At 48.2% G+C, this 274235-nt stretch overlaps 21 protein-coding genes across 74 annotated transcripts; 14 read left to right on the forward strand and 7 right to left on the reverse strand.

The window, feature by feature from the left end:
• Positions 1-237: 237 nt before the first annotated feature.
• Positions 238-7820, forward strand: Naglu (alpha-N-acetylglucosaminidase (Sanfilippo disease IIIB)). Of its 4 annotated transcripts, NM_013792.2 has the most exons (6): positions 242-649; positions 1228-1375; positions 2044-2190; positions 2365-2450; positions 3995-4251; positions 6389-7820. In NM_013792.2, exons 1-6 carry the CDS (start codon positions 273-275, stop codon positions 7591-7593), a joined length of 2220 nt encoding a protein of 739 aa, NP_038820.2. In that variant the 5' UTR covers positions 242-272; the 3' UTR covers positions 7594-7820. The 4 variants fall into 4 exon arrangements, with proteins under 4 accessions (XP_030101908.1, XP_030101909.1, NP_038820.2 ...); XM_030246048.1 differs by lacking the exon at positions 1228-1375 and having other exon boundaries at positions 238-649; positions 6389-7813; XM_006533465.3 differs by lacking the exon at positions 2365-2450 and having other exon boundaries at positions 261-649; positions 6389-7813.
• A 295-nt stretch (positions 7821-8115) lies between these two features.
• On the forward strand, positions 8116-11336 carry Hsd17b1 (hydroxysteroid (17-beta) dehydrogenase 1). Of its 2 annotated transcripts, NM_010475.2 has the most exons (6): positions 8559-8686; positions 8774-8941; positions 9077-9256; positions 9337-9430; positions 9808-9982; positions 10082-10675. In NM_010475.2, exons 1-6 carry the CDS (start codon positions 8590-8592, stop codon positions 10400-10402), a joined length of 1035 nt encoding a protein of 344 aa, NP_034605.1. In that variant the 5' UTR covers positions 8559-8589; the 3' UTR covers positions 10403-10675. The 2 variants fall into 2 exon arrangements, with proteins under 2 accessions (XP_006532360.1, NP_034605.1); XM_006532297.2 differs by lacking the exon at positions 9077-9256 and having other exon boundaries at positions 8116-8686; positions 10082-11336.
• Positions 11337-12712: 1376 nt separating this feature from the next.
• Positions 12713-16767, forward strand: Coasy (Coenzyme A synthase). 3 transcript variants are annotated; one of them, NM_001305982.1, is made up of 10 exons: positions 12713-12838; positions 13147-13854; positions 14464-14678; positions 14903-15034; positions 15156-15345; positions 15430-15494; positions 15684-15768; positions 15938-16035; positions 16146-16292; positions 16396-16767. In NM_001305982.1, exons 2-10 carry the CDS (start codon positions 13158-13160, stop codon positions 16456-16458), a joined length of 1692 nt encoding a protein of 563 aa, NP_001292911.1. In that variant the 5' UTR covers positions 12713-12838; positions 13147-13157; the 3' UTR covers positions 16459-16767. The 3 variants fall into 3 exon arrangements, 2 of the variants coding, with proteins under 2 accessions (NP_001292911.1, XP_006534319.1); NR_155015.1 differs by lacking the exon at positions 13147-13854; XM_006534256.1 differs by lacking the exons at positions 12713-12838; positions 13147-13854 and adding an exon at positions 13868-13938.
• An 87-nt stretch (positions 16768-16854) lies between these two features.
• Mlx (MAX-like protein X) lies at positions 16855-22355 on the forward strand. Of its 4 annotated transcripts, none has more exons than NM_011550.3 (8): positions 17438-17677; positions 17902-17938; positions 18384-18473; positions 18746-18852; positions 19081-19180; positions 19367-19466; positions 19816-20017; positions 21257-22355. In NM_011550.3, exons 1-8 carry the CDS (start codon positions 17474-17476, stop codon positions 21311-21313), a joined length of 897 nt encoding a protein of 298 aa, NP_035680.3. In that variant the 5' UTR covers positions 17438-17473; the 3' UTR covers positions 21314-22355. The 4 variants fall into 4 exon arrangements, with proteins under 4 accessions (XP_006532872.1, NP_035680.3, NP_001152857.1 ...); NM_001159385.1 differs by having other exon boundaries at positions 17438-17515; XM_006532809.4 differs by lacking the exon at positions 18384-18473 and having other exon boundaries at positions 16855-17677.
• Psmc3ip (proteasome (prosome, macropain) 26S subunit, ATPase 3, interacting protein) lies at positions 22289-25583 on the reverse strand. 3 transcript variants are annotated; one of them, NM_008949.3, is made up of 8 exons: positions 25491-25583; positions 25306-25406; positions 25084-25173; positions 23829-23940; positions 23011-23156; positions 22872-22925; positions 22680-22739; positions 22289-22604 (listed from the first exon to the last, which is right to left on the reverse strand). In NM_008949.3, exons 1-8 carry the CDS (start codon positions 25522-25524, stop codon positions 22548-22550), a joined length of 654 nt encoding a protein of 217 aa, NP_032975.1. In that variant the 5' UTR covers positions 25525-25583; the 3' UTR covers positions 22289-22547. The 3 variants fall into 3 exon arrangements, with proteins under 3 accessions (NP_032975.1, XP_006532587.1, XP_030101535.1); XM_006532524.3 differs by having other exon boundaries at positions 23829-23962; positions 25491-25546; XM_030245675.1 differs by having other exon boundaries at positions 23829-23962; positions 25306-25581.
• Positions 25584-26469: 886 nt separating this feature from the next.
• Retreg3 (reticulophagy regulator family member 3) lies at positions 26470-49989 on the reverse strand. Of its 5 annotated transcripts, NR_155070.1 has the most exons (11): positions 49689-49989; positions 47334-47448; positions 36455-36561; positions 34038-34068; positions 33031-33157; positions 32154-32238; positions 31070-31207; positions 30237-30354; positions 29821-29903; positions 29156-29288; positions 26470-28768 (listed from the first exon to the last, which is right to left on the reverse strand). NR_155070.1 is itself a non-coding variant. In NM_026501.3 (9 exons), exons 1-9 carry the CDS (start codon positions 49925-49927, stop codon positions 28311-28313), a joined length of 1401 nt encoding a protein of 466 aa, NP_080777.1. In that variant the 5' UTR covers positions 49928-49989; the 3' UTR covers positions 26470-28310. The 5 variants fall into 5 exon arrangements, 3 of the variants coding, with proteins under 3 accessions (NP_080777.1, NP_083209.1, NP_001348512.1); NM_026501.3 differs by lacking the exons at positions 30237-30354; positions 47334-47448; NM_028933.4 differs by lacking the exons at positions 30237-30354; positions 33031-33157; positions 47334-47448.
• A 62-nt stretch (positions 49990-50051) lies between these two features.
• Tubg1 (tubulin, gamma 1) lies at positions 50052-56571 on the forward strand. 2 transcript variants are annotated; one of them, XM_017314211.2, is made up of 11 exons: positions 50052-50390; positions 50695-50807; positions 50979-51146; positions 52712-52889; positions 53562-53641; positions 54061-54187; positions 54381-54467; positions 54571-54720; positions 55118-55270; positions 55351-55512; positions 56180-56567. In XM_017314211.2, exons 3-11 carry the CDS (start codon positions 51061-51063, stop codon positions 56375-56377), a joined length of 1221 nt encoding a protein of 406 aa, XP_017169700.1. In that variant the 5' UTR covers positions 50052-50390; positions 50695-50807; positions 50979-51060; the 3' UTR covers positions 56378-56567. The 2 variants fall into 2 exon arrangements, with proteins under 2 accessions (XP_017169700.1, NP_598785.1); NM_134024.3 differs by having other exon boundaries at positions 50265-50390; positions 52821-52889; positions 56180-56571.
• Positions 56572-86021: 29450 nt separating this feature from the next.
• On the forward strand, positions 86022-91935 carry Tubg2 (tubulin, gamma 2). Of its 2 annotated transcripts, NM_134028.2 has the most exons (11): positions 86032-86316; positions 86596-86708; positions 86901-87068; positions 87600-87668; positions 87931-88010; positions 89157-89283; positions 90205-90291; positions 90395-90544; positions 90942-91094; positions 91175-91336; positions 91553-91935. In NM_134028.2, exons 1-11 carry the CDS (start codon positions 86268-86270, stop codon positions 91748-91750), a joined length of 1356 nt encoding a protein of 451 aa, NP_598789.1. In that variant the 5' UTR covers positions 86032-86267; the 3' UTR covers positions 91751-91935. The 2 variants fall into 2 exon arrangements, with proteins under 2 accessions (XP_006531980.1, NP_598789.1); XM_006531917.3 differs by lacking the exon at positions 86596-86708 and having other exon boundaries at positions 86022-86316.
• Positions 91936-92826: 891 nt separating this feature from the next.
• Positions 92827-101526, reverse strand: Plekhh3 (pleckstrin homology domain containing, family H (with MyTH4 domain) member 3). Of its 10 annotated transcripts, none has more exons than XR_003949397.1 (13): positions 100873-101526; positions 98790-98845; positions 98363-98442; positions 98066-98257; positions 97823-97980; positions 97598-97718; positions 96502-96808; positions 95632-95839; positions 95208-95335; positions 94807-94939; positions 94186-94619; positions 93654-93845; positions 92827-93212 (listed from the first exon to the last, which is right to left on the reverse strand). XR_003949397.1 is itself a non-coding variant. In XM_030245871.1 (13 exons), exons 6-13 carry the CDS (start codon positions 97637-97639, stop codon positions 93027-93029), a joined length of 1719 nt encoding a protein of 572 aa, XP_030101731.1. In that variant the 5' UTR covers positions 97640-97718; positions 97823-97980; positions 98066-98257; positions 98363-98442; positions 98790-98845; positions 100873-101525; the 3' UTR covers positions 92827-93026. The 10 variants fall into 10 exon arrangements, 4 of the variants coding, with proteins under 4 accessions (XP_030101731.1, NP_001333698.1, NP_666142.1 ...); XR_388417.4 differs by having other exon boundaries at positions 95199-95335; XR_003949401.1 differs by lacking the exon at positions 100873-101526 and adding an exon at positions 100301-100776 and having other exon boundaries at positions 96502-96863.
• A 1619-nt stretch (positions 101527-103145) lies between these two features.
• On the reverse strand, positions 103146-105591 carry Ccr10 (chemokine (C-C motif) receptor 10). The gene is made up of 2 exons (NM_007721.4): positions 105548-105591; positions 103146-104826 (listed from the first exon to the last, which is right to left on the reverse strand). Exons 1-2 carry the CDS (start codon positions 105569-105571, stop codon positions 103762-103764), a joined length of 1089 nt encoding a protein of 362 aa, NP_031747.2. The 5' UTR covers positions 105572-105591; the 3' UTR covers positions 103146-103761.
• On the forward strand, positions 104765-120872 carry Cntnap1 (contactin associated protein-like 1). 4 transcript variants are annotated; one of them, XM_030246150.1, is made up of 25 exons: positions 104765-104857; positions 104973-106475; positions 107382-107483; positions 107571-107764; positions 108147-108294; positions 108384-108587; positions 108963-109147; positions 109642-109785; positions 110458-110719; positions 111380-111529; positions 111786-111957; positions 112351-112457; positions 112581-112700; positions 113031-113234; positions 113362-113518; positions 113603-113730; positions 114000-114185; positions 114679-114900; positions 115195-115434; positions 116657-117010; positions 117148-117275; positions 118411-118504; positions 118657-118902; positions 119012-119059; positions 119515-120868. In XM_030246150.1, exons 2-25 carry the CDS (start codon positions 106406-106408, stop codon positions 119805-119807), a joined length of 4158 nt encoding a protein of 1385 aa, XP_030102010.1. In that variant the 5' UTR covers positions 104765-104857; positions 104973-106405; the 3' UTR covers positions 119808-120868. The 4 variants fall into 4 exon arrangements, 3 of the variants coding, with proteins under 3 accessions (XP_030102010.1, NP_058062.2, XP_006533792.1); NM_016782.2 differs by lacking the exon at positions 104765-104857 and having other exon boundaries at positions 106265-106475; XM_006533729.4 differs by lacking the exons at positions 104765-104857; positions 104973-106475 and adding an exon at positions 106505-106762 and having other exon boundaries at positions 119515-120872.
• A 390-nt stretch (positions 120873-121262) lies between these two features.
• Ezh1 (enhancer of zeste 1 polycomb repressive complex 2 subunit) lies at positions 121263-156611 on the reverse strand. Of its 2 annotated transcripts, none has more exons than NM_007970.3 (21): positions 156544-156611; positions 148802-148868; positions 147391-147511; positions 147143-147271; positions 145331-145450; positions 143872-143992; positions 140695-140871; positions 139528-139630; positions 138270-138433; positions 137486-137577; positions 133909-134089; positions 133403-133599; positions 130984-131075; positions 130094-130134; positions 129406-129531; positions 125667-125845; positions 125034-125129; positions 124616-124697; positions 123874-123954; positions 123367-123451; positions 121263-123147 (listed from the first exon to the last, which is right to left on the reverse strand). In NM_007970.3, the coding sequence occupies exons 2-21, from the start codon at positions 148804-148806 to the stop codon at positions 123087-123089; spliced, it is 2253 nt and encodes a 750-aa protein (NP_031996.1). In that variant the 5' UTR covers positions 148807-148868; positions 156544-156611; the 3' UTR covers positions 121263-123086. The 2 variants fall into 2 exon arrangements, with proteins under 2 accessions (NP_031996.1, XP_006532241.1); XM_006532178.4 differs by having other exon boundaries at positions 147391-147516; positions 156544-156592.
• Positions 156612-176481: 19870 nt separating this feature from the next.
• Positions 176482-178398, forward strand: Ramp2 (receptor (calcitonin) activity modifying protein 2). The gene is made up of 4 exons (NM_019444.2): positions 176482-176720; positions 177203-177292; positions 177734-177836; positions 177959-178398. The coding sequence occupies exons 1-4, from the start codon at positions 176600-176602 to the stop codon at positions 178212-178214; spliced, it is 570 nt and encodes a 189-aa protein (NP_062317.1). The 5' UTR covers positions 176482-176599; the 3' UTR covers positions 178215-178398.
• Positions 178399-182473: 4075 nt separating this feature from the next.
• Positions 182474-189699, forward strand: Vps25 (vacuolar protein sorting 25). Of its 7 annotated transcripts, none has more exons than XM_006533504.4 (6): positions 182474-183955; positions 184179-184324; positions 185067-185144; positions 186157-186245; positions 187026-187101; positions 188049-188198. In XM_006533504.4, the coding sequence occupies exons 1-6, from the start codon at positions 183732-183734 to the stop codon at positions 188075-188077; spliced, it is 642 nt and encodes a 213-aa protein (XP_006533567.2). In that variant the 5' UTR covers positions 182474-183731; the 3' UTR covers positions 188078-188198. The 7 variants fall into 7 exon arrangements, 5 of the variants coding, with proteins under 5 accessions (XP_006533567.2, NP_001271340.1, NP_001271341.1 ...); NM_001284411.2 differs by lacking the exon at positions 188049-188198 and adding an exon at positions 189058-189699 and having other exon boundaries at positions 183855-183955; NM_001284412.2 differs by lacking the exon at positions 188049-188198 and adding an exon at positions 188918-189699 and having other exon boundaries at positions 183855-183955; positions 185091-185144.
• A 985-nt stretch (positions 189700-190684) lies between these two features.
• On the forward strand, positions 190685-207557 carry Wnk4 (WNK lysine deficient protein kinase 4). Of its 7 annotated transcripts, none has more exons than XM_006534139.1 (19): positions 190685-191428; positions 192871-193043; positions 193917-194137; positions 194416-194573; positions 195228-195316; positions 195395-195611; positions 198374-198638; positions 198851-198972; positions 199210-199268; positions 199368-199482; positions 199718-199834; positions 204140-204277; positions 204975-205017; positions 205123-205697; positions 205778-205838; positions 206130-206535; positions 206626-206825; positions 206976-207031; positions 207181-207557. In XM_006534139.1, the coding sequence occupies exons 1-19, from the start codon at positions 190820-190822 to the stop codon at positions 207181-207183; spliced, it is 3627 nt and encodes a 1208-aa protein (XP_006534202.1). In that variant the 5' UTR covers positions 190685-190819; the 3' UTR covers positions 207184-207557. The 7 variants fall into 7 exon arrangements, with proteins under 7 accessions (XP_006534202.1, XP_006534199.1, XP_006534201.1 ...); NM_175638.3 differs by having other exon boundaries at positions 190715-191428; positions 206976-207073; XM_006534136.2 differs by having other exon boundaries at positions 206976-207557.
• Positions 207558-208117: 560 nt separating this feature from the next.
• Positions 208118-209096, reverse strand: Coa3 (cytochrome C oxidase assembly factor 3). Its single transcript, NM_026618.2, has 2 exons — positions 208862-209096; positions 208118-208600 (listed from the first exon to the last, which is right to left on the reverse strand). Exons 1-2 carry the CDS (start codon positions 209073-209075, stop codon positions 208488-208490), a joined length of 327 nt encoding a protein of 108 aa, NP_080894.1. The 5' UTR covers positions 209076-209096; the 3' UTR covers positions 208118-208487.
• A 254-nt stretch (positions 209097-209350) lies between these two features.
• Cntd1 (cyclin N-terminal domain containing 1) lies at positions 209351-218849 on the forward strand. The gene is made up of 7 exons (NM_026562.2): positions 209351-209628; positions 213540-213615; positions 213869-214040; positions 214908-215070; positions 215813-215957; positions 217002-217098; positions 217553-218849. The coding sequence occupies exons 1-7, from the start codon at positions 209454-209456 to the stop codon at positions 217727-217729; spliced, it is 1005 nt and encodes a 334-aa protein (NP_080838.1). The 5' UTR covers positions 209351-209453; the 3' UTR covers positions 217730-218849.
• Positions 218406-232434, reverse strand: Becn1 (beclin 1, autophagy related). 4 transcript variants are annotated; one of them, NM_019584.4, is made up of 12 exons: positions 232280-232434; positions 231876-232004; positions 229157-229224; positions 226406-226464; positions 225682-225772; positions 225443-225579; positions 225118-225312; positions 224149-224295; positions 221531-221680; positions 220587-220647; positions 219931-220073; positions 218406-219129 (listed from the first exon to the last, which is right to left on the reverse strand). In NM_019584.4, the coding sequence occupies exons 2-12, from the start codon at positions 232000-232002 to the stop codon at positions 218961-218963; spliced, it is 1347 nt and encodes a 448-aa protein (NP_062530.2). In that variant the 5' UTR covers positions 232003-232004; positions 232280-232434; the 3' UTR covers positions 218406-218960. The 4 variants fall into 4 exon arrangements, with proteins under 4 accessions (NP_062530.2, NP_001346749.1, NP_001346748.1 ...); NM_001359820.1 differs by having other exon boundaries at positions 225114-225312; positions 226342-226464; NM_001359819.1 differs by lacking the exon at positions 229157-229224.
• Positions 232435-246360: 13926 nt separating this feature from the next.
• On the forward strand, positions 246361-253685 carry Psme3 (proteaseome (prosome, macropain) activator subunit 3 (PA28 gamma, Ki)). 2 transcript variants are annotated; one of them, XM_030245676.1, is made up of 12 exons: positions 246544-246636; positions 246739-247243; positions 247329-247361; positions 247477-247539; positions 247771-247875; positions 249604-249652; positions 250060-250172; positions 250359-250427; positions 250545-250612; positions 250709-250763; positions 250875-250961; positions 251940-253679. In XM_030245676.1, exons 2-12 carry the CDS (start codon positions 247169-247171, stop codon positions 252018-252020), a joined length of 798 nt encoding a protein of 265 aa, XP_030101536.1. In that variant the 5' UTR covers positions 246544-246636; positions 246739-247168; the 3' UTR covers positions 252021-253679. The 2 variants fall into 2 exon arrangements, with proteins under 2 accessions (NP_035322.1, XP_030101536.1); NM_011192.4 differs by lacking the exon at positions 246739-247243 and having other exon boundaries at positions 246361-246636; positions 251940-253685.
• Positions 253686-253787: 102 nt separating this feature from the next.
• Aoc2 (amine oxidase, copper containing 2 (retina-specific)) lies at positions 253788-259955 on the forward strand. Of its 6 annotated transcripts, none has more exons than XM_017314533.2 (4): positions 253788-256831; positions 258492-258588; positions 258970-259099; positions 259345-259955. In XM_017314533.2, exons 1-4 carry the CDS (start codon positions 255241-255243, stop codon positions 259609-259611), a joined length of 2085 nt encoding a protein of 694 aa, XP_017170022.1. In that variant the 5' UTR covers positions 253788-255240; the 3' UTR covers positions 259612-259955. The 6 variants fall into 6 exon arrangements, with proteins under 6 accessions (XP_017170022.1, XP_017170024.1, XP_017170025.1 ...); NM_178932.1 differs by having other exon boundaries at positions 255211-256831; positions 258492-258777; positions 259345-259847; XM_017314535.2 differs by lacking the exon at positions 258970-259099 and having other exon boundaries at positions 259345-259453.
• Positions 259956-260753: 798 nt separating this feature from the next.
• Aoc3 (amine oxidase, copper containing 3) lies at positions 260754-269578 on the forward strand. Of its 3 annotated transcripts, none has more exons than NM_009675.2 (4): positions 260754-262687; positions 265865-266150; positions 266497-266626; positions 267533-269578. In NM_009675.2, the coding sequence occupies exons 1-4, from the start codon at positions 261088-261090 to the stop codon at positions 267812-267814; spliced, it is 2298 nt and encodes a 765-aa protein (NP_033805.1). In that variant the 5' UTR covers positions 260754-261087; the 3' UTR covers positions 267815-269578. The 3 variants fall into 3 exon arrangements, with proteins under 3 accessions (NP_033805.1, XP_006532104.1, XP_017169719.1); XM_006532041.4 differs by lacking the exon at positions 260754-262687 and adding an exon at positions 262874-263003; XM_017314230.1 differs by lacking the exon at positions 260754-262687 and adding an exon at positions 265565-265669.
• The last annotated feature ends 4657 nt before the right edge of the window (positions 269579-274235 follow it).

Here is a 274235-nt window from a genome sequence, read left to right on the forward strand (position 1 = left end):
AGAGGGCCGAATCTGAAAGGGCTTGGGCATGCGCAGCGTCTCATCGGGCCGAGGATGTTTCATAGGGTCACGCACCCTCCAGCCACGAGCGCGGTCAGCAGACCCTGACCAGTGTCTGAGTCCGGAAACCAGGTTCTCCGGGCGGGTAGCAGGAGCCAACCTTCAGGTCACGTGGCCCGAGGTCGGCAGCCGATTGGATGCTGGCAGCCCTGCCCCGCGGGCCCGGAGCTTGGTATTGGTTGTGAGGGGGCAGCGGCCGCGCGGTTGGCATCATGGAAGCCGCGGGGCTGGCCGTGATTCTGGGGTTCCTACTCCTGGCTGGGGGCTCTGTGGGTGATGAGGCTCGGGAGGCAAAGGCCGTGCGGGAACTGGTGGTCCGGCTACTGGGACCCGGGCCGGCGGCCAATTTCTTGGTGTCCGTGGAGCGCGCGCTGGCGGACGAGTCGGGCCTGGACACCTACAGCCTGAGCGGCGGCGGCGGGGTGCCAGTGCTTGTGCGCGGCTCCACGGGCGTGGCGGCAGCCGCGGGGCTGCACCGCTACCTGCGTGACTTCTGTGGCTGTCAGGTGGCCTGGTCCAGCGCTCAGCTGCACCTGCCGTGGCCGCTGCCCGCTGTGCCCGACGGGCTGACCGAAACCACGCCCAACAGGTATTGATGCTGTGGGTCCCAGACGGCTGGGGCAGCTGCCTGCAGCCTCGGGACAGCCACCGTTGGTGAGGACCAGCACACCTAAGTCGGGGCTGCAGCTACAGACTCGCCTGGAGACTGAGAAGGAAGTGCTGGCTCGGGGATCTGTGCCTTCAAATCTTGGCTCCCCTCTAGCTGTATATTCTTGAGCCAAATCATTTAGCTTCCCAGCCCCCACTGCTGGAAATAATGACAAACTATAGGAACTGTGAGCCCTCTTCATGAGAGAGACCAATTTTGCCTTATGGCACTGACACCCTAAGACACCACAGGATGCACAGCAGGAGCTCTGGGCATGTTGAATAAAAATGAAGTTATGTATTCACAATAGCTACTAGCTAGGGAGGTCTGCGGGAAGTTCCAGCTTCACCCGAGGTGGATTTGGAATGAGCAGGAGAGGAGGCACATTGAAACCTTTGCCCACTGTCCTGTATGCGTACTGTGTTGGGGTTAGTAGCTGCCTCTGGCTGCCTCTGAAGTGTTCCAGAGGGGTGAGTGAGGCATCCCATATGTCCCCAATAATGTGCCCCTACCCGCAGGTACCGCTATTACCAGAATGTGTGCACGCACAGCTACTCCTTCGTGTGGTGGGACTGGGCCCGTTGGGAGCAAGAGATTGACTGGATGGCACTGAATGGCATCAACCTGGCTCTGGCTTGGAATGGCCAGGAGGCCATCTGGCAAAGGGTTTGTGCCAACCTGGCCCCTCACACTCTCCTGCCTGCCTTACATACACCCCTGCCCCTGGGAAACCGAGGCCTTCCAGGGTGGGACAAAGTATCTGGCAGTATATGTCTGTAATCCCAGGACTCAGGTAGAGGCAGGAAGATTCAAGATTGAGTTCCAAGGCAGGAACTCAATCAGGGCAGGTACCTGGAGGCAGGAACTGAAGCAGAGACTTTGGAGCAACACTGCTTGCTTCCTGACTTGGTCAGTCTTTCTTATATACCCAGAACCACCTGCTCAGGGATGGCACAGCCCCCAATAGGCTGAGCCCTTCCATATCAGTCACCAGTCAAGAAAGTGCCCCCACAGGATTGCCTTCAAGCCAATCGGATGGGGGTATTTTGTCAATGGAGGCTGCTTCTTCCCGGATGACCCTAGCTTAAGTAAGGATGACGGGGGGGGGGGGGGGGGGGGGGGAGCCAGAGACTCTCCGTGGTTTGAGGGAAGCCTCTTTGTGTCCCAGAGAGTCACCCATCCCACAGACATGGAGCTGTTTCCTGGACCGTGAGCTCCCTGTAGGCTGAGGTCCAGATCTGTCTTAGTAGCAGTAGTCCCCAGCTCAGAGAGGTGGTGAGCAAGAACTTGTCCAATGACGTGGTTTATAGGTAGGGGCTCTTCCTGCTCCACAGGTATACCTGGCCTTGGGCCTGACCCAGTCAGAGATCGATACGTACTTCACCGGTCCTGCCTTCCTGGCCTGGGGACGCATGGGTAACTTGCACACCTGGGATGGCCCCCTGCCCCGTTCCTGGCACCTCAGTCAAGTCTACCTGCAGGTAAAGAGTGGCTAAGGAATGGTGGAATGGGGGCTGAGTGTTCACAGAGCCAGGGATGGGTGCTTAGCTAGCCTCGGGGCTCTTGCCTGATCTATAGATCTGTGTTCCCTTCCTGAGGGAGCAAGGGACACCCCCCAGCAGAGGTCCTGTCACATTGACCTCTATCCCTCCCAGCATCGAATCCTGGACCGGATGCGCTCCTTTGGCATGATCCCAGTGCTGCCTGCCTTCGCAGGGCATGTCCCCAAGGCCATCACCAGGTGAGGTCCTCCCTCCCTGCTCAGCTCTAAGGGAAAAGGGTCGCCCTGCAGAAGGAAATGCTGAAACTCCGGATATTGGCTCGGCTTGACTCCTGCCTCTGCTGTCAGCCACTGCAGATTGCTGGATGACTCTGACTCGGTTTCCTTGCTTGTCAAATAGAATCATTGCTGGGTATGATGGCATACTCTTCTGAGCCTGGTACTTAGGAGCCTGGGGCAGGAACACTACCAGTTCCAGGCCAACCTGAGCTACATAGAGAAACCCACCCATGGGGCGGGGGCCTGCTGAAGAGATGCCTCGGCTCTTAGCACCTGCTGCTCTTGCAAAGGACCATGGTTCAGTTCCCAGCACCCACGTGGTAGTTCCCAAATCCTGAGGAGCTGATCGCCTTCCTAGCACACATCATGCATACGGTGCACAGACATAAATGCAGGCAAGCATTCATACCCAGAAAATAACAATAAATCAATCTAAAGTATTCCCAGGATTCCTACATTGTTAACATCAAATTTAGACAACTCAACAAATTTTTAAAGGTTTTCATTTATTTTATGTGTGTGAGTGTTTTGCCTGTGCATATAGGTCTGTGTACCATATTTGTGCCTGGTGCTCTCGGAGAACAGAAGAGGGCACGGGATGCCCTGATGCTGGAGTGAGAGATGGCTGTGAACTACCATGTGGTTGCTGGGAATCAAACCTGGGTCCTCTGGAAGAGCAGCCAGTGCTCTTAACTGCTGAACTCTCTCTTCAGTCCCTAACTTTAATATGTGTATGTGTGAATAATTTATATATGTTATGTATAAGTACATAACTTAATTATTTAATTAGGGAATATTTAAAGAAAAGGAATGGAAAATTACTAAGTAACAAGATGGCTCCTTTACCTGCTGTCCTGAGTGCTGCCAGGCACACAATGTTAGTGAGTAGCTGCTCTTGGTGGCCTAGGGAGTGTGCTGGTCTCTGCGCTCGTGTTTGAACTGTCTTCTCTTCTGTGGCTGGAGAGACCTTCAAGGTCTGGATGAGGCTCCTCCTCCTTCATGAAGTTCTGTCATCCAGCACCTGCAAGGACCCTTATCACCAAGCCAGTTAGGACCTGGCTCCCACCACTGTCACGGCGTGTGGTGCTGGTTGCCGGCTGCCCCTCCATCTTGCTCACCAAGCTGTGGAAACTTCATTCTTTTCATTCAGTGCACCTTTACCCAGGTGTCTACAGATGTCAGATCCGGTCCTGTGTTAGGTCCTGAGGATGCTCATGTGTGCCCGTGGCTCTGTCCCTAACAAGAGATCATTGGCAGAGGGAGATAGCAGAACCTTTTTAGACAGGTGACTCTCAGGGACAGTGAGGAAGGACCAGGTGGATAAGCCTTAGGGGTGGAGGGAAGGATACCAGGCAGGGGACAGAGCATGAGTAAGCATGGGGGCGAGAGGAACCCAGGCACAGTCCAGGAAGCCACAGACGTGAGACTGGTGAGGGGTGTAAAGCCAAGACAAGCACCGTATCAGCCTCTATCAACTCTAAACCTTCCCCCCACCCCACCCCCAGGGTGTTTCCACAGGTCAATGTCATCAAGTTGGGGAGCTGGGGACATTTCAACTGCTCCTACAGCTGCTCCTTCCTTCTGGCTCCAGGAGACCCCATGTTTCCCCTCATCGGGAACCTCTTCCTACGGGAGCTGACCAAGGAGTTTGGCACAGATCATATCTATGGGGCTGACACCTTCAATGAGATGCAGCCTCCCTTCTCTGACCCCTCCTACCTCGCCGCTACCACTGCAGCCGTCTATGAAGCCATGGTCACTGGTACGGTGCTTGGGATAGGAACCCCCCTAGAACATCAGGGAGGGAGGCTGGATGGGAGGAGGACCTGTATCCGGGTGATACCATGCTTTTCTGCCCAGCAAGCCTTTGTGCACATATGCCATCCCACTTAGCCCCACTGGGCGCCGAGTGCCCAGTGACCTATGACCTTGGGCATATTCTTTCCCTCCCAGTGGCTTGCTCATGGATGCCTAGCCCTGTTTTTTAAAAAAAAAAAAAAAGTCATTGAGTACAACCTAATCGAAAAGATTTTAAGCCAGGCATGGTGGCATATGCCTATAACACCGGTGCTTGAGAGGTAGAGGCAGGAGGATCAGGAGTTCAAAGCCAGCCTGGGCTACTTGAGAGCCTAGGCTACTTCAAAAGGGGGTGGTGTCAGCAAGGAGATGGCTTGAGCTTGATCCATGAAACCCACACAAAGATGGAAGGCGAGGAGAACCAACTCCACAGAGTTGTCCTGTGACTTCCACGTGTGTGTTCACATAAACATGTCACACACATGAACAGTATCCATCACCACCACCACCACCATCAACATCATCCACGTTTTTATTTGGAACCAGGCACGGTAGCACACGCCTTTAATCTTGGCAGTCAGAAGGTAGAGGCAGGCAGATCAGATCTCTCTCAGTTTGAGGCCAGCTTGGTCTATGGAGAAAATATCAGGACAGCCAAGGCGATATAGAAAGACCTTGTCTCAAAACAGAACAACAACAACAATTTTTTTTTTTTTTTGCTTTTCTGTTTGTTTATTTTTTCGAGACTGGGTTTCTCTGTGTAGCCTTAGCTATCCTGGAACTCACTCTGTAGACCAGGCTGGCCTCGAACTCAGAGATCCACCTGCCTCTACCCCTCCAGTGCTGGGATTAAAGGTGTGCGCCCAACCTTCTTAATACTGAGACCCTTTAATACCCTCATGTGGTGACCCCCAGCCATAACATTCATTGCTACTTCACAACTGTAATTTTGCTACTGTTATGAATCATAATGTAAATATCTGATGTGCAGGGTACCTGATATGTGACCCCTCTGAAAAGGTCATTGGACCCAATGGAGTTGAGACCCACAGGTTGAGAACCACTGCTTTTAGAGTCCCCCCCTCCCCCTTTTTTTCCTTTCAGTTGAAAGTTACATTTATTTGCGTGTGTGCATGTGTGCCTCACCTGGTGTGCATATGGAAATCACAGGGTAGTTTGTAGGAGTCCGTTCTTTCCTTCTACCATGTGTGAGCTTGAGGGTAGAACTCTGGTTGTCAGGTTCAGCATGAAATACCTTTCCTAGCTGAGCCTTCTTCTCCAAGGCCCAAGACTTGACCTTTTTTATTTTATTTTTTTTTAAGATTTATTTATTATTATATGAAAGTACACTGTAGCTGTCTTCAGACACACCAGAAGAGGGAGTCAGATCTTGTTACGGATGGTTGTGAGCCACCATGTGGTTGCTGGGATTTGAACTCTGGACCTTCAGAAGAGCAGTCGGGTGCTCTTACCCACTGAGCCATCTCACCAGCCCAGCCATCTCACCAGCCCTTGACCTTTTTTATATCACAGTGGAGATCAGCATGAACTTTAACCTTTAATCGTGAGACTTTGGGAAGCAGTTAGCTTTTTTTTTTTTTTTAAGATTTATTTATTATTACATGTAAGTACACTGTAGCTATCTTCAGACACACCAGAAGAGGGCATCAGATCTCATTATGGGTGATTGTGAGCCACCATGTGGTTGCTGGAATTTGAACTCAGGACCTTCACAAGAGCAGTCAGTGCTCTTAACCACTGAGCCATCTCTCCAGCCCGCAGTTAAGCTTTATGTAAACCCAAATATGCCAGTATTTGGACATAAGGGTTCTCAGACCCAGCTCGTGGATGTCCTGATTGGCAGGCCCAGAATTTGGGGCCCAGGCATCCATGTCTTAATTTCTCTGAGTAGCTCTGATAGCCAAGACGCTAGATCAGTCGTGTCCTGGAGTTTCAGGAGACAAGATGGGCTGAGGAGCCCTGGTTACGGCAGAATGGCAGGTAGATCAGTCACGGGGGATGGCGTGAGCTGTAATAAAAGCCCGATTTCCTCAACAAAACCACTTCTCTCATTGCCTCTCTCTGTCTTCTCCCCACTGTAGTGGACCCTGATGCTGTTTGGCTGCTCCAAGGCTGGCTCTTCCAGCACCAGCCCCAGTTCTGGGGCCCCTCTCAAATCAGGGCTGTGCTGGAGGCCGTGCCCCGTGGTCGTCTCCTGGTTCTGGACCTGTTTGCTGAAAGCCATCCTGTTTACATGCACACAGCCTCCTTCCATGGCCAGCCCTTCATCTGGTGTATGCTCCACAACTTTGGGGGCAACCATGGCCTGTTTGGAGCCCTCGAGGATGTGAACCGAGGCCCCCAGGCAGCTCGCCTCTTCCCTAACTCCACCATGGTCGGCACTGGCATAGCCCCCGAGGGCATTGGCCAGAATGAAGTGGTCTATGCTCTCATGGCTGAGCTGGGCTGGCGCAAGGACCCTGTACCAGATTTGATGGCCTGGGTGAGCAGCTTTGCCATCCGCCGATACGGGGTCTCCCAGCCTGATGCCGTGGCAGCTTGGAAGCTCCTACTCAGAAGTGTCTACAACTGCTCTGGGGAGGCGTGCAGTGGGCACAATCGAAGCCCGTTGGTCAAGCGGCCGTCCCTACAGATGAGTACCGCTGTCTGGTACAACAGATCAGATGTGTTTGAGGCTTGGCGACTGCTGTTAACAGCTGCCCCAAACCTGACCACCAGCCCAGCCTTCCGCTATGACCTGCTGGATGTCACCCGCCAAGCCGTGCAGGAGTTGGTCAGCCTGTGCTATGAGGAGGCAAGGACCGCCTACCTGAAGCAAGAGCTTGATCTCCTGCTCAGGGCTGGAGGCCTCCTGGTCTATAAACTCCTGCCTACACTAGATGAGCTGCTGGCTAGCAGCAGCCACTTCTTGCTGGGTACCTGGTTGGATCAGGCCCGGAAAGCGGCCGTAAGTGAGGCCGAGGCCCAGTTCTATGAACAAAACAGCCGCTACCAGATTACCCTGTGGGGGCCCGAGGGCAACATTTTGGATTATGCCAATAAGCAACTGGCAGGACTGGTGGCTGATTACTACCAGCCTCGCTGGTGCCTCTTCTTGGGGACTCTGGCTCACAGCCTAGCCAGAGGTGTCCCCTTCCAACAGCACGAGTTTGAGAAGAACGTTTTCCCACTCGAGCAGGCTTTCGTTTACAACAAGAAGAGGTACCCCAGTCAGCCCCGAGGGGACACCGTGGACCTCTCCAAGAAGATCTTCCTCAAATATCACCCCCAGCCTGACTCTTTGTGACAGATTAGCCATCGCAGGGACCTGCTGGAATAGGTCCTCAAATCCAAACAAGCCCAGAATGCGCCCCACCCCACCCCCGGGCCTGGGAGGAGACAGGGTATGACAGTGAGTGACAATGATGGCTTGGAGGGAAACAAGGTGCTTTCTTCCACTCCAGACTTGGGGCTTAAAGTACCATTTTCTGTTATCAATAAAGTGCTGAATCCACCTGGGCCTATTACATTAAAGTATTGGACGTTGCTGGCATGTCTGGAAGGGTTCAGGTGCACATGCGGACCCTAATGTGGAAGCCGCCCTTCCCAGGCCTCACTTCAGCTCCGTTTTAAGTCTGGTCCCCAGCCTTAGAAGCTGTAGAGCAGCAAGCTGGTAGTTATAATTGTCCCTGAGAGTGTGGTGGTACACACCTGGAATAACAACCCTGAAAAGCTAGAGGCAGAAGTTCAAGGCCAACCTCAGCTCCATAAGGAGTCTGAAGGCAGCCTAAGGTAGGTATATAAGTATCTCCAAAAAACTAAAAACGAGACCTTTGCCTTTAATCCCAGTGTTGGTGGGTCAGAGGTAGATGGATCGGAGTATCTACTTGGTTATCTCAAAACCAAACGAAGTTTCTTGGATAGAAGTGTTTTCCCCCATTGCTTCTCAGCCTTTTGGCTAAGATCAAGTGTAAAAGCGTTTTCCCTGTGGTCAGATCTGCCTAGCACCGATCAGTTTGAACCTACCGATCTAGCTGCTACTACCTATAGAGCTTGTTACTTGTAGAGCAACCCATCCCTTGATCAACTAAGGTAGTTACAAACAGCACCCTTTGGTGCTTTGACCCACACCAGGCTGGGGCAAGCCTTCCAAGGACCCAACTCGGCCTTGAGATTGCCAGCAGACACAACAAGGGGTGGGGCCGCTGTGGGCAGGAGCAGAGCCAAGCAGATACTCAGTCCTAGCTTGCCAATAGGACCCTTCATGCTCGCTTGCTTGCTCTGAACTTTAGTACTATTCCACATGGACCCCACGGTAGTGCTCATTACCGGTTGCTCCTCTGGAATCGGCATGCACTTGGCTGTTCGCCTAGCTTCTGACCGTTCCCAGAGCTTCAAAGGTATAGGACGGGAAAGGCCTGGAGGCCAGGGGAGAGCCCCCCAGAGGTAAGCACGATGATGAATCTTCGTCCTCTCCCAAATTTTAGTTTATGCCACATTGCGGGACCTGAAGGCACAGGGACCATTGTTGGAGGCCGCCAGGACTCAAGGATGCCCTCCTGGCTCCTTGGAGATACTGGAATTGGATGTCAGAGACTCCAAATCTGTGGCTGCTGCCCAGGCATGCGTGACTGAGGGTCGTGTGGATGTACTGGGTGAGCCCTGAAACATGCGATAGGAGTCTTTACCCTCCAGTGTCCAAATTATGTCCCGAGTTCAAGGAACATGGGAGGACGGTGTGGGAGGGGAAAGAGCGGTGCACAAATGGGGTCTGTTCTCTCTCCCCTCAGTCTGTAATGCTGGCCGCGGCTTGTTTGGGCCGCTAGAAGCACATGAATTGAACGCTGTGGGTGCTGTGTTGGATGTGAATGTGCTTGGGACCATTCGGATGCTGCAGGCCTTTCTGCCAGACATGAAGAGGCGCCACTCTGGGCGTGTGCTGGTGACCGCGAGTGTGGGAGGCTTGATGGGTGAGCGAAAGGGACAGAGTAAGAGGTTCCGAGTACAGGGAGGAGCCGTAGGGCCTCTGCAACCTTGTCTCCCCTTCTAGGACTGCCATTCCACGAAGTGTACTGTGCCAGCAAGTTTGCGCTCGAAGGTTTGTGCGAGAGTCTGGCGATCCTGCTGCCGCTCTTTGGAGTCCAGTGAGTTACCAACCTTCCAGGACCCTCTAAAGCTTGGGAACCCCAGCACCAGATCTTGCAGATGCTCTGCCTCTGGCCTTCCTTCTCCATGCTAGACACTATGCAGGGCACTTGGCACAGGTTATCTCACTTCACAAGCCGCCCTAGCTCTTAAGGCATACCGGGATGAGTAAACAGAGCGGGTAGGTAACTGGACCCCAAATGGACATGAGAACCCTTCCCTAGCACACTCAGCTCTGCAATCTCCATAGTTCTGCCAGCATCTGCTTCCAGCGTTCAGCCCCTTTCTGTGCCTTCCCTTTGCAAAACCAGGGCCAAGTTTGTGGTCCCTGCTAGTAACCGGTTGCTGTTGCATCACCCTTTCCCCTTCCCCGCAGTGTGAGCCTCATCGAGTGTGGGGCAGTGCACACAGCCTTCTATGAAAAGCTGGTGGGCGGCCCCGGCGGGGCTCTGGAACGAGCAGATGCCCAGACCCGCCACCTCTTTGCGCACTACCTGCGTGGTTATGAGCAAGCCCTGAGCGAGGCGCAGGACCCAGAGGAGGTGACGGAGGTGAGTGCAAACGGAGTCTCGGGCACCGTTTCTGGGTGGGGGCGTGGTAATACACCCCCAGGGGTGCCCCACAGACACGCGCTGCTCTTCCTGCTTCAGCTCTTCTTGACTGCAATGCGAGCCCCGCAGCCCGCGCTGCGCTACTTCTCCACGAACCGCTTCCTACCCCTGGCCCGAATGCGCACAGAGGATCCCAGTGGCAGCAGCTATGTCGCGGCCATGCACCAAGAAGCCTTCTCTAATCTGCAGACCCAGGAGAATGCCAAGGCTGGGGCCCAAGTCCCGGGGGTCTCGGACACGGCCTCCAGCGCCCTCATTTGCCTCCCTGAATGTGCAATCCCTAGGGTGGCATCTGAATTGGGGTGGTCTGCATCGGATAAACCGGGTCAGGACAATTCATGTTACCAGCAAAAGATCTAAGCCAGCATCTCTTTTTTCTTATTTTAGAATGAGTTTTGTTTTAAGACAGGGTTTCACTATGTAGCCCTGTGTTGCCAGTAACTCATAAAGACCCACCTGCCTCTGCCTCCTGCGTGCTGGGACCTTAGATGTGTGCAACCACACACTTCTCAGAATCATTTGAAATAGTGCCAGCATCTTCATGGGTCAAGATAAGAGGGCTGATATCCAAGGTGCTAGGCTAAGGGTTTTTTTTTTCCTTCCAATAAATTTATTTATTATTATTATCATGTATCATGTGGAGGGGGACACATTCCATCGTCGCAGTCACACAGAGTACGGAGATCAGGTGACAAGTTTGTACTCTCTCCCACTACAAGGTTCAATGATTGAACTCAGGTCTTCTGGATTGAACTGTAAGAGCTTCTAACCCATAAGCCAGCAAGTTGGGACAGGCTTTAACAACCACCACCGATTTTTGTTGAATAGCGTTGAATAGCTGGCCTTGAAACTGCTATGTTACTAAGGATGACTGAAATGTCTAATTCTCTGTCCTCTCCTTGTGAAACTAGGGCCAGGCTTGTGGTCCCCACCACTAACACATAATCATGTGTTCCCATGTATATGGGCAGGTGTGTGTGTGTGTGTGTGTGTGTGTGCATGTGTGGAGATCCACAGTTAAAGTCAGGAATCTTGAGTTGCTCCTTATTTGTTGACCCGGAGTCTCACTGGACTTGGAGCCTATGATTCCAGCTTGTCTAGTCTAACACCTTGGCCCCAGGATCCTAGGTCCCTGTCTGCCTAGTGCTGGCATTACAAGAGGACACGAAGGGAAGACCTGGGTTCTGGATATCTGAATGGGGTTCTCTGGGCTTTATCCATGTGCACCTGAATCCTTTCTCTTTTTCATCTGTATACCCTTCTGATCTCATGACCTCCTTAAAAGCTTCATTGATAGTTGTTTTTGTTGTTGTTTCTTTGTGTTTGTTTTTTTGAGACAAGGTTTCTCTGTAGCCCTGGCTGTCCTAGAACTGAAACTGTAGACCAGGCTGGCCTCAGATTCTGCCTGCCTCTGTCTCCCCAGTGCTGAGATCAAAGGTGTGGGTCACCAGTGCCTACACTTGCCGTCTTTTAACTGGTTCACTTTCCCTGGTCTGTGATTGTATTGATTTGTCAGGTCTTTGCTGTTTTCCTGAGCTACCCAACCTGAAAAAGTAACCCTTGCACTCCAGCCTGGGTCTTTCCATCTGATAAATCTTCTTTACTGTCTGATCACCACCAGATGTACTGTGGACTTATTATGTATTGACACCATCCCAACCCCTTCACGCATCTACTTCAGGGAACTTTGTTCTCTGTTCTCTCCTTTTTACCTAGAACAGTTCACTAAATAGACACTCATTGACTAAAAGCAACACTGTGTGGGCTACACGGTAAGATTCTGTTTCAAAACAAACAAACAAACAAATACAAAATGTAACTGTGCCAAATGTAAGACTAACACATGTTTTGATTCCCTTAAACGCCTCTCTAAAATCCAGTTTGAACTGTCTCCTGCAAGAATCTTGATTCCTTAACAAATTAGTTACTTTACAAGGCCAGATTTCTGGACCACAGCACAAGAGTCTCCTCTCCTCCTGTCTGGCTGCAGCACTCCCGCCCTTCCCAGTCCAGGGCCTTGCTAGATAATTCAGGCTGATCTCAAATTTGCAGCGATGGTTCTGGGATCGCACATCAGCGCTCGGCCCTTTACAGGAATCTAGAGGCTAGTTTGCTTCCTTTTTCCGCTATCTCCGTGGATTTGAGATATTTTCTGATGGGCGTCTGGCTTTCCCTTCACGTCCGCCACTACCAAATTTATTAACTCTCCAGTCCTCACTAACTTCTCCGCGAATCCGGACCTCTAGGTCTTCTTCCTTTTCCCCCACCCCGGGGCCAGATATCCCCGAAGCGCTAATGAACTATCCTTGCAAACCTAAGCACGGGGTTAGACGACGCGCAAAGAATTCTATAGAAGGCACCAGACTTCGCCTCTAGGTGTCCCAAAACACTCAGAAAACCAATTTCCTGTGTGTGAAATGGGGATGTGGGTAGAGATATCTAGTAGCATCGCTGGGAACATTGGCTCAGAACAAGCACAGCAAAGCGATCCGACTGTTCCCGATCCTGGCTTTGCCACCTCCTCCTGGCAAACTGGAAGAAGCAAACAACACTGGGAATCCGCGAAAAGGGCTTTGCAGCTCTCTCTGCTCGCTTCGTCTAAGTGGATTCGGTGCCAGGGTTTCGCTCAGCCCGGAAGCCTCTGCCCTCGGCCCCGCCCCGCCCCGCCCCGCCTCGCCCCGCCCCAGGAGTCTCTCGGCGATGCTTTGTTTGATTGCTCTGAGTTCCCGTAGCTCCACGCTTTGAGGCTGGTGGGTAGTGCTTCCGGGCTGCAGCCTAGGACGCCTCCACGGCGGTGTAAGTAGAAGCAGAATCCCAAGAACTCACTGAGTAGGGAAGCAGCCCGAGCCACAGCGTCCCCTCTAGTCCCTCGCCTCCGAGTCTTCGCAGATGGCCGGTTCAGCCTAACAAGAGGGGCTGGGATTCCTGAAGCCCCAGTCCCATGACTCAGGGGTTCCTGGCGGGTTCCCCCTGCCAGGATTCCGGTTTCTATCAGCGAACGCTCCCCTGCCCTGCTCCAGGTCCCTCTTGAGTCCGAGTTCCCCTACAGGCCTCGGCCTCAGCCTGCCTAGTCATTCTCGCTTCGTCTCCCTGACTGTCTGCAGGCCTGGAGAGCATGGCCGTGTTCCGCTCAGGCCTCCTGGTGCTGACAACGCCGCTGGCCACCCTGGCCGCACGCCTGCCTCCCATCCTGACCTCGGCGTCCCGCCTGGTGAATCACACCCTCTATGTGCACCTGCAGCCGGGCATGAACCTGGGGGGACCCGCTCAGCCTCAGGCCAGCCCTGTGCAGGCCACATTTGAGGTTCTGGATTTCATCACGCACCTCTACACTGGTGCCGACCTGCACAGGCACCTGGACGTCAGAATTCTACTGACCAATATCCAAACCAAGAGCACCTTTCTCCCTGTGCTGTCCTCAGTCCAGAATCTGGCCCACCCTCCAGAAGTGGTTCTGACGGACTTCCAGACCCTGGACGGGAGCCAGTACAACCCTGTTAAACAACAGCTAGAGCGTTATGCCACCAGTTGTTACAGCTGTTCTCCACAGCTGGCTTCTGTGTTGCTGTATCCGGATTATGGAACTGGAGAGCTGCCTTTGGAGCCCCCGAATGCCCTCTTACCCTCTACTATAAGGCCGGCTTCCCCGGTTGCCAGATCTCCAAGGCAGCCTGTGCGTGGCTACCACCGTGGGGCCGTGGGTGGCACTTTTGACCGCTTGCACAATGCCCACAAAGTGTTGCTCAGTGTTGCATGTGTACTGGCCCAGGAGCAGCTTGTGGTGGGAGTAGCTGACAAAGATCTGTTGAAGAGTGAGTGAAGGGACCCTGGACTAGGGCAATGGAAGGCAGCCTTCACATTTTCTTGTTCTTCCCCAATGCCAAGATCAAGGAAGGGTAGGGCCACTTCTCAACCTTCCAAAATGCCACAATGTCTGACACTCTGTTATTGCTAAGGGACGTTTGTTTGTTAAATGAATACATGTGGTATCTTTAGTCTGGGGTTCAGTCACTTTTTAACTGAAGTCAGAACTTCCCAAATGGGAACCAAGGACTCTGCACTTCATGGTTGTCCAAGTGATCGGCTCGGAGGTTTGAAACGCTGAAGATAAATGGATAGGAGATGATTGGGGGTGACCCAGTACTGCCATCAACAGTGAGGGGACTCTAAGAATATAGTAGTTCTTGGGGGTTCTCCACCAACTGATACCTATTGGTCCTGCTGCTCTGTAGGCATTTCTTAACTTGTTCTTGGAGTACACGTCAGCTCTCAAAGTGACTGATGCTTGTTTTCCCTTCTGTACCCCCAAACCTGTCCCTGTCTCACCCTTTCTTGCTGCCACTGCTTGGGAGGATTTCAGTGCTATGGGACACTCTTCCCCAAATGGGGAAAGATCTCACCGTTCCTCGCTCCTTCCTCAGGCAAGTTGCTCCCCGAGCTGCTCCAGCCGTATGCAGAGCGCGTGGAGCATCTGACTGAGTTCCTGGTGGACATCAAGCCCTCCCTGACCTTTGAACTCGTCCCCCTGCTGGATCCCTATGGGCCTGCTGGGTCCGACCCCACCTTGGAGTTCCTGGTGGTCAGCGAGGAGACCTACCGTGGGGGGATGGCTGTCAACCGCTTCCGCCTTGAGAATGTAACTCCCGAAGGAGCCTGGCAGAGGGGCTGGGAGGGGGAGGCCCGTGAGAAGTGCTGTGGTCCCAGAGCAGGGAAGGGAGGGTTCAGGGTGGAAGAACTTGTCTTGTCAAGTTCAGGAACTTGTCTGTGGAGGCGAGGGGTAGGTAGAGAGACTGGGGCTCCAGATGCCTTCTCCTAGCTCTTACTCCTTTCCTCCTCCTCCTCCTCCTCCCTTTACCTCAGGGCAAAGAAGAACTTGCTTTGTACCAGATACAACTGCTGAAGGACCAGAGTCACAATGAAAATGAGGAGGACAAGGTCAGCTCCTCCAGCTTTCGCCAGCGAATCCTGGGAAACCTGCTTCAGCCTCCAAATGTAAGCCTTCCTCCTCGCTGGTTGGGCGTGGTAAGATGCTGAAGGATAGAAACAGGCCCTCCACTGGAAGCTGGGCTTTTGAACTCCCTGGTCACTGAGGTTCCCTCTTACCTGTCTTTAGGAGAGGCCGGAGCTCCCGTCAGGTCTCTATGTGCTCGGGCTCACAGGCATCAGTGGCTCTGGGAAAAGCTCGGTAGCTCAGCGGCTGAAGAACTTGGGAGCATACATCATCGACAGCGACCATCTGGGCCATCGGGCCTATGCTCCTGGGGGTCCTGCCTACCAGCCTGTGGTGGAGGCCTTTGGAACAGGTACTAGCCAGAGAAGGCTGGAAGTGGCCTGAGGTGAGAAGATGGTGTGACCTCTTTGCTTAGCCTTCTTTCTTTGTCACCCAGATATTCTCCATAAAGATGGCACCATCAATAGGAAGGTCCTGGGCAGCCGGGTGTTTGGGAACAAGGTAAACACACACATCTTCAAGAGTTCTTGAGATCCATGGGCGGGAACCAGTGCACTCCCTAGTCTGGCACAGGAAGTCAGTCTCTGCTTATCTGCTCCCACCCCAACCCCCACCCCCCCACCCCCCACCTCACAGCTGTATTTCTCAGGAAAGTTAACCTCTGCCCACTCCCTCTGTCCCCCTCCCCAGAAGCAGATGAAGATCCTCACAGATATTGTGTGGCCAGTTATCGCAAAGCTGGCCCGGGAGGAGATGGATGTGGCTGTGGCTAAGGGTGAGTGGGAGGGATGACGGGAGCAGCCAAAGTGGGACAGTTAAGCCGCAACACCCTCTGGGATCTTCCTTGGCCCCAGGCAGACCATTCACCACCTAGGACAGCATTTGGTGCGCTGACAGGCAGCAAGCGCAAGGTGCTGCTGGCAGTGACTAGTATCTCCTCACAGGAAAAACTCTGTGTGTAATCGATGCTGCTATGCTGCTTGAAGCTGGCTGGCAGAGTATGGTACACGAGGTGTGGACCGTCGTCATCCCTGAGACTGAGGTATCTGGACCCCACTGCACCCCATCTGAGCCCACTGCAGACGGTCTCCTGCTCTGATCCAGTAGACTGGGCTAGGACCCTTCCTGACCCGTGTGTCATCCATTGCCCAGGCTGTTCGACGCATTGTTGAGAGGGATGGACTAAGTGAGGCAGCCGCTCAGAGCCGGCTGCAGAGCCAGATGAGCGGCCAGCAGCTGGTAGAGCAGAGCAACGTGGTTCTGAGCACCTTGTGGGAGTCACATGTCACACAGAGCCAGGTTGGTGCAAAGGGAAAGACTAGGTTAGGTTGTGGGGAGGGAAGGTTCAATGGTTAGCTTTTCTGACCTTGCCTTTTCTTGTATCATTCTGGCCTGGCCAAAGGTGGAAAAGGCGTGGAATCTTCTACAGAAGCGCCTCCCTAAGGCTTACCAGACCAGGAACTGACAGTGGATTTTCTATGGCGCCAAACTGGCCCTTGAAACTAACAAATCTAATGGTGAGGAGAAATGGGGGCCTTGATGTTTACCCTCTATCTGGCCTCAGGGGCTTTAAGCTAAGCTGTGCAGGACACAGAGAAGCTTGGAAGTCCGCCTAGCATGCTGGAATTTGTCCAGCAATGAGGACACAGCTAATGGGGAGCGATCCGCTCTGAGGTTCTGTCCGCTTTTTGGTGGTGGATGTGATGTCTACCTAGTGTTGATGGGTTTGGTGAAGTCTGGACCCAGTAACTGAATTAAAGATGTTTCCAAGTGCTGCTTGTGTGGTTTTCTGTTTCCTCTCCAGTGACTCTAGATACCTTTGGAACGTTAGACTCCAAATTCAGGGGCAAGGTCTGAGCTGGAAGTCAAGGAGTGCTGTAAAGTGTAACCTATCAGTGACTAGTTATGTGCTTTTGAGTATGTTATAGACTTTACTGTAAGCTTAACTTAAAAGGCATTTTTATAAGACTTAGCGTCCTGCACCTGCTGAGTGTTGGGAGACCGATGCTGGAGGTGGCTTTGTGCCCCCTTAGATCAGATCATGTGATGTAGGAGAAATTCTTGACCCAGCAGCAATTGCCAGGCGGACCAGCTGTGCGCGTGCGTACAAGGTGTCACACTGTTCAGACAGATGCTAGTACTCTCACTCGGGTTCTACCACTAAACTAATTACACTTCTAGCCCCTCTGACAATCTTTTTGGAGGTGCTCCATTGCACAGAAAATCGCCACCATTGAAGATTCTCATTCGGAGGCCAGTGGGGACCCTTAGGGGCTGACATTGCCTACATTAAAGCGAATTGGCCAGATTTAGCCTCCTCCAACATTCAGTTAAAAACTGGAGCGGCGCAAGCGCAGCGCTATCACACCGCTCACGACTACAATTGCGGATTGGTGGGTTGGATCACGTGACTGAGCCTCGCCTCTTCCTGGAGGTTGGGGGCCAGTCCGCTGGCTTGTTTCCGGTTCGGTAGGTTCACGATGACGGAGCCGGGCGCCTCTCCGGAGGACCCTTGGGTCAAGGCAAGCTTCGCGGACGCGCACGCCGGCGAGGGGAGGGCGGGTCGGGCTCGTGCACGTAGGGGGTCCGGAAGACGCGGGGCTCCCCAACTATCCCCAGAGTCTCCCCTGCTGTCCGGGGCCCGGGGCTGCAGAGAAGACAGCTCTCACCCGGCCTGTGCCAAGGTGGGGAGACAAACGGGCGTGTGTGCGGGAACGAGGGGGTCATAGCTGGGAGATGGGGCGGGGACGGTAGGAGCATACAGAGGGGGCGACGCCCCCCTAGGCCCAGCCAAGGCTTGGCTTAACCATTCAGTGGTCCCTGCACCTGTGGTATGAGCTTTCGCGGATTGCGCGTGCCTTCCTAGAGGCAGAGGTTTGACAGGCTTCTCCCTTGCTTGGTGCTGCAGGTCGAGTATGCCTACAGTGACAACAGCCTGGATCCTGGTGAGTGCCTTCTCCATTGTCTGCGGGTCAGGAATGACTCCTGGTTCGGCTCTGTAGATTCTTATGGTCTTGCCAGCCACACCTGAGCACAGTCCACTGTCACTGCGCCAAGGACTTGGCTTGAGAAGTGAGGGTGGAGCTGGAGAATAGGCAGGAAGCAACCATGGTCACACCTGGTTCCTCTGCATTAGAATGGGAAATGATGGAAACAGTGACAGCTGGTCATAGTCACTGCATCCAGATGCTCCTGTGTGAGCCAGAAATAAGTCCTCTGGGCAGTGTAGACCCTGGGACAGGAGCATTTCAGCATGAAATGGAAGGCCTGTGGTGACTGGCTTTGGAGTTGATGGCGAGAGGTCAGCATTTGAAGCCATTGTGCCCATAGGTGACTGAAGGCATGGCAGTGTTCCCCAATCCTTAGTGACTTGAGGCCTCTTTTTTCCAGGGCTTTTTGTAGAAAGCACCCACAAGGGGAGTGTAGTGTCCAGAGCTAATAGCATCGGCTCCACCAGTGCCTCTTCTGTCCCCAACACAGGTAGGCAGCAACATAGCCCGTCGCACACCTGGGGAGACTTAGCTCTTCCATCATTTTAGTATCTTTCCTAGATAGGGAGCTCCGCTCTCCATATGGGGGTGGCAGGAACAGTGCCAAGCCCGAGGCTCACTGTCTTTCACCTCATCAGAGATTAACTAGGTTCTTTCTATTCAACATCTCTGGGCACCAGGTCCTTCCAACTGGGGAAGGGTGGGCGAATTGGATTTAGTGTACTGTAAAGTGATCTCTCCTTCCTCCATCTCTGAGTTTAGATGATGAGGACAGTGATTATCAGCAGGAGTCCTACAAGGAGTCCTACAAAGACCGGAGGCGGCGTGCGCACACTCAGGCTGAACAGAAGAGAAGGGATGCTATTAAGGTGACTGGAAGCCTGTACCCAGGGCAGCAGGGAAGGACCCTGCCCTGACCCTTCAGCCCCAGATGTCTGCAGGGGTGGGGTGGGGTGGGGATGCTGGGCTGGTTCTATGCCTGCACCTCTTCCTTCCAGCCCTCTGTGCTTTGAGTCTGAGCATGGAACTGGTATCAAAAGTGTGCGCTAGCCTTTGCTGTTCCTGAGCTAAGGAACCCATTTCCCTGCTATTTCCAGAGAGGCTATGATGACCTTCAGACCATTGTCCCTACCTGCCAGCAGCAGGATTTCTCCATTGGCTCCCAAAAACTCAGCAAAGCCATCGTTCTACAGAAGAGTATGTCCAGGCAAGGGGTGGGGCAGGGGGGGTAGTAGTGTCTGTGAAGTGGCTAGGACCTGGTCGCACCCAGGTGTGGTCGCCTTAATGGAAAAGTTGGTTTATAGGGGAAGGGCAAACAAAATAAGCCCTCTTCCTGGTTCAGACTTCCTCAGTGCTCAACCCTTCTCTTGGCTCCTACTCCAGCCATTGACTACATCCAGTTTTTACACAAGGAGAAGAAAAAGCAGGAGGAAGAAGTATCCACACTGCGCAAGGACGTCACAGCCTTGAAGATAATGAAAGTGTAAGAGGGGTGCTGAATTGGGGGCTGGGGGGCTGAGGTCAAGTGCACTCTTGTTCAGAGGCTATGTTGGAGAACACATGTAGGTGACCCAGCAAGGAAGTCACTGTAAGACACAGCTGACTGGCCCACCAGTCTTGTACATATAACAGACATATAGGACGTAAATACCCATCAAGGTAAGAGTTTCTCACTGTTTCTGACTTAGGCTCGTCTATCCAGCTGATAACGAATGCATCCCCACAGGTGCCTAGGAATCCCCTTATGGCATGGCCAACTGGATTATCCCTCCATACTTTTCAGGTAGACAGCTGCCATAGCACCTCAGCCCTGTTTGTTTGCATGCTTTCAGGAACTATGAGCAAATCGTGAAGGCACATCAGGACAACCCTCATGAGGGAGAGGACCAGGTCTCTGACCAGGTCAAGTTCAACGTCTTTCAAGGCATCATGGACTCCCTCTTCCAGTCTTTCAACGCCTCTATCTCTGTGGCCAGCTTCCAGGAGCTCTCAGCTTGTGTCTTCAGCTGGATTGAGGAACACTGTGAGCCACAGGTATGTGGCAGGTGGGGTCATGGTGCCTGAGGTTCTCTTACCATACTCCAGGAAAAGTGTAGCTGCCTTTGGGTTTCTGTCTACAAAGCTTAATACTCTGTCTTTGCTGCCTAGCCCAGTGAAGGTCTCAGCTGGCAACCAGGATGTGAGCATTCAGTGCCAGGTCCAGCTTTAGCCCATGTCATTGGTGACTCATTAGCTACCCTGTCTACTCCTTGGCTGTCCTGTATGGAAGCCAACAGCTTGAAGTTTCTAGAAACATGAAAGTTTGCAGATTACAAGACACCCTCACTCCCTGTAGCCCCAGGATTTTTATTGTGCTGGCTTCTACTCTTGAGGCCTGCCGTTTTTTTCTCAGATTTTCCACTTTCTTTTATGTTTCTCAACATTTTCATTGTGAAATACTCTACACAAACACTGCAACAGTCAAGGACTGTTGGAGTGAACACTCATACCCAGCATGTCAGTTATACCAGTGACACACTCATCTTTGTCTGCATCTTAGTTCAGGGATTTGGAAATTAAAAGTAGGCAACACTCCATTTCAGGGACCTTTTTTCCTTTACAAAAATTATTTTATGTACATGGGTATTTATTTTGTCTGCATTTATCCATGTGCTACATGTGTCTGCCTGATGCCAGAGGCCAGAAGAGGGCCTTGGACCCCTGAAAGTGGATTTGCAGGTGGTTGTGAGCCACCAGATGAGGGTACTGGGAACAGGACCTGGGTCCTCTTTAAGAGCAGCAAGTACTCTTCACCACGGAGACATCTCTAACACCCTCCCCGCACCAAAGAAAAAGTTTGTTTAGTGTGTGAGGTCAGAGGCAACGTTTTAGTGAGTTCTTTCCTTTCATCTTTATGTGGACTCCACAGAGACTGAGTGACCAGAGGCTTTACTGCCAGGCCATCTCTCCAGGCCTTTTTTCTTTGAGTGCTAGGAAGTACTCCACCAAGCTGCCAACCCTTGGGTGACTATTTTATAGCTTTTTTTCTTTCTTTTTGGTTTTCCGAGATAGGGTTTATCCTGTATAGCCTTGGCTGTCCTGGAACTCACTCTGTAGACCAGGCTGGCCTCAAACTCAGAAATTTGCCTGCCTCTGCCTCCCAAGTGCTGGGATTAAAGGTGTGTGCCACCACCGCCCGGCTAGGGGTGACTATTTTAAACGCCTTCAAGAGCATGGCCACTCTAGGCAGGCGTCTTAAAGGCCTGTGTGTCACCTGAACATTGTCTTTCCTAGACTCTACGAGAGATTGTGATCGGTGTCCTTCATCAGTTGAAAAACCAACTCTACTGATTGCCCATGGAAGCCTGCAGAGCAGCCAACAAGAGGCCTTTGAGAGTGTGGCCATGGAACTAACTGCTGGGCCTATGAGACTGGCCTGCAACACCTCACACCGGTCAGCTGGTTTCTACTTGGTGTTTGGTTTTCCCAACCCCACTTCAGCTTCGGTGGGGTTGAGTGTTTTGTGAAAGCTTCTGAATAATTTATTATATTGTCCACAATGTTGAACCTACCCAACCTTCCCCTTTCTAGGAAAAGCCTCTAGGACAAGAGTCTGTTCAGGGAGCCTCACAGAACCCTGAGCCCCTCAGCCTTTTCTCTACCCACTGGGTTCCTGCTCACAATCTATATACATAATTTGGAAATCGTTTGCCTCTGCTTGGTCTCTTGGGCAACACTTGGCTCAAGTTTGGGTATTTTGGCAGTTCTTAAGTTAGAAAAAAGGAAAAGAAATAGCCCTATGGCCATGAAGGGTAAAAGGCCACCTTGTGCCTAGGCTAGGGCTGTGTGGTCAATACTAAGTAAGGCCAGGGTATTCTAGCCAGCTCAGGGTAGGGCTGCCTGACCCTGCTACCCTCATGTTCTGCTGCCCACTTCAGCTGCTGTAGGTGCTACAGGAAACAGCGTCCCATCAGCTCTTGCCCTGTCTTCCCAAAGGCAAAGGCAGCATTACATATTTGAATTTATCTTCTAAATACCCACAGTGCATTTTTGTTATATGCAGTTTCCCAAACTTCTTAGCAGACCTCCAAAGCAGCCCCAGCCTCTTCTGCATAATGTGTGTATCTGCCCCACCAGTGTGTTGTCTCCATTTCTCCTGGGGCCTGGGGATAGAGTTAGGTGGGACAGGAGATCCTCAAGTCTTCTGGGGGTAGGCCAGGGCGATCCCTTGGGAGTCTCAAATGTTGGTGTATGGCACCCTTTCTGTACTCTTATCCCATGTTTCCTACTGCCTTCCCCAGGTTTGATATCTGGGAGGTTTGATCATCCAGAGGAAATTAAGTATTTTTATATCAAATTATATTACAATAAATATTACAAATACTTTCTTTTAGGATTGTTTTAAGTCCTTGTTGAGGCCTGTACAAAACGGACATGACCGTCCTTTCTGATCACCAGCCTCTATCTAACACTATGGCTTTGTGCTCCGTCCACTGCTCAAAGGTGGAGAACAGCAAGAATAAAAAGGCCACTAAGTAAGGTGGCCAGCGCAGGACGCTCTGTTCCCACCTCCACCAAGGGCCCCTCAGGGGTCGGGGAGCAAAACATTATGATCTTCATCTGTCTCTATTCCAACTTCCTCCTGTGGGGCAAAGAAAGTAATGAAGGAGTCCTTTGGGCAAAGATTCCAGGGGAGCAAAAGAGAAGAATCACTTACAAAGAACTGCTTCTTGCTCTTGGGGTAGCCTTCAAGGATCGCATCACACAGCTCTGTGGTCTGACAAGAAACAAAGCCCCTCCTTATGAGGTGAGCAGCGGCAGTACAAGGCGCTGCCTGCCGGCAGGATCATTCCACACCAACTTCCCCGGTGACTGTCCCTTCCACAAGCACCCTGGGGTTCCCACTCACCATCCTCTTCCGCTTCCTCCACTCTTTACAGTACTTCTGTCTGTCTCTGTACACCTGAAAGGAAGGAGTGTGCTTGTCTGAGCTCCTTGTGTCTGTTCACTGCAGACCTGCACAGGCAGCCTGCAGCCTCCCCACTCACCTTCTCCTTCTCTTCTGGAGTGACATGGTTGGTAGCTGCTTTGATGTTCTTCAGTCTCTCTGTGTATTGAGCACACTCCTTCTTTAACTCCTGAATCTCTTTCTGCATCTCAGGAGTGGTCAGCGCACTTGTTAATTCCTTCAGCTCTGAAAACACATGTCCTCAAGAGTCACTTGGGACGAGTGAAGAAGGGATCCTGCCTTGCCCAGCAGGCGCGTCCCAGAGGTGGGAGGTCAACTTGCGTCTTGCTCTGGGATCTCTCTAGAATAGGACCCCACACTCTGGAAAAGCTCAAGAAAAGGCTTAGAGCACCATCACTCTGTTTCCTATTTTTCTTTCCTGCTCCATCTAAAAGCAACAGTGCCTTGTAAGGCTAAGCCGAGTGCTGTACAGATAATTAAAGGAATGGGAATAATAGATGCAGTGTGATCAAAGGGCCAGGGCTTGTCTTGCTCTGTTGTACTCAGAAGCCATAGCTAAGTCAGTCTGTCTGTCTGTCAGTCTTTCTTTCCTTCTTTCTCTTTCTCTCTCTCTCTTTCTTTTCTTTCTTTTTTTCCCGCTTTTCAATACAGGATTTCTCTGTATAGCCCTGGCTGTCCTGGAACTCACTTTGTAGACCAGGCTGGCCTTGAACTCAGAAATCCACCTGCCTCTGCCTCCGCCTCCCGAGTGCTGGGATTAAAGGCGTGCGCTACCACGCCCGGCTTCTGTGTTTCTTTCAATGCAACATCATAGGCACCTGGCAAAGGGGTCTTAGCTGCAGTCAAGGAACCATTCTGTTAGCAATTTATGACCTCCAAACCACGGCCCAGTCTTACCGGCCTCCATGTGTCGGCAGCTCTGCTGTAAGCTCTGCACCTTGGCAGTGAGGGCCACGATACTGGCATCCAGGCCGTGGAGGTCCGCATCACTCACTGTGTCAAACTGGTTCTGCCAGCCAAGAGAAATATAGCTGATTCCATGAGGCACAGAGAGAAAAATACACATCAGGGGAGGCGGCATTCAAATATGGAAGCACCAGTAGGTGACCCCTAAACCCAACAGTGGGAGAGGATGCTGGGGCTAGTGGTACAGGCTCCTCACTCCAGCAACCTGGAAGGCTGAGGCAGGGGGACTATCTGTACATTAATTAAGTGGCTGGGCATACAGCTCAATGGCAAAGTAGAGCAGAATAAGTGAGACCAAATGCTTTAGAAAGTCTAAAAATACAGTGGAGCTCTTGAGCCATCTTGCCAGCCTCAATCTGCATTTAGATAGATCATTCAGGATACAACATCCAAGATTAAACCTTAATACATCATTTTAGACAGGCGGGTCTGACTGAGAGCAGTGATGACACGTTAGATTTAACAACTGCAAAATAAATAAATAAATAAAATTGAGCTAGCCTGGGCCACGTAGTGAGGGCTAATCTCAAAAAAGAGGGTGGATGGGGGTAATCAGATATAATTGACAAATAGCCACACATATCAGGTGTATAAATAAGAGAGACAAAGACTTACATTCTAATCTCTGGGTTGAGAAGAGAGGTTTCCTGACAGAAAAATGCTAGAAAGCCAATTAGGGGGCAGAGAGTAAGCATTCAACATTGGCCATATCGATGCTGGTACTCAATATTATCTGGATAATAATTATCCAGAGAGAAGTCTGGGTAGGAGAATGTAAATTTGATGTGTTTGGGGTAGTGGGGCAGAGGAAGAGGAAAAATGATTTGGCAGGAAACGATAGCAGAAACGAGACTAGGAGTTGTGAGTCAGGGTCTTCCTTTGTTCATAGCTCAAATGAACACTGATGAAGGCAGCGTGCAGCGTACAACTGACTTAAGAGTATCTGAAGCTCTTTCATACCACTGATTAGATTATTTTGTGAGGTGCCTCAACACTTTTTTTTTTTCCCCGAAACAGGTTTCTCTGTGTAGCCCTGGCTGTCCTCGAACTGAGAAATCCACCTGCCTCTGCCTCCCAAGTGCTGGAATTAAAGGCGTGCGCCACCACTGCCCGGCATGCCTCAACACACGAAATGCTGAGATTCACTCAGACAAGCTCTCAGGTGAGTGTTAATCTGAGTTCTCACCTGATCGGCAAAATAAATTTTCTGCTTGCCGTAGGTCTTCTCTTTGATCTTGCCTTCCTGGGCCAGCTGATCCAGCGCCTTCACTACCGCCTAGCAGAGGAGAGGGTGAAACAATTAGCGCGACCCCAGACGGGGGAGATTTCTGTTGTGACAAGGAAGGCAGGACCCAAGGCTAACAAGGGAGTCCAGCGGGGAGGGAGCCCCCGCAAAGGGGGTTCTCACCGCCTTGCCCAGTCCATGTTCCTTCTGTAGGTTTCCGAACACGTCCTGGGCGCTGTAGGGCCGGTTTTGTTCTTGCAGGTACCTCAGGATGATCCCGGGGGCTGCGGGAGACGAGGTAGGATATGGGGGTCACCTCCGACCCCCTCTCCTATTCCCCTCCCGGGTCTTGCGGGCTTTGCCGTTACCTCCAGCCGCAGCCTCGGCCCGGCTTTTACTCATGGCCTTTCCCGCCACCAAACTCGAGAGCTGGACTGGTCGGTTGCTCCGGGAAACGCCTCCTTCCGGTGAGGAGGCGGGACCTTAACGCTGATTGGCTAAGGAAGAAGCCTGCCGGAAGAGTACCCGGACCTTCCGGGACCCCGTAGCCCTAGTAGCGGCTGTCAAGAAGTCGCAGTCCCCGGCCTTAGTGACAGGTCAGCGGCCGCCTCCTGGGCCCGCAGTGCTGCCTGTGGTGAGCGGTCCTTTCTATAAGCCGCCAGACCCTGTTAGGCCGAGTTTGAGCACTCGTGACCTTGAGCTAAACCCGCGTGGTGTGGGAGCCGGGTCATCTACCACGCCGCTCAAGGGTGCACAGAGCTAGTCCTCCACAGGAGTGGGACTAGTTTTCTCACGTATAAAGGACCTGTAGGTACTTTTGTCAGAGGGTGGCTGTGAACGCCAAGGACACCAACGATTTTCGTGTCGCATGTAGGGGGCGCTCGACACCTAGTGTCATTTGAACGCCCAAGAAAGACGGTTAGGAATGGGGGCTACTCAAGCCACAAAGCTTGAAGTCTCCAGTTATGAGCTGCCACACCTGGCAGGTGCTTTCCATTCCTGACCACAGTGGCCAGTCCGGAGGAGCCTGAAATAAATATTTCTAGTTTCTGAGGTCTGCTGACGGTCAAAGAGCAGCTGTCCTTGCAGCTCAGTGGAAGGGCACAGTATTAATTTTTCAGTCCTTCAACCTAAAACTTCATTAAGCCATTATTCAGAGCCCGGCGAGGTGGCGCACGCCTTTAATCCCAGCACTTGGGAGGCAGAGGCAGGCGGATTTCTGAGTTCGAGGCCAGCCTGGTCTACAGAGTGAGTTCCAGGACAGTCAGGGTTACACAGAGAAACCCTGTCTAAAAAAACAAACAAAAAGATAAATCTAAAAGAGAAAAAAAATAACAATTGACAAATGCCCGCAAGGTATTAGTTATATTTATGTCTTGGTTGTAGGGGGGAGACGTGGCCTCAAGAGGGAAAAACAGAAAGGGCAGGAGGGTCCCTGACATCCACCTGGGCTTCCTCTTCTGAGGATCACCACACCAGATTAGCTATTATCAGATTAATGAGAAGACTTATCAAGGAAGTACACAACGAAACAGCAGTCTCTTAAAAGATTGTTCTCATACAAGATTTATTCCCCTGCACCCCCCCACCCAGCCCAATTCACAGTGGAGGACTTGGGAGATTCAGAGCAGGTTCCACTGGTACAAGAAAAGACCTGGATTTGCTTGCTCCCCTTCCCTCCCTCTTCCTCTTGCCAACTCCCAAAGCATGAAGCTACACACACTCATGCAAACACGCAAAACCCCAAGCCTTTCCCTCACCTCCCTTTTTTTGTTCTTTTCCACATCATCGAGTTCACCTGTAAGACATCTACCTGGCTCTAAGGAAAGAGATGTCCAAAGTATTTGAGAACCCTAAAGTGGGGAGATGCCATTATTATGCCTAACTTTCACACTCACTGACTATGAAACAGGCACCTGCCATTCCTCTTCTCACTGTTATTCACTCCCTGGCCTCTATCTTGTCCATCAACCAAGAGCAAAAGTGTTAGCACAACCCCCAACCTGCAGCACATAAAAATGGGCTCTGTCCAACATCCCTCACCCAAACACAAAAGTGCTGGGGGAGTGGTCCCTGAGGATCAGCAAAGGTTAATGCAAGAGGGAAAGAGGATAGAAGAATTTGGCTTGAGCTCTGATTTGGGAGACAGAGAGGCAGTATGCTGGCACAGGTTGAGAACCAATGATCATTTAAGGGGTTTTCACATGATTTGATTCGGGGCTGCAGAACACCTACCCTTGAGAATGGTCTCTGCTGATTACCAACATCCTTACTAACTGGGCTCATCCTTACAGGAGTTAGGAAGTGGTATGGTAAGAAGAGCTGGTGGCTCTTGGGATGAACGCCATGGCCATTTGTAAAGTGCTACTTTGCTATCCCCTGTGTAATTAGTGCTTCTCCAGAGGAGGAGCAAGGGAAGGAGGAGGGACATAAACATGGATATGATATTGCTTTGCTCATTGCTCAGATTGATGGTCAAATGGAGCCAAGGGTTAACAGCACCAAAGACAACCACACAGCTCCAGGAGCTTTCATGAGACCTCAAGGTAGGCACTCACCAACCCAGCCAGCCAGCTGATCCTACAGCTCACGGTGATATAGCAGAGGCTCAGCCCCACAGCATGTTCACATTTCTCAAACTCTGCAAGCACTCTGGAGTGCTCAGGGTCAGCCCTCTAGAAATGAAGATGGGCTCAGGGACAGGAAGTGGGCCTGCTCTGCAGAACCAAAGGGCACACTTGCTTTGAGAACACAAATCAAATCATGGTAAAAGACACAGATGATAACTCCTGTAGCTGCTGCCTGGCTTCTGTGGCTCCAGTGAGGTGAGGAGAAGAGATGGGCTCTTGTATCAGTGAGGGCCCCTGAGCACCCAGACCTAAAAGCAAACAGCACTACCTCCTCAAAGGGGAATCAAATCCCTACTTTGTTGCCCGTGTACCACCCTGATGGAGAGAAGCCTCCCTTGGGGCGGGAGTATGTTCTCACTTCAGTGACTAAGCACAGATACGATGTCTCACTGGCAGCAGGTAAGAGTACGTTCTCTTAGCAGGCCTCTGCATCAGCCAGGCCACCCAGCACACAGATAAAATTCAGGGGACAAGACTGGGTTCTTCCCTTGCCCCATCACAGTAAGTGGGGTGGAGGAAAATAACCTACAGCACAGTGACCCCCCTCAAAGGAGTCTCTCAGTGGCTCCTAGAACTGGCAGGGTCTAGCTGATTCAGCTCTGATTGGTCCAGAAGTTCAAAATCATCTCCTTCAGCATCAGTGTCCAGGTCTGAACTAGGGGCCCGGAGGAAGCCTCTTGTTGCTCTTCGGGGAGGTGGGCCAGAAGGGTCTGTCTGGGAGGCCTCTGACAAGGCCAGTTGGATCATACCCTGGGAGACCAGGCTGGCAAGGTTGCTGGTAAGGTTAGATCCTCCAGGAAGGGAACTAAGCAGGAGCTCTGGCAGTGCAGCCTCATTCCGACTAGCAGGCAGGACCTGGGTATCCCCAGCCCCTGGTGGGGAGCGGTACATCAAGCTGGGCATCCCAATGCTGGTGTCGTCCTCGTCGTCCAGGCCAGCAGGATCCACGTTAATGGAAGGGAAGTCTGGCAGGTCTCTGGCAAATGACTCCTCTGGATCACTGTGGCCATCTAGGTCTGAGAGAATACAGCTGTGTGAAACATGATAGCTGCATGCTCTCTGTGCCCACACCCACAAGAAGTCAACCCTATATAACCAGGTTTTCCCACCCTGTACTGGTTAAGATGAAGCAAAACCTTCAAGACTGGTTAGTTTGTTGTCAACACTCAGATGGTCATGACTGCTGATGGGCAGAGAACTGCCTGTCTTCCTCGACTGTGTCCATGACTAATAAGAGACTGGGGGCTTCAAGGGCAGCATAACAGCCATGTCATATCACACCCTTGGGCAGATTTATTACTTACACCACCACTCAGGAGAGGAGGGGGCACAAGGAAGCCCCATCCAGGGAAGCTACAATGCAAAAGTCAGAGTTACTATCAACTCAGGCCAAAGGTTCTCACCTTCAGAGCCTTCTGTTAGAGGTGTTTGGCCTCTTGACAGGTTAAATGTGCCATTTTCTGTACAGGAGACCTCAGCATCAGAGTGCTCCGAATCTGTGATAGCCAATTCCCTGGCAACAGTAGAATCATCCAGCTTAGAAAAAGAAAACAAGTCTGAGATGATGCCATCTGCAATTGGCTTTACTGACGCAAGCCCTGGAAGACCCCGAAGCTGACCCATGAACCCAGGATGCATGGCAACTGCATCCACAGTCTTGACTTGTGAGGTTGCCTCCCTAAAGGGAGCACTCTTTTCCATCAACCTCTTGAGCTCAGACAGTCTTGGGTAACCAGAAAAATATACTTATTAACCAAAAGTCTAGATGGGTTGGCTGCTAAAAAAGATTTATGTCAGTTCCAGGTTCTTCCGGGTGGTAGGGTAAAAGCAATCCCCAGTGGTTTTACTGTTCATCAGGCTCAATCTGAGTTCTCGGACCCCACAAAACACCTGAGGTGGGTTCTCCCCTCAGCTCTGTACTAAGAGAAAGAGGAATCTAGGGTCTCTGAGGGACCGTGATAGGCTTGAAACCTGGTTACCGTGATAGGCTTGAAACCTGGTTACCATCTCAATGCGAGTTGCCAGATGGAGCAAAAGGACCAGGGGAGCAGCTTCCACAGACAGATACCTGAGGACAGAAGGCAGCAAGTTCCTCTTCACTGTCACTGTGGCTGTCCGTGGCACGTTCTGAGTGCAGAGCTCTGCGGCGCACTAGTGGAGAGAACAGAAGGTCCTGATGCCTTTGAGGGAAAAATCTCCCTTTGGACTCCAAAAGCATGTATCAGAACACAAGAAGCAGCTCTCTAAATATAGCCCTAGTGTCCATAGCAATGTCTGAAAGTAAGGATGCCGAGTCTAAATTGTTACACGAGACTACATCTCTCCTCTAACATCCCTCCTTTTTCCAACTCAACGCATCTCTAGAAATTCTGGCTAATGATGAACTACTACCAATCTACCAGCAACATTGAGAATCTCCTAGAGGTAAATACAAAGCAAGGTGGTAAGCGGCACAGTCATGGGAAGGAAAAGGAAGCTGCTCACCTTGGGGAAATGAGGCTTTTAAGGACTGATACTTTTCAACTAGTTGGCCCAGATGAAGCTGGGCTTGGTGACCACATTCGTGATTCTTTGAAGGCCAGTGCTTAATCAAACACCCAAACTGATAAGACCAAAGAGAGGGACACGTCTGCATCACCCTCTGTGTTAGGTAGAACTCAGGTTAATAATAGTATACTTCTGGCATCTACGTGGCTGTTCTTAATCATCTTTGGAAACAGCTTTCGTTAATGGAAAGAGGCTGGCTCAGAAGTGTCAAAAACCTGCACTAGCATTTACTCAGTTTAAGACCACTTGAGTCTCATGGTTAATGCAGATTATCTAAAACAGTGCACAAAACAGCCGATCCAGTGCTTGGACACTTGGAAGGTGTTTCATAACAGCACATGGTACTACAGACATCTTCTGTATCTCTTACTCAACTTGGGAGTTTTTCTCTAATCAGTTTAAAATGGAGTTTAAGGCCTTTATAAGAAAACCAGGCAAGTCTGCCTAGGTTTCTCAGAAAAATATTGCCTTTCCTCACTACTTTCTACTCCTACCAACCACCCCCGACTTCTACTTGAAAATTTTAAAATTACTCTTACGTTCACAGTTCCCTGTGGCAGTCAGAGAACAACTGTCATGTGTGTGTGTTAGTTACTCCATTGCGAGGACCCCAGGGATTAAACTCAGGTCATCAGGCTTGGTGGCACCTCTATCTGCTGAGCCATCTCATGGGTCCTATTTCTCCCACTTTTAAAGACTTATCCAGTTTGTGAGGCCTGGCTTCTCCTCTTTCCCTGTCAGGTAGAAGAAAGCCATCCCATGATGCTTACATTGTCTTTCTCTCTGCTTGGACATCATGTAGCCACGGACACTGAAGTCCAGCCGCTGCAGAACTGGCTTCAGTCGCACATAGGCTCGATCCCACAGACGGTGATAGACAGCAAGAGGCCACATCATAATGATGACAACTGTGAAGAGTGGAAATAGAAGAAAATGGAGATGAGCCATCTCGCCAGCCCTGCACAAAGCAATCTTACCTGGCCCCCTGCTGTTGTGTCCTTAGGACTCTGGGCAGAACAATTCAACTTAATTCTTCTGGTCACCTCCACTAGTGACCCCTATCATATACAGTTTTTGAGAGCAGGAACTTCTGTAGCCATCCAAGGATCCACATCACAGCTATACACAACACATATGCTACAGGACCAGGCAGTGTGGACATACGGAGTAAAACAGTGACAACTGGCCATGTGATTCTGAGATAAAACTACATATATAAAATACTGCATATGGATGTCCAGCAGAGTGGCACAGGCCTTTAATCCCAGCACTCAGGAAACAGAGGCAGGGAGATCTCTATGAAGCCAGCCTAGTCTACATAATGAGTTCCAGGATAGCCAGAGCTGCACAGAGAAACCCTGTGTTTTTTTAAAACCAAAAAAGAAAAAGATGGGCTAGGATATATATCAGTTGCAAAACACTTGCCTAATATGCATGGCACCCTGGACTGGACTTCACTGTAAGCTCCCCAAGAGGAAATGGGGCTTATGCCTTTTATGTGAAGTACCATTTCATAGTTTCATGTGAAAAGACATTTAACAACACTAATCATGTCCTGAAATATTGTTGGAGCACTAAAATATAGAGGGCCTCTTCCTGGACAGCAGTTCTCAACCTGTGGGCTGTGACCCCTTTAGGGGGCTAACGACCCTTTCATAGGACTCGCATATCAGATATTTGTATTATGATTCATAAATATTTTTATGGCCGGGGGTCCCCACACCATGAGGAACTGCATTAGAGGGCTGCAGCGTTAGGAAGGCCTACAATCTCTGACCTAGAACCACAGCTGACGATGGCAGGAAAAGCTATGATCAACCTAAAATGTGTAGGGAGAAGTACTTTCACACTTACGCATCAAGTAGGACAGCAGGAGCCCAGGGATGTAGCGGCCCAACATGGCCAAAAAGGTCAGTACCCCACAGCTCAGCAGGCAGAACTGGGAGAAGCAAGAAGCAGGATTAGCTTTCTGCTACATGGCAAAGGACCGAGGTGGGGATGGGGGATTAATGGAGGCGTGACTGAAGATTCTATGATCTGAGTCAAGCATGGACATGCCAGAAGGACAGCCTCAGCCACCAGTCCAGTGGTGATTCTGTTCTGGCAGACGAGAGAACTCCCTTCTACTCAAGCTCCCTTCACATGGAGAGCCCATACAGCTGTGCCTTTCATGCCAGGAAATTGGTTTAAGTTTTAGCCAAAAATTCTCTCTGAAAACATGCATTGGTAGTGGGTTTTTTAAGTAAAATTAAGAAAACAAAAATATTAAAACCCAACAACTTATCATGTTTAATGTGACACAGAACACACACAAGCAAGCTTTCTGTCTCTTCTTGAGACAAGAGAATGGCCTGCTCTGTGGGGCTGGAGACAGCTCTGTTGTATCACTTGCCTAGCATGCAGGAAGCCCTGAATTCAATCCCTAGCACAGAAAGAAATTAAAAAAAAAAAAAAGAAAAAAAAAGAAAGAAAAAGAAAAAAGAAAAGAAAGGAAAAGGAAAAAATGAAGAGAAAAGGACAGAAAAGAAAAGCGCCTACTCCAAAGCACAGCAGGCACGGAGTCAGGCTCCTGCCTTTCCTGGGGCAGCCGGTCAGAACCCTTCCTATCACCTCCCTGTGTTTCTATGAACCTCATGTCTTTTATGAATGAAGGTACATGGGGAAATAAGTGTCTCATCTTAACATGAACTGAGCTGAAAGCCAGAGCTGAAAGTGCAAAGGGAGGTCTTACCTTGCCTGGGTTTTGCTTTTTGAAAAGCAAAAGATTCCTTATGAAAATGGTCCCACTAACCCAGACTTCAGCTACATGGTGGCAGAGCTCGGGCACGCTGAGCAACCGAGGGTGCACAAAGCCCCAGCTATGGGAGAGAGAAGGGGAGCTGTGAAAGGAGGCTGTTTAGGGGCCCCCCATCTTGCTGTGCTGCCAGCCGATGCTTCCGGGTTTAAAGAGGGCTTGGGGAGCAGCTAGTCCCAGGAGCTTTAGAGGTGAAACATGCCATTCTTCTTGGCTTACCAGGTTGAAACTTGATTTGAGGGACTAGGAAGACAAACTTGTTCTAACAACTCCACCCTATGAGCAAGTGGCTTCGTCCACATGTATAAACCTGCCACCAGACCCAAGGCCCTGTATGCTTGAAAACACCATGTTCTCCACTCTCAGACTACAGCAATTCCGTGCGATTGCAATCCAGGAACACAAGTAAAAGCCTGACTGACTCCTCTACAGTGGTGAGGGAGGCAATGTGAGGGGACAAAGCAAAACCAAAATAAACCTCAGCCAGGAAATTCCTTATCAAACACACCGGTGGATGGGTTAAGGACGAAAGCAGAGGCTCTAAGACACACAGGGATCTTCAACACTAGCTTGCTGATGCCAGGAAACAATGTTTTCTACCCAGAACTTAAAAATAGCCACAGGCCACAGAAACACCAAGTGATGCAGTATGAAAGCCGGGAGACAATTAGTTGCCTCTAGGTTTTCACACTGTGGCTTATTAACGCAGCTATTTCCCTGGCATGTCAGGTTGTAAGTCACCACTTCTTTTCCAGAAATGTCTCGTCCTATAGAGAAGACACTTGAGTATTCTCAGCCTGAATTTTAGAATTTGTTATTACTTGAAACAGACTAGGTGTATAATGTTGTATCCAGAATATGGGGTTAAGAACATGTAACCAAAAACCAATACAAACAACACACTCCATTAAAACAACAGAAGGGAAGTAACTGGTGCTCCATACCTCTCGTTGTCCAAGGCGTCAGGTCTCGGCACTACAACATTAAAAATAAACACCAATATTAGCTGGTAGGCAAAATGAAACCTGAAAGTATTAGGTTGTCTGGTGGTCTAACTGTTCAGGTTTTAATATGCTTAGGAAAAAGTAAACATTAGTAGCCAATAAAAAGGAGCTCCCATGTTACATTGCCAGGGTTAGGATGCTGCAGACAACGGAATAATGGTTTATGTGTCTTCAAATGACAAAGCATTTTTCCATGGGGAAGGAGAAGGTACAAATGGACCACAAGAACTACAACTAAACACTTCAGCTTACAGCCAAGGTGTCTGAGAACATGGTCTGTCCATCCCTTGAGTATGCCAGACTGCTCACACACATCATTGTGTGCCAAGCTTCTAAGGCATGTTGTAACTACTCCAACTCTAGAGATCTGTCTGTTTTCTTTAGAGATACCTATTATCTGTTCTGAACAATATAGGCTTTTGACATTTACAGGTATGAGACAGGCTGACTTCTTGAACTCTATAAAATAAGGAGTGATGTACTTAAAAACTATATACTGTATGCAGTGTGACCATCCTGCCAGCACTTCAACCTGACTGACTTGTCCAGAATTCCCATCAGTTCTCCTTTCAGACTCCCACCTGAACCGATCTCCACTGCCTCTGCCTATAGCTGGCAAATGCATGCATTCTCCCTCTTTTAAAGTCCACAAGTCAACTTTACTACTCCTAACCATCTACTATGTATCAATACCTAGTTCCTCTATTCTTCATACTCTCCAAAACACCTACCATGAGACTCTGGACACTGGTTTCCTCCCACAAGGATAAGCTGCAGTTTCCTAGCAGCCTCTGCTTCCCCCTTGGCTCACCCTATCCCACCATATGAGATGATATCAAATTAACCTTTACTCTCAACTCAGTATGCAGCTCTATTCTAAAAGATCTTCAATGATGACGCACTGCCTAAATAGCTAAGCCTAAATTTTAAGGACTTATAAATCTAAGTTCTCTCTTGAAAACAGACTCCTCATTCCTATCAAAATGTTCAATTTTCTGTTCCCAGGAGATCCTTAGCAAGTTGTGGTTCTTTTGTGTATGGTTGTAGACAGGATCTTGTGTATTCAAGCTAAACTCCAACTCACTACATAGCTGAGGCTGACTCTGAGGGCCTGCTGTGCTGGCAGAAAAAGAGTATGACTCCATGCCTCACTTGCCTGCGGTTCTCCTTTTACATTCACTGACTGACTTGGGTAATGTACATAAACCCATCAACTAAACATTACACTGTATCTCCAATTTATCCTTTGGGTGGTCATTAATTTTTCTTCAAGTGTCTATAGTTTTTTAAAAGAGAAACTGTATTTCTTATTGCTTATTACATAATTTAGAAGAAATTCTTGGGAGGCAAACTGATGCTGCCTGGAGCTGGGCATGGTAGTACATGCCTGTAACCCCAACAGCTGAGAGGAAATGCAGGAGAATTAGGAGTTCAAGGTCACCCTAAACTACACAGTGAATTGGAAGCTAGCTTGGGCTACATCGACACTGGGTTTTGTTTTTGTTTTTAAGTAATGGCCAGGCATGGTGGTGCACATCTTTAATCTCAGTACTCAAAAGGAGTGGAAAACCTCCATGAAATTGAGGCCAGCCAAAGCAACACAGTCAGACCTGGTCTCAATAAATAGATGAATAAATAAATAAATAAGAAAGAGCTAGAGAGATGGCTCAGCACTTAGGAGCATTGAGTACTCATCTAGAAGACTTGGGTTCATTCAATTCTTGGCAGCTAACAATAGCCTATAACTCCAACTCCAAGAGATCCAAAGTCCTCTTTTGGCCTCTGTGTACATCAGGTACACAAATGGTACCCAGACACACAGGCAGGCAAAACACCCATTCAAATAAAATAATAAATTGATGCTGTCTCAGTAGCTAACAGTATCCAGTAAAGTCATTTGAGTCTAAAAGATAAAACAGAAAATGGTAAAGCCTTTGTATTTCTCAGGCCACTTACACCAGCAACACCAGCTCAGGTGGCAGACACAGATCTGCCAGCACTAATGCAGTAACAGACAGACAGAACCCAGCTCTACAGGCCCACAGGTGAGGCATAAGCTTTTCTTTTCCTGTTTTTTTGAGACAGGATTTTTCTCTACGTGGCCCTGGCTGTCCTAGAACTCACTATTTACCTGCCTCTGCCTCCTGAGTTCTGGGATTAAAGATGTGCACCAACACCCCTGGCCTGAGGCTTATTTTTCAAATGTCTCCTAAAGCAACTAATTCAGACTTCAAGGATTAGTCCCCAGAAACCCATACTACTCAAAACAAACAAACAAACAAACAAACAAACACCCTAAAGGCAAAAGTCCCTTAAAAATTACCAGTTCAAATTATTCTAAATGCTACAAATTTTACCGTTTATCTCAGGCCAAATTTTGTTCTTCCATTGGTCAATACAGACAATGATCATCAAGCTGAATGCAAGCAAAAACACAAAACGAAGTGATGTCAATGCAAAAAACCTAGAGAAAGAAAACACAAGAGGGTTACTAAGTAATAAAGCCAGTTCAGAAAAGACCCATGTGCACTCTAGGCTAGGTGAACAGACCTAGTTCAAGGTTTGGTGGTTGTTAACTAGTTATACACCTTGGTTAAGTCACTCCAGTTTTCCAGACCCCAGCTATTTTCCAATGGAGATAGTTTCTTCTGTAAAAATAAAGGACTAAGCCAGGCAGTGGTGGCGCACGCCTTTAATCCCAGCCCTTGGGAGGCAGAGGCACGTGGATTTCTGAGTTCAAGGCCAGCCTGGTCTACAGAGTGAGTTCCAGGACAGCCAGGGCTACACAGAAAAACCCTGTCTTGAAAACAAACAAACAAACAAAAAAGTAAAGGACTAAATCAAATATAACCTCCTGGAGAGCCTTCCAACCTTTCAGTCTATTATGCAGGGACAAGCTGGAAGGAAAGCAAGTATTTATTTACTAAAGTTAAGCAGACACGTGCACATAGCACAATTTAATTGTGCTATTGTGTATATTAATGCCTAATTAGGCATGCTATCACAGACGAAAGGACGGAGCTGCCCCCTCAATCAAAATGACTCAATTAAGGACATTCAGAAAGCCAACACTCAAGGTATGTCTAAAAGGTACTTCAGGATCAGCACCAATACTCAAACTCTTGTAAAGACAACCTAAAGGAAAAGCCAGGTGCAGTGCTCCGGGCCTGTAACCCCAGCCCTTGGGAGGTGGAGACAGGATGATTAGAAGTCTGACGTCGTTTTCATCTAAATCATGAGTCTGGGGTCAGCCTAGGCTATTTGAGACCCCATCTTGGGGACAGGTGGCGGTGGTGGTAGTGGCGGTTAAAAAGCACATAGTTTTTTGGAGAGACCAGCATTACTCTGTTGATGAAGCTAGATAGAAGTGAACCACAGACCATATCCCTTATGATTACAGATGCAAACTCTTTAATAAAATATAAACAAATTAAATTTAACAATATATTAAAAAGTATACTGCATAACCAAGTGGGATTTGTATTTATGACTGCACATGGTATTGTGTAATACGGGACACTCTCATACATGTATGTATGTGTTGTGCATGGAGCATGCTTTGTCTCCAGGCCCTTCACTTCTCTCTTCCCATCATTAGTTCTCTTTGTTCCCCAAGAGTTTCATGCCAACTGTCGTCATGTCATAAAAATGTACATGATTTGATGCAGCTATCTACAGTCTAAGAAGCACAAATGAGAGAAGGCATATGGTATTCATCTGAGACTGAATAATTTAATGTGATTCTCCCTAGCCACATCAAGCAGGAACGTGTGTAAGCCCAAAATCTCCATCACTCCAGACAGGTCTTCCAATACAGACCTGGCTGCCCTAGAACTCTGTAGTCCAGGGTGGCCTTAAACTCAGAGCCCTGCCTACCTCCGCCTGACTCTTGGGAGGAAAGGTTTGAGCCACTATATATACACATGCCACTCCACTTTATCACTTAAAACAGGGTTTCGACTGAATCCAGAGCTCATCAACAGGAAAGACTTCTGGACAGTTAGTTCCAAGGATCCGCCTGTCCCTGACCTCTCACTGGGGACACAGATGTGTGACCAGACAAGGCTTTTACATGAATGTTGGAGATCCACGTTCAGGTCCTCACGCTGCAGGTCAGGAATCACAGCAAGACCAATACATGTAGCACATCACCACTCAGCCAATGAGGGGACTGGAAACAGAGCTCAGTCGGCACGGTGCTTGTCTAGCATGCATGAAGACCACAGTTCAATCCCCAGGACAGCACGGCCCGGCGTGCTAGGCATGCCTACAGCCATCTTTCCAGAATGCCCATCTTTAAGGCTGAGATCTCGTTAGGTTACCTTGGTTGGTCTCCATATTCTTGAGCTGAATGAAGTAATGACTTGTTTCAGCCTTCAAACGCTGAGACTACAATCAAATACCACTGCACCAAGCAAGACACAGCTTTTAAGGTTATAAGAGGGACGGACAGATGGCTTGGTGGGTAAAATTATTTGTAGCAAAAGCCTGAGACCCTGAACTGGGTCCCTGGAATCCACAGTGGAGTGGAGGGAGAGGATTTTGGAAAGTTGTCCTTTGACTTCCTCATGTACACACTTACACCAGCAGACACACAAACAAAAATCATAGAATTTTATTCACTAATAACAAAACAAAAATTAGGCCAGACATGGTGATACACACCTTTAAGTCCAGCCTTTCTGAGGCAGAAGGAGAAAGGCTGAGTTTGAGGTCAGCCTGTTCTATGTAATAAATCCCAGGCCAGCTGGGGTCATACAGCAAGACACTTGTCTCAATAATAATAATAATTAATAATAATAATAAATTAAACTTAAAAATAAAATCAAATGACCCTGAGTTTGATTCCCTAAACAGAACCATTATGTGAACTTATGATCTGTTTCCTCACGCATAATGTGATGCTCACAAGTCCTGAGCTAAGATGTAGCTCCTTGCCTTGCATGTATGAACATCTAGTTTGATCCTCAGCATCAAATAATACCAGTGTGGTAGCCAACACCCACACTCCCACCACTTGAGAGGTAGAGGCAGGAGGATCAGAAATTCAAGGCTGCCGGGCGTGGTGGTGCACGCCTTTAATCCCAGCACTCCGGAGGCAGATGGATTTCTGAGTTCGAGGCCAGCCTGGTCTACAAAGTGAGCTCCAGGACAGCCAGGGCTATACAGAGAAACCCTGTCTCGAAAAACCAAAAAAAAAAAAAAAAAAAAAATTCAAGGCTATCCTTAGCAACATCGTGAATTTCAGGACAAACTGGACTATATAAGACTTTCTCTTTTTTTTTTTTTAAAGGAAAACAGCAGACTTAAATCACCTATAAAATATAATATTTGATCCTGGCCAAAAAGCCAAGAAGAAAATGTAAGGAGCCAGCTACTGTCTAACAGTTCTGCTCAACTGTTCCACATCACAGTGGCACTAGGCATTAACAGAGCAGCCAACCAAACAGGTGACGATGATCAGGAGCTGGTTATAAGTCACCATTCTGGAATACCCTCAGCTAAATATCTGATTAATAATGTTATATAATCACAGAACAAGCCTAAGGATAGAATTACAAAAGGCCAGGGATAGTGCTCAGTCGATAGGGCCATCTGGGTGTACAAAGGCCCAGCTTTGATCCTCAGCCAGGAGGGAGAAGCAGGACAATCCAAGCAGCGTCACAGAGTTTAATACCACAATAGGCCCGTGAGACAGTCTCTGAAGAAAAAATATGCTGGACATGGTGGCACATGCCTTTAATCCCAGCACTTGGAAGACAGAGGCAGAGTCCAGCCTGGTGTACATAGTGAGTTTCAGGGCAGCCAGACAAACCCTGACTCAAAAAATAAAATAAAATAAAAATAAAATAAAGTTTTAAAAAATTAAAAGCTAGGGCTGGAGAGATGGCTCAGCAGTTAAGAGCACTCAATACAGCCGGGCGTGGTGGTGCACACCTTTAATCCCAGCACTTGGGAGGCAGAGGCAGGCGGATTTCTGAGTTCAAGGCCAGTCTGGTCTACAAAGTGAGTTCCAGGACAGCCAGGGCTACACAGAGAAACCCTGTCTCGAAAAACCAAAAAAAAAAAAAAAAAAAAAAAAAAAGAGCACTCAATACTGCTCTTCCAGAGGTCTTGAGTTCAATACCCAGCAACCACATGATGGCTCACAACCACCTGTAATGAGATCCGATGCCCTCTTCTGGAGTGTCTGAAGAGAGCAAAAGTGTACTCACATACATAAAATAAATAAACCTTAAAAAAATATTAAATACAAGATACTCAGACCAATCTTCAGCACCAAAAGTAAAAAAGCCTTATCTGAGCATATATGTGAAGACAAACACAAATTGCCAAAGGAAATTCAGATTTTGTCTATAGACACTTCTATACAATAAACATCACTGCATACTACCTGCACTCTTTTTAAAAATAAAATACATTAAAATGAAAGGAAATGAAAATCAGGAATCCAGTCACCAGTGACAAGTCTATTCTAGTTTTCCTACCCACCACTTAAAGGGCACAATCACACGAGATTAAAGAATGAAAGCAGCTTAGCAGAGACAAACTGAGGAGCTGCCTGCCCCAGGTCGTTAGTCTCCTCCAAGCCAGTACATCTTCCTAACAAATGAGCCCACACTCTGCTCTACTTGAAAGTGACCTCCCTCCGAGGGGCGAGCCAGGCCACAGTCATCCCTCCCCAGAGCACTGACTGCTGACAAGAAACTCAGGTGAGAGGAGGATGTTTAACTCTCCTTTAGAGGGCCATTTTCTAGCCATGCCTGTGAACCTTGCACTTGGGAGGGGAAGGCAGATCAAGAGTTCAAGATCACCCTCAGCTACACAGAGTAAACTTGTTGCCAACCTGGGCCACAGGAGACCTCGTTTCAAAACAAACAAAAAAAATTTCGCCCAAACTAGACTATCTTACAGCAGCCTGTCACTACCCCTACCTTCCTATTCCCACTGCCAATACTTAACTGACAACCGAATCTGAGGGCGTGAAGGAGCAGCCCAAGCACAGAGTAATAAAGGCAGGGGGTGGTGTGGTGGTGAGTACCTTTAAAGACAGGAATTGGGAGGCAAAAGGAAACGTGTGTGTTTACAAAGTAACAATAAGGTAGGAGGGAGGATAAAATGATTTGATAAGGCAAGGGATAAGAAGACAAAGAGCAAAAAGACAGAGAGCAAGGAAACAAATGGGAAGAAATCCAGACAAGAGGGCAGAAGCAGGAGGATCAGGAGTTTGAGGCTAGTCTAAACTATATAATGAAATTCTTCTAGAACACACACACTCAAACCCCAAATCCACAAAGCTTGCTAAAATAGCATACAAAACACTTTCAGCAACTACAAACAGCATAAAAACTTTCCAACTAAGCTAAAGGCACCTACAAGTACAGTCCAGTAGGCATACAGGGCTATGCACACATGAGTCAGTCACGGGGGACGGCCCCTGTCTGTGTCTTTCTCACCATTATGGCATCATCTATTTTTTCTTCATGATTTTTTCCTTATTTCTAAGCCCAAGCATATTGTTGAAGGTTTAGACAATGCAAGAAATAAGAAAATGTCAGGCGTGCAGCACATGCCTTTAATCCCAGTGCTCATAGAGGCAGGCGGATCTCTGTGAGTTTGAAGCCAGCCCAGTCTACAGAGTGAGTTTTAGGAAAGCCAGGGCTACACAGAGAAACCCTGTTTTGAAGAACAAACAGAAATAACAAAATAAAAATGAGCATATCACTATAAAATAACCCAGTTTGTACAGTGGCTCACACTCTACCTAGTGAGACAGGAAAAAAGGGAGAGATGGGGAGGAGAAAAAAAGAAAAGAGAAGGGGAGAAAAGGAGAAAGGAAGAGAAGAGAGAAAGAGAATTAAAAATCTAGATCTGACCAGGCCTCTGAAGTCACTGCCAGTTTACAGGAACCATGAGGCAGGAGAACATGCAAAGCCCCGGGAGGGAGGGGGGCAGCCAGCAGGGTCTCCAGGGCACTCTCTGGACAAAGGACCTGTTCAGAGCAAACAGTCACAGTATATATACACTTCACTTCTATTTATTTATTCACTTACTAACCTTGCAAGTGAATAAAGTTTTTTTATTTTGTTTTATTTTATGCCAAACAGTAGCATTTTTGAGGGGGATTAAAAAACACACACACACACACAAACATTTCAATACTGCACGAATTCATTTTCCATATGACCAAGCTGATGGTATTTTAAATGTCTATTTTATAGAGGCACATGTACGATTAATTCCGTTATTTAAACTATTAACACACAGACTCAGTGGGAGGCCAGCACCATGGCTCAGGATAAAGGCACTACCACTGTAGAATCCAAAATAAATTCAAGACCACTCAGCCTCCTCTGAAGGGACTTTCCAAACTACACTAGCAGGCCAAGTGCAGAGCCAGATATGGAAGCTGGCTGACTAAACAGTGCTGAGGAAAACCATAAGGGCAGGCAGAGTGAGGGACCAGGCCAAAGGTAGTCACCCTATGCAAACCAACCAATGCCTGAAAGGGTTACTTGCTACACCACTGAGAATAAGCCAGCTAGCCTTGTTGCCTAAATCTGCCCCTTAAAAGGTATAAAAAGTGTTGTTTTTTATTTGTTCGGGGTCTCTCCTCTTGCCTGCGTGCTGAGGGGGGTCCCCAACGCGTTGGATCAATTAAAAAACAAAACAAAACAAAAAACAACCTCTTGTAGTTTGCAGCGATGTTGGGTCTCTATGGTCCTATGGTCTTTGTGAGTGAGGGTCTTTTGGTGGACTCCAACACCACCAAACGTGGCAACCTGAGTTCAATCCCTGGAACACACAGTAGGAAGAGAAAGCCAGACTCCCGAAAGTTATCCTATGACCTCACATTTGTGTCCCTGAGTGTACGCACACATACAAAAATGGAAACTGGAAAGATGGCTGGGTGGTTAAGAATCCTTGTTCTTGTAGAGGATTTAGAACCTACATGGAGGTTCACAACCATCTGTAACTCCATTCCTAGAGAACTGGACACCTTCTTCAGTCCTCTGAAGGCACCAGGTACATACATACTGTACAGCATCATGCAGGCAGAAGACCCCTCATGCACATAAGACTAGACTTAGTCAAGTCTAATAACAAACAAACCACTGGGAAGTAAAATGTTTGAATGAGAATGTTTGAGTGATTTGTCCCCAATTAGTGGAACTATTTGGGAAGGACTGGGAGGTGTGACCTGCTGGAAGAGGTGTGTCACTGGGGATGGGCTTCAGAGTTTCAGTATCACATGCCAGTCCCAGTGTCTCTTCCTCTTTATGCTGCCTATGGATCTGGATATAAAATTCTCAGCTACTACTTGAACATCATGCCTGTCTGCTTCCCAACTAACCATCTAAAATTGTAAGTAAGCTCCCAATTAAATGTTTCTAAGAGTTGCCTTGGTCATGGTGCCTTTTCACAGCTAGAGAACAGTAACTAATACACACATAATATACCTAATTTAATTTTTATTTAATACATAAGCATGTTTTCTCATAGTGCAGGTACCTTTAGTCCCAGCATTTGGGACAGGGAGGGTGAAGGGGAGAAGAGGTGGAGGCAGACAGATCTCTGTGAGTTCAAGGCTAGTCTGGTCTACAAAGCAAATCCAGGACAGCCAGGGCTTGTTACAAGAGAAGCCCTATCTTGAAAAACCAAAACCAAAACAAACAAACAAAAAATGATTAGGGCTGGAGAGATGGATCAGAGGCTAAGAGCACTGACTGCTTTTCCAGAGGTCCTGAGTTCAATTCCCAGCAACCACATGGTGGCTCACAACCATCTGTAACGAGATCTGACGCCCTCTTCTGGTGTGTCTGAAGACAGCTACAGTGCACTTAGATATAATAATAAATAAATCTCTTAAAAAACAAACAAACACCCCCAAGGCTGGGAATGTGGCTTAGAGCCTACCATGCACAAGGTCCTGGATTTGAGCCCAATCACTATATAAACTGGGCACAGTGGTGTGCACATGTAATTCCAGCACCAGGGAGGTAGGGATAGAACTATCAAGAAGTCAAGGTAATTCCTGAGCTACAGGGGACCCTACCTCAAAACAAGAAGCAAAAATACATGAATGAAACAAACCAAACAAACAAATAAAACACCAAAACTGGGCCAGTGAAATGGCTCAGAGAATAAAGGCAAACGCCAAGCAAGCCTGATGACCTAACTTGGATCCCAGGAAACGACAGCAGAAAGAGTAAATTAACTCTCCAAAATGGTCCTCTGACCTGCACAAACACACCAGGGCTGGTGCCTGCCTGCCTACACACACACACACACACACACACACACACACACACACACACACGTACACACACACAAGAATACTAAATTAAAAAGAAAATAAGAAAAAGGAGCTGCACTACACAACACGAAACACAAACCTCTGACCTTACCTGTAATTAAATAAGTAGAACATGACGCATTCATTATTTTTTATAACAACACTACCATAAGATTCACCCTATGGAATACCTAATTCAATGGTTTGGAGTATATTCAGAGTTGCGCAGCTGTCACCATTATCTAACCTCCAGTCTCATCAACCTCAATAACTGTATCCCCATCACCAGTCCCTCCTTGTCCCCTCTGTCCCCAGAAGAGGTGCTGATCATTTAGCTTAGCAAATGCTGCCAAACTACTACTTCCTAGAAAAGCCATCCAATGTCAGCTTCTATCAGTCATATGTCAGTTTTCTCATATATTCCCAAGAATTCTCAGTTCTTAAAACTTAAGAAGCAGTTAGGCAGCGTGATGTACAACTTTGATATCACTACTCAGGGAGCAGAACCAAAACTGAGTTCTAGGACATCTGTGGCTACATACTGAGACCCTGTCTCAAAGTAAAATAAAAGAAATAAAATTTAGCAAGCAGAAATTGGTAACACAACTTGATTTCTATTCCCTTTTTAAATGAATTTATCCTATGTGTATGAATGTTTTGCCCACATGCATCACATGCACCGCACGCCTGCCTGATGAACTGGAGATGCTGTGAGACACCATGTGGGCGCTGGGAAGCAAACCTAGTCCCTCTGCAAAAACTAGAGCTTTTCATACCGGAGCCATCGCTTCAGCCACTGCACTTGAATTTTTAAAATACCAGTGACAGTAAAATTTTATATACCCACTGTTTTTCTTTTTGGGAAGGAAAGTGTCGAGACAGTCTCATGCAGCCCGGGATGGCCTAGAACTCACTAGACAGCTGGGGATGACCTTAACTCCTGATTCTCTTGCCTTGTAACTTAACACTTATGTGCGTGTGCGCACACACACACACACACACACACACTCACACCCCTGGATTACAGGCCTGCACCACCACATGTGGATTTTCCTTTCGTAAACTGTCTTTTTATCTGTTGGGGGCTAAAATCCAATTAAACTGTGCCAGCCCAGATAAAATGTATTCCTTGGAATCGCTCTTTGGTGGTCAAAAGACTATGAGAAATCCTAGAAAATAAGTCGTTTTCTGGGAGTTAACTACAGCTTAGATCTCCAGTAGTAACAGAAGCTAGAGTTTGTTATATAAATAATAATAGTTTGCCTAGCATACAGGAGGCCCTGGGTTCAATCCACAGTAACACATACAATTGTGAACAATGACAACACATCTATTTTCAATCAAAGAAGATGCTATTTTGGGTTCCTTTGTTGTTACAGAGCATGCTTGTCTCTGTGGCACTTCAGAACAAAGCATCCCATTCTATAGGGACAGGGAGCCTATTATTGTGCAACACTTGTGACTGCCTAGTTAATGAGCCAGTAAATGAGAAGGAAAAAAATTAACCTAACCTATATCACATGATAGCTGCTTCTCGCACACTCACTCACACACACAAGAAGAAGTGAAACCAGCTGGCTGCTAATGACCTACCCGCCCCTTAAACAGAGAAAGTGCCAACCTTACAATTACAGACAAAACTCCAAGGCAAGGCTAGCTGCAGAGCTCAGAGATAAAGAGTGTGCCTAGCATTTATGAAGCCATGGGTTTAATCCCAGCATAAAAACAAACAAATGACTAATCCACCTTTAAGGCAAAGAGAGGCAAAGCTAAGGAAGATGTAATTAGCAGCCTGCTAGGTTACCAACCAGACAAGAGAGCCCGACCAACGCAATAGACTCCCAAGAGCAGGGGCCAACTTTGGCTGCTCAGACCCAAAAGCAGAAAGAGGAAAAAAGCGATTTATCAGAAACACTTGTCAATCAGTTTCAAACTTTGCCTTTTCTCTGTGTGTGTGTGTGTGTGTGTATGTATGTATGTATATATGTGTAGACAGTCCATGTAGTCCCAGCCAGGAAGTCACCATATAAAACAAGCTAGTCTTGATCTCACAGAGACCTGTTTCCTGAGTGCTGGGGCTAGTAGCCTACATCACTCTGGTTTGACTTTTTTCTTTTTCCTGAAGAATAAATGTCTCTGTTGAAACGGGTTTTCCTTGTCATTTAAAGGAAAACTATAATCTTAAGATGTTTACTTTTCAGAACGCTCCAGAACTCATTAAAGAGGGAGAGGAGGAAAACAGGGTGGTGGTGGCGCACACCTTTAATCCCAGCACTTGGGAGGCAGAGGCAGGTGGATTTCTGAGTTCAAGGCCAGCCTGGTCTACAGAGTGAGTTCCAGGACAGCCAGGGCTACACAGAGAAACCCTGTCTCAAAAAAAAAAAAAACAAAAAAACAAAAAAACAAAAAAAAGGAGAAGAGGAGGAAAAAAGAGGAAGAAGAGTGGTGTTGCCCACCTTTAATCCCAGCAGTTGTAAGATAAAAGGCAGGTGGGTCTCTGAGTTTCGAGGCCAGCCTGGTCTACAGATCCAGCATTCCAGAACAGCCAGGGCTACACAGAGAAATCCTATCCTTAGGGAAAAATAAGGGGGATGGGGGGTGGTACGCGCTCTCCCTTCCATTTCCTTTTTTTGTTGTTGTTGGATTCTAACTTTGTAAATGAGAACTGTTGTATACCTTTAATCACTTCTCAGATCACTTTTAGTTTTGTTTAGGAAGAAAAACCATTATCCATTCTCACAGACCCCTCCAAGTAAAGAAGAGTTAACACTGGTGAGATTGGTGACTGTGAAACAGTTCCCAAGAGGTAACAGGGCATCAGCTGCGAGTTACGCTCATGTCCCCAAAGGCCACCTGGAATCACAGGGACAAGGAGCTCCAGTCTATAGCCCCCTGTGAGCTCTGTGCTGTTCATCAAGTTAGGGCCAGCGGGGCTTTACCCTCGTGCTCCCCCATCTCCTATCAGTCCAATCGAAGTTCCTGGAACCTGTCCTTTTCTGGTCCTGCCATGATGCCCTCCTGCCGACTTTCATGGTCTCCCTGTGGGTCACTCATCTGCAGATGGGGTGAGATTAATGAAAAAGTCGGCTTTTAGAGGGAAGCCATTATTATTCTAAAGACAGCAACAGAGCAGGGGCTAGAAGCGATGTGGGTTACAAGATTTTGGACAGGGTCACCCTGATTTCTCTGGTACCTGGGAGGGGACACCCTGGAAATACATGGTGGCACCCTACCACATGGAATTCTTTTATGAACCTCCTGTGTTTAGAAAGTAAGAGGGCATAGTCACAGGTACAGGGAAAACTACACCAGAGAAGGAATGTACATCACTAAACACACTATGTGCCCTGAATTTGGAGGACTTGGGAAAAAAAAAATTCTTTCAGAGAGAGAGAGAGAGAGAGAGAGAGAGAGAGACAGAGGGGGGGGGAGTGTGTGTGTGTGTGTAAGTCAGGTGACAGCTTACAGAAGCTGGATCAGGGCATCAGGTTTGGAGGTAGGCTCTACTACGCTAAGGTGGACTCCAGCACTCAGGTGACAACTTTGTAGTATCAAGCTAATCTTCTGACTCATCAAAAGCACCTCAGCTTTTGATAACGTCATTATTCCTAATAAATAATATAAGAAGTACTTCAGATTTGTTGTTTCTGACCTAACTTAGTGATACTTCTTCAATTCGTTGAAAATCTAGTCATTCTTTACTCTACTAAGTGAAATGACAACACTCACAAAGACACTACTGAGGAGTGAACTGTGTTTAGCCCTCAAAGAAATTCATTCTCCCAAAACAATTCTATAAGTGCCAATGTCTGACTACTTTAACCCGCTTGGACTTTAATACTATCTGTACCCCTCCCAAGGTATGAGTCCCCTCTATAAATGACAAGCTCAATTGTTTTTTAAGTCTTAGGCCACACTCACTTTGGTGGATCTCTCCCCCACCTCCTGCATTGTGGCTACACAGCAGGCATACTACCCGGAAATGCCAGAGATAGGGATCAGTCACAACTTAGCACAAGAGGGGTTCTGAGAAAGATTCTAAACGCAGACTTAGCCTAAGTAAACACTATGGTACAGCATGGTGGCCAGTGTCAATAGCCCCAATCCTCGGGAGCTGGGAGCAGGAAGGTCAGAAGTTCAAGGCCTGCTCTGTGGAGAGGATATTTGGAGCCAAAAAAGAATACACTGTTGAGGACCAGCAAATCTGTTGCAGCTTTGAAATGTGTTCCAGAGCTAGAGAGATGGTTCGGTGGCTAAGAGCACATACTGCTCTCCCAGAGAAGTTCAGTTCCCAGCAACCCCCACCTATCTCCAGCTCCAGGGGGATCTGATGCTTCTAGCCTCTACAAGTACCCACAACTCCTCACGACCACCCCATCTCAGGACCACACCCCTATACACATACACACACACAGGCTTATTCAAAGAGTCTCATCTCTTCTGGTTGTAGAAGCCTCAGTGATATGTCAGTTCCCTTGGAATTTGATCAGTACTATGGTTATTAATAAACCCAAACCATGGTTGGTAGACTCGATGAAGCCCAAACTCCTCCTAGGTGCTCTCATTTTTTCCAGAGAATGAAACACACACTTTAATATAAAGCCACTTGTCCAGTGAAAGAGAACTCAACGGCTCTCAGACAGCCTCAAACTCCTTGAACCACAGCTAAGGTCTAATTTTTGGGGGGAAGCGTTGCAATCCTAAGTGGCTCTGAAACAGATGAAAGATCACCACTGTTTTTTAATTTTTTCCTTCTTAATACATCTACTTTTCTTTCAAGCTGAAACTCCACACAAACTTCACCAACTTGACTGGGTGAGACGGTATCTAACATGCTAATAATCCATGATAACCGGCTCAAGCTTGTTTTCCTCCTCACACCCAGGGATACCCTTCTGCCTCTCCTCCCATCATCGTTAAGTTAAAACCTCTCGGAACCACCACCCTGGGGCAAGCAAGAGAAACGGAGGAAATGGTCTCGAAGTGAAATCACTTTCTCTCGCTAACAAGAGGCACCCCGGCTTACTGCGAGCGACACGGGATGGTACCAGATTCTCTGGCGAGTCGTGGGGGCAAGTGGAGAAGACCAGGAAGGCCCTGCGAGCACCCGGGGTGCCAAAGCCTGGAGGCAGGCGGGATGCTGGGGAAAGTGAAGCATTATCAGGCAAGTATCAGAAGCAGCCAGGGCGACGAAAGAAGGCAGGACAGGGCAGGTGAGAGATCGACACCCCCCCCCCCAGAACAACCTGAGGAATTCCCGCCTAGTAGGGTCAGTGAGGGTCCGGGTGTCTCACCAGAACGCCGCGTTCAGCCCCAGGCACCACAGGGCGCTCCTGGCCGGCCGCTCCCACACCAGGGCTGCCTGCACCCGGCTCAGCAGAGGCTCGTAAGGGCCCAGCACCTCCACCAGGGTCCGCTGCGCCGCCTCAACCTGCTGGTCGCGCTCCCAGGAGCCGGACATAGCTCGGCGGCCCCTGAAAGCCAACCCCGAAGCTGGACCCGGGGCCGCGGCCACCCCTTCAGCCTCCTCCATCTCCCCTTCAGCAGCCACAACATCCGGGGCCACGGCCCGGGAGTCACAATAACACCGACTGCGCAGAAGCACGATTTGGCTGCGGCCGGGCGGAGAAGGGGCGGGGCGGGGCAAGTGCCGGAACGCCCACGCGCGCATGCGCAGACGCTCCGGTGCGCATTCATCAGACGGAAGAGAACACTGCGTCGAAATGCGTTCCCGGCGCTGAGCGCGATTCGGAGCCGCGCACGCGCAACTCGCACGACTGAAGCCCGATGAAGGAGGAAATTTCATCTGCAGAACCCAGCTCCCATTGGAGCGGAGAACGATTAGGGGTGGAGCGCATTGTCTGGCGCCTGCGTCTTGCCGGCGAGCGCGCTAGCGGTCGGCGGTGTTGCTGGCGGGAGAGACTGCAACGCCGATGTCTGAGGAGCGATGCCGAGAGAAATCATCACCCTACAGTTGGGCCAGTGCGGCAATCAGAGTGAGCGAACCTCCCAGACCCTCTGCCTCCCAGGTTCCTTAGGTGCAAGAGGCCCTCGCAATAAGGTCATAGCTTCGGTCTGTCTGCAGAATCCTAGTTCTCCCCCACAAAGGCGATTCCCAACCCTGTGCCCAACTGCCTAAAGCCAATGGACCTTCCCCTGTCCAGTCATTGGCCTAGACACTAGGGAGTCCCAAGGCTAATCTAGATCCCTAGACCCAGGCGTTCAAATCCCCCACTGGCTATTTGGAACCTACCCAGACTCACGTATCTTTTTTCTTCACCTTCCGCCTCCCTCTCTTAGTTGGGTTCGAGTTCTGGAAACAGCTATGTGCCGAGCATGGCATCAGTCCCGAGGGCATCGTAGAAGAGTTCGCCACGGAGGGCACTGACCGAAAGGACGTCTTTTTCTACCAGGTGCTCCCCCAAGTGACTTGACCAGGACCCTGGCGGGACTGGCAGCGCGATCTGGTGCTGGGAAACTCTGAGTGGATGGATGGGAACAGAGTGGCTATCTTGAGGGAGAGCCTGCAGGAGCCAGAGTTGGGAGGCTTCAGGACTTGACCCATCCTGGCTTCCCTCTGACAGGCAGATGATGAGCACTACATCCCCCGGGCTGTGCTGCTGGACCTGGAGCCCCGGGTGATCCATTCCATCCTAAACTCCTCCTATGCTAAGCTCTACAACCCAGAGAACATCTACCTGTCGGAGCATGGCGGAGGAGCTGGCAACAACTGGGCCAGCGGATTCTCCCAGGTCATTTGCTGTTCCCCTGAAGGGCTCTCAACTCTGTGGGTGGGCACAGGCCCTGTGGTTTTTCTACAGATGAAACTAGGTCAGAGATGTTCGAGTGCTGAGTAAGATAGCCATGGCTCCAGGAGCTAACTGGAACGCTAAGGACGCAGTCTAGCTAGTGCTTTGTTGCAGGCCATTTAAATACTTTCTGTGTTATCTTTGTAAACCTCTGACTAACCCTAGAAGTAAGTACCATGGGTTTATGATATTTTATCTACTTCTTCAGACTCAAAACAAAACTCTGAAATCAAAGATATTTCAAACTTCACTTAGCAAAACCAATGCGCAATGGAGAAGGAAGGCTATGTTGATGTATCTCGTTACCTTATTGTCAGCACTCAGGCCTCTCACTGTAGAAATGTCTGATAACACACCTCCAAGCTCCACGGCTGTATCAGTACTGTTTATTTGGCAGGTTCTAGGAATGTGCTAAACATCACATACTAGACAAACTTAGATTGCTGAGCTATGCATCACATCCACAGCCTTGACGTGATCTTTTTGTTAAATATGAATATTTATTTATTTTGAGAAAGTTTCTCTACTTAGCCTTGGCTGTCCTGGAACTCACTTTGTAGACCAGGCTGGCCTCAAACAGAGATCCACCTGCCTCTGCCTCCTAAATGGCGAGGTTAAAGGTGTGCTCCGCCATTGCCCAGCTAATATGCAATTTATGATTGTATGCCCAAAACTACCTTTCAGAACCTGAAGAATTTTGATTTCTAAAAATATCTGGTCCTGTGGATATTAAATGGCGAAGTGTGGACCTGTGTTTTACTTTTAGTGAGGAAACAGATAAATCTTCCTGAAGTCAGATGACTAGGTGGGCATGAGCTACAGTGGTAGAGATGGCTGGACATGTAGTTCAGTTGGGAGGATACTGGTCTAGTATGTTCGAAGCCCTGGCTTCAGTCCTTAACACTGCATAAAACTGGGCAGAGTGGTCCGTACTGGCAATAGACACAGGAGACGCAGAATGTCAAGGTTATCCTCAGCTAAGCAGAGAATTTGATGCTAGCCTTGGATACATGAAACCCTGTCTCAAAAAAATAAAATAAGTTGGGCAGTGATGGTACATGCCTTCAATCCCAGCATTTGGGAGGCAGAAGCAGAGGCAGGCAGATTTCTGAGTTTGAGGCCAGCCTGGTCTACAGAGTGAGTTCCAAGACAGCCAGCACTATACAGAGAAACTCTGTCTTGAAAAAAACAAAATAAATAAATAGAAAATAAAATACAGAGCCCTTCCTAGCATAAGCAAGGTCCTGGATTCTAGTGATTCAAAACTATATGTGACCAAATCACCTTGGTTGGGTTTTAAAGTAACCAATGTTGTAGTAACTCTTGAGTGCAGAGCAAGGCAGCTATGGTGCATGTAAGAATCAAGGGTGGAGGGCTGAGAGAGATGTCTCAGCGGTTAAGAGCACAGAGGTCTGGAGTGCAATTCCCAGCAACCACACGGTTGCTCACCATCATCTGTCATGGGAGCCAATGCACTCTTCTGAGTGATGCTGTCTTCTGTCGTGCAGGCACACACATAGAATGCTCATATGCCTATACGTATGCATGGGTGACTACTCTGAGGTCAGCTCCTGTCCCATGCTCTGTCCCACCTCACCCTTCTTCACATCTGTCCAGGGAGAAAAAATCCACGAGGACATTTTTGACATCATAGATCGGGAGGCAGATGGCAGTGACAGTCTAGAGGTGAGTGTCCCAGGAGTATCAGTGGAGCTGGTCAATGTGGAGCAATACCATTTAGAAATTATTCCCTGTTTTCAACCATTGAGATGGCTGAGCAGGTAACGATGCTCGTATTCAAGCTTGACAACCTGAGGTTGATCCGTAAGACCCGTGACAGAGAGAACTGACTCCAAAAAGTTGTGCTCTGACCCTGCGGGTACATAGTGGTGTGCACACGCGCGCACACAATGATGATAATTTTTTAAAAGCTACCTATTAGATTCAAGACCAACTCATTGATCCTTGCATTGGACAGAGGCTACTGAGTCTTATTGAAGAGAGGATGGAGTCTCCTGGGAAATGAGGGGACTTGGGAAGACGAGTCCAAGACATTGTGGGATGTGTCTAGTTGGGTATTAGGGCTAGAGAGATGGCTAGTGTGGATAAGAGCATTTCTTGCTCTTGCAAAACATCTGGGTTTAGTTCCCAGCACCCAGCACGGTGGTTCACAGTCATCTATAACTGCCCTCTTATAACCTCCACAGGCACCAGGCACACACATGTATGCACACATATGTGTGTGTGTATGCATATACATAGACGCAGGCAGGCACTTAAAATAAAAATAAGCTTAAACTTTTAAAATGAAATCCTGTCACTAAACACCGAAACGCTTACAGCCCCTTTCTTACACAGGGATTTGTACTGTGTCATTCCATTGCTGGGGGGACAGGCTCTGGCTTGGGCTCCTACCTCCTGGAACGGCTAAATGACAGGTAAGTAAGCCTGCCTTTGGGAGACTAGGTGAAGGCGGGTCCTTTCTCTTCATTTCCTACGGCCTTTGGGGCCCAGCAGACATAGCTCCCTCCGTGCTGTAGCCCTACCATTCCCTCCGACTGGGAGGAAACTGAGGGTACAAGGGAAAAGCCCAATAGCACTTGCAGAGCTAATACCAGCATGGAGGCCCTGCTTTGAGTGGCCAAGGAGTGTGTCCAGGTTTGGAGCCTAGGATTTTACAGAGTTTCTTCCCTTGCCCTTTTGGAGTTTTGTCTTTTCAAAAGCTACGTCCTCCTGTTCTACTGCTTTTGGCCCGACTCTACTTTTCCTATTCACCGACAAATGCTCCTAGACCTATTCAGAAGGCTAATGTTCACCAAGTCTCTAATCGGGTGCCCTCTTCTCTCTACCCCACCAGGTACCCCAAAAAACTAGTGCAGACATACTCTGTGTTCCCCAACCAGGATGAGATGAGTGACGTGGTGGTCCAACCCTACAACTCCCTCCTCACACTAAAGAGGCTGACCCAGAACGCGGACTGTGTGGTGAGACATGGATTCTTGTTCCTGCTCCCATGCCCCTGTCTGTTCATCTTCATTTTGAGCTCTCTTGTGTCGAACGCTTGAGAAAGGCCATTTGGAGTGAATGTTTCCGACCATTAGGTTCAAGGAGAGACTCGGACCAAGCTCCCGCTGTTCCTGCTTTCATAGATCTTCTACTCTTTGCTATCCCTTTTAGGTGGTGCTGGACAACACGGCCCTGAACCTGATAGCCACAGACCGCCTACACATCCAGAACCCATCCTTCTCCCAGATCAACCAGCTGGTGAGCCCCCCTCCTGGAGGGCAAGCCCTCTCTCTGCGAGAGGGTCATCAGAGGAGGGACATTCCACCTCCACCAAGCCCCATAACACAGTATCTGTTCCCAGGTGTCCACCATCATGTCAGCCAGCACCACCACCCTGCGCTACCCTGGATACATGAACAATGACCTCATCGGCCTCATCGCCTCGCTCATTCCCACCCCTCGGCTCCACTTTCTCATGACTGGCTATACCCCCCTCACCACGGACCAGTCAGTAAGAGCTGCCTCGGTGTCCCTTTCCCATACTCTCCAGGAGCTGCTCTTTGCAGCTCTTCTCCACCCACCTCCCCAGATTCTGTACTCAGGGACTGACTGCCACCAGCTTGCAGCCTGCCCCTCCCCCTCCGCTTTGTACCACCTTTGGCTCCTGCAGGAGCAGTGCCCACTGGGATAATAAAATAGCTCACTGCTCAAGGGCATGGGATTGGTGAGCTGAGAGCTGTGATCCTGACCCCACGGCAGAGACTCAGCCCAGACCTGATCTAAAGACAGTCCCCAGAGACCACGCCACCTGCAAGCTGATGGGGACAGAGTTGACTCTCTTCCTCTGTCCATGCATCTCTGGGTTCCTCCCTGACTGATGACCAGGTCTCTGAACCCCGTTCTCTCAGGTGGCCAGTGTGAGGAAGACAACAGTCCTGGATGTCATGAGGCGCCTGCTACAGCCCAAGAATGTGATGGTGTCCACAGGCCGGGATCGTCAGACCAACCACTGCTACATCGCCATCCTCAACATCATCCAGGGAGAGGTGGACCCCACCCAGGTAAGGGAGGCCCCTTCACCCTAGCCTCAGGCCCACAGGATGGTTGCCAGCAGCAACCACCCCCTCTCTGCCCACCCCAGGTCCACAAGAGCCTGCAGAGGATCCGGGAAAGGAAACTGGCCAACTTCATCCCCTGGGGCCCAGCCAGCATCCAGGTGGCCCTGTCAAGGAAGTCTCCCTACCTACCCTCAGCCCACCGGGTCAGCGGGCTCATGATGGCCAACCACACCAGTATCTCCTCGGTGAGCGCAGCCTCCTGTTGTCTTTTTGTTACTGGGAATCAATCCCAGGGCTTCAGGAATGGTAGGCAGCTCTCCCTGCTCTGAGCCATACCCCTAGCTCCTGGTCTTAGGCCATTCTGCTCCACTCCCTACTGTCATTCGCTCCCCATGCCCCATCTGTCCCCATTCTGTGTCTTGCGCTGGATGCCATTCTGAAGATCCCCTCTCCAGCTGTGTACGCTGCTTGTGCTTTACCCCCATCTCCGTTCCTTACACACACACACACACATACACACACGCACATATACACACATATACACACACACACATACACATATACACACATACACACACATACACATATACACACGCACATACACACACGCGCGCGCACACACATACACACACATATACACACATACACACATATACACACACGCACATACACACACGCGCGCACACATACATACACACACACACACACACGCACGCACACACACGCACACACCACACACCCTCCTAGCCTCTGTGGAGAGTAACAGTACCTCGGTTCCCGGGCTCTCTGGACTGTGCCATTTCTTGATTTCTTTGTGACTGGACTGTGCCGTTTCTTGATTTCTTTGTGACTGGACTGTGCCGTTTCTTGATTTCTTTCTTTGTGACCCTCCCGCTACCCCTGTGCCTTAAGCTCTTCGAACGGACCTGTCGCCAGTTTGACAAGCTGCGGAAACGGGAGGCCTTCATGGAGCAGTTCCGCAAGGAGGACATCTTCAAGGACAATTTTGACGAGATGGACACCTCCAGGGAGATTGTGCAGCAGCTGATTGACGAGTACCACGCGGCCACACGGCCAGACTATATCTCCTGGGGCACCCAGGAGCAGTGAGTCACGGACGACAGGGACCCTCATCTGCCTTACCGGTTAGCCCAGGCCCTGCCAGGCTGACTTCCCCTCGGAGCACAGATCAGGGACCTCACAAGTCCTCGCGTACACACGCACCGTCTGTCGGCTTGGGGGTGGGTTTACTTCTTCTCTGAGAGTATTTATCTTTAATAAAGCACTGGATGTAAACCAAGCCACCCCCCGGTCTCTGAATTCACACTGGGGAATGGGTGTGGAGGTACCCGCTTCTGCATAGCTGACGGTTTCCTTCTGCACTTCCAACGTCTTCAACTCGGGGCCGAAAGCCGCCTCTAGCTTTGCCTTTGGCCTAATTGTGGAGGACACAGATGGCTCTTGACCCTGCTGGAATTCTTTTCCAGAGTAAAAGGAAGCACAGATAAGATCTTTTTCTCCGTTCAACCTCCTCTGGTCTCAGTTCCTCCACACTGTATCAGATGAACACTCCTCCACTTGCACATTTCCACACTGGAGTGTCCTGTTTGCATGCCTATTGCATGCCTGGGGCCACCACACTACCTACCTCCAGCCTCCTAAGCAGGGAAGTCAACCTATGTGCCTTGCAGCTCTGGCCAGCAGAGCAGTGCTGAAGGGCTGGTCCCAGAGAGTCTTGACTGGAGTCTAGGATCGTCAGGAGACCAGGCCCAAAGCACAGTCAAAACTCATTCTGTTTCTGTTCTCAATGGGTCTTCATTCGTGTAAAGTTTTTATTACTTTTTAATCCTTTTGGATGTAACTATGAGCCTTGGGGTGAGTGTAGAAGTCAGAAAATAACTTGGGAGGAGTTTCTCTCCCACCATGTGGGTCCAGGGAACGGAACTTAGGTTGTCAGACTCAAGGGCAAGCCACTTTCCCTGCCAAGCCATTTCACCACCCTATTTTGTTTTGTTTTTTAAATTTATTAGTGATATATGGATGTTTTAGCTGCTTGTGTGTGTGTGTGTGTGTGTGTGTGTGTGTGTGTGTGTGTGTGTGTGTGTGTGTGTACCATGTACATGTAGTGCTAGCAGAAGCCAGAAGAGGGCGCCAGGTCCCCTGGAACTAGACTTACAGACAGTTGTGGGGTGTGAGCTGCCATGTTGGTGCTAGGAACAGAACCAAAGTGTGCTTAACCTCTGAGCTGTCACTCCAGGATCCATTCTTTAACATTCCAGTTATTTAAAAGCCCAATGGGAGAAAGATCACAGACTGAATCTGTAGCTCTTAAACTCTTAGAGTCCTGCTGGGCAGTGGTGGTGCGTGCCTTCAGTTCCAGCACTTGGGAGGGAGAGACAGGTGGATCTCTGACTTGGAAGCCAGTCTGGTCTACAGAGTGAGTTCCAGGACAGGGCTACACAGAGAAATGCTGTCTCAACAAAACAAAACAAAATCTTTGAGATCCAAGCTGGGCAGTAGTGGTACACAACTTTCATCCTAGCACTCTGCTGGCAGGTAAATCTCCAAGTTTGAGGTCAGCCTGCTCTACAGATGGAGTTCCAGGACCTCCAAGGATACACAGAGAAACCCTGTCTCAAAAAACAACAAAAATCCTACCTCCTCCTGCCCTTGTCCCTGCCCCTTGGGACCCAAAGATAATGAAGGACTGCAAAGGGCCCCACTAAACTCTTACATACCCCACAGGAAAGAACTACAATGCATCATGTACATTGGTTTGTTTAATGGTAATTACAAACCTATGAAAGGGTCGATATCATTACCAATCTCATTTTAAAAACGCAGAAACAGCAAAGTAGATCACAAGGACACCCAGTTAAGTGGCCTTAAGTGGCAGAGTTGAAACAAGCTCTGGTACACCTGGCATCTGTGTTTGTTTTTTTTGTTGTTTGTTTGTTTTGTTTTTTTGTTTTTTCGAGACAGGGTTTCTCTGTGTAGCCCTGGCTGTCCTGGAACTCACTCTGTAGACCAAGTTGGCCTCGAACTCAGAAATCTGTCTGCCTCTGCCTCCCGAGTGCTGGGATTAAAGGCGTGTGCCACCATGCCCGGCTCCTGTGTTTGTTTTTAAGGAATAGCCAAACAAGCCATGTTTTTAGATGTATTCATTTTATTTCCACGCGTGTGTATGCGTACTATGTGTATGCCTGGTTGCCCACAGAGGTGAAAAGAAGAAGGGATTGGACCCTGTGGAATTGAGTTCCTGATGGTTACAAGCCACTGTATGGGGGCTGGGAACTAAATCCAGGTCCTCTGCCAGAGCAAGTGTCTTTAGCTGCTAGCCCCTCTTCCCTTTTTTTGAGATTATATTATACTACGTAGCCCAGGCTGACCTCAGACTTGCCATGCTCCTCCCCCTTCCACCTCCAGCCCCTCCCCGACCTCAACCCCTGTTTCTCTGCCCCTGCCCCTGCCTTGTACTAGGACTAGGTTATATGGGTCCATTATTGGCACATACACACCGCATTTGTGTGATGCTGGGGGGCAAACTTAGAACCTGTGTGGATTAAGCTAAGTGAACACTGTGCCACTAAGCTACACTCCCAGCAACGGTGACTGTCACTAACCATGGCAATACGCTTCCTTTTATATCTCCCAGGACAGTGTCGAATCTGCTCATTCCTGGCGGGGGGGGGGGGGGGGGGGGGGTTTGTGGCCATAAGATGAGCCCATCTCGTTGTCCGCTCATGCAGAGAAAGCATGTTTGATTCTTGTCTTGAGAATATCATCAACTGCCAAGTATCCACCTCACGGCACAAGGTAGCTCAGGATGTTTTAAGCAAATACTTCACTTCTCCCTAGGCTGGGAGGCTGAGTCCATGGAAGAGCCCTTGCCTGCCTCATAGTCAACAGAGGGACCAGTATACAAGCCAGCCCCCTACGATAATATAAAAGCCTCGAAGAACTAACGGGCAGGAAACAGGCAGTCAGACCCAAGTCTCAGACTGTCTTAGGAATGAGGAGTCCGCAAGCCTATTCGGCCACGGTTCAAGCGGCCAGCCTGTCCCTATCTTTTGCCAAGACCTACAGGGAGCTGACTCAGGGACAGGCAGCATGGTCATGACTAACCAGCTGCCTATTCCCTCTCAAGGAGGAAGGTGACTTCTGTGAAAGCCAGTGTGCACCTGGTCCCCCCCTCAGCTCCACCTCCTATTTCTGCACCCCTGGGTGCTAAGCATAGTCCTTCCCATTTGCTGATTTTTTTTTTTTTTTGTTGAGACCATCTGCCTGCCTCTGCCTCCCAAGTGCTGTGATTAAAGGCGTGCGCCACCACTGCCCGGCCCCATTTGCTGACCTTAGTCCTGATGACCAAACTTTTTTCATCTTTTGGAGACCTCTGCATAAGTGGTCTACTGGCCCATCTTCAGGGCGCAAGCAATCCCTGAGCCCTCCTTTGTGGGAACCAGTTAAGGCAGGTATGGACACCCCCCCCCCGGGGGGGGCTTATGCTGGGTGTGGTGGCGCACACCTTTAATCCCAGCACTCAGGAAGCAGAGGCAGATGGATCTCTGAGTTCGAGGCCAGCCTGGTCTACAGAGTGAGTTCCAGGACAGCCAGGGCTGCATAGAGAAACCCTGTCAAGAAAGAAAGAAAGAAAGAAAGAAAGAGAGAGAGAGAGAGAGAGAGAGAGAGAGAGAGAGAGAGAGAGAGAGAGAAAGAGAGAAAGAAAGAGAAAGAAAGAGAGAAAGAGAGAAAGAAAGAGAGAAAGAAAGAAAGAGAGAAAGAAAGAAAGAAAGGAAGGAAGGAAGGAAGGAAGGAAGGAAGGAAGGAAGGAAGGAAGGAAAGAAAGAAAGAAAGAGTGAGGCAGGGAGGGAGGGAGGCAGGGAGGGAGGCAGAGAGGGAGGGAGGGAGGGAGGGAGGGTGAGTTAGGTTTGCCTAGCAGGGAGGAGTAACTCCACAAGGACGCCTATGCTCTCTGACTGGTGAGTACCAGGTGTCACAAGCATGGTCCGCACTTCAATACCAGCCTCAGCCAGGCCCCTCCCCCAAGGCTATTTCCAGATCACCCAACACCCCAGACAGACAACGGGGGCAGCCCCTCCCAGTTCTTGGCCAGCAGCAAACCCCAAACTGTGTCATCCAGAGGGCAGTGCAGAGGCCAGGTGGAAAGAGAGGCCTCTGGGAGTCGGGGCAGCAGGTGGTACTGGTAGGGAAAAGGTCTTGTCGTCAGAGGTATTGCGAGGCACAGCTATAAAGTGCCCTGACTAGACAGCAAGGGTGGCTATGAAAACGCTGTGGAGAAAGCAGAATGCCCAAGCTTGGAACAGGTTTGTCTTTAACCAAACGACGACGAGAGAAAGCTAGCCATTTAAAGGCGATGTTCTCAGAATATTCCAAGAGAGGTGATGTAACTCCAGGGGCCCTGGAACGTGGGTGAGACCGAGCCCTGGAGCAGGAAGCACATATCCCAAAATAGACTTGAGCAAGCGAGCCTGAAACCTAGGGACAGTAACTTGGGAGAATGTGTTGAGGTTAGGTCAAGAGGCGACAAAGCGACAAGCAGAAGTGGCAAGGGTGAATGTAGCCACGAGACAAGGAGTTGGTAGGCTCGTTAGTCCATCAAGTCTTATCCAGTGTTCCCATCAGCCATAAACATTCTACACCTCCCCAGAAAGTGGCACTCCTCCGCGGGGAGCCAGTTTAAATCCAAGAGAAAACACACTCTGCTAATGCCACCTCCAATATGCCTCACCTCATACTCTTTCTACAGTGTCTTAGACGAGGAAGGCTCTACTCTGGAAAAGAAACAAAAAGTTTGGTGTTTGGGGAGCTGCGGAGATGGCTCGGTCGTTAAGAGCACTGGTTCTTGCAGAGAATCAGTTCCCAGCATCCACATGCCAGTTGACATAACCATCTGTAACTCCAAGACCAAAGGATCTGATGCCCTCTGACCTCAGGCACCAGGCACACATGTGGTGCACATACGGATACGCAGGCAAAACATATGCATAAAATAACTCTTAAAAATAAAAAAAAAGGAGCAAAAAAAAAAAAGATTAAATAAAATCGACATTCCAGTTTTTAACCCTATCACAAGTGGTTGGATCACCTCTTTGTTTTGTGACAGGGTCTCATTTTGTAGCCTAGCCTTGTCTTGAACTTGTGATTCTTCTGCCTCAGCTCCCCAAGTACTAGGATTAGGGGTGCATGCATTTGCACCCAGCTGACACAAGCATTTCCTAAAAATAGACACTGAAAGGCTGGCCAGATGGCTTGGCAGATAAACACTCTCATGAGGAATGGTGGCTTTCTGGGCCCTGCCTGTGTGTCTCCCTGCAGCCTTCCCTCCCGCTCTCCCTTTGCTTCTGTGTCTTAGTGTCCTCTTCACTGTAAAGACTTCTAAAAAGAGAGGGAGACAGTATTAAATTCCGTAGAAAATTCTGGAGAGTCTCTGCTTTAACTGAATGATCCATAGTCTGACTGACTGTTGGTTTTTTTTTTTTTTCCTTTGTTGTTGTTTGATACAGGGTTTCTCTGGCTCTCCAGGAACTCATTCAGTAGATCAGGTTGGCCTTGAACTCAGCTCCAACTGCCTCTGCCTCCCGAGCACTGGAGTTAAAGGTAGGTGCCACCACACCCACCAGTAGTTTTTATTGTATCCATATTGCCCAGAGAAATTGAGGCTTTAAAAAAAAAAAGATTTATCTTTATTATTTTCTAAATCGCGTGCATATGTGTTTGCATGTGGGTATGTACTCATGTGCATGCAGTCCCCGCAGAGTCCAGAAGAGGGAGCTGGAGCTACAGATGCTTGTAAGCAGCTGGCCTTGGAACTGAGCTCAGTCCTCGGGCCTCCAACAAGAGCTCTTGGCAGCTGAGCGTCTCCCTAGCCCTTTTCTTTCTTCTCTCTTCTTTTCTTTTATAAAACCATCCTAATTTTAAAAAGAAAGAAAGAAACACAAGTTCCTCTGGTGGAAGTTTAATAACCTAAATTCAATCCCTGCAGCCCACAGTGAAAGGAGAAAACCAAATTCCAAAAGTTGCTGCCCTCTGACTTCCCACACATGGCATTATGACATGTATTCTCTCTCTCTCTCTCTCTCTCTCTCTCTCTCTCTCTCTCTCTCTCTCTCTCTCTCACACACACACACACACACACACACACATACATACACACACACACACACACATACACAAACACACACCACACACACACACATACATACACACACACACATACAGGCTAATAATAAGTCAAAAAGTAAGAATTAAGAACATGGGGCCGGGGCTGGTGAGATGGCTCAGTGGGTAAGAGCACCCGACTGCTCTTCCGAAGGTCTGGAGTTCAAATCCCAGCAACCACATGGTGGCTCACAACCATCTGTAACGAGATCTGACTTACATATAATAAGTAAATAAATCTTAAAAAAAAAAAAAAAAAAAGAACATGGGGCCGGTGAGATGGCTCAGCAGGTAAGAGCACTGACTGCTCTTCCAGAGGTCCTGAGTTCAAATCTCAGAAACCACATGGTGGCTTACAACCACCCATAATGAGATCTGAAGATAGCTACAGTGTACTTACATATAATAAATAAATAAAATCTAAAAAAAAAAAAGAATTAAGAACATCCTCAAGATTTATTTTATGTGTATGAGTGTTCTGTCTGCATGCATCCACATGTACCACATGAGGTCAGATGGGGTTGGCTCCGGCTGGAACTGGAACAGGGTTATGAGCTGCCCTGTCAGTGCTGAAAACCCAAACCAAGACACACACACACACACACACACACACACACCCGCCAACAGCTAAGACATCTCTCAAAACCACTAAGTAGCAATTTTAAATGATAATAAAAACTAAAACTTGGTTGCAGGGTGGTTAAGCTTCAAGAGGAGCCCCACTTAAGGTTTCCAGTGATAGAGGGAGGAATGTAGGACTGCTACCATTTGTACGGGAGCCCTTTACCCTGCATGATACACTCACGCACACACGGATTATCCTACTCTCTGAGGAAGGATGTTTGCCATTTATCATCAGAAGGAAACGGGCACAGGAAGATAAGGAACTTCCTCGAGTTCACACACTGGTAAGTGAAACCCCAGGACCTCTGGCTCTAAATCAATACACCAGTCCCGGTGACCCAGTGTCTAGGAAGCACTCGGAAGCGTGCTACGGTGAGCACTGAAGTTGGAGGTTCTTGAGCTAGGAGGAGGTGTGGGTGAGTCTTCGCTTTAGGATTGTTCATCCGGCACTGCCTTGGAGACCGTTGGGATTTGAATATGGATGCTTTCTCTTGGCTCATGTTCTGGACATGTGGTTCACAGCTTGTGGCCATGTGTGTGTGTGTCTGTGTTGTTGTTGTTGTTGTTGTTATTGTTTTGCCTGTATGTCTGACCTGAGCCCATGGAGGCCAGACATATACAAATAAAAATATTTTTAATAGACTCATCCTCTTGGGATCTCAAATCCATACTAACAATTCCTGGTGGCAAAAAGTTAAGGACACTTGTTTACCGGAAAGCAGGCAGAAGATTGAAAGCCCATTTTCTTTGTTTTGGTTTCTTATTTAACTTTTTATTATATTTATTTATGTATTTGCTTGTTTATTATGTATGAATATGTGGCTACCTTATGAAAGATCAGAGGATAATTCTTTTTTTTTTTTGTTTTTTGTTTTTTTTGGTTTTTCGAGACAGGGTTTCTCTGTATAGCCCTGGCTGTCCTGGAACTCACTCTGTAGACCAGGCTGGCCTTGAACTCAGAAATCCGCCTGCCTCTGCCTCCCGAGTGCTGGGATTAAAGGCGTGCGCCACCACGCCCGGCTCAGAGGATAATTCTGAGGAGTCAGTTGTCTCTTTGCCTGAACTCAGGCTGTCAGACAGCAAACACCTTTACCTGCTGAGCCATTTCACTGGGCCAAAGGCTTAACTTTAATTTTTCTCTAATTGTTCCCCATAGACATAAAACTCTGCAGAAGATCTGAAAATAAAACCAATCAGTTCAGGTGTGGCCTATGCCTACAGTCCTAGCTATGGAGAAGCTGAGACAGGAGGATCATTTAGGTCCATAGTTCTGTGAGGGTTGGGGAGTGGGGGTGGCGGTGGGAGTTGGGAAGTAGAGCGTGGGTAGAAGGGTGTGTAGTGTGTGGAGGGGGGTTGTAGGAGGGGATATGGGATGTGAGAGTCAGGAGGGTATGGAGGGTGTTCGTGTGGGAGTGTTGACTGGGAATAAAACTCAGTTGACAGCATGCTTGCCTGGCATGCATGAAGCTCTGGCTTCAATCCCTGGAGCACGTGGAACTAGGCAGGGTGCTGCAATCTGAACATTAGTCGGGAAGATCCAAGGTTCAAGGTGATCTAAGGACACATAGTGAGCTTAAAGCTAACCTGGGTCTATATATCAGGCCAGGCATACACCCTTCTTCTCTGCCTTGTCTCTCATACCCTGAAGCTGCTGTGGAAAAACCAGTGAGCACAGACACCTGGACACTCTCGGGGGCAAATTTTCTGGAATCTATATTCTGGGAAGTCTCCGCCTCGCTCAATGAGGTCTGCCGCTTGGCCACCGGCCAGATTACATTTTCTGGGTCACGATGACCTCTTCAAAGGCCACACAGCTCCTGGGATTCTCCCATGCTGGCATCTTACTCCAACTCTGTCTGCCTCAACGGAACCAAACGAGCCTCCATTCTGGCACCAGCCTGGGCACTCATCTATACAGAGAAGATCATTCTAGCCTCCCCCAAAACCTATGCCCTAAAGGACGATGGCATTGTCCCCTTTATTCAAGGTCTGGCTGCGTTCCAATTCAGTTACCTCTCCTCTGAGCTAAGTGTGGTGATGTGTACCTATAATCCTAGAAGCTCACCGGATGACAGTAGGAGGGACCAGGGGTTCAAGACCAACATGAACTACCTGAGACCCTGTTAGGAAACAAAGCAAGCCGTTGGCTGAAAAATCACAGTTGAAACTTCCAGAAATAACAACTCATTTACTCTACTGAACTACATCCCTCTGGGGAAGTTCTTCCAGTCAAGTCGTTCCCAACTGTAAGATGCCAGGTAGCGCCTTCTACAAATACAGATGTTTTCATTCCTACTGGTACAGGCAGACCTTAGAGACCACCTTGGATGTTGTAAATTATTACATGACATATTTTAAGGTGGTTTTTCATGTACCCAGTATGGTCTAAAATAAAATAAAATAAAAATCCCTCTAGAACCACATAGCCATGAATGTTTCATCTCTTGCCTCCACCTGCCCCATGTTTTTTATGAATATTTGGAGGTTGTTTTTTTTTTTTTTTGAGCATTTTTGCCTGCATGTATGCCTGTGCACCACATGCCTAATGCCCTTAGAGGTAATAAGAGGGTATTTTTGTTTTGTTTCAAGACAGTTTTTCTGTGTAGCTTTGGCTGGACTGGAACTCACCATGTATACTAGGCTGGCTTCAAACTCAGAGAAATCCACCTGCCTCTGCCTCCCGGATGCTGGGAATAAATGTGTGCACCACAGCCATGTGGCTAGAAGAGAGCATTTCGAATCCCCTAGAACTGGAATTATTGACAGTTGTGACCTGCCATGTGGGATACTGAGACTCGAACCTGGGCCTCTGCAAGAGCAAGTGTTCTTAACCACTGAATCTTCTCTCCAGGCCCAACCCAGTTCTTTATTTTTGTTTCTTTGATGCAGGATCTTATTCTACAGGTTGGGCTGCCCTGAAAGTCACTATGCAACCCAGGCTAGCCTCTAACTCATGACAACCCTCCTGCCTTAGCTTCCCAAACACTGGGATTACAGGCATCACACTCATCTCAGAAACTTCTAATTCTGAAAAACCTGCCACCAAGAGTTTATTTCAAGATACAGTTTAACTGGGCATGGTGACATGGTGACTATACCTTTAACCTCAGCACTCGGGAGGCCAAGGCAGATGAATCTTGTTGACTTTGAGATCATCCGGGTCTACATAGGACAGCTGGGGTTACATTGTAGACCCTGTACCAAAATAGAAGATAGATAGATAGATAGATAGATAGATAGATAGATAGATAGATAGATAATAGACAGATAACCAAGATACACCCCAATTCTGGCTTCTGACATTTCTCTCTCTCTCTCCCTCTCTCTCTCTCTCTCTCTCTCCCTCTCTCCCTCTCTCCCTCTCCCCTCTCTCCCTCTCTCCTTCCTTCTGCGAAACAGGGTCCTAATATGTACCTCAGGCTGGCCTACAAATTAGGTCCTTCTCCTCCTCCAAACCCTCAAGTGCTGGATCACAAATCAGTACACCACACCCAGTCTTACAACTGTTTCAAATAGCGCAGTTCGATTAAAATGTCTTGGTAATCTTGCTCTCAGAAAGTTGTTATTAAGTAGATTTGTGATCTTGGGCAGGTCACTTCCTGTCCCTGGCTCGGTTTCATCATTCATTCAGACAAGTATTTATTGAGGGACTACTAATTTGTAGACACCTGCTAGGTGCTGAAGACAACAAAGATGGGCAAGATACCACAGCTGTAAAATTCCTAGGCCCATTGTTCTCTGTCAGTGTAAATAATTCAAGCTGCTGCTGTGTGATTAGGGCTCTGATGAGGGGGCTGGACAAGACACTGGAGGAACTAGAGGGGAACACTTAAGTCTAATTAGGGGTGAAGGGGTCTGCAAAATAAGGGGTTGCATCTCTAGAAGGGGTCTGCTCTTATAGGTTGAGACGTATTTCAAAAGCACACAGAGGTTGCTAGGATGCTCGGCTTCAGGGCAACCGCGTGCAATACCAGCTCTGCATAAATGCACAGCAGGAGTTGGCCAACTATTTATGACCCAAAACCTTCCGGCCAGATTCAATGTTAAAGCATATTTATACATTTGAGCAATATGTGCACTTGTAGGATCGAAGAAACGAATACGTCATTTGGCAAAGGACTCAAATCTAGACCTACATAAAATGAACCCATCCTAATGTCTTCTCTCAAACGAGCCAAGTGTGGTGGCAAACACCCTGAAATCCCAGCACTTGAGAGGGAGAAGCGGGAGGATGGGGAGAACAAGGCCAGCCTCGGTTAGATATGGAGTTGAAGGCCAGACTGAACCATCAGAGACTCTGCCTCAACAAAACAGACCAAAAATAGCAGCAACAAAAGCTGTCTTTAAAACAAAGCTACAAAGAAAGTTTTCTCGCCAGAAACTCTGTATTCACCCTGAGTACTATTGAATTAGTAACTTACTAGCTGTGACTTATGCCTAAGTCAAACACCAGCTATGTACTGTGCAAACCAGTGCTGAAGAGAATAAGTTACACATTCCTAAAAGCCACAATGGAGCCTCCCACGCCACTCTGGTCTACAGAGCAAGTTACAGGACCACCAGGACTACACAGAGAAACCCCCTCAGAAATAAAAATGAAAAAAATGAGATTTTGTTTTGTATTAGTGTATGGGTGTTTTGTCTGTGTGCCGTGTGCGTGTCTGGTGCCCTTTCAGGCCAGAAGAGTGTATCAGATCCCCTGGAACTGGAGTTTAATGGTTGTGAGCTGCCGTGTGGGTGCTGGGAACTGAACCTGGGTCTTCTGGAAGAGCATCCACTGAGCCATCTTTCCACCTTTCCTATATTTTCTAGACTTACTTCAGTAAATACTTTTATTGTTGCAATGCTTATTTATTGACTGGCTTCTGGATTACTTTTCGTAGTGCCAGAGATCGAACTCAGGACCTTGCACATTCCAGCAAATGCTCTACCACTGAGCTACATCCTGGTTGTCATATTTAAAGATTGAGAGACGTTATTTTACACAGAATAAAATGTGCCTCTATTTACAACCATGCCTGATTTTCAAGATTTATTTCTTTTTATGTATCTGAGTGTTTTGCCTGCCTGCATGTGTGTGTGTCTACCATATGTGTGCCTGGTGCCCTTGGAGGCCAGAAGACATCAGCTCCCTTGGCACTAGTTACAGATAGTTGTGAGCTGCCGTATGGGTGCTGGGAATTGAACCCAAGTCCTTCGCAGCTGCAGCTAGTACTCTTAATTACGGAGCCATCTCTCCAGCCTCCAGTCGTGTTGTCTATAAACAAAAAAAAAAAACTTTATTTCTTCCTTAAAACAATAAAATAAAACAAGACATCTCTGCATTAGCAAGTAAAAGCCAATAGGGATTATAATAAGATTTTTTTTTTTTTCTGTATAATATCTTTTTTCTCTGTACCCCAGTCACTTCCAAATAGGTTCTGGGGGAGGAAGCCTGCTGGATGAGGGAACACAAGATTAAAATCACTTTGGTTCCAACCCCTGAGAACAGCAGAAAACACCTCAAGCCACGTGTGTCTCCGGAGCCATGAACAGGGTCGGTATACAGCAGAAGGCAGCAGGATCCTGCATGTTGCTCTGTTTCCAGGGTCCCTTGGTTTATCCGCTCCTTATTATTAGAGCACAGGGTGACTCAACAAGGGATCAGTTCCAACCTGTTCGGTGTTGGTCCACCCTGGGAACTTCCTGGTTTACTTGCTTCTTGCTTCACCACCAAGGTGCAGATTAGAACAGCTCTCACCACTGGGGACTCGTCAGAGGTATCACACATCCACTGTGACAGTCTACGAGGCAGAGCTACCCAGCTCCAGGGTCAACAGCCAGAGTCTTATTCAGAGTAAGCAGGTATGGGAAGACACTAGGCAGGCAGACCACAGCTGCTGCTCTACATGAAACACTGGGTGTGGTGGGGGCACGAGACTGTAATCCCAGCACTTGGGAAGAGGGGCCTGGTGGATCGGGAGGAGGAGCCTGGTGGATCAGGGAGGAGCCTAGTGGATCAGGTTTGTGAACGACGACGTCAGATGTCGAGCCCCCTCACCTTTGTGCTTGCTGCCTTTAGCAGCCCATCCAGGACAAACTGCTTCTACCTCCGTGCTGTATGATATCATTTCCTGTGTGGACGCTGGGGGCAGGGCTGGGAAGGCCTAATTAATAAATGATCTCCAAGTCCGGTCCAGCTGTAGCATGCTGTCACTGCCCTTGCAATGAATCAACTGCAGGATGCAAGCTGGCTGCACCGGAGCGGACAGAATTCGTCCTCATTCTACACAAAAGCCAGACAGAGAAGGTCAGAGAGAGCAGCGTCCCCTTGAAAGCTACTTTTTAATTGCGTACAGCTAAAGAACATCAAGATTTTGAAAATTAAATGCAACCCAAGGAACAGTTAAAAAAAAAAGGGGGGGGGTTCTTTCTTTTTTTTTTTTTTTTTTTTTTTTTTTTTTTTTTTTTGAGACAGGGTTTCTCTGTGTAGTCCTGGCTGTCCTAGAACTTGCTCTGTAGACCAGGCTGGCCTCCAACTCAGAGATCTGCCTCTGCCTCTGTCTCCCACGTGCCAAAATCAAAGTTGTGTGCCACCTCATCCAACTGCAAAAACTGTTTTCCACAGTGGACCTAAATGAAGACTGGGGAGTTATCTATTATGGCTCTGCTAGGAGGTGAGAGTTGAAAAAGGGACAATAGAGATCTGAATAAAAACTGTCACAGAGTCACAAAAACTACACCATGAGGTTCTAATAAATAGCACAAAAATAGACACAGTGGAGTAAGGAGATGGCTCAGTTGGTAAGAACGCTTGCTCTGCAAGCAGGAGGTCCTGCGTTCAAATCCCCAGCACCCACATAAAAAGCTGGGCATAGCTGTGTATGTATCCCTGAAACACCAGCACTGGGTTACAGAGACAAGTGGATCCCAGGAGTTGACTGGCTAGCTAGTTTAGCAGAAAAGGCAAGCTGCCATGTTATTGAGAGTCCCTGTTTCCTTTTATTTTCATTTCGTTTATTTTCTTTCTTCCTTCCTTTCTTTTTCCCTTGGTTTTTTCAAGACAGAGTTTTTCTGTGTAGCTCTGACCGTTCTAGAACTCACTCTGTAGACCAGGCTGGCCTCGAATTCATAGAGATCCACCTACCTCTGGCTCCCCAATGCTGGGATTAAAGACATACACTGCCACTGCCCAGGGAAAGTCCCTGTTTCTTGAGCTGGGTGTGGCACAGGTCTTTAATCACAACACTTGGGATGCAGAAGCAGGTGGATCTCTGTGAATTTGTGGCCAGCCTGGTCTACAGAGTAAGTTCCGGCACTGCCAAAACGACACAAAGAAGCCTTGCCTCTAACAACAACGACGACATACTGTGGCAGAAGACTGCAGTGGCGGCCCTGGGATGAAGCAGTTTCAGGGATGCCCTCCTAGATGTTGCTGCTGCAGAAGACCATGGCTCACAGGGCGGCAGAGGACTGTGCCTCTCAGGTCTCAGGTGCTACAGACACCGGCAGGGCTCCTTAGACTGGACTGCTGGTTGCCACCCCTAGGATTGCCGCTGCCGCCGCCGCCGCCGCCGCCGCCGCCGCCGCCGCCGCCATCTGAGAAGCCCTTGGTCAAGCACAAAGCACCTGATTCTGGAGACTTGCCAGTGTTGGTGTTGCCTGCCTGAGACCACTCTTAGAACCACTGCTGCTCGGGAAAGATGCCAGACGGCTAGGGTGCAAACCTGGGTTTAGCTTCGCCTCTGTTACTAGCCGGTGCTATGACTCTATCGAGCAGGAATGCATTCAGCTGCAGTCAACAGAATGCCCAATTAACAGCAACTTAAGCAAACAGCACACTGTGGCTGTTTTTCTTACTTGCTAAATCCCGAGACAAGGCAGACCAAGGCTGGGGCCCCTCTTAGGAAGTCGGCAAGAACATTGCGATCTGCTAAAGTTCGGATCTTGAATATCCCCCCAAAGGCCCATAGGTTAAAAAGCTTGGTCCCCAGTGTGGCCCTGTTGGGAAATAAAAAAGTTATTCAGACAAGAGCCAGCAAATCTGGGAGATGCCTCAGTGGTCTGAGCAACTATCCTGAGCTTGGTGAGTTGAGTCCGGTCACTGGAACTCACAGGGGAAGGAGAGAATTGACTCCTGAAAGTTGTCCACTAACTTCCTTCCATGGCACAAGCCCACCTGCACTATAACACGCACTCATGCACATAGGCACCTGCGTGCGCGCACGCACACACACACACACACACACACACACACACACACACACACTAACAGCACGTTAAAGTAAAAGGAGGTAGGGATTGAGCCAGACTTGGTGATGTAGCCCTGACATTGCATTGCAGAGGTGAAGGCACGGGGATAAGTTCAAAGCTATTCTCAGCTATGTGGCAAGTTTGAGGGACAGCCTCTGCTATGTGAGATCCTGTCTGCGCCCCCCTCCCCAAACCCAAACAATAAAGGGGAGGGGATGAGCTCATTGTTTAGTAGATTGTTTGCCCTGGGTTTAATCCCTAGCACCAAATAAAAACTGTGTGTGGTACCCAGGGTTGAGGTAGTGGAAGTGGGAGGTCAGAAAGTCATTGTTATCCTCAACTACACAGCAAAATCCAGGCCAGCCTGGGGATACATGAGACCTAGTTTTTCAAAATAAGAGTCAGGGACTGGCAAGAGTTCCCAAACTTATGGAGGTGCATCCTTAAAGGGGACTGTGGGAACCTGGCCCTCCCCTCTTTGTTCCTTTGCCATATGGTAAATGGGTTTGTTCTACCACCATGAGATCCTGCCTCATGATATAGGTAGATAGATAGATAGATAGATAGATAGATATACTTTGCTTTGTTGAAAAAAAAATCTCCTTCTCTGAGGTCCATACTACATACTCTGCCACTTTCTGTTCCAGAACTTTCCAGTGATCGACTTCATATTTGTTTGTTTATTTTTCAAGGCAATCAACTTGAAGGGGCCTGAGTGAAATGCCAGAACCTTCTGGCAACAAGGGTTCCTGGGGAAGTGGGGTGTGTGCCTTATGTGTACTGGCCAGAACATTTCAGAGTGTATGCAATGAAGGAGGAGAGGTGAGATTCCTGTTCTCAGTACAGGCAGCCATGCGGCAGAGCTTTACGTGAGTGAGTGGGTGAAAGGACTCGCCCTTCAGACCAGAAGATAAAACAAGACAAGATTAGTACAATGAGGAGCGGTGAGCCTGCAGGGACAGAAGGACCTCCTGCCTAATGCCTTACATCCACACTCACCAGACTCCTCCCTCCACACACCTTCAGCCTGGTGACTCACTCATGCCTAGGGTAGCTCTCCTCAGAATGGCCTTTCGTGACCTTTCCACCTCCTGAGCCCCTCACTTCTCTGCTCACACTGTTGCAGATTCCCACGACTGGCCCCAGTGCTGCTCTGTAACTTTAAACTTTTAAATGTTATTTTACTTGTGTATCTAATATTTTTTAGGTTCTTGTTTATTTTATGTGTATGAGCGTCTCACTGTACGTATGAGTATATACCACCTGCATGCCTAGTGCCTTCGGAGGCCGGAAGACAGTGGGTGTCAGATCCTCTGGAATTAGGGTTACTGATGACCGAGAGCTACCCAGAGGTCATAGGACAACTTTTGAAGTCAGGTTCTCTCCTTCCAAGGTAGGTTCCAGGGATCGAACTCAAGCTATCAGGTTTACAACAAGTGTTGGGTTTTTTTTTTCCTTTATTAGATATTTTCTTTATTTACATTTTGAATTTTATCCCCTGTCCTAATTTTCCCTCCCCAAACCCCCCATCCCATCCCCCCTTCCCACTGTTTGCAAACACACCCACTCCTGCTTCCTTGTCCTGGCATTCCCCTACATTGGGACCCTTCACAAGACCAAGGGCCTCTCCTCTCATTGATATCCCACAAAGCCATCCTTTGCTGCATATGCGGCTGGAGCCATGGGTCCCTCCATGTGTACTCTTTGGCTGGTGGTTTAGTCCCTGGGAGCTCTGGGGTACTGGGTGATTATACCAAGTGTTCTTAACTACTGCATCATCTCTCCGGTCCTGTGTTTATTTATTTATTTATTTATTTATTTTTATTTAATTTTATTTTTTGAGACAGGGTTTCTCTGTGTAGCCTTGACTGTTCTGAAACTCATTCTATAGACCAGATTGGCCTCGAACTCAGAGATCCACCTGCCTCAGCCTCCCAAGTGCTAAGATTATAAAGGCATGTACTACTACCAAATGGCGTATTTCATTCCTTCCTTTCTTTTCTCTCTTTCTTTCTTTCCTTCTTTTGTTCATTCTTTCTTTCTTTCTCTTGTTCTTTCTTTCTTTTTTCTAGTTTTTAATTGTGCCTGTGTGAGGCGGGTGTCTGTGCATGTGTGTGCAAGTGTCCTTGGATAACTGACATGTCTGGTCTCTTAGAACTGCACTTATACCTTAGTGGTGGCGCACGCCTTTAATCCCAGCACTTGGGAGGCAGAGGCAGGCGGATTTCTGAGTTCGAGGCCAGCCTGGTCTACAGAGTGAGTTCCAGGACAGCCAGGGCTATACAGAGAAACCCTGTCTCGAAATACCAAAAAAAAAAAAAAAAAAAAAAAAAAAAAAAAAAAAAAACTGCAGTTACAGGCAGCTGTGAAACACCTGACATGGATGCTGGGAACCAGACTCTGGTCCAGTACTTGTTCTTTTGCTTAGCTGCCCTGGGTGAACAGTAAGAGCTCTTGACCCTCTTAACCACTGAGCCATCTCACCACTGCACCCCTACCCCAGTGCTTTCAACCTTAAACTTGACCGCTTATTCCTGTGACTGCATTTCCGGCACCTCTGTTTCCTCTTTGTCTCACTGCGTAGGGCTGCTTTCTCTCTACCAAGTCATCTATGGCTTTGTGGATTTTACATCCATCTCCCTGGAGTCTGGATGACCCGATCTAATTATTTTTTTACTCCGTCATCTTCAGCTGACCCCTCTGATGAAACCCGGGACTCTCCCTGCCTGCCTGCTCTCTCAGTCCTCCAGCGGAGCACCGAAGGAGTCAGGGCAAGCCTAGGCGGCAAACAGTTGCCATGGCAACTCAATTTCCAACCAGGCGATCTTCCTCTACCCCCTGGGCTGAGAGTACTGGCCTGCCCTCGCCAGCCCTCTCCTGTTTCCTACCTTTGATTCCCTCCCCTCTCCTCCGAATTCAGAACTTCACTCCTACTTGACAGTGAAAATACAAGCGTGCTGAAGCCCCGTCAACTTCCTGTCCCCCCACTTCCATCTCTACTGACTTATTTTTAACTACCCTCATCCTTTCCTCCTTCCGGTAGTTAATCTCTCCACCTGAGCCCTGAATCCAGTAGCTCCACCTCCTCAAAGACCTTGGAGCGCCAAACCCCTGTCTCTTCAGTATCTTTTTTTTGTTTTTGTTTGTTTTTCTTTTTTTTTTAAAGATTTACTCATTTATTTATTATATGTACACTGTAGCTGTCCTCAGACACTCCAGAAGAGGGAGTCAGATCTCGTTACAGATGGTTGTGAGCCACCATGTGGTTGCTGGGATTTGAACTCCTGACCTTCAGAAGAGCAGTCGGGTGCTCTTACCCACTGAGCCATCTCACCAGCCCTCTTCAGTATCTTGATATGGAAGTTTCCTCCTGCATTCTAAAAAGCTGAGTTTCTCACAAACACCACATTCCAGATCCATCAGGACACAATCTTCCTTCTTGTCTGTCTTTTAGAATTCTTATTTTTAAAATTATTGTTATTATATTATTAGCAGTAATTTTATTTTTTATATATTTAGTTTTTATTTATTAGCATTATTTATAATTTTTGATTTATAGTTTTTTGAGACAGGGTCTCTTTATATAATTCTGGCTATCCTCGAACCCATTATGTAGAACAGGCTGGCCTCGAACTCACAGTCACCTGCCTCCAGAGCACTTGTACTAAAGGTATGCACCACCATGCCCAGCTTCTTAACGTTTTCAAACTACAGATGCCTTCTGCTGCATATTCTCTGACTGCATAAAATAGCATGTGTGGAATCATCATGAAAGCTACTGTATTGTAAATATTGTTACAATATTTGTAAGTTTTATGATAATTGGGAGTTGGGGTCTCGAGCACATGTTCTTGTATGGTTGCAGAGACCAGAGAAGGATGTCGGTGTTCTGCTCCATTACTGTCTATTTACTCCCTTGAGACAGGTCTCTCAGCAAACCTGGATTGAGGCTGGCAGCCAAGAAGGCCCAAAGACCTTGATCAACTGCTCAGAACTGGAGTTACACAGGCCCTCATGTGGCCATGTCCAGCTTAAACAAAAAAGAATATATATATATATATATATGTATTATATATATATATGTATATATACATATGTATATGTATATATGTATATATACATATATATATGTATATATGTATATATACATATATATACACATATGTATGTATATACATATGTATATATACATATTTATGTGTGTATGTGTGTATATGTATAATATATGTGTATATGTGTGTGTAGATAAATAGATAGATATACAAATATATTATATACATATGTATATATGAAGCTGAAGAGATGTTTGGTCCATAGGAGCACCACTTGTTCCTTCAGAGGACCCAGGTTCCATTCCCAGCATCTCTATGGCAACTCACAACTGTCCATCACTTCAGTTCCAGGGCATCTGCTACCCTGACCTTTGTGAAGTTGGTCTTCTCCTGCTTTTATATGGGTTCCTGGGGCTAAACCCAGGCTGCCATGCTTGATAGCACAAGCTCCTTTACCCCCTGAACCATCTTGCTGGTCCTATTTTCTTTTTTCTTTTTTTTTTAGTTTTTCAAGACAGGGTTTCTCTGTATAGCCCTGGCTGTCCTGGAACTCACTTTGTAGACCAGGCTGGCCTCGAACTCAGAAATCTGCCTGCCTCTGCCTCCCGAGTGCTGGGATTAAAGGCATACACCACCATGCCTGGCTCCTATTTTCTTTTTCTTTTTTTAATGATTAATTTATTCATTTATTTTATGTGTATTGGTGTTTTTCTTAGAAGTCTGTGTCAGGGTGCTGGATCCCCTGGAACTGGAGATACAGACAGTTGTAAACTGCCATGTGGGTGCTGGGAACTGATCCCCAGTTCTCTAGAAGAACAGCTAGTGCTCTGTACTGCTGAGCCATCTCTTCAGCACCCACCCCCATTTTTTTTTTAAGATTTATTTATTATTACATCTAAATACACTGTAGCTGTTTTCAGACACACCAAAAGGGGGCATCAGATCTCATTACAGATGGTTGTGAGCCACCATGTGGTTGCTGGGATTTGAACTCAGGACCTTCGGGAGAGCAGTCAGTGCTCTTAACTGCTGAGCCATCTCTCCAGTCCCCAGTTTTTTCTTATAAAGAGCTTCTTTGGATTCCTTCACAGGGATTTGCAAAATCTATTTAACTAGATTTTCATTGATGAACACAGAAACATGTAGGTTAGTGTTCACATGTCCTAGGGTAGATTCCTCAAAGTGGAACTGTTGGGTCAGGGTTTCAAGCACTTTATAGAAGACCTTCAGGAGTATAGCCACTTATGACACCACGACTACTGTACAAAAATACTGCACAGAAGACGCTCCATCAACACTGTTAGCATCAGTAGCTGTTTACAGCCAGCCTGCCTCTGAATCCAGCAAGGGCATCATCCCTAGGTGACAAGGAACCGCCAGTGTCTGTTGCCATGGCAACCGTCGGCCGCACACCCTCTGCGCATGCGTTACCTGCACCTCCTGTGTTACTTTGCCATGGCCCAGATAGAAGACACGGACCCCCTACCCATAGCTCTCTTCTCTCTTCCGCCCTTCTTCCCCTCTTTCAATAAAGGCTTCCCAAAGTGAAAACTGTGCAAGCTTGGCATGATCTGTCCAGCAATGTGCCACTTTTCATCTAACAAACACTAGATGCTAATCAGCCCTTCACATCTGTCCTCAAGCAATTCATCATCTTCATCATCTACAGGCTTCCTTTTTCCCATGGGTATCTGTGTGGTTTACAAAGCATATATGCATGTGTACTCCTCTGTGTGTGCACACGAGTGTTTGAGGTTTCCTGTGCACATGCATACACGTATAGAGGCCTTAAGTTCACATTGGGTGTCATCTTCCATCACTTTCTACTTTATTTATTGAAGTGGAGTCTCTCACCGAACCTGGAGTTTGGCCATCCTGGATAGTCTAGCAAGCCAGCCCTGGGGAATCCCCAGTGTCTGTGCCCTGAGTGCTGGGATTGTAGGCAGCCATGACACCTGGCCGACTTTTACAAGCGTTTGGGGATCCAAGCTCTGGTCCTCCTGCTTGCAAGTTAAGTGTTTAATCCACTAAGCCATCTCCCCAGCCCTAAACTAAATTTTTATATTTCTGACAACTAGTGAGACTGAATATTGTATAATTTATTATGAACAGTTTATTATTATTATTATTATTATTACTACTACTACTACTACTACTACTACTATTATTAGAGTGTTTGTTTGTATCTCCCTTTATTTTTTTCATTTGCCCAATTCCCAAACCAAACTTCCAGACCTGGGCCAGGTGCCACCTCCTCCAGAAAGTCATCCCTGGTTATTAGTTCCCACCTAACCACATTTAACCCTTTCCCCTGAAGTCAGGCCCAGCACATTTGCAAGCTTATTTCCTCTACAAGACCAGGAGCAGATTAGTTCATGGTCAAGACTCTCCAGCTTAAAACAGAGCCCCTGACAGAGTGCAGATACATAATAAAAGATTGCTTTCGGCCTTATTTTCTCTTTCCTTTTCCTTGAGTAAACAACATGACAGAAAAAGTTTCTTTCATAATCAAAATATGAACTTGCCACAACTCCCTTCACACAGAGAGCTTTGCCTCTTCACACCCCACCTTGTTTCCATTTTTCATGCTTTAATTTTCAAAGATTTATTACATTTGTGTGCATGTGCATGTGTGTGTACGTGTGTGTGTGAGATTTGTGGAAGTCAAAGAAAACTTGAGGAGTTTGATTCTTTCTATCCATCATGTGGGTCCAGAGGATGGAACCTGGGTTCTTAGGATTGGTGGCAAGTGCCTTTACCCACCCATGTGTTTTACTTTTGAAAGCTGAATTTCCTGGGGTAACAGATTTCCTGCTTGAGGACTGGCAGCAGCTTCATGTAGCTGTTGTATGGGATGAGCCCACTGTTCTTCCTTCCAGGCCCTGGGAAATAGCTTCATGTCCCAACGTCATCCTTCCACCTCTCTTTGTCTCCTCAAGACAGAAGCCTGAGTTACTAATGCAGTAAAGCCAAGCCAGGCAGAATAAAGGTGCAGCCAAGGATGGTGGCTGGTGGATCTGTGAGTTTGAGACCAGCCTAGTCTACAGACTCTATAGAGTGAGTTCCAGGCCAGTCAGGGCTTACACAGCAGGAGCCTGATCTCAAGAAACAGAGAAAAATAAGGAAACGTTGGTGTGCCTGAACCCATGTTTCCTCAGTGTTGGGACATCCCCATTAAAAGCCCCTATGTTTGACATACTTGTTTACAGATACAACAGGTATTTTGAAAGGCAGGCTGAGGCCTCAGACAAAGGTATCACTTCCTGGGTAATTATCATAACCTGGATCAGAAACCCTTGAGCCAAGAAACTCCACACCAGCCATGGACAAACAGTCTTGAGAGCCTGGATGAATCTGAGACCAACCATCTACCTATGCTTTCTGCTTGTCAGTAGAATTCAAATCTGAAACCCAATCTGTATAACCAGAAACATCTGAGTTCAGGTGTTTTGTTTTTAGTTAATCCAATATTCATTTTCTTCACTCCCTGAACAAGATGGCCCATCTGTAGCGACACCCGAGCAAGCTGTATCTCTGCTGCATCTCTGATTACATCCACCGACGATAAGATCCAGCGATGATAAGAGGAGTGCATATTCCTTGAGGGTTTGCTATGCACCAGGCTGACTAAGTGCTCATTCTGCATCTCACCCAAGCGCGGCTGACAATCCGTTCTCAACAGACAAAGATGGGAGGGTCCACCCTCAGCTCTGCCAACGTGCAGATTTCTCAGTTTCCCACCCATCTCCACATGACTAGGAGGAGAGGCACCTCTGCCGTGTCAGATGATCTACACATTCTAACCATGCTTGCCTATAAACACGGATTGGAAGGCAAGTCTCCCCACTTGTGGTAGAGTAGAGGATGCAATATGGAAGGCACTGTTATTAATCCAAGAAGGGGTGAAATTCAACTCTCTCACTCCTCACGCTTTCATAAACTGCTTACAGCTTATTTGAAAGGCAGTAAACTGAGCCCCACAGGTCTCACACAGTGCGGAGGCGAGTTCACGCCCATTTGTCCAGGCTTCTGTGTAGGCTTGCAGAGTGGAAGGCCTGGCCTCTGAAGATCATCCCACCCAGCAGTCAGAAAACCCCTGCTCCACCCTCAAACTTCAAACACTGCAGCTAGGCCCTCCCCGGCGCTTCCTCTTGGGGTCGATTGCTAACTAACCTGTAAGAGAAAGGAGTTCTGGCAATGTGATGGGATGCAGACAGCCAAGGCCAGGGAGGGCTGTGGGGTGATTTAAAGCCTTCTACAGAAGTCAGAAGATTCTAGGCGGAGAGCCTGGAAGGCAGCCAAGTTCTCTTTTTAAAAAAGAAAGGAAAGAAAAGAAAAACCCTTGTCTGATCATGACTTGGTAGAGGCACTTTGCCTAACAATTTTCAATGTCTCCCTCCCAGAGAAAGGCAGCCAGAGACCAGGACTGCCAGACCCAAAGAAGGCCAGAAGCCTGCAGCTGGTGGCTAACAGCCCAGCCAGATTGTAGGGAGCAGCAAGCAATCAAGCAAGCAAGGTTTGGAATGTTTCAGAGGCCAGAGGAGGGGGCTCCTACCCCTTAATAATTGGTTCAGAGACAATTAGACATCCATATGGAAAAAATAAAATAGATCCCTATCTCACGGCAGGCCTCCAGATACATTCCAGATGAACCGAAGACTACAGGGAGCAAGTTGAACTATCCCAGCACAGCTGGAAGAAAGCATAGGGGACATGTGGGGCTGTGGGACAAACAACACAAGGAACAACATGGAGGAAAAGATGGTGCTATCTACATGAAGGATAAACTGTGAAGCTGGAGACAGAGTTCAGGGGTGATGCCTGCTTGGCTCTGGGGCTGGGAGTGGGAAACAAAATTCTTTTCCTTTCTTTTTTTAAGTTGTCTTTTCCTTTCTTTTTAAGAATTATTTACTTATTTTATGTATGTGAGTAAACTGTCACTGTCTTCAGACACACCAGAGGAGGGCATCAGATTCTGTTGCAGATGGTTGTGAGCCGCCATGTGTTTGCTGGGAATTGAATTCAGGACCTCTGGAAGAACAATCAGTGCTTAAACAGCTGAGCCATCTCTCCAGCCCTTAAATCTTATTTTCAAGACAAGGTTTCTCTGTGTAGCCCAGCTGTCCTGGGACTCCTTGTATAGACCAGGCTAGCCTGGAACTTAAAGGTCTACCTGCCTCTGCCTCCTGAATGCTGGGGTGAGAGGGGTGTGCCACCTTTTTGTTTGTTTGTTTTAACTATTACTGTTAAAAAGTATATACTGTTAAACTATATACTCTGTGTATAGATTTCTACAAATAAAGTTCAGAGGGCAATTGTGTGGAGTGGTTTCTCACCTACATTTGGGTTCTGGGAATTGAACTCTTGTCAGCAAACTTTAGAAACAAGTACTTTCCCACAAAACCATCTCAGCAGCCCGTCAAAATCTTTTCTAACAGCCAGGCGTGGTGGCGCACGCCTTTAATCCCAGCACTAGGGAGGCGGAGGCAGGTGGATTTCTGAGTTCGAGGCCAGCCTGGTCTACAAAGTGAGTTCCAGGACAGCCAGGACTACACAGAGAAACCCTGTCTCAAAAAACAAAACAACAACAAAAAAAATCTTTTCTAGCTGACATACCCTGAGACAAGACTATATATATATGGTATGTATGTATATGTGTGCATGTGTGTATGTGTATTAGATTTTTTTTAAAGACAATGTCTTGATTTGTAGCCCACACTTCAGCCAACCACGTGCTGTGATTACAAGTGTGCACCATCATACCTGGCTGAAGAATATCTTTAAACGTCTAAAAGAGACCATCCAAAGAGCAGGCAATTCAGAGAGGAAAAAACAAGACAAACAAACAAACAAAAAACCCAAGTCATAACAAAAGTAGAATTGTCAGGTGGTAGTAATTGTCAGGTGGTCCCAGCAACCACATGGTGGCTCACAACCATCCTTAATGAGATCTGACGCCCTCTTCTGGTGCATCTGAAGACAGCTACAGTGTACTTACATATAATAAATAAATCTTCAAAAAAAAAAAAAAAAAAAACCAACTACTAAAAGCATGACCTCCACAGGTGTGTCATGATACGTTCCTGCCTGGTGCCTACACACACATGATATATGCATATACCCAGTAATAATGATGAAATAAAACTAGTATGGGCTGGAGAGATGGCTCAGTAGTTAAGAGTACTTGTTGCTCTTGCTGAGGACTGGAGTTGAATTCCTAGCCCCTGTCTGATGGCTCACACCCATCTGTAGCTCCAGTTCTGGGGGTTCTCACATCCGCTCTGACCTCTGTGCACACCAAACACGCACACAGTACACACACACATAAGGTATATGTACATGGGGACAACACACAGAAAATGTAATTAAATAAATAGCGCATGGTGGCCAGGGGCTGTGACTGAGATGGAGAACGCTGGCTGAACACCTGCAAGGCCTTGGGTTCCATCCTTAAGAACAAATGTTTTAAAATTGTTTAAAGAAAAATGGTAAGCATATGTATATATTATACTATATGAGTGTGTACAGGAGAGAAGGAAAGAAAAGAAAAACTAAATTTACCTGGGCATGGTGGCACACACCTTTAATCCCAGCACTCTGGAGGCAGAGGCAGGCAGATTTCTGAGTTCAAGGCCAGCCTGGTCTACAAAATGAGTTCCAGGACAGCCAGGGCTACACAGAGTAACACTGTCTCGAAAAAACAAAACAAAACAAAACAACCCCAAACAACTAAATTTACATATATAAATATAACTAAGTCTCAAAATTCTAATGCACAAAGGAAAAAATAGGTTGCTTTTTTCTGTTATTATATTCTAATGTCATTTATATAAGGTTTCAGGGGCTGGAGAATTAGCTCGGCAGTTTAGGGTACTTGTTGCTCTTACAAAGGAACCCGCCATCCCCAGGGAATCTGATGCTGTCTTCTGGCCTTTGAGTGCGTATTCCTACGTGAATACAAACCACTCAAATACAGAAAATAATCAAAATCAATAAATCCTCTCCCAGGCTGGAAAGGTCTTGGTCTAACCTCAAAGCTGAGGTCAGTCACAAGTTCAAGGCTAGTCTGGGCAGTTTAGTGAGAGCCTGTCTCAAAATAAAAGGTGAAAAGGAGTTGAAGAGATGGCATGGAGATTAAGGACCCTGACCAATCCTGGAGGGGTTTGGAGGTCACACGCACACATGCACACACACACACACACACACACACACACACCACAATTAAAACAAACATTTAAATTTTACATTTATTTTTAAAGATTTAGCTTTCTTTCTTTCTTCTTTTTTCTTTTTTCTTTTTTTCTGAGTATTGGTGTTTGGGCTGCAGCATTTGTGCTACAGCAGGGAGTATTAGAAGGCATCAGAACCTCTAGGACTGGAGTTGTTAGTAATGATGCAGTGTTGGATAACAATTTCCTCAGATTGAAACATTCTATTTCCTCGAGATTGAAACATTCTACCTTTCTAGGAAGCTTCTGAAGTAGGAAAGTTTAAAAAGCTCAAAAGCGCTCCAGGAAGTCCCTGAAACTGACCAGAATCAATAGGCCCCTCCCTGCCAGAGTAAACAATAAAAGCTGAGAGTCCCTTTCAGACAAGGTAAGGCTGAGCTGCAAAGATTCCCAGATGAAATCAGTTTTCTGGAAGAAGAAAAAAAACTAAAAAGCTGTTTGGAGGAGGTTAAGACCAACTGAGTCATTTGGAAGGGACACTGTCCAACCTGTCAAGCTGCCTGTTGACTGTGCAGTGTGCTCCAGGTTCCCAGCTTTGTGAGCTGTTACCATATGGAGTGGGCTTGGGTAATGCACCGTGATTCATCTCTGCTCCTATAAGTAAGCCCCACCCACATCCCTGTAAGTAACCTCAATAAAACTCACTGGTTCACCAACTTGGACTTTGGTGTTGTCTGTACTATCTGGAGTGAGTAATGTGTATGTTACATCTCCTCAGGAAAATTCTTGTCACATAATATAAGTGCTGGGAACCAAACCCAGTGCTCTGAACTGCTGGGCCATCTCTGCAACCCAATGATGTTTGTTTGTTTGTTTTTAAGTAAATAGAGAGCTGTGATTGTAGCTTGAGGAAGGGTACTAGCCTCATGAGAGCAAAATCCTAGATTCAGTTCCCAACACCACAAGAGGAAGAGGGAGGAGAGGTCGCTAAGATAAGAATGGATCAAGCACACGCATACACACATGCATATTCTTTATTTTTTATTTAGTTTTCCATTTTATTACTATTACTATTTTACTTTTTTTTTTTTTTTTTTTTTTGGTTTTCTGAGACAGGTTTTCACTATATAGCCCTGGCTGTCCTGGAACTTGCCCTGTAGACCAGGCTAGCCTCAAACTCAGCGATCTGCCTGCCTCTGCCTCCCAAGTGCTAGGACTAAAGGCATGTGCCACCACTGCCTGGCTTATTATTTAACTTAAAAAGGCCAAAATGTCCTGACTTGGGTACAATCTGTAGAAATCCTAAAGAAAAGAAATGGGCAGAAACAAGTGGAAAAGTATTAGATGAATCCTTTTAAGTAGGTAGAGAAGGCAAATCCCTAACAGAAAGGACGGTCAATGTCAAGGGCTGGAGAGGGGCAGGGCCAGAGGGGGCGGGGTGAGACATCTAAGAAGGAATATGGAGCTTTAGGGAAGACAAAAAAATTCTGGCTGTAGTGGCATAAGCCTGTGATGTTAGGACTTGAGAAACATCAGCCGGAGGACCAAGAAATCAAGATTATGAGCTACAGAGTGGCACTGAGGTCAACCTGGATCACATGAGGGATCCAGGCCTCTCCAGCCCCCTCAAAAAAAAAAAATCAAAACAAAAAGGTCTCACACTTAACAAAAGATTAAAATAGTAAACTTAGCATGGCAGTGGTGACGTAGGCCTTTAATTCCAGCGCTTGGGAGTCAGAGACAGGTGGACTTCTGTGAGTTCAAGGCCAGCCTGGTCTCAGACCCAATTCCAGGACAGCCAGGGCTACACAAAGAAAGCCTGTCTCCAAAAACAATTTGGTACCTTTAAAAAAGATACAACTATCCCTTCTCTGCCTTTTGGTTAAACTCAGGTGTAAAGGTATAACTTAATTAATTAATTAAGATACAATGTAGCCTGAGCTGTCTTAGAATTTATGTAGATTAGAATCACTTGCCTCTGGCTCTGAGTGCTCAACTGAAAGGTATGCCTCTATCTGGATGTACTTTCTTTCTTTTTCAAATATATATGTATATATATATATATATGTGTGTTTGTGTGTGTTTGTGTGTATTTTCATTTTTAAAAAAAGATTTATTTATTCATTATATGTCTTAAGTACACTGTAGCTGTCTTCAGACACACCAGAAGAGGGTGTCAGATCTTGTTATGGATGGTTGTGAGCCACCATGTGGTTGCTGGGATTTGAACTCAGGACCTTCAGAAGAGCAGTCAGTGCTCTTAACCACTGAGCCATCTCTCCAGCCCCTATATTTTCATTTTTATTGGTTATTTTATTGACATTTCAAATGTTATCCCCCCTCCCAGTTTCCCCTCCACAAACTCCCTATCCCCTTTCCTCTTCCCCCTGCCTCTATGAGGGTGCTCCCCCACCCACCTACCCACTCCTGCCTCAGCACTCTGTCATTCCCCTACCCTGGACCATTGAGCCTCCACAGGACCAAGGGGCTCCCCTCCCATTGATGTATAACAAGGCCATCCTCTGCTACATATCCAGCTATGCCATGGGTCCCCCAATGTGTTCTCTTTGGTTAGTGATTTAGTCCTTGGGAGCTTTGGGGGAGGGGGTTCTGTTTGGTTGATACTGTTGTTCTTCCTATGGGGCTGCAAATCCCTTCAGCCTCCTTCAGTCCTTGCCCTGATTTCTCCACTGGGGTCCCCGAACTTAAACCAGTGTCTGGACGTACTTTCTAATTACATTTATTTATTTATTCCTTGCAGGTTTGCATACTCCAAGAGTACGCATATAGAGAGGTCAAAGGATAATCCAGGAGTTCGTTCTTGATTCCTTATTTCCACCATGAGGACCCTGCAATCAAACTCCGATGTGGTCAGGCTTGGCAGTAAGGGCCTTTATGACACCTGCCAGCCTGAGATGACTTATTTTATTACCCAGGGTCTCACTATGTAGCTCCAGCTGGCCTGATATTCACTAAACAGGATGACCTAGAACTCACAGAGATCTGCCTCCCACTGTCTCCCAAGTGCTGGGGATTAAAGGCACGAGCCACCACACCTGGTCCCAGCTGACAAACTTTGTATTTTTCATAGTGTAAGAATATGAAAATAGCTGAACGCTTTTAATCCCAGCACTCGGGAGGCTGAGGTAGGCAGATCTATGAGTTTGAGGCAGTCTGGTCTATAGAGTGAGTTCCAGGACAGACAAGGCTACACAGAGAAACCTGTCTTGAAAAACCAAAAAGAAAAAAAAAAAAAGAATATATGTAAACACACATACATGTACACCCACATATAGTAGCACTTCCCTTGCATGCTCACTTGAAAAGAGTTGGCTTAAATGTAGCCCCTCAATTTAGCATATCCGGCAGGTGTAGGCAGGTGACTCCCACACTTGGTGCATCCACCTGGCCACTTCTCCCTTCCCTCCCCCACACCCCTGGGGATCCTCGGCTGGCCAAATGTTACCGTGCGCAAGCGCACATAGTGACAGGAAGCGTGGCCTCGCTCTGCGCCTGTGCTGAATTCCAGCTGCAATTGCTAAGAGAGAAAATGATGCCCAGGATGGGCTCTGCCGCCCGCCGGCTGCGGAGAGGCCCACACTGCACACGCGCAGACCCAGCGCCCGCGTCAAAACATCAGTCGACAGCGCGTTCCCCATGTCCTGCGCCTCCGGCTGGCAGGAGTTCCTCTCAGTCGTGACCCCCGCCGCCAGGCCGGGGCGGACGAGCTAGGTCTGATCGGCGATGCCCCGGGAGATCATCACCCTGCAGCTGGGCCAGTGCGGCAACCAGAGTGAGCAAGCGACCACGGTGCCCCGCTTCTATCCCTCTGGTTCAATCCCTCAGGCTGCACTCAAGTGCCTGGTACCCATCAATCCCCTTTGTCCTTCCCATGATCCACCTTTTCTATTGCGCATGATGATCCAGGCAAGAGCTGCCTCCTTAGCCCTGGGCTGTGACAACTTCCAGACCCAGGTGTCTTGGGTCACCTTCTGGAATGTAATAGCCTCTGAGCCTGGGCTCCTCAGGCCTTAAAGCTGTAGCAGACTTGGGCCTCTTCCTCCTCCCCCAGTTGGGTTCGAGTTCTGGAAACAGCTGTGTGCTGAACATGGAATCAGCCCCGAGGGCATCGTAGAGGAGTTCGCCACCGAGGGCACTGACCGAAAGGATGTCTTTTTCTACCAGGTGCCCCCCGCCCCTCCCCCCCAGTGACTTGACCAGGACCATGGGGACCTGAAGGGACTGGCAGCGCGATCTGGTGCTGGGAAACTCTCTGAGTGGATGGATGGGAACAGAGTGGCTATCTTAAGGGAGGGCCTGCAGGAGCCAGAGTTGGGAGGCTTCAGGACTTGACCCATCCTGGCTTACCTCTGACAGGCAGATGATGAGCACTACATCCCCCGGGCTGTGCTGCTGGACCTGGAGCCCCGGGTGATCCATTCCATCCTCAACTCCTCCTATGCTAAGCTCTACAACCCGGAGAACATCTACCTGTCGGAGCATGGCGGAGGAGCTGGCAACAACTGGGGCAGAGGATTCTCCCAGGTGTCACTCCTAGAGTTCCTTGGTAATCCTAGCCTAGGATAAGGAAAGGCTCAAGCCAGTCTGGGGATCCGTCCAGGTTAGACTTGCAAGAAATAAAGAGACGGGGGCTGGTGAGATGGCTCAGTGGGTAGGAGCACCCGACTGCTCTTCTGAAGGTCCAGAGTTCAAATCCCAGCAACCACATGGTGGCTCACAACCATCCCTAACAAGATCTGACTCCCTCTTCTGGTGTGTCTGAAGACAGCTACAGTGTATTTACATATAATAATAAATAAATCTTTAAAAAAAAAAAAAAAAAAAAAAAAAAAAGAAAGAAATAAAGAGACAAATGGGTATGTTGAGAGGAGGGACTGCTAGGGAAGGTTATGTAAATTTTATGCAAATCGTTCACAAAGTAGCATTTCTGGGTTGAGAGAGATTCTGGTTGGGAAGCTCAGTTTCAGGATGGCAACGGAGACAATGGGTGGAGATCTTGGTGCTGAGAAGAAAGAACCTTTGGTCTGACTTTCCCTTCCCCATGTCTACATACAGGGTGAGAAAATTCACGAGGACATCTTTGACATTATAGACCGAGAAGCAGATGGAAGTGACAGTCTAGAGGTGAGGATCTTCAACAGTGAAGCATGCTGGGGGGAAAGATCAGGCATGATTCAATCACGTGAAACATTCAACTCCGCATTCATTTGGGGACATCATATAGAGCGCATTAAGGTGACTAAGCCACTGCCTTGGGAAATCAGAATCTCAGTGCTGTCCGTTATTAAGCTTCTCTTGGGTCTCTGAGTCTTTCCAAGGAGCCTCAGAGACAAGGCTGAAGTCTCTGAGATACCTGGCCACTATCTTTCTCTCTCTCTCTATTCAGGGATTTGTGCTATGTCACTCCATTGCTGGGGGGACAGGTTCTGGTCTGGGCTCCTACCTCTTAGAGCGACTGAACGACAGGTAAGCCTGTGTTTAAGGAGAGATCATTAGTCTTGACTCTTTGGGCTGGTTTACATTGTTGTTTATTTTGGGAGAGGCATACCTGTCGATGCATACAAGTGGAAGTCAGAGGACAGTGTGCTTGGGTTGGTTCTCTTTCACCTTGCGGAGCTCAGGAACCACTGAGGTCATTAAGAGTGGTGGCAGGCATCTTTACCTTACCCACTGAGTCACCTTACTGTAGTGAGAATTTGGGTTTCTTTTAAAACTCAGTTATATTCCATGAATAGTTTTGTTTTAATCCCAGGTGTGAGCTAAGAGGCTGCTTCACAGCGGGTGGTTGTGATTTGCCTCCTGCACTAGCAGGGGCATGATCTTTGCCATCTGCAGATAGTTTGGTTCTGAGGAATCTGGAGAGAGAGTAAATGCCAGAGGCCTGAGAGGGAGGGGCAGGGATCCCCGAGGGGAGGCTGCTACTCCCCTCCCCAAGCCCCCATGGTTCTGGTTGCTGTTGTTGGTTGACAAGAAGCTGGAGATAACCCTGACATGACGATTGACCTGGCCTCAAGAAACTCAACAACCCTAATCAGCAGGAAGTAGTCTAAAGAGGGCTATGCCCCCTTTTCCCTCTAGATTTCTTTCTCCCCATCTAGTGTTGGGGCATTGGGAGGGATCAGGGTGGAATAAAGATTGGAAGGGAAGTAGAGGTAAAAAATAAATAAATAAATAAAATAGCCAATACATACATATATACATATATACATATGCACGCCCATGCCAACACCTCACCAGTCAATAAGAAGACAGTTTTGATGAGTTATTTACTCATCAAGCTGTCCTGCTGGCTTGTCTGGAAGGGACTGTCTTGATTGCTAATTGATACAGGAAGACCTGGCCTGTTGTAGGCGGCACTATTCCCTAGGCAGGAATTCCTGCACAGCATAAAAGAGCCAGCCAGCAGGCAAGGATCCACACGTTTATCCCCTCTGCCCTTGACTGTGGACATCCTGCTTTAACTTCCCAGAAAGAATGCGTTGTAACCTGGAACTGAAAGCCAAATAAGCCCTTTCCTCCTCAGCTTTTGGCTGAGGTATTTGTCACAGTAACAGGAACTAAAGCAGAATTCCCAGATAATCTCTTTTCATGCTCTCTCTTCTTTGCCCTTAGGTACCCCAAGAAATTGGTGCAGACATACTCAGTGTTTCCCAACCAGGACGAGATGAGTGATGTAGTGGTCCAGCCCTACAACTCCCTCCTCACACTAAAGAGGCTGACCCAGAATGCGGACTGCGTGGTGAGCAAAGGAAGACTGAGCCAGGACTTAGCTCACCTTCTGAGACTTCCCCTGGCCCTTCTCTGGCCCTGGCTCACATAAAACACTCAGCAAAGCCATGACATGAGGGCCAAGAACTAAGATCCTAATTTCCAAGTTGCTTCCAGGATTTTGGGGCACCAAAACTTTCAAGAGAGTATCCCCCTATCCCATTATATACCCCATTTTGCCTATTCAGTGTCATCTATGCTTGAACTCAAAGGTCACTTTAGTAGCAAACCTTCCCCCATTATTCAGGCAAGGCCAGATCCCTTTGGGTATATTTTTAACTAAACTTGTCTTACTTTATTAGTTTAAAGTGTCTTAGGTGGGTGTGGTGGTTTATGCCTATAATTCCATTTTTCAGTAGGCTGAGTCAGAGGGATCATTATTCGTTCAAGGATAGCCTGGGCTACATAATTAAGTTCCAAGCCAGTCTGAGCTATGGACTGAGATCTAGTCTCAAGACTAAAAATGAAATGAAGCAGGATTTTTACTAAATCTGCCCTTGCTGACCTCAAACTTGTGATCCTCCTGCCTCAGCCTCCTAATTGGAAATATAAGTGTGTGTGCCATGTCTGCTGTATTTATCGGTAAAAGAGACTAAATCCAAGCTATACCTCCAGCCTTGTTTAAATAATTGCTTTTTCACTGAACTACAGGCCCTAGGGTGGCCCAATGGCTGTAGTCTCCAGAGCCAAGGCACATTGGGAACATGCACGTATTTGTTTACAGTGTTGTGTCATGTCATTACAAAATCTCATGGTACCCTAGAGATAGAATGTTTCTTTAAAGGTAGCAAATCCACTTCCTAGTTTGGGAGTTTATAGACATTAAGCATTATCTTATTTCAAGGTCCCCTTTTGCCTCAAAAGGTGTTATAGAGCCCCTGTATCCTGTCAGGTGGTGCTGGACAACACAGCCCTGAACCGGATCGCCACAGACCGCCTACACATCCAGAACCCATCCTTCTCCCAGATCAACCAGCTGGTGAGCCCCCCTCCTGGAGGGCAAGCCCTCTCTCTGCGAGAGGGTCATCAGAGGAGGGACATTCCACCTCCACCAAGCCCCATAACACAGTATCTGTTCCCAGGTGTCCACCATCATGTCAGCCAGCACCACCACCCTGCGCTACCCTGGATACATGAACAATGACCTCATCGGCCTCATCGCCTCGCTCATTCCCACCCCTCGGCTCCACTTCCTCATGACTGGCTACACCCCCCTCACCACGGACCAGTCAGTAAGAGCTCCCTCGGTGTCCCTTTCCCATACTCTCCAGGAGCTGCTCTTCGAAGCTCTTCTCCACCCTCCTCCCCAGATTCTATACTCAGGGACTGACTGCCACCAACTTGCAACCTGCCCCTCCCCCTCCGCTTTGTACCACCTTTGGCTCCTGCAGGAGCAGTGCCCACTGGGATAATAAAATAGCTCACTGCTCAAGGGCATGGGATTGGTGAGCTGAGAGCCGTGATCCTGATCCCACAGCAGAGACTCAGCCCAGACCTGATCTAAAGACTGTCCCCAGAGACCACGCCACCTGCAAGCTGATGGGGACAGAGTTGACTCTCTTCCTCTGTCCATGCATCTCTGGGTTCCTCCCTGACTGATGACCAGGTCTCTGAACCCCGTTCTCTCAGGTGGCCAGTGTGAGGAAGACAACAGTCCTGGATGTCATGAGGCGCCTGCTACAGCCCAAGAATGTGATGGTGTCCACAGGTCGGGATCGTCAGACCAACCACTGCTACATCGCCATCCTCAACATCATCCAGGGAGAGGTAGACCCCACCCAGGTAAGGGAGGCCCCTTCACCCTAGCCTCAGGCCCACAGGATGGTTGCCAGCAGCAACCACCCACTCTCTGCCCACCCCAGGTCCACAAGAGCCTGCAGAGGATCCGGGAAAGGAAACTGGCCAACTTCATTCCCTGGGGCCCAGCCAGCATCCAGGTGGCCCTGTCAAGGAAGTCTCCCTACCTGCCCTCAGCCCACCGGGTCAGCGGGCTCATGATGGCCAACCACACCAGTATCTCCTCGGTGAGCGCAGCCTCCTGTTGTCTTTTTGTTACTGGGAATCAATCCCAGGGCTTCAGGAATGGTAGGCAGCTCTCCCTGCTCTGAGCCACACCCCTAGCTCCTGGTCTTTGGCCATTCTGCTCCACTCCCTACTGTCATTTGCTCCCTCCTCCCCGTCTGCCCCTAGAGGTCTGTGTCCTGTGTTGGGTGCCATTCTGAAGCTCTCTTTCCCTCTAGCTTTTTGAAAGTTCCTGCCAGCAGTATGACAAACTGTGGAAGCGGGGGGCCTTCCTGGAACAGTTTCGCAAGGAGGACATCTTCAAGGACAACTTTGAGGAGATGCACAGATCGAGGGAGGTGGTGCAGGAACTCATTGACGAGTACCACGCGGCCACCCGGCCGGACTACATCTCCTGGGGTACCCAGGAGCAGTGACTCTACTCTCTGCTGTCCCCTGGACAAGAAGCACAGTCCCCACCACGCCCAGACCCTCTGACCCAACTTCGCCTCACATTTTTGTGTTCATGTGCAATTTAGGAACTGTTCCTGTCTTCCTTTTCACCCCTGGCGCTTGGCTGGCTTGGTTAAGTTCTAATAAATAAAGCGTGATGATGCATTGAGCAGAGCTTTGTTTGTGACTCTGGAGGCTGGGTGAGCACACCTTCCACGTCCAGGCACGTGACAGTAGGCTGGCCCTCACCTGCTCCAACGCGCACACTCCTTAGCCCAGGTCGTAGTGTATTTCCACTGTTCCCTGCCTCACCTCGAACCCGCCTGTTTTCCTAGGGGTCAGCCCTTCTCTCAGGACTACTGAAAGTTCCTGACCTATTGTCACCTCAGTGCCTACACCTCTGTTCCCAGTTGGGCCATGTTTGCCTTATTCTCTTATACTCAAGGAAGAGATACAGGGTCGAGGGGCAAAGATGCCATGGTGTTCTGAGCGAATCAGAGTAGCTAGGACATAGGAGTCCCATTACTCAGGACCACCAGCATCTCCAGGAACTCAGTCCAGGTCCTGGAGGACTTAACCAACCTGAAAGGATAAGAATCTGATAGTAGGCCTGCATCTGTCACACCAGAGATGTTTACAACTGCGCGAGGCCCCAGCCATCTTTCCAATTCATTCTTAAAGCATGGGGCAACCAGATGGGGCCCAGGAGCTGAATGAACACCAAGGGAGGACCTGGGTAGTGCCTGTCTGGATGATTCACTGTCCTTGCAGGCCAGGGATGACAGGAGGCCACCCTCCTACCACTCAATGGCGAACAGAGGGTGAGTAATTGCCAGCTTCCAGTATTGCCTTTTTGCCTGCCCCACCCACCATCCTAAGATGGCATAGTGGCCAGGAGGAGGTTAAATCCCGAAGGTCAAGGAAGGCGGAGCTCTGTGGTATCCAGACTCCCTGCTCAGTGCCTGGTAAAAGCCCAGTGTGTGGGTGTCCTGGAAAGGGGGGGTTGTTCTGAGCCAAGGAACTCCAACTTTTCCCACCGACAACACTCCCACAGGAAGGCTTTGTGTAAATAACGATTTTTTTTCTTCTACAAATAAATTAAGAAACAAACTAGAAAACTGTCCACACCCATTGCTGCCCTCGGGTGTGGGTGTACCCTGTCCCTGCAGGGCCAAAAAAAGGGTCCATGGTTGCCTCAAATCTCAGAGCAGTCCGGTCTCAGGCTGGAGGCAAAAGAAAAGTCCTGACCTCTTGGCAGGCTTAGTCCTGCAGCTGCTTCAAGCAGCCAGACTGTCCCTGGGGCTCTTCCAGAACTTGGTGCTGGCTGGGAGGGGAGGTGTCCGGCAGGTCTTGGCTTGGAGGACCAGAGCTGCTGCCACTGCGGCAGGGCCTCTCGGGGGAGGGGTTGGCCAAGTAGGCATTCACCAGCTCCATGATCTCTTCCACCTAACAAGAGGGCAGAGGGCAGTGTGCAACAGGGCCCACTGGGCTCTCTTTTTCTGTTTTCTTTCTAAGCTCTAGAGTTCCGCTAGGTAGGTTCCTGTATGCTCCAGGCCTGGCAACCTTCTCTCCCCTCACATTCAGACCCGTCCCCTCCACGCGCCCCGCCCCCCCAAGTGCTAGCCTCAGTCTTCCCTAGGCCCTTTCTCTTGTGGTTCCGCCCACATCTTAAGGCTCTTTGTGAACATCCCTCCCCACTTAGCTGGTGCTTCAGGACTCTCCAGTGGCTTCCTGTCCAGTTCCTCTTGTTACTATCTTAGTCTATCATTTGACTCCCCCAAATCCCTGGAAAGCTCCTTAAGTTTGCTTCTGACCACAGCTGGAACCCAAGTATCCACAGCTGTACATACGCCAGTGTCAAGTCTCTTCAGCAACCCCTGTTCTCACCTGGGGACTCTGCAGGAGGAGCTGGCTGTCGCCCACCCTCAGTGCTAAGGTGTGAGGGCCTATTAGCTGGCAGGCGGCCACATGACCATAGCTGACACTGTGGATGGGTTCTGTCTCACCAGGCCTGGAGAGCGACATGGCCTTTGCTCCCAGACCCAGGCAGAGCTTCTGTGGAGCACCTCCACCAGGCTCCTGCAGAGAGATGGGCGGGGTCAGGGTCGAAGGCGGGGCCGCTGCATCTTTATTTCTGGTAAGGGAGAAGGCTGTGATTCGGGAAGGGAAGCTTTCTTGACCCTTGACTGACAGCACAGGTGTGGCGTGGCCAAAAGCACCTGGAGGTGCAAGCCCAAAAGCCTGAGCCCCTAGGGGTTTGAGATGGGCAGCTAGCTGTTCTAGATGTGACTTATGAAATGATCCCCATTGTGGGGTATAGGGGGAGGCCTGTAGCCCTGGGATAAAGGTGGGGGCTTGGACCACCAGAGTCCCCTTCTCCCTTCTCCCCCTCACCGTGCTCAGCTCCAGAACGTCATACCGAGCAGCGCCGAACCCCGGACACTGCGCCGCTAGAGCCAGGTAGGCAGCCATGGCTTCAGCTTGGCCCATGCCCCGCAGCCGCTTCCAGCCGCCCAGCACCGCAGCCGTCGTGCTGGCGCCGCCACCTCCCACCTGGGCCGTGCTTCCCGTAGAGCGGCCGGTTCCGCCGCGCCGGGCACGCTCGGCCCGCCTCTTGGCCAGGCCGGGGCTCCAGAGCGCCCCGGCCAGCAGGGCAGCGGAGGGCGGTGGCCTTCGGGTAGGGCACGGCGGTTGTTCGCGCGGCGGGATGGGGGGTGGCAGCAGGCGGTCCAGGAGCGGCAGGGGTCCCCGCGGGGAAAAGTCCCGGTGCAAACTCTGCAGGCGCAGCGCCGCCAGGGCGCGCAGCGTGTCCTCGGGTGGGGGCGGCCGGCCGCGCAGCAGCAGAGCGTGAGCCTGCAAGGGGAGGCATGCGGCGTCAGTGGAGAAGCTGTAAAGACACCTCCCGGTACGGAATCTGGGGAGGTTTGGGTTTGGGGAAAATCTCCCATGGGGTATCCACAATAATTAAATGAAGATGGTTGGAAATTAAGAGTTGTTCAAGCTGTGGTCGACCTGGAGGTGTGAAAACCAGAGATCCCACCTGCTCAAAGAGGAAAGGCAATTCGTGACCCTCTGGAGATAGCCCTTCTGGGTGCAGAGGTCCGTGAAGACGAAGACACAGTCTCCACCCGCAGTCCGGCGAGTCCTCCAGTCCGGCTTCCTCCGAAGTCAAACTGCAGAAGGGAAAAAGATGCATTGAGACCGGGAAGCAGGGCCTTTGGGACACAGGCTAGTGGGTGGGAGGGGCGGGGCAAAGACAGGTTTGGGGGCGGGGCCCTGGCAAGCTTTTTAAATAAGACTACACACAACCAGCGGGTAAGGACTTGTCAGAGGATCAAGGAGCTACTGGCACGCCTAGATAAACGTGCTCAGTGATAGACAAAAGCTAAGTGGATTGGCTAATACAGCGCAGGGCTTGGGCTGGACATTTACTTCTCAAACCTGGTGAGCACGTCGGCCACGAGGGTCCCCCCAGCCAGGGCTCGCTCCTGGGCTCCTCGCTGCTCATACAAAGCGAATGCGTTCCGGCTCCGGGCCAAACCTAGCCTGCCCACCAACTCTCGAGCCACCTAGAAAAAAGGGAGGTGGAGGAAAGTCAGATAACTCGAGACAGAGTTCTGGAAAGAGCTGATCCTACTGGAGAGAGTCCCTTAGTTTTTGTCACCACCATTTGCTGGCTTTCCAACGAAACAAATCCGAGACTAGGGGTAAACAATGCCAGAGTCGGGCATGAGAAGCTAAAAAGGGTGTATACTGTACTGGAGACCCTGAGTTCAACCAACAGGACCGTAGGTAAACAAACAAACAAAGCTGGAAGGCGAGTTTCAGAAGTGGAAGCAGTGGGAACTTTCTTTGACCTCCTCACCTCTCCCGCTGTAGTGTGGGAGTCGATAGACACAGGACAGGCTCCAGCTCCGGGACAGTGCACAGTACACAACAGCTCCTGCCTTCTGCTCAGTGCGGAAATCTCTGCTAGTGAAGGCACCAGCTCTCGGCCCCGTGTACGGCCCAGAGCCTTCCGGATGAAGCGTGCATATTCTGCCAGTTCTGAGTCTGGGAGTGCCTGCTCCGTCCTGAAATAGAGGGAATCCAAGGACCAGTGTTTCAAGGGCTTCTTCCTTTCCTTTTTCCTTCCTTCCTTCCTTCCTCCCTCCCTCCCTCCCTCCCTCCCTCCCTCTCTCTTTCTTTCATTGTATTTATTTTACACGACCAAGGGTGGAAATACATAACTCGATATCTGCTTAGCATGCTCGTGGGTCTAACTAAGTACGGTTGCCCAGAATGAAAAAAAATTTATCACATCTGGTCAGTTTCCTCCTCACAATTCATGTTTCTTGACTACAACCTTAATGTGTCTGGGTATTTTACATGGACCTGAATTATTTTCGAAGTCTCCTGCCTGCTCTCCTACAATAGCCAAGCCTACTTCCTCCAACTCCATGATCTTGGGGTGATTAAAATCTGAAATCCAACCACGTTGGTATGCTTCCTTAAATCCTGCCTTTTTATATATTTTTTTTCCAAAGGGAGTACCTTGTTGTGATTCACCTGGTCACACGTGGGATATGATCTTGTAATTCCCATGAAGGTACTGAATATATTATCAGCACCAGGCCAGCTCTTGGGCATTTCTCATGCCTTCTTTAGATCTAGGTTCTCCGTTTCTCAAACTATTACATCAGTCTGCCATTTTCTCCCAGCCCTGTAGCTTTTTGGCTGAGGCCTCTGCTCTTACCTTTCCAAATGCCCTAGGAGGTGCCCTCGGACAGCTCCCCCCGGCCGGAAGGTGCAGCTCATGCAAGTGAGAAGCTGCCAGTATCGCAGGGTTGCAGGATCTTGAGTGGCAGGGAGCCCAGGGGGACCTGCAGGACCTGAGGTCTGCTTAGCCAGCTGCAGGAAAAGTTCGTCCTGGAGTGCAGGCAGGTCCCGGCAGGTCTGGAGCACACCCTGCATCAGGGGCCCTGGGCGCCGTGCCCCCTCCAGCGCCTGCAGTGCCAGGAACAGCCTCACTGCCTCCTCTCGTAAGGGTGCGTAGCCTGGACCTGCGGGAGGGTGGGGGTGGAGGGATGGTTTGGAGAGGGGATACAGAGCAGCGCCCTGGGAGGAAGGCACGATCCAGAGGAAGGTCAGAGGGAGTTTAAGGGCACAAGGGATGGCATGAAAAGGAGGGTACGAGTAAAAGGAAAAGCAATGGTCCACAGACCCAAACCCTCAACCTTTGCCTCCCGCAAAACCCTTCTCTCTACCCTGCTTAGCCTTTCCGAGTAAGGAAAAGAGAAAGTCTAGGGGATATATATCCAACCCTCCCCCATATTCTTTAACTGGGTGCCCAGAGCCATCACTGTGAGCCAGAAAAAGAAAAAGAAAAGAAAAGCTGCTCTGGAAACAAAAAACCAGGGTTCCTGGCATTCTGTAAGCCTCTAGCTTTATGACTTGGGCCAGTCAGTACTCCCTTTGAGGAGAGACGTGTCCCCAGATGAGGCCAGCACAATTCCAACAAAAGGGTGATTTTTCCTACTGCCTGTAAAGGTGATGTGTCCCAGTCTTAAAGAGTATAATGAGAAAGATAGGAAGGTGTAAATGCTTCTGAAGGAAGCAATCGGAATGTGACACGTAGGGGTAGATGCTGGAGGGAGGCAGAGTTCTTAGCCTGTTCTGGTTTTGCCGATCTCCAATCTAGACTGCTTCCAGGTCCACCCATGTACACTCTGAGAAGTCAGGAGATGGTGAGAACCCTGGAGGCTGTAAAGCTTCCCCCAGCTATCCAGTTTTTATCCCCAAGCCTTACCCCATGGCATCGAGGAGAACTGACCTAGGGTTCACTCACTCACCTGGAGCGCTGACTTCATAGGGCAGGGGCAAGAGCGGGGCATACAAGGCACTACTGGTGTGCCTCAGGATTGGGTTCCGCCGGTAGATGAGGGCCACTGCTTCTGGGTCTCCACAGCTCTCCTAGAGGTCAAGAGGGTCACTTGATAGAGGAAAGGAGCTCTCTATGAGCCCTGAAAGTGTCTAGGACCACAACCCTGCTGGTTCGTATTGGAGAACTCTCTTACCTGGATGTCCCTGAGCAGCAGTTGGGTAGGGGTCTCCAGCGGAGCTTTGGAGGCAATCACCTCCCGCAGTGCTACCCCCCAGCGCTCTGCCTCTGCCTGGCGCGGAGAGCAGAGGCGGATGCTGTGTTTCCGGCCAGACACAGTGACTGACCACAGACCTGGTGGAAAGAGAGGCCACAGAGGGCAATCAGGGATTGTCGGGTCCCCTACCAGTTAGGTAGGGAGATTCTTAAGATGTCTCACCAGTCTCCTTGGGCCTACGCTCCGGCCCAGTCACTGAGCACAAGCTTGTGAGGACCAGGCTTCCGAGTCGCCTTGCCCCCTTCCCGCTGCTGCTGAACTGGTCCAGGGAATCTCTGGTGAGCACAAACCAGGCTCTGCGTGGGAGTAACCATGGCCTTGCCCCTCCTCCACGAGGTTCCCGGTACAGCCAACCTGAAGGTTGGGGGTAGATAGGGAAGAAGAGATTAATAAGAGAAGACATTATTTCTAGGAGGGCTGTGTTTGAGGGCCTACGAAATTGGGCCCAGGTGTTCCCACCTTTCACAATGATGTCAGGGTCCTCTTCCGGAAGTCCCTTGTCTGGGATGAGGCTCCAGGTCTCTTCCCAGCCCTGCAGTCTGGACCAGAGATGAAAAATTGGGCGAGGCTTAAGGGCCTCCACTCTGCCTCCTTATTAGGGGTTCCCCAAACTACAAGGGGTACATGCTCCCAAGCTGGGCACCCATCCTCCAGGCTGTGGGAACCGCGGAGCCGTTCTGACCTTGCACCAGAAATAACTAGGACCCCCCCTTCCTCCCCGCGCCCCCGGCTGGACCGCGCCCCCCCGGGACCCCAGCCAAACCACAGCGTCCGGCAGCACAAGGCCTCTCCCTTATTGCACAACTTTGGGAGGGAAGATGCAAGGAAGGGGGTCCTGAGAACTAGCTGCAGTATCCAAACTAAGAGACTCAGAGTAGAAGCTCACCTGTCTGAGATGGGCCCATTCCTTGTTGGCTGAGTCAGAGTAACGTCCAGGGAACCCTAGGGAGATAAGCAAGAATACACTCAGAGGCCTTGACCCCTAGCACCAATGGTTTCAAATGAGCCCAGGACATCACTCATTAGATTGAGGAAGGAGTGTCCGAAGTCCGACCGTGACCGGGCAGGAAGGGCCTGAGCCACTCTGGGATTGTCCCTTCTACATACAAGTCTCTGTGGACCATTAGAAAATGCCCAGGAGCTACAAGCTCTAGACTTATATCCATTAACCCCTTGAAAATGCAACCGTGGGGGTGGGGGTGGGCTGGGAGTCAGGAAACCTGGGTTCCACTGATAGAGGCTGGACCACTTAGCACCTGCCATACCTTGCAAAAGTCCCCTCCCATCTCTGGGGCATAGTTTCTCCATTTTTCAAACTGGAGATGTGATGAAGTACCTTCTACCCATGGAAGCCTCTTCAATTTTTTTCCTTTACACCCTCCCCCGACTTCCTTGCTCAGAACCTCCAGGGAAGAAGAAGATGGGCTCTCAGGGAAAGAGCAGGACCCAAGACTGGGCAAGGGTGGTTTACAGGGTTGACTGAAGGGGAAGAGGGACTCTTTTATAGAAGATGTTCTCTAAGAGCTTTGTGTGTTACTCTGCAAATGTCCCGGAGGAAATGGACACACTACCCCCTTGCCGGGGCTCAGGAGGACAAGAGGCTGCTAAGCGCATACTCTTCAGACCAAGGGTGGTTTGGAATTTTGCCCTTCTCATACACAAACCCCTGCTTAGGAACTTCAATTGTAACCTGGGGTCTGAGGTTGGTCAAAATCAACCCGGAGCCAAGCTAGCTAGACAGGAACTGTGCCATGGTCCCATTGCGCCCAGGCTGCTAAAGCCAGGAGGAGGGTTGGGGGAGGAGGACCAGGGACACCTGTCCCTGAGCTCCTAGGAGGGGGTGGAGGTGGGGCACGAGGGAGGCCATGGCCTATCTGACAGGGATCCTATCCATGCGGGAAACTTGGGGACTCCCAGGTCCCACTCTTTCCCTGGGAGCCTACCCGTTTCTTTTCTGGAGGTTCTGAGTGGGGCTATCCACCCCTCTACCAGAGGGCAGGTACTGATCCCACCCCACCCCACCCCCCACAACTCCCCTAATCTCAGTCCCTTGCTTCCCTCCTCCTCCCCTCTATATTTATCTGCCCTCTGCCTCGCCAGGTGCTGGCGCCTGCACTGGCTGCGGTGCCGCCCGCCCCACCCAGGAATGGAGCCACCGGACTTGCTGGGGACCCCTGAGCGGGGTTGGGGGGAAATGGGAGCTGGACCCAGGCCACAGCACACAGAAGCCTGGTTGCCTCTGGTGGGTAAGGACGTGAGAGAGGTCTCCTCGAAAGATGGAGGTCTTACACACCAACTGTGCCTGAGTGTCTCTCTCCCAAAGGAGATTTGATTAAAAAAAATTTTCAGCCACCAAGTCACCCTCACCCATTCCCTCTGGTTTCCCAGGAACCTCACCAGAGAAGGCAGAGAGTTCTGTCTTAAGTGGCGGAATAATGAGAAGTCCTCAAAGGGCCATCGTCCCGAGCCTTTTCTTTGTGGGGTCCCTGATGCAGACCCCAATTCTAGGATGTCTTTTTGCCCTCGCCCAGGATACTGCGGTGGGAGCTCCCGCATCTGGCCCCAGTGCTCTTGAACTGAGAGCAGAGCGAACCCAGGCGTTCCAGCCGCCCAGCCGGCCTCGCCACATTCCTTGGCTCTGGCGGAGGCGGAAGGAGACGGGATGGGACGCGGGCCCGGCAGGGAAGGGAGAGGCAGGGCCAGGTTGGGCCACGCGTGACGCCTCCTCTGCCTCAGGGCCCCCAGCAGGTGGACAGCGCCTTGTGTGCAGCGCGAAGCCCACAGGCGCATCCCTAGTAGGGCTACTTGCCCCTGGAGCTCCCGGGGCTCTGGCCCTCAGACAAGAATCTCCCCCACATTTGCAGTTGGCCAAGAGGACTGCGTTTGGCCCAAGTATGGAGCAGGCTCAGGCGTGACGGCCGGTTGTAGTGAGAAAGATTGAACTCGGTTCTAAATCCCTGTAGACTTACCCTCCCGCCGCCCGCTGGACTCGGGGTCCTTAGCTCAAAGGTCTCGTCGTCCTCGTCTTCGTCCCCGTCCCCGCTAAGCTCGCCGTCCCCGTAGTCCCGGTGCAGAAGAGTGAAGCCTCGACGGCAGCAGAGAAGCCACCACAATCCCCCGGGGAGAGGCATCCGGGCGAGCAGCCTGGGAATGGGGGCGCAGGCAGTGTTGCCTGAGCAGCAGGGAATCTGAGAAACTGGAGGTACTCCGACCCGAACTGGGTAGAGAAGAGGTGTGACGAGAGGAAAGAAGGGGGCCGGAAGGAGGCAGTGTCCAGCGCTGAGGTGCAAAAGGACTATCACCAGAGCCCGCTGGGGGCTCGCTGTCTGGGCCCGGGCAGAGGAGGGGGGAGATAGCGTCCAGGGCCGGGGGAAGGGAGCCGGGAGCAATGTCCGGAGCTGGGAAGTAGTGTTCGTTGTAGTGTCCAGCTCTGTAGGAGCAGTGTCTGGTGCAGCAATCGTGGTGGGCGGTTGTCCAAGCTCCAAGGAGGGTGGTGTCCGGTAGGGCGTCCGGTGGCCGGGGCCCGGGCGGCGCGCGCTGCGCTCCCTGCAGCCCCGGGACTGGCGCGTTGGGGGCGCGGGCAGAGTTCCCAGACCCCGCCTCCCTCTCTGCCCCCCCTCCTTCCCTCCGCCTTCCCTGTTCTTTTTCTCCTCCCTTCTTCACAGGGTAGGGTCTACGTTGCGTCACAGCCTCCTCTGCCCAATCATTGTTCCTGGCGCCGGTCAGGGAGACCAATCCCAAGCTTGAAACCGCGGCGGGTTGCATCATGTGTCTCTGGCTGAGTGACAGTAGGGAGGGGCGGGGGGGGGGGGGACTGGGGAGGGAGCTTCTGAGGTCGGACACGGGGTGTCTGTGGCGTCACGTAGGACCGCCTTCGTGCTCTTGTTTTAACTCTTGGCTCACCAAGCAGCAAATTAAAAAACCCTTTTCGAAGGTCTGGAAAAGGAAGGGCATAAAGCTGGAAGGAAGCTAGGCTATTGACCTGTGATTACCTGTCACATCTTGGAATCCCTACAAAGAGCCTTACTACCTTCAAGGCATTCCACACCTGCGTGTGAGAGAGTTAGCTAGCTGCAAAGGCAGCTCCATCCTTGGAGTTAAAAGGGTCCAGATTTAGATCTTAGCCACCTCCACTTTTGAGATGAAAAAGCTGAGAAAGGAACTCCTGGAAGCCTCAGACAAAGATCTGAAATAAAAGTGAATTTACAGGGCATTGAACTGGAATGGGGAGAGTGGTTTGGCATGCTCGGGGATTCTGTGGTTTAAGAAAATCAATAGATCAGAGGCCTCTCAGGGCGACTATGCTGCATTTCTGAACAAGAAGGGGTTAACAAGGGCGCTAAAGAATACAGGGCGGGGTTCGCGCTACAGCTTAGACAGTGGGAGCGCGCACATACTCGAGCGCGTTGCTGACTCAGCGGCGATTCCCGCGGTTACGGGCGGAGGGTTCCAGGTCCGCTCCGGTGGGTAGTGTGCGCCTCTTGGAGGATCTGCGCAGTTTTCGAGCTTCTCCTCGTTTCTGACTCCAAGAGGCCAAATTTTTAAGTCTTTTACACCGCCAGAGGCTCTAGGACACACGACTAGCCGGGCTGGGCTAGGCTAGGCTGGACGAAGTGCAGACTTCAGGCCAACGCCTCCCTAGGGACGCCACGCCCTTTTTGCCCCTAGACTCCAGGCTGGAGCGGTGGTCTGACTTTGCTGACCGAATTCTAAACTGGGAAGAACTGTCTCATTGGAGCACAATCCTGGCAGTTGTGCAAAGCAAGGACCAGAAATCAATGCACCATCTCTAGAAGCCATCCTTATGGTACTTCCAGATTGAAGTGGTGTATGCTGAGATTTCTGAGGGCCAGACCACAACTATAACCTCCCTTCCTCTTCAAGATCCTAGACACTTGCCTGCTGGAGAGTTCTGTCTGATATCTAACCTCCCCTTTCCTGGCAAGCTATGCTCATTTCCTTTGGCTTGATCCCCGAGGGGAAATAATCAGAGTGGGCAAGCGCCCCACACTCTGAGCTCAGGCCCAGTAACACCTCTCGGAAAATTTGCAAATTGCAATCCCCCTCATTCATATATATATATATATATATATATATATATATATATATATATATCCTAGGTAGAAAAGTCCACCTTGACATTTTTCTATTTCTTCTTAGGCAGGATATTGTTATTATTATTGATCTTCCTGTCTCAACCTCTGGAGTGGCTGGGGCTACAGGTATCCAGTCCACACACCATCAGACTCAACTTTTTAATTAGCGTTTTTCTTTGCACAGCAGGACTTTAGAAGGGATCCAAAAACCTACCCCAAACTAGAATCTCTTGCCTCCAGCCTCTACCAGACCCACGCACGTACAGCTGGGGACAGCATCACCCCATACATTTCACACGCTGGGATCTAGGTACTTGCTAAAGCAGCCACTACTGGATAGCGATAGGGTTATTAGAAAGCCCTTTCTTACACTGACTCCCGAGGAGAAACCCCGCCCCTCCTCACCTGGCAGCTTTCCCACCTCACCTCGGTTGGCAGAGACCGAGTGAAGCATAGGGCGTGTCAGTACTCAAAGCTTTAGCCGACTCAGCAACCCCTGTCCCTTCACACCTCCCACTGAGACGCAAGCAGGGGCGTGGGGTGTAACCCACTGTCTTGGCCTTGCTGCAACCAAAGCTGGTAATTCAAAAATAGTAACAGTAGTTGGGTTGCATCTCATTTGCACAGAATCAATTTAATTAAGCGCAGAGGCAATCTCTTTAGATCCTGAAGTCTTTCTCAACGTCCCCCTACTTACTCCCCTTTCTATTACCCTCCCTGGGATTGTTTCTTTAGCCCTCCCCCTTCTCTGGAATTGTAGCCCTAGTTGTCCCAAGAGAGACTGTGGGTCTCAGTAGGAGCAGAGCAGGAAGAAAGGCGGAGTCGACGGGGGCAGCGGCCACGAGGGTTGGGCTTCGGGCTGCATCCTCCGCCCTGGAGCAGCCTCCGCAGGTCCCGGCGGAAACGCAGGCCCAAAAAGGCATAAAGCACCGGATTGAGGCTGCAACGGACCAGGGTCAAGCCGCCGGTGACCAGCAAAGCTAGATCCTTGCGCTTGCTGGAGGAGCAGCTCCGCTCGCGGGCTGCCAGTAGATCGGCTGTATCCAGCAGCAGGGCAAGGCTGTAGGGCAACTGCAGCACCACGAAGGCCACCACCAAAGCCACCACGACGCGCAGTGCACGCCGCCGCTCTGGCCCCCTGGCGGCCAGAAGCGTGCGGCCCAGGAGCGCATAACAGGCTGCCATGACGCCCAGAGGGAGCGCGAAGCCGAGGACCACCTGCGCCACTGCGCTTGCCCCTTTCACAGTCTGCGTGAGGCTTTCGGGAAAAATGAGCCGACAGCGTCGTTGGCCTTCACGTGGCCCGTCCCGGCTGAAAAGGAGCGCAGGTAGAGCCAGAAACAGCGACAACAGCCACACGAAGACTGAAACCAAGTGCGCTCGGCTAGGCGTTGAGGGCCGCTGCCCGGCTGGGAGAGCTCGTGCGATGGCCACATAGCGGTCGGCGCTGATACAGGCTAGGAAGAGGAAGCCAGCGTGGAAAGAGGCCGAGTAGAGGCCTGAGATGGCACGGCAGGTGGTACTTCCTAGATTCCAGCCCTGAAGAGCCCCTGCTGCAGCAAAAGGCAAAGTCAGGGCCAATAAAAGGTCAGCCAGGGCCAACTGGAGCAGGTGAACGGAGGTGGGAGATCGGGTAGTTCGTCTGGCTGCCAGATGGGTGGCCAAGACTAGGCCATTGCCAGCCAGACCCAGTACAGCCACCATCAGGGAGACACTGGGTTGGAAGGCCCGACTGAAAGCCTGGACATCAGCCTTGTAACAGAGCTCTGGCAGCGGCCCAACCGAATAGGCCTCCTCATCGTACCCGGAGTAAAGTCCCCAGGAGACCTGGTGGCATCAAAATGAGAAGAGGGACCGTGTAAGACATTCCCACACCCTTCCATCTCACATAGGTGCCTCATTCAAAGCCTCAATACCAGATGACTCTCTCTCTCTCTCTCTCTCTCTCTCTCTCTCTCTCTCTCTCTCTCCAGATTCTTGCTAGTGTGCCCTGAACAGGCAGTTAAGCTTCGCTTGCAGTCTCTCTAACTCTGCTTCCAGCTTCCTGGATGACCTTGAGCAGCCACCGGCTTTTTCTGGACGCCACTTCCTAAATGTGTTTTACCCGGTGTAGAAAAGCCCCGTTCAGCCCACCTGGCAAGCTAGCAGTGAGCACTGTTGAAACCGTGCAAGATAATAGACAACAGAAACATCTAACTCGCCCTAGAGCAAGCATTTGTATTATTAATAAATCTCAGCGCTTCTGTTCGCTTTGCAGTGCCCTCTCCTGGAAAGTAAGTCAGATGCAGGGCTTTGCTTCAGCCCTGGACCCTAGACTTCAAGCTTAGGCTAAAGGGGCTTCTGTTTCCTTTCCCTTCTCTCCTCCCCACCCTACTGTTAGAGCACAGATGTATTGAAAACATTCACACCAAAGGGGTCTTAGGTAGGATTTGTAGGCTCCTCACAGGTGCTAGATGACAGAGGCCTGCTGTCAGGCAGGGAACCCCATCCCTTTCCCCTTCCCCACCCTCTCTGCAACCCTTCTCCCCCTCCCTGCCCCGACTCCCACCTGCTCTGTGGGCTTGGTCCCCATCTCTGGCTACAAGGGTTTCTGAGGTACAGCCACAGAGGCTAAAGTTAAATAACTAGCGGGGGCAGGAAGGAAGGGGTGGGGAGGAGGGCCAAGGAGGAGGGTTCACGTTTCCATCCCACCTTGCCCGATTTCTATCTAGTCAAAGGAAAAGGAATGCTTGCATGGTCTTGCACAAGTTTTGTTTTCCTCTGAGCCTTCGCTGTGTAAAGTACAGTAAGATGAAAGCACGGAGTTGACAGTTACAAAGGTGTCCAGCACTGAGCCAGGAGCACGATTCACCTTCAGAAAACATTTTTATTTTTATTTATTTTATTTATTTTTTTTTTAGATTTTAAATTTGCCCTTCATTCCATCTCTAGGTGTCCTTCTTCAAAGCTTTTTCCTTTTCATGAAAATGCTAGGCTCACCTCGCCTCCTCTGACTTCTCTTTTTTACCACCCTGTAGCCCCAGTCCTTGTCAGCCTTGGGTTAATTGGGGGTATTTCCCAACGGCAGGTTGTCTACCCCGCCCTTTCGTAATAGGGCTGAGGCATGCGCTTGCGCGGGGTCCAGGAAAAAACGTGCGTGCCAGGAGAAAGGCTGGGGGAAGGGGGCAGAGAGAGGGAGGGAGAGGGAGGGAGAGAAGGAGAGAGAGAGAGAGAGAGAGAGAGAGAGAGAGAGAGAGAGAGAGAGAGAGAGAGAGAGAGAGATTGGGGGTAGGAGAGAGGGAAGGGTGGATAAGGACGGAAAAAAGCTTTGGTCAGCCGTGAACCCAGGAGAAAAGCTGGGGGCCTGAGCCAGAACGGGAGCCCTAGCGGCGCAACAAGGCTGACACCCAGCGTTGGTCAGCTCCGCATGATGAGTCTCCGGCTCTTCAGCATCCTGCTCGCCACGGTGGTCTCTGGAGCTTGGGGCTGGGGCTACTGTGAGTGCTGGTCTCAGAGGCAGGTGGGATTTGGTGCAGGAATCTGGAGCTTGTAGGGCGAGTCCTACACCGCATTGCGGCTGGGTGGTCGCCGGTCCTTCCCTGTACGCGCCAGCTCGCTCCCGTCTTTTTCCTACCTCTCCCCAGCGCTCCGCAATGCAGCTTTGAGGCTGCTGAGCGCGCACCACTGCTGTCTGGTGCTGATCTCTGATCTGAGGAACCAGTCAGCCCAGGGGATTTGGAGCTGTTAATCCAAGCGGGAGCCGGTGCCTAGGTTTGAGGTTAAGGTTGGCTCTAAGTGTGGTACTGGTGACCCAGGCTAGAGTTGAGGCTTTTCCCTAAGGGGCTGGGGCTAGAATTGGGAGCTGACCCAGGAACTAGGTAGGGTTTGTGGTTGAGGCTGGGTTTTATGGCTCGAATTCAAATAGGAGTTATTGACCCTGACTAAGGCCAAGGATGACGCTAAGAGTGGGATTGGGGGTGGGAAGAAGCGGGGAGGGGTAGATTGGGAGTAAAGTCTGATTTGGGGATTGGTGCATGTTTCAGTGACAGGGGTGCTGATGATCGGAAGTGATGGTAAAGCTGGGGTTAATTTCATGTTCTGAGACCCATTTAGGTTTTAAATACGCTGAAGTTTGGGGACTATATTTAAGGGGGTACTGAGCCAGGGCAGGCACTGGGCTAGCAAGAATCTGGCTTTACACCTATAGATGGAGGCATAGCGTTACCCTAAGAGGGGAAGGTAAGCTCCCGCGGAAGCCCAGGTTGAGTGCACAGCTTTGAGGTAGGGCTGAGTCAGCCACAGGGGGGCAGTGAAGAGGTGCTTTAACTACTAAGTGGGCACAGCCTTTGGAAGAGGGGGGTCACACTAACAAGCTCATTTCCTCGCCCCACCCCCCACTCCAGACGGTTGCAATGAGGAGCTGGTGGGGCCTCTGTATGCACGGTCTCTGGGCGCTTCTTCCTACTATGGACTCTTTACCACAGCCCGCTTTGCCCGGCTACATGGTGAGCTTACCCAACCAAGGAGGGGAGGAGGACTCCAGAGAGCTGAGAGAGGGTAGTGGGTGGTAAAAGCCCTTGCCCCTTCTGTAGGCATCAGTGGATGGTCGCCCCGGATTGGGGACCCGAATCCCTGGCTGCAGATCGACTTAATGAAGAAGCATCGGATCCGGGCTGTGGCCACACAGGGAGCTTTTAATTCTTGGGATTGGGTCACACGTTACATGCTGCTCTACGGGGACCGTGTGGACAGCTGGACACCATTCTACCAAAAAGGGCACAATGCGGTACTCTCAGTGCCCAGGCACACATACTTGGGGAGCCTTCCCCAGCTCTGGGCCCTGGGCTGGGCACTAGCCTGAAGGGAAGGGGAGGGGAGGGGACTCTACTCTTGGAATTTAGTCAGCTCGGACTGTTTTTCCACCAATCATAAGGATTAACGTACTTTAGGGTAAAACCTAGGAGAGAGCTTCCTGAGTTCAGTGACATTAGACTTTCACTTTGAAGAGATAATTGGATAGTCTAGACCAGGAAAACTAGTCCTGTGTGTAATCATGGAGACATGGGGATGGAGTAAACGCCTGTTTCTGCCCCAGTCAAGGTTGGGGGCATTGCTGCCAGAGAAGCTAAGGGTGGGGACATGGTTACTACTGTTCCAAATCCCCACAGACCTTCTTCGGGAATGTCAATGACTCGGCAGTGGTCCGCCATGACCTTCACTACCACTTTACGGCTCGCTACATCCGCATCGTGCCACTGGCCTGGAACCCACGCGGCAAGATTGGCCTGAGGCTGGGCATCTATGGTTGTCCCTACAGTAAGGCTGTGGAGGCCAGGGGGTGGAGGTGAGGATCCTGAGAGGGACCATCTTCCTGGTCCCCTGCCCACCCACGGTCCTTTACACAGCATCCAGCATCCTGTATTTTGACGGCGACGATGCCATCTCATACCGCTTCCAGCGAGGCGCCAGCCAAAGTCTTTGGGACGTGTTCGCTTTTAGTTTCAAGACAGAGGAGAAGGATGGGCTGTTGCTGCACACCGAGGGCTCCCAGGGGGATTATGTGACGCTTGAACTGCAAGGGGCGCACCTGCTGCTGCACATGAGCCTGGGTGAGCTTCAGAACCCCACAGGGGGTGCCCTGACTCAGGTTGCTCTTTCCCATTAACTGTCTGAACCGAAACTATCCTTTCGTAGCGCTTGGGGCTAGCAAAGCAGGGGGCGTGGAGTCAGGAGAACTGGCTTCGGTTTAGCAACCATGTGGTAACCTTGAACATGGCATCATAAACACATGCAGACACACAAAATGCTTTTTTCTATCTCATTTGTCTTTCATAACACTCGTGTAATGAGATGCAAGCAGCGGCCTCCTCTCCGCTCCAGGCTTTGACTGGGTCCTGGGTAGCCTCTACTCTGTGTTGAGAGTTGCTGCTGGCATGGGAGCTAGGGCCTGCTAGAGTCCTCACCCTGTCCCGCATTGCCCTCAGGCAGCAGTCCCATCCAGCCAAGACCTGGTCACACCACGGTGAGCCTTGGTGGCGTTCTTAACGACCTAAGCTGGCACTATGTGCGGGTGGATCGATATGGCCGAGATGCAAATTTCACCCTGGATGGTTACGCCCATCACTTTGTGCTCAACGGCGACTTTGAAAGGCTGAATCTTGAAAATGAGGTGACCAAGGGCGGGGCACCATTTTGGGGATGTGACAAAGGATAAATGTGTGTGGGGAGGGATCCACTCCCTATCCTACCACACGTGCCAGAGAGTCAGTTCTTATTGTCATTGTTCTGGTCCTCACTGGAGATCTCCTAAGATGGGTCTAGAAATTCAGATTTGGGGTACGGGGGGGGGGGAGTAGAAAATTGTTCCCTAGTCTCCTCCCACAATTCTGTACGGTTGATAAAGACCATGTCTCCATCTTCATTTTAAGTGTCTAAGACAGACAATTTGACCTGCTGAAGGCCTACAGCCAACTAGTGCTGATGTTTAAGGCTTAAACCTGAACGCAAGCTTTATTAGCACTCGTCCTGGGGAAATGTGTTCCAAGACTTTCTGAAGCCAGGCCTAGTGCCTGTCGGAGGAAAGGGTACTTACTGCGCATGCGCACAGCAAAGGCAGGTGTTCCCCTAAGCCCATGGAAATGTCTCTTCATCTGCTTCCTACAGATATTCATCGGGGGTCTAGTGGGCGCAGCCCGTAAGAACCTGGCCTACCGCCATAACTTCCGTGGCTGCATAGAAAACGTGATCTACAACCGGATCAACATTGCAGAAATGGCAGTGATGCGCCATTCGCGGATCACCTTTGAGGCCAGTGGGCAGGGAGATCTGGGAGGACAGGGACACTAAAGCCACTTGGAAAGCCAAGAAGCAGAGAGGAAAGAGGTCTTGTTGGGAATGAGACTCACTCTGAAGGCCAGATTCTCAGATGGGGGGGGGGGGGGAGTACCACGAACTCAGAGACCTAAGTACCGTTCACCCCGTTGTTAAGCTGTGAATGGGTCCAGTTCATAGACCTCGAGGAAAATGAGGTGCAGAGGCTGAGAACAGTTTACTAGGAGCATGTGACTCCGAAGTGACAGGGTAGTCACTGAACTGTCTGTCACTCGAAGTCTTTTGATAAGCTTTCCTCTTTGGTCGACTCAGAAACTTGTGTGTATGCTCCACAGCCTTTGGGCTAAATTAGGCTTGTGCTATATGATACTGCTCTTAGCACTCTGAGAGGGATTTTTTTTTTTTTTTTTTTTTTTTTTTTTTTTTTTTTTTGCTTTTGCTTTTGCTTTATGGACATTGGGATTAGCAACAAAAAGCAAACACGGGGTGGGGGGGTCGGAGGTCTGAAAGCAGGCTTGTTTGAGTCTCTTCCACAAACATGGGCATATTTGCACAGGGAATGGAAGGACCACAGTTGGAATTCTTAGGGAGTGAGAATATTGATGGCGAGTCCTGATGCATCCATCCATTCTTTTTTTTTTTTTTTAGGGTAATGTGGCTTTCCGTTGCTTGGATCCCGTTCCACACCCCATCAACTTCGGAGGCCCTCACAACTTCGTCCAAGTGCCTGGCTTTCCACGCCGAGGACGCTTAGCCGTCTCTTTTCGTTTCCGCACCTGGGACCTCACAGGGCTGCTCCTTTTCTCCCACTTGGGGGACGGGCTGGGTCATGTGGAGCTGATGCTTAGCGAAGGGCAAGTGAATGTATCCATCGCGCAGACTGGCCGCAAGAAGCTTCAGTTTGCTGCTGGTGAGGGGCCCAAGGGGAGGCAGAAGCAGGCTGGAAAAGGGGGGGGGATCTGGAAGGAACAGGTGTGTTCCGCTTCTGGGGGTCCTGAAGATGCTTGCCAGTTATAACCAGCTTTGCACACTATATCAATGTCTAGGGCTGCGGATAGTGAAGGGAGCCGACAGAGGTGCCACTACGAAGGGAGTGAAGTGTAATAATGGGGTATATTAGACTGCTGTTGGGATTACAGAGTGAGGCTGCTGCTTCCCCACTCGAGTCCATCTTTTCTCTGGTGGCTTGTGATAATTTACGCCCATAATCCCAACATCTGAGAGGACAGGACAGGAAAACCACAAGTTTGAGGCCAGTCAGGACTACATAGTGAGTTCTAGGCCAGGCTGGAATACAGTGAGACCTTGTCTCAAAAGCACAGCAAGGGGCTGTGCTGTGCAAGAACAGTACCATTAGCTACTAAACTGCTCTCCACGCCCCCTGTGATTCCATGAGGATCCAGCGCCTCCTTCTGGCTTCCCAGGGTACTGCACTCATGCACACAGTTCCAAAAAAAAAATTTTTTTTTTTTTAAAAAGACGGGTGGGGATGGGGGGGAAAAACAAACCAATCTTCTCATATTCTGGTTACTGGCTCTACCCACTTAGCCCATCCTCCTTTCTCATTCAGGGTACCGCCTGAATGATGGCTTCTGGCACGAGGTGAACTTTGTGGCACAGGAAAACCATGCAGTCATCAGTATTGATGATGTGGAAGGGGCAGAGGTCAGGGTTTCATACCCACTGCTGATCCGCACAGGGACTTCATACTTCTTTGGTGGTAAGTGAGGAGCAACTTTGTCCTGTCTCTGGGTGGGAAGGTCCTATTTCACTTCTGATGGGGCCACATAGAGAGTATTGGAGAGACCAATCCTCCTTTCACCTCTGGGACCTTGGGCTGTAGGTCCTTGCCATTATTTGCACTTTGATTCTTGCATCTTTTTACTTATGTATGGCTCTTTCTTGGCATTTCCCCAGTGGGGGCGGGGCATCTGGGAGCTCTCCTGGGAAGGACCTTACAGGTGTGGTTGCTCCAGGTTGTCCCAAACCAGCCAGTCGATGGGGCTGCCACTCCAACCAGACAGCATTCCATGGCTGCATGGAGCTGCTCAAGGTGGACGGTCAACTGGTCAACCTCACTCTGGTAGAGTTTCGGAAGCTCGGTTATTTTGCTGAGGTCCTCTTTGACACATGTGGCATCACAGACAGGTATCTAGAAGTGACCCCTAGTTGCCTAGCAAGTGACCTCACTTCCATTTTTCTTTTTAAAGTAATCTCCCTTCTCCTGATGTCCATGCCCCCACCTACACACACACACACACACACAGTCTTCCTTCACCTCTTTCCTATTTCTTTCTGTAAAGTTGCAGGTACCCAGGATTGAAAGAAAATTTCTATTCAGTCCTAAGGTTTTTGTTTGGCAGGGTCTGTGTACTTTCCTTTCTTTTGGCACGAAGAGGACCGCACTTGATCCCTGTAGACTACCTAGTGTCCGTGTCTGGGGTTGTACGTAGTCAGTTAGGTGGGAAGTGAGCCGGGGTCCTGGTCCTTTGGGAAGCTAGTCCCAAGCTTCCTTCCCTTGGTGCTTGACCCCTTCCACAGATGCAGCCCTAACATGTGTGAGCATGACGGACGATGCTACCAGTCTTGGGATGACTTCATCTGCTACTGCGAACTTACCGGCTACAAGGGAGTTACCTGCCACGAACGTAAGCCAAATGGTATAGGGAGTGAGGGGAAGGTTGTTGGGGATCAGGAAGCTTTCTAGAGGTGGTAGGGATGGCCATTCTTCTAGCCTTCTAGCTTCACAATTGTCTTGCCGCCCCCACTAGCATTGTACAAGGAGTCCTGTGAGGCCTATCGGCTCAGTGGGAAATATTCTGGAAACTACACCATTGATCCTGATGGCAGTGGACCCCTGAAGCCGTTTGTGGTGTATTGTGACATCCGAGGTAAGTGACTTTTGATGGGCGAGGGAGAGGGTTGACTAGGCAACATATGAGATGTGGGGGTCAGAGAAGCTGTAGGAGGGGTCAAGAGCAAACCATAGTGGGGGGTAAAGGATGGTGTGGAAAAGGGACATCTAAAAATGTGTAGTGTAGCCTTACAGCTAACTTCCCATTTCTGGTCATTCCAGCAGCCTCATCTCCATCCTCTGGTGTGGAGGGCCCAAGGCTGGACTGAAGGGAAGTGCTTAGCCACTTTTATAGGCTCTAGCTAGGTTGGTAAGGAGGGAGACAGAATGTTCATGTCCAGCCAAAGCTCTGTCCCTTCTCTTTCAGAGAACCGAGCGTGGACAGTTGTGCGGCATGACAGGCTGTGGACCACTCGAGTGACTGGTTCCAGCATGGACCGGCCCTTTCTGGGGGCCATCCAATACTGGAATGCCTCCTGGGAGGAAGTCAGCGCTCTGGCCAATGCTTCCCAACACTGTGAGCAGTGGATCGAGTTTTCCTGCTACAATTCCCGGCTGCTCAACACTGCAGGTTGATGCTGGTGACAGGGAGAAGAGTCTTGGGTGGGGGTAAAGTCAGGGCTGCTTGAACCCAGGTATGAGGAACTCAGAGGCTGATGAAGAGGCAGGGACTGGAAGCTGCTTGGTGTCTTCCCCAGGAGGCTACCCCTACAGCTTTTGGATTGGCCGCAATGAGGAACAGCATTTCTACTGGGGAGGCTCCCAGCCTGGGATCCAGCGCTGTGCCTGTGGGCTGGACCAGAGCTGTGTGGACCCTGCACTGCACTGCAATTGTGATGCCGACCAGCCACAGTGGTGAGGACAGGAGGGCCGGCTTTTGGAGACTTGCAGGGGCAGCTGAGAGGCACGGTAGAGTCACCGAATCCTATATTCCCACAGGAGAACAGACAAGGGGCTCCTGACCTTTGTAGACCATCTGCCTGTCACTCAGGTAGTGGTAGGTGATACAAACCGCTCAAATTCTGAAGCTCAGTTCTTCCTGAGGCCTCTGCGCTGCTATGGTGACCGTGAGTGGCAGACTCCTTTGGTGTGCCTGTCCAGTACTGTTTCCCTGCTCCACTGGGAATCTCTAAGCCACGTGGCCAGATGCTCCTGCTGTGACCTGTTCCCTGCTTTCCTTGTACCTCTGCACCTTATTCACCCACATCTTAATCTCTCTTCAAAGAGTCTCCCAAGCTCTCCCTGCTCTACCCTCCCTTCCTCCTGCCCACTGAGGCTCCTTGCTCCTCCACCCCCCAGCTCCCTTGACAAGGCCTTCCTCACCCTGTTTTTGCAGGCAATTCCTGGAACACCATCTCCTTCCACACTGGAGCTGCACTGCGTTTCCCTCCGATCCGAGCCAACCACAGCCTCGATGTCTCATTCTACTTCAGGACCTCGGCTCCCTCGGGTGTCTTCCTAGAGAACATGGGGGGTCCTTTCTGCCGGTGGCGCCGACCTTACGTGAGAGTGGAGCTCAACAGTAAGTGGGCAGGGCTAGGAGGAATGTGGGTAGAGATGGCTGAGGGGGCTACGTTAGGGAGCAGGGCGCTCACCCTTCTGAGAGGTGGCAGGGAGAAGATTGGAGATCACTCTGGTCCTAGACTTATTGTCTTGGTGTCTGGCTGTGTGGCCAGAGACCCTTGGACACATGCTCCGCCCCTGTGGGCCCTTTACCCCTTTACTTGTGAAAAAGGAGCTAGGTTCTTGAGGTCTCAACCATCTCTAATTAGCTGTGCTTCTAGCCTGGGCATTTAAACTGGCAAATTGATTGCAAGGAATCTGTAACACAGGGGAACAGATTGACATATTGTGGTTTTAAGCCTTTTGTAGATTTTGTCTTAGGCTGTGAACAAAGTGGAGGGCCATAGGGGGACCCCCATCAGGTGAGGAGATTGTATTGGGCAAGAATACTGTGAGGGATCTGGGGGATCCGAGTCCCCCTTTACCCCCTTAACTACTGTCATGCTGTGCAGCATCCCGGGATGTGGTCTTTGCCTTTGATATTGGCAATGGGGATGAGAACCTGACAGTGCACTCGGATGACTTTGAGTTTAACGATGATGAGTGGCATTTGGTCCGAGCTGAAATCAACGTGAAGCAGGCCCGGCTGCGAGTGGATCACCGGCCCTGGGTGCTAAGGCCCATGCCCCTGCAGACCTACATCTGGCTGGTGTATGACCAACCCCTCTATGTGGGTAAGCAGGAACCCAGGAGGAGGGAGAAAGCCTCCATGACATTCCCACACTCTCATGGGCCATTTTTCCAGGAAGCCCATGTTCTAATCCTCTATGCCCATGTGAGCCAAGGGGCCATGTATCTCCTTCGCTCCCTCATATCCTAGTCCATCCTCCTAGCCCCTCCTGGGCTCCCTTCTCGCTCACAATACTGAGTCCTGTCTCTGGCTCTATAGTCATTTTAGGGGAGCTCTTGGGATGTTCTACCTTTGACCTACACCCCCAGCCTCAGCCTCTCTACTTACTCCTGACCAGGATCTGCAGAGCTTAAGAGGCGCCCTTTTGTGGGCTGCTTGAGGGCCATGCGTTTGAATGGAGTGACTCTGAACTTGGAGGGCCGTGCCAATGCCTCTGAGGGCACCTTCCCCAACTGCACCGGCCACTGCACCCACCCCCGGTTCCCCTGTTTCCACGGAGGACGCTGTGTGGAGCGATACAGCTACTACACATGTGACTGTGACCTCACAGCTTTTGATGGGCCATACTGCAATCACGGTCAGTGCTGCTAGTTACTAGGGACGGGACGGGCGTGGGGAGGTGGGGGTGACAAGGAGCCTTAGGGCATAATGGGAGTTTAGAGGGGAGATTACAAGTCAGCAGTCACGGAAAACTAGAATTGTCAGTAGACTTCTGAGTTCGTAAACGGGGCAATCAGGCCACCAGAATATGCTGGGTAACTCCAAAGTCATAATGAAAAACAGAGGGACAGTAGAGCTAGCTGACACAAGAGCCCCAACATTAGTCAAATAACTCCCTTTTTCCCACTGTTGTCAAGGTCACACAGACTATATGCTCCCAGACCCCATGCACATCTACTTTGTGTACACGCAGATGTATGTGCATGTATGTATGGAGGTGCATGCACGTGTGTACGAAGGTCAGGGGTCAACCTCAGGTGTTGTTTCTCAGGTGCATCCACCTTGTGTTTTCAGACAGGTCTCTCACTGGGACCTGGAACTCAGTAATTATGTAGGCTAGCTGGACAGTGAGCCACAGAGATCCTCTTGCCTTGGCCTCCCCAGCGTGGGATTCCAACTGTGTGCCATCACAACTAACCTGTGTGTGGGTGCTAAGGATTGAATTCGTGGCCTCACACTGGTACAGCAAGCACTTTATCAGCTGAACAAGTGTCCTAGCTCTGGTAGTGACTTTGGCTTCACAATACATTTCTCCCCTGGCCATTTCCTGTCTGACTATCACTGAATTCCTAAAACACATCTACAAGCTGACTCTGGGTTGGGGATGAAGCTTGAAATTCAACATATCCAGACTCTATTTTCTTAAGGCTGGCCCAAGTAGGTTACTGTGGGTGGAGTCTGGTAATTTAGGGAGACACAGGAAGTAGGAATAACAACACATAATTGGATGGAGTCAGGGTATCTTAATTCTCATCTCGGCCATCCACATACACCACATTCTTGGGGGAAGTTACGACCCATCTTTAGGGTTCAGTGTCCTCACCTGTAAATGCAGGGATAAGACCAGACGACCTTTCAAGTTTCTTATACCATTATTATTATTACTTAGTGCTAGATGAGTTGGTGTGGGCCTGTAATGCGAGCACTTTTCAGGCTGGCTGTAAATTTGAGCTACAAAGACAGTGTCCCCAAAATTGAAGTGGGGAAAAAGAGCAAATAGTGGCAGATACAGATGTGTGCGTGGGTCGGTGACATAAAAACCCTTTGAACTTGTGACTGAGAAGTTATCTCTGCTTCAGATATTGGTGGATTCTTTGAGACCGGCACATGGATGCGCTATAACCTCCAGTCAGCACTGCGCTCTGCAGCCCGGGAGTTCTCACACATGCTGAGCCGGCCAGTGCCGGGCTATGAGCCTGGCTATGTTCCAGGCTACGACACTCCTGGTTACGTGCCTGGATACCACGGCCCTGGGTACCGACTGCCCGAGTACCCGAGGCCCGGCCGGCCAGTGCCCGGGTATAGGGGGCCTGTCTACAATGTTACTGGAGAGGAGGTCTCCTTCAGCTTCAGCACCAACTCTGCTCCTGCCGTCCTGCTCTATGTCAGCTCCTTTGTACGTGACTACATGGCTGTGCTCATCAAGGAAGACGGTAAGTGCTCCTCGGCTCTCTCCCTGCAGGTGCCCAGGCTCCCACAGAGATTGACTAATGCAAAGATCCAGTCCTTTAGACGATGAGGGACTGTGGAAGCCGAGACAAGAGCCCATGTCCCTCCTCCCACCCCACAGGGACCCTACAGCTTCGGTATCAGTTGGGCACCAGTCCCTATGTGTACCAGCTAACCACCCGGCCAGTGACTGATGGTCAGCCCCATAGTGTCAACATCACCCGGGTCTACCGAAACCTCTTTATCCAGGTACAGGTGGAAGGGATGGGCCAGTTAAGTCATAGCCTCACCACCCTGGCTATGGCACCAAGAAAACGTCTAATGATTACATATCTGAAACACAGCTCAGTATACGAGGGATTTTCACATGTATCACCTCTCATGACCCTCACATCAGCTCTGTGAAGTAGGTGTGGCTAGAAATTACACTGAGGCCGGGCAGTGGTGGTGCATGCCTTTAATCCCAGCACTCGGGAGGCAGAGGCAGGCGGATTTCTGAGTTCGAGGCCAGCCTGGTCTACAGAGTGAGTTCTAGGACAGCCAGGGCTACACAGAGAAACCCTGTCTCGAAAACAAACAAACAAACAAACAAGAAATTACTTTGAGCTTCACTTTACAAACCAGTAAACAGGCTGGTAAGCAGAAGGTAAAGTGTCTTCCGCAGTCAGTCTCGTAGGGGATGCTGACGTAGCTTAGTCGACACAGGGCTTGTCTACTAGGCATGAAGCCCTGGGTCCCATCCCCAGCACTGCACAGACATGTCATCTCAGTATGTGGGAGGCTGGGGCAGGAGGAACAGAAGTTTAAGATCATCCTTGACTACATGGCAAGTCTGAGGCCAGCCTGAGCTACATGAAACCCTGTATGAAAAGGGGGTGCTGGTGAGATACTCAGTGGGGAGAGCCTGATGACAGAGTTTTATCCCTCGATCACATTGGAAAAGGGGAGAAATGACAGTCACGTTGTTACCTGAACTCCAGACAAACTGTGGCACTCCCCATAAGAAATAAAGTGTAGTTGGGTACAGTAGCTCAAGCCTTTAATCCTAAGCCTTGGGAGGCAGAGGGAGACATGGACCTCTGACTCTGAGGCCAGCCTGGTCTACACTGAATTCCACGACAGCCAGGGCTATGTAGAGAGACCCTGCCCTCCCCCAACCCCACCCCCACCCCCACCAAATCAAACCAGAAATGAAAGTCAACCTACCAGCAAACTGCAAAGCCAAGGGTCAAAACCAGATTGAGTCAGGTGTCAAATCCTAGCTCTGGGCCCAGGGGTTTGTTCGTTTTTGAGCAAGGCTAGTTTGGGCAGAGTGAATCCCTTCCTTGGTCTTGGCTGTGTCCATCCAGGGTTTTCCTCCCTCCCTCCCTCACTTCTACCCTAGGTGGACTACTTCCCGCTGACAGAACAGAAGTTCTCTCTCCTGGTGGACAGCCAGCTGGACTCACCCAAGGCCTTGTATCTAGGGCGTGTGATGGGTAAGCTGCTTGTGAGGATGGATCTGGGGAGAGGAGCAAGCAGAGAGTGGGGAAGCAGAAAGAGCAGCGAGGGTAGTGGGAGGGGAATGGAAGAGGGGCAAGGCTTCTCTGGGTGAACCCTGATACCTCTTTCTTGGCCGCCTCTCCCTCAGAGACAGGAGTCATTGACCCAGAGATTCAGCGGTACAACACCCCAGGTTTCTCAGGCTGCCTGTCTGGTGTCCGGTTCAACAATGTGGCTCCTCTCAAGACCCATTTCCGAACCCCTCGGCCCATGACTGCTGAGCTGGCGGAGGCCATGCGGGTTCAAGGAGAACTGTCAGAATCTAACTGTGGAGCTATGCCACGCCTTGTCTCTGAGGTGCCACCAGAACTTGATCCCTGGTACCTGCCTCCAGGTGAATCCCTAGACACAAGTGAAGATGGGGGTGGGGTGGGGTAACAGTGATGGGAAATGGCTCTGAATACAGAGGCAGCGGCTCTTAATCAGCCTTTCCTCCTCTTTAGATTTCCCATACTACCATGACGACGGATGGATTGCCATACTCTTAGGTTGTAAGTAGCACCGACCATGAACCCGACTTCCTAAGACCACCTCGCTAGCATCCTCCCTGGCTCCTGTCCTCAGAAGTGGGGTGGGGGGAGGCATTAGCTGTGAGATGGCAAGAAGGCGGCAGGGACAGGTTATGCTGACATCAGTATTTAGCTGGGGGAGGACTAGGCAGCTATAAATTTTTAATTGAGATGAAATATTAAAATGCAGCCCCAGTTACAGGATGAGGAAAAATAGAAATGTAGTAACATCTAGAGAAATAAGAAATTGGAGAAGCCATCAGAGATAGGGAAAGGGTAAAGTGGACAGTGGATAAGCCAAGAACTCAGACATTCTAGACAGAGCCATGCCTGACACAGTTATGTTTGCTATACCCGGGTGAACATGATGCTTTGGCCGAGCGTGTATGTGTGTACCCCGAAGGCCTTCCCTAAGCTGTTCTTTTTCTTCCATTCAGTTTTGGTGGCCTTCCTGCTGCTGGGGCTTGTGGGAATGCTGGTGCTGTTCTATCTGCAAAATCATCGATACAAGGGCTCCTACCACACCAACGAGCCCAAGGCCACCCACGATTCCCATCCTGGCGGCAAAGCTCCCCTCCCTCCCTCAGGCCCTGCCCAGGCCCCTGCCCCTACTCCAGCTCCCACACAGCTTCCAACCCCAGCCCCAGCCCCAGCCCCAGCCCCAGCCTCTGGCCCAGGCCCCAGAGACCAGAACCTCCCCCAGATCTTGGAGGAGTCCAGGTCTGAATGAGTCACAAGGGCTTCAGGGACCAAGGCCAACTCCTCTAAGTCCCCTCAGCTCCTGCCTTCCCCCTCCCTTGCCAGGGACATTTGGCTCTTCTAAGCAGGCTCTGTTCACCAGGAGGATTCCCCTCTTGCCAAGTTTGGTGCGCAGAGCTACAGATGGGACCAAAGGGAGTGGCCGAGCCTCACTGCCTAAACCAATGCCCTGCTCATCCCTCTACCCCCCCCCCCACCCGCCCCCAGCTCCAGACTGTTTGCCTGCCCTACAGGAGAAAGCCCATGATGCTGAGACAGGCCTTTCCTGCCATCTCTGTCCCAGCTGCTGGCAAGGATTAACAACGAAGGGCAGGGGAGATGAACTGCCTCCCTTCCTGTGTACACTATCAGCAGGGACAGATGTGGGGGATCGAGAGGCTGCTAAAACACACCCTGGAGCCTCCCCTCCTCCTCCTGCCCTGCTGACCGGCTGTCTTCCATCTGCTTCCTCTCAGCTGGGGCTGAGGGAAGAACTTCACCACCCCCACCCCCACCTCACTCAACCCTTTTTGTTCTTACAGAGACAAGAGGCCTGCCTCAGTTTAGCACTTTAGTACCTCCACTGCTTCACTTGCTTCAGCCAAAGCCATAAAAAGCCTGCCTGAGTAGAAAAGATAATGCAGATGCCCTGCCTAGCCAGCCCTCTACTCTTCCACCCCTTTTCAAAATATGCAATAGCCTTGGTGCCTGTGCGCAGGCCTGGCCCTCTCCAATGCATGAGGAGCCCTCCCCCCTCTGCTCAGAAATGCTGCTGCGTTTACCCAGGAGGTCATATTCTTTATATATATTTCTTGTTGCAGAGTCTCTCTCCAGAGAACTATATATTACTCTAATTTTTTAATTATCTGTTTATATATAAAAGAACTCAGTGGGCTGTCCTGTGCTATGCCCAGTTTGTAGCGAGCTCCTTCTGTGTTTGATGTCTCATGAGTCCTGCCAGCCACTCACCCACGTGCTGGGCCTCCACTCTAGTGCAGGGCAGAGCCTGCTGTGCCCTCAACTGAGCAGGTTCAATAAAGCAGCGTGGCAGAGCCCCGTCTGTGCGTGGTAGCTGACATCCTGGCCAAGGAACTAATGAAGTCTTAAGGGAACTATTCTGAGAGCTTGGAAATTTCTAGTCCTCAAAACCTATGCGTATAAGCCAGGCAGTGGTGGCACACAACTTTAACCCCAGCATTCAGTAGGCAAAAGGCAGGCAGATCTCTGAGTTCAAGGCCAGCCTGGTCTACAGAGCTGACTTCCAGGGCAGCCAGGGCTACACAGTTCTCCAAAAACTAAAAGCTATTCCACCTCCCGGGGGCTTCACCTCCCACCCCGCTCCCAGAGGATGGTGGGGGTCAGAGCGCTAAAGCTTCTACCCAACCTGCCCCCATGCCACCACCTTTTATGCTTCCAGCCCAAGCACGGAGGACACAACTTGCCAAAATGGAGTCTTAACACTTTATTAGATAAGAGGTCACAAGCCACAGGACTTTAAAGTGCAAGAAATTTACTGGCAATTAAGCCGCAGGTACGCCAGTTCCCCACCAGTCCACAGCACCTCACTTTATCTACCACGTGACGTGGGGCAGAAGTGGAGAGGAGGGGTGAAACCCGTCATTAAAAATAGAGGACAGCAGGAACCAAGAGTGGGCGGCTGGAGCGCATGAGTATTATTGGCCTGAACTGCGGAGGGAGGGGCTGCCAGTGATGCCTGCTGAGGGAAGGCTGAGCTCAGTCTAGAACCGACATGTTTTAAAGCATTCCTCATGACCAGCCCCTCCTCCACCAGTCTCTGGTTTCCCAGAGACTGAGTAATTCAGAGCCTATCGTTAGGCTGGAGGGTATCCCTGATACACACAATAGACATAACCCCCCAGCAGATGTCAGTTTCAGAACTGGGTGTGGGGAGAGGAGCTGTAGAGTGTGCTGAGTGTGAGGCACACACGGACCTGCCAGTGTAGTGAAGGAGTATGTGCACAAGCATGCACGTCCCATGCAAATCTCTAAGAGGCAGTGTGGGAGAAGGGAATGGTTAGCAAGGGCCACAGGAGCTCTGGTTCTTCAGGAAGCAAGGAGCTTGTGCCCCATTCTAACACTCTAGGGCAGTCTGTATCCACCCACGCCCCTTCCAGCACAAGCCCCTATTCTCAGCACACCAGACACAAGGTAGCTATGCTGACTAGTTTTTGTTTTTGTGTCAAGTCAGCTCCTCCTGCCTCTCAGAAAATGATATTAAACTGCAGGATCTTCCACTCTCCTCTTCCTCCTTCAGAAGTGGGATTCGGGCAGAGACTTGGCTCAAACTCCACTCCAATCTATAAACCTTCTAAAAGAGAGTTAAAGTGCTTTGTTCTCTATGAATCCCAGAGAATGGTGGTCTGCCTGGCAGTCTACCCTGCACTGTGACACACTCCTAAATGTGCAATGGCACCCCACACACCCACAAACACAACCAACAGCAGGTACTACAGACAGGGAGTAAACCAGACCAGCAACATCTTCCTCTAGCCTAGATTAGGCCCAGCTACCCTGAAGAAAGCAGCAAGCTGCTCCATGGACAAGCCGCTGAGGAATGGAGGGTAGGGACAGCTGCAGCTTCACTGACCCCGAGTACTCACTCCCAACCAGGCATAGCCGCAGCTTAGGCATGTTGCCACTGAGCCAGAACTTTGGAAGGAGTGGGTCACTGGCACATGTCCTGGGAGCCTGAAAACCACCCTGCCACCCCTGTAACCTATAGGGTAGGCTTTTCCCAAGGGTCTAGCTGGCTCTATGTTCACAGGATGAAAGAACTTAAGTTTTCCTTCCTGTATCCTTAAATTCCTGCTTTGATGGCATGGAGACATGTCTCCCTTTGAGTTCTGTCTGCAATGCTTGCCAGGCTCACCTTTAACCCTGAGCACAGTCAGTGACATGGAACTCTTGATCGAGAAAGCTAAAATGGTAGCACTGGTTGGTTCCTGAGGGTCCCCGGCTTGGCAGCTGAGGAAAACTCAAGCCCTGGCATTATCCCACACCCACCATCTCCTCCTCCTGGCATGGGAGCGCAGCTTCTTACATCTGAACTCTCCTGGGAGACCAGGTCTTCACCGCCTCTGTTTCCCCTCTCCTGAGGCAGTGTGTCCCCTTGGAATAAAGTGGAGGCCTAGTTATGCAGGGTGGGTGGGTTTCTCAGCATGGAAGACATTGCAGGAGCTGGAGCAGCAGTGGTGTGTGCCTGAAGCCATGACAGTGCTGCCACCACAGCACTGGCACGGGGCCCAGAGGGCTAGAAGACGTCCGTTTCCCTCTCGATGCCCACATACTTGAGGGCATCAGCTTGGCTGTACCTATCCCAGGGTAGGGAGGAGGAACCAGGTTACTCTGTGGTTGACAAGATGGGGTCCCCTCCTGCTTCCCTTCCACCCGATCTCCAGCAGTCATTTGGAATGTTCCTAGTTCTGAAGCAAGCAATGGCAACTACAGACCCTCTCTTCCACCCACCTTAGCGGCTCTAAGTCCCACAGCAATTCCAACAGTCACTCCTGCCTCCTTCCCAACCACCTCACCTATAATCAAAGAAGAGCTCTTCGCCAGCCTGAATTGCTCTCTTGGCAAAGATCCCAATGCGGTGATCTCCATTCACCATAACCACTGCAGAGAGGAGAGGACAAACCTAGGCTAGCGTCCAAGCCTTCCTAGGCACTCCACACTGCAAGCCTCCACTCACGAGAATTCTGGGCTGGTTTTCTCCAAATTCCCAATAGGATCAAATGGGAATCGAATGTAGTCATGAAGGCAGACACTCATCTCTCTGCTTTTGACCTGCTATTGCAGCAGTGAGTTTGGGGAAATGGTGGCCTTTAAATCATGGTTGTGGGAAGGCATTTTTAATGTAGTCAGTGGAAAAGGCCGAGTATGAAAGGAGAGGCCTAAAATGATGGCAGATAGTCATCAAGAGTCTCCTTGGAAAACAGTAACTCAGCCATGAAAGCAGCTGAGTGACAGGTAAGAATCACAGCCACGAGCAGTTCATTCAACCCTCCCACTTCCTAGGCTCCTCAAGACTCACTCACCTTTGGCATAACAGTTGGGGTTCACTGAATGGTTTGCAAAGCGAATTTTGTTTCCTTTCCGGGTAGCATCCACTACAAAATCTACATGACATAAATCAAAGAAAATCATGAGTGTCCCAGGAAACTATACTTTGGGGGGGTTCAAGGTCTAGCTCTGTGGTCCAGGATGGCCCAGAACTTACTGTAACCCTCATGCCCAGTGCTATGACTTCAGGACTGTACCACTGTGCCCATTTTTGTTTGTTGAAGACAGGATCTCCTGTAGCTCAGACTGGCCTCAAATATGTGGTAGCTCTCTTGTTCTAGCCTGTCAAATGCTGGGGTTATAGGCATCAGAAATGTGCCTAGCTTCAATCCCCCATTCTGTAGCTCTACTTTAGGATCAGTTAAGAGGTAACAGAAACAATTTAATCTAATGGGAACGTGAAGCCCAGAATAGTAACAGAATATGTGAAAGTGCAGCCTGCCTCCTCATGAGACAGCATCCCCTGGAGTCCTCCCTCTGAATTTTGGATCTCCTCCCACCTATTGGTTAGGGTACCTTCTCAAGTGCAAGTGCCCATGTTCCCATTCCTAACACAGCTCAGAAATGAAGCAGAGCCCAGGAGGCTTCCCAGCTCAGCTTAGCACTCTGCTTTAAGAGTCGGTCGAGTCAGTGCTGATTGGAACCTGGATCATAGCCAAGGCTGCTTAGTGTGAAGACTTGCACATGATCACCTAGGTACAGAAGGCCATGCCATACCATTGTTGAGGTTGAAGAGGAAGCTGGACATGTATTTATCATAGACCTTCCCTCGACGATCAGCCTCATCCTGAGAGATGAGCTGGAGGAGTAAACAAGGAAGAAGTGGATGTCTCGCCTGCTCGAGGTCTGACACTGTCCTACCTGGGAAGGGGCAGTGCAGGAGAGCAAGACTCTGCTAGCCCTCTCCACCAAAGCTGACCAGGGTGAAGGCTAGAGAGAGCAAGATACCAACACTTGACAAACAGTGGTTTGTTTCAGGATTGCAAACAGTTCTGTGGGATCCCCTGAGAGGCCACATGAAAACTGGGCTGAGTTATTTAGAGATGAATTCACAGAAGCCTAACCCACAGAAAGTCAGAGAGCTTCTTGTCAGTATCTTCCCAGTAAGAACACGGGCTGAACCTGGAACACTCACCTCACCACAATATTCAGAAATGAATTCATTCTTCTGCACAGACTCCTTGATGAAGGTGCCCCATCCGGCCACATCGGAAGGGGCCAGCAGCAGGTGCTGGGGGAGAGGGAGGCAAGCCTTAGATGGCGGGCGGGTGGGCGGGTGTGAGTGGGTGTGAGTGCTTCATGTGCACGTGTGGGACGGGGGCAGGTGGAAAGAACTACCAACTGTCAGGGGAACCTGAAAACAGAAGAGGTCCAAACCATTTCACTCTTGAGGGGTAAGAACAAAAACTGGAAATGGTAAAGGAAACAGGATATTTTCTTCCTCTTCCTTGTGGACCTCCGGGGCTGAGTCTGGGCATACATCATAATGTAGGCAGTAGAAGGGGCAACTCTGGGGCTGTGGAGCCCAGAGGGAAAGTGCTTGCCTCTCATGTGCAGAGACTTGGACTTCAACCCAACACCACAGGGGAATAGAATGGTCTATACCCCTCTGCTCCTTTTGGTAGAATGGAAAATTAGATTACTTTGACCACTGACAAGATCTGTCAAGCACTTTTACATACAACCCCTCTGAGGAGCCAAAGGAACAATGACACCTGGTAACATTTCCTCCTTCCCACTGTCATCTTGACCCAAGAAAAGACCTCACCTTTTTGAGGCCACGCTGGATGCTGCAGTTTTTGCAAGACACCACCTTACAGTCCCAGTGCTCTGAGGCCCCACAGGTGAGGCACAAGTCAGGGTCACACTCACGAACTGCCAAGTAGCATGGACATTGCTTGGTATTGCACTGAGTCTTACAGCGACAACCAGGAAAGCGATTCTGGCCTGAGTGGGGAGATTGGGATGGTTAGGAAGCGGGCACTCATGCAGGTCGGACTCGGGGAGAGCAGAGAACTGAATGTGACATGTCCAAGGACTCTTGGCACAACAGGCAGAAGGTTCCTTCCCCTGAACATCTGGCTTTTCCCTCAAGACAAGGAAGTGCCTCCGTTAGGGCTCAGGACATGGCTCAGTTGTTAAAGCACTCACCGTGTAAACATGAGAAACTAATTTTGATCCACAGAACCTATATACAAATGTCAGGCATGGAACCACCTATGTGCTTAGAACCCCAGTGCAGGGAAAGTGCAGACGGATGGATTCCTGGCGCTCACTCACCACACAACCTAGCTAATGAGCAAGCCCTTAGCTGCAGTGAAAGATCCCATCTAGAAAAACAAGGTAGGTGGTTCCTCACGAATGACACCCAAGGTTAACCTCTGGCCACACACACATGCACGCGTGTGCTAACACAGAGACACACACACTATGAACTAATTCCCAACAGACAAAAAGGCAGGTGTGACTATTAAGTGTCACCTGGAGATTTCCTAACAGGGTCCCCCTCTCGTCCTTGTTGACAGAATTTGGAACTGAGGTGGAAAGAACCCAGAAGAAAATGAAATCAGTGCTTTTCACAGTAAAGCCTCCTCATCAAAACAAGCACCGTCTTCGGAAACGAACGCAGCATCCGCTCTGTGCGGTCCTCGCTGCCCACAGCTCAGCAGCACTAGCTCTTATCTACTGTGGCTGAGATCACTATCTCTTCCTTGTCAGGTGACAATCACAGCACAGAGGCCTGGGTACTGCCCTCTGCAAACCCAGAGGCTGCCATCTATTGCTTGGCCACAAGCAGGAAAAATGAGGAAAGGTTAAGGTGGGTAAGAAGTGGAGAACTATTTTTCTGCTGACACCTCCTACCCTGTCTCCTACCAGATATGTGCACACCCATGTAAATAGTAAGTATGTATGTATGTATTTTTATTTGATGTGTGTGCCCACGTATCCATGTGAAACACATGCTTGAATCACCACAGAGGCCAGAAGAAAGCAGCAGATTCTGTGAGTTGAGTTATAGCTGGTTATGAGGGTGCTGGAAACAGAACCCATGCTCTCTGCTTTTAACCACTGAGCCGGCTCTCTAGCTCCCTACACATTTATTCTTAATTTTAATTATATGTGTGTATCTTTGGGTGAGTATGTATACCTGAGTGCAAAAGCCCTTGGAGGCCAAAAGGTGGCATTAGAACCCTCAGAGCTAAAGTTACACTTCCTTGTAAGCTGCCTGATGTGGGTGCTGGGAACCAATCTAGGGTTCCATGAGAACAGTATGCACCTACGCCAGGCCCTCCTATCAGATGTACAAAAACTCTTCAGCTGAGTATGTCGGTGCACGCCTTTAATCCTACCACTCAGGAGGCAGAGACAGGTAGATCTCTGTGAGTCTGTGGCCATCCAGGACTGCATACTAAGATCCTGTCTCAAAACAAAACAAAAGCCGGGCGTGGTGGCGCACGCCTTTAATCCCAGCACTCGGGAGGCAGAGGCAGGTGGATTTCTGAGTTCGAGGCCAGCCTGGTGTACAGAGTGAGTTCCAGGATCAGCCAGGACTATACAGAGAAACCCTGTCTCGACCCCCCCCCCCCCAAACAAAACAAAACAAAATACAACAACAAAATAAACTGCAGCTAATATGAAAATATTGAAATCAATGTTCTTTATCCAGCTTACTTAATATATGCTGGGGGAAAAGAAAGAGTTCTAAAAGAACTTCAGCCAGGGTGGAGTATACAGACAAAGCATAGCAAGGACAGGTCATAGATTCAACAGCTAGTCTAATAGTCACTCTGCAGTTACTGTGGACATAAAGAACCTGTATGGGTCCAGTGTGATGGCGCACACCTGTAATCCCAGCATCCAGGAGGTGGGGGTAAGAGGAGCGGGAGGTCAAGGTCATCCCCGAGGTCTGTGCATGTATTCTTTTTCTTTCCCCCAAACGTTTCCCTTTAATTACATACTCAGTAGGTGTGTGCATGTGGGTGGAGCTAAGAGGACAGTCCAAGAATCTGTTCTTTCCTTTCCTCACGTGCTTCCAGATCTAACCAAGGCTTCCTGGCAAATTCATTGTATTGCCTTTTCCTGAAGAACGGCCTCGGCTGTTCTCCTTTTTCTTCTCCTCTTTCCTATCTCCCTCCCTCTCCTGTTCTCTCTTTTGGGGCGGGGTTTAACCTGGGTACAAGGCCTGCATCATTCTCCCAATGCTAGAGCTGGTTCTATAACCAGCTCTATAAGTGCTCCTGTATCTACCTAAACAAACCTAGAGGTGGTAGGTGTTGTTAAGACATAGTTTCCTTAGTAGCACAGGTTGGCCTTGAACACTGATCCTCCTGCCTCAGACTCCCACAGTGGAGGTCCAGACCTAATTACAGTTACACACTACCACACTCAACCCATGTATCTTTTTTGTTCACTTTTATTTTTATTTATGTGTATGTGTATGTTAAGTGTGCGTGGATGTCCAAGGACAGAAGGTGTCAGATCTCCTGGAGCCGGAATCACAGGTGGTTGTAAACTGCCTGATATGGGGGCTGGGAACCAAACTCAGGTCTTCCAGAAGAGCAGGAAGTGTTGTTAACCACTGAGCCATCTCTCTGGCTCTACACTTGCAAAACCCACCATCCTGATGAGGATGGTGCACCCTGAGTGCAGAAGCTCCCACTTCTCAGCTCTCCTGTGAACAAGATGGAGAAGCCTCATGTCTAGTTCCTGCTTCCTGAACCCCACCCTGAAGGCTTACATTACTTTCACAGCTAGGAAAGATGGCACACATCTGTAATCTCAGCTACCTATGAGGTGGAAAAAAGGAAATTTGCTTGAAAATACAGAGTGGGTGGGGAGAAAGAAGAAGGCAGGAGATGGGAGGGAGAGAAAAGACGTTTTTTGGTGGTGGGGGAACGTGTTTTTGAGACAGGGCTTTTCTATGCAGCCCTGGTTGTCCTGGAACTCAAAATCACTCTGTAGACCAGGCTGACCTCAAACTTGGGAGGGTCACCTACCTCTGCCTCTGGAGTGCTAGAGGTAAAGATGGCCACCACCACCACCCAGTGTTTAGGTTTTTTTTGAGACTTTGTGACCTCAGGAGTTGGGGGTAGAACAGGGGTTGGAGAGACGGCTCAGCAGCTAGGAGCAATGGCTGCTCTTCCAGAGGACCTGAGATTGACTCCCAGCACCCACATGGTGGCTCACAACTGTCTAACTCCAGTACCAGGGGATCTTATTCCCTCTTCTGACCTTCTTGGACAACAGGCATGCCCCACAATACAGACATACATGCAGGGAAAACACTCATATACATAAAATAATGAAGTTTTAAAATTAAAAATCAGAAAATAGAACAGAGCAACCCCCACAACATGGGAGATCACACCTTTCCTCCCTGTAGGATGCCTGCAGCACAGCAAAGGGATATTAAAAGTCTCCAGGCAGCTAAGGGGCAGGAGAAAAGAGTCTGGGCACTCCAAGGCCAACCACTTGGGTAGACGATGGTGAAAGCAGGGTGCTCTTACAGTCTGGGCTGCACTGGCAGAACTTTTCACAAAAGTTCTGGGTCATGATGCAGGGGCATGTGCTGTCACACGGACGGTCTGGGTGGTCACAGGGTTGGTAGTTATACACTTGTGTAGAATTGTTATCTAAAAAAGAGAAAAGAGCAGGACATTGTTGCAACAAGGCTACCTTGATGCCCTATCCCCCAAATGTTCCAGCGCCTCATGTCAAAGAAGGCTTGTCCCAACTATGACCCTGGCCACACTCAGCACTTGATAATGTAGCTGACCCCTGTGCGTAAACAACAGAGTATCTGCTTTGTGGGTAGGGTGCAGAGATGGTCCTAGATAACAAGGCAGCTACTCTAAACATGAAAAGAGGTCTGGAACTGGCAAACAGCACACTAGGAAACTCAAGAGACCACAAGGCTTTAAGTTTATCTTCTGAGACAGCATCTCGGCTGTAGTCATTGGCTCAGCCCTGACGATGCTGCAAAGAAATCTGCAATCTGTAGAAGCAGCTAGGGCCAACAAGAGAGCTATAGGTGCAGCAGAGTGATAACCACAGGGTGAGGCCTTAATCTGAACTCAGGGTGTGTGTGTATATGTTTCTATGAGCAAGGCACCTAAGATGGAGCCCATGACCTTGAACACGCTAAGCATGCACTCCACTCTGATCTAAACCCCACCTTTTTTCTACTGAACTTACCTTTCTTCAGCTGAATTTTCCTGCAGTGTGCGGCCCACAACCTAGGAGAAAAAGAAAGAAGAATAGGTCTGAGTTGTGGTCCTCTGAAGACACATGACTGTCCTGCTCTAGCTGGACAACTGTAAGGTGCTCTTTCTGAGTTCTTTAGCAGGAGGCTCCTCCTCCCAAAACACCAAAATAACAAAAACCCAGACAAATCAAAGTCACAAAGCTGTCTCGCATTACTGCTTCTCCCTCTTGCCACTTCTCCCCTTGCCCGGCAGAACTCCAAGATGGTAGGAGGAAAAGCCCACAGTGAAGAGGCTGGCAGGAGAAGAGCAGAAGGGAATTCCTTCGTAGCTAGAGCTAGAGCCACCTCCTTTACTTGTCACCTGGCCATCATCAGAGTGATGCTTGTTATCTTTTAGACAGGGTCTCACCATGTACTTCTGGTTGACCTGACACTATTTATGTAGACCAGGCTAGCCTTGAACAGAGATCCATCTGCCTCTCAGTTTTGGGATTAAAAGTATATAACCACACTCAGCTATTTGTTTTTCTAACTTCCAACCAATAAACAGCACTATGTAACTCTGAAAAACAACACTATAAAGAAAAGGGACAAACTCTGCAGAGTGGGGAAGATGGTCAACACCCAAGAAAGGGGAAATAATCTTAGTGCAGAGGCAGAGGCCAGCCATGTCCTCAGTGTGGGCACAGGGAAGAGCTGGACCTAGTCACAGGACTTGAGGGAGTTCTGAAGACAGAGTCTCTCATCTGAGCGTCCCAATAAGATGGGCTGGTTCTGCCCAGTGCAGTGAGTGACCAAGTGGACAGGCAAGGGGTGTCCCCAAGGAGGTCAGAGCACAGATAACCTTAGGAGCCTTAAGAGTCCTTTGTCTAATCCTTGCCTGTGTTTTCTTTTCTTCTTCTGTGCAGGGTTCATGAGCTCATCTGTTGGCAGCTTTAGGATAAGTGATTCTTTGACTGCAAACTGAAAGACCTGGAAGAGAAGTGAACAGGACCTGTCACATCTCTGGGATGAGGTGACTAGGCAAGTGACTGGGCCAGGTGCTGGGCTTGTTAAGAATCTGGAATTTGCAAGCAGCTAACGGGGCATCTTTTAGTAGAGACAGGATGTGGCTGGGGAGGAGGACACTGCACTGAAGATTTACTTAGACCCGGGAGGCAGAGCTACCAAGCCGGCACTGCCATACATCATCCTGGCTTTCATCTACCGCTTCTCAAGTGAACTGCCTGAGTGGCTCTGCCTTTTTAGAAAGAAAACTGCAGGTGCAGAGTGAGGCCTGATGGGAACGGTGTCCCTGGGCTAAGCACTAGCTCCCTCTGTTGGTAGAAAGGTATCAGAGCCTGGCTGTCCATCAGGGAAGCATTTAGGGAGAGCTGGCTCCTCTTCTCCGTGCTTCTTCCTTTATAACATTCATTTCTCGTGTTCCCTCCCTCTTTTTCTTTATTCCCTTCTTGGCTATGGAAACTTCTGATATCCTTCAAAAAACTATAGATAGTATCAGGAAAATATTGTATGTATGTATGTATGTATGTATGTATGGTTTTAAAAATAGGGTTTTCTGTGTAGCCCTGGAACTATATAGCCAACTATATAGTTTATAAACAAGTTCCAGAACTAGCTCTATAGACTAGGTTGGCCTGGAACTCAGAGTACTGCCTGCTTCTGCCTTCCAAGTGCTGGGGATTAAAGGCATGCACCACCATGCCCAGCTGCCTTTTAAAAAAGAAAATCACATGTAACTCTATAGACTTTTAGGTTAAAGAACCTGTGCTGTGGCTGAGCAGGAAACAGCAGCCGGCAACTCTGATGACCTGAGTCTGTTTCACAGCTCCTATTGCTTACGGAAAGGACCAATACCCAAGAGTTGTTCTCTGCCCTCCACAGAAATGCTATGGCACACGCACACTTACACACTTATACACCACACACAGAAATAAAAATAATACAATTTAAAGAAGAATCTGTGTTGCAAGGAAACAGATATGGGCTCTGGAATGAACGTGCAAATCCCTTCCACTCGTAATCCTCCTCAGCAGCCACAGGAAGGAGCATGAAACAGACTCCCAACCCCTTCAGAAGAGCCTGGCTTAGTAATGCTTATGGCTGTGCTCCTAGAAGAAACCACACCGGCTGCAGAAGTCAGGGAGCTGTGGGATCAGGGTGTCAGCGCTGGGCTGCTTCTTGCTGGACAAACTGGCCCAGGCACCTGGCTCTCATCTCTGTTCTCCCTTCTGCACTCTTTTCTCCTTGCCATTTCTTTTGAAGAATTTTATTGCACTTCATTTATTCATTGTGTATGCATGTGCATGCTTGTGTAGGTGTGTGCTGTAGTGTAAGTGTGGAGGCTGGAGAACAACTTTAACAGTTGGTCCTCCCCTAATGAGTGGGTCCTGGAGATCGAACTTGAGTCTTCAAGCCCCTTTACCTGCAGAGCCCTCTTATCAGTCTGCAGTCTTTTTGTGCGTCTGGACCATCAGTAGGTGCTGTCAAACTGCATTTTCAGGTATGGTATGAGCAAGAAGGCTAAGGTCTGCACCCAGGTATTGGAGTGGCAATTATAAAACCTAGTGATAGCCAGGCAGTAGTGGCACGTCCCTTTAATCCCAGCACTTGGGAGGCAGAGGCAGGTGGATTTCTGAGTTCAAGGCCAGCCTGGTCTACAGAGTGAATTCCAGGACAGCCAGGGCTATACAGAGAAACCTTGTCTCAGAAAGAAAAGAAAAGAAAAGAAAAGAAAAGAAAAGAAAAGAAAAGAAAAGAAAAGAAAAGAAAAGAAAAGAAGAGGGGAGGGGAGGGGAGGGGAGGGGAGGGGAGGGGAGGGGAGGGGAGGGGAGGGGAGGGGAGGGGAGGGGAGGGGAAAGGAAGGAAAGGAAAGGAAAGGAAAGGAAAGGAAAGGAAAGGAAAGGAAAGGAAAGGAAAGGAAAGGAAAGGAAAGGAAAGGAAAGGAAAGGAAGAAAACCTAGTGATAGGAAACTTGGAATACAGAATGTGAAGAAGGGCTGGACATGGCGGCATACACACCTTTAATATCAGCACCTGGGAAGTAGAAGGGGGATCTTTGTGAGTTCAGTGTCAACCTAGTCTACATAGTGAGATCTATTCTAGGCCAGCCAGACCTATCTCAAAGAAAAAAAGATCTCTATCCCCGCCCCGCCTGTCTGTCTGTCTGTCTCAAGCACGCACAAGTGCAGGCACACACAGATCTAGGAGAGGGTCACTGTCTGGACCCACCCTGCTGAGCCAGGAGAGGAGATGAGCACTGAGGAGAACCACGTTCACCTGCTGCCCTCAGGAAGTACCTGCTTGCATGTCTTTGTCCCCAGAAGCCTGGCTATTGAGCAGAAGTTGTTGAAATAGGTGCCGTGGAAGACTCGGAAAAGAGATTCTTCGGCTCCGGTCCATTCCACCGGCTCTGAGGGGGCTTCCACAACACAGAGCTGAGCTGGGGCTGGACTGGCTTTCTGTTTCGTGGGGGTCTGACAGCGAGAGTTAGCCTCTGAGCAAGGGAAAAAACACAAACGTGGGGAATGCAGTTTGCTGGTACCCCTATGTCATTCTGATGTGAAAAGGAGAACATTTAGGAATGCAAACGTTAGCTGTGCAGGGCACACTCCTGTAATTCTGTAAACAGAAGCAGCAGGATCAGGACAAGTTTGAGGTTAGCTTGGTCTACATAGTTCCTGCGTGCGTGCATGCGTGCATGTGTCTGCCTCACTTTCATTTGCTTACAGGTAAATTGGTAGAAAAAATTGTTTTTAAAAGTTATAAATATTAAGAGATTAGGAGCTGGGCATTTTCTGTTTACCTGAAGAACTGGAGGCCCAGTCATTGCCAGTGTCTCTATCACTGTCTCCTTCTTTAGTTTCAGCCATAGCAGAAGCTGATGCATTGGAGCAGGAAGCACTGACCACTGGGTGCCTTCGGCGGCGGCGCCCAGAGCACTTGGACCGAGGGTTGTGCAGCATGGCGTACTCCTTTGCTCCTTCCTGTGGTGAGCAGAGTACAGAGAAGAAACAGGGATAGGCAGTGTCTCTGAGTTGATGACCCCATCATAAAGCTTTGTACAAGGATACTTTGTTTGTACCTGTACTATGTAAGTGTGACCATATTATGACAGTGGTTAAAGATTCCCCAAAACATGGAAACGTCTCTTTTCACAGAAAAAGGGTCCCAAAATCTAGGCATCTTCAGCTTTGAGAAACATCTGAAATTCTTTCATGCGTTAGCCATCTGGGATTTGAGAACATCCCCTGCATATGAACCAAGGGTCAGAGGCGATGGAACCGGCTTCAGAGAATGTAGCTCAATGTTCCAGAGTGGACTCGAGTCAGGGCTCCTGTCCCTAGGCCCCTTTCCTCACACATGACTATGAAGCCTCCATTTCAGTTAACACATGAGGCTGAACCAGGATCTTGAGCCTGAACTGTATTTCAGGCTAGTAGTCTGAAAACAAAAGGTTCTTATTAACAAGTTAGTAAGCTGAGAATAGCTCAGTGTTAGAGCACCTGCCTAACATGCCTGTGACTGTAAATTAAACTCTCTGTGCTGTAAAAGGAAAAAAGAAAAAAAAAAAAAAAACAACTTAAAGAAACTATAAACACTGGCTTCTCTTCCGTCTTTTACTTTCTTCTGAAGCTTTTTATAAGAACAACCGAGGTCTTGGTTACCATTCTGAAGGCTTGCTTTGGTGGGGCCAGACATCTTGTTATGACACTATCCATAAAGACACTATCCGTAAAGAAAAACAAAAATAGGGGGAGGATAGCCCAGCACATTTAAATGTGTGTCTATGGCTATCTCAAGTTGAAGAAACACACGCACACGGTTTCAGAGTGGTGACACTGAGCAGGGTGATGACCTTCTGAGTTAATGAGGTGCTAAATGTTATCATTATGTTTAGAGAAAGGCCTGGAAAAAAAGCACAGCCTATAGACTTAGATCAGTGCTTGCATCTGAACAATGCTGTAAGCGCTGACTTATTAATAAACTGTGCAAAGTATGTGACCCTAATGTCTTCTACCTCAGAAGACCGTCAGAAGAGTAACAGTAAGCTAAAGCAGGGTGGGGTGCAGCATGGGACTTGATACATAGGAAGGACGTACTACATGAGTCGGAAGGTGTTCATTTATTCTTTCTTTTTTGCTATAACCATCCCGACCACTTCAGATGAACAAGTAATGTCTGCCACCATGCCCCTTCTCTTACCCTGCTGAAGATATTTGGGAAGGCACATGGCTTTACACTGTAGTTTTAACTGATAGCAGAAACTGTGTCAAGGTAGTCTATCCTTTGTCTGGGCACAGCCCAGATAACTGAATAATAACTTCTGCACAAGTACTTTACCCCCACCCCTTTCCAAAGTTACCACCCCTTCCTAAGCCTAGCACCTGAAGGCTAACGACAAGTCACATCCTAAGCAATAAATAATCTATGCTGTAGACTGATAGAACCCAAGAACATCTGATGGCCTTCAGATAACACCAGTATGTATAAAACTCTGCATTATCCTTCAGTTTTGTGCATCACATCGAACAAACCACGTAGATTGCTGAAGTTTAACAACAGGATGTCTGGGCAGATGACTCAGTGGGTAAAAGTACTTGCAGCAAACCAGAGTTTGATTCCCAGGACTCACACAGAAGTAGAAAACCAACTCCTAAAATTGTCCTCTGCTGGGCAGTGGTGGAGCACACCTTTAGTCCCAGCACTGGGGAGGCAGAGGCAGGTGGATTTCTGAGTTCGAGGCCAGCCTGGTCTACAAAGTGAGTTCCAGGACAGTCAGGACTACACAGAGAAACCCTGTCTCGAAAAACAAACAAACAAACAAAAAAGTTGTCCTCTGACCTCTATACAAATGCTATGACATACCTCACCCAATGCTCAAAAGAAATGATTAAAATATGTCTGCCCACAAACAACAGCACTAGCCTCAGAAGATTAAGATCCACTGATATGCACCAGTCAGCGAGAAAAGGACAAGTGCCCCAGATGACCAACATCTCACTCAGCACACACAGCACTCCCATCCCGCCTCCTGCTCCTGCTTTCTAAGTGTCCTGAGATGAGGCTCTCAGGCAGAAGCCCCATCTCATCTTCTCAGAATACTGGCCTTTGGACAGTCAGTTATACAAGAAAAAAACAAGGCTTTTATGTTCACTTCTCAGATAATCAGAACAAACACTCCTAATATCAACAACAATGGGCCCCTCCTCGGGACTGAAGGTATTAAATCATACACGTGGCAATGATGTTCTGACTGCCCGCTCAGCAAAGGACCACATACTTCACCCCATCAAAGCCTCTGTCCCCCAACCCTCCATCTTTTCTCCCATTTAGCACTGAGGAGTCAGAATGAATGAAGGGCTGGCAGCAAGCGAATGGTGGCCCCCTAGCAGTTGTCCTGGGGAGTTCCTTTAATTTCCCTTTCTCTTTGCCACCTACAATTATGTCACCCTCTTTTGCCCAATTCTAAATCCTAATGAGAAGTTGCACCCAATACTTAGATATTAAGAGCTAAGTAATCTTTCTTTGCACATACAGAATGCAGAATACCAGATAATGAGGCCATATGAAGTCCCTACGGTTTGGCACTGTGCATCAGCTCAGAGACCACGGGGTTCCTCTGAAGGTTAGAAGTACTATAACTGCTTTATGGATTACAGAGGAGGCTGGGGACCACTGAGATAGCCAGTCAGAGACCAGAAGGAGAACTGTCTCTGAAGGATGAAGACCGGTTCCTTCTGCTTCTCCCTAGAAGCCCCGTGTTCCTGAGTTCTCTGAGATTTTTTCCCCCCGAGTTTTTCAAGACAGTGTTTCTCTGTGTAGTCCTGGCTATCTCAGAACTTACTCCATAGACCAGGCTAGCCTCTAACTCAAGAGATCCGCATGCCTGTCTCATGAGTGCTGGAATTAAAGGCATGAGCTATCACACCCATTGAGAAGGGATCTTACGGTACCCCACCACCACCAATATCCTTACGATGGCAGCCAGCTGTTGAATAAAAACAATCTTCCCACCAACTTTCTTGTCTTCAGAGCACTGGCTTTTGTGTAGAAGACAGCACAATGACAGTACACTTTGCTCTCATTTTCTCTTGGATGGTGCTGGGGCCAAGCCCAAGTACTCCACCACTAACACACAGGCACAGCCCTCTGTGCTCTGAGTACAACAACAGCCTCAAGACTCTGAAGTGATATTTAGAGCAGAAAATCCTTTACTAATGTTCATCAGATCTTACCCCATCACCCCAAAAGACTAAATTCACTCTACCATGTCTGGAGAACCTCTGCAGTGCTGTGTTCCCAGACACAGAAAATTCTAGGACCATTTCCTCCTCAACTTTAAACAGAGATAACAAAGACAGAAGAGCTTAAAAACCTACCAGCAAAAGGAAGCAGTCTGTGCCACACGGTTCTGGCTCAATCTTGATTTCCTTGTTCTTGCGCTTATATACATTTGGGGTGGCGTGGAAAGCTGGAAAACAAAAGGCTGTAGTGTTTCCAAGGTTCTATCCTTTTGACAAGAAAACTGAGTTAGGGAGCTATGGCAGGTGTTAATTTCATTTAAGAGCTGGCGAGATGGCTCAGTGGGTAAGAGCACTGACTGCTCTTCTGCAGGTCCTGAGTCCAAATCCCAGCAACCACATGGTGGCTCACAACCACCCGTAATGAGATCTGATGCACTCTTCTGGCACGTCTGAAAAAAGCTACAGTGTACTTATGTATAATAATAAATAAATCCTTGGGCCAGAGTGAGCAGGGACTGAGCAAGCAGAGTTGACTGGAGTGAGCAGAGGTCCTAAAAAATTCAATTCCCAACAACCACATGAAAGCTCACAACCATTTGTATAGTGCAGTCATATACATAAATAAATCTTTTTTTAAAATCCATTTAAAAGATGACCTCCAAGGTATAGAAAATCTAGATTGTAGATATCTATATAATCCTTTCAAAGGTAGAAGGTGCCAAGAGAAGACAACCACAGTGCTTAATTAGGTTGTACCTATCACAGTATCACTGAGCAAATAAAAACAACTGGGCTTTCGTGAATCCCTTTCGGGAGCAGGAGCTGGGAACGCCACACAGTAAAGCAAAACACAGGGAAGGAGCTGGGCTGGGGTGGAGTGGGGGGAGCGAAGCACTTCCCCCAGAGCAGCCCCACTCACGGTGAAGGAAGCAGTCATATTTAAAACAGCGCCGGCAGAAAAGGGTGTGGAAAGAGTGCAGAGACTGCTCCCGCTGCACTGACTTGGCGTTGGGGCCATCGATGTTGGGTGTGCACTGAGGGGGAAGTGCATTGGGGTCTGACATCTCTGTCAGCTCTCGATACCTGTAAGAAAAGAGAATTCCTCTTTAGGAAACTCTCCACTGTAGCCAGGGAACTGCCATCCAAGCATGGGGTGCCAAGGGAGGATAGGTGGCCTTTATAGGCTTGGTGGGTCAGGAGATGGTAAGCAACTAAGTGGACATGCCATCGCAATTCTGCAGGGCTGGGCATAAGTATCAAAGTAAGGAGCAGGCGGCTTGCTAAGTTCAGTGCTGCTGTAACTACCCAGGAAGGTAGAGCAAGTTTTCTTCCCAGACGTCCTCAAAAGCAGCACACAGAATGATCCCTAATATGACAAGGGACATTCAGAGGTACTAGGTAAGAAAGTCAGAAGAGTAAGCAAACCATGGCACACAACAGGGCTTTTTATTATCAAAAAGTGGGCTTGGATAAGAATCTGTTCACGGGGGGGGGGGGGGGGGGAGGGCGGGGGCGGGGGGGAGTGTTGGGGATTTAGCTCAAGAGCAAGGCCCTGGGTTCAGTCCTCAGCTCTGAAAAAAAAAAAATCTATTCACAGGCCGGGCGGTGGTGGCACACGCCTTAATCCCAGCACTCAGGAGGCAGAGGCAGGTGGATTTCTGAGTTCCAGGACAGCCTGGTCTACAAAGTGAGTTCCAGGACAGCCAGGGCTACACAGAGAAAACCTATCTCAGAAAACCAAAAAAAAAAAAAAAAAAAAAAAAAAAAGGAGAGAATCTGTTCACAGGCTGGAGAAATGGCTCAGCGGTTAAGAGCACCGATGGCTCTTCCAAAGGTCCTAAATTCAAATCCCAGCAAGCACATGGTAGCTCACCCGTAATGAGACCTGATGCCCTCTTCTGCTGTGTCTGAAGACAGCTATGGTGTACTTACGGTGTACTTATATAATAATAAGTAAATATTTGGAGGGAGCGGGGTAGAGCGAGCGGGCCCAGAGCGAGCAGAGGTTCTGAGTTTAATTCCCAGCAACTACATGATGGCTCACAACCATCTGTACAGCTACAATGTACTCATATACACAAAATAAACAAATCTTTAAAATAAATAAATCTCTTTTACAAAAAAAGGAGTCTGTTGACAAGCCCTGGGTCTGGCCTGAGTGGAACAGCTGTCCCTACCTCTCCTTCATGTCGTCAGGGACACCATTCTCAGGAAACATGGACGCAATGGCGCTGAAGATCATGTCATTTGGAAACTGTTTCTTGGAACTCTTTTTGTTGCCTGAATGGGAAATGACAGTGAACTCCTGGGCATAGACAAAGCTGTTTGTCGTTTTCCCTTTGTTGCAGCAGAACAAATGATTACAGCTGCTGTGCTCATCCAAACCTCAACTGTATTGATAACAAAGTCTACAGTCCCTATTATAATCAAGAGGAGTCTCTCAGAGGTGAAGACAGATGAATCCCACTATAACCCTGGTGCTGAAGAACAACTGGCACTGGGACTCTCATAGGAAGAGAGAGACACTGTCTTCTCTACAAGTACACTACAAGTAAATAACAGTGTCATTCGGTAACTCCGAGGTTTCTTCTTTTCCCATTCTGAAGTGCTTGTGCAGGTATGTGGATGTGTGTTTGTGTATGTGGGCACACATGTGTGGGCATGCGTGCATATGCATGTGCGGTCCTGAGGCTGATGTCTAGAATCATCTTCCTCCACTCCTCTTCCTTTGTCAACATGACTAGTCTGGCCAGCACTCTTGTCGTGGGGAATCCCCTTTCTACACCTTCTAAGGTTGGAATCACAGAGAGGACACCACACGCATTTTTGCATCTTCATGGGTTCTGGGTATCTGGGCTCCTGTCCTCATAGCAAGACTTTAACCACTGAGCAATCACCTTGGCCCAGAAATATTGAATTAAATACTAGTGACTTGGAAAATATTTGTAAAATTAAATTAAGAAGATAAAAGTTTATATCACGCACCCACACAATCTCAATTTTGTATGACCATGCTGATTTAGATATGTACAATTTACAATCTACAAGGAATAATCTGATTATTCCTATGTAGCAAGATTGAAGTATAATCTTATTTTCTCCTTTATATCTTTCCAGATTTTCCAAGCACAGTAGAATTAGAAACTAACAGCAATGACTACCCTGGAAATTGTTCCACTCTCACCGTCAGCTAGTTCAGTAGCTGAAGCTATCAGTTAATGACCATGTTTTCCTTGTAAGTAGACCAAAGAGAAGCATGAATGTTTTTTTAAAAAATAATACTCTCAAGTTTTCCATTCTTCCCTGTCAATTTCAAAATAGTCTATGGAAGCAGGGCTGTGCACCTTCGATAGCATGGCGCTTCCGTTTTCTTGTTACCGGCAGGTCCTCTTTGCTGTCGTCTTGCTTTCCATCGGAGGGGTCGTTGTGCCCGTCCTCCTCCTCATCAGAGTACTGGTTGAGGGCATCCACCAGCTCCAGAAACACAGCATCGCTGATCAGCACAGATCCAGGGATCATCTCTGAAACAAAGGAATAGAAAAGTGAGCAGTGGTGGCCGCACACTCTACTCATCTTTGCACACAGGGTTTAAGACAGGGTCTTGCGGCTGGAGAGACAGTCCAGTGGTTAAGAGTACTGACTGCTCTTCCAGATGGACCTAGGTTCAATTCCCAGCACCCGCATAACAGCTCACAACTATCTGTAACTCCAGTTCCAGGGGACTCAATACCCTTACCCAGACATACATATAGGCAAAATACTAATGGACATTTTAAACAACAACAAAAAAAAGTATCTTGTCAGGTGTAGTGGTGCACACCTTTAATCCCAGCACTTGGGAGGCAGAGGTTTGTGAATCTCTGAGTTTGAGGCCAGTCTATATAGTGAGTTCTAAGACAGTCAAAGCTATATAATGAAAACCAGTCTCAAAAAAAAAAAAAAAGATAAGGTAGGTTTTTTAGCACTCACCCTGCAGTCTAGGGGTGTAAGAGGTGTAACACCACATCATTTGATGAACCCTAACAACTACTAACAGTTAACTAGCTAGAGCCTTTACCCTTATTAGAATATTCCAGTTCTGTGGTCATTGGTAACACTGGATTTGCTGTTCAAAAATCTTAACAGCACACACAGTATGGTGGCACAAACCTTTAATCTCAGCATTCAGAAGACAGGGGAGCCTGGTCTACAGGCAGGGATCAGACATACTCTCAGTGTGCCAACAACCACAGCAAGGCAGGAAAATAACAATCAAGCGAAAAATCACTTGGCTTTGTGCTGTATAATGTCTCAATAGTGACTTCTCATTTATTTATTTATTCTATGTGAGAACACTGTAGCTGTCTTCAGACACACCAGAAGAGGGTGTCAGATCTCATTACGGGTGGTTCTGAGCCACCATGTAGTTGCTGGGATTTGAACTCAGGACCTTCGGAAGAGCAGTTGGTGCTCTTAACTGCTGAGCCATCTCTCCAGCCCAATAGTGACTTCTCTTAATCAAGACAATTTTTTTTTTCTCCTGGAGGGGAAATTGAGAAGGGGGATAACATCTGAAATGCAAATAAATAAAAAAACCAATTAAAAAAATGACAAAAAAAGGGGCCAGAGAGATGGCTCAGTGGTTAAGAGAACTGACTGCTTTTCCAGAGATCCTGAATTCAATTCAGAGAAACCACATGATGGCTCACAGGCATCTGTAATGGGATCTGATGCTCTCTTCTGGTGTGTCTGAAGACAGCTACAGTGTACCCACATACTTTAAATAAATAAGTCTTTTTAAAAAATGGAAATAAAGGATACCTTTTCTCCAAAATCAGTTCATTTGGTTATACTGCAACTTGAAATAATGTCTTTGAACACTAGAGGGTGCTGTGGATGTAATTTTGAATGTTAGCAACTGCATAGTAGGTAGGGCTATTAGCTGGCATATGCATGGAGAGACATTCTTCTCCCCACTGAACTCAGGATGTGAACAGGCTACGTACGCATGCACTCTCTCACTGAGCTATATCCCTAGTCCTTTTTCTGACTTGAGACAAGGTCTCACAAGACTGCCTAGTCTGGCACTGAACTTCCTCTGCAGCCTTAAGCGAGATCTGAATTTGCAATCTGCCCTAGTCTCCTTCCTGAGTTCATGGGACTACAAGGGTATACCATCCTACTTTTTTTTTTTTTTTTTTTTTAATTCTTCAAGATAGGGTTTCTTGGCCGGGAGGGTGGTGACGCAAGCCTTTAATCCCAGCACTTGGGAGGCAGAGGCAGGCAGATTTCTAAATTCAAAGCCAGCCTGGTCTACGGAGTGAGTTCCAGGACAGCCATGGCCATACAAAGAAACCCTGTCTCGAAAAACCAAGAAAGAAAGAAAGAAAGAAAGAAAGAAAGAAAGAAAGAAAGGAAGGAAGGAAGGAAGGAAGGAAGGTAGATAGATAGATAGATAGGGTTTCTCTGTATAACCCTGACTGTCCACGAATTCAGAGATCCTCTTGCCTCTGCCTAAAAGTGTGTGTCAGCACACCTAGCACCTGTTGCTACTGTCTATTCACTGATAATCTTTTCCAGAACTAGAACTATGACCTGGCAATAAGGCTCACTGGGTAAAGGCATTTGGGGACCGGAGTTCAACCCTTTGCACCATGTGTTGGAATTCACTCTCTGACTTCCACGCCACACTGTGTGGACTGCATCCCCCTAATAAATGTTTTTTGGTTTTGTTTTAAATTACAACAGGGGGCTAGAGAAACCATTCAGAGGTTAAAAGGACCAACCCAACAGACTGAGTCCCAGCACCCACAGGGCTGCTCACAACCTTCCAGAACTTGAGGCCAAAAGACCCACTGCCCTCTTTTGGCCTCCTTGGGCACTGCAGACACATGGTACACAGACATTTGTGTAGGCAAAACAACCACACACATAAAATAAACAAAAACTCAAAAGAATTTTTTAAAATTACAACTAAGTTCAAATGCTTTGCCTTTATAAAATAAGTATATAGAAGCCAATTTCTGAGACGTCCAGAAGAAACCTGGATCAAAGCAGTATGACAGAGATGATATGCTCAATGCTGTTCTCAGAGAGAGGGAACTGAAAATCAAAATGGCCTCTGATGTATTTATGGAAAATGTCAAAGATTCTCCTATTCAATCAACACTCTCATAGCTACTGATTACTAGGCAATTCTTTTGTTGTTGTTGATAGTTTTGTTTTTTTTTTTGTTTTTTTTCAAGACAGGGTTTCTCTGTGTAGCCCTGGCTGTCCTGGAACTCACTCTGTAGACCAGGCTGGCCTCAAACTCAGAAATCCGCCTGCCTCTGCCTCTGCCTCCCGAGTGCTGGGATTAAGGCGTGCGCCACCACGCCCGGCTAGGCAATTCTTTTTGTGACCCAGCTTCTTTTGTAGTATAAAATTCTAATCCTAAGTGATACCATCACACTGGAATATTCTTTAGCACCCACAGGGATGGAAGAGAACAAAGGCAGCAGCGGGCTAGCAAAGTCTTCCTGCAGTGAGCCCAGGATCACTACCTTCTTCACCGTGGACTTTGCCATCATAGTTATTGATCAGCTCTTCGATGAAAGTCTCATCTTCTTCCTTCACCTCGTCACCCATGTATGGAATATTGCACAAAACCGTCTCATCTTCCACCTGCAAAAACCAGATGGATTCACGCCACAAACCACCCTATCTCTCCTCTTTCCTACCCAATGGAGCATTTGCCGGGCTGGTCTTTCACTTGACCTGAGTCTCCTACATCCCTATAAAACCTCTAATGAAAGGGGCAGCACTACTCTTAGGGGGAAAAACAGTTTAGTCAATATTAACCACTAAGTGTTTACCTTGACATAAGCAATGGTATGTCCAAGCCTAAAGTTTGACTAAAGTTACCATAAAATTTGAAGTATTCCAGAAACATCCTCCTCCCCGTAACGAAGAAGCATGGCTGTAACTCGTATTAACACAGGTTATAGATGTTTTTGAGCAATAAAAAATTCTAAAGGAGAAAGGTGTTCAGCAGAAAACACAGATGTACAGCAAGGCTAAGCACACATTCCCCACTAAGCTACACTGCAGTGCCAACCTAGTCATCCCTCCATCCCCAAGGGTCAAGTAAAATCACTGGACAGTTTTCCGCTGAGAGGTGACTCCCTCCTGTAGACCGTGTCTTAGTCCAGTCAGGAGCACTGCTCTCAGTGGGTGGAGGATGAACAACAGCATTAGAGAGGAGAGATGACAGAACAATGGTCTCAGCAGATGTCGGGATAAAGGACTAGATGAAGGCACTGTTACCCACAGCCATCCCTCTTCTCTTGGCTACCTTCAGAGCACCTTGCCAGTAGAGGATTCCAAAAGACTTGCTCCATCATCAGAGATGGCAACTTGCTTAAGCCTAAAGGGTCTGATTCAGCCATATTTAACTATGACTAATATTATACAGTTGGGTCAAAGTAATAAGAAAATTTGGAGTCTTGTCCTATCTCATTAATTAAAAAAAAAGCAATCAGAAGTATATTTTAGAGAGCACCAAAATCTAACAGGACAGAGTAACCTGCAGTATGAGTGTGTGACTCTGTGTGTGTGTGTTTGTGTGTGTGTGTGTGAGAGAGAGAGAGAGAGAGAGACAGAGAGAGAGAGAGACAGACAGACAGACAGAGACTGACTGACTGAAACTGTGTGTGTATGGCACATATACACAGAGACCAAAGGACAACCTGCAGGAGTCAGTTCTTGACTTCTACCACACAGGTCCTGGAGACAACACTCAGGCTGTCGGGCAGATTGGTGAAGGGGGCCTATATCTGCTGAACTTCTCAGCAGCTTGTAATGTATGTCATTTCAGAGCGAGTTAGTTACAATAACCTTACACTCTCTAGATCCAAGTTTTGCGGTATGCCCTGACAGTCTTTACTCTAAAAGAACCTCACACAGATCAGCATAAAATGACAATACAGTTTAAACAATTGTGTCAGTTTTTTCAACACGTACCATGAAATTCTGCTGGAGAGGGGACCAGGAATACATGATGGGAACCAGTGCAACAGTGTTCAGAGACCGCATCAACATATCCTGGCTGTCGAACCCTGGGAAAATGCTCTCTATGGTACACTGCAAGAAAAGCAGCGATACACAGAGTAAGACACAACCCAAGAGAGGACCAGCTGTAAATCAGCTACAATGGCATCCTTCCTATGACACCAACACTCAGGGGCTGAGGCAGGGCAACTGCAGTGTCTGAGGCCAGGCTACGCTAGGCTACAGAGCAAAATGAATAAAAACAAAACTATAAGAAACACTCTTTAGTTTCCTTCCAGAAAGATGCTAACCTTTTTTTCCCCTTTGAGGACCAAGATTACAGATGTGGGTCACCATGCCAGTTTCATGCAAAGAGAGCTTGGGATCCATCCCAGGGTTTCATGTGTGCTAAGCAAGCACTCTACCAACTGAGCCAAACCCCATCCCCATGTTCTTGGGAATCTTTTTAGGTTAATTTTAAATTATATATGTATGTATTTATGTATGTGTGTGTCTGTGTATGAGTGCAAGTGAGTGTGAGTGCCCACAGAGGCTGGAGACATCAGATGCCTGGAGTTAAAGGACTTGGGAGTCACCAAAGTGGGTTCTGGGAACTGAACTCAGGTCCTCTGAATAAGCAGCATTCTCCAAATTCTTCTAAACTATTAAGTTGGGCAAATGTTAACACCAGCTCCTAAAGGAACCCTTTAACCTCTCTAGCTGTGGAAAGCAGGGACTGTCTCTAACTCACGACTGTGTCTCCTCAGAGTTTGGTGCAATACTTGCCACACCCAACAGATGTTCACTTCTGCCAGCGTGTGGGTCTCCTAGAGAATCTCAGAACTCGGGGCCTTGAGATCAGGAATGTTTTCTAAAAGATCTAAACTTTGGATATAGCTACCGAGGTGATGGAGACTGCACATGGGGAAGGAAAGTGGTGTACAAATTAGTTATATCCTGCTTTGGGAATGATCATTGGTCTTAGTACACTAGCGGCTTTTTATATTTAAAAAATATTACCAGGCTGTTAAAATGACTAGTTAGATAAAAATGACGGCCAGCAAATCGATGGCCTGAGTTCAACTGCTAGGACCCACATGGGGAAGGAGCTTGCATGCACAATTTGAGCAAAATAAAGACATGCAATAAAAAAATTAAAAGTATTACCTCTTTAAAGCTAGAATGCTTTTTTTCCCTTTTAAACACAGGCTCTAAAGTAGCCAGGATAACCTGATTTATTATATAGCTGAGGCCAACCTCAAACTCCTTATTCTTCCTGCCTCTACCTCTTGAATTGGGTTTTAAAGGCATGTACCACCATACCCAGCTAGAATGTGCTTTTTAAACTTATAATTCAATTTATCAATAAACAAACATTTACTTATAGTAAGACAGTCCCTCTGATCAGCACGGCCCACCCATTACCTAGAGAAGTCATCTCCTAGCATCTAAGTTTATCAAGCACAAACTAGGACACCTTGAACACAAGACCTAGAAAAGCAGTACATGTTTTGTTTTTCTATAAATTACAATTAAGCTGGGCGTGGTGGCGCACGCCTTTAATCCCAGCACGATTTTTGAGTTCGAGGCCAGCCTGGTCTACAAAGTGAGTTTCAGGACAGCCAGGGCTATAGAGAGAAACCCTGTCTCGAAAACAAAACAAAACAAAAAAATTACAATTACACTCATTAACTGGTGACAGCAGACAAAATGGTTAATTTTCAAGCTAAATTTATAACTTCATGTCCAAGGAGAAAGGAATGCTGGCTTAACACCCCAAAGTACCTTTTTCAGAAAAGGGTGCCCACTCACGGGCTTCATTGGCTGAACAGGCTGGACACGAAGTTTCTTCCACTCTTCATTGAGGATTTGGGTTTTTTCTTGAACCTTTGCAAAATTTGCCACATACAGAGCCTAGCAAAGCCAAGACAAAGTCTGTTAAGAGTCAATGCAGGTCACAAAGGAAAACTGCCAGAACTGTACACTGGAGAACTGCACAGACAGACAACCTTGCTCTTGGGACCCATCTTTACCTTTGCTCCCATATTTGCCTGGAGCCGTTTGAGCTGTCGAAGCCGCATATACTCAGATTTCACTTTTCTTTTCCAGTATGTGATGCATTTGGAAGTTGGGGGACTTGCTATATCCATTTTCCTGGACTCAGAAAGACAGATATAACAAATAACACTTGATTACTTGGAAAGGAAGGCTTCCTCAAATTCAAATGAATATGGTGCATCAGAAAGCCCAAATAATGAGTTTAAAATTTCCACTAAAAACAGATTTTGCAGGAGTAATTTCTGGTCTTAGCATGAAAAATGTTGGTGGGTGTCATCCTTTTGAGCCTTGTACATTTAGAATGGGAGCCGCAGCATGGCGGGGCTCAATGTGCAGAGATCACTTTAACATGTGTGGCTCTAGATTCTAGGCCCAGCACTGTAACAGAAACAAATAAAAAGGATGTAGAACATTACAGAGAATGCCTGCAATCTAATCTCATCACTTGGGAGACAGAGAGGCAGGAAGATCAGGAGTTCAAGGCCAGTCTGCTCCGTATAACAAGTTCCAGGCAACCATGAACTACGGAATAAAACTGTCTCAAGAAACCCAAGTGGGATGAACCTCAGTGGCAGAGCACTTGCCTGGCATGAGCTAAGACCCTGAGTTCAATCCCCAGGCAATCCCTGTCCTCAATTACAGATGCCTCATAGTTATTAGAGACTTGATTTTTTTACTTTGGATCCATTGATGACCATTCACTAAATTCAATTTTATTTTGACTATTTTTAATTACAAGTATGTGTGTATCTGTATATGGGTATGTGCATGTGCAAGAGCTGAGTTTTTTAGAGTATTCAAACCTGGCTAAAGTCACAAGCAGTTATGAAGTAGCCCAGTATGAATGTTGTAGCTGAACCTAGTTCCTGTAGAAGAGCCACAACTCACTACCTGTAACACCAGTTTCAGAGGCTCTGACACCCTCTTCCTGCCTCCTCAGGTACTATAAGCACATGATGCATAGACATTTATGCAGGCAAAATACCCATATTCATAAATAAAAATATACATCTTTTAAAAGGGAGAGAGGGATTTTTTTTAATCATTCATTCATTCATCCATTCATTTCTTCTACACACTGTTGCTGGGTCTGTGTGAGGGTTCGAATACCCTGCAACTGGAGTTACAGACAGTTGGGAGTGGCCATGTATGTGCTAGGAACTGAAATCTGGTCCTCTGGAGGAGCAGCCCGTGTTCTTTGCTGAGCCATCCCTCCAGCCCAAGAGAAGGGGAATGTTTGTATCAAATCCAAGTTCAGACTCACAATCTCACCTCCACGTCAGCAGCAGACCTACGGACACTGACCACACTGAGAATTTCTTTTGGAGGTGGGGTTGGATTACATTTGGAAGGTTTAGAGAATTTAGTGTGATATGCTCTACTTACCTCATGGAATGCAGCGGGAAGTGTTGACTTTATAATGTACCTCTGTTCTGCAGACGAATGGCAAGATCTAAAGGTAAGAAGAAATGTTCAGCTTCTCATGAGAACAAACAAAAGGGGGTTTGCTGAATTAGCACGCACGTTCAGCTACAGAGCCTCTAAGCAGGATGCGTCCCTAGGAGCAGAAACCTCAGGGTCTCGGCTACCAGTCCGCACAGGAAGTCAAGCCTCAGAGATGCTTGATCTTGAACACTTTAGAGAGTTGCTTTCAAAACTCCTCCTAGGGCTAGAGAGCTAGCTCAGAAGAGCACTTGCTGCTCTTGCAGGGGACCTCCACAGGCACCACATACACACAAACACACATGCATGGTGCACATACATACATGCAGGCAAAACCACCACCCACATAAAATAATACAATAAATATTTTCCTTTTCTTTTTTTTTTCCTTTTCAAGACAGGGTTTCTCTGTGTAGCCTTGGCTGTCCTGGAACTCACTCTGTAGACCAGGCTGGCCTCGAACTCAGAAATCCGCCTGCCTCTGCCTCCCAAGATCTAGGATTAAAGGCGTGTGCCACCACTGCCCGGCAGTTATTTTCATTTTATGCGTAGGAAGTGTTTTGCCCACAAATATGTATATACATCATGTGTGTATAGTATGCACAGAAACCAGAAGAGGGTATCAGCTCCTCTGTGACTGCAGTTTCAGATGATTGGGAGGCACTCACTACGTGGTGCACGCAGTCTCTCCAGCCCTGAGAACCACTTCTATTCACTTAGTCAAACACTGTAAAGTTTCAAAAATCATTTCAAGGAGCCATGAAAAGCTAAAATTCAAAACAGAAACAAGTGGTTTCAGACTGTGTGTGTATGTGTATGTGTGCTTTTTGATATATAACCTACATTGGCTTTGAACTATTGATTCTCCTGCCTTAGCTTCAAAAGTGCTGGGATTTTAGGTGTCCACTACCACATCTAGCTTTGTGAACCAAGGAAGCCTAACGTTAAATGTCAACCTTGCTACTTGGAGCTCACCCTGGACACGATCTCAAAAAATACAGTTAAAGAACATGCTACGTATGATTAAAGGTGCGTACCAAAATATGTAGTTATTAACAACTGTTCTACTAGTTTGTATATATCAGAAATTTCAACTTTAAAATATTTTTAATCTATTTTTACAAGGGGGAAGGCTGTACATATGCATGTGGTGCCTACAGAGACTGGAAAGAGACAGACAGATCCCCCAGAACTGAAGTTATAGGTGTTTGTGAGCCTGGCTTGGGTCAGGTGACTGAACTCCGGTCCTCCAAAAGGGCTACTAGAGTCCTAAATCACGAAGTCTCTTAAGAATCATTTTTTAGGGCTGGTGTGATGGCTCAGTGGGTAAGAGTACCCAACTGCTCTTCCAAAGGTCCAGTGCTCAAGTCCCAGCAACCACATGGTGGCTCACAACCATCCGTAACGATATCTGACGCCCTCTTCTGGTGTGTCTGAAGACAGCTACAGTGTACTTACATATAATAAATAAATCTTTTTTAAAAAATCATTTTTTATTAGGGGTTGGGGATTTAGCTCAGTGGTAGAGTGCTTTCTTGGAAAGCACAAGGCCCTGGGTTCAGTCCTCAGCTCCGGAAAAAAAAAAAACTTTTATTTGCATGTGTGCATATATTTCACAGGTGTGCAGGTCCCTGTAGAGACAAGGAAGAGTTTTGGATCCCCTGTGCTGGAGTTACAGGTCACTGTAAGCTACCCAATGTGAGTGCTGGAAACCAAACTCAAATCCTCTGGAAGAGCAGCAAGCATCTCTCTAGCCCCAGGCAAAATTTAAAGCCAATAAATTTTTATTTTTGGATTTTACATGTTGTGGTTTTTTCACTGCTCATGAAGTCCACTTTAAGTCCCCTAAAGCTAAAGTTCAACATTTTTCAAAATTGACCCATTTTGTTTAGTTTTGTTGCTTGAGACAGGGTCTTTCTTGTAGTTCTGATTGGCCTGGAATACACTTTGTGGACCAGGCTGGCCTTGAACTCAGATCTGTCTGCTCTACCTCCTGAGGACTGGGATTAAACAGGCATGTGTCAACAAGCCAAAAAGCCCACAATTTTCAAATCTCAGCTTCTTTTATCTCCATTTAAATCATGGACATAACTGATAACTTCAGAGTTTTCCATCAGAAATCTACAGTATTTCATTTCTTAAAATCATTTACTTCAGGACAGGTTGACTGCCTGGCTCTCAACTGTTGGCATCCTAAGATGGCCTGTTTTGTTTTTTTTTTTTTTTTTTTGAGACAGTCTATAGTTAGACTATGTCCTGCCTACAGTTATTATATGTGAGTGCCATTACACAATGGCTTCTGCTCTTATCACTTTGGCCCTGAACAAAGGGAGTAACAAGCCTACTCCAGGAAATGAAGAAGTACTTCCAACCACAAACAGGACTGGCTACCTTGGGAACCTTAGGAGACAGTGCAGCCTTCTTTAACAAAGGCTGTCTCACTGCTCTTACTCCTCCCCGACCTCTCCTCCCTTCCCAAACACAAGCCTCATTTTTTTGTTTGTTTTTAAACGAGTCATGCTTTGTAGACCAGGCTGGTTTTGAACTCAAGATCATTCTGAAAGCAGCCTCACAAGTGCAAGGATTACAGAAATGTTCCATGTTTTGAAGCAGCAAACTCAGAACAGATCACTCTATCCAACTGAAACTGGAGATTAGTAACAGGGAAAAACAAACTCAACTGACAGCTGCTCCCAGTACAGTTCTTATGGTACAGGGAGCGTGGGAGTGCTGGCTGTGGTGATTAATAGGTGGTGAGGGTAAGAGTAATAGCTGTGGTAGTGGTGGTGTGTGTTTGGAGTTCTTAGGGGAAATGGTCACAGAAAAATGCCAGAATTTTCATTAGAGTCCTAACTGAACTGCTATCTCCTATATACAGTCTGTTGGGAGATGACAGTAAGCAAACAATCCAACAATTAATGGTACCATGTAGAATTTTTCTCAAGTGTTTTATTTGGCAAGGAGTACACACACACATAAAAAACGCCCTAGAGTTTTAACTAGTAACAATGCAAAATAAAGCTCACTTCCTCTTTTTACAATTTAAGTGGTATGTGAATCTTGCGTGTCCAAGAGCCATATTTATCTCACTTTTTGATCTGCCTTCGATAAAAGTTTACTTGGCAGATGATTTCTCACAGAATGTAGAAAGCAGTGAAGACACTGTGGAGACAGGTAGACACGGTCAAAAAACACTTGAAAGGGCTAGAGACACGACTCGTAAGTTAAAAGCATTGTACGCTATTCAAGAGGACCTGAGTTCTATTCCCACAACCTACATGGCAGCTCACAACCATATGTAGTTCCAATCCCAGAAGATCTGACACCCTTTTTGGACCTCCCCTACAACCAGGGGAGGTAGTGTACACTCATATACACTAAATAAAAATAAAATTTAAAAAACTAAACACGAGGCTGGAGAGATGGTTCAGTGGTTAAGAGCACCGACTGCTCTTCCAGAGGTCCTGAGTTCAATTCCCAGCAACCACATGGTGGCTCACAACCATCTGTAATGGGATCCGATGCCCTCTTCTGGTATGTCTGAAGACAGCTACAGTGTACTTACATATAATAATTAAATCTTAAAAAACAAAAACAAAAACAAGACACAACCCTTAAGTACAGCTACATGATGGCACAGCAGCAGCTGGATCCTACTAAATGGTTATCACAACAAAGTCGAGAAAAAAGCAAACAACTGAGCATTTGGAACCGGCTTGGAGAAAAATGGAGTCATGTATCTCAGGCACAGGAAGTGGCCCAAAAAATACTGTTTCCATAACCATTTTATTTATTTATTTATTTATTTATTTATTTGTTTGTTTATTTATTTATTTATTATGTCTAAGTACATTGTAACTGTCTTCAGACACACCAGAGAGGCCATCAGATCTCATTACAGATGGTTGTGAGCCACCATGTGGCTGCTGGGATTTGAACTCAGGACCTTTGGAAGAGCAGTCAGTTCTCTTAACCACTGAGCCATCTCTCCAGCCCCTCCATAACCATTTTTATCAGCACTTACATTTCAGTTAAGAATTAGTCTTCCATCAGAGTCACTGTACACTGAAGATATCCCAAAACATACTGTTTGGGGCCTAAGTCTTCATACAGTTAACTTCAGCTCCACAAAAACAGCTCAATAGAGAAGAGCACGTCAAACAGATTATAAAAGACTCACTGGAAAAATGCAAATTAAACACACTAAGGCCACTTGCTGCTCTTCCAGAAGACCTGAGTCCAGTTCCCAGCACCCACATTTGACCACCTCTAATTCCAGCTCCAGCAGATCTGTCACCCTCCTCGGGCTCCAGGGATACCTGCACTCATGGATACATAGAAGCAATTAAAAATAAACTTCAAAAAATAATGAGATTGTAAGTATACTCACTAGTATGGCTAACTTAGAAAAAGGCTGATAAAATTAATTATAAATGAGTGCGTGAAGCAAACAGAACCGCGGCACTGCAGGTGAGAATGTGAAATTTGAGTAAAGGTTCTTGCTGCCACACCTGACAACCTGAGTTCCAGCCCTGAAACGTACATGGTGGAGAAACCACTCCTGAAATATATCCTCTGACCTCCTGTGTGCACACAAAGAAAAACAAGAAGCAAAGTGCAACATATGCTTACCACACAACTTGCCACAGAAGAAAAAAACAGCACCCAACACACACAGAGACACACAAAGACCACACCTGGTTCTTCACTAGTTAATAATCTAGTTAGTAAGCAAAATAACAAAGGCTTTGGAGCCATGTGGCACCATAGCTTCTTAATTGTCCCATCTTGTTTTTTCCATTTTAATTAAAATTTATTATCAGATTTATTTTATGTCAGTGTTTGGTCTACATGTACATATGTATGCCGCGGAAGGGCAGTGCCCTCAGAGTTCAGAAGCTGGTATCAGTCAGATCCCCTAGAGCTGGGGTTATGGGCCATGTGGGTCCTGGGACCCAAGTCAGCATCCTCTACAAAAGTAACAGGATACTCTTCAACAGCTGAGCCATCTCCTCAGCCTATTGTTGTTTCATCCTCAATTCATAATAGGAATGGGAAGGAGGGTTAAACTATGGACATAAGATATATAAAATGGAGGCTAAAGAGATGGCTCAGTAGTTAAGAGCACTGACTGCTCTTGCAGAGGTTCTGAGTTCAATTCCCAGCAACCATAGCGTGGATCACATCATCTGTAATGGGATCCGATGCCCTCTTCTGGTGTCTGAAGACAGCTACAGTGTGCTCATATACATAAAATAAATACATCTTTAAAAATATATATCTAAATTGAGTCACTAGTTTCAATTTCATCAACACTTGTACAGAATGAGTTCTAGGACAGCCAGGGCTCAAAACAAACAACAAAATGCCAGTATCTCAGATCCTCCATCAACCTCACCTCAAGGATGCTAGGTCGTCATGGATAACCTTGAACTACTGAACCACCTACCTCTATCTCCTTAGTACCAGAATTACAGACATGGACCACCATGCCTGGTTTGCTGTGAACCACAATCTTAACTAAAGAACTCTAATTAACATAAATATTTCCTAGTGTTCAATAGAACCAGGCCATCCCCACTGCAGACAAGAGTAACAAAAATCAAAACGGATTTGGTTTTCTCCGGGGATGCTTTTTTTTTTTTTTTAAATTTCCAGGACCAGTGGAAGAGAGCTGCCTTGAAGATATACAACCACATTAGCCTGCTATAGGCAGGGCCCTGCCCTAGCTGATTATGAACTACATCAGCATAAAGTTTTGTTGGGGACCATCCATTATCATTCAATAAAAACCAGACTCTTCGGTTAGACATGAGTCAGAACATCCACAGAAGGCTTTAGAAGGGTGTGTGCGCCACATCCCCTCAGATGTTTCCTTTTTACAGATGGTTCTTCCAGGTTTACATACTTTTGTGGTTGTTTTGACACAGAGTTTCATTTAGACCAGGCTGACCTTGAAAAGGCTGGCCTTGAACTCCTAAGCCTCCTAATTCCATTAACGGAGTTCTGGGATTCTAAGGCTGCAACATCACAACTAGCATCCTGTTTATGTGATTAAGGTCTTCTCTCCTAACATGCATTCACTCCTATGTGAGCTGGTTATCTCCCTTCAGAGCCACAACTGGGTTTCCAAGGCTGAAAACAGGTTTCTCAAAAATCAAAAGACTGGGGCAGCGGTCAAACCTTCTCAGGCTGGAAAGACATCCAATGTCCTTTCCTCGTCTTAAAATCTTTGGGTGGAGGGTGAGTCATACCTTTTAATCCCAAGAGGTAGAGGCCTGAGGATCCTGTGAGTTCAAGGCCTGCCTGGTGTACAGGGAGAGTTCAAAGATAGCCAGGTGCTATGCAGAGACCAAAATCAACAAAAATATTCATTGGGCTGAAGATTTCTTATTCTGAGATATCATGTAGCAAATGTACCCCAAAAGTCTCTACATTTTCAATGTCCTCCCTGTACATATCCAATTCTTTGTGATCCTTGGCTCTGTTTCCCAAGGCATAGGTTCCATACTTTGGCTAATCAGTTTACCCACACCTCCAACACTAACCTCCATCTAATCTATTTCCATTCTCTTCCTTGTGCCCCACCACCTACATCATCTCAGTGGTCACTTTGACCAAAGTAAGCTCGTCCCACATGGTGAAAAGCCTGCTCAGCGGTTAAGAACACTTGTTGCTCTTGCAAACAACAAGGACTGGCTCAGTTCCCTGCTCCCACATGGTGGTATGTAAGCATCCTTAACTCTAGTACCAAGGGATTCGATGTCCCTGGAACCATCCATACATAGAGTGCACACACATTAAAAACAAACAAACAAACAACAACAACAACAACAAAAACCCAAACAACTAAATCTTAACAATTCTCGCCAGGCGTGGTGGTGCACTCCTTTAATCCCAGCACTGGGAGTCAGAGGCAGGCGGATTTCTGAGTTCGAGGCCAGCCTGGTCTACAGAGTGAGTTCCAGGACAGTCAGGCTACACAGAGAAACCCTGTCTCGAAACACGCCCCCAAAAAAAATTCTCTTAAAGCTTTGTCTCACATCTACTTCCTGACAAGTTATGTCCCAAATATAGCACCTTCCCTTTTACTTCGGGATGCGTTCATTTACATATCGTTTCTGGGAATTCTGGGGACGGGAGAGACAGTCACAGTTTGAAGACAAATCCTCACTCAAACCCGGAACTAAAGTGAGGCGAGTTAGACCAGCGACAAGGTCCGGGAGCAAAATGTTGAGGAGGTGCCGCGCGACCCCGGGAATCTCGACCCTGACACTTGGGCGTCTTAAGAACCTCTCACACTTGGCGGGCATCTCGGCCTGGCCACCCCTTCCTCAACATCACTCAAAGCCTCTGCGAGCCCGAGCCACCCGGGCCTCTGGCCCTCCCGCTTACAAGAGTCAGGGTCCCCTGGCAGACGCCAAGGCCCACCCACGTTGGCACGGGCCACCAGCCGGGTCCGCCCCCGCCGCGCCCCCTCCGCCACGCGGCCCCCCGCAGCTCGCACGCGCTGTCGCCCCGGGTCCCACCACACTCGGGACGACAGGCTTCGCGCTACCCCGGGTCAGGCAATGGTGTGGCCCTCAGTTTCCTCATTTCTTCGCCTCCCCAGCCCTGAGGTTCAAGCGTCACGCCAAGCCCAGGCCCGGCCCCACCGCCCAGCCCCGTCTTGTTTACTCACTCACCCTCCATCCTGAGACGCAGCCACCCGCCACTAGGACGCCTGCGCGCTACGGCCACGCCCCTGCGCCGCGGCCACGCCCCGCGCCTCCCCTCCGTGCGCGTGCGCACTCTGAGGGTGGATCACCTGGGCTGCGGTCTTCGCAGGTGTGTGTTTTCGCTAAGGTGATGTAGCTCTAGTCCGACACTTTCCTAGGTGGCGCTGTCAGAGAAAAGTCATCCTGGAGCCACAGATCTCTTCTTGAAGACTTTATTCAGCAGCGCACCATTGCCAACCGTGTTTAGACAACTTACAAGTCAAATTTTGGAAGACAGCCTGCCTCTGCCTCCCAAGTGCTGGGATCAAAGGTGTGCGCCACCACGCCCGGCTTGAGAATATTGTTTTAATATTTATTTATTTATTTATTATATGTAAGTACACTGTAGCTGTCTTCAGACACCCCAGAAGAGGGCATCAGATATCATTACGGATGGTTGTGAGCCATCATGTGGTTGCTGGGATTTGAACTCACGACCTTCAGAAAAGCAGTCGGCGCTCTTAACCGCTGAGCCATCTCTCCAGCCCTCGAGAATATTTTTTAAACCTCTCCACAAGATACTTAATATTACAAAAAGGGAATAGTAACTATAGAGGCAAGAAATATCCATCATCAGAAACGAACAGGTTCTTTTTTTCAAAATATTTTATTATTTATTTATTTGCGTATGTGTGTTTTAATACATGCTATGGTGGTTTTTGGTTTTGGTTTTTTGTTTTTTTGGGGGGGGTGGTTTTTCGTTTTCGTTTTGTTTTTGTTTTTTTCGAGACAGGGTTTCTCTGTGTAGCACTGGCTGTCCTGGAACTCATTTTGTAGACCAGGCTGGCCTCAAACTCGGAAATCTGCCTGCCTCTGCCTCCCAAGTGCTGGGATTAAAGGCATGCACCACCACTCCCCGGACTTTTAGTTATTTTTTAACGATGCATTTGTTTGTTTTAGTGTGTGTGTGTGTGTGTGTGTGTGTGTGTGTGTGTGTGCCTGGGTGTATGTATCTGTACCATGTGTTTGTGGGCATACTTGGAGGCCAAAAGAGGCCATCAGATCCCCTGGGACTGGAGTTGCTAACCGTAGTGAGGTACCATGTAGGTGCTGAAGATCAAATCTTGGTCCTTTTTAAAGTCGCCTTTGTTCTTATCCACTGTACCATCTCTCCAGCCTCCACTATTCTTTTCCTTTTATCAAAAACTTTGGAGGTAGGTATAGTGGTGGCACACATCTTTAATCCCAGCACTTTGGAGGCAGAGGCAGAGGCAGGTGTCTGCAGAAAAGGGACTGAGGTGCATATTTTACATATCAAAGTGGACCTGGCCTCCAAGTTCTCCCAGCAACCCTTCAGTTCCTACCTGGCATACCCTGCCCCCAACCCTGAACTTTCCAGCCCAGGGGCTGGGCTGCTGTTTCTCCAGAGAGGTTCTTCCCTGTATAATCCAGACATTTCTCATGCTGGCGCTATCCGGCTCTGCTCGCGCGCTCAATCTCTCTCTCTCTCTCTCTCTCTCTCTCTCTCTCTCTCTCTCTCCTCCCTCCCTTTCTCTTTTCCTTTCTCTCTTTCCCTCTTCCTCCCTAGCCCCACTTCCCCATGGCAACTCCCCTAGCCACAATCCTTGAGGGCAGAGAGCAGCTTCCTAACAAAACTGCCTTTAATTAATATAATCTGGCTTGAATTGGCTCATTTCACCGGCAGCAGAGAAATAACCTATCAATAGGTAGGTAGATTTTTATGAGTTCGAGGCCAGCCTGGTCTACAGTTAGTTCCAGGACAGCCAGAGCTACATAATGAAACTCTGTCTCAATAAATGAATACAGAAAGGAAGGAGGGATGGGAGGAAGGGAGGGAGGGAAGGACAGAAGAAAGAAAAGAAAAAGAGAGAGAGGAAAACCAACCTTTGGGTTTCTAGGCCAATGAGCTGGCTCAAAGTAAAGGTGCTTTCTGTGCAAGCCTGGTGACCTGGTGACCTAGGCTTAATCCCCACAATCTACACAAAAGTGAAAGGAGAAAAGCAACTCTACAAAGTTAATCCTGGGACCTCAAAAGTGGCCATGGCACTCCCACCCACCCACGCACACCCACTGCTGCTGCTGCTGCTAGTAGTAGTAATAATAATGATAATAATAAATTTAAGCCGGACGTGGTGGCACATTCCTTTAATCCCAACATTTGGGAGGCAGAGGCAGGTGTATTTCTGAGTTCGAGGCCAGCCTGGTCTACAAAGTGAGTTCCAGGACAGCCAGGGCTACACAGAGAAACCCTGTCTCAAAAAACCAAAAAAAAAAAATAATAATAATAATAATAATAATAATAATAATAAGTTTAAAAGCAAAAAAGCCATTTTATTGTTTTCCTCTTGTATCTATTTGTCCAATAACCAATTAACTTAAGTATTCCTTTATGCTGTTTTGGGTCTTTTTTCTTCTCTGTAACCTTGGCTGTCCTGGAGCTCACTCTGTAGACCAGACTAGCCTCAAATTCAGAGATCTGCCTTCCTCTTGCCTTCCAAGTACTGAGATTAAAGGTATGTGCCACCATTGCTCGGCATTCCCTTATAATGTTTAATCAATCTAAGGGACAGCCTGGGCTTTCGGCGTTGTAAAAACATTTGAAGTAATTATAGAATGTAGCCAAGTTTGAGACCCACTGCATTGCATTTATAATTAGTGAAGTGTTGCCAGAGACAGAATCTCTGAAGTGATAGAAATAAGATTGAGCCAAAGGTGCAAGAACACAGGCAGAGGTTTCCTGGATTTCAGTTCAGGAGCAGAAAGGTCTCAGCACTGACCAAAGAGATCAGACATTTTCCCCAACAAAGAGGAATAAGCTTCTATTGATTCACTGGGGTGGGCTAAAGGGCCAGCCTCACCTTGCCTGGAGAAGGTCAGGTGCTTGACCGGATACAACTGCGACAAAAACATGAGACTGAGGTCAAAGAAATCACACACCAAGCTTTTAACAGGGAGAATGCTGAGCTAGGGGCCCTAGCTTCTTTGCCTTCTATCCTCTTGTGGCAATACCTGACTTTCTCAAAATAATGTGTGTTATCTACAGAGAGGTTGAGAAGATCTGAATATCCGAGAGACATAGTGAGAGATTTGGGAACCACCAACAGGCTGATAACTGAAGCCAAGGGAGGGGACCCGGCCTTGGGAGGTGTGCCAAGTAACAGCGGGAGATGCAAAAAGAAAGACATTTGAGCTAGCAGAGGCAGCACGGCTACAGGGATGTTTCTGAAGTGGCAAGAAAGGGGGTTGAAACGATTCCTGGGGCTATGGAGGATGAGAGTTGGGGAGCTCACCAGAGTCCCACCTCGTCATTCATCCTAGCAGTCTTCCTCTTTCACCCCCAATCTTACCCCTCTGTTCCTCACAATAATTGGCATGGCACTAACCACAAGGTTAAGTAAGCCTCGTCAGTGAAGGTCTATCCTTGTCATTATCCTCCAGAAGAAGGTTTATGGGGCGAAATGTTGCTTGCCAGTGTGTTCCTTCTTCTTGGGCTGGGCTAGGTATCCTCCCGCACCCCAACCCCCCAGATCAGGCACTTTCTCAGCTGACAATGTTCTTCCAGATACCATCAGCCAGCCTTTGTTTGGCCAGCTCTTCTAAATCTCTCTCTCTCTTTTTTTTTTCTTTTGCAACCCTTTAGGTCTTTGTTGGGTGTGGGCTGGTTACAATGACATCTGCTGACCAGTGGTCAGCAGCTGGACCTTTGAAAAGCCAGCATCTCAGCCTCCTCTCTTGGCCCCACCCCCAGCCACCCTCTCCTCTCTGTCCCACTCCCAGGAAGCTGCAGAGAGAAAGGAATAGCTGTGCCTGCTTCTGGCTTCTCACTCTGCATCTTGCTCTTAAATTGGAGGCCTCTGGGGCCAGGAGAAACTGGACACAGTGTGCCGAGCACTCTAATAGGACTGGTTCTTTTTTTTTTTTTTTCTGAAAGTTCCCCTATTGCGGAAAAATAAAATTATGTGTTTAATTTCTGAAACCCAATGCCTCATTTGCCTTGGCAGCCATTCTGCCTGGCTTGGCTGAGAGTCTGGCAACACAAGTAGACTGATTAATACCAGCTCAACTTGCTCCCTGGAGGAAAGTGTTATTTACTTGACTATTTTCTTAAATCCTCTTTAATTGACTTGTATTTCAATATAATCATATTGGTTTTAACATGTTCTGTCTCTGACTACCGGCCCCAATGAGGCCCAGAAGAGCTCCCCACTCTGTACGCCTTCATTCCCTTCACAAAGCAAGATTTTGTTCAACCCAGTGATTAGAAATGGAAGATCACGTGCTCTACTCCTCCTGGGATGGGCAAATTCTAAGTGAACTTTCATCCCGTTAGTCCTGGATCCCTGGTAAAAAGGGAAAGAGATGAGGCTTCTCAGAAGGTCAACAGGGCTTTCCATATTCTCCTTTCCTCCCTTCCGATCTGAGATCCCTTCAGATAGCAACACCACCCCTATGTCCTGACCCTCCCTTGTGAAGCCCCCAGGGATATCAAATAGCAAGTGTTGGAGGGGGACACAGAGGGACTGTGGAAAGATTGGGCCCCAGATTTCCCCAACAGTGAAGTGTAAACACAGCTGTGGAGATGGGAGTGAGGCGTCCTCCCTCCCCCAGTTCCCACCCAGAAGCAGAGAAAGGCTGCCTGCAGCGAGCAACCAAACAGGAAAACAAAGCAAGGCGCAACCTAAACGCCCAGCAGGAAGGTCACCAGAAACTGGGGCTGCTGCCCAGGACGTGGTGTGACCAGTGGAAGAGTCAGACCCCTCCCTGAATGCTTAGGGGCCAATACAATTCCAAAGCCAGTGGAGGTCTGGACATGATGGAGCCTGGAACCGTGGCTTGATTCTGGAAGCCTCTCTGTTGCTGGACACTTTGTCCTCTGAGCTCGGAAAACTCACTTTCTGCCTTCGGTACTTAGCCTCTGGCCCCTAGTGGCTTAGGGATAGTAAGAATGCATTTGATTCAGCAAGCAAGAGCAAGCCCACAATAAACCCTTGTCCGGGGCAGTTAGAAACTTCAACGCTGAGCCTCCAAGCCAAAACATTAAACAGGACTTCCTCAGCCTTTGTTAATTACGAAATAAATAATTCCAGCAGGAGGAGCTTGCCTCTTCAGGAGATTGCTTGATGGGGAGGTTGTGTGGGTGGGTGAGGAAGGACGGGCACTGTGGTACTCTAAAAGCTCCAACCCCACTGCTAGGCTGATGCTATACCCATCTCCCTCTCCAAGTTCAGCTCAGTTACTGCAGGACCTTGATCTCTCGGGACACACCTTTGGCATACCCCACCCCCCACCCCCGGGCAGCAGCAGGGTAGTAGCTCTGGTCAGCTGGACAGTTAATGAGCTGTGCTTCCTTTCTGGCCATCGGGAGCCTCAACCGTAAAAGTGAAATTGCAGAGCTAGAGAAAACAGAAAGAACAGCGGCTGACAAACATTAAGCTCTCCTGCGCCCGCCCAGGCCTATGCGCAATACTTTCTTTACAGGGATCCTCTCACTTCACATCGAGTCAGGAATATTCTTCTCCTCCTTTTACAGTTGAACAATTGAGGGCTTACAAGATTCTAGAACTTTCCCTCAGGCTGTGCAGCCATCAACTATAGTGGCCAGGATTTGTATCTTCACTTGCTTCCTTAGCCCATGCTCTGAGATTCTCTGCTACCCCTCCCTCCTCTGAGGTCTTCTAACTCTGACATCATGATTCTGGATTCACTCCCTGGCTTGCTGCTCTTACCAGTGGCGCCAAAAACGGAATCTCTTAGGGGCTCCAGTCTGCTGGTCCAGAGGGAAATCGCTGAAAGTTAAGGGGGCTCCTCACTTCCTCTGTACTAAAGATGCCAATCAAAGCTAGACACTCCACAGACCCCCATATCAGCAGGGAACAGTCTCTGTGGAAGACAAACAAATCCTAGCCAGGCAGGAAAGGGGAGGTCCCTTGGCTGAGTGACTTCCCCTTTCTCTTTCCTGGTGTATCAGTTTATCAGGACACACACTCCCCCCACCCCCCACCCCACTCCACTCCCAAGGACTGTATTGGTTCTGTGTAACATTGTGGTTAGGATGGGTCATCCAGCTACAGATAGATCTCTTTCAGAACAAGCATAAACATCTATATTGTTTGTAAATGAACAAAAAATAAGACGCACAAGACAGGCATGGCAGTCCAGTGTCTGTAATTCCAGCATAGGAGTCTAGCAGGGCAGTGGTGGGACACACCTTTAGTCCCAGCGCTCATTAGGCAGAGGCAGGCAGATCTCTGAGTTGGAGGTCAGCCTGGTCTATATAGTAAGTTCCAGGACAACCAGAGCTACATAGTGAGACCTTGTATCAATCCCCTTCCCACCCCGTCCCCCACCCCCAAAAAGAGCACATAGTAAATCTTTCAGAGGACCAGAGTTCAGTTCCCAGAACCCACAATAGGTGGTTTACAACATCCTGTAACTCCAGCTCCTGGGATCTGACTTCCTCTCTGGCCTCCCTAGGCACTTGTGCTCACATGGGGACACACACACACACACACACACACACCCTTCACATTTATTTATACATTTAACAACTTGTTATAGTGAATGTGACTATATGTCATCCTTGCAAGATACCTGAAAAATAGATATTATTATCCCCATTTTACAGAGAAGGACACTGAACTCGGGGGAATTGCCTCATGGTCTATGCCCTCACGCTGCTAAGAAGGAGAGCTAAAATTCCAATGCATATTAAAACTGAGTCCAAAATCTACATTATTTACAATAAAAGGAGTATTACATCATGAACACAAAATTATGAGACTGGAGAGATCCCAAAATATCTTTAAAATATAGTTGTCAAGATTGTTATCATATGTGACTATGATTATGGGTCACTTCTTTTTAATTTTAAAAAACTTGCCAGTTATTTATTTAGTGAGACATGCATATGTCACAGTGAGTGCAAGTCATAGTCTGGCCTTGAACTTGCTATGTCTCAGAGAATGACCTTGAATTTCCCTATCTTTCTGCCTTCACCTCCCCAGAGCTGAGGCAAGGATAAGCACAACCACATCTGCTTTATCTAGTGCTGTAGTGCTACAGATTGTAAGATTTGTGGTAGCTCAAAATGACCACTGTTGTAAAGAGTTAAGGAAATGTCAAGATGTTCTTTTCCCAGAATTTGCCTCCGGTCCTTAAGTTTACTCACTAAGAGATAGTCCTCTGATTGTTTAGAAAGGCCCACACAATGCCTCTGGTCCTTAAGTTTACCCGCTAAGAGATAGATAGTCATCTGATTGCTTAGAAAAGCCCACACAATGTCTCAGGTCCTTAAGTCTGCCCTCTTAATTCGGTTAAAGGTTAACCAATGATAAACTGCCATCCCTAAACTGTGACTGAGAACTGCTCTAAAATAAATGTTATAAAAGATGTGTGCTTTAGCTTGCTACTCGGGGTCGCTTCCACCCCGATTTCAGGACGACCCCAGCATGCTGGATCAATAAACCTCTTGCGTTTTGCATCGATTTCAGTCTCTGCGTCTCTGTGAGTGTAACATCCTGGACGTAAGGATTTACGGGTCTTACAAGATCAAACCAAGCCTGGTGCTCGCTGGATTGGTAAGTGCTCAAACAAGAAAGGGATGCTGAGCTGCATCGTTGGTAACTTCTTTTCAGATATGTGCATGTTCACAAAGTCCCAGGCCTTTGGTCATAAGCTTTACATGAATTGTCTATACTGATTGGTGGGGTGCATCAAGTCATCCCATTTGTCAGATATGAAGCCAGCTTAGAGGGGTAGATGCCTCAAACAAAGCCATTCACAGCTAAAGTAATGGAACTGGGATACAAACTCAAGCCTACCTAAAGGAGAGTATTCTCTTAACAACAAAGGCAACCACAGCAATAGCACTACAGATTGTTGAGAATAGCCCTGGGGCTCTTTTATTGTGATGTTAATTCTGCTTTCTTGCTCAGGTGATTTCTCCCTTTTAACTGGTCAAATCAAGGCTAGAGCCTGTGATTGGGCAGTGGAAGGGAAAGGTGGGGCTGGAAGTTTTAGAGGGGAAAGAGAGGAAGGAGGAGGGGGAGACAAGGAGATAGAGGAAGTCTGGAAGAGGAGATGGGAAGAAGATGGAGCAGAACCCGAGAAGCCACAAATAGCAAGGGATTGTTAGACCTAGTGGGGAAACCCCCACCCAATTCCCCATTCGGCGTGCACCCAAAAAATCACGAAGGACCATCTCTTGATATAATTACATGAGGACGTTTAATGACGGAGCTCCGGACCGACATGCATCCCACACAGGAGATAACAGATGTCAGATGTCGGCGGCGAGGCTCGAAAGCTAGGGGTTTTTATGGGGTAAGGGGCTTAGGGGTGTGGAATTCAGCATAGCAACACACTATCGGCGTATTCAAACATTAACAGAAAGATTACAGGGCATCAGGACTTTGTTCCTGTGGGCTGGGGGCTTATCTTTGTTCACATAGCAACCAGTTGATGTATGACTTTACCTGGCATCAAGGTCAAGGGGCAGTAGACGAAGGGGAGGTTCCGGCCAGGTGGTGTTGACCCAGACAAGATAGCCCTGCTTGTACAATCAAGCTGTTCTTAGGAATGTCTTAACAACAGCCCTGTCTGTTCTGCTTTGTTCTCGGCCCCAGGTAGGGTCTCATAGACAACTCTTTTACATGAATCACAAGACACAAAATCTCATTTTCTTTTAGGATCTCATAGTTGGGGAATAGAGCAGTGTAGTGGTAAACCTGCCCAATCTAAATGTGCAGCCTATAAATATTGTAACTGAGTTGTATGTTCTTTGCACGGGCTTATTGGGATTGGAGATTTACTGCAACAATAGACTATGGCCACATTCTGCTCTAAGTATTTTATGCCTTATTGGTAATTATCCCCTGTATTAGTCACTTGGACATCACTGTGACCACAGTACCTGAGAGAACCAATTTAAGGTAAGAAACATATATGGATTCATATACTGTGCAAAGGCCCTTTCTTAGTGACCTACTTCTTTGATGATGTTTCTAGAGAGGTTTAACTGAGGGAAGGAGAGCAATTCAGAATGAGTGTGACATCATCCAATGGACTAGGAGTCTAAGATTGAAGAAAATGGGGACTGGAAACATGGCTCAGTGGTTAATAGCTTTAGCTCCTCTTCCAGAGGTCCTAAGTTCAGTTCCCCACAAACATGCAGTGGCTCACAACAATCTATAATGAGATCTGATGCCCTCTTCTGGCATGCAGGTATACATGCAGATAGAACACTCATATACATAAAATAAATACATATTTAAAAAAAAAGATTGAAGAAGATATGGGGAAAACAGTGTTCATTTCTCATAAAGTTTCCAGAATCCTCCAAGGGTCTGCTACCAGCTAGGAATCAAGTGTTCAAAATGTAGACCTGTGAGGAAGATTTCAGATTCAAACTATAACATACAGCACAAATAAAAAAATATATATCAACTTAAGGAAGGAAAGGTCTATTTTGGCTCACAAAGCAGCAATTTTCAGTCTGGGGCTGGCATATAAGAAGATACCCTGGATATCAGATATTTAGATTATGACTTGTAACAGTAGCAAAATTATATTTATAAAGCAGCAATGAAAATAGTTTGGGGGGCTGGAGAGATGGCTCAGTGATTAAGAGCACTGACTGCTCTTCCAGAGGTCCTGAGGTCAATTCCCAGCAACCACATGGTGGACTCACAACCGTCAGTAATGGGATCCAATGGCCTCTTCTGGTGTGTCTGAAGACAGCAACAGTGTACTTGTATACATAAGATAAATAAATCTTTCAAAATAATAACAACAACAACAATTATTATTATTATTATTATTATTATTATCTTATGGTTGAGGTGACCACAACCTGAAGGACTATCTCACTACGTTAGAGAGTATAATCCACCATGACAGGAAGGGCGTCTGCACAGGTGCCCACAGGATCCAGAAGAGAGTATCAAATTCCCTGGAGCTAGAGTTACAGGAGGTTGTGAGCTGCCTAAAGTGGGTGCTGGGAACTATGTATACGAGTACACTATAGCTGTTTTCAGATACACCAGAAGAGGGCATCAGATCCCATTACAGATGGTTGTGAGCCAGCATGTGGTTGCTGGGAATTGAACTCAGGACCTCTGGAAGAGCAGTCGGTGCTCTTAACCGCTGAGCCATCTCTCCAGCTTCAAGTTACTCAACTTTTCTGAGCCTCGGTTTCTTTGTCTGTAATTCAGGTTCCTATCGTACCTCGTTTGTTATTCACCTTTCAAATGATGCAAGCTGCATGAAGCTTTGGACATCCTGCCTGGCATCACCAGGACTTGGCTAACTGTGTAGTATATAATCTATGTTATGTGATATCCAGGTTCTTGGCTAACTGTGTAGTATATAATCTATGTTATGTGATATCCAGGCTCTTGAGATGCTATGAGACCGTACTTCCAAGGATGGCTTCACAGGCTAGCCATGAGGGACAGGGCGAGGGTCACAGCAATCTTTGCATCTGGCAACTGGATCCTGAGAGTGACAATGAGTCAGCCTCAGGTACTTAGGGACTAGCTGTGTTCTCAGCAGAGCAGGGCGTATGCTGTGGTCATTTTGGCCACGGTCCTTCTCAGTCACGCTGTCTGACTGGCATTCTTGTAAATCTGGCCTGGGTTCTTTTCAGAAAAACAGCCTCTATTATATGATGTCATGGTCCAGCCTGGGTCAGAGAAGGAAGAGAAAGCAGTTTGCACACACATCTTGTTTCCAGATGAGTCCATCCTCTCCTAAAAAATAAAAAAAATGGAAGAAAGAAACCAACTATTTCTGTCTTCCTTTCAGAACTCAGTAGAGCTGGTGGAATAGCTCAACTGTAGAGGGTATGTTTAGTATGATGGAGACCCTGAAACCAAACCCAGTACCCAGTACTTGACCCCCATCAAAAAATAAAAAATAAAAAATAAGACATAGTAGGGAGTAAGATTTTAATCTGAGCTAGGAAGTGGGCGATAAAGCATACGGTTAAAGCAAGGCCCTTAGCGTCAAGCTATCCTGGATTCAAATCTTAACTTTATATAGCTCATTGGTGGAACACTCACCTAACATACACAAGACCCTAAATTCAAATCCAAGCACCATATATGCACACCAAAAAAGTGTCAGAGACATATAATGTAACACACAAGTGTTCCATGAATGGTAGTTACTATCAAATCCCCAGTGCTGGATGAAAAGTGCTAGTCTCTCAGTACCTGGGACTCTCAGTGCTGATGCTGGGACCCAGGGCCAGATGTCAGGATTGCTGTCTCCTTCCCTGTTCCTCAGAGCTGTCCTGTGAGGCCATCCCCATGCCCTCGAACCCACCCCAAGGAGCCTGGCTGTTATATAACATGGGAAGACTATACTTTCAGGGATCATTTTTATAGTTCATTCATTATACAGTACAAGGCCTAACACTTTCAAGCCCTGAGAATGCCATGTAGGATGCTCAGTTCTTCAAACAAATTGCTCCATCTTAGACTCGTACCTCTGTTAAATTGGAGGCCCAACCCCTTGCCTTTTACCAACTGGGAACCAGGTTTCCTCCGAGAACCATCCTTTTCCCTGAGAAATACCTGGGTGTTCACACTAGGTGTGCCAGCCTCCTGGGGATGAAGAGGCTGGACGGAGAAATCCCATGTCTCTACCCATTTCATCTCCCTTCTCCTAGCCAGCTGGCTCCAGGCTGGGAGCTCCTCTCCTCCCTGGCGCCGGTTTTCCACCCTGAAGAAGTCTGTCTCCTCTCTGGTTTGAGAAGATTGGCCCTCCCAGCCAGGACTTCTGGTTTCCTTTATCCTGCTTCCCCCACCCCCACCTTCTCTTGCACTCTGCTTTTCATTTTGCAGTCAGCTGGGGAAGAAGCCAGTGTGTATAAACTAACGGCAGGCAGGATGCTCCATGCAGGATTTCACAGTGTAGGAGGCCTCTGGTACTTTTGACTCCCTTCTGTGATGTTCTGGCTTTGTGGGTGTGTAGGGGGAGTTTAAAGAGTATAAATGGCACCCCTTCAAAGACTTGAGTCACCCCTTTCCCTGCTCCGGGCAAGATGGCCCTTGGCCTGAAACAAGAAGGGAACTCATATGGCAGTAAGTCCCCTGCAGTCCCCTGCTCAGAAGGAATCAATCTACACTGGGGTAAGAAATCTCAGGATCGTGTCCAGCTGGACCCAAACCAGATTCTTCCACTTGCAAGCACTGGGACATAGGGAGTGGGATGGGAGCAGAGGAATAAAGGACTGTGTGGGAGCTTTAAAGACAGGACTCTGATGAATATAAAAGAATAAAATAAAGAGATATATCTATAAGCAGTATCATGGACGCTATTCAAGACATACTAGTATATATGGAGGGGAAAAAAGGCATTGAATGGGCAGGCAAGATAGCTTAGCAGATAAATGTAGCTGCTGGCTAAGTCTGACAACCTGAATTCAATCCCTGGGTTCCATGTGGTGGAAAGAAAGAATGAACTCTGACAGGTTGTCCATTCACACACACGCACACACACACACACACACACACACACACACACACACACAAACACACACATAAAAAAAAAGTGTAATAAAGCACACACCTTTAATCCCAGCACTCGGGAGGCAAAGGCAGGCAGATTTCTGAGTTCGAGGCCAGCCTGGTCTACAGAGTGAGTTCCAGGACAGCCAGGGCCACACAGAGAAACCCTGTCTCGAAAAAACAAAAAACAAACAAAAAAAGTGTAATAAAAAATTAAAGTAAATGAATAGAAGATATATTAAATCTCATTTATGTTTCATTTTCATCTAAGACATATGTAAGGCTAGAGAGATGGCTTAGATGTTAAGAGCATTTGTCGCTCTTGTAGAGGACCTGGGGTCAGTTCCCAGCCACCCACACAGTGGCTCACAACCATCTGTAGCTGCAGTTCCAAGAGATCCAATACCCTTTTCTGACCTATACAGGGACCAGGCATACATATGGAGGCATATGCAGGCAAAACATTCAGACACATAAAGTTATTATTATTAATGTTTTTTCAGATAGGTTCTCTACATAGTCCTGGCTATCCTGGAACTCTGTAGACCAGAGTGGCTTCAAACTCACAGAGAACCACCTGCCTCTGCCTCCTGAGTACTGGGATTAAAGGCATGCACCACCATCCATGCCCAGTAAGTAATAATAATGATAATAATAGTTATTATTAACTTTTATTAAATTATGGTTTCTCTGTGTAGCCCTGGCTGTCCTAGAACTTTGTAGACCAGGTTGGCCTCGAACTTACAGAGATCTTCCTTCCCTTGCCTCCCTCTTGAGTGCTGGGATCAAAAGTATGTGCTGCCATGCCTGACCAGGAAAATTACTTCTTAAAAATTTTAAATGTTGCCAGGCGTGGTGGCACACGCCTTTGATCCCAGCATTTGGGAGGCAGAGGCAGGCGGATTTCTGAGTTCGAGGCCAGCCTGGTCTACAAAGTGAGTTCCAGGACAGCCAGGGTGACACAGAGAAACCCTGTCTTAAAAAACAGAAAACAAAACAAAAAAAAAATTTTAAATGTTGAGAAGGTAAGGCAGAAGTAGGGATATAAAGTTTTCTGTATTAAATACTCTGCAGTTAGTATATATTAGTATGTTATTTGCAATAATTTTTAAAGGTTTATTTATTATTAGACATAAGTACACTGTAGCTGTCTTCAGACATACCGGAAAAGGGCATCAGATCTCATTACTGATGGTTGTGAGCCTCCATGTGGTTACTGGGATTTGAACTCAGGATCTTCGGAAGAGCAGTCAGTGCTCTTACCTGCTGAGCCAATTTACCAGCCCCCCCCCCTTTTTTTTTTTTTAATGCCTGAAATCTTAGCACCGGGGGAGGCTGAGCCAGGAGGATTTCCATTAGTCAGTTTGGATTACACAGTGAATTCCAGTCTATTGAACGTAATTATTTTTGTGGGGATTTATTGATTTATTTATTATATTTATTTATTATATGTAAGTACACTGTAGCTGCCTTCAGACACACCAGAAGAGGGCGTCAGATCTTGTTACAGATGGTTGTGAGCCACCATGTGGTTGCTGGGATTTGAACTCCGGACCTTCGGAAGAGCAGTCGGGTGCTCTTACCCACTGAGCCATCCCACCAGCCCGATGGGATTTATTATACCCCTTTTTACTCCTTAATATCTATTGTGGGGGTTCTACCCTACTTTTTTTGTTGTTGTTGTTTTAGTTTTTCGAGACAGGGTTTCTCTGTATAGCCCTGGCTGTCCTGGAACTCACTTTGTAGACCAGGCTGGCCTCGAACTCAGAAATCCACCTGCTCCTGCCTCCCAAGTACTGGGATTAAAGGCGTGCACCACCACTGTCCAGTTCTAACCTACTTCTTGTCCATACATTCCCAAGTAAATGACACAGAACACTACAATTTATTAATATGCTATAGGCACTCTGCTGGTCAGAATTTGAGCTACTTTAATTCATCTACTTGTTCAAAACTTCCCAAACGCCAGTCATGTCACTTGCTAACCTGCTATCTCCCAGTCACTTGCTAACCTGCTATCTCCCAGTCACTTGCTAACCTGCTATCTCCCTGGCTGATTCTGCTCCATCGGCCTGTCCTCAGGTCCACTTTTCTTTCTTTCTTTCTTTTTTATTTTTTAAACTTATTTTTTATATATGTGAGTACAGTGTAGCTGTCTTCAGACACACCAGAAGAGGGCATTGGATCGCATTACAGATGGTTGTGAGCCACCATGTGGTTGCTGGGAATTGAACTCAGGACCTCTGGAAGAGCAGGCAGAGCTCTTAATCACTGAGCCATCTCTCCAGCCCAGGTCCACTTTTCTTGGCCATGTGCTCCTGAGGGTTTCTCTGTCTAACATTGACCCCCTCTCCTTCTCTCTCACCGTCTCCTGGGGCTCCTCACTTGATTCTTAGTCCTGACTTCCTGTCCTCTCTGCCCCAGCCATGTATTGACCATTCAGGGACTAAGAGGGAAAACTCTTTACAGTACATAGAATAATACAGTGCTCCAAGATCAGGTTACAGCCCAGATAGGGGCACAGAACTCGGCTTCTAAATACATAGCACACAAGACTAACCCCAACACTAGGCTAGCCTTGGCTAGAGACTGAGTCCTTCTCTCAGAAAACAGAACAAAGCCAAATGAAACAAAGTTGTATATGTGCGTGTGATGATTTTAATTTTGTTTTTGTTTTTTTGTTTTTTCGAGACAGGGTTTCTCTGTATAGCCCTGGCTGTCCTGGAACTCACTTTGTAGACCAGGTTGGCCTCGAACTCAGAAATCTGCCTGCCTCTGCCTCCTGAGTGCTGGGATTAAAGGCGTGCACCACCACACCCGGCTGATTTTAATTTTTATTACATTTTATTTGCTTATTTTGTATGCATGTACGTGTACTCGGCACATTTATGGAGGCCAGAGGACGACTTGTAAGAGTCAGTTCTCTCCTCCCACCATGTAGGACCCAAGGATTGAACCCAGATCATTAGGTTTGTCAGGAAGTGCCCTGACCTGCTGACCTGCCAAGCCATCTCTCATCACCTCCACTAAGTACATAATTAATAGCAGAAGTGAGATTGGAAAGGAAGAGTAATAACCCATAAGGAGAAAAGCAAAGAACGGTGCAAATGGTGGCAAAGCCAGCTAGGTCCCTCATGAAGCTTGCACTGCTTCCAGTTGTCATGAGACATAGCTTCTTGCAATTGGAAGCTGAGGTCTAAAGTCCCCCCTCCCCCACCCTGTCTGCCTCAGAGAACCCTCGCCTTCCCAAGAGACCCTTAGTTACCAGGATGCACCCAAGGACTCAGTGAAAATATCTGTCATGGTTTGAATATGCTTAGCCCAGGGGGTAGCACTATTTGGAGGTGTGGCCTTATTGGAGTAGATGTGTCACAGTGGATGTGGGCTTTAAGACCCTCATTCTAGCTGCCTGGAAGTCAGTATTTTGCTAGCAGCCTTCAGATGAAGATGTAGAACTCTCACCACCTCCTGCACCACATCTGTCTGGATGCTGCCTTGCTTTTACCTTGATGATAATGGACTGAACCAATAAGCCAGCCCCAATTAAATGTCCTTATAAGAGTTGCCTTGAGCCAGGCAGTGGTGGCGCACGCCTTTGATCCCAGCACTTGGGAGGCAGAGGCAGGCGGATTTCTGAGTTCGAGGCCAGCCTGGTCTACAGAGTGAGTTCCAGGACAGCCAGGGCTACACAGAGTAACCCTGTCTTGAAAAACCGAAAAAAGAAAAAGAATTGCCTTGGTTACGATGCCTGTTCACAGCAGTAAAACCCTAACTAAGGGAACATCCAAATACCCAACTGCTGTGGAAAAATGGGAGAAGCGACATCAATAGGCAAGAAAGATCCCAGACTCTACCCAGCTCCCACGTTGAGGAATGACTATTACATTTTGGTTTTTTGAGACATGATCCCAGTGGTTAATCCTGACTGGCTGGGAGCTTTCTTTATAGACCAGGTTGACCTTGAACTCTCAAGAGATCCACCTGCATCTGCCTCTGAAATGCTGGGATTAAATGTCTGTGCCACCACACCTAGCCACGAATGATTTTAATAGGCTGCCCCCTTTGTGGCAAGGTGAGCATGGAGATTCCTCAAAGAAATCAAATAAAAAAATGTGACTCATATAATCCAGCTTTCTCACTCTGGGGAATAGCCCAAAAGGTCCTGTCACATTAGCCCAGTCATATTTGCACATACATGTTTATTGCTGCACTGCTCACAACAGCCAAGAAATGGAACCAGCTTTGGTTTTCAGCATAAACGAATTTTTTAAAGTGATGTAAGTGTTGGCAAGATGGTAAAGCCCTTGCTATACAACCCTGACTGCCTGACTTCAATCTCCTGAACCCAAGACAAGGCATAAAGAGAGAATTGGCTTCTGGCTTCCACATGTGCGTGGTCGGAGGGACGTGCCTATATCCCCCACCTTCCCAATAATATAATAAAGGAAAGGAAATGTCATGTCATGGCAGCTCCTGAGTGCCTGAGTGTCTCTAAAACAGCAGCAAAAACAACAATAAAACAAAAGAAAAAATAATAAACAAGGAAAACATGACACATACAGGGAGAGTTTTATTTGGTCAAAAACAAAACAAAACAAAACAAAAACAAACAAACAAACAAAAACCCTCATGTCATTTGCAGGAAAGTGGAAGGAACCAGAGATCATCATGTCAAGCAAAATAAGCCAGGCTCAAAAAGACAAATATCCGATGTATTCTCTCAACCTTAGTATCTAGATTCACAGAGAGAGAGAGATAGAGACAGAGACAAACAGAGACAGAGAGAGAGAGACGGAGAAGAGGGAGGCAGAGAACAGAGCAGGGGGGGGGTGAAATTAGAAGGAAGACTTAGTTTTCTATTGCTGTGATAAAACACAAAACAAAAGTGAACTGTGGAGATATCTTGATTTCTGAATGTCAGCGAGATATGACAGGTGATAAACATCTGCTTTCCCAAACACACTAAGTGCTTAAATCTAGAAAAAACAAACAAACAAACAAACAAAACATTCTTTGGAGGGTCAACATCACAATGCAGATTTAACTCCAAGTCCCAGTGAAAAATTGCTCTTAATACCAAGCTACCTGTATTTTTAGCCCTTTGGTTCTAAGACCATTTTACTAATGAAGATGCTGAGGTCCAATGACAGGGAAATGATATGTCCACAGAGAGATAGAGGCTGGACCTGGTCAGTGTCCGCCTCCATGTTTGGTGGTTTTACCCACTAGACAAGCTATCCCATTTAAAACCACATTTACTTTTGTCACCTTTAACCTTGACCCTGATGGCACCCAACACACACCAGGCTCTGGAACTTCTGGTCTCATGCATTGGAAATGTCTTCTATTTGCTTTCTGCTTCTCCTTTCTCACCTCTCAACCTTTCTTTCTTTCCTCCTGTCTCCCCCTCAATCTCATGGCCCAGACACTTCCTCCTTGGCCAAGTTTCCTTCTTGAAAAGGGCAGGCCCCGGGCTGGGAAGGAACTCAGTGGATGGAGAGCTTGCCTAGCATGCTTGGGGCCCTGGATTTTATTCTGCACAGCATCAACTGGGCGTGTCTGTGAACTCTTGTCATCCCAACACTCAGAAAATGGATCAGGTAGATAGGAATTCAAGGTCTTCCTTGGCTCTGTTGAGGCAAGTTGGAGCTTTAGGAGATATTGATGCGGAAGGAAGGAAGGAAGGAAGGAAGGAAGGAAGGAAGGAAGGAAGGAAGGAAGGCAAGCAAGCCCAGGGAGTTAGTGGTTAAGAGCATTTTCTGCTCTTGTACAGGAGGAAGTTCAGTTCCCAGCATTCATATCAGGTGGCTCACACTCCCCTGCAACTTCAGCTCCAAAGGACCCCCGTACTCTACTCTGGCTTCTTCAGGCACCTGCACACACACATACATATATGTGCACCCACACAAGGTGACATACATTAAAAAGTATTTAAAATGTAAAGAGTAAAAGGGCAATTCTCTGAAGAATTCTTCCATTCTTGGTCCCCAGTTTGAAGTGGCTCTGAGGCTACCTGGTTCTCTGCACCTCTGATCCTTACCAACAGAACTTTGAGGTGTTCAAAGGGCTACCCCTACCCCTTATAGCTGCCTATAATTAATTCCAGCTGCCTGTGGCCAGCTGGAAGTCTTGCAATGCTTTTTTTTTTTTTTTTTTTTTTTTTAAGGGAGGACCATAAAAGATAACTTTGGTGGACAGGAATCAGTAAACTGGGACAACAGCAACAGCTGAGTTCAAGGGTCAATGTCTGGGAGTAATTGGGAAAGTTTTGCGCTGACAGCTGTGTGCCTGGAGTTGAAAAGTGCGGCCAAACAAGCCCCTGGGCTAATTCAGGCTAATGGCTGGCTGGCCCAATATACAGCAACAGCTGAGTTGTGATAGCTGGCAGGGTCCCTGGGGGCCCAGACTGAGCCTTTGGGGCTTCCCAGTAAAACGTGACCTTAGCCAAGTCACTCAGGAAAGGAAAAAAAGAAAACCGGCTTCTCTTTCCACAAAGGAGATTCCTCCAGAGCAGGAGGAGAGCAAGGTCCTAATAGTGCATGAGAAAACAACGGACAACCGTATAAGACTCCAAGGCTGTAGAGCTGGGGAAGGTAGATTTGGGAACAGAACTTTTCAGTTCAAGTCCTGGGGTCTCTCCTTGAGCTTTAGCTGCCTCCTCCTCTATAAAATAGGTGATGGTGATAATATGCTTGCTTGCCTTGGGGCTGAGGTTCCAGGAGCAGCAGCAGCAGCAACAGCAACCACCACAGCAACAACTCACCTCAAACACTAAGAAGCACATTGGAAGTTCTAGTATCTCCCTTCGCTCTAGCAACCTGGGTAGCCATTTTCCTGGAAATGTAGTCAACTTACTTTTTGCACTCCAATATCAGGTTTGTGGGTAAAGGTCTCAGAATTTACATTGAAGGGGGTTTATTTAGACTTTAACTCCTCCCTACCCTGCTTCTCAGACCTTCTTCCTTTCTCAGTAGAGCCAGGCCCCTCTCCTCTCCGGATTTTGGCAGACATCAGTGGGTGTTCCCTGGGAAAAGAAAGTGGGGCGGGCGCAGCTCTTGACGCCGCTTCCCCCAAACTCCCCTGCCTCAGATACCCAGGCATCGGAGGCCTTTGGAGCTCCCAACTGCCTCCTTCTTCCCCAGGTCTGGGACGGCAGCTGGTCCCCACCCCTCCGGTGCGAGAAGGAGTGAACGACTGGAATCCTTCGGCTGATGCTGGGAGACTTGAGCTAGTCCAGGGAGGGAAGTGGATCGCAGTTCACGGGGTACAGGGGGAGCTGTCCAGCCCCGCAGCCCGAGCTGGAAGCGAGAGTGGGCCAGGGCGCTCCGGGCCGAGCGAGGCGCGGGTGCGGCAGTGACTCCCCCTGCAGCCCGCCCCCCACGTGGCCGCCGCCGTGCCAGCCCCTCCGAGGAAGCGGCGCAGCTTCCTGCGGCTCGGGCCGGGGATATAGGCGCCCCCGCCCGGGCCAGCTCAGCTCCGCTGCCCCTCCTCGCCATCTCACCCAAGGCGTGATGGCCCCGCTCCGGGTAGAGCGCGCCCCGGGTGGATCTCGGCTTGGTGTGACCCGCGCCCAGCGGCCGACAGCGTTGTGCCTCCCTCCGCTGTTGCTGCTGCTGCTGCTGCTGCTGGGCGGTGAGCACCGTGTCGGGCCCGGGTGGGAGATGTGGGAGGTCCGGGAGGGGAAGGGGCCTGGGACATCGAGGCCAGCACGGGACCACCCTGCGAGTACCAATCGACGTGCGGAGCACCTCTGAACTGCAGATGGGTCCTGAATACATCTCTGGGTTGGCGCAGGCCGGCTACTTCCCACTTAATGCTGCTTCCTACTTAAAAGCTGGGGTGCCTGCCCAGACCGGACGGAGAGGTCTTAGGAGGTTCAGGACTGATAAAGAGGGAGGGGGCTTTGGACCAGGATGTGATTGGGACGCAGCTGGTACCAGCCGCTCCCTTCCCTCAATAGGATAATCCCATGGGGGAGGTGGGGAGATTATTCCTCTTTATGTTCCAAAGCAGTGCTGACTTCCCAGGGCCTTGGTCACTACCCGTAAACAGGCACCACTATTCAGACCTCTCCCCACCACTATTCAGGCCTTTCCTTTCATTTCTTTATACAGCTGTCTCAGCCTCTCCGGAGTCCCTGAACCAATCTCTTCCGGAGTCCCAGAATCAATCTCATCCCACTGAGGACAGCCTTGTGTCAAAAGGTGAGTGCCTAAGTCTGTGGGAGAGTGACCTAGAGGGAAGGATAAACCCAACACGGGAGGAATCCTTTCACAAGACAACCTGAGGACCAACTGATGCCCTCTAACCTCTCTGGTGTCTCTTGGGGTTCCTATGGTCTTTCTCCCTACCACACAGGCCAGTGTCTTGCCCCAGTTGGGTAAGAAGGGCAAGACTGGGTGTGTGTGGATATGCTTTCAGGGCTAGGAAAGGAAATTCTATGCACATGATTGCCATTACAGGATCCCTGAGGCACTGAGTCCTGAGAGAGAATGCTCCTCTTAGTCACGAGTGTCCTGCTAGGGAACTTTTCAAAGGGGATTCCCTTCTCTGAAGGCAGAGGACTGTACTTTGGAAATACCTGGATCGGAAGGCTTGGAGGGAAGGTCAGGGGTGTGGTCTTTGTGAAGCCTATGTCCCCACAGGGAAGATGGAAGACTACGAAACACATGTCCTACCTTGCTGGTATGAGTACAAGAGTTGCATGGACTCTGTCAAGGACTGGTGCAACTGGACTTTGATTAGCAGGTAGGGGCAGTGTTGAAGGATGGATGGCTCAGGCCAGGAGTTGGACCTGTTCCTTGTGGGCGGGAACATCCTTCTCCCTGTGCCCATCCATTCCCTCACTCAAACCCCCTACTGCTTCCCAGGCATTACAGCGACCTGCAGAACTGCTTGGAATACAATGCAGACAAGTTTGGGCTGGGCTTCCCAAATCCCTTGGCAGAAAACATCATCCTTGAGGCTCACCTGATACACTTTGCGAACTGCTCCCTGGTGCAGCCCACCTTCTCTGATCCCCCAGAGGATGTGCTCCTGGCCATGATCATAGCCCCCATCTGCCTCATCCCGTTCCTTGTTACTCTTGTGGTGTGGAGGAGTAAAGACAGCGATGCCCAGGCCTAGGGTCCATTTCTCAGCAGCCATTTTTCCCCCCTTTTCCCTGCTGGAACCAGGAATGGCGCTCCTCCCCTCCCTACCCACTTACTCTCATCCTTCCCACAGACCTGTGGATTGGTGGAAATGGCAGCAAAGGGGACTCACGACACAATGTTTGTAGTCTTTAAAATAAAGTTATGTTTTTGTACAATATTGCCTTCCTAGTGGGGTCAGTATGGATGATAGTCCTACAGGGCATCATTACTGGGCAACAGAGCTTGAAGAATCTAGATGGCCCTGCTGTTCAGTTCAGTTCAGTTCACCTGCCCTCCGCCTCCACTTGAAGGCCATGTTCCTATACTTTTTCCTCCCAGGGAGGGGCCTTTCCTGCAGCTATCCAAACCCAGCTCCAGGAAATGAGCAGGAAGAGACTCCCTTCCGGCCTGGACAGCAGCTGGGGGCCTGTAGTTGGGAAGGTGTGGGAGGAGGGGCAAGAAAGCTCTACAGTAACTCCTGCAAGGAAGAAAGGCTACCCGGGAGCCCAGTGTTGGCCTTTCTTCGTGCCTCGGTTTACTCTAGAGCTAGAAAGAAGAAATATGATTACCAACAGGAATTAATCCGTACGAATCTCAGGCTTGAGGCTGAAGGCAATGGGGCTGGCGGGTGGGGGGTGGGGGGAGATTCCTTTACAGGATTCTACTGTTCCCCCTCTAGTAGGTTCCTGGCCTTTATCCCACATTGTCTAAGAGATCCATCATGGCCACACACTGCCCCCTGGTGTCCGCTAAGATCAACAACAAGACAACGTATAAAATCTAAAAGAAGTAGCCGGGAGTGGTGGCGCACGCCTTTAATCCCAGCACTTGGGAGGCAGAGGCAGGCGGATTTCTGAGTTTGAGGCCAGCCTGGTCTACAGAGTGAGTTCCAGGACACAGAGAAACCCTGTCTCAAAACAAACAAACAAACAAACAAAAAACTAGAAGAAGCACCAGGCTGAGAAACACGGGGTGGGGTGGGGTGGGGTGGGGTGCGTGTGTGTGTGTGTGTGTGTGTGTTCATAAATGTTATCTCTGTCACAACCTAGTTCTTAGACAGGCCCTTCTGTACGCTTCTTGAGAAATATGGATACAATATTCTATTAACACATCTACGTCTCTGCCCATTTCTGTGTATGAACAGGGTTTCCCAGACAGGGAAGATCAGTTTCCCTCACGGGGGATCTCTCCTACCCAATCCTTCCTGGGTTACACTTGCCGGGTCCCCCCAAATACAGGCAAAGCAACTTTGCTTTCTGTGAAAATACCTAATTATCTTTTGCAAGCACTCTTAGCCTCTTTAGAGGCTCCTGTTCTCCCTGCTGAAATATCTGTTTCCCAAAATGTCTATCTCCTGACACATGCCTATCTGTTTTGTAGATATATGCCTGAGTTGCTTGGGACCTTCCTATTTGTTGTCAAAGATATACTCCTCTCAGGCCACATCTGTCACCGAAGGACTTTGGTTTTGATTGTTTTTAAAGGATTTATTAATTAATTTATTTAATGCATATGATTACACTGTAGCTGTCTTCAGACACAGCAGATCCCATGACAGATGGTTGTGAGCCACCATGTGGTTGCTGGGAATTGAACTCAGGACCTCTGGAAGAGCAGTCGGTCGGTGCTCTTAACCACTGAGCCATCTCACCAGCCCTGATTTTTCTTTCTTTCTTTCTTTCTTTCTTTCTTTCTTTCTTTCTTTCTTTCTTTCTTTTTTTTTTTTTTCTTTTTTTTTTTTTTGAGACAAGGTTTCTCTGTGTAGCTCTGGCTGTCCTGGAACTCAGAGATCTCCCTGTGTCTGCCTCACAAAGGCTGGGATTACATGCATGTGCCACCACCAACCAGTAACCTAAGGATGGATGGATATATATATATATATATATTTGATTTGGTTTTTGTTGTTGTTGTTGTTGTTGTTGTTGTTTTTTGAGACAGGGTTTCTCTGTATAGCCCTGGCTGTCCTGGAACTCACTTTGTAGACCAGGCTGGCCTCAAACTCAGAAATCTGCCTGCCTCTGTCTCCCAAGTGCTGGGATTAAAGGCGTGCGCCACCACGCCCGGCCTATATATTTGAAACATGGTTTCTCCAGCTGTCGCAGAACTCACTCTATCGACCAGGCTGGCCTCAAATTCAGAGATCCATCTGTGTCTGCCTCCCAGTGCTGGGATTAAAAATGAACGCTACCACTGCTCAGCAACGTTAACATATTTTAAATTTTCAGCTGAGATAACTATTTGCTCTATTTCCATGAATGTATATGTGTCCTTATTCGTTTTATTAATATGCCCCAGGGACCTGCTGGTGTAAAAGACGGTGTACAGCAGGGTGTTGGGAAAGGCAGGTTAGAACAACTCGGGCTCGATTCTACCCTCAATGGCTTTCATCCCCTGAGAAATTTGACATATACAAATAAATAAGAGAGGCTGGCTCAGTGGTTAAGAACATTGACTGCTCTTCCAGAGATCCTGAGTTCAAATCCCAGCACTAACATGGTGGCTCACAACCATCTGTAATAGGATCAGATGCCCTCTTCTGGTGTGTCTGAAGACAGCTACAATGTACTCATATACATAAAATAATAAAATCTTTAAAAGGAAACAAATAAGAAATCAGAATGGGCCGGGTGGTGGTGGCGCATGCCTTTAATCCCAGCACTTGGGAGGCAGAGGCAGACAGATTTCTGAGTTTGAGGCTAACCTGGTCTACAAAGTGAGTTCCAGGACAGCCAGAGCTATACAGAGAAACCCTGTCTTGAAAAAAATAAAATAAAATAAAGAAAGAAAACAAATCAGAATGTATGACGGCAGTTATACAAGGGAAACAGCCCACGTGCAAAGGAGGGAGGGAGGGAATCCTGTGTGGCCGAGATGATCACAGAAATGTGCCATTAGCCTTTCTGTAGCTTGAGGTAAATACTAGCCAGAAGCAACTTAAAGGAGCAAAGTTTTATTTATTTATTTATTTTTTTGCTTAATGTTCCAGAGCACAGCTACTGGGTTTCATTGTTTCTGGGGTCATAGTGGGGCAAGAACGTCATGGCAGGGAGCATGTGTCCAAACAGAAGCCTCATAGCAACTGAAAAGCATAACCTGGCAGAGGCTATGGACAAGGCTAGGGACAGGGGCAGGCCCCTGGTAACCTATTACTTCCCACCAGTCTCTAACTCCCCATAGTCCACTAGGCTCTGGATTCGTTAATGAATTACCTCTTGATAAAGTTAGATTCCTCAGAATCTGAGCACCCAAACCCTAGCAAACATAGCTGGGGCCCAAGCCTTCAACATATAAACTTTCAGAGAGACATTGCCATGTCCTGGAGTCAGAAGAGTGTGACTGCAGAGTTGGTCCAGGGCAAGGCCTTAGGTGGAAAGTATTCCCCTGGAGCAGACATTGAATGAGTGTGGATTAGGAAGTCATTGTAGACCCCAGGAGTAAAGCCCGGCTTTGTGGCTCACACTTTTGACCCTAACACTCAGGGGCAGAGGTAGGTGGATCTCTGAGTTTGAGGCCACCCTGATCTGTGTAGCCAGGTTGACATAGTGAGATCCTGTCTCAAACAACATCGACAAAGGTATCCAGGAGTGAGAAAATCAAGACTTAGCCAAACTGATGAGCGGGGAGGCAAACCTAATTATAAGTAGGAGTTATGATTAAAATCAATGAAGGGAATCTATAGGACCATCCGTCATGAGGGGGTAAAGGAGAGAGAGGTGTTAGAGATAAGTCAGACTTTGACCTTCAGAACTGACCTAAGGGGGGAAAATGTAGGGGGCTGAAAAGATAGCTCATAGATTAAGATCAGTCACTGCTCTTACAAAGGACCAAAGTTCTATTCCATTTAAATAGCCATGTCAGGCAACTCACAATCACCTGTAATTCCAGCTCCAGGGAATCCTCTTCTTGTCTCCAGGAGCACTTGCATAAATGCATATATACATATAAATAAAAAGAAATTAATACCTTCTTTAAAAAGAAAGAAGGTGGGTCTAGAGAGATGGCTTAGCAGTTAAGAGCACTGAGTGCTCTTCCAGAGGTCCTGAGTTTAATTCCCAGCAACCACATGGTGGCTCAAAACCATCTGTAATGGGATCTGATGCCCTCTTCTGGTGTGTCTGAAGACAACTACAGTGTACTCACATATCTAAAATAGATATATCTTTAAAAAAAACAGACCATGGACACAGCACACACATGTAATCTCAGTTCTCAGAAGGTTGAGGCAGTGGGATTAAAGGCTGAGCTCTGGGATAAAGGTGTGCTCAGCTAACATTTTTTTTTTCTTTTAAGATTTATTTGTTTATGTATGTATATGAGTACACTGTAGCTGTCTTCAGACACACCAGAAGAGGGCGTCAGATCTCATTACGAGTGATTGTGAGCCACCATGTGGCTGCTGGGATTTGAACTCAGGACCTTCAGAAGAGCAGTCAGTGCTCTTTACCTGCTGAGCCATCTCACCAGCCCTAACATTACTTTTAAATAGAAATAAAGTGAGCTACACAGAAAGGGAGGGAGGCATGATGATAGTGATATCCGGAAAGAAATTGAAAAATTGAGGCAACACGTTACTTGTAAAGGAAGAATGGCAGTTTTGAGTTCAAAAGGCAAAGGAAGAAAAAATGGGGAGGAGCTTTGGAGCTATGAATTAAACATTGTGACAGAGAGAGATTAAGGGATTCTCACAATAATTCTTCAGGGAACAGAAAGATAGACACAGGCGGACTATTTTGAATGAGGATAACAGGGAATCAATGAAAACAGCCCAGCTTCTTCTCGCTCTTTAAAGGTGAGCATCTCCTAGCAGCCCAAGGTCAGCCTTCTTTTCAATACACCTTTTGTTTAGTGCTCTTATCCCTTAAATGGGTTCATATTGCATGTCAGGTCAGAAGACTCCCAAACTTGTATTTCTAGATCCAACAAGGCTCCCCTGAGAGTCCAGTAGTGAGATTAGTCAGCGAGCCCGGGACTCAGTAAACATGTTCTGGTTGGTCTTCAGCAATTTTCCACAGCTCAGCAGTGGAAGTACTGTTGGGAGAATGGAAACAGTAATTCTGGTTTGGGAACTGACCCGTAGTTTAGGCAGGCAAAGGGACAGATCTGACTAGTGTAGGCTGGGTATGAGTCAGATGAAGCCAAAGGGATTCCAAGTCTGGGGTCTAGAAAGGAAGAGGTTAAGAGCTAAACGTTAGTTTTGATTCTTTGAAAAAAGCAATAAGTTTTGATTCTTTGAAAATCGCGTATAGCGATGCAAACCACACAATATGCTCCCATGATCCTACAGGAAATTTAAGAGTGAAGTCAACCTGGGTGGGAATGCAGGAAATTTCGGCATCATGAGTTTAAATTGGCAACCGACACGAAGGTGAAGCCTCCAGATGTGGATTCTAACTTGCGTTCGGCTGACCTCGCAATTTGCAGAGGGAAACTACGTGTCGTCGTCCCCCCCCCCCCCCCCCGCCCCCGTTTCCCTCTGTTTAAGCGACAAGACCCAGAACTCCTGCGCTTCATGTTGAAGTTTTTCTTTAGACAGCAGCAGATTGGTGACAAGAACCGTTCCCATCCCACTGCGGCGCCTCCCGAGAGGAGTCCGGAACCTTTCTGCTGTGCTGTCAGCCCGGACATGCTGAGGCGGAGACCGGAAGCCCCTTGTCGGTTCCGGGTTTTCTGGGCTACTACGATGGCGATGAGTTTCGAGTGGCCGTGGCAGTACCGCTTCCCGCCCTTCTTTACGTGAGGCTCAGACCCTGAGAAGCCCAGTGTAGCTCCCTCCCGTCCCCGGGGCCCAGGGCTCAGCCCTGATGATTCACTTGGGGTTCCGGGGGAGACGGGAGCTGCCGGCCGCCTTCCTGTCCAGCCAGCCCGTCACTGTCTCCCCCTAACGTGCTGCTAGGCTGGTGCTGCTGCCGCCCTCTTCCACGCTTTAATTCCTCGTCCTGCTCCCTTCGCCCGGCAGGTTACAGCCGAACGTGGACACCCGGCAGAAGCAGCTGGCCGCCTGGTGCTCTCTGGTTCTGTCCTTCTGCCGCCTGCACAAACAGTCCAGCATGACGGTGATGGAAGCCCAGGAGAGCCCGCTTTTCAACAACGTCAAGCTACAGCGTATCCTCCCTCAGGCTCTTCCATAGCCCACCCCCAGCCCCCACACACACGCACTCCCACACTTTTCTACATGCCCAGACTGCATCTCCCCACCTCCCTTTACCCACAGTAGGCAGGCTTCTATTCAACCTGGACTTGGGAAACAGCAAAACTAAATGGCAGATAATCATTTTATATGCACTTTTGCAGGCAGTGCAAGCTCCCTTTACCCTAGTTAATGAGTGCTGGGGTCTTTAAGTCCCAAGCTTTACACACTGGACCCTTTAAAACTATTTGAATCTCCTCTCTGTGAGCCTCAAATCCCAAACCATCTTTAATAATTTTTTTGACTTGCCCCACCTCTCCCAGGAAGTGAGGGTCATTTATTTTTGCTCTCTGATTCATAGGTAAAATTTGTGGAGAAAAAGGCACAGAGAATGAAGTAAAGGGTAACACCCTTTATTTTCTAAAACTCTTGCCTTTTATTTGAGACCTGATCTCTATAGCCCAGCCCAGCCTTGGACTGGTGATTCTCCTGTGTCCATCCCATAAGAGCTGGTATTACAGGCCTGTAACACACTTTGCTAGTTCTTCCTTCTAACTGGAAGTTTCTTTTTACCTCCTTTTCCAGAATATTGAGGAAATGCAAACATATCTTCTTCAAAAATTGCATGTATGTATGGCAGGGAAAGGAGGGGGCTAGATCATTCTTTATCGTGGGCCGAACTCCGAAAATGTTTTATTTAACCTAATTTACATGTAGGCCATTCCCTTAACCTTAAGCCAGGGAAACTTCCTGTGGAGTCAATTCAGATTGTATTAGAAGAACTGAGAAAGAAAGGTGGGTTCAGTTCTCAGATACCTGTTGGTTTGTTTGTCTGTTTAAAGATATATTTATTTATTTCATGTATATGAGTACACCATTGCTCTCTTAAGACACACCAGAAGAGGGCATCAGATCTCATTACAGATGGTTGTGAGCCACCATGTGGTTGCTGGGAATTGAACTCAGGACCTGTGGAAGAGCAGTCAATGCTCTTAACCACTGAGCCATCTCTTCAGGCCCCCTGGTTTTGTTTGGTTTGGTTTGGTTTGGTTTTTTTTTTTTTTTTTTTTTTTTTTTTTTTTTTGGTTTTTCGAGACAGGGTTTCTCTGTATAGCCCTGGCTGTCCTGGAGCTCACTTTGTAGACCAGGCTGGCCTCGAACTCAGAAATCCGCCTGCCTCTGCCTCCTCTGCTGGGATTAAAGGCATGCGCCACCACGCCCAGCTTGTTTTGTTTTTTAAATACTGTTTTTCACATGTCCTGTGGTATTTGCCTTCTTATATGTCTGTATGAAGGTGTCAGATCCCCTGGAACTAGAGTTACAGACAGTTGTAAGCTACCATGTGGGTGCTGGGAATTGAAGCCGGGTCCTCTGGAAAAACAGTCAGTGTTAACCACTGAGCCATCTATCCGGCCCCTCCCCTACTTTTTTTCTTCTTACTTGGGATTTTTTTTCCCCTGAGGGTACAACAGGGCAACTCTTCCTTTTAGTGACCTTTTTTTTTTTTTTTTCTTTTTTGTCTCTCTCAGCCTGAAGCCTCAAGTATTCTGAGATGGCCTAGTTCTCCCCCCACCCCCCACCTCCTGCCATCCCCACCCCCACCCCCTGTTAGTGTACAGAATTAAATTTCCTCTCTGGCCTAAGAAAGATAGACTAAGAAGAACAGGATGCCTTATAAGTAAGAATAGTAAAAATACTATTGTATCTCTTGTTCTGAAAGCAGAGGCTCGTCCCCTCTGCCGGGTGTTGGTATTTGCCTCTGTGCCTTTTTTAGAGCACGATGCTCTCATAAGTATCTGTTTTACAGGGAACCTCGAGTGGTTGGATAAGAATAAGTCTAGCTTCCTGATCATGTGGCGGAGGCCAGAAGAATGGGGGAAACTCATTTACCAATGGGTGAGGCCACCCTGCTAAGCCCTAGGCAGTGACCCATGGCAAAGAAGACTTGTTGCCTGTGCCCAACAGATAGCTGGCATCCTTAGATGCAGACCTGGCAAAGTGGGGAGTGGGCGAGAGAGGAAGCATGGGCCTCGCTGGCAACCATCCTTCTGTGATGCAATGCCTCTCCTGCACAAAATCTCTCTTTCTTTGGCTGTCAGAGGCCAGAGGCTACGTGAGGCCATGTTTAGAGAATGCAACACTGGGAACCTTGAGTGCTATTGTTGGCTGGAGCCTCTGGCCACAGGAGATAAATGGGGAAAGGAAGGGAGAGAAAAAAAAAAAAAAACCTGGGTTCCCTCTCCCACTGTGCGTCCATGGCGTTGTCTCCATGAATGCACCTTCTGAACCAGTGTGGGTGTGAGGACAGAATCCTCTGTCCCTCAAAGTCCTACTCACCACCAGCTCCAAACATTCCCAGGAGAGGAGGAGGGGAGGGAGCGTCAACAGCCTAAATATAACAAATACACACCGCCCATTCCTGAAGAGAAAATAACCAGAGTGAGAGGTCACTTTTGAGACACGTGAAAGGCTGTGGCTTAGTGGTTCTGAATGTGTGTACACACATACAAATATAGCACCTGTAGGGTTTACAGTAAGGCTTAGGACACTGCAGAGGTGACAGTGCTCATTTGGGTATAGGTACCATTCCAGGAGAAAAAAAAAAGGCAGAGCTGAAGTTCACCCTCTCCCAAGAGACTCTTGGTCCTTGCTCAGCCTCGTTTTCTGTGCCCTCAGGTTTCCAGGAGTGGCCAGAATAACTCTGTGTTTACTCTGTATGAACTGACGAGTGGGGAAGACACAGAGGATGAAGGTAATGCCTTTTTCTTCTTCTATTTCTCTGGTCAGGAATCCTCTTTTCTCCAGTGGTTTTTTTTCTTTCTTTCTTTTTCTTTTTTTTTTTTTTTTTTTTTTTTTTTTGGTTTTGCAAGACAGGGTTTCTCTGTGTAGCCCTGGCTGTCCTGGAACTCACTCTGTAGACCAGGCTGGCCTTGAACTCAGAAATCTGCCTGCCTCTGCTTCCCAAGTGCTGGGATCAGAGGCGTGCGCCACCACCGCCTGGCCAGTGTTTTGTTTTTTAAAGACAGGGTCTCTATCTGTAGCCCTGGCTATCTGAAACTTGCTGTGTAGACCAGGCAGGCCTTGAACTAAGAGATCTGCCTGCCTCTGCCTCCTAGGTTCTGAAATGAAAGGTGTGTGCCACCACCTCCCGACCAGTATTGGCTTAATGCTTCTTCAGACTAACCATTTCTGTCTCTGAAGAGTTCCATAATGCAGAAGTCCTAAGGTTTTTTTGTGTGTTTTGTTTTGTTTTTGTTTTTTGTTTTTTGCTTTTTTTAAGATTTACTTTTTTATGTTATGTGCGTGAGTGCTTACCTGAATGTACCACATAATGCCTGGTGCCCATAGAGGCCAGAAGGGGTCATTAGATGACTCCCTTAGAACTATCATGAGCTGACATGTAGGTGCTGAGAATCGAACCCTTTACCTCCATAAGAGCAGCAAGTATTCTTAACCGCTGAGCCATTTCCCCAGCCCAATGCTAAACCTTTAAATGTTCATCTAAACATTCCATATCACTTGAATTCACAAACAGAACAACTCTTTGTTGGTGTGAATGTTTGTGTATTTTATAAGATTTTTCAGGGAAATGTTCAGAATTGTTGCTGTAGAAGCCAGTTGAGGAACCAGCGTGGGGGATTAAGCTTGGAGTCTCATTCCTTGCTGACTCAAGCTCTCTTTCACTGTTCCTTCTTATAGCGAGCTCAAGATTTGTGGGTGTCAGCTGAAGATATTGGGCCAACACCCCCCAGCCCCACCCCAACCCATTTAAAAACTTTGGGTTTATGCCAGGCAAGGATTTGTATGGCCTTTGATTTTTGCATAGAGTAAACACCTCCTTAGCTCTTTTTTTTTCTGTGACTCTTTATTCTGATCCCCAGGATCACCAAAGGTTTCAGTCTTTGCCAGGGTAAGGGGGGTTGGGGGTTCCTGCCAGGCTGTGACTGCTCCAGCACTTTATACCTCTTGGCTGTCTCCCCTCCCCTGCAGGCCTCTGCTTGCTGTTCCCACCAGCAAGCACCCCATGAGTTCAGCACTACAGCCTGGCCCAGCCCACCACTCAGCCTGTGCAAAGCTGGAGGCTTCCCCAGAATGCTCACTCCCTGACTTGAGCTGGGCTCCCTCAGGGGGTGAAGTGAGCAAGCCTGTCAAGGCTTGTCTGCTGCCTCTCACATCTCCCAAGAGTATCATCCCGTATCTCTAGTCTAGATACTCTGCTGGCCTTTGGTGCCCTTACAATTAGGAAAGGGCAGGCATTAGCTCTGAACTTAGGCAGTCTCCTGGCTAGGGGGTACCGACCACACTTGTATTTATTAAAGCAGATCCTCCTGATTTGTACAAATATGTTTGGACAGGGTTCTTGTGCAGTGCATGGACACTGGCTTAGTTCTGATTATCAGGGTTACTTTGTGGTACTAATGGCAAAAGGTATCCCTGGCACATCAGATATTTGATGGGAACAAAGGGAAAGAGGTCTCAGGGGGCAGGTCCTTCAAAATTGGGAAGGGTGAAATAAACCTGATTTATTTCATGCTGACCCAGGCTGCCTTCTACTCCGTACTCCCCAGGAATGCCCAGGAATTGTGAGGCACAGCTGCAGCAGTGCACACAGCATACAAATAGATTATCCTGGCTTTGGAAGTCTCAGCTTCTGGCTCAGCCACAGTGAGAACTGAGTATCCCTGACTGAGCATCTCTTCCTGTCTAGAGTTCCATGGGCTGGACGAGGCGACCCTGCTGCGCGCTCTGCAGGCCCTACAGCAAGAGCACAAGGCTGAGATTATCACTGTCAGCGATGGCCGAGGAGTCAAGTTCTTCTAGCAGAGACCTGGCTCCTTTACTTCTTACCTCCCACCTTTCCAGGGCTTTCAAAAGGAGACAGACCTAGTGTCCCCACAGACTGGATCTGTCACTCCTCCAGACTCAAAGGGCTCAAGTCCTGAAAGCTCAGACTTAGGGATGTTTCCCACATAACCCTTTATTTCTGTCCCTGGGATAGAGTAAGCCCACAGTGCCACGGAGAAAGGATGCGTTTCTTGCCCTACCTCCTTTCCCATCCTATACTGTCCCCGAGCCAGGGTCTATAAACCTGACACTTTACATGTGTTCTCACACATAAGTACACACCCACCTACATGCGCCTGCACAAGCTTCTTTCTCCTCCTCCCACTCCTTTAGCTGCTGTTGCCTCCCTTCTCAGGCTGGTGCTGGATCCTCCCCAGGGATGGGGGAAGCCCTGGCTGCAGGCAGCCGGCCAGGCAGTATGAAGATAGGAAGCCCCAGAAGGGGCCTGGTGGTGAGAGGCGGGCCCACTCTGATTTATGATATTAAAATCTCTACTCCCACTGTCGGCCTGTTACTACTGCTGAACTGGGACTAGGGAAGGCGCTGCAGAGTTCCACCTGACTGAGTCTCAGCCAAGGAAAAAGAAGAATCCTTTGGCCTTTGTACAGAAAGGCCTGGGGGGGGGGGGGAGCTCCTGAGAGCCTGTGGTTTGCCATGTGCTGTGCTGGGTGGGTCGTGTGGAGGAGTTCGGGTGGGACATAGCTTGGGGACAGGCTGCTTGCTCTCTGAATTGGAGTCACTTAATTGCTCCCCCATGGAAGTCCTGAACTATTCTGAAGCCCCTCCCTCTACCCATGATGGTCCGGGTGGGGTAGCGGTGGCCAAGGGGAGCTGGTGGGGGGGTAAACCGGATGTGGACTTTGGTTTATTGAAGACTTTGGCAAACACAAGGGGAGGAAAGAGCCCACAGCAAAAACAGCCTTTCTGGCCAGGGCCAGGCTCAGGCCAAGGTGGGGTGGAGTTGATGGGTGACAAGCTCTTGGTTAGGGCCGGGTGGTGGGGGAGGGGCTTGACTGGAGTATACCCAACCCATCCTTGTGCAGGCCAGGGCCCTAGCTGAGCCAAGAAAACCATACCTTTCCAACACCGATGTTAGGCCTGGGGCTACTACTCCTGATTAGGACTTGGTAGTGCTGCCTTATCAAGGGTGTGCAGGCTGGTGGTGCCCCTCCCCCTCGCTGAGGCATAGGAGCGGCGGTCACTTTTCATCTCCCGTCCCAGTGTTCTCCAACTCCCCCACCCCAAATGTGTTTGCCCTCTCCTGGTGCGGGAGCTTACCCACTGCCGCCTCCCACTCACTCAGCTCTTGCCGGGAAGGTTTAAAGGCGGGGACTCTGGAAAGCAGAGCACGCAGCCGGGGGCCTAAGCAGCAGTCGAGATGAGGGGCAGTACCCCAGCTCCACACTGCAACTCGCCAGGCTCACAAGGGGTGGCCCTGGGGGGTGAGGACCGGTCTCGGCTGGGGGCGGGTCGTGGGGCGGAGCCGGGGGCGGGTCGCGGGGCAGGCCAGTCGGGGGCTGGGGCCCCAGCAGCTCCGCTGGAGCGCGGTGTACCCAGCCGGTCTGCCTGTCAGGCAGCAACCTCCAGCCTCCTGGCTTTCCGTTCTGCGGCGCCTGGCCCTTCCCATGCTAGCACCTCGAAATACGGAGACTGGGGTCCCCATGTCCCAAACCGAGGCTGACCTGGCTCTGCGGCCATCTCCGGCTCTCACCTCTACGGGGCCGACCCGCCTGGGGCCACCTCCTCGCCGAGTGCGCCGCTTCTCTGGGAAGGCTGAGCCTCGGCCGCGCTCTTCGAGACCTAGCCGCCGCAGCTCAGTCGATCTGGGACTGCTGAGCTCCTGGTCTCAACCAGCCTCACTCCTTCCGGAACCCCCGGATCCTCCAGACTCCGCTGGCCCCACGAGGAGCCCACCTTCAAGCTCTAAAGAACCCCCCGAGGGCACATGGATGGGGGCAGCTCCCGTGAAGGCTGTGGACTCTGCATGTCCTGAGCTTACGGGATCTTCAGGAGGTCCAGGGTCCCGGGAGCCACCGAGGGTTCCTGATGCTGCAGCCCGGGAACGGCGGCGGGAGCAGGAAGAAAAAGAGGACACAGAAACCCAGGCTGTGGCAACGTCTCCGGACGGCCGATACCTCAAGTTTGACATTGAGATTGGAAGAGGTTCCTTCAAGACCGTGTATCGAGGGCTAGACACCGACACCACGGTAGAGGTGGCCTGGTGTGAGCTGCAGGTGTGGCTGGGCACCCCCTCTCTGGTGCCTCGGGATGGGGCCTTTGGGGGTCTTAGGTTGGGGAAACGGGAGGACAACATCAAAGGAAGGATCACTTTTTTTGTCAGCTGTCCAGGCGCTCTTGCTTTCCTTGCCGGCATGATTGTACTGACTCTGGGTGGTTTCAGGAGAAACTGAGCCGGGTGGTTTATAGTGGCTGCCAATGAGCATAGACAACTTCACTTTCAAACCTCTACAAATCTGAGGGCTGGAAAACTGGGTGGGCAGCGGGTAGCCCTCCAGTCTCTCCTGCCCCTTCCACTCTTGTTCCTTCAAGTTCTGAGACTTTCCGCTGTGACTCTGGACCACCCACCCCTCTTCCTCCTCCTCCTCCTCCTCCTCCTCCTCCTCCTCCTCCTCCTCCTCCTCCTCCTCCTCCTCCTCTCCCTCTTTACAGACTTAGAGATGGTATGTGGGAGTTCAGGAGCTGAGGACAAGGCCCTCTCCACCTCCGGAAAGATTTAGGGTAGTTGTGACAGAAGCGGGTTCTTCAGGCCCTTTCTGGAGCTGTCAACTTTACAGATTTCTCAACAGCTTCAAGGAGCAGGACAGGAAGCTCTAGTTCTAGCTGGAGTCCAGTCCGGCTTCTCATCCCTATGCATACCTGGGGTCTCCCTTTCCATTGCCAAAGGAGCTGAGCCCTTGCAACTTTTAGACTTCAGGAGGATGTGGATTGGCAGTTTCTTCCTCCCGGAGCTCCCACTCTAAGTGTGAGTGGTCCCAGAAAATTTTAGGGTACAAAACCAGGAGGAAGGATCCTTCCACTTAGGTCCTGGCATAGGGCTCTCTCCTAGTGACTGCTAGTGCTGCGTCCCAGGCTCTAAGCCCCGCCTGGAAAATCAGCCAGATTCAGGGGAGGGGGAGGGAGAGGGATAAAAAGAGGGGTAGGGCAGCTCCAGCCATGGGGGGGCGGGTGGCCTCCTGGCCCTGGATCTTTTCTTTCTTGGTATCTTCCTCTGACTCTGTCTAGATTCTGCAGTTCCTAGTTTTTAGGGCCAACCTCTTGACGGCCCCAATTCCCTGCTCCTGGTCTGTCTGCTGGCTGCTCCCCCCCCACACACACACCCTCACCCCACCCCGCCCCTTCCACGGTAGGCTCTGGAGGCCACAAAGGCGCTATTGAGTGCATAACTCCCAGACCTGGTTGCATAAAGGCGCTTGTGTCCAGCAGGGGGTCCAGAGTGCTGCCCCAGGCCCAGGGTGGATGCGTTTTAGAGCAATAAGAAAGGACCAGCCAAAAGTTGGGGGTCTACAGCCCTTCTGGCTAGCGGTTTCACCAACCATACCCCAGCTGTACGCTCCCGCCCTCATTTCTTCCCCCAGCCCTACCCCAGATGTCCCATGCTCTTCTTGGGGTGTGTGTGTGTCTGGAACTGTTGTGACCCCGTCACCCCATCCCACAGACCCGGAAACTCTCTCGGGCCGAGCGGCAGCGTTTCTCCGAGGAAGTTGAGATGCTCAAGGGGCTGCAGCACCCCAACATCGTCCGCTTCTATGACTCCTGGAAGTCGGTGCTGAGGGGCCAGGTTTGCATCGTGCTGGTCACAGAACTCATGACCTCGGGCACGCTCAAGACGTGAGCTCTGGCCTGGGTGGGAGGGGGGAGGATAGAACATCACTCCGAGGCTCTGGGAACTTCTCCCAAGTCACTTCAAACTTGAAACCAGGCTCTCTCCCTCTTACCAGTCTGTGTGAATGTCAATGTGCACCGAACATACAGGTCAAAATTTTGGGTGTCTTTGCCGCACCCTCATTCTCAACAGTGGTGTCTCATAAGTCCTAGCACTGGGTCTCGTCTCCCCCCCCCCCCCCGCCCATCTTTGTCCCTACCTTGCTGCTCCACCACTGTCACCCTCCCAACTCCCAGCAGCCCTCCTAAACGGCCTTTCCCAATCTGCCCTCCCTTCAAGTTATACTATCTTCCTGTAAACCAGGGGAGACCTGACCCTTTGACTCTGTCTTTTAAACCTCTTCAAGATTTCCCACTGCCCCGGGGGTAAAGTCCGTTCAGTCCCCACGACACACTCTCCTCTTGAGCAGAAGTTACAGATGAACGCAATTCTCAGTGATTCCTCGCATTCTGAACTGTCACTACTGTGGCTCTCTAGCCTGGAAAGTCTCCATCCCTCCCTCCCCGTTTTCACCCTTGAACTTATATTCCTTCAAGACAAAAGTTAGTCCTTCCCCACTCTTGGGACCGTTAGTCATTCCTTCCGGCGCTCCCACAGCACCGTCCTTGGCTGCGGCCCTATCTGCGAATTTACCATCAGAATCATTTTGTAACCTGTTTACTGCACTCATTGATTCAGTTTCTTTCCGACCCAGACGGGTCTAAATTAAAATAATGCTGGCAGAGGAGGCAGAGGTGGTGGCAAGGATGGGTTAGGAAGGAATTTTCCAGTCCCAATAGATATCCCCGCCCTGACCATGGTTACACACCCTCTCCCAGGTACCTGAGGCGGTTCCGCGAAATGAAGCCCCGAGTCCTTCAGCGCTGGAGTCGCCAGATTCTACGGGGACTTCATTTCCTTCATTCCCGAGTGCCCCCCATCCTGCACCGAGATCTCAAGTGTGACAACGTCTTCATTACTGGCCCTTCAGGCTCTGTCAAAATCGGAGACCTCGGACTGGCCACGCTCAAGCGCGCCTCCTTTGCCAAGAGCGTCATTGGTGCGTCTCTCCAGCAGGACCCTTGCCACTGCTACCTTCTTTGCATAAGAAAAGAGCATGGGACCCCTCTCACACTGCTCCAGCAGAGCTATTGATCTAGGGAGACCCATTTTTCTTGCCCCTGACACAGGCTTTGGGCAAGAGTTGGTCACCAACACTCCAGAACCCCTGGGGTTGCTCTTGGGCTATTAAGACTCCCTCCGACCCCCATATGATATACCCAAGTGGAGGGGGGAGACCAGGAGGAAGAAGCCTGATTCTTTCTGTGGGTCCAATAGGGACCCCGGAATTCATGGCTCCTGAGATGTACGAGGAAAAGTACGACGAGGCTGTGGATGTGTACGCCTTTGGCATGTGCATGCTGGAGATGGCTACGTCTGAGTATCCCTACTCCGAGTGTCAGAATGCAGCACAAATCTACCGCAAGGTCACTTCGGTGAGAAGGGTGGGGTTTGGGAATCCCCAGTGGCCCTCCCACTCTTCTATGCTTTAACTAGTCTGTATGTAGTTAGTACCCTTTATATGGTCATATATTAATATATAACATTAGCACATATTATATTAACATATTAAGATTATATACTACATATTGTACATATATTAAATAATGTATATATGTGTACACACATATACATATATGTATGTGTGTATATATATATATGTATATATATATATATATATATCTTTAATAAAACCAGGCCACCAGGCCAGACAGAAAGATGCCCTGGTGAAACAGAAATGTATTGTATGCACATAAGCCCTTCACACAAGCTGGTAAGAATTTGTTTAATCCAAAGAGTTTACAGATAACTTCACAGCCAATCTCAGTAGATCTTTCTAGTTGCCCGGCTAAGTGAGCCAGGCAAACGTTTTACCCTGTGCTTTACAAATGAGAGAACAAGCAACTGGCAGTCTTGGCCAAGGTCACACCAACACTATGTGGAGAGAATGGGATCGGAAATCGAGTTTTCAGTACCAGCATCCTCCCCCAACCTCCCCCAGGCCTTGGCGCCTGCCAGCACTGCAGACTTGCTGAGATGGGGTCGCGGGTCGCAGGCAACCCGTGGCCTCATGTGATCCCTTCTCTCAGGGCACAAAGCCCAACAGCTTCTACAAGGTGAAGATGCCAGAGGTGAAGGAGATCATTGAAGGCTGCATCCGCACGGATAAGAACGAGAGGTGGGGTCCGGGGCAGAGAGGGGATGGAGATGATGGGGCAGTGGCAGCGGTCTCCGCTCACTGTCCGCCGGTCCCCAGGTTCACCATCCAGGATCTCCTGGCCCATGCGTTCTTCCGCGAGGAACGAGGTGTGCACGTGGAGCTGGCAGAGGAAGATGATGGAGAGAAGCCGGGCCTCAAGCTCTGGCTGCGCATGGAGGATGCGCGGCGCGGGGGGCGTCCACGAGACAACCAGGCCATCGAGTTCCTGTTTCAGCTCGGCCGGGACGCTGCGGAGGAGGTGGCTCAGGAGATGGTGAGGAGAGTGTAGATAGATCCTGCTTTGCTTGAGTGTGTAATAGACAATCTGCCATCAGTCATCAGGAAGGACCGGGGTGCTGCTCTGGAGTAGTGAGCAGAGACCCCCTACCCAGAACTGTAGATCCTACAGGGGTCTCTCCGCCTCTTCCGCCCTAATCCGTCTGCGCACACCAGGGTTCTTTTTTGAGAACAAATCCTGGAAACCCTAACCTCACTTCTTTGCCTTGCAGATTCGTTTATCACAGAATGCCTTTCTTGGCAATTTATCTCTTTATTTTTCCCTCTCCACCTTCTTGTCCCGTCCCCCCCGCCCCCCCCCCCCCCCCCCCCGGTCTATGCTTAGCATCATCAGTTCCAGGACGGTCACTAAATGCTTCTTTTCAAATCCGTGGGTTGGGGTGAGGGATGGGGGCGGCTTTATAACAACCTCAAATCTTGGGCTTTGTTTCATACCTGAATACATTTCCCGTCCCTCTCCTCTGCTAGACTAGAAACTATCCGTGGTTGGATAATATTTTACTGATTTTTTTTTCCCCTCAGTCCTTTACTGTTTGGCAATAGTAGGTGCTCCTTAATGTTACGTGTGACTTAAAGAAAGAAAGCATTTTCACGTGACCCTCTTGGGAGGGCAATGGAATGTATGCTCAGAGAGACTGACAGTTTTGTCTAGAGTCCTAAGAAAACAAATGACAAAGAGGGATGTAATCTCAAGCCTTTTAGATTTGAAATCAGATGGTCCTTTTACTCACCCAGCAAAGCCCAGAGCGAAGCTGATTGAAAAGGAGAGGGGAGGTGATGGGCAGAGATTAGTGGAAGAGAAGGTACGTGTGGAGATAGATGCCAGGGCAGAACCTTGAGAGCTTGTTGAGAACCTGAATGGAAGGAGGGGTGAGAATATGGGATTCTCAATAGAGGAGTGGCAGTTTCGAGGTCAAGGGTCACATGTGATGGGTCAAGAAGCTGGCTTAGAAGGCATGGTTGTTTGTTTTTTGTGTTTTTTTTTAAGTTTTATTTATTTATTTTATGTATCTGAGAACACTGTAGCTGTCTTCAGACACACCAGAAGAGGGCATCCCATTACAGATGGTTGTGAGTCACCATGTGGCTGTTGGGAATTGAACTCAGGTCCTCTGGAAGAGCAATCAGTGCTCTTAACCGCTGAGCCATCTCTCTAGCCCCGGGGGTCACATTTTTTTTTTTAATCCCAGCACCTGGGAGGCAGAGGTAGATGAACCTCTTATGATTCCAGCCAGTGAGCTCCAAGCCAGCCAGTGAGACCGCCCGGCACAAAAGCAATCTCCAAAGCACTGCCCAGCTCGACCCAAGAGTCAGTCTTTTTAGAGTGACATCTTGTTTATTTTGTATGTGACTGTGCACATGTATGTGGGGGTCACAGGTGCCTTAGCATGCATGTAGAGGTCGAGGACAACTTGTGGGGGTCAGTTCTCTCCTTCCATCATGTGGGCCCTGGAGGTCAAATTCGGGCTGTCAGGCTTGGCCACAGCCACCCTTTAGACACAGAGACATTTTACCTGCCCTCAAGATCAAATCTTCATCTATTATCTGTAAGGGAGCAAGGGATCCCTCTGTGTGTGATGTACTTCATGTGGGTGTGTGTGGGGGGGTATGTATGCACATGTATACATGTGTGCACATGTTTTACATGGGTATCAGAGGCTAGAAATCAGGTCTTTATGGTTGCAGTATCATGTTCAAAACAACAATGGCAAAATGTATCCCATAATGTTATTGAGGAGACTTAAGGATGAGTTTAGTTAACACACGTGGTCATTAATCAATAAATAGTTCCTTCCTTATTCCTAGAGGTTTCAAAAAGGTGTCCTTATAGCCCCTCCCCCATGTACAGATATGTGTGTATGTATTTGTGAAGTCAGTTTAAAGGTGTCCTGATCCTGATGGATCTATTCGCCCCTCCTCTCTCTCTGCATGTACAGATGTGTAAGTGCGTGCATGTGGAAGCCAGACGTTACTTTGGATGTTATATCTCAGGAACCAGCAACCTTGTTTTTTCTTATTTTACTTTACTTTATTTTATTTTATGTGAGTACATTGCTGTCTTCAGACGCACCAGAAGAGGGCAACAGATCCCATTACAGCTGGTTGTGAGCCACCATGTGGTTGCTGGGAATTGAACTCAGGACCTGTGGAAGAGTAGTCAGTGCTCTTAACTACTGAGCCATCTCTCTAGCCCAGCAACCTTGGTTTTTTGAGACAGGGTTTCTTTCTCTGTGTAGTTCCGGCTGTCCTAGAACTCACTTTGTAGACCAGGCAGGCCTCGAACTCAGAGACTGCCTACATCTGCCTCCAGAGTTCTGGGGTTAATGGGCAGATAGGGTTTCTTGTTTTTTTTTTTTTGGCGGGGGGGGGGTTTCTTTTTGGTTTTTCGAGACAGGGTTTCTCTGTATAGCCCTGGCTGTCCTGGAACTCACTTTGTAGACCAGGGTGGCCTCGAACTCAAAAATCCACCTGCCTCTGCCTCCCAAGTGCTGGGATTAAAGGCGTGAGCCACTACGCCCGGCCAGATAGGGTTTCTTACTGGGACTTGGGGCTTGCTGATTAGGCTAGACCGACTGGCCAGCAAGCTCTGGGGCTCTGCTTTCTCTGCCTCCCCAGCACTGGAGTTTCATGCTTTATGCTTGGTGCAGCAAACATTTTACTAACTTAGGAGAAGCTCCGCAGTCCCTGCTTGATCTCTGGGGGAATCTGAAACTGTCGCCCATCCCATCCTGACTCCAGGTAGCCTTGGGCTTAGTCTGTGAAGCTGACTACCAGCCAGTGGCCCGTGCAGTTCGAGAACGGGTTGCTGCTATCCAGCGGAAGCGGGAGAAGCTTCGAAAAGCTAGGGAATTGGAGGTTCTCCCACCAGACTCAGGACCTCCTCCAGCAACTGTGTCTCTGGCTCCGGGTCCCCCCAGTGCCTTCCCCCCAGAGCCTGAGGAGCCAGAGGCTGACCAGCATCAATCCTTCCTCTTCCGCCATGCCAGCTACTCATCAACTACATGTATGTCACCCCCACTTTGAGTTCTAGGTCCCCGAAGTCCAGCCCAACCCAGCTTTCCAGCTCTAGCCATGAACCTTCCTTTAGGGACAAACACTCCCACAATTGCCTCCTGGCTCCAGGCCCCTCTTTGCTTAGACAGGTCCCCCTCCTCTACCACCACAGTCCTTTATTATTATTATTCTTATTTTTTGATCCACTCCCTCCTCTACCAGCTGATTGCGAGACTGATGGCTACCTCAGTTCCTCCGGCTTCCTGGATGCCTCAGACCCTGCCCTTCAGCCCCCTGGGGGGTTACCATCCAGCCCCGCTGAATCCCATCTCTGCTTGCCCTCGGTGAGAGGGGGGTCACCTGGGAGCCTTCCAGCCAGTCAAAGTCCAAGACCTATCCCTCTGTCCTGAATCTCAACCCTCTAATCTGTTCCCTGGGATCCTGAAACACTCTATTCTTGCCTGTATACCTCCAATTCTGTTTCCCTAGTATTCTCCCCACATCCTGACACCATTTCCCCGGGTCTCCACAATCACCAACCGCTGTTATCTCCTGACCTCATGAATTCTATCGTCTTTCAGGGTTTTGCCTTGTCTATTCCACGGTCTGGCCCTGGCAGTGACTTTTCTCCTGGGGATAGGTATGTTCCGGTTTAAGTTGTGGGTAGCAGGGTGAGACACAGAATGTTCTGGGTTCCCACTGTCTACTTAAACCCTTCTGTCTCCCTTTCCTGGTCCAGCTACGCCTCAGATGCGGCATCAGGCCTTAGTGACATGGGAGAAGGGGGGCAAATGAGGAAAAATCCAGTGAAGACTCTTCGACGGAGACCTCGATCCCGGCTCCGGGTCACTAGTGTAAGGAGGGCCGAGGAACTTCCTGGAAGATTGGGGGGGCGGGGGGGGCGCAGAAAACTGGAGTTGTCCTGTGTGACTGACATCTAGTCTAGTTTCAATGCCAGACTCTAGGTGGAGAATCTGTTCTCAACGTCCACTCTGGCCAGAGTGCATCGGCTATAGCAGGGTGGAAACATATGGCCGAGGCCGAGGCAGAGGCATTGATTGCTTCCCTGTGCTGCCTTTGAATCTGAAGGTCTCAGACCAGAGCGACAGAGTTGTCGAGTGTCAGCTGCAGACTCACAACAGCAAGATGGTGACGTTCCGATTTGATCTGGATGGGGACAGCCCAGAAGAAATTGCAGCTGCCATGGTGAGCAGGAGAGAGATGAGGACAGAGTGGCTTCTATGTAAGCTCTTCCCTCCCTGTATCCACTGGTGCTGACATTTATACACTGACCCTGCAGCAAGGGCGTATAAACACTGGTCGGCAGGGCGACTCTGAAGATGCTTTGGCCTTTGTGCGGGGGAGATTTCTGTGTATCCAGTCTGGTTAAGCACTTTGCTATCTGATGTGGACTGGAGAGATAAGAGTGATGTGAGTTCCACCTAGAGGTGTCACAGGCGGCTGGAAGTAAAGGATGGACTGGAGTAGTGTGGGAAGGAGTGGGATTTGCCCAGGTCCTGGCAGATGAGTAGCAATGGTGGGGAAGTGAAGCAGGGGGGGATGTGGGGGGAAGGGCATGGCTTTCTGGAAGCATGGCATGAGCAACGCCATTAGTGCTGAATACTGGGACAATTTAGGGAGGAGACCACTGTCACTGGAGAAAAGGGATCCTGCAGGAGTGTCCTGGGAAGTGGAATTCAGCACATATCATAAGAGCTAAAGAAGGACAGCTGTGGGCAGTTCATGCTTGTAATCTTAGCTCTTAGCCGGAAGATCAATGATTGGGGTCATCCTTGGCTGCACAGCAGTTCAGGGCTAACTCAGGCTACATGAGACTTTGTGAAGCAAACAAAGGAAGTTAGGCAGAGAGGGACATGCTGAAAATGGGTGGGGTTTTGGTTTGTTTGTTTGTTTATTCATTTGGGTTTTTTTTAGATTTTTAAAACTTTTTTATTTTAATGTATGAGTGCTCTGCTGAGTGTACACTTGTATGCCAGAATGGGGCATCAGATCCTCTATAGATGGTTGTGAGCCACCATGTGGGTAGTGGGGATTGAACTCAGGACCTTTGGAAATACAGCCAGTGTTCTTAATCACAGAGCCATCTCTCCAGCCTGAGAATGTATTTTAAGGACTGTTCTGCTGTGAGATAGGGGAGGGTTTTAGGAGTAAAGACTCTGATCGGAAGGTGGACAGAAGAAGCCAGGTAGGCAGCAAGGAGAAATGAAATATAGGAGAAGAAGAAAGGCTGAAGCTATGGTTGTTGTTTCAGGGAAATCGCTGTGTAGTCCAGGAAGCTCTTGACGTCGTTAAGTGTGGGTAGTGGATGCCTAATAAATATTTGCTGAGTTGATACGCTAGGGAGGCAGGGGGAAGGGATATCAAGGGCACCCTGTATCAGAGGACCAAAGAGGAGCAGACTACTCAGAGAATAGTTGGAAATGAGAGCAGGGTTGTTTTTTTGTTTGTTTGTTTGTTTTAAGAGTCATGGTGAACTTGAGGAATAGCTGAGTTAAGGGTCTCCATGGCAACAGGAAATGGCCAGGCAGAGCTGGAGAGGGATGGGTTTGGGAGTCCTCAGTCCAGAGCTGAGGGTGAAAATAGACCTGCAAGGCAAGGCGAGAGACCAGGAAACTTTGAGGGTGTCTCGTGAAAACTTCCCCGTTCAGAACAAGAAGGGGGAGACAAGGTCCTGAAAGACAGGAAGTTGGAGCCAAAGAAGCAGAGGGATATTAGTGAGGATAGAATGAGTTCCAAGCAGGTGGCATAGAGGGGATCCTGAGGCAAGACCACACTGGCTTTTGTTAGAAGTCTTGATGGGAGACTGTTTCAACAGAATGGGGTGGCAGGGGCCAGATGATGTATAGAAACATCGGCCTTTAGGAATTCTTCCCTAAAGCCTGTTTGATGCCATTCACCTAGTCTCCAGAACAAAGAAAAGTGTCACCTGTCACCTAAGGCTTGTCATCTTCAGCCAAGTCTCCTGACCCTTCCAGAGTCTTTAATAAGCTACACAAATTTCTGAGTAGTTCCTAGAAATGTCTGGGTGCCTTTCTGCCTCTGCTTCTTCTTTCTACTTGGGGGTCTGTAGGTCTGAAAAACCCCATGGTTCCCTTGCCCACCCAGAAGCCACACAATCCAAGTGACCCAGCCCTGAACTCGGATCCAGTTCCCTTCCCCTTTCCACCAGTTCACTCCTCTGTAGCAGGGTTTGAAACTTGGATCTAATCTTACTGCTTTTCATCGTCATTGGATATTTGCGACTCTAAAACTAGGAAGTGTGGCCTTTACACTATAGTCCGTCCAACTCCACCAGGGTCCTGTTTTCAGACTGTTCCGCCTTTTGTATGGCTGTTTTCAGACTGTTCCGCCTTTTGTATGGCTGTTTTCTTGGCCTCAGCTGTTCTTCTGTCTCTTTTGATGGCTAGCTAGGGAAGACTGGAAGAAAGACTACCTTAGCAGTGGCTCTCAACCTTCCTAATGCTGTGAGCCTTTAAGTATAGTTCCTTCTGTTATGGTGCCCTCCAGTCATAAAAGTATTTTGTCGTTATTCATAATTGTAATTTTGCTACTGTTTTGAATCACAATATCAATATCTGCTATAGAGGATATCTGACACATGACCCTGAAGGTTGAGAACTAGCTTATCCCTGGGCTTTTCTGTAACACCTGAGTTCAAGTTTAATGTGCTTAAATTTGGTGAACGTGGCCAGGTTCCATTTCTCTTCTTCTATCCCCTCCTTGTCCCTTCCTTCTCCTTCAGTTGTGCTGGAAATCAAATCCAGGACCCTGTGGCAAACGCTGTCTCACTGAACTATACCCCTAGCCTCTTGGGCACGTTTCTTCGCCTCTCTGAACCTTAGCTGTTCATTGATTACTCTGTGTTTTTCAAAGGTGTGATCTAACATGGTGATGTGTATAAGTGGCCATAGACCCTCAGTGGAGGGTTGCTTTTCTTACTCCACATGTGTAAAGTTCTGCATCAAATATTCATAGTGTGATGCCATCCCAGCTTCTTCCATCCCCAGAGGTGCATGACCGGTTTCTTCATTAGAATAACATTGGGGAAGATGATTACAGACTTTTATTACATTCATTTATTTGTGTCTGGAGGGCATAAGAAAACCAGAGTCATTCTTCTCCTTTCACCTTATGGTCACGTGACTGAGCTCATACAGTTGAGCTTGGTGACAAACAGCTCTACCCAGCTTGCTGCCCCAATTACAGATTTTTTATTTTTTATTTTTGTTGTTGTTTTATTTTTTTGAGACAAGGTTTCTCTGTATAGCCCTGGCTATCCTGGAACTCACTCTGTACACCAGGCTGGCCTCGAACTCAGAAATCTGCCTGCCTCTGCCTGAACAAGTGATGGGATTAAAGGCGTGCGCCACCACTGCCCGGCCCAATTTCAGATTATTAAAACTTTTTAAATTGTGGAGTTTTCTGTTGGTGGTGGTTTTGTTTTTGTTTTTGTTTTTTTGTGATTTTTGAGACATGGTTTCATTGTGTAGTTCTGGCTGTCCTAGAACTCACTTTGTAGACCCTGCTGAGCTCCAACTCACAGAGATCCGCCTGCCTCTGTCTCCCATGGGACTGGGATTAAAGGCATTTATCACCATACCTGGCTAAATTGTGGTTAAAAAAGAATCCAGACACATAGTAAGTGGGGCATAGTGGCATATACCAGCCCCAAGGCAGGTGAGAGGGGGGGATTGCTATGAGTTCGAAGCCACTCTGGATAATGTAGTGTGACCCTGGCTCCCAACCTCAGGTACTCAATGTCTGTGAAGTGGAAAATGACATTTACCATGGATGCATGGATTTAACCTTGCCAGGTGTGAATGGAATCCCATGTGACATACTTTATAGTCTTTATGTGAGTGCAGAAATGGTGTTCAAAAGTGTGTAACGGTGGAACTTCGGGTTCTTTCAGTGGACCTGAGTTCAAATAGTGTGGCACTGGGTCAGCTGAACTGTTTCAAATAATATTTTTAAGTGATGTATTAATTTATTTTATGTGCATTACTGTTTTGTCTGCATGCGTGTCTGTGTGAGGGTGTCATGTCCTTTAGAACTGGAATTATGGACAGCTGTGAGCTGCCATGGGGGTACTAGGAACTGAACTCAGGTGCTCTGGAAGAAGAGCCACTGCTCTTCACTGCTGAGCCATCTCTCTAGCCCTGGGCCATCTGAGCTTCACCTGAGCATCAGTTATCTTCACTGCAAAGGGAGGATATTAATAGACCATAGCTGTTGGTGTTAACTGTGATGGTACAGGAAAGTATTGCTGTATACAGCACAGGCATCCTAAGAATATTAACTCCTTTCCTCCTGGACTACATTTCTCACGGACCACAAGTCCCTGTGGCACAAGACACACACTTAGCAATTGGTGCAGTAGTACATGTACTTAGCAATTGATACACTGGTATCACCAGTTGGGTTTAAACATCGGGAGCAGGGCAGTCAGGGTGGGATGATATCCTCCTCTCACCCCATAAACCCTGCCAGGTATACAATGAGTTCATCCTGCCCTCGGAGCGAGATGGATTCCTGAGCCGGATCCGGGAGATTATCCAGCGAGTGGAGACCCTGCTGAAGAGAGATGCTGGTCCCCCAGAGGCTGCTGAAGATGCCCTGAGCCCCCAGGTCAGGCCTCTAGACATCTCTAACAGGACCAGACGATACCCTCAGAGTTCTCCTTGGATTAACTTCTCTTGAGTTTGGAGGACCTTAGAAATGTCTCTTACTTTGTTTGCGGCTTTCATCCACGAACTTGTTCTAGAAAGCTGTGAATGAAGATTTTTTTTTTTTCAGCTTGCTATTTTGAAGTAAGTGCAGACTCACAGAGAGAAGTTACAAGGCCTGTAGAGCACGTCCCTAGATGCCCTTAGCCCAGATTGGTTGGTTGCTAATATTTTTTTTAAACTAGCTTTCCTATCCTTCCTCTGTTTTATATGTTGTGTTCCTTTGAACCGCTTGAGAACATGTTGGCAGGTCTCATGCCTCTTTATTGCTAAATAGTTTATTTAGCACATACACTTTTGAATCCTCAGAAGCCCATTCTCCTGACTCCTAGACGCTCATGGGTTGTAGCTTAAAAATCCCAAGTCTGGCTGGGCATGGTGGTGCACACCTTTAATCCCAGCACTCGGGAGGCAGAGGCAGGTGGATTTCTGAGTTCGAGGCCAGCCTGGTCTACAGAGTGAGTTCCAGGACAGCCAGGGCTATACAGAGAAACCCTGTCTCGAAAAAAACTATTAAAAAAAAGAATCCCAAGTCTGCAACTTCCCATCTGTGACTTGGCTTTCCCCACTGTGACTAAGCATCCCTTTTTCTCCCTCAGGAAGAGCCAGCAGCCCTGCCTGCCCTCCCAGGCCCACCCAATGGTAGGTTCTGTGTCTGTGCCTGCTCACCCCAACCTCTGGGTTGACCTTGTGGAGGGTGAAGGGTATAGGTGTTAGTGGTCTCGAATTTCAACCCTTCCTCTTCAGCAGAGCCCCAGAGAAGCATCTCCCCAGAACAGAGGAGCTGGGCAGCCTTCTCCACCTCTCCATCTTCTCCTGGCACCCCCTTGTCCCCTGGGGCCCCCTTTTCCCCTGGGACCCCTCCTGTCTTCCCATGCCCCATCTTTCCTATCACTTCACCCTCATGCTATCCCTGCCCATTCTCCCAGGTCTCTTCAAACCCCTATCCACAGGCCCCCAGTTCCCTGCTTCCCTTATCCTCCAGTGCTTCTCAGGTTCCACTTCCATCTTCCTCTCTTCCCATCAGCGCTCCCCTCCCATTCTCTCCTAGTTATCCCCAAGACCCTCTTAGCCCCACTTCTCTTCCCGTCTGCCCCTCTCCTCCCTCTCTTCCCTCTACCACAGCAGCCCCTCTCCTCTCTCTGGCTAGTGCCTTCTCTCTGGCTGTGATGACTGTGGCCCAGTCCCTGCTGTCCCCATCCCCTGGACTTCTTTCTCAGTCTCCTCCAGCCCCTCCAGGTCCTCTGCCTAGCCTGCCCCTTTCCCTTGCTTCTTGTGACCAGGAGAGCCTTTCGGCCCAAACAGCTGAGACAGAGAATGAGGTGAGTGGGGTATGAAGAGGGCTAGGAAAACAAGGCGGGCTTCTGGATCCTCCCCTTCCTCATGGTACCATACTTGGCAGGCTTCCCGTAATCCTGCTCAGCCACTACTGGGTGATGCTAGACTGGCACCTATATCTGAAGGTGAGGCCTCTAACCCTTGACCTTCCCCTGCCTCTTAGCCCCAGTGCCTTACATTCTGCTAGATCTTTTTCTTTCTTTCTTTCTTTCTTTCTTTCTTTCTTTCTTTCTTTCTCTCTCTCTCTCTCTCTCCCTTCCTTCCTTCCTTTTTCTTTCTTTTCTTTTCTTTTCTCTTTCTTCCTTCCTTTCCTTTCTTTCTTTTTTTCTTTCTTTCCTTCTTTCTTTCTTTCTTTCTTTCTTTCTTTCTTTCCTTTCTTTCTAATCCTCTTCACCTCCCTCCTTATCTTCCCGCAGAGGGAAAGCCCCAGCTTGTTGGCCGTTTCCAAGTGACTTCATCTAAGGAACCAGCAGAGCCTCCCCTGCAACCAGCATCCCCAACTCTCTCCAGATCCCTAAAGCTGCCAAGCCCTCCGCTGACCTCAGAGAGCTCAGACACAGAGGACAGTGCTGCAGGAGGCCCAGAGACTAGGGAGGCTCTGGCAGAGAGTGACCGTGCAGCCGAAGGCCTGGGGGTTGCGGTCGATGATGAAAAGGATGAAGGGAAGGAACCCCTACTTGGAGGCAGTTCCCCAATCTTGAGCCATCCCAGCCCAGTGTGGATGAACTACTCCTACAGCAGCCTGTGTCTGAGCAGTGAGGAGTCGGAGAGCAGCGGGGAAGACGAGGAATTCTGGGCTGAGCTGCAGAACCTTCGGCAGAAGTGAGTCTGGGAACAATGGCAGAGCTGGAGGTGAACCAGAGAGAACAGAGTGTTTGACTAGCCTTTTCCTGCCCGCCCGTGCATCCTCAGGCACTTGTCGGAAGTGGAGGCACTACAGACACTACAGAAGAAGGAAATCGAGGACTTATACAGCCGGCTTGGGAAACAGCCCCCACCTGGTATTGTAGCTCCAGCTGCTATGCTGTCCTGCCGCCAGCGCCGCCTCTCGAAGGGCAGCTTTCCCACCTCCCGCCGCAACAGCCTGCAGCGCTCTGATCTCCCTGGTCCTGGTGAGACCCCTTTTCCTTGAGACTCCTTCCCCATCGGCACGGTCTTCTTCCAGGCCCTGGTGGTCTACCCCTTGGTTCTGGGGGACTAGGCCCCCCTCCTCGCTGCCCCTCCCTCCACTTAGCGTTCTCCCTCCCTCATCCTGCTCCCAGGCATCATGCGAAGGAACTCTCTGAGTGGCAGCAGCACCGGCTCCCAGGAGCAGCGGGCAAGCAAGGGGGTGACATTCGCCGGGGATATTGGCAGGATGGTGAGGGGCGGGCCCAAGGAAGGGAGAGCCGAGGGCATGGTGGCTGGCAGCAGCTCTGCCTTCCTCTTCTTTGGACATTGCTTCAGCATTTTTCTTTTCCCCTCCAGTGAATTCAGACCAGAAGTCCTATGTCTCCCCAACACCAGGGCCCCACCATGGCCCATGGCCTCTCAGAATCTGATGTTTTTTGTGACCAACTCAACTCAGCAAAGAACACCCCAGCACTGAGTGGGTAGAAGGCCCGTGGGCACGGAGAGTGCGTTGTGTTGTATCCTGAAGAGTCAAAACCTTGCGGGTTCTCTTTGCTGTGTGGAAATCTCATTTCTGTAGCCTACCCCACCTGCCCTCCCCAGGCAAGGGCTGACCACTAAGCAATCCGAGTCCAGATGCTTGCGGAAGGCCAACTTCCAGCTGGGAGAGTGGAGGGGCTGTGCTCCTGCCACCAAAGTCAACAGCAACCAATAAAAATACTGAGGAGAAAGGCTGTGGGTCTGTATCTGTCATGCCTTAGGGACGGGGTGGGGGACAAAGACTTGTGAAGCAGGCAAGAAGGGTGAGGAACTCGAAGCCATTCTCCTCTCACAATGGAAGGCAGGATGGAAGCGGCCCAGCTTTCTGGCTTTTTGCCACCAGGTCATGAGGAAACTACATGACCAAATGATCCAATGGCCAAGGCATGATCCCCTCCAGACCCCACCCTAGGCCTGTATAGGCAGGTACCAGTAAATGTTAAAAGAATGAAGTTACTCCTTGCTCATCCTTCACCTACCAAGCTAGAGACAGGAAAAGGCCCGTGCCATTAAGAGTCTGTTCTTGAAGGCAGAGAACAGAAGAGTGACCTTCTTCTACCCCCTAAGACCTGGGTCAGTCTCAAACAGTCCAGTAATCTCTCCCTTAAATCAGGTGGAAAGATCTCACGGAAAAAGTAATTCTAGTTAAACATTTACAGCTCCCTGGGGCAATGCCACCGCTGCAGCTAGTGCCAGGGAGCTTTCCAGCGTGAAGTGCCATATGTCTCTCTGCCCCCACACACTAGCTTGGCTTCGGGAGACATGACTCATTTTATTACTTTAACTTGACCCTATCTTTCCCACTTTAAGGTTCCAACGCTGCAGTTAAGCCACACCCTCCCCCTTAAGAGTCGGGGCCCCTGGGAGGTGAAGGGGTAAACCACAAAGTTTGGGTAAAGGCAAGGTTGCATACCTCTCAAACAAGGAAATAAAAAGGGCTGAGTAACTGGACAAACTGCACGTGAAGTGAGCAATCCCCCCCTTGGCAGCGGCCAAATGCATAGTCTCTGGCTTCTTGGGCTCAATCACACAGTCCGACGTTAGTGTGCCAGTGATGCTGTAAGACCACCAGGCATCATTCAACATATACAGGGGATCCAGCAGTTTGAAGATGGTCCATACAGTTAGGGTCCCGAAGCTCGCTCTCTCTCAAGAGCACGGGCTCGGGCAGCTTTGGCTTCATCTTCCAGCTCATCAAGGAAACGCTCTTGGGCCACCGAGTAGAAGGTGTAACCATCTGACGGAGTGGGTTCAGGAAACCACAAAGCACATGGGCATTCCTTTCGTCTAGCCACCCTTGCTGTTTTCCCAAATTAATGATTTTGGATTGCCACCCTTTTGCTCCTTTTGAACCCTTAACCAATTGTTATTACTAAGCCAATACGCGCTGCGTATATATAGTAAGATTAGGCATGAACCTCATTTGCCCGCACATTAAAAGCTACACGTCTTGTTCCCTTTTCCCTAACCCCATATGCGGTATAGCCAGGACGGATACAAATAGCTAACACCAGGGCCCCGATGCCCAGGCCGGTCATGATGTTCCGGGTCCGCCGCTGTGGCAGTGTTTTCTGCCACTGGGCAAGTTGCACCTGCCGCATAAACTGCAACTGCGCTGGGGTCAATTTCTCCCGCGACGGGTCGATGCGCTGAGCGAATGGAGCATTTCCATTCTTAGCATTCAGAGGGTCACCAGCTCCAGGGGCCGCCATGTTGCTGCTCCGCCCTAAGCCGTCAAGCCCGGAACTCGCCAGGAATTGTAGTCTTTGACTTCAGCAAGGAACTCTGGGAGCTGTAGTCCACGTGGAGTTTTCTGGGTAGAGGCAGGGTCTCTCCGCCCTAGAGGAGGGACAGGAAAGGTGAAAAGCGCCCTGCTTTCTGATTGGCTGAGCTCTCTGTGTCAGTTGGGGCGCGAAAAGCTGTTGACCGTTCGAAGCCGTGGTGGACATTATGTTTTTTCTCAGATTCGAAGCGAGGGCAAACATATAGAAAGGGAAGGAAGAATCCAAGGTGTGGCAGAAGATTCTGGAAATAAGCTAAGGAGGCCAGTTTATGGATCCCGTAAACTGTCCAAGTACTCCGAAAGACTTATGAATATGGAAGGACCCTTGAGGCCCAGGCTGGTGAACTGTAGTGACTTTCAGTTCGGAGTGGTTACCACAGAGACTATCGAAAACGCCCTGCTTCACTTGGCCCAGCAGAACGAGCAAGCCGTGAAGGAGGCTGCGGGACGGACGGGCAGCTTCAGGGAGACCCGGATCGTGGGTGTGGATGCAGAGTGGGGAGTCAGGTTTACGGGAGGCAGGGGAGCGTTGATCTTTGTTTTTCACTCAAATATTTTGCTAGTACTCTTGTTGTGCGAGGTCGTGGGGCTTATAAGCGATGAACGAGGCTTACTAGCACTCTTTTTTTTATTTCTTAACCCCCACTTCCCTGCACCACTCCCCACGTGCCTTTTTTTATTTTTATTTTTAAAGACAAAGTCTCACTGTGGAGTCATGACCTGGAACACTCTCTGTAGCTTAGGCTGGCCTGGAATTGACAGATGTTCTGACTCCCAGATGCTGGGATTAAAAGCACACGGCATCATGGGGAGTCCCCCCCCTTTTAAAATTAATGTATGTCTGTATGAGGGTATCCAATCACCTGAAACTGAGGTTATAGACAGCTGTGAGCTGCCATATGGGTGCTGGGAATTGAACCCTGGTCCTCTAGAAGGGTAGCCAGTGCTTCTAACTGCTTGAGCCATCTCTCCACCACCAGCCCCCTTTACTCTTCTTTCCATAAACGTGTTTAGAGTGCTTATCATTTACATTGCCTGGTATAGAAAGAGGGAACTGCAATCTAGCCATTGCTCTCAAACTATGTAGTCTTTAGGTGGGAATTGTTAACATATGAGCAAGTGGATACAAATAACGGTTAGAGTGATTGACACAGAGAATACAAGCTACTATGAGAATTTAAAGGAGTGGTAAGATGAGGTCCAGGGATTGAATGATACCATGAATAAAACTTGGGAAAACAAGAGGGAGGCTGGGAGCGGAGGGTTTAGTTGTCCAGGTTGACCAGAGCATATGGAGAAGCAATAGAGAGTAAGGCCAGGAAAGTAGTTTGGAGACATTCCAAGCAGAGGTCTGAATGTCTGTCAGGGGAGAGAACTTTATACTTGTTTTAGCAGGAAAAAAGAAGAATTGAGAATTATAGGCAGTTGTGAGCCACCTGATGTGGGTGCTGGGAATTGAACCCAGGTTTTCTGGAAGACCTGCCAGTGCTCTTAACTGCTAAGCCATCTCTGCTGAGCGAAGCCACTGAAATGTAAATGAGGGGGCCAATGTGGCTGTCATTTTCCCCCTGGTAAAAATGATTTTGTATGTGGTCTAAAGGCTGGAGTTGAGTTGGGAGGTGAGCTAGGGGAGCCTGTGTGTAGTCAGAGTGATGACAGAGAGGAAGGCAAGAGTGGATTTAAAACAGCTCAGAGGCAAAATCTAAAAATCTGAGTTTTTCGTTTAAGAGATGAAGATGGGAAAGATGACTGTCAAAGGGCTGAGCCTCAGAGACTGGCAGCCTCGTGGTGCCATTTGGAGCAGCACTTACACACAGTGCAAGAATAAGGAAATGTGATGTTTGTTTGGGGGCAGTTGTTTTGATTTGGATCTACTAAGTTTAAGATCTGTGAAGAACACCCAGAAGAAGGTTAATAGCAGACTGTTTTAGAACTAGCAAGAAAGGCTTTTAAATCATTCCCATGATACGCCCAGGAGGAGGGAAGAGAAGCAGGTCATTGACAATTCCTTGGGAAACATTTAGTGCTCAGGGAACTGGAACGAGGAAGAGGCAGAGCTAAAGAGTCAATGCAATGAGCTGCAAATGGTGGCTCGGCAGTGACCCAGGACAGGACGGATGTCGGCAGGCAAACGCACTGCACTTGCTACTTTTACAGAGGACCCAGGTTTAGTTTCCAGCATCCACACAGGCAGGCTCACAACCACCTGTAACTCTACTTCCAGGGGACCCAACGTGCTCTTTGCAAGAATGTAGTGTATTCTCTCTCTCTCTCTCTCTCTCTCTCTCTCTCTCTCTCTCTCTGTCTGTCTCTCTCTCTCTGTCTCTCTCTCTCTCTCTCTCTCTCTCTCTCTCTCCTCCCCCCCCCCCCCACACACACACTAAGAGCCTGGAGAAAAAGCTCAGTACTTGAGAGTTTGTGCTGCTCTTCCAGGGGACCCAAGTTCACTTCCCTGCACCCACAGGAGGCAGTTCACAACTGCCTCTAACTCCAGCTCCAGGGGCTTCAACAGCTACCGAAAATTGCTACGAACGTGCACCCACCCCCTACCTCCACACTCACAAAATTTTAAAAAATATTTAAAAAAGTAAAATAATAAAACCCCACCACCAATGTTGGGGAGATAATTTTGAAGCCAGCAGGAGTGTTGTGGACAGACAGTGGTCTGCGGTTTCAGGTGCTTTCAGGGTATCCACAGGAGTGATACCTTGGAAGAGGCCCATGGTTGTTTGTTTGTTTGTTTGTTTTTTGTTTTTTTTTTAAAAAATCAGTCTGGAATAGTCTCTGGCTTTTGATGTAATTGTCTTAGCAAACTGGGAGCAGTGGAAGGCAAACTGTGGGAACGCCAGGGAGAGGGGTGAAGTAGTGGAAGGAGCAGGTGCGACAGCAAGTGTTAAATTCAGCAGTGATGAGGTGGATAGGGGAGCTGTGTCTCAGAGGCTGAAAGATCTTGTAAGCAGTAGTCCACTTTTGTACGCAGTGGAGCATGTAGTAGCAGAGAAACCGAGAGCAGGGTCCCTTCTGCCTAAACCAAGTTCAGGTTCCTTGAGAAACTAAAAACGGAGTAAGTCTTAACAAATCCAGAACAAAATCGAGGATCTGGGGACATCCCTGGACTAGGAAATAAAGCCTAAGGACCAGCAAATAGAAGGTTAAAGGTCTGGCCCATAAATGCAGAGTTGTGCTTAATTCTCTTCCTTGATGGAAATTATCGGCTAGGGCTGTGGTCTTTGTAAGAAAGCTTTGTGTATAAAACTATTTGTGACTTGTGTTAAGTGTATGCTAAAGTATCTTGTGATAGCTTGGTTTTAGTTTTTTGTAGACTTTTTTTTTTTTGAGACTAGGTCTCATGCAGCCCAAGCTGACCTTCAGTTACCATGTGAGAATGCCCTTGAACCTGCTCCACCTGCTGAAATGATAGGCATTGCCAGTTATAGGCATGTCCAATAATTTGTTTTTCTTCTAGGAAAGTCCAATTTTTTTTCTCGGAAGACATATGACAGTATGATTATGTACGTAGAGGCTGGGTAAAGGACCCCCCCACACACACACTCTGTAATTCTTTGCTGATCAATGATAAAGGTTCTTAGGTCTTCGGTTTTCTTTCCTGAGAACTGACATTCGCTCTCGTTTCCACCCTCTAATGATATTGCAAGCTAAATAGAATTTTATCTGAGGCTATTCTTTCAAAGGGAAACAGAAGCAGGATAAAATCTTGCCAAGGTATCTTACACTCCCCCACCTCCTAAGGATTCTTTCCCTCTAAATTGGGCTATGTTCTTTGAGTTAGGGGGTGTTCCTTCAAAACAAGTCAGTCCACAGTAATACTAGAGATTTACCCAACAAACTGGCGGTGGAGAGCGGGTGACCAGCTGCAAGGTGAATTGTGTTTGTAAAGCAATGGGAGCTCTGCAGAGGGTGGTTACTAAACAAACAGTGTCATAAAGACTATGGACGCCCCAGGAGGGACCTTTCTGTTCCTGCCAACATTCCACTGAAAACAGAATATAGGGGTTAGGGTTTTTATCCATCCAAGAATCCTCTTGGAGCTAGGGGATCCCAGCAGGAGGTGGAGACCAATTAGGCCAGCTGGTATATGTTTGTGTGTAACTGACCAAACCTTTTGTCAGCCGAGACTCAAAGGCAGGCTCGGGTCACCGAGGGGCTTGGTGGGCCCTTGACACTGGCCCAGAGCCAGCCTCCTTTCCATGCCTCTGATCTGCCCATTGGCAGCAAAGGCAGCTGAGCTCGGCTCTGCTTGTCCCAGGCTCATCTTTCTCCCCTCTTGACCCTCCTCTCTCAGCCCCACCATGGCTTTTACACGATGCCAAGAGTTCACAGTGTGGCTTGGGTTGCATCTTGTGAATTAAGCTCTTCTTCCCTGTTTTGGCAGAGTTTGTTTTTCTCCTGTCTGAACAATGGTGTCTGGAGAAATCGGTGAGCTACCAGGCTGTAGAAATCCTAGAAAGGTAAGGCTCTTGCATGAGGCCTTTGTGCTGGTGCCCCTCAGAATGGCTGGCGTCCCTAGATCATCACACAGCACTAGTTGCCCCTTTACCTGGAGGCTGTCTGGGCTTGCACCCTCCTTTTTACTTGCAAATATAGTTCTCCTCGCCAGTATTTGATACCCAGCAGGATAAAATGTGGCGTGTCTACAACACAAAGTCCCTGTAGTCTGTGTCACTGTAAGTTTACCCTCTTCTTTTTATTTCCCCCTTACAGATTCATGCTGAAGCAGGCAGAGGACATCTGTCGGCAAGCCACACTCCAGCTGAGAGGTAAAGACACAGAGCTGCAGAGCTGGAGGGCTATGAAAGAGCAGCTTGTCAACAAGTTCATCCTCCGATTGGTGTCGTGTGTTCAGCTGGCCAGCAAACTGTCTTTCCACTACAAAGTAAGGAGCTTGTGGGCACCCAAGTGTCAGCGAGAAACAGCTGATTGAAGGTGCCTGTGAGAAACCCACTGCTAAGCTAGGTGATACTACTCATGTGGAAATTCCAGAGTGTAATTATGCGTCCTAAGCATGCCTCCTGAATACACACAGTCACACAGAGGCAGTTATTAAATAGCCTGAAGTTCTGTTCCCAAAGTATAATTGCTGGACAGGTGCCATCATTCATACAGGTCACCTTTCCTCCCCTTGGACTTCAGGACAGTTTACATAAGGTTCCTGAACTACCAACATGCCTATCAGCATTAAAGACCAGTGGTTACACCTAAAAAGGATAAAATGTTTCTACATCACTATCCAGTGCCTGTGCAGTAAAATCACTCATTCCGCAAATATTTATCGAGTATCTTCTATGGCCCTGTGCTTCAGTAGATACCATGGCCTGGCTACCACAGTAAGAAACATTGTGCTCTCAAGGGATCCCTTACCTAGTGGGAAAAGGCGTAGGTGTAAACAGAATGGAAAGTAAATAAAATAGAAAATAGTGTAAATTGAGGGCTAAGAATGACTCTCATCAGCCTTGCTGAGTCAAGGAAGTTAATGAATTATTGGAACTGGTAGGTGGGATCTGGTGGCTGCAAAGAAAATCAAAACAAAATTAGAGAGGGCAGGGAGGAAGGACCAGACAGAAGGGAAGGGAATCCAGCCCGTGCCATGACTTGAAGGGAGAACAAGGCTTAATTGCAAGTAATCCTGTTTGCATAACTTAGTGGGCTTGGAGGGCTTTGCTGTGAGGGAGGGCATACGGCCTGCATCCTGATAGCTGCATCCTGACGGCTCTCCTCTGCCTTTGCTCTCCTCTTTGCTCAGATTGTCAGCAACATTACAGTCCTGAATTTCCTCCAGGCTCTGGGTTATGTACACACCAAAGAAGAACTGCTGGAGTCAGAGCTCGATATTTTGAAGTCCCTGAACTTCCAAATAAATCTGCCCACTCCTCTGGCATATGTGGAGATGCTCCTTGAAGTCCTAGGTATTTATTACATGTGTCAGATGTGGGTTGCAGACTTCCATAGCAGGCAAAAACACAAATGTCCCCAGGGATTTGGGAACAGGAGACACAGCCTACCAATGAGGAGCAGCGGGAAGGGAGCCCGTGTTTCTGGATGACTGACAATGTTCCTCCAGCACCGGTCAGGAGAGAGAGCTCAGAGGCCTAGCACCTGCTTTCTATTTGGATTCATTAGACACTCTTTCCTTTTCTTCTATGTAACAGCTGGCTGTTTTGGAACTCAATTTGTAGACCAGGCTGGCTTCCCAAGTGCTGGGACTAAACGTGTGCATCACCACACCCCAATCATTAGGCATTTTCTTATTACAGGATCTAAGGGTTTATGAAGAAGCATAAGACAGAATAATGGTACTGTAAATGTATGTATGTATTTCAGACGGAGATCTATCCTTTATAATTAACCTTCTGGCCAGACACATGCCTTTAATCCCAACAGTTGGGAGGCAGAGGCAGGTGGATCTCTAAATTTGAGGCTAGCCTGGTCTACACAAAGTTACAGATCAGCAAGGACTACAAAGTGAGACACTGCCTCAACAAAAACAACAACAAAACAAAAACAAACAAAAAACCCCTGACTTTCTGCTAACAGATCTTTCATTGTGGAGCATAACAGGAAGAGCATTAGCAACTAAACCGCTTTATGTCGTAAGATTATGATCAGAGACCGAGACTCATGTTCCTTCCATGTACATACTCCATGTAGGGTACAATGGCTGTTTGGTCCCTGCCACACAACTACATGCAACTTGTCTGACCCTCCTCGACCTGGTCTATCTTCTGCATGAACCCATCTATGAGAGCCTATTGAGAGCTTCAATTGAGAATTCTACACCCAGTCAGCTGCAGGGGTAAGAGACTTTTCTTGGGTAGGCTCCTTCTGGGGATGCAAAGTAGGGACAGATCCTATGAATAGAGTTTGGGGTTTGGAGCTCAGTGGTAGAGTACTTGCCTAGAAAATCCAGTACCCAGCACTAGAAAATTGGAAACCAGCACAGGCTAATTGGTTTTTATTAACTTCCAGTATGTGGTTCAGATGCAGATGAGTGAGCCCGGGAAAACTTTTACTATTAAATGTAAATAAGTTCAAATAATTAACATTCTTCTCTAGTTCTTCCCTTGCTCCTACTTACAAACTGGGAGTGCTAGATTGCTTTTATAGTCACCTGAGTGGGGAAAAGCCAGTCACATGGTTGCAAGTTGGTCAAAAGTATTTGATTACTGTAAAGTCAGACTGGCCAAAACCTCACAATTACATGTGTTAGGAAGGCAGATGGAACAACAAAAGGCCTATCAGCCACTGAAGACACAAGGTACAAGTTTTAATCCCAGGTGAGCTGGGGGGCATGGGGACATCAGATCAGCTATTACCTGACCATTTTATTTTTTCTGTGTTTAAAAGTACATGATTGGAGCTGGAGAGATGGCTCAGGGGTTAAGAGCACCAACTGCTCTTCCAGAGGTCCTGAGTTCGATTCCCAGCAACCACATGGTGACTCACAACCATCTGCAATGGGATCCAATGCCCTCTTCTAGTGAGTCTGAAGACAGTGATGGTGTGTTCACATAAAATAAATAAAAATCTTTAAAGAAAAAAGTAGATTTTTGGATGGGAGAAGTGGCTCAGAGGTTAAAAGCACTGCCTACCTTCCAGAGGTCTTGAGTTCAAATCCCAGCAACCACATGGTGGCTCACAACCATCTGTAATAGGATCTGATGCCCTCTTTTGGTGTGTCTGAAGACAGGTACAGTACACTCATATACATAAAATAAATAAATCTTTAAAAAAAAGTACATGATTAACATGAACAACTCATAGTTGAAGTTCTACAACCCTAGAGTTTAGGATCACATTTCATACTCGTTCCAAAATTAACATGGTTTTAATTATTCAGGGAAAAGTTTCTCTCTGTGAAGGAAGACTTTATGCTCTTGGCAGTTGGAATCATTGCGGCGAGTGCCTTCATCCAAAACCATGAATGCTGGAGCCAGGTATGTACCACTGAGCAGGACCAGCATGGTCAGATTCAGTAGAAAGTAGTTCCCCATCAGCTAAAGGAACACAGAGACAGGCATTAGAGAGGTGCCAGGACTGGATGGTCAATCAAGAAGGGAGGGCTGGAAAACCAGAGTAGGGTGCAAATGTTTCCATTTTATGAAATTGGAAATAGAGGCCCATGTTCCATTTCCATTTATAGTTACGACCCTGTTCTATCCTTTATGGGGGAAGCAAGTTACTAGCAGAGAGTACATGGTAGCACTATCAGGGAAATAACACGTGGCCATCAACACAGGAATCAGGATTTAATTTTCCCTCTACATTCTGAAAAATGAAAAGCTTGTGAGGCTTGAGAGAAGATCTCAAGCAAGTATTTGTGTGTGCGCACGAGTGTTTGTGCACTAAATGTTGAGATTATTTAGTGATAGAAGCTGTGTCTTTCTGAAGGTTATAGGGCACTTGCAGAGCATCACTGGCATTGCCTCGGAAAGCATTGCTGAGTTCTCTTACGCAATCCTGACTCACAGCGTGGGAGCAAACACTCCTGGGCCACAGCAGCCTGTTCCCCACAAGGCAGCCAGAGCTCTGAGGACTGCTGCCGCTGCCGCTTCCTCTAACACGTGAGGGTGGCTGACCCGCACTGCCTTGTCACTGGACCTCTTTCCTTGTTTACTTTTATACTCAGGGTACAAAAAATTCCAAATTTCCTTTGAACAGTGTTTTGTATTCCAGTTTCAGGCATGTTATTTTTTTCTACATCAGAGATAGTTATGGGAGACAAACATATCTGTTGTGTCATGGTAGGCTAAAAAAAACATCAAAGAATTGGACTGAGTTGATGATGAAACTAGTTCATTTTTGTTTGATAATACTTTTAATTTTTCCTAAGTTAATCTAACTAAGAGGTAATATCAGATAGAGATAAGTATTTTGGGGGACTTTAGAGCATTTTCGATGACCTTGACTGAATCTCTTTGAAGTAACCTTTCTTTCCTTGCTCCCCCTACAGCTGGTTGTTTTGTTCTGTTTTGTTTTGTTTTGTTTTGTTTTATTTTGTTAAGACAGGGTCTCAATACTCAGCCCTGGCTGCCTTGCAACTCACTATACACACCAGGCTGGGCTGAAATTCAGAGGGTCACTTGCCTCTCTCTGCCTCTCAGTGCTGGGGCTAAATACCATCATTTGTTTTTCTCTTTAAACTAAGACATGTTTCAACAGAATTTCTACTGAACTGACTACAACTCAATTCTTTCAGAATACAAAATACTCAATTTTAAGGAAAAACATACAGGCGTACCACTTGGTAATTAATAGACCATAGCAAATCCTTTATTACAAATAATTAAATCTCTCCACGTCGCACACAGTATCAAACAGCATTCTGTAGTCCCACTAGACAGCACAGGAGGCATTCAATGCTACAAGTGAGGACGGAGTTAAACTTGCAACTCCTGACCCGGTGTCCTTTCCCCACATCACCCAACTGTGTGCCACAAGCATCTCATCTCAAACCTTTGCTGTTTCAAATTTTAAGTGCAGGAAGTTGAGAGAGATAAAATCCAGTGAAAACACATTAACGTCAATTCAACTTAAAAAAGAAAACAAAGCAAATTTAAATTAGTTGTTTTCAGGAAAGAGGGAAAGGATGCATGGGGCTGAGTCAAAACTATGGCAGGGTTCTTTGCTATACATGGCGTACTCTGGAAACTATCTGTCATATTTGAAAATAAAGTAGCTTTTGTGGATTTTGGTATTGTAAACATGTGGTTTAATATTACCCAAATTTAATTTAAAGCATCTTTCCAAACCAAACAAAGTATAAAACCTTAAAGGCAAACATCCCCTAAGGAGCAAGTCACTTGTTATAGAACTGTGAGGACACCCAGGCAAGACCCCACTTGAGATTGGTCAGCATGAACTTGAGCGCTTTTGTCCACTGCTCCTCCGAGTTAAACTGGGTTTTGATGGAATAGGAGCCGCCACTGCCTCCAGTGTCTTCAATCTTGCCTTTCTCCACGTCCATCCTGCAGGTGGACATAGCAGAGCTCATTAGTAACAGAGCCAACCTAAGTCAGTTCAGGCAAATGGGCAGGGACTTGATCATGAGACCATTCACGTCACTTTATCTAATAAAGAACGCCTGGCAAAGAATTACCGCTAGTGTATTTTGGATTTGCTTGAAAGCCTAAAATCAAAGGCTGTCACAAGAGCCTCATTGTCATGGCAGAGTACAGGACAGGAGAGGACACACCCACACAGGAGGGAGTGAAGGCTACAGTACTCTTCACTGTCTGCCTAGGCACCCCTAACTCACAGAGCAGAGAGAAAGGCAAAAGAAAAGAGAAAAACTTTATATTTGGGTGTGAGAAAACTTAACTTTCCCCGTCTTTCCTCACTATAAGACAGATGATGTTTAAAACCGACATTCCCCTGCCTCAGCCCGTGCTAGGGTTAGAGGCAAGCCGCATCTCACAGGGCTTCTGAACAAGTCAGTCTCTATGCTAGGCTGCTACGCTGTCTGAGAGAAGCATCGTCTATTTCTATAGGCTGCAGAGAAAGCCTTTCTGAAATGACACTGCAATCTTGAGCCCTCTGCCAAGGAAATCTCCATCAGTACCCAGACAATATTCTTTAACTCGGGTCCAGGGGGTCGCACTGTTCTGCTTGCAGTACCACCGCAGTCCCTGCCCATCAATGTCATGTGAGCAAAGTCTGTTCTTTTTTGCCATTTTTACTGTCTGTTTCATTCACTGGCCCTTTCGTTCAGTTAGTCCCTGCTACTGAATGTTTACTGAGCCCTCGGGGGATACAGGGCAAACACTTACCTGTACGGAAGACAAAATCGAGTCTCTCCTTTTTCCACCTCTTCTTTGAACTGCTGCACACAGTCCAGAAAAGCTACCATTGCATGGTCAAACTTGTTGTCCCAGAAAAACCGCAAACCCCCAGAACAGTATAACGGCAACTCCTGCCCAAGAAGAAAGAACTGGCTGTGGGCATGTTCCCAGTTATCTCCTGGCCTCCAGGTACCCAAGATTTGTCTGCGCCCACCAGAACACGTATTATAGCTGGCCAATAAACTTGATAGCCCTCAACAACTCCCAAAGCAACAGGCAAACACCAGCTCTTGGCAGCTTCAGTACCAATGGAAATGTACTGAACTTCCGTATATTCCCCACCCTCGAGTTCATGCTCTCCTCTCATCCGCCAGACTCTCAACAGGATATAAAAAAAACACTTTTTCTCTGTAAACCCCAAAGAGCTAAGTCTGAACAAGATGTTGGCTCCTTATGAGATAGTCTGAGAAAGACACTGAAAAGTGTCAGCTGAATTAAAAATTATGCCTTTTTAAAGACACAAGGCCTTTTGTACTTTAGGCAAGTCCTCTATCTCTAAGCCTCATCCCTAGGCACCAGTGAACCTATTTTGTTAGGATAAGCATGAACTCTGTAAGCCAATGCAACAAGGTCTCCCAGAGTACCTTAGATTTGTCTGTCAGAGACTCCAGATAGGAATGATTTCCATAGGGAACAAGTCGGTACCTAAAGTGGGGATGCAGAGAGATGGATACAAGACTCTTCCCAAAGCTATTATTGTAAAGTTGCAACCCAGTAACTTTTTTTTTTTTTTAAAGAGACAGGGTTTCTCTGTGTAGCCCTGGCTGTCCTGGAACTTGTTCTGTAGACCAGGCTGGCCTCAAGAGATCCATCTGCCTCCAAGTGCTGGGATAAAGATGTGAGCAACCACCACTCGACTGCAACCCATTCATTTTCAATCTACATCTACATCTTACCCAGAGACTTTACTGTTTCCCCACTCCCAGCTCCTACAGAGTCCATGTTTAACGTCTTCAATGATCCCATCTGGTCGATAGCAGCAGGGGAGGGCTCATTAGTTCATATGTTGTAGCTTACTTTTGCTTTAATTTTTGAACGACAGCGTCTCCCTGTGCAGGCCAGCTGACTGTGAACTTTTCATCCTCCTGCCTGCCTTAGCTTCAACACTAGGATTACAGGGATTTGACACCATGCTAGTATTTCTGGTTTAGACTGTGCATATAACTTTCGGCCTGTAGGTTGCCTTTGTCCCAGGATAGCTGTGAATGAGGCTTCACACATTTGTAGACCACAATATCATACCCTGTTAGAGTTTTAAAACCAAAAACTGAAACTTTTTTAGGGGAAAAATTAGGTTCTGGAGACTGTTGGAGATCTCTGCTAGAGTCATGCCCGTTGAAGACCGCTGCATGGTATCACAGGCAAGGGTCCTATGAGATGGGAAACCACACATAGGCCCTTCACCCACGGCAGTCTATCTGCTGGCAGCAAGCCTTCATGCCACAGTGGAGCAGTACCAGGCGAATAAACAGATTACGTTAAAGACACACTTTACCCAGGGTGCTACGGAAGAGCTGCGTTTTCTCACCTCTGAAACTTCAGACCCATCTTATTGGCCAAAGCATGGAGCAGCAGCACTGTCTGGCCCCAGGCAGCATTGATTTCATTCCACTCCACAGGAACACTGGGCAAGCGACCCAGTCTGAAATTATTGATTGTGCCAAACTGTCCGCTGTGCCTACAGAGAAAGAAAAGGTCAGGGGAAAAAAGATTATAAAACTTGATTATTCCCACTTTCACCGAAGCCTAGCCTCAATCCCTCTCCTTTTCTTCAGACGAATATACCTAAGCTCCCCTTGGCATTTTAAATGAATGCCCCAAAACACCCAAGGCAACATCTTTTCCATCTGCTTCAATGCCAAAGTAGAAGCCTGAGAGTCACTGAATTCTCTCATACTCCTCCTCTGACAGACAGACAGACAGACAAATATCAAAGTCACCAAGCCCCATTGAGTCTGCTTCCTCTCTTTTAGACTCACGTGTGTAAGTGTTTGTCTTCATGTATGAACTTGCACCACCAACACATGCATGCCTATTGGATTCCCTGAACTATGGATATGGATGGTTGTGAACAACCCTGTGCTAAAACTGAACAAATCCTTTGCAAGAGCAACGAGTACTCCTAACCATTGCTGAGCCATCTCTCTAGCACCTTCCTACTTGTCTTAAATCTGTCTACTTGTGCCAGGTGAGTGGTGCACGCCTTTAATCCCAGCACTTGGGAGGCAGATCTGTGAGTTCCAGGCCAGCCTGGTCTACACAGTGAGTTCCAGGTCTACTTAGGAACCCTGAATCAAAAAACAAACAAACAACCCACAAAAGGGGCTGGAGAGATGGCTCAGCAGTTAAGAACACTGACTGCTCTTCTGAAGGTCCTGAGTTTAAATCCTAGCAACCACATGGTGGCTCACAACCATCCATAACAAGATCTGACGTCCTCTTCTGTGTGTCTGAAGACAGCTACAGTGTACTTAGATATAATAATAAAATCCTAAAAAACAGAACAATACAAAACACAAAAGCCAACAAAACAACACCCTGTCTACTTCCCTCCATCTCCAGCCTGCTATTCTTTTGTAGTTTAGATTCCCAGCACCGTACCTCCTTCCCAGATCCTTTCTCACCGTGTAAGTAAAGCTACCATTCACAAATGCAAATGTAGTTATGTCACTTCCCTGAAATGCTTCAATCATTCCCTCTGCATTGGGATCAATTCCAAATGCCTCAATAATGGTAACTCTCCAGTTTCATATCCGGCCACTTGCCCCCTTAGACTCAGTTTCTGTCACAATAAGGTCCTTTCAGTTCTTACATTCACCACTCCCTTGCTCCTGTTTCTGTGCACACGATGTTCTCTGCCAGGAACAACTCCTTCTCTGTAGACATCTACTTCACCTCTCAGCCACATCAGCCTTCTGGGGGGAATTTTCCATGCATCTCCCCAAACTGGAAAGAACTCGCTTCTGTTCTCACCCTGGGCCTCTCATCATCACACTGTCTCACACCTGCCGAGGTATGTACTCCTTCTAGATCATAAATAACCGGCAGGCTGACTTGGACTGTTGGCTTGACCCTCCTGGTGGTTAGCACAGTGCCTTCCACACAGCAACACTCGATAGTTACTAATTCAATAATAAATACACGAATGAGCCTGGGGCTAATAAATCAGCACCAGGCTGGAGAGGCGGCTCAGCTGTTAGGATCACTGGCTGCTCTTCCAGAGGATCCAACTTTGATTCCCAACACCCATAATGCAACTCACAACTTCATTACTGACTCCCTCATCTGGCCTCTGTGGGCACTATGCATGCATGTGGTGCACGTTCATACATGAAGACAAACACACACGTGAGTCTAAAAGAGAGGAGACAGGAGGCAGACTTAGTGGGGCTTAGTGACTTTGATATTGGTCTGTCTGTCTGTCAGGGGAGGAGCATGAGAGAATTCAGCAACTCTCAGGCTTCCACTTTGGCATTGAAGCAGATGGAAAAGATGTTGCCTTGGGTGGTTTGGGGCATTCATTTAAAATGCCAAGGGGAGCTTAGGTATATTCGTCTGAAGAAAAGGAGAGGGATTGAGGCTAGGCTTGGGTGAAAGTGGGGAATCTCAAGTTTTTAATCTTTTTTCCCCTGACCTTTTCTGCCTTTCTCTGTAAACACAGTGGATAATTTGGCCCGGCTAATAAAATAAAGATTTATTTATTTTGTGTTTATGAGTACACTGTAACTGTCTTCAGACACAGCAGAAGAGGGCATCAGATCCAATTACAGATGGTTGTAGGCCACCATGCAGTTGCCGGAATCTGAACTCAGGACCTCTGGAAGAACAATCGGAGCTCCCAACCACTGAGCCATCTCTCCAGCCCCCATAAAATAATTTAAAAGCAGCATCAGGGACCAGGGTTTCATGGGCAGATACAAACACTAAATTCTAGAATCCCACTTGTGTGTGGATGCACACTGTGATGGCAGACATGCATACACACAGCTCACATTATACCTATCCTATCAATAGGAATGACAGGAACCTGCCGTAAACCTAGCATAGGTAAAGGGAACCTACAGTGCCTCTTCTATGCAGAGGTGTGTTGCTAACACAGCTCAGATCCAGACTGCCCATATGCACACACACCCCTGCCCTCCTTACCAGATGTGGAAGGTGGCATTGAAGACATTGGTTTTCTTGAGCTTGTCCAGCTGGATCTGGGCGTAGCGCACCTGGTTCTCCACACTCTTGAGTTCGTCATCCAACTCCAGCTGCTGCCTTTTAAACTCACTATACTCCCGCTGGTACCTGGGAGCAGCCAAGGGGACCAGGAAGGGCTGACTGTGGAGGCTGCAGCACCTCTCTCCTCATTCTTCCTAAGGATTGACTCTAGTGATATAGTTACATCTAATTACACAACTCTCTACGTTTGCCATTGATTCCTCTCAGAGGAATGTTCTGAGTACAAAGTATAAAAATGTCTCAAATTCCAGGTGCTCATATTTTAAACTATAGAAGAAAGGACTCTTGTGAACTATGACAAAAAAAATTCTGTATTTTTTTTTTCAGATGTGAAACAAGAATGAGTCTCTCAGCCAGGCGTGGTGGTGCACGCCTTTAATCCCAGCACTCAGGAGACAGAGGCAGGCGGATCCCTGAGTTCTAGACTAACCTTGATCTACAGAGTGAGTTCCAAGACAGCCAGGGCTACACAGAGAAACCCCGTCTTGAAAAACCAATAGTGGGTCTCTCATTGCATTTATTTATTTGTGTATAGGCGGAGTTGGGGCTTTCCTGCCCTGTAAGTCTCAGGGATTGATCTGAAGTCATCAGGCTTGACATAAAGTCCTTTAACCCACTGAGCCACCTATCTGACCCAGGCAAGTGTGTTTTCAGAGCCCTGGTGCCATCACTCCCCCCAACTAACATCCTTGCTTCACCTCTCATGGCAAGCCTTCCTCCACAGTCCCCACCCCCACCCCCCACGCTTCTGAAACAGGCCCAGAAACATGCAGCTCTGGAGCAGACATTATACTACTGCCTGACGGCCGACCCAGTCAGACCTAAGCTGGCCCCCACTGCCTCCCCCGTGCTAAAGGCAGAAGGCAGAAGAGCAGGGCAAGCACCCACTGAGCTTCCTCCTGGTCCAATCTCTCCGCCTCAGCCTGGACCTTCTCCAGGTTCTCTGCCACCACCTTGCGGTTCTTTTCCACATCTTCCAGCTCCTGGATCAGCCTCTCCTCCTCCAAGGCCAGCTCCTTCAGCTCCCTCTGCAGCTGCTCACTGTCATCCTCATTCATCTGCTCTAGGATCTCCAAACAGCGTCTGCCAAGGCACAGACACACACAGTCTACTGACTAGAGGGCACCTGTAGTTCCACGAGCCTGAGGGGAGCAGAGCTCTTAAGTTCTGTGGGCCAAGCAGTCCCCCAGGCCCAGACCCTGGAGCTACTCACTTGTAGTTCTGACATTCATTCTCAGTGACATTGAGCTGAGTGTCCAGCTGGTCTAAAAGAGTGTCTGTGCATTCCTCACACAGCGGGTGATCCACATCGGTCTGGCCCGACATGATGTCAAACAGGTCTCCAGTGACCTGGAAGCATGGGACAGTCAGGACAGGGCCTCTCCTTGGCTACCTGCCGAGCCACCCCGTAACAACTACACAATTCTTGACAGTGAAATTAGACCAACTTGCCTTGAGTCTCCGGCTGAGGTTCTCCATGGTGCCACCATCAGATGCCTCCCCGATCAGAGTGAAGCTATTAGCACTTTCTGTAGACATCATCCTGCAGACAGCCCCCCACCCATGGGCCACATGAGGGAGCAGAGAGACCTCCTCCACCTACTGTGCTGCCAGTGGCAGAGACTCGCAAGCACCAGCTGGGGGGCCTCAAAGTGCGCACCCATTCCTAGCCCGTGTGGGCCTCCCAAGGATCCCTCTCTCCCAAAGGAATGCCATGCTGGTCTTCACAGGGGTACTACTCAGCACCAGGTTAGCCTGGATAGACTAAGAGGGAGAGGGGGCATCAAAAATGGATATGTAGGTCTACAGCAAAAAGGAAGGAGAATCAAGAAAGATCATTTTTAATATTACACTCCTTTGACAGCACCTTTTACCTGCTACATCAATGAGAACCAAGGACCTAAATATCTAACAAGTGTTACTGAAAACTTCTCAAGAACCCATCTCAATGACTCCCTCAGTAGCCCTCAGTGCCTCATCATTACAGGCACTAATCCTTCTCAGTGTGTAAAGGACTACAGAGAAAAAAAAATTAATGCTGAAAAGAACAGGTCAGGTATAAGGAAACAGCTTTCCTAAAAAGAGCCAAAAGGCTAGATGAGAATTCATCACCTAGTCCCATGTCCTAATTAAAATTCCTTTGGTGAGAAACAGGGGACTGAGGAATAGTAAGCACCTGGCTGGGGGGATGAATCTTCGAGAGACACCATCCTGGCGAGTTTCAATAAATGGCTCCTGAGAAAGAAATGAGAGCTTTAGAATTCTGGCAGCTCAGAATGGAGCCTATTTCCCCCAACTCCTGAGAACTGTTTGGCTTTAGCCTAGATTGATAACCACAAAACTTGATAAACAAGAGACAGGGTTTCTCTGTGTAGCCCTGGCTGTCCTGGAAGTCACAATGTAGATCAGGCTGGCCTTGAACTAAAAAATCCGCCTGCCTCTGCCTCCCAAGTGCTGGGATTAAAGACGTGCACCACCACTGCCTGGCTAAACAAGAGCAACTTAAGAAGTGAGTAGTTATCTGGGCTGGGAGATGGCTAAGTAGATAATATTCTTTCTACTCAAGGAACATGACCTGAGTTCAGATGCCCATAGTTCAACAAACAAATGGGAGGCAGAGACAGGTAGATCTTGGAAGATTTTTTTTTTTACACACCCATCCGGTCTACATAGAACAAGAACCAGGGTTATACACAGACCCTGTCTCAACAACAAAACAATAAAAACAATGAATTCCCCACAAAACAAAATCAAAGCAAACTAAACAAAGAACAAGGAGTGACCAGGGTGTGCTCCTTTCATGGCCGAACAGGAGGACCTAATGAGCCTCCCTGTTTGGGCAGCCAAGCTAATCTGCAAGCTGCAGGATCAGGTCCAAGTTAGACGCTGTCTCAAAAAGTAAGGTGGAAACCTAGACACAGCCTGTGTACATATGACCTAAGAGAGGACTCACAGCACAGACAACTCCCTAGTACCATCTGATGACTACTCTACTTGATGGGGAACAGCATTTTCTAAGGATACCAGACTTTATTTGTGGTTGGTTCAATTTGCATTTTCTAAACACGTACCAGTTAGGGAAGCAAACGCCCTAAATCACGGTACAAGGAAAAAGGCAGAACAGAACACAGTGTGACTTGCCATAGCATAAAGTAGACCACTTACATACTTTTAGGAAAAAAAAAAAGATGTTTCTTTAATGCTCTTTAAAGAAATCGGTGGGCCTGTCAGTACCAGAACTGCCTATCATCAACAGTTCTAGAACATTTATGTTCAACATTTTGAACACACTGGCTTCAGCTGCCTGCCTCTTTTGCTTCTTTGCAGGTTTTCTCTGGCCTTGCATGCTAGAATTAACAGCCCCCAACCCACTTAAGGTTCGCTTTTCCCAGTGACAGCAGTCACTCGGATAAATCCTCCCGTATTGCTCAGGCAAGGTAAATCTCAGGGATGAGGCCAGCGCTTTCCCCAGGATGCTGTGCCACTGGTGTGTGACCATGTCTCCCTCCTAGGCTTCTTTCCCTTTCCACCCATCCGTTTTCTCTATTTTGTACTAGGGTCCCTTGGGATCCTCTCCCAAGTCAGTAACTTCTACTTGACAATGACCTGCTCCCCACAAAAGAAAATCAAGCTACAACATCTATCTTTGGTAATGAAAACATCCCTATTATTATCAGCACCACCATCATCACTGGACATGATGGGCTCTACCTCTCAACTACACCCCCCACCCCCCTGGGCAGCTTCATCACTGACAGCACTAGAATTTAAAAATGATATATTCTAACACTGCAGATCTTTCATGTCTACAATAAATATTCAACCCATTGTCCAAACAAGATGTTTGTGAATGGAGAAAGACAGTAACTCTAGAGAATAAAAGATATTATTGAGAATTCCCCGGAGTAACCAAAACACATAGGTCATCCCATCTCTGAGCTTAGTCATTTATTTTTTAAGTTTCATTTATTTATGTGTGGGTGCACGCACATGCCGAAGTGCAAAGGACAACTTGTAGGAGTCGGCTGTCTTTCCATTGTGTGGCTTCCCGGGTGTGAACTCAGGTCCTTAGGCTCTGAGCCAGGGTTGGCTGGCTGGAAACTTACAACAATCTTACTGCTTCAGCCTTCCAAGTACCTAGAATTTTAGGCATTAAGCCACTATGCTGGTCTATAATCACATCTTGAAACACACTTCTAAAATATTTATCTACTTATGGGTGAGGGTGGTCAGAACGTGTGGCAGCCACCCTCACCCACTGAGCTGTCTCGATGGCCTTATCACCCCACTTCTTGATTGATGCTTTCCTCAGTAATCCTGTTCCTTGGGGTACACTTGGGTACCTCCCAATGATCTGCAGTGGACTCCATGAACAACTTTATTTTTCTGGGGTCCTGGGGATTGGATCTAGGAGCTTGCATCCGCTGGGCAAGCACCACCCCTGAGCTAATACCCCAGCCCTCAACTTAGTTTCTCCTGTTTGCTGTTTGCCTTTAGAGGTCGGGTCTCATGCAGAGCAGGTTAACATCAAACAGATGATCTTGAACTTCTGATCCTCCTGCCTCCACACCCAGTTTAATGTGATGCTAGGGATCAAAAAGCAAACACTCCACTAACTGAACTACCACCCTAGTACTGTTTTTGTTTTTGTTTTTTTCATATATGTATCTCAGGCTAGTCTGGAACTCACCATGTAGCCCAGGCTAGCCTCGCATCTGTCATCTTCAGGGCCTCTGCCTCCTGTGGTTAGGATTACAGGAGGGCAACATCGTGTCTGGCTAGAATCTCTCTTATGAACCACTCTTTAGTACGAGCCCCAGCGCCCGGAGGCCCCAACACTGCAGAGCTCCAGGCTGTGGGCTGGTGTGTGCATAACCAGCTGCCGGTTAGGTTTAGGAGGAGGATGGGGAGAGGGCACTGCTTTTACCTCTCCTGAGTTAGCCTCTTCCTCCTGGGTCTCTCCTGGTTTCGCCTGGGCTGTGGTAAGTAATGGAGCTAAGGGCAAGGAAAATCCTGAGTCAGAAACAGTCTTATCAAAGCAGGAAGGCTTAGCAAAGCATGGGGAAGAGTCGGAATTCACCTCATTACCAGCCCCAACCCTACCACAATTCTCCCTCTCTGTTCTCACTTTGTAGCCTGGCACTCATTAGACAGACTAGACGGGCCTCTAACTCCCTGAGATACACTTGTCTGTCTCCTGAGCACTGGGATTAATTTGTGCCACCATTCCCGCCCCATCCCCCTTTTTAAATTCTTTATACAAACAAAAATGTTTTTTTCCCCCTTTTCCTGTTAGTAGAATGTTAAAATCCTAAAAGCACCATGACTTTAAGAGTCATATAGAAATAGTTTTCATGCGCTAGGCATTTACTTTAAAGGTATTTCAGAGACGAGAGCAAGGAATGGGTCTTCAGACCAGGTGTGTTGGCAATTGTTGAAACTAGGTGGCGGGCACACAGGGATTCATTATATACTTAAAACCTTTTAAAAGTTTTTAGAACTTTTTTAAAAAAATTATGTGTATATGTCACATAATTTTGGGGTGTGGGTTGTCCACATGTGGACAGGAAGAAGGCGTTGGGTTACCTGGACCTGGAGTTACGGGCAGTGTGCCTGTCCACTGGGAGTTAAACTCAGGTTCCTCTGGAAGAGCACTAAATGTTCCTAACCAGTGAACCCTCTCTGCAGGCCTATATCTTAAGTTTTTCCATCACAAAAGTTAGCATCCCTTTTCCCTAGAATAACTGGGAAGGAATAAAATAATTTTCTGGGAAGCTGTATGTAATCTGATTGTACTCATGTATCAAGGATGTAGGGCTAGGGATGTGGCTGAGTGACAGAATCCCTGGTATGGGAAGAGGACAGAGAGCCAGGTACAGTGGTACATGGCTATAATCCCAGTGCTTCAGAATCTGAGGAAAATCTTTTTTGTTTTGTTTTGTTGTTGTTGTTTCAAGACAGGGTTTTTCTATGTGGCCCTGGCTGTCCTGGAACTTACTCTATAGTCTCACTGGCCTCAAATTCAGAAATCTTCCTGCCTCTGCCTCCCAAGTTCTGGAATTAAAGGCGTGTGCTACCACTGCCGGGCTGAGTCTGAGGAAATTCAAGCATGTGTTTAAAGCAAGCCTCTGTTATATAAGACTCTACCTCAAAAACAAAACATCACCAACAAAGACACAGCTAATATTCATTCAATGACAATCTATTCAGCCGTTTTTTTTAAAAGCATGAACTCCTGTCATTAAGACTGAAGGACATACATTAAATGAGATTATCCAGGCCCAGTAAAGCAAGCACTGCCTGGTCTCACTCAGGTGTGGTGCATCTCATTTAAACTGAGAACAATATGATGGTTATACACAACAGACTGGTTAGACAGGAGAAAAGTTCTGCTCTACTGGACGGTGCTGACTATGGGTACCAATGGTGGACTGCACAGTCCCCAAAAGCCAGCAGGGACGATTAGAAATGTTTCAACCACAAGGAAACAAACAAACAAACAAAACGTTAGAAGAGACAAATGTGCCAACCCTGATTTGAACATCATTACATGTGTATTCAAACATCAAGTGGCACCCCCTAAATATATCAGGTTTTAAAATGTATGAACACTAGTTTAGAAACATGTAAAGCCGGGCATGGTAGCACACAGACCTCCTTTATTCCAACACTTGGGAGATGAAAGCTTTCAACACACAACATTAACCTTTAAAAATGAAAAATAAGCCAGGTGTGGTGGCGCACACCTTTAAGCCCCAGGACTCTGAAGGCAGAGGCAGGACAATCTAGCCAGGCAAGGGCTAGAGTGAAACTCTGTCTATACCAACAGCAAGAACAATGAAAATAATTTTTTTTTAAGGAGAAGAAAAATAAAGAGCTGGGCAGATCACTCAATAGCTTAGAGCACCTGTTGCTCCTGTAAAGGACCTAGGTTCGAGTCCTAGCCCTCACACGGTGGCTCACAACCACCTGTTAACTCCAGTTCAGGGATCTGACGCCCTCTTCTGGCCTCTCCCGGCATCAGGCATTCTCGTCATGGACAGATGTACATGTAAGCAAACCACCTATACACATAACTAATACTAATTATGAATAAAAATGAATCAAGGTCTAGGGAGCTATATACAACAAAGCCAAGGTTTCCATGCTAATGCCAGGCCCATGAACGTGTTTAAACTCGCTAATCACCTCTCTCACTCTCTTCTTCAGGCTTCAAGGCTCTCCTACACTTCACTGGACCTCAGGTAAGTATGCTCACTGATGGCTCTAACCTCAACTCGTCACCTGTAAGAGGATGCACCATGGCACTTCTCCTGTCCTTTTTATTTTTGGAAACAGGGTCTCATTCAATAGCGCAGGCTGGCCTGGAACTTGAGGCAGCTCCGGCGTCAGCCTCCTGAGTTGCTGCAGTTATAGATGTGAGCCACCAAGCCTGGTTTCCACGGGGACTGTTACAGGACACCTGATTGATACACTGGTAAATCTTCAAGAAATTCTGTTATATGTGAATACTCCTTCACTCTGGAGACACTGTCAGAGGTCTATTCCTGACGAGAAAACCGAAAGCCAGAGACCGCCACCTCAATGTCCCTAAAGTTGCCCACTTCCCTCCTTCTTGACCACCCCTTTCCTCGGATCCTGCTGACCTGTGAGTTCCTGGATGGTGACCCGGTCCAGGATCTTGAAGCTCGTGTCCAGTTTCAGAGGCTGGCTACAGCGCTGGCACACGAAGCTCACCTGCATGGTGCTGCTGGACGCCTTAGACCCCTCCATGCCTGCGACAGCGGAGAAAAGACGACGTTAAGAAGAATCGGCTCCTTTGAACCTCGGGCCCGAGGCTACCCGCTGCCTTGGTGGTGGAGGTGAAGAGGAAAATCCCGGTCCGCGCCGTTCCCTCTGGGAGTGGGATGACACCAAGAGGACCCGCTTCCGGGGCAGAGCCCAGCTAAGGCAGTCTAGTCTCCCGAGCGGGGAAACGGGGCACCAGAGTGGCCGCCAGGGACTCTAGGCTTCTTCCTAAGGTCTCACTTCAGGCCCCGACGCTCCTCACCTCAGGAGCCCGGAGCCCGCCACCCAGGCTCGTTCTACCGCGGGGGCACGGTGGCCTCGGGTCCGCCCCGGAGCGAGACCTCCAGAGTTCCCATCGCCCGGTCTTCAGCTACTTCCCGGTCGGCTAGCTGAAGACTTCCGCCCAGGACCAGAAGTGACGTCACGACGGGAGCTGACGCAAGGACCCCTGCTCCAGATCCCTGTTTACCCGGCTCGGAGCGCCATCCAAAGGCCGAGCGGGGAAGTGCAGCAGTGCCGACAGGTGGGCCGAAGCTGCCCACACTCTTCTGATTTAGACGGTCCACTCAAGATTTGTTACTTCCAAGTGGAGCCACTTCTATATTCCTTAGGGATCAGGGTGTTGTTTGTTTGTTTGTTTGTTTGTTTGTTTGTTTGTTTGAGACAGGGTTTCTCTGTGTAGCCCTGGTTGACCTGGAACTCGCCCTGTAGACCAAGCTGGCATCCACTTCACAGAGATCCACTTGCCTCAGCCTCCTAAGGGCTGTGATTAAAAGCGTGCACCACCACCTTCCGGCATGTGTGAGCTTTTAAAGTGTATTTTTGGGAGAGTCAAATTGTCTAAACCCTTCTGAGGGAGTGCGTTTGGCAGGATGGTAAATTTTATTGTTATATGTATGTATGTATGTGTATGTGTGTATGTATGTATATATGTTTGTATATGTGTATATAATAAAATGCAAATACATTAAAGGTGATAGTTATATGTATGTATATATGTGTATGTGTGTATTATGTATGTATATAACAAAATGTAAATAAATAAAAAGGTGACAGTGGAGACTGGAGAGATGGCTCAGCAGTTAAAAGCACCAACCGCACTTCCAGATGACCTGGATTAAATCAAATCCATCCACCCACATGGCAGCTCATAACTGTCTGTAACTCCAAGAACTGACACCACTATCACCACTTTCACACAGTCATCCATGTATGCAAAACACCAATGCATTTGTGGTGTGTGTGTGTGTGTGTGTGTGTGTGTGTGTGTGTGAGAGAGAGAGAGAGAGAGAGAGCTGGCTCCTGTGAGTATGTGTGTATCTGGAATCATATCCAAGGCCTCTCATATACTAAGCAAGTACTCCACCAATGAACTGTATGTCCAGCCCTACTTTGTAAGTTTAACATATGTGGGCTGCCAAGATGGCTCAACCTGTAAAAGTGTGTGCACCAAACGTGAGAGAGACCCTAAGGTCAATTCCTAAGGATCGGAGTAGGAGGAGATGAAGTTGACCTCCAAAGGAATTCCAGGGTATGGACTGCCCTCCACCACCACTAAGGATAATAAAAATAATTGAATGTTTTCCATGTTGCTCCAGTTTTGTTAATTAACATTCTCATTGCTGCAATACATCACAGCAGAAACGCACAGATTACAGTGAATTTCTTTATTGATGGAAACTTCCATTGCTTCCAATTTGGGTGGATACAATAATATCACAATGAGGAATTGACTTTGTCCTAGAACAGAACCTTATCATTAAAAGTACTGTAGACTTTGGAATCTTCTCTTTATTAACATTGGCAGTTGTTTTCAAAACAACTCATATTATATTCTGCCTCTAGTAATCCATTAAAGGGCCTGTTTTATGATGCCTTGCCCAGTATTGGATAAGATATATTTGAGGAACAATAGCAGACAATGGCAGTTCTCCATTCTTTTTTTTTTTTTTTTTTTGGTTTTCAAGACAGGGTTTCTCTGTATAGCCCTGGCTGTCCTGGAACTCACTTTGTAGACCAGGCTGGCCTCAAGCTCAGAAATCCACCTGCCTCTGCATCCCGAGTGCTGGGATTAAAGGCATGCGCCACCATGCTCGGCTCCAGTTCTCCATTCTTGTAATTGATATCACTGATTGCTGATAAGGTTGAAGAGTTTGTCATGTGGTCGCCCCTTGCAGTTCTTACAAATTATGTTCACATATTTGTATTTATTTATTGGATCATAACGTCTTTCTCAGGTTTTAAAATAAATGTTTATGGCCAGGGGTGGTGGTGCACGCCTTGAATCTCAGCACAATGGCAGGCTGATCTTCACAGTGGCCGGCCTGGTCCTCATAGTGAGCTCCAGGTCAGTCAGGGTTGCATGTTAAGTCTTTGGCACACAGATAAACACACACAGACACACAGACACATGTAGACATATATGTATACACAAACACATAGATACACAGAGAGAGAGACACACAGACATCCATGTACACACATACATACAGACACACACAAACACACACACGAGTAAATAAATTCTCATGAATGGTTTAGCTAGCTAACCTTCCTTCCTTCCATCCTTCCTTCCTTCCTTCCTTCCTTCCTTCCCTCCCTCCCTCCCTCCCTCCTTCCTTCCTTCCTCCCACCCATGCTTTTTTTTTTTTAAAAAAAAGGAGATCTCATGAATCCCAAGGATGACTTCAAACTCACCAGGCAGCAGAAAATGACTTGAACTTTTGACCCTCCTGCCTCTCTCTATCTTCTGAGTGCTGGATTAACAATTACATGACCCAGGCTTTCATAACTCAACCACCTGAGATACGCTGCAGCTATTTCCTTCCTTCCTTCCTTCCTTCCTTCCTTCCTTCCTTCCTTTCTTTCTTTCTTGTTTTGTTTTGTTTTGTTTTGTTTTGTTTTGTTTTGTTTTGTTTCGAGACAGAGTTTCTCTGTGTAGCCCTGGCTGTCCTGGACTCATTCTGTAGACCAGGCTGGCCTCAAACTCAGAAATCTGCCTGCCTCTGCCTCCCAAGTGCTGGGATTAAAGATGTGCACCACCACCACCCAGCCCCTAAATTATTTTCTAAATGTGCAGAAATTTTTCATGTTTCATTTGTTTTGTGGAGACAAGATCTTGTGTACCTCAAACTATTCTCAAAATTTCTCTCTGGGGCTAGAGAGAATAATAAAATGCTTACTCTTGGGCTGGAGAGATGGCTCAGCGGTTAAGAGTACTGACTGCTCTTCCGAAGGTTCTGAGTTCAATTCCCAGCAACCACATGGTGGCTCACAACCATCCTTAATGAGATCTGATGCCCTCTTGTGGTGTGTCTGAAGACAGATACAGTGTACTTACATACATAAAATAAATAAATAAAACTTAAAAAAATAATATAAAATGCTTACTCTTGTAGAGAGGGGGCCCATGTTTAATTCCCACCACCATGTATAACTCCATGTCCAGTGGCATTTTCTGGACACTAGGCACACAGGTGGTGCACATGCATCCATGCAGGCAAAATAGCCACACAAAAAATAAAATAAAATAAATAAACATAACAATAGAATCTTGTTTTGTTTTGTTTTTGTCTTTTTGAGACAGGATTTCACTGTGGAGCCCTGAATGTCCTGAAACTCACTCTGTAGATAAGGCTGGCCTTGAACTCACAGAGATCTGATCTCTGCCTTCCGAGTACTGTGCCATGCACAAACCTCATCCCGTGGAAAAAATGTTTTGTTTTTAATCTTTATTCCTGTATTTTATATATGAATGCTTTTTCTGTATATATACCTACAAGCCAGAAGTGAGCATCAGCCACCATGTGGTTGCTGAGAATTGAACTCAGGACCTGTGTAAAAGCACCATTCACCACAGAGCCATCTCTCCAGCCCTAATTTTTTTTAGCTTTATCTATATTTATGTTTATGGATGTTTTAACTGCATGTATGCACACCACAGGTGTGCCTGGTGTCCACAGAAGTTAGAAAAGTGTGTCAGATCTGGAGTCACAGAAGATTGCTAGCCAGGATGTGGGAGCTGGGAATCAAGCCCAGCTCCTCTTGGGGAGCAGCCAGTGCTCCTTCATACTGAGCCACCTCTCCAGCCTCTGAGAAACAATTCTTATAAAGTTGCCATGTTACCGGTTCTGGAGATTACAAATACTACCACGTCCAGCTTTAGATGATTTTAAATTATCTATTTATTTATTTCTTATTATAAGTAAGTACACTGTAGCTGTCTTCAGACACACCAGAAGAGGACGTCAGATTCCATTATGGGTGATTGTGAGCCACCATGTGGTTGCTGGGATTTGAACTCAGGACCTTCTGGAGAGCATCTCTTACCCGCTGAGCCATCTCACCTGCCCCGGTCTTAAATTTTTATGAAGTCAAATATATCTATTTATTGACTGGCTGACTGGCTGCTTGACTGATTGGTTGAGGGAAGGTCTCAGTTTGTAGTCCTGGATGGCGTGGAACTCTCTACATAGATAGGCCAGGCTAGCCTCAAAGACACAGAGATAGATAGCCCTGCCTCTGTCTCCTAAGCACTGGAATTAAATGTGTGCACCACCACATCTAGTGTATTTCTCTGTTACTTGTATCACTTAAAAAGTTATTCTGCTCCTTCTCAAGGCACCTTCTAGGTCAGCAGTTCTCAACCTGTAGGTCGTAACCCCTTTGTAGGGGTCAAATGACCCTTTCACAGGACTCACACACACACATCAGGTGTTTATGTTACATTTCAGAATAGTAGCAAAATTACAGTTCTAAAGCAGTAAGAAAATAATTTTATGGTTTGGGGTCATCACAACAGGAGAAACTGTATTAAAGGGCCACAGTCGTAGGAAAATTGAGAACCACTGTCCTAGGTGATCAGCTGGATAAGCCACCAGCTGTCAGAAACTCATTGAAGTAGGTGACTAACTAAAGTTTCATCCTCTCTATGAGAAGTTCATGCCACAGGAGTAGCCACCGAAGCCCTGTGTGAAGAGTTGAAGGTTATGTGGTCTTGATCAGAAGTGGAAATGACAAAGTTTTCGCATGAAAACAAGTGATTTTGCCCCACGGCACAGAGCATGTGCAGTTCAGTAAGGGAAATTCTGGTTGTAGACCAAGGAGAACTGGGGTCAGGCATCCCAGTTGGTTCATGGATGCTTTGTGGACATTAATCTGAGTGTTCTCAACTTGGTTATTTGTAAGGAGCCAAGGGAGGATATTCCTAGACGGACAGATACTACCGTGCCTTGAAGGTTGGGGTCCCCAAAAGATAACAGCATCCGGAAGATTTTCAGTCTCACTGAAGAAGATGATGTCCAGCAATATGTTGTCAGGAAATTAAGAAGCAAAACACCAAGATTCAGCATCCTGCAACATAAACATTGCTCTGATTTTTAAAATGAGGCTGCTACACAGTGTGGCCAAGAGAATGAGGGAAGCCAAAGAAAAACAGCAAGAAGAGAGATCACCAAGAGGCATAGGTTGTCCTTGCTGAGAGCTTCTAAGTCTGAGTGCAGTCAAAAATAAATCTTAAAGAGCCAGGCGTTGGTGGCGCACACCTTTAATCCCAGCACTCAGGAGGCAGAGGCAGGTAGATTTCTGAGTTCCAGGCCAGCTAGGGCTATCCAGAGAAACTCTGTCTGGAAAACAAAACAAAAAAGTCTTAAAGAATGACTGGTGATTGGGTCCTTGCAAAACTAAACAAGTTATTCTGACTTCCATGCTCTTCTGTTATTTCACAAGGATGTTATCCCCCTGTGGTGGTGCTGAATATCGTAAGTCAAATTCCTTGATATTTTTTTCTTTCTGCTAACTAAAAAGTCTTCATACAACTCCTTTCTCTTGGATCTTTCAGCATTTAAGACCCTCACTTCTTGAGGAGACAGAGTCATATCCAAAGAATTCTCACTTAGAGCTAGTGTGTCTGGTTACATCTAATAGTTCTTTCTCCTTGGCTGCCATCAAAAAGGCATAGAAAATTAACCAGCTTCCAGACAGGTAAGGACTCAAGCAGTTATTCGGCCACACCCAGGGCTCTCGGCATGATGTTATTGTGCACTGTGTAAAGATTATCCTTGAATGATTCAAATGCTGATTTCTGTGCCTCCATCTGGTTGCCAGGTGCACACGACACTGCAGTGCTTGAGAATGTCCTGTCTCAACGGTGTGTAAACATCGCTCCCCAGTTATCTCTGATCAGTGAGTAAAAAGCTGATTACCAATGAGGAGAGGAGATAATAGGGCTGGCCTTTCAATCCCAGCCAGGGGAGAGGTAGAGGGAGAAAGAGAGTTTTCACCATGAGGTGAGGGACCAGGAGTTACCATGAGAATGCACATGGAACAGAGAGAGGCAGAGGAATACAAAAATGCAAGTATGTCAGGAAATTTGGCTGGGGAGTAGCTAGATTAAATTGGAGGATTAGACTAGGTTAATAACTTGTGAGTTAAAGCTTGTTTTTAAAAAGTCTAATAGTCTCTGACTCAATTATTTTGGAGCTAGCAGGGTTATAGAAAAAATTTTTACTTTTTTTTTTTTCCCGAGACATGGTTTCTCTGTGTAGCCCTGGCTGTCCTGGAACTCACTTTGTAGACCAGGCTGGCCTTGAACTCAGAAATCTGCCAGCCTCTGCCTCCCAAGTGCTGGGATTAAAGGTGTGCACCACTATCACCCAGCAAAATTTTACTTTTAAATTTGCACTAACATAGGGCTTGAAAATCTCTTGTTCCTATACAACCCTGAGACCTGAAACAAGTCATTCAATTGTTCTGTGCCTTGTTTTGAAATCTCACTTGTTGCATAAAATGTCATATAATAGTCTATATCACACAGGACAACATGGTGATGAAATAAGTGGATATGAGTGAGCGCCATGGACAGCAAGGCCTGGCACATAGAAAGTGCCCAGTGTTCTGGTTGCTGGGGAAGTACTTGATTGCCTTTACAAGCAATGTGAATCAATATACCCTAATTCATCGATTCAACTAATATTTCTTGATGACGTATTATGTTCCCATGACTGTTCTAGATCTGGGGAGGACACATTAGTAAACTGCTCTAATAGTTTATTTTCTAGAGGAGGAAATTTGACAACAGTCATGTAAAAAGATCATTTCAGATAATGGTGGATGTAATGGGTTGAATTTTGTCCCCTGCAGAACCTACTGAATATGGTTTGGAAATCATGTCTGCAGCTGATTGAGTTTTAGTGAGTGTATCAGGTTGAGACCTGTGATGCTTGAATAAGAGTGACACCATGCCCCTGCCCCTGGTAAATTCATATATTTGATGCTTGGTCATCAGCAAGTGGCACTGCTTGAGATGGCTTAGGAGGTGTGGCCTTGTTGGAGTGGGTATGACCTTATTGAAGTAGGTGTGGCCTTGTTGGAGAAAATGTCTCACTAGGAGTGGGCTTTGGGGTTTCAAAACCCCAACCCAGGCCCAGTGTCTCTGCTTGTGGATCCAGATGTAGAACCCTCAGTTACTACTCCAGCACCGTCTCCCTGCATGTCACCATGCTCCCTGCCTTGATGACAGTGAAATAATCCTCTGAAACTATAAGCCCGCCCCAACCTGTAGTCACGATGTCTCTTTTGAGTAATAGAACACTGACTAACATTATCCCTAACGCAATATGACTGGTGTCCTTATTTAAAGGGGGGGCAAGCTGATGACAGAGACAGATATACTCAGAGGGAAGATGATGTGGAGAAACACAAGGCCATCTCCAAGCCCAGGAGCCCCAGAAGTTCTCCAAAGCTAAGCAACTCTCTCAGATAGATGCTTCCCTTCAGCCTTCAGAGGAGGCATGGATTCCCTTGAGACCCTCATTTTGGACTGATGGCCCCTGCAAGTGTGAGACAATATATTTCTCTCTTTCTAGGCAATCCAGCTGGTAGTACTTTGTGCAGCAGTTCTAGCAAATGGATAGATCATGTACCGTGCATATCAAAGATGAGGCAAGGGCAGTAAGTTAGTCCAGGGGCAAGTGGGACTGCCCACTGGGAAGGTCAGGAGGGCTCTGTTGTCTGGGAGACCATCCAAATAACACAAAGGAAAAAGATAGAACTGGCTGGCTTAAAAAAAAAAAAGCAGAGCATAGTGGCACATGCTTAGAATCCCAGCACTTGGGAGGCAAAGGCAGAAAGAGTGCTATAAGTTTTAGACCAGCTTAGGCAACATGGAAAGTTCCAGTTTTCCCCAGGCTGTCTAATGTGATTTGTCTCAGAAACAAAAAGCAAAATACTATTTACTCAAAAACAGACTACAATGAGGAATTTGGAAGGCAGAGGCAGGAAGTTCATGAGGTATAGGCTAGCCTGAGCTATATCAAGACCTTATCCTCTTCTCACCAAATATGTTTATCTATCCTATGTTGAAGGGCATTTGGTAGCTTCCAGTTAGGGCTACTGTGAATAGCGCTGCTGTGAACACTCTTGTTTGTGTCTTTGGGTGAGCATATTTTGGGGGGTATGTCCCTAGAGAAGAGATTTCTGGGGCACAGATATGTCTATTTAGTTTGAATAGATACAGCCACATCCAAGGATAGTCTGGAACTTGCTAAGTACGTCAGAGTGATCTTGAACTTACCCCCCCGCCATGCCCTGTCTAAACCTCTCCCACGTTTTATTACATAAATTACAGCTGTGGTTATTATATTAAAAGATGACTTTATATGTAATTGTTGTCTTAGTTATGGTTACTACTGATATGATGAAATGCCATGATCAAAAGCAACTTGGGGAAGAAAGGGTTTCTTTCACTCACAGTTCTGTATAACAGTTCATCATCAAAAGCAGGGAGGGCAGGAACTCAAGCAGGATAGGAAGCTGGAGGTGTGGAGCTGATGCAGAGGCCATGGAGGGGTGCTGCTTATTAGCTTGCTCCTCATGGCTTGCTCAGCCTGACTTCTTATAGAAGTTAGAACTATCAGCCCAGGGGTGACCCCAACAACAGAGCTTCCCAAGTGCTGGAACTAAAGGTATGCACCTCTACACTCAGTCTAACTTTGTGTTGACTTATTTTGTTTGTTTGTTTGTTTGTTTTTCGAGACAGGGTTTCTCTGTGTAGCCCTGGCTGTCCTGGAACTCACTCTGTAGAGCAGGCTAGTCTCGAACTCAGAAATCCTCCTGCCTCTGCCTCCCAAATGCTGGGATTAAAGGCGTGCGCAACCACCGCCTGGCTTGTGTTGACTTACTTTTAAGAGATTTATTTATTTTTTATTTTTAGGGATTTTTTGCCTGCATGTATGTGTACTATGTATGACTGTATACCATACACATATCTGGTGGCAAGTGGAGGCCAGAAGAGGATGTTGGATCCTGTGGAACTGGAGTTATAGACAGTTGTGAGCCACCGTATGGGTGCTGGTAATTGAACCCAGGTACTCTGGGAGAGAAGCCAGTGTTCTTAACCACTGAACAATCTCTTCAGTCCCCTACTTCCTGTTTTGTGAGAGAAGGGCTCCCTATATCACTGATGCTTGCCTCAAATTCACTGTCTTTCTACCTCAGCCTCCGAAGTACACTGACACCTGCACCCCACCCCATATGTATACAGAGGGCAAACACGCATATCCATACACATGATAACAAGAAATACAATTCTCAAGAGGAAAATGTAAAGTCAGGCATGGTGGCACATGCCTTTAATCCCCATACTCAGGATGCAGAGGTAGTCAGATCTCTATGAAGGCCAGCCTGATCTAATAGCAAACTCAAGGCCAGCCAGTAAAGATCTTGCTTCAAAAAAAAAATGATGAAATAAAGTTACATATGAAGATGTAGATTTTGACTGAAAGCTAATATCAGGGTTTGGGCAAAGTGGCTCAGTTGTCAAATATTCGCTGAGTGTGTATGAGCCCTGAGTTTAATCCTCAGAATTCACATAGTGGAAAGAGAGAATCAGGTCCTGCAAGCTGTCCTCCAACCTTTGTGCGCGCACTGTGGCATACAACTGGGTCAGCAATGAATAAATACATACTTTAAATGATTTTAAAAACATAAGTTCGCCTTTAATCTCAGCACTTGTTCAGGCAGAGGCAGGTGGATTTCTGAGTTTGAGGCCAGCCTGGTCTACAGAGTGAGTTCCAGGACAGCCAGGGCTACACAGAGAAACCCTGTCTTGAAAAACCAAAAACCAACCAACCAACCAAACAAACAAAAAAAAAAAAACCAACCTAAGTTATCCAGCTGAGGGGTAAGGCTCTTCCTGGAGCTGTTTTGTCATCAGGCAACAGAGCTTCAGGATGTTCTCATCCCCAGCATGCCTGCGAGATTTCCTGGAGAAATTCTAGTTTTATGAGCTACCTTTCCCATATTTTAGGGTCCCTTTACAACTGTCAGATTTGGTTGGTTTTTGATACGGGGACTTACTTTGTTACTGTTAGCCTGGCCTTGAACTCCTGGGTTCTAGAGATCTTCCTGTTTCACCTCCCAAGCAGCTGTTTTTCCCGACCAAGCTCAAGGCCCACAGATCCAGCCACAGGCCTGCCTTAGTTTGGAATTAAGCCAAGATATCTATGTTGGCTCAACTCTCAGTGGAAGACTCAGAACAGGGAGTGCTCTCGTCAGAAAGAGGAAGGGCTAGGGTAATTGTAGGAATGGCCAACCTCAAGTTAACTGTGTTTATTGTTGTCCTTTGGTAACTATATATTTTAGGTTATGTTTTCAGTTGCTTACATATAGCAGAGACCAACCCCCATCAGGCTAGACCAATGAATTCTTAAAAATTAAAAGTAGCAGCACTTGGGAGGCAGAGGCAGGCAGATTTCTGAGTTCGAGGCCAGCCTAGTCTACAAAGTGAGTTCCAGGAAAGCCAGGGCTACACAGAGAAACCCTGTCTCGAAAAAAAAAAAAAAAAAAGTAGGGCTGTCTGTAACTCTGGAATCTGACACCCTTAAGTAGACATACACGTAGGCAAAACACCCATGTACTTAAATAAAATCAATTATTTTATTTTTATTTTTAAGTTTTCTTTAAAAATTAAAAATATAGTACAATTTTGCATTTCGTGTGGTCTACCAGTTTTCTCTGAAACACAAACATTAACTCCATTAAATGTGGTCATTCACTCCTTCAAAAATTATAATCATCAAATGAGTGGTTGGTTTCTCTCCCTTGCCGCGAAATACTCTAGGGCCAGAGCTCTGGTTCCGATCTTGGCATACTTCAGAGTTATTAGGAAAAATTCCATTTAATTCATTTAAAACAATTATATTTTGGACAGTAATTGTTAGAGGGAAAGAGGCAAAGAGAACCACACCAGGTATTGTTAAAGCCCAGATATTTGCAGCTATGCGTGGTAGTACATATGTGTAAGGCCAACCCTGAGGAGGTGGAGGGCAAGAGGATGGGGAGTTCAAGACTAGCTTAGTCTACATAGTGAGTTGGAGGTCAACCTGTCACTACACACAAGCCCTGACTGGTGGTAGTGGTGGTGGGGAGCAAGAAATAAAAAGAAAGAGGAGAAGATGCTGAAGCATTTCCTCAAGAACTGGAAGAGGACGGACTCCAAGGCACAAAAGGAAGGATGGGCTTCCTCAGGAAGAGAGATGTTTCCTCTAGTGAGAGAAGATGAGGCAAGACAGGAAGTATTGGTAGGTTGGCAATTCCGTGCTAAGGTGCTACCTTGGTTCCCTTCTACTGCTGACATCAAAGCCATGAGTGAAAGCAATTAGGGGAGAAAAGGGTCTATTTCATCTTTCAGTCTAACAGGAAGGAAAGTTAGAGCAGGAACTCAAGGCAGGAACCTGAAGGCGGAAACTAAAGAGAAAAACAGGAGAATGGTTCTGGGTTTCTCTTCTTGGCGTGCTCAGTTTGCTTTCTTATAAACCCTAGAACCACTTTTTGCTGGATCTTTTCATATCAATCATCAATCAAGAAAGTGCCCCATGGGGGCTGGAGAGAGGGCTCAGTGGTTAAGAGCATTGACTGCTCTTCCGGAGGTCCTGAGTTCAAATCCCAGCAACCACACGATGGCTCACAACCATCTGTAATGGGATCTGATGTCCTCTTCTGGTGTGTCTGAAGAGAGCAATGGTGTGCTCATATACATAAAATAAATACATAAATCCTAAAAAAAAAAAAGCATGGCAGTTATTCCACATATGAGGAAAACTTGTCAAGAGCACAGAGAAAGAGCTCAAGAGTTATCGTACATTTGATTGACATTTATGGACATGAATTTAAAGTAAGGCCAGCCATTCTGGAGCACACAAAAACAAGAGGCATTTACAATTGTTTTCTCAGTAAGTTGATGGATCACTGCCTACAACTTTCAGGAAAAGTATGTCTGCCTTCTTACAGTGTATCTGAAGACAAAGCAAGTTTTTGAGCATGAAGCCATTATTTCAATAAGCACAAACACTAGTTTTGAAGTTAGAATTCTGAAAGACGCACATAATAGTGGCCCAGTTACAGTAGAAGGAAGTTAATCTGAGAGCGAATTCTGATGTTAAGCATCCCGTAAGATGGAAAGTTACTACTGTTAACAGGATGTAGTGTGAAAGGTGAACTGGTAGAAGTGAGTGGACAAGGGGTGTGTGTGTGTGTGTGGTATTTCCACTTGAGTAAGTGGGAAGGACTATCTTAGACTCCTGTTACTGCCTGCCTGCCTGCCTGCTATTGTCTGCCTGCCATTTCTTTGCATTATGGTCACTTTATTTTCTGGCATTTTTTCCCCCAATATGAAGCACCAGTGACAAACAGAAACTTTAAACAGATTGTTTATTGTCTATATCTCAGAGCTGTTGCATTCCATATAGGAGTTGCTGGCTATACATGGCTATTGAGTACTACAGTGTATCACACTTCCTGTTGTTGGTTGTTGTTTTTTCTTCCTTTTTAAAAGATGTATTTATTTATTTATTGTGTATACAGTGTTGTGCCTGTGTACATGCCTGCACACCAGAAGAGGGCACCAGATTTCATTATAGGTGGTTATGGGCCACCATGTGGTTGCTGAGAATTGAACTTAGGACTTCTGAAAGAGTGGCCAGTGCTCTTAACCTCTGAGCCATCTCTCCAGCCTGTTTGGTTGTTTTGTTACTTTTTAGATATGGCCTTACTCCGAAGCTCAGGCATTTAAAGTCATTATTTACTATGGCTGCTTGCTTACTTTCTAATGTGTGCGCAGAGGTAATAGGACCACTTGCAGGGGTTCTTTCTCATACTGTATGTGTCTAAGGATTGAATTTACATAGCTAGGCTTACAGGCGAGTACCTTAATTCCCACTATGTCATCCATCTTTTAGGTCCTTGTAGCTCAAGTTTCCTGAATATTTTCCATTTAGTTGGTTGACCCGGTGATTTGGAAATCCAGATACAAAAGGCTGACTGCATTGTAATATAAATGTTATTGAAAGTGGCTAAGCCGGGCAGTGGTGGCACACGCCTTTAATCCCAGCACTCGGGAGACAGAGGCAGGCAGATTTCTGAGTTTGAGGCCAGGCCTGGTCTACAACGTCAGTTTCAGGACAGCCAGAGCTACACATAGAAACCCTGTCTCGAACCCCCCTCCCCCCGCCAAAAAAAAAAAAAAAGAAAAAAAAGAAAAAGAAAAAGAAAAGAAAAGAAAGAAAAAAAGAAAAGAAAAAGGAAGTGGCTAAAGTTATTTAATTTTTAAAAAATGTGTCTGCTAGAAGACTTTACCCTATATACATGATGCGCACATTTCTAGTCTCTCCAGAATACTTTTCTGGGGTCTAGCACATACCCCTACTCCATTTGATTGCATGGAATAACACAAACTAAAAGATACACTGCCTAATTGTTGAAAGAGGAGATGCTGTCTCAGACTTGCGTTAGGAAAATGGTAACCTTTTTCCTCTAGAACTGGGAGGATTTGATTCTAGTCAAGTCATTGGAAGCAACGTGTTGTGTCTTAGATAAGCCACGAGGCTGTTTTGGGCGTGAATTTGTCCTTCAGGTATTTGGTATCTGAGGTCTGCACGTTTATGATAACTTTCCCCGGAAAGCCCGGTGCAATGGAACGCGTCTTCGGTTTGACACTAGCCCGAGGGACGGGAGGCGGGAGTCAGCAGTCACAGCCCGGAACCTTAAACTAGGGACCCGGGCCGCGGGCTTCTCCGGCTCACGTCACTAGGGCGCGACGCCTACTCTTCCAGAAGCCCCGGCACATGAGGTCCCACGGTGAAGTCGAGTTCCGGGACAATAAGACACATCACTCTTGAGTCCCCAGGAGGTTTGGATCTCAGCATCCCTGTCCTAGGTTGACCACCACAGGGCACAAGGCCCGGAAGCTCCGACAGCCCCTCCAGGAACCTGTAGAACTGAGTATCAGAGCGGCTGCGCAGGGCACGTGCTCATCCTCCCCGGAGTGCCGGCGATTGGCTGTGACGCAACTTCCGGCGTGAGCGGCGAAAGCCGGGAGGGCGAGCGAGAGAGCAAGCAGCCAGCAGGCGGGCGGGCGGGTGGCCGGCCGGCACGGAGGGAGGGGACGAGCAAGCGGTGAGCAAGCCAGCGAGGGTGCCCGGGTCCCGAGGGCAACGGAGATTCCTCAGGCCCCTCCGGTGCCCTCCCCGGAGCCCAGAGCACCTCCGGCACCCAGCGGAGCGGACACGGCCCGGCCTGGCCATGGCCTCGTTGCTGAAGGTGGATCAGGAAGTGAAGCTCAAGGTAGCGGCATAGCTCCGGCCCCCTCATCCCTCCCTTCGAACCCCCAGCAGTCGGATCTGCTCCCCACTCCCTATGTCGTCTTTGTCTCCCTGGGGACACCAGCTCTGAGCTTCCGCCTGGCTCAACCCAGCCCCCCACGCCTGGAGACGGCATTGGAGAGGACCGTATAGGGTGGCTTTCTGTCCTGCTTCTGGTGATGGAGTGCACCAGGGACTCCTCCGCGGACACGTGTTAAACTCAATGCTTTAGGCTAATGACAGGTGGAAGTCCCCTGGCCCAGCCACGTCCCCGCCCCCGGACGCTGCCACTGACCCTGCCCTTGGAGGCTGGCTTACTGCGTAGGATGGGGCCAGGTCTGGGTGGGAGTTGGCACGTTTGTGAGCTCACTTCTTCCAGTCTGGCTTTTGTCTGCTTATGAAATTGAGAGGGTTTTAGACAACTGGAGGGAGGGACAAAGGGAGGTGAGGGGTGGGTAGGAAGGGAGAGAAGGGGAGACAGGTGCTGGCCTGTAACCCGAACATCCTCTCCCGAGATGGAGAAATGGATCTTGAAAAAGATGAAGTATTTGCAGTCTGGGGGCCTCTCACCTTCTAATTATAATTTCAAGGTGAGGGCGAGACAGCTGGATTTGGGGTTCCCCATCCATGCCCTTGTATCACTAGGTGTTAAGTTGCTCTCTCTGTTCATTGTAGGTTGATTCTTTCAGAGAGCGGATCACAAGTGAGGTGAGTGTTGTAAAGGAGAAAAGTGGTGATGGTTAATAGCTGGGGGTGTCCCCAAAAGATCTGTAGTGAGGGACTGTCCCACGTTTATTAATTCAGGTGTATTCTCTCTGTCTAGGCAGAAGACTTGGTGGCAAATTTTTTCCCAAAGAAGTTACTAGAACTTGATAGTTTTTTGAAGGTGAGAGACACTTTTGTTTCTTTAAATTACTTCTTTGGTCCCTGTCTTTGTGACAGGCGGGGCAGATTGTGTGTTGATTCTGTTCTCTTGTGTACTGTAAAGCATTCTTTTTTTTCTTCGATTTCACAAGAAATACTCCTCTCTCTCTCTCTCTCTTTCTCTCTCTCCTTGTTTTTGATTTTGTTTTAAACTTACACTAATACTGTTTTGGGGTGAATGCCTCTCTTTCAGGAACCAATTCTAAATATCCATGACCTAACTCAGATCCACTCAGACATGAACCTCCCAGTCCCTGACCCCATTCTCCTCACCAATAGCCACGATGGACTGGATGGTGTGAGTGTCTTGCATTTATGTTTGTGTTCTTAGTATTTTATGTTTTGGTAAGCTTGGGGATGTCCGGAGTATGTGGGATTTGCCTGTGGGGTCTGGGGTTCTGTTGTAGGTGTGGTGATTGTAGGATGCTACTTTTTGGACCATTAGTTTCAGTTTTGGCAAGGTAAGTTATGTTAGTGCTGCTCTCAATGTTAGCCCAGGTTTTCATTAGTTCTAAACTAGCCACAGGCTTCCTTCAGCTACCTGGCTTTCCGCCTGCTTGGGAATAAGCCTTTTCTGTTCAGTGTGCTGTGCTCACAGATGGGAGGAACAGCTGGTTTTGCTGCACAGCTGCAGTCTCTGTCTTTACTTGCTCTTTGCTTTGTTTTTGAGACAGCATCTGACTATGTAGCCCTGGCTAGCTTGGAACTCCTTATGCAGGCTAGGTAGACCAGGTTGGCTTCAGACTCATTAAGATCTGCCTGCCCTGCCATCTAAATGCTAGGCTATTGCCAGCTGGCACTGATAGTGTATTAGTTGCATGTCTGTATTGTGTTAGAACGCCGCCTATGCTATAGTTTGATCTAGATTCCTGTGGCTTGGTATTTTGTTGCTGTTGCTTGGTTTTTTTTTGTTTTGTTTTGTTTTTTCTGTCCTAGAAGTTGAGCCTAGGGTCTTGTGCATGCTATATAAATGCTGTACCGGGCTGTTGAGATGGCTCAACGGGTAAAAGCACCGACTGTTCTTCTGAAAGTCATGAGTTCAAATCCCAGCAACCATATGGTGGCTCACAACCACCCGTAACAAGATCTGACGCCCTCCTCTGGTGTGTCTGAAGACAGCCACAGTGTATTTACATATAATTTTTACATATAAGATTTATTTACATATAATAAATAAATCTTAAAAAAAAACTATAAATGCTGTACCACTGATTTATATTCCTAGCTTTCAGGACTTTCTTAATTATAACTAATTAAGCCGAGTACGGTGGCTGAGCATTCAGCTTGCCTGGAGAAGGAGAATTGTGTGTTCATGACCAGCCTGGGATACATAGGAAGTTGAAGGCTAGCTGGGACACATACTGGGATACTTTCTTTAAAAATCAAGATAAACCTGCAGTTAGGAGACGCCTCAGTAGTCTGAATCCTTAGCTCCTAACATTACTTCTACCATATAGAAGGTAATGGGCTGAGATTGCTGAATCAGGAATTTCTTCATATTAGAGCCAAAGGATCCATGCATACTCCCTCAGTTATCCCCTACCTGCCTTGATTGCTTTCTTCTTATTTTTGAAGTGGAACTTTCCCCAATTCCCCATTACTTGAAAAAGTATTTATTTAGTGTGTGGGTAGGGAGTGCTTTCCTTCTGCTGCATTGGACCCAGGGATCAAACTTGGGTCGTCAGGCTTGGCAGCAGTGCCTCTACCTGCTGAGCCAACCCACTGGCCATTTCAGTGGCTTTTAAAATGTGTTCTTTTAGTTGTAACTTTGGCCTTCCCAACTAGAATACAAGTTTCTTTTTGACAAGAACCTCTTTTAAAAGCTGTCTGTGTGTGTGTGTGTGTGTGTGTGCGCACAGAAATTCATATGATAGTCTATGGGGTCCAGGAAGGAATTGAAATTGTTTGTATAGTATCTTGTAATGGCCGTGCATGTTGAATGCAAAAATTAAACTTGCTTGTATAGTATCTTGTAATGGGCATGTGTGTTGAGTGCAGACTAATTCTTGCTTCTTCATCCTTCTAGCCCACTTACAAGAAGCGCAGGTTGGATGAATGTGAAGAGGCCTTTCAAGGTAAGAGCTGCCGTCTAATCAGTTCACTTCATCTGCTGACTAGCAGCCCTGAGAAGTAGGATGGATCTGGTTTTCACCAGCTCAGGAGGTAAGGTCCAATTTAATTCCCTAGGTCAACACTTAGCAAATCCTCCTGGCTCAGTCATTATTTAGTCTTCTGGAATGCCAGGAGGGTCTGGTTGGATACCAGAGAGGATGCTTAGAGGCAGAAGCCATGCCTCACACTTGTCACAGAGGCCCATAGTCTGTGCCTCAGTTCCCCCTGTAGTAGTTGCTACCTGATACATTGGGGTGTGGGGGGTGGAGTCACTTAGAATTGTGACAGAGAAGAGATTATTACATCTATGTCTAGGGAAGAGGAAAAACATTGCACTGTCCCGAACTTGTGACCTTGACATATCTTCTAGGAACCAAGGTGTTTGTGATGCCCAATGGGATGTTGAAAAGCAACCAGCAGCTTGTGGACATTATTGAGAAAGTAAAACCCGAGATTCGGCTGCTGATCGAGAAATGTAACACGGTGAGGCAGGGGTTCACTACCCAAAGAGTGGCACTAGAACTATGGAATGATGGGAGGGTTGGCAGGCTAAGGCCCTTGATTCCTTTGTCTTGGCATCAGTCCCCACCAGCAAGAATCATGTACTTCAAAGCTTAAGTAGGAAAGACCAAGGTCCTTCTACATATATTTTGTCTTCTCATACTCCAGGTCAAAATGTGGGTTCAGCTGTTGATTCCCAGAATAGAAGATGGGAACAACTTCGGGGTATCAATTCAGGTAGTGTGCCCACACTGCAAACTGGGAGCTCCTTCCCTGCTTTGTCTCTGCCCTCGGTCTGTGCTGCTGCTGTAGGCTGATGGGGAAGTAACTTGACTCTCCTGTTTACCACCCCAGGAGGAAACAGTTGCTGAACTAAGAACTGTGGAGAGTGAAGCCGCATCTTACCTGGACCAGATTTCTAGGTAGGGCAGCTTGGGCCGGATCCAGGAACTTGGGCTGGTGACATGGGAGGCTTGTTCAGGGTCTTTTCAGCTGCTTTTTTTTTTTTTTTCTTCCAGATATTATATTACAAGAGCCAAATTGGTTTCTAAAATAGCTAAATATCCCCATGTGGTAAGTAGGGTTTTGTGATCTGAGGTGGTGTGGCAAGGTAGAGAAGATTCTAGGAATAAGCTGTCTGGGCATTGGGGCTTTGGAAGACTAGCCTCCCTACTTCCCATACAGGAGGACTATCGCCGCACTGTCACAGAGATTGATGAGAAAGAATACATCAGCCTCCGGCTCATCATCTCAGAGCTGAGGAATCAGTATGTGAGTAAAGCCAGTTCCTGCCCAGAGTGTCCTGCTTCTCCTAGGCCTGTGGTAATAGGAGTTCAATGACTGTGTGGTGTCTGCCTGTAGTCTCTCTGGAGGCTGCACAGTAGGAAGCTGGCCCAGGGTACAGAGAGAGCTGTTCATCAGCATGGAGTAGAGAACATGAATCACTGAGGGAGTCTAGTTGGATGTGTCTGTTCTAGCCAGGTAGGAGCGATAATACCATACATGGATGCTTAAGCATGGGCCTTGGAGTCAGAGAGATGGCTCTGTAACCAAAGTACTCATGCAGTGAGTGACTGGATTGTTTGATTTATCTTATTTGTCCTTATACAAGGTCTCACTGTGTATCCCTGGCTGGCCTGCAACTCACTATGTTGGTGACAGACTTACAGCTCCATGACTCTGTCTTTCAAGTGCTGGGATAAACGATGTGTGCCACCACACCCAACCTGATTGTTTTTGTTTTTAATTATGTCTCTGTGTGTCGGTATGTGTACATTTGAGAGTGCAGGCACCGTGGTCACTAGAAGAGGGCATCAGATTCCCTGGAGCTGCAGTTAGTGACAGTTGAGAGTTGCCTGACATGGGTGCTAGCAACTCACTTGTGCTCTTCTGCAGTAAGAACTCTTGCTCCTGGCTGATGAGCCAGCTCTTCAGTCTGGAAACTGTGATCTTGATCTTGTTTAAGCTCAGACTTGACTTCAATTTTTTTCTAAAATAGAGTTTGATTACTGAGTAAAAAACCTAGACTTTTAACATCAAGGCAGCATTATTAAAGGACTTTCTCGTACTTCTCAGTGTGATCAATGCTTGAGCCAGCTTAGGCGTGTAGGAGGTGGTGGTGCCCCCCCCCCCCCCCCAGCTGTGTTAAGTGATGAGAGTTGGGTAAGGTAAGCGATTGCTTGGAGCATCGCTCTCTTGGTGAGGTAGAGGTTGAACAGATGAGTGATCTCCTGATCCTTCCTGTCCTAGGTCACTCTCCATGACATGATCCTGAAAAACATTGAGAAGATCAAACGGCCCCGGAGCAGCAATGCAGAGACACTGTACTGAGGCCAGGGCCAGGGCCAGGGGACTTTGTGAGTCTGGCTCAAGACCGACATTGCCTTGGTTTGTTACATGACTATCGTGATGGGAAAACTGGCTGGAAATAGTAATCACACCTCTCTGTTTTTAGTTAGAGTCTAATGAAACTCTCATCTAGTTCTGTGACGTGTTTACCTCTTTTTTCAGGCCTCAGGAACTCTTCTATCTCCTTCCCCAACACCCCCCACCCAGCCTGTCCTAATTTCTGGAGAACTCCAGGTTTGTGCAACATACTGGCACAAGCGTAATTGTGGGTTTTTGTTTTTTCTTCCCTTCTCTCCCCCTTCCCCTGTTTTAGGTTTTGTATTTTCTTCCTTTTGATGATTAGTTGGTTAAAAGCTGGAGGAACTATAGGGAAAGTGTTAGGTGTCTTTTAGGAACAGGGGGAGTGGAGGTGGAAGGGACATCTCTTGTCACAAGGCTAGTGTCTCGTTTCTGTGGGACTTTGGGTCCTCCTTGCCTGCCCAGGTGATGCCTTAGGGCTTCCCACCTACATCCATCCCGCTCTGAGCCTGACTGTGGCGAGGGGTCCCCTAGACCTTCACCTGCATCCCTGCAGCTTCTTTGGATGTTTTTATAACTGGGGTTTTCACATACACATGTGTACACATGTAAACACGCATAGGGACATGCATACATGCTTCCTGCTCCATTATAGAACATACCTTCCTTCCTGCACCACCACTCCCTCAAGCCCTTCACATACAAACATCTCAGCAGGTGATAGTTGTCTTAGTCATCCACCCAGGCAAAAGTCCCAGGCCCACCCTCTTCTGATAATGTAGCAGTTGGTGCCAGGGTAAGCTGAAGGAGAACCGAGAGCCGAGCAGCAGAGGGCTCATGAAGGCCTTCCCTCTGTGGCTCAGGTTCTTTTTGGTGTTATGCAAAAGCTGGTCCTCTGGCCCGCACTTGTCTTCTCCTAGGCCAGCATGTGCGCTGGCTGGGGAGCGGCCGGCTGTGAGGTGCAGAGGCTGCTGCTCCTCGCTGTGCTTTCCCTTTGGGAAATGTTTCTCGTATTTATAGTATTGTGCTTCCAGGGAAAGCAGTAATTCATGTGTATACGTGTGTGTGTGTGCACATACACACGTGCACATGTGTGTGTGTGTTCGTGTGTGTGTGTTAATATGCTGCGAAGGTCAAACCCATAGAAGAGTTGCCTCCTCTCTTGAATCTTCCAGAGGTACCACTTGTTAAAGCGTTTGTATTAATCGCACTAGCCCCCAGCTTTTTAAGTGAGAGTTGGTCTCTGCAATTAGCCTGCCAGTGACTGACTCTCAGTGTCTATTTGACTTTTATTCCTCTCCGTCTTCCAATCCCAAATCATATTTCCACCTGGGATGCATCACTTTCACTCCCAGCATTCTGTAGGAAAGGAGGCGGGATGCGGGATGCTCTCTTCCCAAGAATAGTGCTCAGTAACAAACCAATCGCATTTTCGTTGGGCAGTGCACCTATCCACCCTCAGATCCCTTCCAGCTGAGCCCCTCCCCTCCCCCCACCATGTGTTTCTTGGTTTTCCTTTTGTTTGATTGTCCCTCTGCCCCTCCTTCCTTGGATTGTAATGTAAAATTCTTTTACCATGTCAAGAAATTATTAAAAATACAGGTACTTTGACCTCTTTCTAAAGCTGCAGACCCTGGTGCTGTACTCTGGTGACTGAGGGACATAAGGGTCACACATGAGCATTCAGACACCCATCTTCACAGACACTCTGGCTAGCCTGTCGTGTGTGAACTTACTAGTTGAACCTTCATTCCTCTTCACAGTGCAAGAACTAATGGGAGGTGGTTCCTGCTGTGTGTTGACGCTCAATTGTGTGAAAGCTGCCTGTCTTCACCAGATTCCAGGTCCTTCCTGGTGATACCCTGAGCTGCCAGCAGAGGCTGCTGTGGTTATGTGTGGGACCAGCAGCTCGGGCTGACCCTGTCGATCCAGTCCTTTTCCTCCATACCAGCTTGCCTCTACATACATACATACATTCATACATACATACTTACTTCATACATACTTTTTTGAGGGAACTCCTGGTATTGGTTTATACTGACCCACAGTGCTCATAAGAGGCTTACATCCCTCTAAAATAACATGTCCTCACTTCCCTCCTGACAGTGAGACTCTTCATTGTCTATAGAGGTTTAAGGTCCCAGTAGGGGAGGGGCATCTACTCTATTCTATCCCAGAGTTTAGAGCCACTAGCTACCTGCTCTGCCTGCCTGCCTCCCTCCCTCCCTCCAGGGTTACTAAGCACTTGCTGTGTAAGGCTACATTTTAATCAAAAGCACTCCACAGAATACTTTTATGCTTTTTATATATTTATTCGGTTTTTTTGTTTGTTTTTTAAAGACCCTTCTCTGTGTAGCCTTGGCTGTCCTAGGACCGCTCTAAAGACCAGGCTGGCCTCAAACTCAACAGATCGGCTTGTCTCCTGAGTGCTGGGATTGAAGGCATATAGTACCTCTCCCTGGCTATGCTTTTTATTTTTTAAGGCAGGGTATCACCTAGGTTGACCTATAATTCACTCATGTAGCTTAGTTGAACTCTCAGCACTCCTCTTGAGTGTTGGTATTATCAGTATAAATGACCATGCCTCATGCGCCTTCATAGGGAAGAAATTCAGGATATGTAGCCCCTTTAAGGCTACATAACTTGGACTGGATCATTGTATAGACCTAAACACAGCTCAACCTCAACCAGTCGTCTCTCTGACTGGATAGAGTAAGGCCTGGGTCTCCCAAGTCAGGCACTCATTAGGTCCCAGGTAGAGCTGACTGCTCATTGCTGAGTTGGGCGGTGGGTCTGGGAACTGGGAATGTAATTCTGCTAAGAGGTGTTTTGTTAGTACTTGTGTGTTAGACAGGGAAAGGAAGGAGTGTGTATCGAAACTGCCTTCTCAGGTAGTTCAGCTCCATTACCCACCCCATCCCTCTCACCTGTTCTAAATGATGACACGTAGTAGTTAGTGACCATTGGCAGTCAAAGTTTAGGGACAGGAGCAAGCTATGTAATGTCTTGAGCCAGAGCACAAGACAGAAAATTGGAACAGAACTACATAAAGCACGATCAGAGATTTCCTGTCCAGCCCACAGGGTGGAGTTTAGTCCATTCCTCTCCATCATCCTGAATATAAGCCTGCCACAATGTCAGACACCGATGAGCTCTCAGGACGGGGGGAGCTTCAGTGCCAGCCATGAATCTCAAGGTGCTGCTGCTGCTTCTGGGGCTGTCTTTCCTCACTGTCTTTGCTCTGGTCTATGTCCTGCTGACCAGGCAAGGCAGTTTCAGCCAGTCTCCTCGATGCCCTTCCATACCTCCCAGAATTCATCCCTGGACACACCCTAGCCAGAGCCAGCTGTTTGCAGACCTGACCCCAGAGGAGCTGACAGCTGTGATGAGCTTCCTGACCAAGCACCTGGGGCCGGGGCTGGTGGATGCAGCCCAGGCTCGACCCTCGGACAACTGTGTCTTCTCAGTAGAGTTGCAGCTGCCTGCCAAGGCTGCAGCCCTGGCCCACCTGGACAGAGGGGGGCCCCCACCTGTGCGAGAGGCACTAGCCATCATCTTCTTTGGTGGACAACCCAAGCCCAACGTGAGTGAGCTGGTGGTGGGGCCCCTGCCTCACCCCTCCTACATGCGGGATGTGACTGTGGAGCGCCACGGCGGCCCCCTGCCCTATTATCGGCGCCCCATGCAGAAAACTGAGTTTGTTCAGATATGGAGGCATTTGAAAGAAGTGGAGCTACCAAAGGCACCCACCTTTCTGGCTTCTGTCTTGAACTACAATGGCTCCACCTTGGCACCTTTGCATTCTACTGCTAGTGGTTTCCATGCAGGCGATCGAGCTACCTGGATAGCCCTCTACCATAACATCTCAGGTCTTGGAGTGTTCCTTCACCCTGTGGGGCTGGAGCTACTGTTGGACCACGGGGCCCTGGACCCTGCCGACTGGGTAGTCCAACAGGTCTTCTACCTTGGGCATTACTATGCAGACTTGGCCCAGTTGGAATGGGAGTTTAAAGTTGGCCGCCTAGAAGTGATTCGGGTCCCTCTACCCACACCAGGTGGAGCTTCCTCCTTGAGGCCTAGAGTCACTCCAGACCCTCCTCTTCCCCCTCTTCAGTTCTCACTTCAGGGTCCCCAGTATAACATACAGGGAAACTCAGTGACATCTCCCCTCTGGACATTTACCTTTGGTCATGGGGTGTTCAGTGGCTTAAGAATTTTTGATATTCGGTTCAAGGGTGAGCGTGTGGCTTATGAAGTCAGTGTCCAGGAGTGTCTGACAGTTTATGGTGCTGATTCCCCCAAAACAATGACGATCCGGTACTTGGACAGCAGCTATGGGCTTGGTCTCAACAGCCGAGCTTTGGTTCGGGGGGTGGATTGCCCCTATCAAGCCACAATGGTGGACATCCATGTACTGGTGGGCACGGGGTCAGTCCAGCTGCTTCCAGGGGCTGTGTGTGTATTTGAGGAGGCCCAGGGACTGCCCCTTCGAAGGCATCATAATGGCATCGGGGGTCATTTCTATGGTGGTTTGGCCAGCTCAAGCCTTGTGGTCAGGTCGGTGTCATCAGTGGGCAACTATGATTACATCTGGGACTTTATGCTACACCCAACCGGGGCCCTTGAAGCTCGTGTCCATGCCACGGGCTATATCAACACAGCCTTCATGAGTGGAGGAGCTGAAAGTCTCCTCTTTGGGAACCGTGTGGGAGAAAGAGTGCTGGGAGCGGTGCATACACACGCTTTCCACTTCAAACTGGACCTTGATGTAGCAGGTGAGTTCTTAGCCTGAGCCTTGAAGGCTGGGAATGGGGCACAGGGCAGGAAGTCCCCAAATCAAGGAGTGAGCTCAGAAAGGTTCAGGGGGCATTCTAACCCCTCTGGGTATGGGAAGGGAGAAAGGATTGAGTGCAGCTGCACTCACAACTGGGTGTCTGGCCAAAGGGGAAAGGGGTTCTGCTAATTCCTACCCGCTGAGCCCCTCCCCCCCAGATTTGCAGTTGTAAAGCTAGTTTAGTTTAAGTATAATGACTGGGCCTGGCTGCTTTAGCCTTGAGAGGGACTCTGGGGAATGGACCCTGAGGGAACTGAATGGAGCTCCCCCCCCCGCCCGCCCCCCCCTAGATCTCCATTTTACACTTGGGGAAACTGAGGAAGGCAGGGGAGATGGGGTAGGAAGTCTTGGCATGTGCACATTGCACACTATACTTGTGCTTGCTTGCTTGGTTTCTTTTTTTTTTTTGGTGAGGGTAGAGGAGGTCAGGAAAAATAAGACTAACATAGTGGCAATAGATTCTAGTCTGACCTGTGTACTGTGAATCTCCAATTGGAAAATTCTTTTCAACAGCTCTGGTCATTAGAGAGCCAGCTACCAGTTACTAGGTTTATAGTGTGAGCATCATGGTCACATTTAAGGGAACCAAATGTCTGAAGCCTCAAGAATGTGATGAACTGTGTTGGATGATGTAGGGTTTGGATGCAGTGGGATTTAAGAAGCTCCTGGGTGATGGAAAGCTATGAATCATACTTTTGAAAGAGGCTGTCACTAGTGTCCCCTGTGCTGAGGGCTGGAGTCCTAGAACTGGGAGGAGCCTACAGGGACTGTGGGAGGGGCTTGAGTTTTCCAGGTCAGTTCAAGACAAATCTCTCATAGTCGGTAGTGTTTCCGTCAGCATGTGTGCTCTTCCGTGTATTGAGCAGAGCCATAAAACAACATTAGTTATATTTGCTGTAGACATTTAGAGAGTGGGAATCAGAAGCAAACTGTTCTAAGGCCTACTGGGTAGGCTGATGTTAGTAGAACCTTTGGCAAGAGCAGAAACATTTTGTATTTAGCCATATGTGGCTGCCAAGCAGCTAGCTAGCTAGCTTGCTTTATTATTTATTTATTTAAGGCTGTAACATTTCGTATCTAGCCTTATGTGGCTTCCAAGCGGTTTGTTTGTTTGCTTATTTGTTTGTTTATTTATTTGAGGCTGGGTTTCACTCTATATTAAACAGACTTTGGACTCCCTCTTATTTATTTACCTGTCTATTTATTTACTTTAAGACAGAGTCTCCTTGTTTAGCCCTGATCACCTTGGAGCTCTCTATGTAGATCAGTTTGGCCTTGACTTTGCAGTCATCTCCTGCCCCTGCCTCCCAAGGGCTGGATTGCAGGTATGTACAATTATCCCTAGCAATACTGAGCTCTTTAAGGGCAACTACTGTGATTGGAGAACCACATTTTTAATACACATAGCCACACATGCCTGATGGTTATCCTATTGAAATATGGTAGGTTGAAAAAAACCAGGCTAGCACTTGCTCAGGCTCACGTCTCTGAGCACAGGTGTTCCCTGCTGCCTTTGGCCAGACCAGTGCTATAGGCAACCCAGGGATCCTGTCTCAACAACCTCACCTGATGTAGAACTCTCCCTTTCCTTAACCTGACAGGTTTGAAAAACTGGGTGATAGCTGAAGATGCGGTCTTTAAGCCTGTAGCAGCCCCCTGGAACCCAGAGCTTCAGCTACAGCGCCCACAGCTGACCAGGCAGGTCCTGAGCAGAGAGGACCTGGCTGCATTTCCCTGGGGGAGCCCTCTTCCTCGATACCTTTACCTGGCTACCAACCAGACCAATGCCTGGGGTCACCAGCGAGGGTACCGAATCCAGATCCACAGCCCTCCTGGTGTGCATGTGCCTCTGGAGAGCAGCGAGGAGAGGGCTCTCAGCTGGGGGAGGTGAGGAGGGCCCAGAGAACGGGGGTAAGGGAAGACCTGTCCCCTTCAGCACTCACACATCCTGGACCTGCCTTCCAATTCAAAAGGATAACTGGATGGGAAATGGTATCAATCTGATCCAAGGGATTCTAGGCTTGTAAAGCGCTTTGGTTTTTTTTCCCCCAACACTGCCTTTCTACAATTCCTGGCCAGGTACCAGCTTGTGGTGACCCAGAGGAAGGAGGCAGAGCCTCACAGCAGCAGCATCTATTACCAGAACGACATGCGGAGCCCAGCTACGGTTTTTGCTGACTTCATCAACAATGAAACCCTCTTAGGGGAGGTTGGTGGGTTTAGAGATAATGGGGAAAGCCATCTCTTCCTGATGTCTTGGCTGTCCGGCCTCTGTCCAATACAGGTTATCCCTACTAGGCAGAAATTAGTCACAGCAGTGGCACCCTGCCCAGGTTATTAGATATTCGGTGTAGGAATGTGGCTGGCAGATGCAGAAGCCAGGCTGAGGCTGGAGGCTGGGAAATGGCAGCTAAGAGGTGATTCTTAGCCTCCCATTCTTCTCTTCTCCTACAGGATCTGGTGGCTTGGGTGACAGCCAGTTTCCTGCACATCCCCCATGCTGAGGACATCCCCAACACAGTGACTGTGGGAAACAGAGTGGGCTTCTTGCTCCGACCCTACAATTTCTTCAATGAAGATCCCTCTATCTTCTCCCCTGGCAGCGTGTACTTTGAGAGGGACCAGGATGCCGGGCTCTGCAGCATCAACCCTGTGGCCTGCACCCAACAGCTGGCAGACTGTGTCCCCAACTTACCCTCCTTTTCCTATGAAGGCTTATAGGCCTGAGGCTATGGTGAGGCCCCAGGGTAGGAGGGATGGAATGTGGAGTGGAGAAATGGCTCAGCGATTAAGAGCACTTGACTGTTCTTCCAGAGGTCCTGAGTTCAATTCCCTGCAACCACATGGTGGCTCACAACCATCTGTAATGGGATCTGATGCTCTCTTCTGGTGTGTCTGAAGACAGAGACAGTGTACCCATATACATAAAATAAATCTTTTAAAAAATTTTAAAAAAAGAATGGAATGTACACACTCCTCTGTTCTGTTCCTGAATTTTGTTTTTTGTCTTTTTGTTTTTGTTTTTCAAGACAGGGTCTCTCTGTATAGCCCTGGCTGTCCTGGAACTCACTTTGTAGACCAGGCTGGCCTCAAACTCAGAAATCCGCCTGCCTCTGCCTCCCAAGTGCTGAGATTAAAGGTGTGTGCCACCACCATCTGGCTCTGTTCCTGTATTTTTACCCCACCCCCACCCCCCCACCCCCCGCCCCCAGGTTCCCATCCTCTGTTCCTTAGCAGCCTTTCTGCACTAAAGACCTGGGTATCCCTGTGGGCTAATTCTTGCTTCCTGCCTGTCTTTTGTATCTGTTTCTATTTGAGACAGGGTCTTTCTGTGTGGCCCTGGCTGTCCTGGAACTTGCTATGAGTTCAAGGCTGGCTTTAACTCACAGAGATCTGCCTACCTCTGCCTCCAGACTACTGGGATTAAAGATATACACTACTACCCCTGGCTTCTGCCATTGAAATGATAATTTATAAAAAATGTTTTGGAATACTCAAACGCCACAAGTTCTATCACTTCAAAACTCACTGGTGTTCACAACATCAAATCAGGCTTCTTACGTGTGTGTATCTAAAAGGAGTTACGTGGTTATGTACAAGACGGTCTGCCAAATTTTTATTCGAGTTTATTCTGCTTGGCTTTTTAAAGTATGTAGAACTTTATCCCAGGAGAATATCAAGGACTCTGGCCAAGGAAATTAGTAACAGTAAGAGCCACAAGGCGGGGCTGGGAGGGTAGGTAGACCTGGCCAAGGAATCTTTCTTTGAAAAGAGGCTGGAAGTGGGGGTTTCCTTGGCAGGACAATACTTCACACTGAATGTAAAGGAAACACCCGGCCTTCATAAGGTGGGAGTTGGGGGAGAAGTTAGTCTGTGGGGCAGACCCGGCTACTTTTTGGCAGTGGATTTCCATACACAGACGAGATCCCTCCCCCTTCCCCCAACCCCAGCTCTCCCCCAATCCCAACCCTGACCCAGAGAGCACTCTGATTTGGAAACTGGAGGACAAAGCCATGTAAGGTCTGTGGATATCACTGCAGCCAGCTCAGACCCGCCTCCCAACCCTAGCTCCGGCTTCCCTGCTCCTTCCCACCCTGGCAAAAGCAGACTACAAAGAAGCTCTGCTATTGCCTAGCGCCTGGGAGACCCCAGCCAAAAGGAGTCCATTTCTGGTAGAAGCCTGTCCATCAAGAAGCAATGACCCAGAAGACCACCCTAGTGCTCCTGGCTCTGGCTGTCATCACCATCTTTGCTTTGGTTTGTGTCTTGCTAGCTGGCAGGAGCGGAGATGGGGGTGGACTGAGCCAACCTCTTCATTGCCCCTCTGTTCTTCCTAGTGTCCAGCCCCGGACACACCCTAGCCAGAGCCAGCCGTTTGCAGACCTGAGCCCAGAGGAGCTGACAGCTGTGATGAGCTTCCTGACCAAGCACCTGGGGCCAGGGCTGGTGGATGCAGCCCAGGCTCGACCCTCGGACAACTGTGTCTTCTCAGTAGAGTTGCAGCTGCCTGCCAAGGCTGCAGCCCTGGCCCACTTGGACAGAGGGGGGCCCCCACCTGTGAGAGAGGCATTGGCCATCATCTTCTTTGGTGGACAACCCAAGCCCAACGTGAGTGAGCTGGTGGTGGGGCCCCTGCCTCACCCCTCCTACATGCGGGATGTGACTGTGGAGCGCCACGGCGGCCCCCTGCCCTATTACCGGCGTCCTGTGTTGGACAGAGAGTATCAGGATATCGAGGAGATGATCTTCCACAGAGAGCTGCCCCAAGCTTCTGGACTCCTCCATCACTGTTGCTTCTACAAACACCAGGGACAGAACCTGCTAACAATGACTACAGCCCCCCGTGGTTTGCAATCAGGGGACCGGGCCACCTGGTTTGGCTTGTATTACAATCTCTCAGGGGCTGGGTTTTACCCTCACCCCATTGGCTTGGAGCTTCTGATAGATCATAAGGCCCTGGATCCTGCCCTGTGGACCATCCAGAAGGTATTCTATCAAGGCCGTTACTATGAGAGTCTCACTCAGCTGGAGGACCAGTTTGAGGCTGGCCTGGTGAATGTGGTATTGGTCCCAAACAATGGTACAGGTGGGTCCTGGTCTCTAAAGTCCTCAGTGCCACCGGGCCCAGCTCCCCCTCTGCAGTTCCATCCCCAGGGACCCCGGTTCAGTGTCCAGGGGAGCCAAGTGTCTTCTTCCTTGTGGGCTTTTTCTTTTGGCCTTGGAGCTTTCAGTGGCCCAAGGATCTTTGATATCCGCTTTCAAGGGGAGAGGGTGGCCTATGAAATCAGTGTCCAGGAGGCCATAGCCCTCTACGGTGGAAATTCCCCAGCATCAATGTCGACCTGCTACGTGGACGGTAGCTTTGGCATTGGCAAATACTCTACCCCCCTGATCCGAGGGGTAGACTGTCCTTACCTCGCCACCTATGTGGACTGGCACTTCCTTCTGGAATCTCAGGCCCCCAAGACACTACGTGATGCATTTTGTGTGTTTGAACAGAACCAGGGCCTCCCACTCCGGCGGCACCACTCAGATTTCTACTCCCATTATTTTGGGGGTGTTGTGGGGACGGTGCTTGTGGTCAGATCCGTGTCTACCTTGCTCAATTACGACTACATATGGGACATGGTCTTCCACCCCAATGGGGCCATAGAAGTCAAATTCCACGCCACAGGCTATATCAGCTCAGCTTTCTTCTTCGGTGCTGGTGAGAAGTTTGGGAACCGAGTTGGGGCGCACACGCTGGGCACGGTACACACCCACAGCGCTCACTTCAAAGTGGATCTGGATGTGGCAGGTGAGACATCATTGTAGGTTGCTCACCAAACAAAGATTGGGGTAGGGGGCTATGCTTTCCTTCAGTCTGGCTGGGAAAGGAGGGGCTGCTGAGTTTCATTTGGATCTTAGCTTCCTGCAAAGCTGCCAGACTCTATACATGTGACCTCCTTACAACATCTTGGGAAATGGCTAACCCCGGGGAGAAGGCTAGGTCCCTGGGGTTTATGTAGGCCTCCGTTCAAGCAAGCAGTTGCTTGCTTTCCAACTCAGCTCTGTCTGGCCTGTGGTACAGCACTGGAAGACATTTTGGCTCTGCAGAGTCCCTGTGCATGCAAGTCAGTCTTGGAAGAAGTATTGTTCTCCATTTCCTTGGGAGAGAATCTCTCTTCTTCCCTGATCTCTTTCTGGGCACCGTTCACTTCAGGGCAGGGTACCTGGATATGGTGGAGAGCAGAGAGTTACAGATGGCTGCTGGGGTTTGTGATTACAGAGACAGCCAAGGCTCTGAGATTTCCTGAAGATCATTTCTCTCTTTTTTCTTCCCTACATTGAGCCATCACCTAGTTGGGGTTTTGTTTGTTTGTTTTCTATTCTGACTATGAAATCTCTCAAAACTCTCAGTAGGTCACAGTGTTACCCTCTGTCCCTGTTAGGCCACTTTTTTTTTTTTCTTTTTTTTTTTCTTTTTTTTTTTTTTAAGGATTTTCGAGACAGGGTTTCTCTGTGTAGCCCTGGCTGTCCTGGAATTTACTCTGCAGATCAGGCTGGCCTCAAACTCACAGAGATCTATATGCCCTCTTCTGCCTCCAACGTCAAAGGGATTAAAGATGTGCGCCACCACTGCCTAGCCATAGACCATCCCAGATGCTCTCAGTTCCAGGGTCCACTGTGTACAGAGAGCTGTCCCACACATGCTAGCATGCTGTTTTCACGTTCCACAGCTGCTGACTTCCCAACACCTGCAGGATGTCATCTCCAGAAGGTCTTTCCTTCTGCCAGCTCTAGCCTACCCTGAGAGCTTTTCTAGTGCACTGCGGTGGCACTGTGGTAGCACTGTGGTAGCAGTATCAACATGCTCCCAGGTCCTGGACACACAGCCCATGGCATCTCTTTTTTAACATGGGCTTCACTCCTAACTAGAATGGCCTTCCAGGACTTGTCTTCATAATATCCTTTAAGGGTAGACAGAAATGGTGTCTTAGGAGTTGGGGAGGTCCTGTCCTGTGGGGCAGGAACAGGGTCCCACGTCCGCTCCGGGCTAGGGTTACTGGGCAAGGCAGGACTCAGAAAGTTTTGACTGTGCACACCCCTGGAACCGCCAGGTGGACGTTGGGCTGTGAGAAGCTGCAGGACCCCGCTCCGGGGTTGGGAAAAGATGCAATCTGGGGGTGCCTGTGGAACTGCTGGAGTTGGGCTCCAACTCTTGGGCACCATGGGCACCACTGGGTTCCATGGAAGAGCCAGTTTTGGGATCCCTGGGCTGCTCGGAGGCCAGGGATGTCAGGTTCTCCCTCTCGAACGCCACTGTATGTCATGGAAGAGCTGAGAACAGAGTGGGGGCCTTCGGGCAGTCTCTGGCCTGGGGGCTGAAGGGAAAGGGGCAGGGAGTAGAGAGCTCAGGCGGGTTACTTCGGAGATGAGAGTGCTAGGCTCCTTGGGGCAGCCGGCTTAGTGGTGAGCAGCTTGGCTGGCTGGCTGGCTGGTGGCGGTGGTGCAGGGAGGCCTCCCGCTGGGAGGTTAGACATGCAACTCATTAGGGGAAGACCTGTTCCATTGCTCCAGCATGGCGGATCCCAATGAGCAGAGATGGTCCATGGTTTTAAGGCATTTATTGTAGAAAGGCAGAGAGAGGGAGAGATTAGGGAAGTAGAGGCCAGCCATAGCCACGTGGAGAGAGGGAGGAAGGGAAGGCGGAGAAAGGTGGTAGAAGGGAACAAGAGTAAGAGGAAGAAAATAAGAAGGGTGGGGGGAAGAGCAAGTAGCTCCTTTTATAGTAGGCTGGGGTATCCTGGCTGTTGCCCGGTAACTGTGGGGGTTGAGTCCAGACAGATTACCAGGAGCTTGGGGCATTGCCTATGTGACTGATGGCCACACACATCTCTGCAGGGGGCTGTGGGAGGCGTAGCTGCAGCTGCGACAGGAGCCTGGGGCCCAGGAGGTGTGGCCGAACAGCTGTCTTCCCTTAAGGTCACCAGGGTCACCAGGGTTCCGGGCCTGTGCTCAAATGAAAACCAGGCTATCTGAGCACAGCTCACAGCCCCACACTATCCCTGCCTGTGCTATATTCCTGGAATGCTGTCCCTGTCTCACCGAGGCCTCTTCACCATGCAGGCCTAGGCTGTGTCTTCTCTGACCCCTGTGCCTATGAGAGCCTGAGGGGAGGGAGGGAATTTATTCAGCTCTGTTCTCAGGGACAAAGACAGGTTACTCCAAGAAAGAAAGATGGATGGAGCCAGGCATGGTGGCATACGCCTTTAATCCCAGCACTCAGGAGGCAGAAGCAGGCGGATTTCTGAGTTCGAGACCAGCCTGGTCTACAAAGTGAGTTCCCAGACAGCCCCAGGGCTATACAGAGAAACCCCTGTCTCAAAAAAAAAAAAAAAAAAAAAAAAAAAAAGTAATAAAAATAATGATTGAATTACATCTCAGAGCCTTTTCCTTTAAAAAAAAATTTTATTTTTGGCCAGACAGTGATGACACACACCTTTGATTCCAGCACTCAGGAGGCAGAGGCAGGCAGATCTCTGAGTTTGAGGCCAGCCTGCTTTACAGTGTGAATTGCAGGACTGCCAGGGCTACACAAACAAACCCTGTCTCAAAACAAAAACAGAAGGATTTATTTTTCACTTTTACTTGCGTGTCTGTATGTATGTGCGCATCAGTTGTGCAGGCCACTGGGAACAGAGGTGTTGGACCCTCCTGGAGCTGGAGTTCACAAGCTAGAGCCTGTGAGTGGCCCAGCGTGGGTTCTGGGGCATGATCCCAGCCCGGTGGAAGAACAGTAGGTACTCTTTTTGTTTGGTTGTTTGGTTGTTTGGTTACAATTTATAGGTTAATAGTTTTGCCTAAAGGATTGGGGAGATCTTCGGACTGGGAGGGAAGCAAAGAACACAGTCTTTGGTCTCACTCTGCAGTCAGGTAGATGGCAGAAATTCCCACAGTGGTGGAATGACTAGAGCTTACACACTTTACACAGGGCTGAAGAACTGGGCCTGGGCAGAGGATATGGCTTTTGTCCCCACGATTGTACCTTGGCAACCGGAGTACCAGATGCAGAGGCTGCAGGTGACTCGGAAGCTGCTGGAGACAGAGGAGGAGGCTGCCTTCCCACTGGGGGGCGCCACCCCACGCTACCTGTACCTGGCCAGTAACCACAGCAACAAGTGGGGTCATAGGCGGGGCTACCGCATCCAGATACTCAGCTTTGCTGGAAAGCCCTTGCCCCAGGAAAGTCCCATAGAGAAAGCCTTCACCTGGGGGAGGTGAGTGGTGAGTGATCAGAGGGCGTGGGGAAGTGAGCAGCACATGGTCTGAGCAGGAGCGAGGGAGGGATACTTAGAAACAGTTCAATTGTCTCTGTGGATGCTGGGGTTGGGGTAAGGATGTCATTTCCCCTTGGAGAACTAAAGCCAGGAAAGAACTCTTTCCCGTTCAGGGCTGTGGGGTGTGGGTTGTACCATGAAATGGCGGGGGTGTGACATGGCCCTCCAGGATGGTGATGGGAATTCTACTACTCTGTGAGGAGCTATGAAAGCTGGGGTCAGAGCATTTAGCCTGCTTCCATCATGCAGCTTAGAGACAATGGAGACCTAACCAGTGCTCTTCTAGGTATCACTTGGCTGTGACCCAGAGGAAGGAGGAGGAGCCTAGCAGCTCTAGCATCTTCAACCAGAACGACCCGTGGACCCCCACTGTGAACTTCACCGACTTCATCAGCAATGAGACCATTGCTGGAGAGGTGAGCTGATGGTGGGATGGGCAGAAATGGACCGCCATGATGAGCTTCGCTTTCTCACGGGTGGGTCCCCGAAAGCCATCGGAACTCCACAGAGGCGGAGCTGACTCCTTGCCTTTTATACTTTATCAGATGTGACCATTTCCTTTAGCGCAGTGGTTCTCAGCCTTCTTAAAACTTCGATCCTTTAATACAGCTCCTCATGTTGGGCTGACCCACCCCCCCCAACCATAAAATTATTTGGTTGTTACTTCATAACCGTAATTTTGCTACTGTTATGAATTATAATGTAAATATCTGATAGCCAAGATATCTAACATGCCATCCTGTGGAGTCAAGACCCTTGGGCTGGGAACCAGTGTTCTAGACTCTTCTCGAGTAGAGAAGTCATGTGCAAACAACTGCATCCTTCAGACCTATAGCCCTCAAAGTGCCAGCTTTGGAAATTGAATCCTTTTCAGGCCTGAGGATTCATACAGGGCTGGAAGTTATTAGAGAAAACCACAGACCACAGTTCCCATCTCTGCCTTGATGGGTGTATTATCCTTCTAAGTCTTGGCCATCCCTGTTCCACAATTCTCTGTGTTATACTTTAAGGACTCTTAGAGAATGAGGGAAGGAAAGCCGAAGTGGCCTGTAGTGAGCGCCCTCTTGGGTGGGTGGGTGAAAGGTGTTGTAATGGGAAGCACGAGAGATGGAGATGCAAGCCAGCCTCCCTCGGGGAGACAGTGGTTGTTTCCAATATGCAATGAGCTTTTAATGTTTATCCTTCTGGGACATCCAAAAGAGACACTGTTTAAAAAGATTCAAGATCTATGGTCTTGTGAATAGCTTCTTCCCTGGGAGGCGGCTGTGTAGAGAGGGTGTGTCTGGCCAACCTCACCATCCTCATTTCCTCTCTCCTGCTAGGACTTGGTAGCCTGGGTGACGGCTGGCTTTTTGCACATCCCTCATGCAGAAGATATCCCCAACACGGTGACTGCGGGGAACTCAGTGGGCTTCTTCCTCCGGCCGTATAACTTCTTTGACGAGGACCCCTCCTTTCATTCTGCTGACTCCATCTATTTCCGGGAGGGCCAGGATGCCACGGCCTGTGAGGTTAACCCCTTGGCTTGCCTGTCCCAGACTGCCACCTGTGCCCCCGAAATTCCTGCCTTCTCCCATGGGGGCTTTGCTTACAGAGACAATTGAACTGTTTCTAAGTATCCCTCCCTCGCTCCTGCTCAGACCATGTGCTCACTTCCCCACGCCATTAAGTGTCCCCAAGATGGACAATCTAGCTAAGAGCTGGGAAGTAGCGCAACAGCCGGGCAGTACACAGAGCAATTCGATTGAAGATCTGGTTCCTTCTGTCCCCACATCTTTGATGTCCCCTCTCTCTTCTGCTGCCCTCCTTGTCTCTCCCTCTCTGCTTGGAGCATCCTGAGCCCATGGAAACCTGATGCACAGGGACACTGAACTTTGTTGGTTGTGCCTGTACTGAGTTCCTGCCTTGGGAGAATAGCCTTGTTGGAGCCTGGAGTAATGGCTATGTTTTGTTTTGCTTTGAATATGGCTCCTTTTCCCCACCCCCACCGCACCCCCTATTTGGCTTTCATTTAAAAGCTTATGATAGCTTTGAGGACTCTGCAATGAGGATAACTCTCTAGAGACCCCCAAAGTAGGGTCTCTCTGAGTCTCTCACATCCACAGATTCTTCATCTACATCCCTTTCCTACTTAAGCCTCTTTCATTTCCATTCTCTCCCTCTCCCTCCCCGCCCCCTCTCCTTTCCTCCCTCCCCCCTCCCTCCCCTCTTCCTGGAGTTCCTGCTTGCTCATACATGCTAGGATTCCTACTCAGTCCAAAAGCGATGTCCGTCCTAAGAGTTCTCTGAGCCCTCATTCTCAAACTGCAGTCTCTTCTCCTGGACCCGAGTCTGTGGAAATCTCAAAGATGTAATGCAAAGCCTCATGGGAGAGGACCAGGCTTTTCTATCTCCTAACGTTCGTCACATATCAGGAAGGAGTAGGGCTTGTCCCTGCGGTAGCCCTGCTTTGCCCTCTTTACAAGAAGATGGAGGTGCTATGATTATGACGAATGGTTATTTTATTCTATGGCTCTGCTCCACTAATGGCTCTGGTCTCTGTGCAGTAGCCTGCAGGAGCCAGCTCGGGACAGTGAGATAGGATGGGGTCTGCCCAATCAGAAGCAGGCATGCAAATGAGCCTGAGTCTGATCTGCCTTGGTGGGACCTGTTTCAGGGTTTCTCTTTGCTGCTTGTCTTTGCTGAGACCTGGACAGGGGCTGGTACACACATGACTCAAAACAACAGATACATCATTCCCTAGCAGTCTGGCCAGCCCCGTTGTTAACTAATGTTATTACTGTAGTTAATGGAAGAAAGGCTGGAAAGATGTGTGTGCACTGTTCTTGCAAGGGGCCCAAATTCCGTTCCCAGCATCCTTATTAAGGTGCTCACAACAATCTATAACTCTATCTCCAGGAGAGCCGGTGCCCTCTTCAGGGGCACCTAAACTTAATGCACATACCTTCACACAGACACATACATATAAATACAAAATAAAAGAACTCAGCCTGGCACGGTGACACATGACTTTAATCCCAGCATTGGAAGTCAGAGGTAGACAGATCTCTGAGCATGAGTCCAGCCTGGTCTACAGAGTGAGTTCCAGGACAGCCATAGCTATACAGAGAAACCCTGTCTTGCAAAACAAAAACAAACAAACCAAAAGAGAGTTCTTTAAAGACAAAAGAAAAGCTAAAAATGAGTAGGCGATAAGTGTACATTTGTTTATTTCTGCTGCATTCCTTGAGAACTGAGTAAGACCAGTTACCTCTGAGGAGGAAGACAGCTGAGAGGGAATCAGGTTCTGCCTGCCCTTCTGAACATCATGGATTGGAACCATGTGATCATATTGCCCCGTCAAAATAAATAAGTGGGCTATACACTAACTGTCTTGTCTTTCCTTTTAAACATGCTGTGTGTGGCTTGCCTGTGTTCTTGAGACCTAGAAAAGTAGGTAGCCTGCCATACAGTCCTTGTCTTTCCTTTCTTGTATAAATTCGGAAGCAATAGCTTCCTCCATCCCCATTCTTTCTCTCGAAGGAGGGAATAATGAGAAGCAATGGAAATGGGGGCTTCTGATTGGCCAGATGCCCAGGCTAAACCAAGAGGTGAAGTGGCAGAAACAGTGTTGGGTGCTGCTCAGTTTCTGACCAGAGAGGCGACAACATTCAAGAGATCAGACACCTGGAACATTTCCCTGACTTCTCTCTGTCCAATCTAATGTTCTCCTAGAGGTTGATGTGGAACCATGGTTGGGGGGCGGGGGGGGGTAGTCAGTGAGCGGAAAGAAAGCAGACTCCAAAGATCAAGGGGGAACTCTTCAGTAAGGAGCAGGGCTAACAGTGGCTGGCTTCATTTATAACATGGTCTGGGGTGGGTAGAGAAGGATAAAGGACAAGCAGATGCTGCAGTGAGGTGGGAGCCAAAGGGCATGTGCGCTCAGTTGTGAGTTCTGACTTCACTACACCACATCCTTCCAACCTAAAGAATTCAAGTCTCCTTTATATGCCCATCTTTTTGTTCCCACCAGGACTGGCTAGTTTTATGTCAACCCTACATAAGCTAGAATCGTTGGAGCCTCGATTAAGAAAATGTCTCCATAAGACTAGGCTGTAGGCAAGCCTTTAGGACATTTTCTTAATTTGTGACTTATAGGGGAGAGCCCACTGAGGGTGGTACCATTACTGGGCTGGGTCTGTAAGAAAGGCTGAGCAAGCCGTGGGAAGCAAGCCAGCAAGCAGCACCCCTCCATGGCCTCTGCATCAGCTCCTGCCTCCAGGTCCTGCTCTGTTTGCGTTCCTGTCCTGACTTCCTTCTATGAGGGGCTGTGCTGTGAACCTGTGAGCCAAAAAAAAAAAAAAAATCATTCCCTCTCCAGGTTGTTTTTTTTTTTTTTTTTTTTTTTTTTTAAAGATTTATTTATTTATTTATTATATGTAAGTACACTGTAGCTGTCTTCAGACACTCCAGAAGAGGGCGTCAGATCTCGTTACGGATGGTTGTGAGCCACCATGTGGTTGCTGGGATTTGAACTTCGGACCTTCGGAAGAGCAGTCGGGGGCTCTTACCCACTGAGCCATCTCACCAGCCCTTGTTTTTGGTTTTGACCCTGATGTTTCATCACAGCAATGTTATCCCTAATAAAGACACCGTTCTTTTTTGGCCCCTTCTCAAAGCTGGTGGCAGCATCTGGGCTGGTGAGAAAGGAAACAGAGGAACACTACTTGCCATCACCAAGTTCACTTGAAACTCATTCCCATGATGCCCAGCTCTAGACTATGTGGTAGTATGGATATGTATGTATGAGCAAACACACAGTTCGAAAATGTGATCTGTGTGTCTATGTCTCACTACCTTCCTGAGCTCACTGATAGTGGTGGGGGTGGTGGGAGCAGACATCTAGGTCATTGGAACCTCAGCCCAACTCAAGCCAGGAGGGTTGCAATGAGACTCCAGTTTCGCCGGGCTTGGTGGCACACGCCTTTGATCCCAGCACTCAGGAGGCAGAGGCAGGTGGACTTCTGAGTTGGAGGTCAGCCTGGTCTACAAAGTGAGTTCCAGGACAGCCAGGGCTACACAGAGAAACCCTGTCTCAAAAAAACAAAAAACAAACAAACAAAAAAGACTCCAGTTTCCTGCCGTATCTGGTCTCTTCTGTAGACCACTGCCATTGTCTATAGTGTTGGCCTTAGATTCATCAGATAGCAAGGAGTGAAGAGCAAGAGGAGTTTGACATCCTGGTGGATTGAATGAACCAAGCAACGTTCAGAGCTTTAGGATGGAGGCCTGTGGTCCTGGGAGGAAGCTGGGCAAGGGGATCCCCGAGACTGAACAGGGAGAATGGCTAGGCCTTCTCTGGTGTCTTAGTCAGGGTTTCTATTCCTGCACAAACATCATGACCAAGAAGCAAGTTGAGGAGAAAAGGGTTTATTCAGCTTACACTTCCACATTGCTGTTTATCACCAAAGGAGATCAGGACTGGAACTCAAGCAGGTCAGGAAGCAGGAGCTGATGCAGAGGCCATGGAGGGATACTACTTACTGACTTGCTTCCTCTGGCTTGCCCAGCTTGCTTTCTTTTAGAACCAAGATTACTATCCCAGGGATGGCACTACCCACAGTGGGCTGGGCCCTCCCACCCTTGATAACTAATTGAGAAAATGCCTTACAGCTGGATCTCATGGAGGAATTTTCTCAAGGGAGGCTCCTTTCTCTGTGACAACTCCAGCTTGGGGCAAGTTGACCCACAAAGCCAGCCAGCACATCTGGGAATGAAGACTCAGACACCCACTGCGGGGCATACAAGAGAAGCCAGATACCTCTCCCCCAAGTTCAGTTCCAGACTCCAGCTCCACACACCTAAAGGGATTTTTTTCTTGCAGTAAAGAGTTTCACAGAAGTCAAGCATAGTGGTTTATACCTATAATCTCAGCACTGAAGAGTCTATGGTTAAAGGATCATGAATTTAAGACTAGACAGAGCTACTGTTATGGTTTGAATATATAATGCAACCCCATGGATTAATGATTTGAATATTTGGTCTCTAAAATGGTGGTGTTGTTTTGGGAGGCTCTATAAACTTAGAATATGATGCCAAACTGGAGGAAGGAGGTCACTGGGTGAGCCCTTGGAAACTATAATCTCTGGCTGCTTCCAGTCTTGCTCCCTCTGCTTTCTGGTCCACTGTGATTCACAGTGCTATGCTTCACCACACTGTCCTCACCACGAGAGACAGAACCTTCTGAAGCCAGGAACTAAAATAAGTCTTTCCTCCTTACATCGATTTTGTAAGATCTTTTCTATCATGCCCCCCCCCCAGTCTCTTGCACATATGAACGCTCTTGCCCACGCACACACACAAGTGCAACAATTGCAAACCTATCTTAGTTAGGGTTTCTATTGCTGTATAAAGTACCATGACCAAAAGCAACTAGGGGAAGAAAAGGGTTGTTTTAGCTTATTGTTCTTAGCTTATCATCCAGAGAAGTCAAGGAACTCAAGATAGGAACATGGAGGCAAGAACTGATGCAAAGCAAAGCCCGTGACAGACACGTGCCTACTGGCTTGCCTTCCCCCCGCCCCCCCCCTTGCCATTAGAAGACACAGACATTTACACTACGATTCATACCAGTACCAAAACTGACAACTATCAATTAGTGATGAAAATAACTTTCCTGTTGGGGGTCCCCAGAACATGAGGAACTGTATAAAAGGGGTGCAGCCCTAGGAAAAAGGCTGAGGACCACGGTCCTAGAGGATGGGATATCTACATTGATCTCACAGAGAACTAAAGGTTGCCTGGGGCGGAGGGGTGAGAGTGTGAAGACACTCGAGGACAGACAGCAATGTGTTCAGTTGCTGATCAAAGGCTGACCCTCCCCACCAATCAATCCCCTTTCTGGGAAGCTGACTTCCCAGTAAATGGTCAGATCGCTCGTGTACACTTACACAACGCTCAGGGTGAGTTGGAAAAAAACATAATAAACCCTGGAACGTGTAGAGGAGCCCCTCCCCAACCAGTTTTTTTATTTTTATTTTTGACAGGCTCTCACTATGTAACACTGAATGGCCTACAATTTACCACATCAAACAGACTGGCCTTGACCTTACAGAGATCTACCTGCCTCTGCCTCCCGAGGACTGGGATTAAAGGTGGAAGCCATTACGCCCATTGGTTTCTTTTCATTAATTCACACCACCCCCATCTGTGGAGGCAAAACCTCCACTTCAGCAACTCAGGAATATTCTGCTGTCTTCTCGCTGTGTTTGTTTACTCATTTAGGTTTTTGAGAAAAGGTCTCAATATGTAGCTCAGGGTGGCCTGGCTTGCTACACAGCCCTGGCTAGCCTCGAATGTGTGGTTCTCTTTTCTTAGCCCCCTGAGCCAGTTGGAAATCTGTTCTTCAATCTCCAGATACTGACAGGCTCTTCCCTGGGGACCTGCATCTTGTGAAGCCTCGCCTGGCCATGCAGCTCCAGTGGGCCGGAGTAGCTCTGTCTTCACCTGCACACACCCCTTCCTCCAAAGGGTCCTACACTGCATGGGTCTAGTTGCTGTTCTCAGGAAATCACCCTTCAACCCCACTGTCCTTCCAGTGGTGATCACGGGCCATGGGTCCTACTTTGGCAAATGTCAGCATGACATCTTCAATGGGAAATTGGGGAGTGCTTCCTGCTGCTTCCGGAGCCCCTTCCTGCCTCCCAGTCCCACAGTCCCTCCTCCTCTACCTTTGTTCTTTCTAAGAAGAATTTCCAGGGATTTCTAGACGCTCTTCCCAGGTCTGTTCTCTTGGCCTTCCATTTTTTCCAGATATTGTCCTGTGTACTTCAAACTGTGGATATGAGGTGTTGGCTTTCTTAGGTATCTTTGTATCAAAACTACCCTGTTTCACAACAGCACGTTGCCTTAACTTCCTTACACGTGCTCATACACACACATACACACACACATGAACACACATACAGCCACCTACATGCACACTAGGCATGTACTTGTATGAGCACACAAATACAAGCACATACACACGCACACACACACACACAG

This window comes from Mus musculus, chromosome 11 (assembly GCF_000001635.26).
Source record: "Mus musculus strain C57BL/6J chromosome 11, GRCm38.p6 C57BL/6J".
NCBI lineage: Eukaryota > Metazoa > Chordata > Mammalia > Rodentia > Muridae > Mus > Mus musculus.

Coding starts and splice junctions, on each gene's coding strand:
- Naglu (NM_013792.2), top strand. CDS start 273: ATGGAAGCCGCGGGGCTGGCCGTGATTCTGGGGTTCCTACTCCTGGCT. Junction 650..1,227: donor ACCGAAACCACGCCCAACAG/GTATTGATGCTG, acceptor CCCTACCCGCAG/GTACCGCTATTACCAGAATG. Junction 2,191..2,364: donor TCAGTCAAGTCTACCTGCAG/GTAAAGAGTGGC, acceptor TATCCCTCCCAG/CATCGAATCCTGGACCGGAT.
- Hsd17b1 (NM_010475.2), top strand. CDS start 8,590: ATGGACCCCACGGTAGTGCTCATTACCGGTTGCTCCTCTGGAATCGGC. Junction 9,257..9,336: donor GAGTGTGGGAGGCTTGATGG/GTGAGCGAAAGG, acceptor CTCCCCTTCTAG/GACTGCCATTCCACGAAGTG. Junction 9,431..9,807: donor CTGCCGCTCTTTGGAGTCCA/GTGAGTTACCAA, acceptor CCTTCCCCGCAG/TGTGAGCCTCATCGAGTGTG.
- Coasy (NM_001305982.1), top strand. CDS start 13,158: ATGGCCGTGTTCCGCTCAGGCCTCCTGGTGCTGACAACGCCGCTGGCC. Junction 14,679..14,902: donor ACCGCTTCCGCCTTGAGAAT/GTAACTCCCGAA, acceptor CCTTTACCTCAG/GGCAAAGAAGAACTTGCTTT. Junction 16,036..16,145: donor TCGTCATCCCTGAGACTGAG/GTATCTGGACCC, acceptor TCCATTGCCCAG/GCTGTTCGACGCATTGTTGA.
- Mlx (NM_011550.3), top strand. CDS start 17,474: ATGACGGAGCCGGGCGCCTCTCCGGAGGACCCTTGGGTCAAGGCAAGC. Junction 17,939..18,383: donor TGACAACAGCCTGGATCCTG/GTGAGTGCCTTC, acceptor TCTTTTTTCCAG/GGCTTTTTGTAGAAAGCACC. Junction 20,018..21,256: donor AGGAACACTGTGAGCCACAG/GTATGTGGCAGG, acceptor TGTCTTTCCTAG/ACTCTACGAGAGATTGTGAT.
- Psmc3ip (NM_008949.3), bottom strand. CDS start 25,524: ATGAGTAAAAGCCGGGCCGAGGCTGCGGCTGGAG. Junction 23,941..25,083: donor AAATTTATTTTGCCGATCAG/GTGAGAACTCAG, acceptor CTTGGCTGGCAG/AACCAGTTTGACACAGTGAG. Junction 23,157..23,828: donor CTGCCGACACATGGAGGCCG/GTAAGACTGGGC, acceptor ATGTGTTTTCAG/AGCTGAAGGAATTAACAAGT.
- Retreg3 (NM_026501.3), bottom strand. CDS start 49,927: ATGGAGGAGGCTGAAGGGGTGGCCGCGGCCCCGGGTCCAGCTTCGGGG. Junction 29,289..29,820: donor TTGCTGCCTTCTGTCCTCAG/GTATCTGTCTGT, acceptor TCTTTTTCTAAG/CTGGATGATTCTACTGTTGC. Junction 28,769..29,155: donor TCTAACAGAAGGCTCTGAAG/GTGAGAACCTTT, acceptor GTATTCTCTCAG/ACCTAGATGGCCACAGTGAT.
- Tubg1 (NM_134024.3), top strand. CDS start 50,342: ATGCCGAGAGAAATCATCACCCTACAGTTGGGCCAGTGCGGCAATCAG. Junction 51,147..52,820: donor GGGCCAGCGGATTCTCCCAG/GTCATTTGCTGT, acceptor ACATCTGTCCAG/GGAGAAAAAATCCACGAGGA. Junction 54,188..54,380: donor CCCAGAACGCGGACTGTGTG/GTGAGACATGGA, acceptor TATCCCTTTTAG/GTGGTGCTGGACAACACGGC.
- Tubg2 (NM_134028.2), top strand. CDS start 86,268: ATGCCCCGGGAGATCATCACCCTGCAGCTGGGCCAGTGCGGCAACCAG. Junction 87,069..87,599: donor GGGGCAGAGGATTCTCCCAG/GTGTCACTCCTA, acceptor GTCTACATACAG/GGTGAGAAAATTCACGAGGA. Junction 91,095..91,174: donor GAGAGGTAGACCCCACCCAG/GTAAGGGAGGCC, acceptor TGCCCACCCCAG/GTCCACAAGAGCCTGCAGAG.
- Plekhh3 (NM_146030.2), bottom strand. CDS start 101,034: ATGCCTCTCCCCGGGGGATTGTGGTGGCTTCTCTGCTGCCGTCGAGGC. Junction 98,443..98,789: donor AATGGGCCCATCTCAGACAG/GTGAGCTTCTAC, acceptor TCTCTGGTCCAG/ACTGCAGGGCTGGGAAGAGA. Junction 98,258..98,362: donor CCCTGACATCATTGTGAAAG/GTGGGAACACCT, acceptor CCCAACCTTCAG/GTTGGCTGTACCGGGAACCT.
- Ccr10 (NM_007721.4), bottom strand. CDS start 105,571: ATGGGGACCAAGCCCACAGAGCAG. Junction 104,827..105,547: donor GGACCAAGCCCACAGAGCAG/GTGGGAGTCGGG, acceptor TGATGCCACCAG/GTCTCCTGGGGACTTTACTC.
- Cntnap1 (XM_030246150.1), top strand. CDS start 106,406: ATGATGAGTCTCCGGCTCTTCAGCATCCTGCTCGCCACGGTGGTCTCT. Junction 109,786..110,457: donor ATTCGCGGATCACCTTTGAG/GCCAGTGGGCAG, acceptor TTTTTTTTTTAG/GGTAATGTGGCTTTCCGTTG. Junction 119,060..119,514: donor GATTGCCATACTCTTAGGTT/GTAAGTAGCACC, acceptor TCTTCCATTCAG/TTTTGGTGGCCTTCCTGCTG.
- Ezh1 (NM_007970.3), bottom strand. Junction 143,993..145,330: donor CTCTCCAGCAGAATTTCATG/GTACGTGTTGAA, acceptor TGGTTTTTGCAG/GTGGAAGATGAGACGGTTTT. Junction 129,532..130,093: donor GAAAATTCAGCTGAAGAAAG/GTAAGTTCAGTA, acceptor TCTCTTTTTTAG/ATAACAATTCTACACAAGTG.
- Ramp2 (NM_019444.2), top strand. CDS start 176,600: ATGGCCCCGCTCCGGGTAGAGCGCGCCCCGGGTGGATCTCGGCTTGGT. Junction 176,721..177,202: donor GCTGCTGCTGCTGCTGGGCG/GTGAGCACCGTG, acceptor TTCTTTATACAG/CTGTCTCAGCCTCTCCGGAG. Junction 177,837..177,958: donor AACTGGACTTTGATTAGCAG/GTAGGGGCAGTG, acceptor ACTGCTTCCCAG/GCATTACAGCGACCTGCAGA.
- Vps25 (XM_006533504.4), top strand. CDS start 183,732: ATGTTGAAGTTTTTCTTTAGACAGCAGCAGATTGGTGACAAGAACCGT. Junction 183,956..184,178: donor CGCTTCCCGCCCTTCTTTAC/GTGAGGCTCAGA, acceptor TTCGCCCGGCAG/GTTACAGCCGAACGTGGACA. Junction 184,325..185,066: donor CAACAACGTCAAGCTACAGC/GTATCCTCCCTC, acceptor ATTTACATGTAG/GCCATTCCCTTAACCTTAAG.
- Wnk4 (XM_006534136.2), top strand. CDS start 190,820: ATGCTAGCACCTCGAAATACGGAGACTGGGGTCCCCATGTCCCAAACC. Junction 199,483..199,717: donor CCCGGCTCCGGGTCACTAGT/GTAAGGAGGGCC, acceptor TTGAATCTGAAG/GTCTCAGACCAGAGCGACAG. Junction 205,839..206,129: donor ACTGGCACCTATATCTGAAG/GTGAGGCCTCTA, acceptor ATCTTCCCGCAG/AGGGAAAGCCCCAGCTTGTT.
- Coa3 (NM_026618.2), bottom strand. CDS start 209,075: ATGGCGGCCCCTGGAGCTGGTGACCCTCTGAATGCTAAGAATGGAAAT. Junction 208,601..208,861: donor GGCCCTGGTGTTAGCTATTT/GTATCCGTCCTG, acceptor CCACTCCGTCAG/ATGGTTACACCTTCTACTCG.
- Cntd1 (NM_026562.2), top strand. CDS start 209,454: ATGAATATGGAAGGACCCTTGAGGCCCAGGCTGGTGAACTGTAGTGAC. Junction 215,958..217,001: donor ACACCCAGTCAGCTGCAGGG/GTAAGAGACTTT, acceptor TTAATTATTCAG/GGAAAAGTTTCTCTCTGTGA. Junction 217,099..217,552: donor ACCATGAATGCTGGAGCCAG/GTATGTACCACT, acceptor GTCTTTCTGAAG/GTTATAGGGCACTTGCAGAG.
- Becn1 (NM_019584.4), bottom strand. CDS start 232,002: ATGGAGGGGTCTAAGGCGTCCAGCAGCACCATGCAGGTGAGCTTCGTG. Junction 225,313..225,442: donor AATGAATGTCAGAACTACAA/GTGAGTAGCTCC, acceptor GTGCCTTGGCAG/ACGCTGTTTGGAGATCCTAG. Junction 220,074..220,586: donor CTCTGACAGACAAATCTAAG/GTACTCTGGGAG, acceptor CTTCTTGGGCAG/GAGTTGCCGTTATACTGTTC.
- Psme3 (XM_030245676.1), top strand. CDS start 247,169: ATGGAGAAATGGATCTTGAAAAAGATGAAGTATTTGCAGTCTGGGGGC. Junction 250,173..250,358: donor TGATCGAGAAATGTAACACG/GTGAGGCAGGGG, acceptor CTCATACTCCAG/GTCAAAATGTGGGTTCAGCT. Junction 250,428..250,544: donor ACTTCGGGGTATCAATTCAG/GTAGTGTGCCCA, acceptor TTACCACCCCAG/GAGGAAACAGTTGCTGAACT.
- Aoc2 (NM_178932.1), top strand. CDS start 255,241: ATGAATCTCAAGGTGCTGCTGCTGCTTCTGGGGCTGTCTTTCCTCACT. Junction 258,778..258,969: donor AGGGCTCTCAGCTGGGGGAG/GTGAGGAGGGCC, acceptor ATTCCTGGCCAG/GTACCAGCTTGTGGTGACCC. Junction 259,100..259,344: donor ATGAAACCCTCTTAGGGGAG/GTTGGTGGGTTT, acceptor CTTCTCCTACAG/GATCTGGTGGCTTGGGTGAC.
- Aoc3 (NM_009675.2), top strand. CDS start 261,088: ATGACCCAGAAGACCACCCTAGTGCTCCTGGCTCTGGCTGTCATCACC. Junction 266,151..266,496: donor AAAGCCTTCACCTGGGGGAG/GTGAGTGGTGAG, acceptor GTGCTCTTCTAG/GTATCACTTGGCTGTGACCC. Junction 266,627..267,532: donor ATGAGACCATTGCTGGAGAG/GTGAGCTGATGG, acceptor CTCTCCTGCTAG/GACTTGGTAGCCTGGGTGAC.